Below are 288,358 nucleotides of genomic sequence, written 5' to 3'. Positions count from 1 at the left end.
CTGCTTCAAGAGCACATGTCACAGCTGACCCTCGAACAGCATGAGCTGGGATTGTCTGAGGCCGTTTATGTGGGTTTTCTTCCAATAAATATCAGTTCATTTCAGTCGCTCAGTCGTGTCCGACTCTTTGTGACCCCATGAACCTCAGCATGCCAGGCCTCCCTGTCCATCACCAACTCCCGGAGTCCACCCAAACCCATGTCCATCAAGTCAGTGATGCCATCCAGCCATCTCATCCTCTGTTGTCCCCTTCTGCTCCTGCCCCCAATCCCTCCCAGCATCAGGGTCTTTTCCAGTGAGTCAGTTCTTCACATCAGGTGGCCAAAGTATTGGGGTTTCAGCTTCAGCATTAGTCCTTCCAATGAACACCCAGGACTGATCTCCTTTAGGATGGACTGGTTGGATCTCCTTGCAGTCCAAGGGACTCTCAAGAGTCTTCTCCAACACCACTGTTCAAAAGCAAATTCTTCGGTGCTCAGCTTTCTTTATAGTGCAACTCACAGCCATACACGACCACTGGAAAAACCATGCTTTGACTAGATGGACCTTTGTTGGCAAAGTAATGTCTGCTTTCTAATATGCTGTCAAGGTTGGTCATAGCTTTTCTTTCAAGGAGCAAGCGTCTTTTAATTTCATGGCTGCAGTCACCATCTGCAGTGATTTGGGAGCCCAAGAAAATAAAGTCTCTCACCGTTTCCATTATTTTCCCATCTATTTGCCATGAAATGATGGGACCAGATGCTATGATCTTAGTTTTCTGAATGTTGAGTATTTTTGTTTTTGTTCTTTAATTTTAATCTTTTTTTCTTTTCTTAAAATTTATTTATTTTAATTGGAGGCTAATTACTTTACAATATTGTATTGGTTTTGCCATACATCAGCATGAATCTGCCATGGGTGTACACGTGGTCCCCATCCTGAACCCCCTCCCACCTCCCTCCCCGTACCATCCCTCTGGGTCATCCCAGCGCACCAGCCCCAAGCATCCTGTATCCTGCATCGAACCTGGACTGGCAATTCGTTTCTTATATTTAAGCCAACTTTTTCACTCTCCTCTTTCACTTTCAAGAGGCTCTTTAGTGCTTCACTTTCTGCCACTGCACATCTGAGTTTACTGACATTTCTCCCTGCAATCTTGATTCCAGCTTGTGCTTCATACAGCCCAACATTTTGCATGATGTACTCTGCATATAACTTAAATAAGCATGGTGACAATATACAGATTTGATATACTCCTTTCCCGATTTGGAACCAGTCTGTCGTTCCATGTCCAGTTCTAACTGTTGCTTCTTGACCTGCATACAGATTTCTCAGGAGAATACCAATACTAATAAATACAGTATCTGTGTTTTCATTTTATAGATCTTTAACTATGGAAAAGTTTGTATTTGGTTAACGATCCTGAAATGTGGAATAAACAAAACTAGTATTTGAGCCCTAATTCTATCCAAAATGTTGTTCCTGCCCTCATGGTGAGTCACTTTTCAATTACTTTGTTTTTGAGGCAGAGATAACAGTACGTGGATTTTCAGCTGCACAAGTGGACAGCACCCTGAACCCTCTTCATTGTTCAAGGGTCAACTGTATTTGAGGAAAAATACTTGTCTATATTCAAGTGATCCTCCTTAAAATATTTTTCCATAATACCATGGGTAACATTCCTTTGTAGATAATTAGATATAGGAATTATCTATATCGCATGTCACATATTTGGGGGCATACTGATTCAGTTGTTCATTCATTCAACCAATATTTACTAAGCACTTGTGCTTTCCTGATAGCTCAGTCAGTAAAGAATCCACCTGCAATGCAGGGGACCCCAGTTCAATTCCTGGGTTGGGAAGATCTGCTGGAGAAGGGATAGGCTACCCACTCCAGTATTCTTGCTCTTCCCTTGTGGCTCAGCTGGTAAAGAACCTGCCTGCAATGCAGGAGACCTGGGTTCGATCCCCGGGTTGGGAAGTTCCCCTGGAGAAGGGAAAGGCTACCCACTTCAGTATTCTGGCGTGGAGAATTCCATGGTCCATGGGGTTGCAAAGAGTCGGACACAACTGAGCGACTTTAATCTAATCTAATCTAAGCACTTACTTTGTGCCCCTCACTGTTCTAGGTGCTAGGAACAGAGCTGAATAACAAAGTCCCTACTCCCATCAAGCTTACATTCCAGAGGGAAAATATAAGTTGTAGCCCAAATGTTAGTTTTTCCTTAAAGAAATGTAGTATCAAGTTTTGTTTCACCGTTTTCCCCGAGTTATAAAAAGTAATTCTTGTTTATTGGAAACAAACAACAAAAAAGATGATACAGAAAAGGAAGATTCTTTTGTAATCCGACAGGTTGGCATAATTACCATGAATAGTTTGATATATATACTTAAGTTCTGTTCAGTCACTTAGTCGTGTCCGACTCTTTGCAACCCCATGAATTGTAGCACACCAGGCCTCCCTGTCCATCACCACTTTCCAGAGTTCACTCAAACTCATGTCCATCGAGTCGGTGATGCCATCCAGCCATCTCATCGTCTGTCGTCCCCTTCTCCTCCTGCCCCCAATCCCTCCTAGCATCAGAGTCTTTGTACAGAGTGTAAAAATTTATTTTTAACTTACAAACTGCATTGCTTTTCTAGGAAATGTTTTTTTCACTCACCACCACAGTGTACCATGGGCATGTTTTCATATAGTGCCTTCAGATGTAACTCTTCCTTTTTCCTGCATAATATACCATCCTATCAGTTCAGTTCAGTCACACAGTCTTGTCTGACTCTTTGAGACCCTGTTGACCGCGGCACGCCAGGCTTCCCTGCCCATCACCAACTCCTGGAATTTGCTAAAATTCATATCCCTTGAGTCGGTGATGCCATCTAACCATCTCACCCTCTGTCGTCCCCTTCTCCTCCTGCCTTCAGTCTTTCCCAGCATCAGGGTCTTTTCTAATGAGTCAGTTCTTCACATCACATATAAACTGCAATTTATTTCAACCATTCTTCCATTTATGATCTTGGAGGTGATTTCCAGTTTTTCCAAGATAACTAGTACTTTTAGTGTTTTGTTTAAGAAATCTTTGTCCAGCCCATGGCATTTTAAACTCACACTGTAGGGCTTAAAGACAGAGAGCCCCCGCTGGCAGCTGCCTTACTGGGCTGGGAAGTCAGAAATTGGAGTTAGGAACTTTAACAGCTATTATTTAAGGGCTTAAGATCCCAGAGGAAAGAGGAATATACAGCAGTGAGACTGAGGCTTTGACTGCAGTTTCCTTCAGGGCTTTTCCAAATTCTGAATTGTACATATTCGGGGTAAACGGCTGAGAAACTTAGCAAAGAGCTGTGAGGTTCAAAGAGTTTCAAAATCTAGGATGAAATTCTGACAGTCTCACCTGTTTTTCTTAATTTCCCGTGTGTGTGTATGTGTGGTGGGGAAGAGGGGTGGGAAGTGGGCTGTAAGAAAGGCTTGAATGCCAAGCTAAAGCCCAGGAACTAGGAGAAAGTTGCCAGAGGGTTTTAGGGAATGGAGGACCTGACTGAGACTCAGTTTCATGATGTAGGCATTGGAAGAGCCTCTGGTGAGTGTCCTTCCAACGAGGACACTGGAGCATAGACAGCTGTGTCCACCCACAGTCACAGGTCACTCACAGCAGCTGAGCCAAGGCCACTGCCCCCAGTCTAGGTATTCTTGAACTACTGCAGGTGCCTCAAAGCCACACTGGCAGTGTGTGTGCAAGGGGGGTCAGGGGCAAGGAGAGGTCTGGCCAAACGTGGTGACCTGGAAGTGTGAAGGATGAAAGGATGTTGGAGCCCAGGGTGTGGGGAGACAGCAGGGAGGAAGAGCTCGAGGATAAGAACAGGACCCCAGAGCTTCCCTCAGGGAAGGATATGAAAGAGCAGAGCTAGAATCAGAAAACTAAAAGGCTGGAGGAGTCTATGAAGAAGGGGGTGGGCAGGATGGGAATGATGATTACTTTGGGAACTGTCGAGTTTCACCAACTGGCAAGATATGGAAGCAGAAATGGCCAGCAGGTAATTAGATATATGGGTCTGGAGTTTAAAGAAAGATTGGGGTTTTCTCCTCATTCTAATCCGTTCATCGCTTTATTCTTTTCCATCTTTCACAAATTTGGGAATCAAGTATATCGGTGATATAAAGTTGTAAATATCGATGAGATCTTTAAGTGGATAAGTACATAAAGAAAAGAATTTCTAAGCGTAGTATATTACGATTTTACTCCAATCCCACCCCACAAGCCACAATAGAGATAATCTGATTCATTATGAAAACCGGATGTCATGGTTAGAATCCCAGAAAAGTGTTGTATAGATTCTACTTGAACCTGATAAACGACTTTAAAATTAATGGTAGTTAGAACACAGTTCATTTCATGGCTGGAAATGGCAAATTTTTTGAAAGTCTCATGTATTGAGTTCAAACTTGCTTCCCTATAATCTTTGCTCACTGGTTCTATAACTATTTAAACTTTTATCTTCTTTCCACAGTAAAATTGTATAATTCAAGGACTACACTAATGCTTACAACTGGCCAACTAATCATCAGCATATAATTAGTTTTAAAGAAGAGCAATGGAACATTAAAACAACCTGATCTACTTTTCTCAGCTATTAGATTTGAAAGATTGATGCTATCTTGTGTTGGCAAATGAATATTCTGATCCTTTGTTAATGACATTTCTATTGGTACACCTTTTCTGGAGGATACGTCGTCACTAGGCACCGAAATTTAAAATGTGCATTTTTATTTTATTTTTTGCCATGCCATGCTGCAAATGGAATCTAGTTCCCTGCTGCTGCTGCTGCTAAGTCTCTTCAGTCATGTCTGACTCTGTGCAACCCCAGAGACAGCAGCCCACCAGGCTCCCCCGTCCCTAGGGCTCTCCAGGCAAGAACACTGGAGCGGGTTGCCATTTCCTTCTCCAATGCATGAAAGTGAAAAGCGAAAGTGAAGTTGCTCAGTCGTGCCCGACTCTTCGCGACCCCATGGGCTGCAGCCCACCAGGCTCCTCCGCCCATGGGGTTTTCCAGGCAGGAGTACTGGAGGGGGGTGCCATCGCCTTCCCCACTAGTTCCCTGACCAGGAATCAAACCTGTGCCTTCTGCATTGAGAGCACACAGTCTTAACCACTGGACTACCAGGAAAGTCCCTAAAATGTCCATATTTGATCTAGCAGTTCCACTTCTAGGAATTTATCTAAATGAAATAATTGGAGAGTGTTCAGATATACACATTCATCAAGCATATTCGTTGGCTTTTTTTTTCCCCAGTAAATGTTTTAATTAAGTGTTAATATAGTATGTGTATGTGTGTGTGCTCAGGGGTATCTGACTCTTTTGCGACCCCATGGACTGTAGCCTGCCAGGCTCCTCTGTCCATAGGATTCTCCAGGCAGGCATACTAGAGTGGGTCACCATTTCCTCCTCCGGGAGATCTTCCCAACCCAGGAATCGAACCTGTGGCTCCTGCAAGTACTGCACTGGCAGGTGGCTTCTTTACCACTGCAGCACCTGGGAAGCCCTGCAAATACAGTGACGTAGACTAAACTTAAGTCTATAGGGCAATGAATCTCTACAAAGTGAACACTCCTATGTGTCTGCCACCGAGGTGCAGATCATTACTGGCGTTTCCCCGTCACTGCTGCTGCTGCTGCTGCTGCGTCGCTCAGTCGTGTCCGACTCTGTGCCACCCCGTAGATGGCAGCCCACCAGGCTCCCCCGTCCCTGGATCTCTCCAGGCAAGAACACTGGAGTGGGGTGCCATTGCCTTCTCCCGCCGTCACTGCCTTCCCAAAGGGAATCGTTACTCTCACGTTGAAGATCAAGTTCCCAGGGAAGCAGATACTGACATTACTGTACAGCTGGGACCAGTACTTGTGGGAGGGAAGGTGGTGGGAGGGAAGGTGGTAGAAGGCCAGGGGTCCAGAGGAAAAAGGAAAGAGAGGGAAGAAACATGATTGGGCAGAAGTAAAAGTGGGCTGAATCACAGTCTCAACAAAGTCTTCAGCTAACTCTACAGGGCACTCTGAACCTGGGACAGCTCTTCAGAGTTGTCCCAGGCTGAGTGAGGGCCTTTATAGCCAGCTCCATAATTGGGGATATAATCGGAGGTCAAATAGCTCTCTTCAGCTGAGGCACTTCCTAAGAAGACTTCCTGAAGGGGGATCTTGATATGTACACATTCCATGAGGGCAGCTTGGTTTTGAAGATTATATAGAGTATCATCCAGCATATACTTTTGTGGGTTGCCTCTTTCATCTCACATTATGTATGTGAAATACATGCTGTTTCATCCCATTTCTGTGTACCATACTATATTCATTCTACGATAGTTGAGCATTTGCTTAGTTTCCTGGTTTGGGCTATTATGAGTACTGTTGATATGGACATTCTTATACATGTCTTTTGATGATTATTTGTATGCATTTCTGTTGGGTATGTACCAAGAGAAGGGTCATAGAATAAGTACACTTTCAGCTTTATTAAATATTGCCAAATATTTTTGTACAATTTATAATTCCACCAATGAGTATATGTAAGAGACTTAGTTGTTTCAAATTCTCACTAATATTTGACACTGATTGTTAAGCTTTAATTATGGTGGTGGATGTAATGGCTCTACAGTGTTTAAATGCATTTTCCTGATGATTAGTGATGTTTACGCTTTTTGATATGCTTATCAGCCATTTAAATACTCCCTTTTGTAAAGGGTCTTGTGGCCATTTTTTAATTGGACTTTGTATCTTTTTCTTGCTGATTTATAGGAGTCTTTTATATCTACCAGAGAAGTCAATGGCACCCCACTCCAGTACTCTTGCCTGGAAAATCCCATGGACGGAGGAGCCTGGTGGGCTGCAGTCCATGGGGTCGCTGAGTCGGACACGACTGAGCAACTTCACTTTCACTTTTCACTTTCATGCACTGGAGAAGGAAATGGCAACCCACTCCAGTGTTCTTGCCTGGAGAATCCCAGGGACGGGGGAGCCTGGTGGGCTGCCATTTCTGGGGTCGCACAGAGTCGGACACGACTGAGGTGACTTAGCAGCAGCAGCAGCTTATATCTACAGGATATAGATCTTTTGCTAGGTAAATGTTACAAATATCTCTCCTACTCTGTGGCTTATGTTTTCATTATTTTATGCACAGAAAGAAAACAACTCTAGGAAAGTTGACTAAAACGCCAACAGTAGTTTTGTCTGGATGTTAATTTTTCCTTCTTTCTACTTTTCCATATTTTGTAGTTCTTTAAGAAGCATGTAATGAGGAAATAATTTAAAACACAATGAGAGAAATGAGTTTTTAAAGAAAAACAGCACATTTAAAACATGATGTGTGTATGTGTATGCATGTGTGTGCACACACGTGCTTAGTCATGTCTGACTCAGTCGTGTTTGACCCACCAGGCTCCTCTGTCCATGGAATTTTCCAGGCAAGAATACTGGAGTGGGTTGCCATTTCCTCCTCTGGGGATCTTCTCGACCCGTGGATCGAACCCATGTTTCTTGTGTCTCTTGCATCTGCAGGCAGATTCTTTATCACTGCACCACTTGGGAAGCCTTTACAACATGACGATGTATTTTAAAGGTGACCCGAAGAACTTTGCGGCAATTTTCCTTCACTGTTACATACGTGCCTAGGCTGATCCGCTAGAGACCCCTGGTGGAGAGTGTTGTAAAGTTTACAGCAAATGTTCCAATGTGCTCAAATTGCTTGGGAAATTATAGCAGGGAGGGCCAGCTTACTTACCAGGGGAGAAATGTTTGTAAAACATACTTTGGTTCTCTTATCATCTCAGCTTCCAAATAACTGAAAAGATTCTGCTACTCCCAGGTTTGGGTAGACCTAGCTCTCCAATGGGCTGGGTTTGGACCTGACCAACAAATATGATAAAAATTCAGAGAGAACAAAAGACAGGTTAGGAGTAGAAATGGGGCCAGTTCACAGCTGGCTACAGAGTTGGTAGCGCCCTGGAAAGATGAAATAGTGGGGCTCCCTTACAGAAAGCAGGAGAAAAGGCTGTCATTAAAGATACTAAAGTTAAAAGGTTTTCCTTTCTTCTATTCTCTCTTTCAACCTGTCATGCTATTATTTGCAATTTAATGTCAATAAGAAAATTTTTAAATTTAAATTGTTAGCTTGAATTTTACCATTTGTATTTCTATTGCACAATGCCAGTTTTAAATATAAGAGTGTAACTCATATGTGCAATCGTCAAAATTACATGTTTCACTTTTCATAGCTTATGCATCTGTGCTGAGTCACTTCAGTCGTGTTGACTCTTTGAGACCCCATGGACTGTAGCCTGCCAGGTTCCTCTCTCCCTGGGATTCTCCAGACAAGAATACTGGAGTGGGTTGCCATGCCCTCCTCCACGGGATCTTCCCGACCCAGGGACTGAACCCAGGTCTCTTGCATTGCAGGTGGATTCTTCACTGTTTAAGCCACCAGGGAAGCTCATGGATACATATATTATCCTCACTACAAGACTGGAAAGAATGCAGAAAAGTACCTCAGCTGGGTTCTAGTTTAATTCTTGATATGTACACATCCTGCTAACTCTTTCTACCTTCAGTTTTCTGGCAAGGAAGAACAAGAAGAAAAGGAATTATGGGTGGCCCTATCTTTTTAAAAAATATTTACTTATTTATTTGGCTGCACTGGGTCTTAGCTGAGGCATGCACGATCTAGTTCCCTGATCAGGGAACAAACCTGGGCCCCTGCATTGGGAATGCACAGGCTTAGCCACTGGACTGCCAAGAAGTCCCTAGATGGCCCTAACTTACCTTTCTTTCCATGCCATCATTTTCACCCTATGTGATTTGCTGTAATTATATAGAGAAAAAAATAAGAAAGGGCATAATAGATTTCCCTGGTCTTTTTGTGTTTCTGAGAATGCCAATGCCATCTTTAGGCATTCCAAGCAAATCCTAGTTCTAGGGGGCTGTTATCCCCACCTAATTAGTCATAACAAATGTAATTCGCTCACCTTGTACTTGCTTTAAGTCTCATTGAACCCCCATACATCAGGGGTCTGCAGGAATTCTGTGCTCACACGGCACTGCGAACACTACACGAATGGAATGGTGTTACGGGGAAAGAGGGCAAACACATGTTGCACATCACACCTCTGTTCACACGCATGCTCCACTGTCCTAGAAACTTAATTTACAAGTTCAAAGACAAAATGTTTGAGAATTTCAAGACGGCACTTGCAGAATCAAGCATGGTGCCGTGAGAAGCCTTCTGCACCCGCACAAGTCACAAGCCCATGAAGTCAGCCTAAGGACTGTCTTTATTTTTTTTTTAATGGAAAAAAGGAGAAAGCTCTTAATCCTATATGATAAGGGGTCGCTGAGGGTCAGGGGCATTGAAAATGCAGCCTAGAAAAGAAAAATCATATTTAAAATTACACACATTTTGTTACATAGCAGTGACAATGTTGGCTAGGCTGATTATCAAATAGAAATTATAAGCAAATAAACCTTTTAAGAATGATGTCAGTGCTAAACACAGCTACTTCCCCTGGACCCATTTCAAAGATCCATCTGTGTACAGACCAGCTTTTAACTAAGTTCCCTGCCACTCTGAGGGGACAGTCACAGTCCCTTAGGCTTGCTTTATGGATATGTGTTACAATCCAAGGACCAAGCCAGGAACAATGAAAGGTGTTAACTACGGATGTGAAAGGTCATGACTCTCTGTTTCTACTCTTCCTTTGCTTTTAGCACTTACAGAAAAAATAAAATATAACAGAACTGCGGGACAAGAAGGAAGCTGTCAGAACTTTTGTGTGCGTTTTCCTACTTTTCGTAATGTACGTTTGACCTTTTCTGCCGTGGAGTGGGCAGGGCTGTTTCTGCGCCGAGTGTACGGTGCGTGCTCAGTTGCTCAGTCACGTCCAACTCTTTTGCGACCCAATGGATTGTAGCCTGCCAGGCTCCTTTGTCCATGGGATTTCTCGGGCAAGAATACTGGAGTGAGTTGCTATTTCCTTCTGCAGGGGATCTTCCCAACCCATATCTCTTACGTCTCCTGCGTTGGCAGGCGGGTTCTTTACCGCTGCACCACTGGGGAAGCCTGAATAATTAGTGTGTGTGTGTTTTAGGTTCGCCTCCAGTTGGGTGTTCCCAACTCTTTGTGACCCGCCCCGTGCCACTGTAGGCCCTCCTGGCCAGGGCCTCCTCTGTCCATGGGGTTCTCCAGGCAAGGATACTGGAGTGGGGTGCCATTTCCTTCGCAGGGGATCTTCCTGACCAGGGATCAAGCCCATTTCTCCTGCATCTCCTAGATTAGCAGGTGGGTTCTTTTCCACTTGAGCCACCTGGTAAGCCCCTATTTCTGTGTGCTAGCTGTGTTTAAGGCTGGTTACAGCTACATGTTCTGGGCCATGCAAGCAGGACAAGGAATTATGAGCAGCTGCTATGGACTAGGCTAAGCAGACTCCTTCAGGGGATGACTAAGCAAGGAACTGAAAGCGGAGACGTGACAGTTTGTCTGCCTGCTGAGCACTCAACAGAGGGAAAAGGTGTGAGTCTGAAAAGAGGGGGCAGTAAGCCTCTAGGCAAATTGCCAGGATCAAGAGTCCCAGAGATTTCTCACAAGTCTCAAGACACCAATAACTGTTTTTATGTTTGTCTTATATTCTCATCTGTGCCTATTTAATAGGCAGGAAGTTCCCTTTATCATCTTGGTTGTTGCTGTTATTTAGATGCTAAGTTGTGTCCAACTCTTTGCAACCCCATGGACTATAGTCCACCAGGATCCTCTGCCCATGGAATTTCCCAGGCAAGAATACTGGAGTGGGTTGCCATTTCCTTCTCCAGGGGATCTTCCCACACAGGGATTGAACCCACGTCTCCTGCATTGGCTGGCACATCCTTTAACGCCGAGCCACCAGGGAAGCCTTACCGTCTTGACAAATGTATTTATGCACCCTTCATTCTTTGGGGGATGAAGTGGCTAAGTACGTCAAAAGTAGATGAGTGTAGCTAAGGGTTGAAAACATCTGCTTTTAAATGTCACGAGACCTTAGTGAATAGAACAAAGGATGTGTGATCAGAGGTTAGATGAAGACAGAAGCCTGGATGACTCATTTGGCCCGGGTGATGGAGATTGCTAGATGTCCTCTAATGCCCAGCTCCTAACTCCCAGGGTGATAAAAAGCCTGGTTTTCAGTTGAGCACATGGTTACTCCAAATGGAGACTTTCTATGCCCAGTCATGTGGCTCGGTTCTGGTCAGTGACGTGAAAAATTGCCCTTCCCTTCTTTGTCTTCTCCTCTGTCTTGCTGCCTAAATTGCAGAATCTGTTGTCTTAGACCTGAGAAGGGTCATGGTCTGGGATTGGGAGAGCAGTGAGATGGAAGGAGTGTGACTCCCTGAGGACTTTGGGGTGGAGCCTCCTTTCAGCTCTGGACTGCTCACCAAATACTTTTGATCTTATTTAAGCCATTGTTATTTAGGCATTTTGCCACTCACAGTTAAACCTAATGCTACTGATGCAAAGTATTACTGCAAACTTATCCTGGCTGCTCTTCTTCTAGACAGAAGTGCTATCTTATAGGACTTTATACTCAGACTCAAAGATCTGCTTTTTCATACTCCCATCATTATAACACAGCAAAAAGCCCTTTATACAATATGTATCCCTTGGCATGTCAAAATCTCATGCAGGGAGCCTATAACTAGGGGCTTAGAAGCCAGAGCAAAAAATTAGCAATACACAAAGTGCATTAGAGGAGTTGACTCATTGGAAAAGACTCTGATGCTGGGAGGGATTGGGAGCAGGAGGAAAAGGGGATGACAGAGGATGAGATGGCTGGATGGCATCACTGACTCGATGGACTTGAGTCTGAGAGAACTCCGGAAGTTGGTGATGGACAGGAAGGCCTGGCGTTCTTCAATTCATGGGGTCGCAAAGAGTCGGACATGACTGAGCAACTGAACTGAACTGAACCTTTAGAACCCTACTCAACATGGCTGCCAGTCCTCAGGAGCAGTTGAATTGAGACTGGAGTGATGGTTAAGTGGAAGCATGTGGCTAGTGTAGAGAGTGACAGGTGTATTTGGAAGGTTGAGCCAAGAGGATCTCCTGAGTGACTGGATATGGGCTGTAGGAGCAAGAGAGGAACCAACACTGACCTGGCTTCCCAGGGACTGCTCTTATTGATGTGCAGGGGGCTCTCTTTTTATCATCCTCTATTTAAGCAACCTGGCAGATTCATCTGTCGGCCAGCCTCCTGGAAAACCACGCTGGCTGATGCACAAGACACTCGATCTTGGCGACCAATGGGCTACTCTTTGGATCACCCCTCCATCACAACCCCCAACCCCCACTCCCATCAACTGAGTTGTATGTTTGCTTAGACTGACTGACTTCATTCAAAAATCATATTTCCATGGTATCTTTAATAACAGATTAAGTATAATGTAAAATGAATTTGAAAACAAAGAATTTAAGGCTTTGAAAGTATTGATAGAAACGAGTCTTAAGAATTTACTGAGTATGAGACAATTGTAAACATAGAGGGGAAAAAAATGAAAATCCAGAATGATTATGTTGTCAGACTACATGGCAAATATTTTTTAACTTCTTCCTCTAGAGAAATCAGAGCCTGAGAATTCCCTGGTGGAACAGTGATTAGGAATCAGTACTTCCACTGCCAGGTCAGGTTCGGTCCCTGGTGGGGGAACCAAGATCTGGTAAGCCACACTGCGCAGCCAAAAAGAAAGAAATCAGAGCTACAGATCACCTTCCCACAGGTGTGGTTAATGCTAGACCAGCACACACATGCTCAAGGAAGGGCCTTAGCTTTCCGGCAAAGATTGACAACGGATATGTGCAACAGATGTTTACAGAATATATTGGATTCTCTGTTCTATCCAGTTTTCCCCCCAATAAGCTGGCACATTGATAGATCACATAAATAAATAGATCACATTGAAGATGACTGTTTTCACTGCATCGTTATTGATAATTTACATATTCTGAAAATGTTTATGTGCACAACATGCTTTTTTCTTGAACTATATTCTATTTTTCCATTCTGATGAATATCAGGCAGCACTAGTTTCTGGGGTTTGGTTTCTAATGTGTTTTGTGAAGAATGAACTCACTTTGACTTAAAAATCAACCTTTATAATTAGAATATATAGCTCGAGGACCCATGAGCAATCACAAAGCATGCACAGACTTTAAAAACTATGTAACTTTTTCACTAAATAAGTTGTTTAATCTGCTGTGTGCAACGAGATACCTTTAAATAGCCTCCAATTAAAATAAATAAATTAAAAAAAATAAACTAAAAGTTTGACTTACCATGATTCCTTTGTAATTGCAGAAAACCAGAGGATGCTGCAGAAAATCTTTTGGCCTCAAGAGGGCGTAGGGCAGAAAGGAGATGGCTGAGAGTTTGGTCTCTGCAGATGGTGGAACCATCTCCTCAACCAGGGCTGCTAAAGAGATAGGAAAAAGAGGTCTCACCCACCTCAGAGGACATTCAACATGGGATTCTAGTAGACCAACGACTGTATATATTTAACCCTGGTTTTTGAAGTGTAATAAATACCATGCAAAAACTGCTATCCTCTCCTGTCTTACCGACAGAAGTAAGAGTTATGTTAGGTGAGAGTATTAGAGGGAACTAGAGACATAATTAGTGGCAGAATCAGAGAGTTAGAATGCGAGAATAAGAATATAAATTTGAGAGAGAGTTTCAGAATGTGTGTATGAGTGTGGATGTGTGTGAGTGTGAGAGTACATGAGTAGGATGGAGCCATCGGGGCTCCGGGCTTTAATTCTTGTAAGAAACATAAGCGTCACTGAAAGCACATGAACATGGCCAAATTATGCTTCAAATTCATAGTTCTAAATGTTCTGCCAAAGGCTATATCTGAAGATTTTTGTTCCAGACAGGAAACAAAACTAAGCACAACCCCCTTTGCTCTCCCTAATATTTCAGTGACATTAACTTATCACCTCTAAACTCATGTTCTAAAGAGCTTTATTAATTGAGCAGGAATTTTTCCTGTCTTCAATATTCTACTGAAGCGTTTCAAGCAGCAATAATCGCACAAAATCTCACACATTTAACTGCTGCATGAATATCATTCATTTATTAGCATTATGAACACATAATGGAAAAATGCTCCCCCAAAGAGGAAGGTGAATGTTGACTGTCAGTAGGACAAAGCTGTCTTCAAAAGACAAGAGATGTGGAAACTAGGTTCACAGTTGGGCTGTGGAGCCCATGAGGACGGAGCTCATCTACGTATGTGTAGCCACAGGGGCCAGGTGCTGGAGGAGGCAGCTCAGGAACGTCTCCAGCTGCTTCTCTGATCTGTACGCGATGAGTCCTCCCTTGTTGGCCCACTGATCAACTCCAGCAGCGCCTTCGTTTCCCATGTGATATACCAACTGTGGCAAGCCAAGCCCCGAGTCAGGGTGTCTTTCCAGGCATTCTTTTAGGTCCACCATCCCCCCACCCATGGCCCTGAGGATGGCGTGGGCAGCACATGAGTCCCACTTGAACGTGGTGTCTTCTGAGAAGATGTAAATGTCGACGAGGCCGAGGACCACACAGAGGCTCTTGTAACCAGCCCCAGCTGCCGGGAAGATGCGCTCTCCACACACACGTGACAATGCGCCCTTGATGGTCTCCTTTTCACTGGTACTAATGACAGCTGAGAACGGGTGGGAGCCTTCAGAACTGGGGTTTTGGGTCACGTGGCTCTGCGTTTCACTGTTGTTTCTTGCAGAGATGGGAGGCAGAAGGGAATGGATATTGGTCCCCAAGTAAGAAAGGCCCCAGTAGCACTGTCCTTTCCACCTACGGAAGAGAACGTTCAGTTTGTGGCGGCAAGTTATCACATTTGTTTTTCATTGCTCCTATGGGTTCCCAACTTCATGTGGGAAATACATAACATAGTGAGTCTCAAGGCCCTTAAGCCTAGAGATAGTTATCAGATAGCTAATTCATTTCTAGAAGTCACTCCCTGGGCATGTTGCTGCCTGTGTTGTTGCCAGTTAGGAATGCTTTCAGTTTTTTTTTTTTTTGCATTATCACATTCATCTAGGACAGTGCTAAAATATTTGTGGGATTTCTGGCTTCTGAGAACACAGCAAAGTGTCACTGCCTCTTTTGGCATTTAAAGTGTAATGGGGATAACTATGAACAGATACATAAGATTTTCAATCCGCAAATCTTCTACAACCCTGAATTTTTTTCAACTGGTAACACCTTTTCATCCTCCAATTCACTAGCTTTACTTTGGCTTTAACATCAAGAAAGATGGACTCTTTTTTTTGGTGGGGCGGGGGGGCAATGACAAAAATACCATCTATCATCTCTCAGTGTTTAACTTACTATATATGCTGGATCATTTCTTTCCAGAGAAGGAGACTGAGGCTTAGAGAATGTAAGTGTTGAAGAAAGAATGTGAATCAGTGGTAGAATCTGCCATCAAACCCAGGATCTGTGCCACCAACTACTTTGTCAACCATTTCTAGGTCATGATTATGTCAACGTCCAGTCCCACTTATTTTTAACTTCTTAACGACCCTTTAAAGATAACAAATACTTTCAGTTTGGAAGAAGGCAGGGAAGATGAAAAATATCAACACTGCAGAGGTGTAGTTTATGACTATTAAAGAACAAACAATTCTTAGTTGCTTGAAGCAAGTCAAAATTTAATTAAAAAATACATAGTTTTACATGAGTAGAAAAAACTGTCATCTATTTCAGTAAAAAGCTGAAACCACAGGAGAAAAGCTGCTTCTACTTGAATCCTGCCATGCTCTGGAGTCAACCCTGTCATACTCTGATCCGTAGACCGTAGATCAGGGTAACCAAAGGCTTGGCCACCCTCTATGCTCTGCCAACAGTCCACGGGAGTGTGAGGAAGGAGGAGGCAGAAAAGAAAGTGATACTGATGTTTTTTTTTTTATAGGGAGAGGTTCTAATCCTGGCCATACCTACTTATCGTTTCGTTAGATCATTTTCACATTTTGGTGTGAAACCCAGGATTGAAAATTAAAGGACCATTAATTTAAACATGGAGATTTTTAGTAGGAATGCCAAATGTGTTGAGTCATGGGAATGTCACATGGAGAGATAATCCTGACAATAAGCAAAGCTGAGGTTGTAAATTCTGAAAACCATAATATGCCAAAAACATTCAATTTTTACCTGAGGGTGTGTAGGTCTTGTGACACAAAAGGTGGTTGATGACTCCCATGAGAGGCACCCCTGTCTGTAAGTCATAGACACCAATTAAAATAGTGACGCACTGAAGTCCACTGGGGAAGATTCCTTGGTTGGGGGTAATGTCGGCGGAACCTTTTATATACTGATACGTTGAATCTGAAAAATGAAGCAAATCTGTTAGGATTCACGGAATGATTATTTAGAAGATAATGATGAAGACACCTATAAACCCTGTGCTAGATCGCGTCTCTCTAATTTGGTAACAGCTATAGTCTAAATGTTTGTGTCCCCCCAAATTCTAACCCTCAAAAGTTGATGGTATTAGTAAGGGGGGCCTTTGGGAGGTACTTCAGCCTTGGGGTGGAATCTCATGAATGGAATGAATGCCTTACAAAAGACGTCCCACAGATATTCTTAGTCTCTTCCACTTTGTGAGTACACTGTGTGTGTGTTTTAGTCGCTCAGTCGTGTCTGACTCTCTTGCCACCCATGGACTGTAGCCTGCCAGGCTCCTCTGTCCCTGGGATTCTGCAGGCAAGACTACTGGAGAGGGTTGCCATTCCCTTCTCCAGGGATCTTCCTGACCCAGGGATCAAACCCGGGTCTCCTGCATTGAAGGCAGATTCTTTACTGTCCGAGTACACAGTGAAAAGACGGCCAATTATGAATCAGGAAGAAGACCCTCACCTAATCATGTTGGCACTTTGATACTGGACTTCTCAGCCTCTGAAACTGTGAGAAATAAATTCACCTTGTTTAAAAGCTACCTAGTCCATGGTACCTTGTTATAGCAGCCCAAATGGGCTAAGATAATAACCAATCACGTTCTACCTTTGGGTGCCACTTATACGGAATTATTATTTGACGTTTTGTACTTCACTTTTAAGCTGCTTGTGTTTCATTTTCCCAACCATACATAAATTCTTGGACAAAGGGGACATGTCTGTAATTCCTGTGGCAGTTAGCATGTCTTCCTTCCCTCTTGTGTTGTTAATTGCTCAGTCATGAACAACTCTTTGTGACCCCACCAGGCTCCTCTGTCCATGGAGTTCTCCAGGCAAGAATACTAGAGTGGGGAGCCGTTCCCTTCTCCAAGGCATAACACCTAGCAAATGGTAAGAAGCACTCAAATATTCATCACCACATCAAAATGATTTAAAAGGTAATTGCTCAGGATAACTAGGGGGTTCCTTTGAGCTCTTACTAATCAGAGAACAGGTCCACCAAGGTGGTTGGGAAAGTCTCCTTCCAGGAATCTGAATTCCATTCCATTTGAATTCCATCAGGGATTCCTTTTTACTTGTTTGTTTTGTCCCTCAAATTAGGAGGAAAGAGACAATGGTGTCACAGGAGGAAGAAGCTCAGATAGTAAAGCATCTGCCTGCAATGCGGGAGACTTGTGTTCAATCCCTGGGTCAGGAAGATCCCCTGGAGAAGGAAATGGCAACCCACTCCAGTACTCTTGCCTGGAAAATCCCATGGACTAAGGAGCCTGGTAGGCTACAGCCCATGGGGTCACAAAGAGCCTGGGAAAAAGAAGCTAAGGAGTAAGGTTTCTCCTTAAAAGATGTACCTGCCAGCAGCTGACTGCCAACATCTAGTGAATTAACAGCCAGTTAAGGATGTGCCAGGCACAAGATCCAAAGAGCTAGCTAACAGAATCAATTCAGGATAAAAACAAAACAAGGTTTCAGTTCCTCAAAAACTGTAACTGAGGCTGATTTACCTTTAGGCGATAAAAGATTCTGGAAAACATTCGTAGTCTGCATAACAATCCATTGACTGAATGCTCTACTGCTATGATTAAAGGCATTCCAATCACACATCAACGTGCTTGTAGGGGAGAGGGTGAGGGGAGTTTGTCTCCTCAGCTTAATGACTGGTCCCAGTTGTGTTGGGTAGGCTATGCCAGGAACCTCAGGGAAAAGTGGGACTTAGACCTAGGGCGTTATATTAATGACATCATTGAGACAGGCCTACAGGTTTAAAACAATGAACTATAGATTATGGTTCTACCATGCTGCTGCTGCTGCTAAGTCGCTTCAGTCGTGTCCGACTCTGTGCGACCCCATAGAAGGCAGCCAACCAGGCTCCGTCGTCCCTGGGATTCTCCAGGCAAGAACACTGGAGTGGGTTGCCATTTCCTTCTCCAATGCATGAAAGTGAAAAGTGGAAGTGAAGTTGCTCAGTCATCTCCGACTCTTAGCGACCCCATGGACTGCAGCCCACCAGGCTCCCTCATCCCTGGGATTCTCCAGGCAAGAGTACTGGAGTGGGGTGCCATTGCCTTCTCCAATGACCAAAAAAATAATGGTGAGGTATACACAGGATTCACAAACTGACTGCTAGGAGTCACATTCAGTTGTGTTTTGCTTGACCTGTACAGTGGTTCTGCTTGTTTACTTACTTAACTGAACTAGGAGCCAGGAGTTAAATTGTGAGAGCTCATTTAAAAACCTGGATTTGTGTTTTTATTATTTTTAAATCTGAAGATCTGCACTGTACTTCCAGATGGTAATAATCTGCTGGAGCTGAATGTTCTCAAGATGCATGTGTGTTCAATTAGTTATAGCTGCTATCATTTCATTCTTCTCTCATAGTTAGCAGTCTGGCCCCTGAGGTCTCTCAAAAATGAGTTAATTCAGTTTTATATATGTGCCTCTATGTGTGTGTGTGTGTGTTATAAATATATGAAGTGAAGTGAAGTCACGTCACTCAGTCGTGTCTGACTCTTTGCGACCCCATGGACTGTAGCCTACCAGGCTCCTCTGTCCATGGGATTTTCCAGGCAATAGTCCTGGAGTGGATTACCATTTCCTTCTCCAGGGGATCTTCCCGACCCAGGGATCGAACCTGGGTCTCCTGCATTGTAGACAGACGCTCAACTCTTCATTTATTTATTTACTTAGGCCCCAACGTGTAGCTTGTGGGGTCTCAGTTCCCCAACCAGGGAATGAACCCAGGTTACAGCAGTGAGAGTCGTTTATCATTTTAAAACTTCAAAAATTTAAAAACTTCTAGGAGAGTTAAACCATACCCTCAATTTTCATTTTTCCCACACCTCCCCCACCCCTCACAGAAAAAGGATTACTAAGAAGAGCAAACAGACAAAAGCAAACACTCTCCCCTGCTTACCTATAGGATCCACCCAGATTCCCAAGATGTCCTGCGGAATGTTGATCTCTACTGAATCCAGAGCTGGGTCACTGAAGAAAACGTCCTGGTGCACAACCTTGGCTAAGGCCTCAGATGCCAGTTCGTTACCATTGAGGACTTTGCTGAGAAGAGCTACTGTTTCTTCTTCTGTTGGACCCAGTCTCATGATGATCTTTTCCCCTAGAGTAAAGACAAACTGAAGACCATTACATCTCAGGTTTCAGCGGAGAAAGAAGAGGGGATTGGGAGAAGCAACTCAGATTAGGTGAGGACAACACAGCCAGCCCGCTCCACTATTCATTTTTTCTTTTTCCTTAACACCAAAACATTTTGTATTGGGGTACAGCCCAATTAACAATGCTGTGATAGTTCCAGGTAAACAGTGAGGGGACTCAGCCATACATACACAGGTATCCATCCTCCCCGAACCTCCCTTCCCATCCAGGCTGGCAGAATATTGAACAGAGTTCCCTGTGCTATACAATAGGTTTCTGTTGGTTATCCATTTTAAATATAGCCCACTCCACTATTCCAAACTGGAGAATCCCACGGACAGAGGACCCTGGTGGGCTACAGTCCATGGGGTTGCAAAGAATTAGACATAACTGAGCGATTAACACACACACACACACACACACACACACACACAGGGACACACACACACACACAGACACACACACACAGACACACACACACACCACAGACAGACACACACACAGACACACACAACACACAGACACACACACACACAAAACAAAAAAAAAAAACACAGACACACACACACACAGACACACACACACACACACACACACACACACACACACACACACACACGATATCCAGGCTAGTGTTTCCTAATCTGGCTGACCGCCAGAATCACCCAGTGGGCTTCCTAAAGTCAAAGCTGATTCAGAGGTCACTCAATCACTTCACAGTGAGAAATGAATTCCAGGCACCAAAGGGCCTTCTCTCCAAAAACAGTTTCCACATGGGCACATGTACAGTTTTTGTATCCAGTTTAAGGCAGCTCATGTTAAGAATCCTGAACCCTGAGTCTTTGATAATCTTCTATGTCTTTTACCTTGTGGCTTTTAATATCCTGGAGGTCACCCTAGGGGTTCACGTTTGAATATGTCGATTGAAAAGAAAAGAGTTTTTAATAAGTACACAGAAGGGCTTCTACCTCCCTCTATGATGCTGCTTTTAACTAAAAACTGTCTATGCTCCGTAAGTATAAGATGACGTACATTCATCTTTAAATGTGGTAAAGCTGTAGGACTCTGAATCACATACATAGAATAGCTCTCCTCTGTGAAACCACTGGAAATCAGGATGTAAGCAAAGCTGCTTCTGCAATTGAAACCCCACGTTACCAACTCCATGTGTTTGCCATCACTTTAAAGATACTTCTTAGACCCTTGCTTCATCTGGTTTCCAACCCCCCCAAGCACAAATGAGAAAAGAGGCTCTCCTAGGAGATTTACCAACAAAAAGTGACAGCAATGCAGAATATAAATTTTTAAAAATTAAGAAAACATGGCACTTTGGGGCTCCTGAGGTATCTCGACAAACACTCCTAGCTAACCTAGCCATTCCAAGAACCAGCAGCGTTGCCATCACCGGAGTGCCTGTTAGAAATTCAGAACTTCAGTCCCCATCCCAGACCTGCTGAGGTCTGACAAGGTCCCCTGGTGACTCCTGTGACTGTTCGAGTTTGGAAAGCACACTGTGAATCTATGACAATGATGATTCTGAAACAGGAAGAATCAGTCAATTAAGTTTAATTCAAATTAAATGAGATTGTTAAAGTTGGGGAATAATGTTAATCACCACCACTTGCTGAGCAGCTACTCTAGGCTCAGTAAAAGCCATGGGTTCACTCAAAGGAGCAAACTGTATCACATTACTCCACTGCTTAAAATTTGCCACTGAATTCTCATCATACTTAAGGAAAATCCTTCCTTTGAACTTCCATGATCTCATCTTACCTCATCCACCAGCTCCTCCTTCACCATGGGTCTCTGCCCTCCAATATACTAAGCCCATCCTCTCCTTCAGTTCTCAGGAAAAGGTATGTGGAATGCATTTCTGCCCCTATCATTCTAGATAAATATTTCAATAACTGTTTATGATGTAGCCAAATATAGATTTTTAAGTGTAGGATTTCTTACGGGTAAGTCACAGGTGATTTTTTAACCTTAAGTTTAACTGAGCTTTCTCTTTCTTTTTACTGAGTGTTACAGCACTATCTTAATACACAGCCCATGAAATGACAACTTTTTTCCAGAGTTAATCCAGAAGTTAGTTTTCTTTGTAAATATGCCTCTAGATGTTTAACTATTTGTCACATGATCTGTTTAAAGTTCACTATTTTAATCTTCTACCATTAAACAAACAAAACCCAGGCAAACTAAAAACCGCTTCCCTCTCTGAAAAAGGGTCAGAGATTTTGCATTTTTCTCTCTACTACCAGTTCAGTCCAGTCGCTCAGTCATGTCCGACTCTTTGCGATCCCATGAATTGCAGCACGCCAGGCCTCCCTGTCCATCACCAACTCCCAGAGTTCAGCCAAACTCATGTCCATTGATTCGGTGATGCCATCCAGCCATCTCATCCTCTGTTGTCCCCTTCTCCTGCCCCCAATCAGAGTCTTTCCAATGAGTCAACTCTGCATGAGGTGGCCAAAGTGTTAGAGTTTCAGCTTTAGCATGGGGGTCCATCAAAGAAGAATTTGGCTCACAGGAAACCAATTAGAGTTAAAACTTGGTGCTAAAAGGAAATTTTAGGTTGTCCAGCTCCCTTTACAGAGGTTCTGAGACCAGAGAAGCAGTGAGGTCATTCAGGGACAGGGCCTTCTCTACATTCTCAGCCTAGGTCTGTGGACTACCCAAAGTGTCAGTCACTCAGGCCTACGTGACTCTGTGTGACCCCATGAACTGTGGCCCACCAGGCTTCTCTGTCCATGGGATTCTCCAGAGAAGAATACTGGAGTGGGTTGCCATTCCCTTCTCCAGGGGATCCTCCTGATCCAGGGATTGAACCTGGGTCTCCTGAATTGCAGGTGCCTTCTTTACTGCTGACCCACAGGGGACGCCCATGGGCGCTCCAGGAGGTCCACAAATGGGTCTACTTGACCTGAGATTGTCTGCGCATCTGTGTAGGTCTGCATCCTTTGGGGGGCATCTATAACTTCCATCAGATTCTCAAAGGGCCATGCAACTTTCCCAAAGGTTAAATCATTGTTCAGCGCTACAGAGTTATAGCTAGAACACACGTGAACTTGCTAAATATTTCTAAGATGCCACATCTCTGTCTTACATGGCAGGTTATCCTGAAGTGCTGAATGAAGTTTAACATTCAAATACATTATTTACATGAAAGGCCTCCAAACATTAATTTCATGATGTAAGTTGAAAATAAAAATACCACATGATAATTAAGTTATAAAACTACATTAAGATTCTCGTACTTACCCAAATCATTAGTAAATTCATTGGATTCTTCTCCAAAAATCTTTTTTCCCAAGCCTGGAAACTGAACGAATTCAGAATATGACAAGAATACAAAACAGCAACAAAAAAAATCCCACATTCATGTTCAATTCTGAATAGATTTCCACTTTATATTTCAAACTAAATAGCACAAGTAGGTCAGAAATTTGGAAGTTTACAATTCCGGAAATCAATCCGAGTGTAATAAGTGAAGTCAGATTGGTTCAGCACTTTTCTAATATCAGTAGTTTTCTAATATTTTCCTGCTCCTTTGCTCCTTTAGACAGTCCAAATCATGGTAGAAGTCTGGTTTCCTTATGTTCTGTTGAGTTTGCAGAAGTCCTTCTAGAACCTGATCCTTCTAGTCAAGGGCCATAAGCTAGAATGTTTACAAAGGAGATGTTTTAACTGCTGCTCCTACAAAGTAGCCAAGCAACTTGTACAAGTTAATGTTACCAAGTACCTAAGATGATTACTTGAGACCAGATAGAAAGGAGCAGAGGATAACATTTAATTTTGTTTTCTGCACATGTTAAGGTATCATTAGCCATCAGGCTAGGAAGGTAATGTAGCAAAAAAGGGGAAATATTTTATTTGCCAACAACTTATGCATCAATATTTTGATGGAATGGAAAAACAAACAAAAAGAAACAAGCTAAATAGGAAACTTGTCTCATCTCTGTATGACCAGGAAGCCTTCAGACACATTTTGCTTCTGATTTTCTCTGTATTAAAGGTAATTTCCCTGAAAATATGTACTGAATTATGGTAAGAGTACAATTCTCAGGCAATGAAAGCAAGGAAATGCTTCAGATATTTGAGCTCAGTTATTCACAGATGGTCAATAGATGTAACCGTGCCCACAACTACTTGTTATTTTTAACTCTTTTGAAGAACAATGCAGTCACCACATACTGGCAGTGAACCTATAGGTCAAGTCATCAAAGGCTGATGCTCCAGCCTCCCAGTTTGCCTAGAGACCCTTTCTGAGGCTGTAGTACGTAAGAAAGAGTCGTGACACTTCATACATACCAAAAGTGAATATCATTTATGTGTTCATAAATCCTGGCAGATACTCCATGAATGAACAACTGCCTGAACTTGTTATAATGCTCTGAGGCAAATATTAGCCCACAAAACTCACACTTCTAATCCAGTTGCTCAACCATCCCTTCCACCCAGCTCTCTTGATCAGTAACAAAAATAAATTTCCTTCCACTGGATCCAGATTGCATAGGGCATGAAAAAGAACAGTTTGTAGAAATTTCAAGGAGTCATTTAGTCTCTCTTCCTACCTGTGGTCAAGGACTCACTTAAATGATTCTAAACAATTCCTAACATTTTGAAAATTTCATAGAAACAATTCCAATATTTCGTAGGGCTTTCTGACATAACATTCTATCCTCCCAAATCTAAAAGAAAGGTAATTCAATTATTATATAAAAGGTAATATAGTATCACAAACAGCATAGACTCTGGAGTTGGTCAGCCCATGTTCAAAACCCAGCTCTACTATTCATTTGCTGTGCAACCCTAGGCAAGTCATTAACCTCTGTGTCTCCCTTTTCTCTTCCATTACATTGAAATAGTTCTTAACCTCGTAAGATTGTTATGAGTTAAACTAATACATTTAAAGCCCTTAGATAAGTACTTGGCTCACAGTAAGCATTTACAAGTCCCTGCTAATGTTATTGTTTGCTATAACTGCTTATGAATATAGTTTATTTACCCTAGTCAGCTTAAAAGACCTAGAATTATAATCATTGTTAGTTACAAACAACGTTTTCCTACTAAAATAAAGAGAAACTTTATAAGTCTCCAGAACCCTATGAAGCTATCACTGAGGCAACCATTAGGTAAATGACTATGTCAAAAAGTGGGACTTAATATTATCAAGTTAAAAAAAAAGTTATAAAACAGTATGTTCTCATTTCTTTAGAGTTAAAGTAAACCTGCCATGCACACACAGAAGGAAAACATTCTAATATTTAGCAAAACAGTTGTGCTTTTCTCTAGTGATAGAATTAGGATTATTTTTCAACATCTAAGTTTTTCCTGTAACACACATTTTAGTAATACTGCAGTCAAAATAAGGAGAGTGGAAAACCTAAGAGTTTTGTTAGAAACATGACACAGAAGGTAAAAAGCAGCAGAGATCTATATCTGTGGAGAAGTCAACAGAAAAAAAAAAAAAAATAACAAAAAAAAAAAAAAAAAAAACTAAAAGATTGGTGTTTTTGATCTCGGTGAATGAAGTTTGGAGGATATCTTTTTTTTTTTTTTTTTTTTTTTTTTATTTTTTTTTTTTTTTTTTTTTTTTTTTTTTTTTTTTATTTTTTTTTTTTTCTGAGTTCTTGTTTGTTAGAATCCATGGTGCTGGGGGGCAGGTTGTGGGGAGGAGGAGGTGAGCTATTTTATGGGGGGAACCACAGGGGCAAATAATTTGCAGTTACCTTGGCTGTGCCATTCCTTACCTTGTTCTCCATATTCTCTTTGATAACTTCCTGTACCAGTACATCAGCCAGGGTCTTGAAATCAACTGCAAACTTCTTGTTCTTTTCTCCCTCTTTCTTTTCTTCTATCAGCAGCTGGAAGAGGGCTTCCTGCTGCCTGCACGCCCGGGCAATGTTGGCAGCTTTCTCAGAGACTCGGAGCAGCTCTTGGAGGATATCTGACATTTCTGCACCGGGCTGTTTGGTTGCAGCAGCTGGTGGAACAGGCACCCACCCGCTGAGCTGTCAGCTGGGAAAGTACAAGAATGTGAAACGGAAAGCAGTTCGGAGAGTGTGAGTCAACCTGTCAGCATGTCTGAGTGGCTAGTAGAGATCACAGTCACAACCTCAGGTGGAAGCTTCACCTAAAATTTGAAACTTATCTTTCAAGATCAACATACTTATAGTCTCAAATTCATTAGACAAAAAAACTGATGTCTGGGTGAAAGAAAGTCTCTAAATGAGAGTCTATACTATATTTACCAAACTCTAGACCAATAGGTGAGTGGATACACGAGCACAATGTTAGAAGGAAAAGTCAAGTTCATGCAATGACCTTCGAATGAGCACATGAGCTTGGCAACATTATTAAAGTAGTGCCCTTTCTTTCACCCTTTGGGGGAAGAAGGAAGAAGTGAAAGGGGGTTTATCCTATCAGTCTGGGAGTAACTTTGTAAAGTGCCAAGCGCCACACCAGCAGACATCTCAGTGTCCTGCAAGACTCTTGAGACCACACTTGAGCTAGCAGCCCAGGGGATGTACCAACCTGCTCCCCCCTTTTTTTCCTATTAAAAATGTCCCACTAGCTGTGCTGCTTACAGCAAATTTAAATAATCAAATGAAGTAAAACATGCAACTTGCTGGGATCTGAAAAGTTCTGGCATCTAAGAGGCATGCTACAATGCCTTGACATACCTATTGGGTAAATAGCAGGGAAACATTTCTCTGTTTCAATAGTAGCTGCATTTTATGGAATGCTTTAATAACTCTTATCTCATTATTATGAGAATTACTGTGAGGATTATCAGCCTTATCTACAGTCAAGGAAACTGCAGCTTGGAGAAGTTAAGCAACTCATTTAGGTTACATAAGACTAAACGGCACGGCTCAGACTCCATCGTACACAGAAGCTCACGCTCTTTATTATCCTAACAAATACTTTACTTCTTAAAACAAACAAAAAAAATCCCTTAATGGACTGTAGGAGGCTGACAACTAGTACAACAGTGAAGATGTCAGTGCCGTGGAGTGAGCTGTGAACTGTCATAGCTGTGTTGTCTTAAGCAAGTCTGCTTTAAAAATCATATGCTATTTTCTTAAGATAATGGGCCAACCATCATAAGAAGATATGTCCAACCTCAATAGTAATAAATGGCAAGTGAATAAAACAATGAGACACCCTACATCTCTATTAGATGGGCAAAACTGTTTCTAAAGTTAACATTCATTCTTCCAGGTGTGGTGAAACAGATGCTGACATTCTGCTAATGGGCACGTAAAAATGTGGGTTTGTAGAGGAAAATTTGAGAAAAATGGATCAAAATACCTAGAGATGCTATTACCTTTAGCCACTAATTCCAGTTGGCCTTATTTTGAATTAAGAAAGTTACGTTTATGTAAGAAAGTCATATTTACTATTTTAAATATTTCTGTACCAGAAGGATTAGTATTATTGACTATAGCAAAGAGTTAAAAAAACTTAAATATTGGTGGAATGTAGATAAACTATTATTAGTTATGAAGTAATATTTTTGAAGAAATTTAATAGGAATATGTTAAAATGCTATAATGTTAAGTATATATAGTATCACAGTATGTTCCTAACTTGTGTTTAATACACAATACACTCTGTTTATACATATGGAGAGAGAGTTTGAAAGACTAGATGATGGTCTGCTGCTGCTGAGTCGCTTCAGTCGTGTCCGACTCTGTGCGACCCCATAGACGGCAGCCCACCAGGCTCCCCCATCCCTGGGATTCTCCAGGCAAGAACGCTGGAGTGGGTTGCCATTTCCTTCCCCAATGCATGAAAGTGAAAAGTGAAAGTGAAGTTGCTCAGTCGTGTCCGACTCAGCGACCCCATGGACTGCAGCCCACCAGGCTCCTCCATCCATGGGATTTTCCAGGCAAGAGTACTGGAGTGGGGTGCCACTGCCTTCTCCGAGATGATGTTCTAATGGTAGTTAAATGTTTAATGGTGGTTATCACTGGGTACTAGAATTGTGGAGGATTTTTCCCATTATGCTTTTCTGTAATTATCAAATATTCTACAGTCAATATATACTGTTTTTATAATAATAAATGATGTTAAAATGCTTTAGGACAATTAAGCACAAAGGACAAGAATTCTGCAAGTCCTGAAGATAACTGTCCAAACAAAGTGGTGCTATGGCAACAACACAAATCCAGGTAACAGAGATGATCGAGTTAGAAATTAAACAGAAACACCTGCCTACCTTGACTTTTTCCTCCAAGGAGTAAATACATTACAAAAAATCACTTTGGTCAACAAACCTCAACATTAAGAAAAATAATTATATTAATATAGCTGAGGCATCTTGACTTAGAAATAACTAATGGCATCTATGTGCTATTAATTAGAAGTTTCATATAATATATACATGCATGGATACATCTATAGCAGCAAAATACATAAGTTCCAAGTATATAAATTCAATAATGTTGATTTCTTAGTATACATCATATAATTATTATAAGGGAAAAGAATCAATGGACTATCTAAGCAACTTTTTATCTTAAGAACAGCATGAAGATTTTAAGGAGTCCAATTCGAAAACTTTCTAGATTAACAGTCAGTGTGTGTGCACGTGTGTGCATGCACGTGCTCAGTCATGTCTGACTCTTTGTGACCCCGTGGACTGTAGCCTACCACACTCCTCTGTCCATGGAACTTCCCAGGCAAGAATACTGGAGTGGGTTGCCATTTCCTCCACTATGAGACCTTCCTCACCCAGGATTGAACCCATATCTCTTATGCCTCCTGCATTGGCAGGCAGATTCTTTACCCCTAGATTAATAATACCGGTAGGGAACTCCCTGGAGGTCCAGTGATTTGGACTCTAGGCTCTCACTGCTGAGGGCCCAAGTTCCACAAGCCACACAATGGAGCCAAAAGAAATAAAAGCTTCCATCCTGTGCATAGTATTAAAAAATACCAGTATTGTCTATTTCATTCCACTTTGTTAAAACCGATTAGCTTTTTAAAAAGAAACACCATACCACCACAGCGTTGAATAATCAAAAACCTCCCCCTGTGATGTCCTCAGAACTCACTCAGGTGAGTTACACAGGTTACAAGCTCCAGGCACCACCACCACCCTTCTCTTCACACAGAAAACTCACCAACCTAGTTCTGATAGTTTCTATACAGCAGCTGAGAGATCTGGTATTTCTCCCCTTTGAACCTGAGAACCTGATCTTTATTTCCTCAATAGTGAGTATTCTCACGTCACCTGAGCAGAGCAGCTTGACCAATGGGAGAAAAGATTCAGCTGTAAACTTCAGTCCTATCATTAACTGGGGCACAGATTTTCAGAATTCATCATAACACAGTGAATCAGGTTTTTCAGTTCCAAGGCTAGCCCAGTGCTCCTTAACCACCCTTTCTTCTAAACCTGGAAACACTACGGTATCTGAGCTCCAGGCTGAACACCCAGTTTCAGCTCAGGATGAAGCTTTGTGTAAGCCATCCCCAGAACTTCTTTAGCTCCAGGGTCCAAGCCCCGTTAAAAAAAAAAATCTCTCCCAGCTATCATCATCTACACGCAAGACTTCCTAATTAATTTGCATAGCTAGCTGGCTGCTTTCTGGCTGACTGGACTGTTTTGTCTGAATGAAGGAGGCCCTGTCCTCTGTGCTTCTCTCTTAACTGCTTCCGGATCTCTCTGTCTTCAACTCTGTTCGCTCTGCGGGCCGCAGCACTCAGGGGCGTGCTGGACAATTTGCCCTCACTTTGAAGGACTCAACGTGAGGGAAACTGTCTTAGAAGAAACTGAGTTGTACATCCAATACAGAATTTCTTCGAGCTTCTTAACAGCTCATATTAACACTTGTGGAAATTATCATTTAGATTTTAAAAAGAAAGTTTATATACTCATGACTGACTTGTTAGCTTTATTTAAGCATTTCAAATACTTTAAGTGAAAATTATTACAGACTCATGATAAGCAAGTCGGAGAAGGCAATGGCACCCCACTCCAGTACTCTTGCCTGGAAAATCCCACGGACGGAGGAGCCTGGTGAGCTGCAGTCCATGGGGTCGCAAAGAGTCGGACACGACTGAGCGATGTCACTTTCACTTTTCACTTTCATGCATTGGAGAAGGAAATGGCAACCCACTCCAGTGTTCTTGCCTGGAGAATCCCAGGGATGGGGGAGCCTGGTGGGCTTCTGTCTATGGGGTCACACAGAGTTGGACACGACTGAAGCGACTTAGCAGTAGCAGCAGCAGCAACAGAAGTTATTGCATTTACCATAATTTAATAGCCTTGAATATGGAAGAAATTCCTTGGGATTAGTGATTAATGGGTGTTCTGAGAACCACATGTTAGAGTACCTAAGGTGTCTACTACAAGACAGATTTCTGGGTTCCATCCCAAGTTAGCGAGTCAGAACCTCTGGAGACAGGGCCCAGGAATTTGTATGTTTGTCAGCCTCCTAGATGATGCTCAGCATTGAGATGTAATGGCCACTGTTCTTAAGGTTGTTCATCCTTCAATACTGTGCTGATAATCTCAGCGGGGCTCAGGCATCTCGGTGGGACCATGCGCTCTCAGCTATCCATGCACAAAGAAAGACCCAGGCTAAAATGATAACAGCTAGTATGCAGTAGGTGCTTACTTTATGGCAGGTATCCTTCTAAGCACTCTACATATGTTAACTCTAATTCTCACACAACTCTATGAAGAAAATACTATTATCTCCATTTTAACTGATAAAGAAACTGAGGCACAAGAGGGTTAAGTAATTTGCCCAAAACCACACAGGTGGGAAGTGGCTAGGACAAGATTCAAGCCCAAGTAAACTGGTAGAAACCCACACTGTAAGCCAGTGCTCTAGCCAATAAAATCCTTTCATAAATTGTTAGCTGTTAAATGGAAGAATGAACAATTATGGGATAAATAATCATTAAACTATTATTATACGGTGCATTATATAGCAAAAAAGGAGAAAAGCATACATACCTACCTGATAGCTGTCAGTGGTCTAACTGTTAAAAAAAAAAAATCATGATTTGATACTCATTTCCCCTCTACTCTCAGGAAAATCTTTTCTCTAGCAGATCCTCAATCTCAATGTAAACCATCTTTGCTGGATAGTAAAAGCCCACCTATGTTCTACTGAGGTCTCTCTTAGCTGGCTATCTTGACATGAGGGGTGGGGTGGGGGTGTCAGCTTATGCCGAAATACCTAATTCCTCAAGCACTTGTTGGCTAGGGCTGCCGTAAGTGCGTGCCACCGACCGGGTGGCTTAAACAACAAACTTACTTTCTCACAGTTCTGGAGATTGGAAGTCCAAGACTCTCAGGGTTGGTTTCTTCCAAAGTCTCTCTCCTTGATTTGCAGACGGCCTTTCCTCTGTAGATGAGCATCCCCAAGTGTTTCTCCCTCTTTTTATAAAGACTCCAGTCAGACTGAATTAGGGCTCACCCATGTGACCTCACTTAAACTTTACTGAGCTAAGATAAAGGCCCTATCTCCAAATACAGTCACGGTATGAGGTACGGGGAAGATAGTGCTTCAACATACGAATTTAGCGGAATAAAATTCAGCCCAAAGAGACCTTGATAATTTCAGCAAATACCATCCCAATCTATTCCTTTGTCTTCTGTTTTCTGGCCAGAGAAGTGGGGCAGGGTTCTTTTTCCTGTTTATGTGGTCTATAACTTTAAATCTGTGAGACAGTCTTTCCCACTAGAAGCCACTCACTTTTACAGCCAAATCATTAATGGTCAATGGACACTGAAATACTCACAAGCCTTATTTTGTGACAACCCATTTCAAGTCACATTTGAGCAGAACAGGTTTAAAGAAGTTATATTCTTCACTACCTCAGACCAAATGTATATCTACATGTTTACATAAGATCGTGTCACAATGTCAGATAGAAAGTCTCTTTAGCTTCTATGGAATTTTCACATCTATTAGAGAAACGTTGAATAAACTGAAGTAGGTCAATTAGAAAGGAAAAAAAAATCTTAAGATTCTTCACGGACTCCCAAATCTCTCTACAAAGACATATCTCAGTTTTAATTTCTGAGCAGATGTTTAAAAATCATGTCTGAATAATATACCCATATTTCAGATGGGATAAACAGTATAATGGGAAAGACACAGGCTTTGAATCAGACAAACCTGGGTTGTAAACCAGGGCTCTGCCATCAATTAGCTGTGTGGCATTAGGTAATTTACCTACCCTCTTTCTTCATCTGCCATATGAAGACAATACTTATCTTGTGGGACATGTTCCCAGAGTCATAAGAAACCACACATGCTTAAACAAGACCAAGCACAGGGCCTTACATATAGTAGAGGGGATCTTCCCAGCCTAGGGATCAAAGACATGTCCCTAAGTCTCCTGCCTTGGCAGGCGGGCTCTCAATCACTAGCGCCTGGGAAGCCCGTAACAAATGATAGCAACGACGATTAAATACAGTTTCACAGAACTCAACCACCACAGTCCTTACTTGAAAAATAAGAGACTGGCAGCTTTGTTATGGGTCACTGAAATCTTTTCTCAAAATGCACTACTCTATTAAATCCAAAAGGCTGGAATCTACTTGTAATTATTCGAATGACCCAGAAAAAAGTTCCTTTATGAAGGCCAGATCTGATTGCTTCGGTTTCCGGGCGTCTGGTTTCTCTGGTTCCTGGATGTTGAAGACGACTCTGGCTTCACGGCAGACTATCCACAGATGGCTCCGGAGGGTCATTATTCTGTCAAGGGGTTATTTTGTCAGGAAATCTATAGAGATTCTAAGGCCAACGGTGTCTGTTCTTGTGCAAGGAGCCTGGCTGTACCAGAATCTGGCCATGCCCTTGTGTTGCTCGCGATGACAGAGGTGTGACAGAATAGAGGAGGGCATCAGCAAAACAGAAACGCTCGCTAATGAATAGGCAAGTAGGTCAGAGCATTTCTGTCGACGGTCATTTCTTCCTGCAGATAATCCACTCCTTTTACAGAGCCCACATTCTTGCCCATGAGACAATTCCACCCCATGCCCACCATTCATGACTTGAATTCACTCTTTCACTCATCCCTGGAGGACTGGCAATTTGAAATGACTGCTATTGCTGTTGGGGAAACAGCTCAACTTCCATGAAACACCTGGATGTTTCACTAGAAGTGTTTTTGGTGACCTCTCATGGGGTGCAGCTGTCCAGGACTCACCCTGGGTGGACACATGCTGAGGCTGGCCAAAACTCTATTTAGCTCACATTGCTCTTGTAGGGGGAACAGAGACCTTGTTCCTTATCCCCTTTCAGCTTAGGGCTGCTTCAGGGAGTAGTTTAAAGAATGGAAGCTGCCCAAGCAGATGGTGTACAGAAGTGAGCCCACACAGAGGGGCTCAGCTGGATCAACTGATGATGGCGAATGTGCAATTTGCTAAGAGCAGTCTCCCCTGACATCCCTAGGAGACGCTCATCTGCCCATTCGGTCACCTAGGCCAGAAGGAAGACCGCATCATAAGCACTAACAGGGATTTATAAACTGTACCTTTCAGCTCATTGGAAATTGAGTGGTCCTTCCAGTGTATAAGCATCATTCAGCTTTCAGATACTTGGTCACCGCACGTTTCTCGCAACCACTGAGTGGTGCAGCACGGGACAGCCTGTGCTTCTTTTGTGCCGCTTTACTCTGATCTCTGCGAGCCCACTGTCAGCACTCCACAGGCTCTGACTAAGCCCAGCACTTCAGGGGCTGCTCTCCCACTCTCGGTCCGTTTACTCCCACGCTCTGGGCAGGTCATTCATTTGCACATGCTGTTCCCTCCAGTTGACAAGCCCTTCCTCCTGCCTGTATGCCTGATGTCTACTTGCCTTCTCAGAATCTACTGAAGGACAAGAAACTTGAACAGATGCTTCATCAAACGGGATATTCAGCTGGCCAATAAATATATGAAAAGATAATATTAATAATTAATAGTTAATAATGTTGATAATTAATTAATAATCAGGAAAATGCAACATAAAAATCACTACAGGGTACCACTGCATGTCTGACCAAATAGCTAAAGGCAAAGATTGAAAATGTCAAGGTTTGCTGAGGATGTGGAGCAATGAGCCTCTTCTGTGAATGAAATTGGTACAACCATGTTGGAAAACTAGAATTTGTTGGCTATAAGCATAACCTATGATCCAGCAATTTCTCTTGTAGTCTTGTCCTCAACAGAAATTCCTGCACATGTATATTAAAAGACATATACAATATTTATGAGCAGCATAATTTCAAAATCACTGCAGATGGTGAGTGAAGCCATGAAATGAAGAGACACTTGCTCCTTGGAAGAAAAGTTATGACCAACCTAGATAGCATATTAAAAAGCAGAGACATTACTTTGCCAACAAAGGTCCATCTAGTCAAAGCTATGGTTTTTCCAGGAGTCATGTATGGATGTGAGAGTTGGACTATAAAGAAAGCTGAGCGCCGAAGAATCGATGCTTTTGAACTGCGGTGTTGGAGAAGACTCTTGAGAGTCCCTTGTACTGCAAGAAGATCCAACCAGTCCATCCTAAAGGAAATCAGTCCTGAATATTCTTTGGAAGGACTGATGCTGAAGCTGAAACTCCAATACTTTGGCCACCCAATGTGAAGAACTGACTTGTTGGAAAAGACCCTGATGCTGGGAAAGATTGAAGGTGGGAGGAGAAGGGGTAACAGAGGATGAGATGGCTGGATGGCATCACTGACTCAATGGACACGAGTTTGAGTAAACCTCGGAGTTGGTGATGGACACGGAAGCCTGGTGTGCTGCACTCCATGGGGCTGCAAAGAGTCAGACACGACTGAGCAACTGAACTGAACTGAACAGTAGAAATAACCCAAGTGACCATGAATAACGAAATGAAATGAAATAAATTGAGGCAGACTTACAGAAGAAAATACTATACAGCAGTGAGAATTACTGAATTCCTGCTTTGGGCAATAACATGGACTCATCTCACAAAGGCATACTGCTGAGTGAAAGAAGACACCTAAAAAAAAAATACACTGAGCAATTTAATTTAGTTGATGTTCAAGAGAAGGCAAAACTAATTTATGGTGTTAGAAGTTGCAGTGGGGGTTACCCTTGGAGAAGGAGGAGGGATTACTTAGTGATGGGGGTAAATGATGGGGCCTTTAGGCACTGGGAATGTTCTGGATTTGAGTGATGGTTATGTGGGTGGACTGAATTTGTGTATGTGCATCAAGCTATACACTCGGGCCTTGCATACTTTTCTGCATGTATTTCTAACTGAATCACAGTTTTTAAAAGGGTGTGTGTGTAGAGAGAGAGAGGAGCGTCCGTGTGACAGTTGGCTCCTCCAGGAGCCATGCCTGACCCTCCATTTTTTGTACCAGGGCCACGGGAGAATGCAGGCATGCCAAATCTCTTTCCCAGCCCTCCAACACTGGTTTGCTTCTCTGTGCTCTGTCTGGCAGGAGACTTAAATGTGTGTGGTTTCTTATGACTCAGAGCATACCTCAGAGTGTTCAATAAATGTTGGCTGATGAATTTCCTCTTAGCTTTGTAAACACAAAATTCACCCTTGCCATATTGTTTATTACACAGGGCTTTACACCCCAGTGCCATTCCACAGGTGCCATTAGTCATATGGGCCCATATTTATTTACATCAAAGCCTACGTATAATCAAGGCTTCCCTGGTAGCTTAGTCAGTAAAGAATCTGCCTGCAACACAGGAGACCAGGGTCTGATCCCTGGGTCAGGAACATCCACTGGAGAAGGAAATGGCAACCCACTCCAGTACTCTTGCCTGGAGAATTCCACAGACAGAGAAGGTCCATGGGGTTGCAAGAGGCTGACACAACTTAGCGACTAAACCACCACCACCACTACAGACATCCTACATTCATTTACAAAAACAAACCAAAGCTGTATCTGGATGATCAGCAACTGAACTACATTTCTGAGCACCAAAGAAGAATCTGATATCATGCTCTGTCATCTGGCAGTGACCTATCTTGATTAATTTCATTGATTAAATGGCCCAAAATGATGTTTAATTTGGCTTCGCTAGAGAAGACATTAACTAAGGGATATGTAAATCCATCTATTTAACCTTCACATTTCTCCCTCCCTTCTTCTCATCCTTCACAGTGTTGACATACAGGTCTGTTTCTAGGCTGATCAGTCTACCTCACCCTAGGGTAGGCTGCTCTTGGACCACATCAGCCCACATTTTTGCTCAAAGCAATAGATCACAAAGATAGCCTCTATCTTCAAATGTTATTCCGGTAGCTTTCAAGTGAGAGCTTGTGCTAAAGTAGTGTTTTCCAAATGAGTAAGATCAAGAATTAATTGAAACATTCATTAAAAATATAGGGTTTTAGACTTCCCCTGGAGATACTGATCCAGGAGATCTGGGTTGAGGACAGGGAATGTCACTCAGCTATTTTTATTCGACAATTTAAGGAAACACCAGGTTCAACCATCAGCGACGTCTCTCACTGGGTATTCAGGAGCAGAACAGGGAAAAGCTATTAGCTACTGCAACTGCCTTGGTTGGCTAAGGGTCAACTATATTGACTTTTTTTTTGTAACAAAAATTAAGTGCTGGAAAAAAAAGTTGATCTACATAATAAGTATTTCACATTAGCATAATATTGCTATTGAAATATAGATTTCAATGTCTTCTCAGAATGCATTTGAAAAGTATGAAAAAATATTCCATTTAGAAATACTTTTAAACTTGATAGTGACTCTTTTTTATCCTCTCCTCCAGAGTTAGAAACATTTTCACTAACTGTAAGCTCTTTTCTATCTGCTACCTTCCAACTACACACTTAAACTTCTATATGCTAAAAGATGTTTTTAGCATACCACCAAGGTGTCAGAAATGAAACCTGAAATCATGTAGAATATTAAAAAGAAAAAACGAAAGTAGATTCAGTGTAGCTATCTTAATTGTGGGAAAAAATAAAATATTTTCAAATTTAATGCCTAATTCAAGACAAAAAAGTATGACTTGTAGGAAGAATCTTTTCCAGCAGAATATTAGCTTGGCAGCTGTTAATCCTATTGTTAATCTTGTTGTTTTTCAGTAGCTAAGTTGTGTCTGACTCTTTGCAACCTCATGGACTAGCACACCAGGTTCCTCTGTCCTCAGTTATCTCCCAGAGTTTGCTCAAATTCATTTCCATTGAGTTAGTGATGCTACCTAACCGTCTCATCTGCTATCAGTCCCTTCTCCTTTTGCTTTCAATCATTCCCAGTATCAGGGTCTTTTCCAGTGAGTTGGCTCTTCGCATCAGGTGGCCAAAGCATTGGAGCTTCAGCTTCAGCATCAGTCCTTCCAATGAATATTCAGGGTTGACTTCCTTTAGGATGGACTGGTTTGATCTCCTTGCAGTCCAAGAGACTCTCAAGATTCTTCTCTAGCACTACAGTTTGAAAGCATCAATTCTTTGGCACCCAGCCTTGTTTATGGTCCAACTCTCACTACTGGAAAGATCATAGCTTTGACTATATGGACCTTTATCGGCAAAATGATGTCTTTGTCCTCTAGGTCTGTCATAGCTTTCCTTTCAAGGAGTAAGGTCTTTTAATTTCATAGCTGTAGTCAACATCCACAGTGATTTTGGAGCACAGGAAAATAAAATCTGCCGCTATTTCCACTTTTCCCCCTTCTACTTGCCATGAAGTGATGGGACTGGCTGCCATGATCTTAGTTTTTTGAATGTTGAGCTTTAAAGTCAGCTTTTTCACTCTGCTCTTTCACCTTCATCAAGAGGCTCTTTAGTTCTTCACTTTCTGCCATTAGAGTGGTATCATCTGCATATCTAAGGCTGCTTTCTCCATGAATATCACTAATCTTATTAATCCTCAAATCCATTTTTAATGTTTCCTTTTGAATGTAACACTTTTAGTCATTTTATCTTTTCTTCTGAACTTTGCAACACTTACTTTTGGCACCAACTCACTTAACACTCGCTTTTTATGGTCTATAGGAGCCATGTTTAGGCCACAGGAGAGCTGGTTCTTAGGCTCTGCTTGGCCTTTAACCAACCAGGTGTAAAACCTTAGCCACATGAGTGAGCTCTCAGGGACTTGTTTTCCTCATTTTTGTAAACATAAAAAAGGAAAAGAGAGAAAGGACAGAGAGATTGGAGGAGGTGATTTCTATGATCTGTTCCAGTTCCAAATTTTCTGATTTTTAATTATCCATTTTCAGATAAAAGAGGTTGGGGAATATTATTCAGCCTTAAAAAGGAATGAAGTTTTCTGGCATATACCTCAATATGCATGAACCTTGGAAATATTATCCTAATTAAAGAAGCCAGGCTTAGGAAAACAAGTATTGTATGATTCCACTTATATGAGGGACCCGGAATAGTTAAATTCATAGAGACAGAAAGTAGAATGGTGGTTACCAGGGCTGGGAGAAGCTGGCAATGGGGACTTATTGTTTAATGGGTCCAGAGTTTCAATTTGGGATGATGGTAAAGTTCTGGAGATGGATAGTGATGATGGTTGTATAACAGTGGAAATGTACTTAATGTAAGAGAAATGCACCCTTGAAATTGGTTAAAATGGTAATTTTATGTTATATGTATTTAACTATGATTTTTAAAGAGTAAAACACAAAATTACAAGTTCAAAAAAACATATTTCTAAAGCTTTTGATGTTTATCATCAACCTAATAAGGAAGGGCATAATAAATATTGTTGGTTGAATGAAAAAAAAAAAAGGTTGGGGGGGACAAGTCATGAAAATTAAGTTGAAAAAGAGCACTAGGTTCTTTGCCTTGTATTTGACTTTACACGGCAATCACACTGGTTGTATTATTTTGGCCATGTTGTGTGGCATACAGAATCTTAACTCCCCAACCAGAGATTGAACTCACACCCCCTGCATTCGGAGCAGGGAGTCTTAACCACTGGACTGCCAGTAAAGTGCCCACACTGGTTTTCATACTTAATTGTGTTTCTGGGTTACAGTGGTTTGGGTTAGTGAACCTTATGAAGAAGGCCTAAGCCCCTGACCCCAGTTCTAATTGTTCTCTCTCTAATAGGTTTTAAGTTCCTTGAGAGCAGGACACACAATTTTTTCATCTCCTCATGATACACAGTGAGAATTCTGTAATTTAACTGACTGATATCATTCCATTTGAGATAAACATGTTTAAAAGGATTTTATTGCACTAAGATTAATCTGTAAGGGTTTAATCATTATGTAAGTTTTAGGATTATAACTGTGAGGAAACATGATTCAAAGGAGTTCTTAACACAATATTTTAGAAGATGGTTATTATTATTTATTTCTGCAGTGATAAATTACATGACCTAAAATAAGAAAGCAAAGATCACAGATCACATTATGTGTCATTTTGGCAGACTGGATTTCTGGCAGCCTATATCTTATCATTCTACTTCCATTTTGTAGAGGTGAATGTTTATTTTTAACAGATATTTAAGGAACACAAAGAAATAGCACCTTTTACTTGAAAAGGTCAAAATACTAAAAGGATATAAAAGGTTCATTAAAGCCACTCCAGTACATTAATATACTAAATGCATTTGCATTCTTGTTAATCCTGAAACCACAGGTAATTGTCTAAGCTGGTTAATATTTATCTTCTTGATCTCATTTATCCATTTCTATTTCCCTCTTTTTTTGCTATTCATGGAAGCTTATAGTCAGCCACATTTTAAAAACAGATCTTTCATGATTCCCAGATCAAACTGAGATGATATGGGATTACATGTCATTCTGAGAAACTCCAAGGAGTTAACTAGAGGGGTTTTCTAGAACTTGGGAGATAAGATCCTGTTTTTGAAACTACTGATAATTTAAAAAGTTTAAGTACATTAGGATTACCTTAACCATATTAAATAACATTTTCCTTTAGTCATTTGAATTTAATCCTTTGCTATTTACTATAGCTCTCATTATTATCAAGGGAAACCTACCATCATCACTCTATAAAGAAAAGGACAAATTTAAGTACCTATTGATAAAGTTGGCAAATACATTAATTTAAACTTGGATAATTAAGATTTTAAATACTGAGTTGATTAAAATAAAAACAAGAAAGGAAGGAACCCTTTTCCACCTTTCAAAAAGAAAAAAAAAAGAGGAATAGAGACAGAAAGAAACGAATACTTTCCATGTGGTAATTCACCTGAATGAATTCTTTTATAGATAATTAATATTTTACTTTGTCAATTCATTTTTATATATAATTAACCACATTTTATGCCCAAGTTTTATTTATATATATATATATATATTTTTTTTTTTTAGATGGTGTTAGGTCATTTTAATAAAAGTTATAAATAAGTTACTAAAATTTGCATGCTGGTCTTCCCTGATTAGGAACACAAAAGAAGTAACAAATAAGGCTGTTATATGAAAGAGAATCCCTTTGCGACCCCATGGACTGCAGCTCACCAGACTCCTCTGTCCATGAGATTTTCCAGGCAATGATACTGGAGTGGGTTGCCATTTCCTTCTCCAGGGCATCTTCCCAACCCAGGGATCGAACCCAGGTCTCCTGCACTGCAGGCAGATTCTTTACTGACTGAGCTACAAGGGAAGCCCACATGAAAGAGAAATGATCAGGTACAATGTTTTGCTGTAGATTACTTTCACAGTAACCTGCACTAAATATCCATTAATAAAGTGCTGTTATAACATTAAAGAACTTGAATTAAGATTGCCTACCACAAAGGAGCACCAGACCACCTGACCTGCCGCCTGAGAAATCTGTATGCAGGTCAGGAAGCCACAGTTAGAACTGGACATGGAACAACAGACTGGTTCCAAATTGGGGAAGGAGTACATCAAGGCTGTATATTGTCACCCTGCTTATTTAACTTCTATGCAGAGTACATCATGAGAAATGCTGGACTGGAAGAAACACAAGCTGGAATCAAGATAGCCAGGAGAAATATCAATAACCTCAGATATGCAGATGACACCACCCTTATGGCAGAAAGTGAAGAGGAACTAAAAAGCCTCTTGATGAAAGTGAAAGTGGAGAGTGAAAAAGTTGGCTTAAAGCTCAACATTCAGAAAACTAAGATCATGGCATCCGGTCCCATCACTTCATGGGAAATAGATGGGGAAACAGTGGAAACAGTGGCAGACTTTATTTTGGGGGGCTCCAAAATCACTGCAGATGGTGACTGCAGCCATGAAATTAAAAGACGCTTACTCCTTGGAAGGAAAGTTATGACCAACCTAGATAGCATATTCAAAAGCAGAGACATTACTTTGCCAACAAAGGTCCATCTAGTCAAGGCTATGGTTTTTCCAGTGGTCATGTATGGATGTGAGAGTTGGACTGTGAAGAAAGCTGTATACCAAAGAATTGATGCTTTTGAAGTGTGGTGTTGGAGAAGACTCTTGAGAGTCACTTGGACTGCAAAGAGATCCAACCAGTCTATTCTAAAGGAGATCGGTCCTGGTGTTCTTTGGAAGGGATGATGCTACAGCTGAAACTCCAGTACTTTGGCCACCTCATGCGAAGAGCTGACTCATTGGAAAAGACTCTGATGCTGGGAGAGATTGGGGGCAGGAGGAGAAGGGGACGACAGAGGATGAAATGGTTGGATGGTATCACCAACTTGATGGACGTGAGTCTGAGTGAACTCCGGGAGCTGGTGATGGACAGGGAGGCCTGACATGCTGCGATTCATGGGGTGGCAAAGAGTAGGACACAACTGAGCCACTGAACTGAACTGAACCACAGGAAAGAGACTGAATATGTAAAAAGCTTTGCTAAATTCAATCACCCTGGAAGGCTTGACTAAAAACAATATAAAAGTTTCAGATTTCCTCAATGTGTGACATTATCACATTAGCAAAACCACAGCTTCCATTTATGAACATGTTATCTTCAGGAATGCTAATAGATTATATCAGCAGCAGTTATTGCCCATCTGTGATTTCCAATCTTGCCTTTTGTGTTTGTTTTGGTTTGCCCTTTTAAATTTTTTATCATTTTGACCTATTTTAAGTATCTTCTTTCCCTTAGAAATTCTGACTCAGGAAATCCCAGGTAGCAAAGTGGAAGTCTTTTAAAAACCAGTGCTATCCTCCCTTCCTCTCACGTGCCCTCTCAGTTCAGTTCAGTTCAGTTGCTCAGTCGAGTCCGACTCTTTGTGACCCCATTAATCACAGCACGCCAGGCCTCCCTGTCCATCACCAGCTCCCGGAGTTCACTCAAACTCACGTCCATCGAGTCAGTGATGCCATCCAGCCATCTCGGTAATTTTAAAAATTAGACAAGTTTGGGGACTACTACTCACCAATCATGAGAGATGAGAAACAAAGTACCCTCAGCTCCTCCTTCATCTCTAAGCTCCAAATCAAACAAAAACATCAATCTAGAGAGTTTTATTTGCTTTATTAGTTTAAGCAATTAATTAATGCTTAAGCAATTAATGCTTAAGCAATTTAAGATTCAAAATATTTTAACAAGGACATTTATTGAGGACCCATATCTAGAAAAATTTCATGTATATATCATCCTCACAATATATGAAGACACATGGTTTTATTAATCACTTTATATAACACCATTATCTCAGGCAATTTGTCTACAAAATGACATGGATTAAGATATACTCTAATTGGTATCAGAGAGAAATAAAGGCAGAAATAAACATATAATGAATACTATATAGCTTTTGTTTGCTGCTGCTGCTAAGTCGCTTCAGTCGTGTCCGACTCTGTGCGACCCCATAGATGCCCTAACAGGCCTTATATTTCAAATTAGACGTGATCTTTTTTCTTTTTAATTTTCAGAACTACCACTAGTATAGCTGTAATTTAAATCTATAATAAGACATTTCACATTAAATAGTATGAGTCCAAGCTGCAATTTCCAATCAAGTGGTGATTTAGTCCAAAAGCTTGAAAAGAAATGGTAGCTTATTCTATGAAGAAATAAATTGTAACTTCATGCATTTTACGTAATCTTTTTCATGACTATGACTAAGAACTAACTTCAAGAGTAGTTTAAAAATCCACAAGAGCTTAAAAGTAGATTCTAAGAATGCAAACAAATATCTGCCTCGAAAAAACGAACTCTTCTATCACCTTTCTCCCCCTAATATTCCCTATTTTAAAAGGTAAAAAATTAGGTCACTTAGCTAAGTCATCCCTCAATAGTGGTTCGGTAGATTATTTTCATCATTAGACTATTATCAGGCTGAGTAGGGCTGATCCTTATCAACTTCTTTGATCTTTAAAGCTAGGAGTCACAGAAAAAAAGTAATAAGAAGGTTTTATTCAACATGTGGGATGCACTCAGGAGGTCTATCCACACAGCCTTAACCCACTGTTCTGTGGAAGTGAACGCATTCACACAGCAGGCAAACTTCTGCTTATTCAACGCTTTAAAAGTAGCTTTAAAACGGAAAATCCCCCCAGTACTCTAATCGTTTGTATGTATTCTTCTTGAATGTAATAAATAATCTAGGGAATTTTTTTTTCACGCTCCTTGTGTCTTAACAATATACTTAATTCGGCCAAACCCATGTAAACTATTTTCCCCTTTGGTCACACCAAATAATTATGCACATCATTATGCATCTTTCAAAATGCAGGGGATTAAAAGCAAGAAGGCAAAGACTTCTACATACAGTCCCTTCATGTTTATTTTACACTCATCTTAGGTCACTAGCGTCAGCCAACAGCGATGGACACTTGGAAGCATCTCTCAAAGCAAAACGAAGGGGCGCTTGACAGCTACGCCATCTACCTGTTGAACCCGGGGCACTGCGCTCGGCTATAGTCAGATCAGCTTCTACGACTTAAAAATGCTAATGATCGAATTAAAAAAAAAAAAAAGTTGTCTGCCAGTCTTTCTTCCTTCCGTCTATTTCTTTCGGGTAGTTTCTGCGGAACCGAGGGAGCCAGAGGACTCGCGAGCTCCTCCGCCCGGCTGGTAGCAGCAGCGAGCGGGCCGGGCCGGGCCGGGTGGCGGGCTCGCTGCAGTGGACAGAGGTCATCACAGGCCGGGCGGAGAGGCAAGGCGCCCTCCCCACCCAGATTTACTCACCCACCGTGCGGAGAGGCGATGGGTGCGTGCTGTTCGCCCCGCGGGGGGACCCAGACCCGAGCAGGAAGGGAGGTTGTGGCGCCGGGGCGAGGGGCGCGTAAAGAGGAAAACGTATTACCTAAGCCGGGATGCGGAGCCAGAAGGAGGCTGCAGCCTTTCCCTCCAGAAACGGAAGAGGCGGGGGAGGAGGAGGCGGAAAACGCGGAGGAGGAGGTGGCCCGGCGCGCGAGGCTAGCGAGGGGCGCCGGGCGTAGGGCCGCCGGCGCGACTCCAGGGCGAGGGCCGGGGAGCGCGGCGGGGGTCGTCCGAAAGCGGGGCGCAGCCGGGCGGCGCGCGGCCTCGCTCGGCCCGGGATCGCAGACCGCAGCATCCGTCAAGCCGCCGCCCCCCCGCGTCCCCCGGGACCGCGGCGTGGAAAGCCGCGGTGACGCCTCGAGGCTCCCGGGGCGAAGCGGGCATCCCACGCCTGCCTGGCCGAGTCTGCGACGTCACAAGTGGAGCGTGATGATTCGGAGGGGAGTGCCAGGAAGAGAAGGGCTCCGGGGTCACCTAATCCAGTTATTGTTTTGTTCTTGCAGTCGCCCACAAATTCGGTTTTAGTATCTTCCTCCTCCATTCTTCCGTCCTCTTTTTTTTTTTTTTTTTGAGGATTATGGGTTTGACGAACGGGTTGGCAGCTGTGAAGATGGACTTCCTGCGGGTGACAATGGGGTCCCATTGCTCTACTAGAAATGTCAAGCGTGCGGGTTGCTCGGCAAACCCTCGCAGCCTCTCCTGGGCGCTTGACTTACACGGTGTGGGCCTAAGGCCACCTTGACCGGCAGCACACCGTGGGTAGGAAACTCTTCTCTCTTTAACACTTTAAACTGTGGGATTCAGCAGACCTTAAGGATGGTTTTGAATAGTGGGTGGAGATAGGAATGAGTGGGGACAGGGAGAAGGGTAGACATTTTTAAAGGGCTACAGAGTTTTGAATAGAAGGGGGCTGGCCGGCAGCGCAGCAGGCTGGATGTGGTGAGTGAGCACCCTGGGCCTTCTAAAGCCCTTCACACATCCTGTCACTTCATGGCATACCTAAGAAATGATTAGGTCTGCAGGACCCCAAACGGCAAACAGGAGGCTGCTCATGTAGGAGGGACTGGGCCCTCCTTCCACCTTGGAGGGCAGAGGAGACCACTATTCCCTGGCATGAAATCACAGTGCTCTGTTTTAGTCTTCTAGCTACCAGATTTTCTGATCCCCATTTCCCCAAACCTCCTGAGTTGTCAAGACCTGGTCCTCAGAGCAGTGGGGAACCACCAAGACAGGGGCCTGGAGTAATGCTCCACTTGTCATAGTCCAGGAAATGATGCTTAAAAGGTTAGTCTCCCAGAGAGAACACATCTTTTTGCTCCCAGCCTGCTTCTGTGATGTCTGACTAAGACAACTTCTCCTTAACCCCCCCTTCCTACCCCCACTCCATTACTGGGCTCTCACTCACTAGCAAGTCCAGCTGATTCATTCTTTCTTCTCTCTCCAGATTCATTTTTTAGGTCCATCACCTTAGGGCTCGCTAGGTCCATTTCCTTTGTTATCATTTATTTATCATTATCCCATTTCTATCTATGATGGGAAAAGGTCAAGAAATAGTTTGAACATGATATTTGGAAGTAAAGAAGCAAATACCAGAATAGTGAGAGCAAAGAATTTGCCCTGAGGGAGGAGGAACTGGGGGAGGGAAGGGTGGAGCAGGATGTTTTTGTGACAAAGCTGTGTTCATCTACAACTGAATCGATTCCACTTTCCACTTTGCTACCACAGAGCTCACCCTACATTGCACGTCTCAGTGGGTTGCTTGCTTAAAAGCCTTCACTGGCTCCCACTTCCCTGGTCGCATGGGGAGCAAGCTTCTAGGCAAAGCTTCTCTCCGCCTCCAGTCTGTCAACCCTGCCCCCCTCACACTTGACACCCCGTTTTACCACACCGCATCTAGTTTCCTAGATGCATCTAGTTTCCTAAATGCATCTAGTTTCCTAAATGCATCTAGTTTCCTAAATTTGTTTCATCCCTTTGTGCCTTTATACTTGTTATTTATTTTGCCTGGAGTATTCTCTGCTGCTATGATAATAGCTAATGGCACAAGCTAAGTGCTTTTGTCTTTTATAGCTACTCATTCCTATATCAATCCTATGGTAGGATTACTGTTAATCTCAATTTAATAAACAACAAAACTGTGATTTAGGGAGGTTAACCAATTTACTCAACTATGTAGCATGCATGTGTGGTAAGTCGCCTCAGTCATGTCCAGCTCTTTGGGACCCTATGGACTGTCTGTCCATGGGATTCTCCAGGGAAGAATACCGGAGTGGGTTGCCATGCCCTCTTCCAGGGGATCTTCTCAACCCAGGGACTGAACCCAAGTCTCATGTCTCCTGCCTTGGCATGCAGGTTCTTTACCAATAGCCCTACTTGGGAAGCCCAGAGTGGTGAGACCACATTTGAACTCAGCAGTATGACTCCGGGACTCACATTATTTTACCTGTTCATACTTTTAAAAACTTCTCAGACACTAAATTTGAGCAGGATTTAAAGTTTTTAAAAAACCTTAAAAGTGAAAAGAAAAAATCTTAAAAGTGCAAAGAGAAAATATAAGTGAATCGCTTTTCATCTATCTCAAAGTAAGTGTGGAACAAAGGATAAAATTACAAAGGAAAGTGACAGATCTGACTGTGGAATTTTTAACTTCTTTCATCAAAGAAACCCATACGGTAAAAGTAAAAATTACTCCAAAATATACAATATAGGGACTTCCCGCTTTTGAACTGTGGTGTTAGAGAAGACTCTTGAGAGTCCCTTGGACTGCAAGGAGATCGAACCAGTCCATTCTGAAGGAGATCAACCCTGGAATTTCTTTGGAAGGAATGATGCTAAAGCTGAAACTCCAGTACTTTGGCCACCTCATGCGAAGAGTTGACTCATTGGAAAAGACTCTGATGCTGGGAGGGGTTGGGCAGGAGGAGAAGGGGATGACAGAGGATGAGACGGCTGGATGGCATCACGGACTCGATGGACGCGAGTCTGAGTGAACTCCGGGAGTTGGTGATGGACAGGGAGGCCTGGCGTGCTGCAATTCATGGGGTTGCAAAGAGTCGGACACGACTGAGCAACTGGACTGAACTGGTTGGTGGTCCAGTGGTAGAGACTTCACCTTCCAGTGCAGAGGCTGTGGGTTCCATCCCTGGTTGAGGAGTAAGATCCCACATACCTTCTGGCCAAAACACCAAGCCATAAAACAGAAGCAGCAAGCAACACTTCCCGTAGTCCAGTGGTTAATACTCCACACTGCCACTGCAGCAGGCTTAGGTTCAATTCCTGGTCAGACACTTCACATGCCACATGGTGTGGGCCCCCCCCTGCCCCCGCAAAAAAAAAAAAACCCAGGAGCAATATTGCAACAAATTCAATAAAAACTTTAAAAATGGTCTACATTAAAAAAATCTTTTAAAAATGTGCATTATATATGAAAGATGAAAGAGTAACATCCTCATTTAATAAGATCTTTAAAATATAAGTATCTTGTTTTTTAAGATGGGCAAAATATAAATTAGTTAAATCATGAAAGTCAAATGCAAATGGGCAAAGTATTTTTAAGAGAAGTGAAAATGTAAAATTATAATGCACCTTTAAGGGAGTAAGGGAATAAAGCTAATGATTCGGGCCACCGATCCTTGAGACAGGATGTGTGGCAAACGAACAAGCTCACTGCTGAGAAAAGCATAACTTTCCTCAGTGTTTCTGGAGGGCAGTTTGGCAGAATGCAGTAAAAGCCTCAAAAATGTTCACACCCTTTGACTCAAAAATTACATTTCTGGGAATTCATAATGCAGGGATTGACAAATATTTTCTATAAAAATCCAGACAGTAAATACTTTGGGCTTTGCAGGCCACATACGTCTCTCCTGCTTTTCTTTTTTTGTCTGTGTACTTTTTTTTTTTTCAACTCTGCAAAAATATGAGAACCATTAGCTTGAATGTTGTAGAAAAACTGGTTGTGGCCTGAAATTGGCCCGAGGTCAGTAATGCGTGCAAAGAGTTGACTGCAAGAAAGTTCATCATGGTGAATTTGGTAATAGTCAAAAAGAAAGCAACTAAATGTCTGAGGATATTCATTCCAACCAAGTGTGAAACAAGTGTTTAAAAAGTTTTTAAATATTTAAAAATTTTTCAGAATGATATTTGTGGCATGATATAGTATTCACGGTTTGTTAAATGGAAAAATACAGTTTACCAAAAAATATCTGTTATCCCAAATACAACATAATTATGTGTATGGTGGTGGTGCTTTACTTGATAAATCGTGTCCAACTCTTGCAACCGCATAGACTGTAGCCCACTAGGTTCCTCTGTCCATGGGATTTTCCAGGCAAGAATACAGGAGTTGGTTGCCATTTCCTTCTCCAGAGGATCTTCCTGACCCGCAGATGGAACCTGGGTCTCCTGCACTGCAGGCAGATTCTTTTCTGACTGAGCTACCAGGGAAGCCCAATTATGTGTATGTGTGCATAGAAAAAGAACTGGAAAAATACAAGCTGTCTATATTATAAGATGCTGATAGTGGTCTTGGGGTGGGGGTGAGATCGTAGGTATCTGGGGCTTTTTGTTGTATGTATATGCTTCCAATAGTGAATATGTAATTGTTTTTGAAATAAGTAAAAATAGAAACTTTGAGCAGCAACAAGGCCTTTAGTTGACAGTTTGAGAAAATTTCCCCCAAATTCACTTTCCCTCTCTCTGTGTACTCCCTGAATACACAGTGATCTTTTGAGTACCATTATTTATTTCACTGGAGATTGGTCAGTACCTTTATTTAGCTATGCTGGTTATTTCCTACTTGCTGTCTGCCAGATCCGGTTTCCTTGCTTCTCTGCCGGACTCTGTCCTCAAAAGGCAGAACTTTCAGAGACTATTTTCTTTGGGCTCTCTTGCCAGCTGGCTTCCTCTGAGGATTGGCCAGTGGGTGTGTTGCAGGAAGGAGGACCCCTTCCAGGGCCCCAAACTGGGCTCTTGTCTAACACTCAGAAATGAATTATCCGAGGAGACACATGTGCTGGCAAAGCAAGAGATTTTACTGGGAAAGGGCCCCCGGGTGGAAAGAGGTAGGGTAAGGGAACCCAGGAGAACTGCTCTGCCACGTGGCTCGCAACGTCGGGTTTTATGGTGATGGGATTAGTTTCCGGGTGGTCTTTGGTCAATCATTCTAATTCAGAGTCTTTCCTGGTGGCGCACGCATCGCTCAGCCAAGACGGATGCTAGCGAGAGGGATTCCGGGAAGTGGATGGACACGCGGTGTCTCCTTTAGACCTTTCCCGAACTCTTCCGGTTGGTGGTGGCTTATTAGTTCCGTATTCCTTATCAGGATCTCCTGTCATAAAACAACTCATGCAAATGGTTACTATGGTAGCTGGCCAGGGTGGGCGGTTTCAATCAGTGTGCTTCCCCCAACAGGTGAACCAACAGTAGATTGAAAGTGAAAGTTGCTCAGTCCTGTCCAACTCTTTGAGACCCTATGGACTATATAGTGCATGGAATTCTCCAGGCCAGAATGCTGGAGTGCGTATCCTTTCCCTTCTCCAGGGGATCTTCCCAACCCAGGGGTCAAACCGGGGTCTCCCTCATTGCAGGCGGATTCTTTACCAACTGAGCTATCAGGGAAGTCCAGCAGTAAATTGGAGAGTAGCAAAAGGAAAAAGGAGGAAGGTTGGGGGATTTTTTCCCCTACCTTTTTTTGTTGTTGCTGATGATGTTTTGGGCCTCTAAGGTTCCTGCAAGGCAGCCCCTGCTGCTGCTTCTGCTGCTAAGTCGCTTCAGTTGTGTCCAACTCTGTGCGACCCCATCGACGACAGCCCACCAGGCTCCCCTGGGATTCTCCAGGCAAGAACACTGGAGTGGGTTGCCATTTCCTTCTCCAATGCGTGGAAGTGAAAAGTGAAAAGTGAAAATGAATTTGCTCAGTCGTGTCCGACTCTTAGTGACCGCATGGACTGCAGCCTACCAGGCTCCTCCGTCCCTGGGATTTTCCAGGCAAGAGTAGTGGAGTGGGTTGCCATTGCCTTCTCTGAAACCTAACCCTAAGTTTCTGTAAATAGTCAGCTCAATAAAATCTCTTCTGTTGAAACATCTAAGTGGTAGTTGGCAGACTGATGGATTAAAGAACATTAGTGAACACCGTAAAACACAAATCTTTTATTTTGTATGCATTGTATTTTATATCTGAGCGTTCAGGTATTGGCAAGGTAATTGTAGAATGATTTACAAGTTTCCTGAAGCAGGAATTTGAATGACTGTGAGGCCAGTGTTTGGGAATGTAACCCTCTGACTACTGTTCTCCACTTCTCCATACATTTTTTGACAAGAAACAGTTGCATTTTATTGAAGACATCATTCACTACAGTATGGTGGTATTAAAATTTGATGTTTTCAGTGGAATCTGTAAGGAAATATTCTTAAATATCAGGTATACCATATAAATGAGACGAAAGTCATATATAGATTTGGGAGAAGCTTCTTTCTCATCTTTGAGCCAGACCTTAGGACATCCCTGCAGAATCCCAGGGCTCCTTGGAACACAGTTTAAAGATACAGATTTGGAGAGTGCAAGAGTCTGGAAGATATATCCTTCATAAATATCAGGTGTCTAGTATATTTCTCTAGGTTAGATTCCTAGAATCACATGGTCAATCATATGATTTTGCCCATTGCCCTTCAAAACCCTCCTCACTGTGAATGATCTTGCTTTTCTCATTACTGCATCTATTATGAAATACAACCCCCCCCGCCACATTTCCTAGTTTCTCATCATAGTTTTAATTGCATTTTTATTGTTAGTGAATTTATTTCCCTTGTCTATTTGCCATTTGTAGTTCCTTTTATCCTCTTCCTTCCCACCTGTTTTTAGCTGCATTTTCATGTTTGACCATTTTTTATTTACTCGATACATATTTTTCTTTAGTTATTGTTTATAAGGAGGATAATTGCTTTGCAATGTGCTGGTTTCTATTGTACAACAATGTCAGTGAGTCATAAGTGAAAGTGTTAGTTGCTCTTTTGCGATTCCATGGACTCTAGCTTGCCAGGCATCTACGTCCATGGATTTCTCCAGGCAAGAATGCTGGAGTGGGTTGCCATTCCCTTCTCCAGGGGATCTTCCCGACCCAGGGATCGAACCTGGGTCTCCTGCTTTGCAGGCAGATTCTTTACTATCTGAGCCAGCAGGGAAGCCCACATATATGTATACCCCCTTGTTTTTGAGACCCCCTCTCCCCTCCCATCCACTCCAACACAAGACGACCCTGTGTTATATAGCAGCTTCCACATATAATTCCTTGTATCTAGGTATTATGCTAATGAATATAAATGATAAACAATACAATTATGCCTCTGCCCTAATGGAGCTCACAAACTAGTAATATTGTAGTCTTACTATTTATCCTGTTTAATTCAATTAACAATATAGTGTATATGGCAACTTTTTGTCACATTTGTTGTGAGTAATTTGTTATGAATTTTTATTATTACAAATTAAAATTTTTTTGTCTAGTCAGATCTACAGGTCTTTGTATTTATGCCTAGAAAATCCTTTTTATAACCAAAGATCAGATCAATATTCACTTTTATTTCTCCTATTTTTCACTATTTGATATTTTAGATTTAAGTCTTTAATAATCTGTAAGTTTTTAAAGACTTTATTGAATTTGTTTCAATATTGGTCCTGTTTTGTCTTGTTTTTTTGACCAGGAGGCATGTGGCTCTTAGCTCCCTGACTAGGGATCAAACCTGCACACCCTGCGTTGGAAGGCAAATGCCTTCCACTGGACTGCCAGGGAAGTCCCTAGAGGTTATTTTGGGAAGCTCTAAATTGACTTCCCCTGGCTCAAAAATCTAGCCAATTTTCCTGACATCATTATTGAACAGACAATAATCTCTGATGACAAATAGATCATGTATTAAATTCTTTTATGCACTAGGCTATATTTCTGGATCCTCTATTTGTTTTTGTTCATCTTCATCCACCTCTGAATTGCTGTGCCAAAGTCATAGCTTTTTATTTATTGTATTTATTTATTTGGCTGCATTACGTCTTAGTTGCAGCACTCAGACTAAGTAATTGCAGTATGTGGGTTTAGCTGTTCCTCGTCATGTGGGATCTTAGTTCCCAGACCAGAAACTGAACCCATGACCCTTGCATTGCAAGGCAAATTCTTAACCATTGGACCACCAGCGAAGTCCCTGGCATAGCTTTTAAACAGCAAACTGGGTAACTCTTAATCAAAATTCCTTCCAAATATTCAAAATATGTGTGTTTTCAAATGAAATTTATTACCTATTTTTCTGGTTATAAAAATAATGCATGATGAAGACAAGTTGTGGAAACTTTGAGAAAATGTGGAAAATGTAAAGAATGAAACAAAACTCGCCCCAAATTCTGTGACTGTTAACATTTTGGAGCATAACTTTCCATCTTTTCTGTGTGTGTATATATATATATATTATTTCCACAAATATTACCAAACATACTGTTTTGAAACTGCTCTTTAATCATCATTTATGAGCATTTCACCATATCATTAACTATTCCTTTGAAATATGATTTTTTAATGACATATTAGCCAAGGCCTCTAGCATAAGGGTCAATATAGTAGTGTCAGGGAGTGCTCACAGACTCCCGGACTCAGTCATATCCTTCACTCAGTCTTATCAAGCTAGCATTGAGGTCACCAGCTGTTGTCACATGGAACAGTGTTGGATGCCTGCCACTGCCACACTTCAGAGCTTGAAATCAGCTGTTGCAAACTTGAAATCGGTGTTGACTGTAATCCGCTGGATTGTAATGGGTTTTGGAGCATTTGCCATCTATATCTTATGTTAGGCATCTGTAAAAATGACTCAGCCATAGGATGTTAGGTAGCTAACAAATAGGCAAAAATGTAGGTTATTCAAACAAGAACTAAACTTGAATTGATTTAGTTATGAGATTTCTAGCACCATATTGCACAATCTTATTTTTGTTTTCCTTTAAAAAATCATTAACTGATAGGACTTCCCTGGTGGTGGAGTGGATAAGAATCCACTTGCCAATGCAGAGGGCGGGGGTCAGTCCCTGCTCTGAGAAGATTCCGCTTGTGGTAGAGCAAGGAAGCGGGCGTGCCACACCCACTGAGCCTGCGCTCTGGAGCCCTGGAGCACAGCTCAGTAGCCAGCGTGCTGCAATGAAGACTCAGCGCAAATAAAAAAATCATTAATTAATATAAATCGTTTATACTTGCCTTAGAAAAGCCTGAACAACTCATGAAAATAAAGCATATCCATGGTTTACGGAAGAATTTAGGGGAAGAAGAACGCTTAACGTTTCTGATAGAATATTTAAAACTCCTTGAATTGTTCTTAAATTACAGTGAAATTAACTAACTATATAAACTAGGGGGCTTTGAGTGTGGTATTGAGGGCTACACGTAGCTGAAATCCCACGAAAGCAAAGGGTTAATTTCTAGAACAAGTCATGCAGATATATTTATAGGCACTTCCCAGTGTATGGGAACATAGGCTTATCTCTATCAGAGTCTCACCAGGCCTGAGTGTTTATCTTTACTCTCTCACAGTCTATACACACAAACACCCACCCACACATATATATGCATTAAACTTCATAAAATGGGAATTATCTTTTTTTCACTTACCTTTCCATAGAAGGGCTGCTTACTGCATTCCAAGATGTGAAACATAACAAATGTCAAAGCCTTAAGTATTATATATGGATACTTAGGATCTGAGCTCTCCTCTGTCTCAAGGGAATTAAAAGCTGGAAGCTGAGAGCAAAACGTTCAGGGTAGGGGCACTGGATTGCCTTGCTTCATCTGAAAACTTTTTAAATTAACTGACCAGCCCAGTCCCTGCTGATTAGGTGTAGACTTCTGCTGTTCAAGTACAAAGGTTAACCTCTGGAGCAAGCAGAGCATATTATCAATGAGTCATTTCCTCCAATTGTTAAACATTCCTCAATATTTTCTTGTTTACCTTAGCTATCCATGGAAAGTCCTAAAATCAACTTTTGTTGGAGACCCCTTGACACTCTTTAGCTTATATTTTGAATATTTATATCCTCATTGCTTTTTCCTTTTTTGAATTTTGCTTTGAAATACATTTGCCCAGCATTTTTTTTTTTTTAGAACTGTTAATTTTATAATCTATCTTTTGGATATTACATGGCAAGCATGAGTATGATACTAATTTCATAGGGAAAGGTGCATTAAAATTCTTTAAACTTCTTAGGCATTCAAAAATAGAACTTTAAGAAGCTTGTTTAACATGTCTAATATGCAGAATCCAATTCTTTCCCCAAACCACACCCTCCATACTCATGTTACCTACTTATTCTGGTAAAACCTTAAGCCAAGAGACTGGAAAGGCCAGTGGAAACAAGTAGATCTTTCATATGCAAATTATACTTGTGTTTCTCTTTTGTTAAGTGACTTCCTCCTATGATCCATAAAGTTTTATCATTACTTAGGTAATATTAGGAAACAAGTATATTTGGCTACATGAGATTGTACTATTAATCCTAACACTTTACAACTTAAAAATAATTTTAGCTTTCAAATGTCTTTACAGTTACTGAACTTTTTATCCTAAGTGCTTTTCATGAAAAGAAAAGTGGTTTTTTTCCCTACAGGATATGCTGACACTGAAATGTGTACTGAAATGTTTGCTTATTGTGATCAATTTTAAGTCTCTACAAAGAAAGTGTCATAAATGGAAAGAACACATTGGAAGATTGGAAAGAACATATACTTAACTCCTGTTTTGGCTGTTATTGTTCACACAGCTTAATTTTTTCATATATGTTTGTTTCTGTCTTAGGCTGCACTTGGTCTTAGTTGAGATACTCTGGATCTTGGGTCTTTGTTGCAACATGCAAACTTAGTTGTAGCATGTGGGATCTAGTTCCCTGACCAGGGATCAAACATTTTTCCTCCTTTTTTTTTCTTTTCACAAGTTAAATTTATTACCTGAATATACAGTTAAATTTTATCTTGGAAACAGCAACAAATGTGGTTCAGCAGATGCTTCTGTGAGCACCAATGAGTTAAGGAAAGTTGCAGACTATTGCTTGACACCAAGATGAGGAAAAGGAGGCTAATTCCTAGTCACCATCTATGTCCCCACTGCCATTTCTGGTCTCTTGCTCATCTTCCCTTTCTAAAAAAAAAAATTATTTAATTTTGGCCGTGCTGGGTCTTCATCGCTGTGCAGGCTTTTCTTGAGTTGTTGGTGCCGAGGCTACTCTCTAATCGCACTGCACAGGCTTCTCATTGCAGCGGCTCCTCTTGCTGTGGAGCACAGGCTCTGGGGCACATGGGGTTCAGTAGCTCCTGCGCTCTAGAGCGCAGGTTCAGTAGTTGCGGCACATGAGCTTAGCTGCTCCATTCGCATCTTCCCCCACATAAGGGATTGAACCAGTGGCTCCTGCATTGGCAGGTGAATTCTTTACCACTGAGCAACCAGGGAAGCCCCTGTCTTCGCTTTAGATAGTCTTATCTTCTGGGTGATTACGGAGGTTTTGTCCTCAACATACTCCAAGGTCTAGGCGGAGATGAGAGTATAGCTACAGCTGTTATCTAATTTGTTGTTGTTGACGTCATAACTTAAAACTTGGGAAAAAAAGAGAAATCTTTGATGTTACCATTTATCATAAATTTTTCATCAGCTGCATATTATTTCCTACCTCATCCACTCTGAATTGTTTTTTTTTTTCCATTTCATTTATTTATTTAGACTATGCTGCGTCTTCATTGCATTTCGAGGAAAAGACATTGGTTTAATAGCTGTGGCACACAAGTTTTGTTGCCCTGTGGAATGTGGAATCTTCCCAGACAAAGCATTGAAACTGTGCCCCTACATTGGCAGGCAGATTCTTAACCATTGGATCACCAGTGAAGTCCCCACGCTGAATCTTAAAAACACACCAAACAAATATTGTGATCTTGCCTTCCAGTATCTTTTTGCTTTAAGTGACTATTTTTCTCCTAAATACAGGTGGAAATTTTACAAATTTTGATAGATCTTACCACTAATAACATGGGATGCATTATCTTGGTTTTTTAATTTAAGATTTGGAGGCAAGGGTCTCAAAGGAGGGTTTCTCAGCATTGAGGCTGCACAGAATACTGATGTTCACAAGTTTCTTGTTTGTTACCTCTTTATCTTTGGGAAGGTGAATGTAGCATCAAGAATAGTAGCAGACCTCACCAACCAAACACCAGAACAATAAAAATGTGACTCTGAAGAGGACTCAAAGTCTTCTCATATAAGTGGAAAAGCATATGATTTTGACAGTCATTTGATTTTATTTCTCCTCCCCCAAAGAAATAGCAAATATTAAGAAATCCAAAGTTCATATGAGCGAACTATATGCATACTTTAAGATAAGTTTTAGTCTTCTTACATATTATTATTGCTATGTGTGTGTAGTTGCTTCAATTGTGTCTGACTCTTTGCAACCCTACAGACTGCAGCCCACCAGGCTTCCTGCCTAAGGAATTCTCTAGGCAAGCGTACTGGAGTGGGTTGCCATGTCCTCCTGCAGGGGATCTTCCCAACCCAGGGATGGAACTCCCATCTCCTGTGGCTCCTGCATTGCAGGCAGAGTCCTTATCGCTGAGCCACCAGGGAAGCCCATTGCTATGTTCAGATGCATACAATTCTAGGGAATTGTAGGGAAACCTCGAAGAATTTAAAGGCTATAATTATCACAAAAGATTTTCTTGATTACATAGTTTCCAGTTGACCTTGCTAACATAACAGTATTTGTAACTGTACTTACCAAACTTGGTGAGTGAAAAAAGTGATGTCACTCAGTCGTGTCTGACTATTTGTGACCCCGTGGACTGTAGCCTACCAGGCTTCTCTGTCCATGGGATTCTCCAGGCAAGAATACTGGAGTGGGTTATCATTTCCTTCTCCAGGGGATCTTCCCGACCCAGGGATCGAACCCAGGTCTCCCACTTTGGAGGCAGATGCTTTAACCTCTGAGCCACGAGGGAAGCCCTTAAGAAAGGTCAATTTGCACATTAACTCATTTGGGGATGTTATAGTGGTAATGTAAAATATTTATTGCTAAACTGAAATCCTGAAGACTATATATAGTATGCATATTTCAAAATAATGAAGCTAATTTGACATTATATATTAGAAATATGCCCATTATTAGAAATATGCAAATAGACATTTGTACTATTATCATGTACCAAGGCTTATGTTTTTTGAAAACAAAGTGCTTCATAATGTCAGTGTTATATCTTGGATTGTATATATAAGAGTTATGCCTGTATTTTTATGTTAATTATTAAAGACAAAATTGTGCATGCAATATATCAAAATAAGCAATAAATGAAAGCTCTTACGTAAGGAATCTGATTTGGAGACACTACCTTAAGAAAAAAACGTCTTCCCATCTTTGATGTGATATAATCACCACCTGGTGGCAGCTTACTAGAAACCCAGTCCACGCCACAAATTCATCTGAAAAGTATTTGGGGAATTACCTACAAAGAAAACGTGGTAGGTTTTGTGTAATGTTTTTTATGTCCTTAAAAACAACTTTTTGTTGCAAAACAATTATTTACTCTCAAGAGAAACAATAGAAAATATAAATTGTAATAGCAAAGTAGAGAGTCATCCCTGTTTCTACTACCACCCAAGGATAACTGCTGCTAACATTTTGGGTATATATTCTTCTAGAGTGTTTCTGTGCATATATACACAGATTTTTTTTTCTAACAGAAACCATCTTTGTTTTTGAAATTTCCCATTTTATTCATGCTCCTTACTTTATCAGCTGCTGTTTGAATCAATACACTGAGCATGATACTGGCTAATGATCTGAGAAACAACCCATCATTGCCTACCAAATCCACATAATGCTGGAACTCATGAACATCCCCAGTATCCAAACAGATGGTTAAATCTCATGATCTCTGAATCTAAGGTGACCAATTTATAGCTCAAAAAAGTTAAACCAGGGACTTCCCTGGTGGTCCAGTGGTTAAGAATCTGCCTTTCAATGCAGGGGAGGTGGGTTTGATCCCTGGTTGGGGAACTAAGATCCCACATGCCACGAAGAAATTAAGCCCATGCCACAACTCCTGAGCCTGTGAACCACAATTAGAGAGTCTGTGGGCCACAATAAAAGACCTCATATGATGTAATGAGGATTCCATGTGCTGAGATCCAAAGCAGCCAAATGAATAAAAAACAAAACAACCTGAATTCTTCTGAGTAGCCTTTTCTGATTCCTAGACTATGACAAGTGGCCCTACCCTGTGCTCCCATCGCACCATGTAAACTCCAAGGCTGCAGGGCCCAACACCTAACTCAGGATCTGGATCATTAGAGGCCCTCAGTGACTAGACAAAGCACCAAGAGAGAGGGCGATATACAAGTGTGTGTGAAATTCCATGTGACCAGAAAGAGGAAGTTGAAAAGAAAGGGCACTCAGAAACGTGGCTCAAAGGTAAGCAATATTAGAAAATGTTTTAGTCACTGGTTCAATTGTTAAATTTAAATTTAAAATAATTCATTTCCTCAGGTGCACTAGACACATTTCAAGTGTTCAGTATCATTTGTGTCTGGTGTTGAACAACATGTGTGTGTGTTAAGTCGCTTCAGTCATGCCCAGCTCTGCGGGACCCTATGGACTGCAGCCTGCTAGGCTCCTCTGTCCATGGAATTCTCCGGGCAAGAATACTGGAGTGGGTTGCCATGCCCTGCTCCAGGGGATCTTCCCAACCCAAGGATCGAACCCTCCTCTCTTACATCTGGCAGGCAGGCTCTTTACCACCAGCACCACCTGGGAAGCTTGAACAACATGGTAATAGACGACGGTGAGACTTTTTAGCAACTAAATAATAAGTCAAAAGGGTATCCTAGGAAGACTTGTTAGCGGTAAAATCAGTAAAGGATGTTGAGAGACAAGAGAGAAGTCACATCCGGAATGAGTGTACTAGAACGTACACGAATGTGGGTGCTAGACTGGTAGCAGTGAGGTGTTGAGAGGAGCGGGCGAATCTGAGATAGGTTGCAAAGAAACCACTGGTATGCCTGGGTGGCTGATCGGCAACGGGAGAAGAAAAACTATTCAAGAGCGGTAGCCAGCCTTCAAGCAGCCCTCGATGACCCCTGCCTCCCAGTAATCACGCCCTGGTGGAGTCCCCGCCCACACTGTACCAGGCGTGGTCTGTGTGACCCATAGAATAAGGCAATAGTGATGGTACCTCATTCCCAAGATTAGGTTATAAGAGATATGGTGGCTTCTGTCTTGGTGGCTCTCTTTGGGATCACTCAGTCTGGAAGAAGCTAGCTGCTACTTTGCGAGAAACTGTAAAGAGAAAACCTTGAGGCTAGAATTGAAGGCTGCCAGCAGGCATGTGAGTGAGTTTGGAAGTGGGCTCTTCTGCCCCAGGAGAGCACTCAAATGACCACTGTCCCAGCTAACGAATTGACTGCAGTCTCAGCAAAGATTCTGAGCCAGAACCATCCACCTAAGCCTCTCTCTGATTCCTGAGCCTCAGAATCAGAGACATAATAAATATTTGTTGTTTTAAGTTGCTAAACTTTGGGGTAATTTGTATCAGCAAGTGATAATTATTGCATCAAACACTAATAAAAAGATAACCTAATTTAAAAAGGAGCAAGAGAGTTAAAACTGCTACTTTACAGAAAAAGATAAAAAGTATATGAAAAAGTGCTCAATATCAGTAGCTACAAGGGAAATGTAACTGAAAACCACAATGAGATAATACTAAACACACACCAGTAGACTAAAATTAAAAAGACTGACAGCATAAAATATTGATAAGGAGGTGGAGCAAACACAATTTTTTTTAGGTTGAGATATAATTCATAATACAGATTTACCAATTTAAATTACGTAATTCAATGGTTTTTAGTTTAGTGCAACCATAACAATGGGCTTCCATGGTAAGTCAGTGGTAAAAAATCCACCTGCCAATGCAGGAGGGCAGGAGACTCGGGTTTGATCCCTGGGTTGGGAAGAGCCCCTGGAGAAGGAAATGGCAAGCCACTCCAGTATTCTTGCCTGGGAAATCCCATGGACAGAGGAGGCTGGCAGGTTACAGTCCATGGTTTCACAAAAGAGTCAGACATGACTTAGCAACTAAACAACAACAACAAAAAAAAATCAGGACATATTTTAGAATATTTTTATTATACCAAAAAGAAACTCATATGACTTAGCTGTCACCCTCCAGTTGTCCCACCACTCCTCCCAAGCCCTAGGCAGCCACTAGTCTACTTTCTATCCCTATATATTTGCTTGTTCTAGACACTCATATCAATGGAATCATAAAAAATGTCATCTATTGTGACTGGCTTCTTCACTTTGCAGTGTTTTCAAGGTTCATTTATGTGGCAGCATGTATCAACAGTTCATTTCTCTTCATTGTCAAATAATATTTTATTGTGTACGTATATCACTTAAAAATCCACCAGTTAGGCCAATTTTTTCATGATTATAAATAATGCTTTCATAAAGATTTGTGTGGACTATGTTTTCATTTCCCTTGGGTGTATATCCAGAAGTGGAATTGCTAGGTCTCATGGTAACTCTGTGTTTAACCATTTAAGGGACTGTCAGACTTCTTTTCTGAAATGGCCATGGCATTTTACATTCCCACCAGTATTCAGGATTCCAATTTCTCCACCAACACCTGTTATTATTTGTCTTTTTGATTATAGCCACCCTAATAGGTGTGAAGTCACATCTCATTATGGTTTTGATTTGCATTTCCCTGATGGCCAATCATATTGAGCACCTTGTCATATGATTATTGATCATTTGTACATCCTCTTTGATCTTCTATGGTGGCTTAAACAGTAAAGAATCTACCTGCAGTGCAAGAAACCTGGGTTCAATCCCTCGGTCAGGAAGATCCCCTGGAGAAGGAAATGGCAATCCACTCCAGTATTCTTGCCTGGGAAATCCCGTGAGCAGAGGAGCCTGGTGGGCTACAACCCATTGGGTGGCAAAGAATTGAAAATGACTTAGTGACTAAGCAACAACAACAGCTTCTTTGGAGAACTGTCTTTTCAATCTTCTGTCCATCTAAAAGATTGGGCTATTTGTCATTTTTTACTATTGAGTTGTTACAGTTCTTTACATATTGTAGATACCACCTCCTTACCATATATATCATTTGCAAATTTGTTTCCCATTCTGTGGATTGTCAGCAACTAGAATTCTTAGTCTAAAATAATACAAACACTGAAAAAGATTTTAGGTTACATAATTTGCCCAAGGTCACTAAATTCTTAGTGTGTTAGAGGCAGGTCAGGATTGAATACATAATTTGTGGAGCTTAGTGCAAAATGAAAATGCAGATTCCTTTGTTCAAAAATTATTAAAAGATTAGCAACGAAGCAAAGGCACAGTCCTTCTAAGCATGGGGCCCTGTGAGCCACAGATTACACACACATGAAGCTGGGGCATAGGGAAGATTTGAATTTTGGACTTATCATGGGAAAGCCCATGCTTTTCAAAGTAAACCATGCTGATGATTGTTCATTTTTTTGTATATTGTCACCCTGCTTATTTAACTTATATGCAGAGTACATCATGAGAAATGTCGGGCTGGATGAAGCATACACACACTAACTGACGGTGATGTGAGAGTTCAGTTCAGTTGCTCAGTAGTGTCTGACTCTTTGCAACCCTATGGAGTGCAGCACGAAAGTCTTCCCTGTCCATCATCAACTCCCAGAGTTTACTCAAACTCATGTCCATCGAGACGGTGATGCCATCCAGCCATCTCATCCTCTGTTGTTTCCTTTTCCTTCTGCCTTCAATCTTTCCCAGCATCAGGGTCTTTTCAAATGAGTCAGTTCTTCACATCAGGGGGTCAAAGTATTGGAGTTTTCAGCTTCAGCATCAGTCCTTCCAATGAATATTCAGGAATGATTTCTTTTAGGATGGACTGGTTGGATCTCCTTGCAGTCCAAGGGACTCTCAAGAGTCTTCTCCAACACCACAGTTCAAAAGCATCAATTCTTCCGTGCTCAGCTTTATAGTCCAACTGTCACATCCATACATGACTCCTGGAAAAACCATAGCTTTGACTAGATGGACCTTTGTTGACAAAGTAATGTCTCTGCTTTTTAGTATGCTGTCTAGGTTGGTCATAGCTCTTTTTCCAAGGAGCAAACATCTTTCAATTTCTGCAGCCACCCATCTGCAGTGATTTTGGAGCCCCCCAAAATAAAGTCTGTCACTATTTCCACTGTTTCCCCATCTATTTCCTATGAAGTGATGGGACCAGATGCCATGATCTTAGTTTTCTGAATGTTGAGTTTAAGCCAAATTTTTCACTTTCCATGAAATTAAAAGACGCTTACTCCTTGGAAGAAAAGTTATGACCAACCTAGATAGCATATTCAAAAGCAGAGACATTACTTTGCCAACAAAGGTCCGTCTGATCAAGGCTATGGTTTTTCCAGTGGTCATGTATGGATGTGAGAGCTGGACTGTGAAGAAAGCTGAGTGCTGAAGAACTGATGCTTTTGAAGTGTGCTGTTGGAGAAAACTCTTGAGAGTCCTTGGACTGCAAGGAGATCCAACCAGTCCATTCTGAAGGAGATTAACCCTGGGATTTCTTTGGAGGGAATGATGCTAAAGCTGAAACTCCAGTACTTTGGCCACCTCATGCGAAGAGCTGACTCATTGGAAAAGACTCTGATGCTTGGGGATTGGGGGCAGGAGGAGAAGGGGAAGACAGAGGATGAGATGGCTGGATGGCATCACTGACTCGATGGATGTGAATCTGAGTGAACTCCGGGAGTTGGTGATGGACAGAGAGGCCTGGCGTGCTGCGATTCATGGGGTCGCAAAGAGTTGGACGTGACTGAGGGACTGAACTGAACTGAACTGAACTGAATGACTGAGGCTAGAAAAGATTACATAAATGTCTTCTTATCACATATATTTCATCCATTTGATTCTCAGAATAGAAAGTAAGTTTATACTTTTTAAAATTAAAACAAAAAATTTTTTGACCTCACCGCCAGGCATGCGGGATCTTAGTTCTCAAACCAGGGATAAAATTTATGTCCTCTGAAGTGGCTGCTGCGCAGTTTTTTAACCACTGGACCGCTAACGAAGTCCTAAGCTTACATTTTCAATTTTAAAAAAAGCCCTTAAAGGCTCCAGAAGAGTCTCTCCTATCACTCGATAGTCAAAGTAAGCTAGCTAGACCGCTTGGGCTTTTCCCAACAGAGCCCCTAGCGAGCCATCGCCTCCACACGCTCCCTATCAGCCCGCCTCTGTTCTCTGACCGCGTCTTCAGCCCCACCTGGACCTCCGCCTCCACCCCGGCCGCGACCGGCCCCCGCCCCGCCCCAGGCCCGCCTCCGGCTCGCCCCGGCCCGGCTCGCCCCGCCCCGGCTCGCCCCGCCCCCGGCCCGCCCCCGCCCCCGGCTCGCCCCGGCCGCCCCCGGCCCGCCCCCCCGCCCCCGCCCGCCCCGGCCCGCCCCCGGCCCCGGCCCGCCCCCCCCCGGCCGCCCCGCCCCCCGCCGGCCCCGCCGCGCCCCCCCCGGCCCGCCCCGCCGCCCCCACCCCGGCCCCGCCCCGCCCCCGGCTCGCCCCGGCTCGCCCCGGCCCGCCCCCCCGCCCGCCCCGCCCCGGCCCGCCCCCGCCCCCGGCCGCCCCCGGCTCGCCCCCGGCCCGCCCCCACCGCCCGCCCCCCCCCCGGCTCGCCCCCGGCTCGCCCCGGCCCCGGCCCACCCCCCGCCCCCACCCCGCCCCCGGCCCGCCCGCCCCGGCCCCGCCCCCCCTCCTTTCTCTCTCAGTCCGTTTCCTCAGCAGTTGTTCTCTCCCTACCCCTCAGCGCGGCGCAGTGGAAAAGGCCTGCTCTGGGCCTCTCTAGCCCTCTGGAGGACTTGCCGTCTGTTTCTGGACGCTTCCGGCGGCAGTAGGCGGGCCTGGCGTGAAGAGCCGCGCCGAGGGGGCTGCTCAGTCAGCGCGGATTTAGCTCCGGTGTTTTGGCAATGGGGCTGCAGGAGTTGTGCAGACTCATGTCGAGGTGAGTAAGCGAGCGGCTAAGGACAGCCTCGTCAGTTGCGCTTGCCGGGATGAAAAAGGTTGGGAGTGGGGACTGTCTGGCCTTGAAGTTTCTCGTCGCCTTTGGAGACGGCTGCTCTCAGACCCGACTCGCGCGGATCATCCCTCTACCCACCTCCTCCGAGTGTCGCCTTACTCCTTCTAGCACCATCCTCTCAGCATCGCCTTCGTTTTTCTGCCTCTCTGACTCTTAGGCAGCCTTGACCCCCGTTCCTTTCCTTCTTTAGTTGAGTAAGTTTGGGGACACGCAGAGTTTCAACTTGGAGGAATTCTGTGGCATTTTTGGTGCTGGTAACAAACATTCGTGCTTTGCTAGGTGTCTTTGTGCTCGTGGTGTGACTATTGTCACATGATTCCAGCGTTGGTATAGGTGTCTGAAACTTTGAGCCGTGTGTTGCGCACACACAGCTTGCCTTGTGGAATATGTGTGCAAACGTTTAACTTTTGAAAGTTCTCCTCAATGCCGCTTGAGCTCAGCTGAGAAAATCTGGTAGCTGTCACTGTAGGCAGGCAGTTAGGGTGCAGCAGTCCTGAGACCATTTGCCTGCACCCCCCCGTGCATTAAAAGGTAGCAGATGGGACCGCTTGAAGGGAGAACCATTAATTTGGCCTGACGGCTGAAATTTCTGGGGTTTTAAACCTTGGCTTTTTGCCTTGGGGAAAAGAGATGGGAGTGGTTTTTTGATTTAAGGATAGTTGAAATGGCAACCCACTCCAGTATCCTTGCCTTGAAAATTCCATGGATGAGGGGCCTGGGAGGCTATAGTCCATGGAGTCGCAAAGAGTCGGATACGACTGAGCGGCTTCACTTCACTTTTAGGGCTTCAGAGGGGGCTTCCCAGGCGGCGCTAGTGGTCAGAAACCCACCTGCTTGTGCAGGAGACAGAAGAGACCACGGGTTCGATCCCTGGGTGGGGAAGAACCCCTGGAGGAGGAAATGGCAACCCACTCCAGTGTTCTTGCCTGGAGAATCCCATGGACAGAGAAGACTGGCGGGTTGTAGTCCATAGGGTCGCAAAGAGTCGGACCCGACTAAAGCGACTTCGCATGCACAGCTTTAGAGCGATGTGTCTTGTCTTAACATTGTATCCGTGGGCCTGGGGCTTCCCATGTGCCGCTATTGGTAAAGAACCCGCCTGCCAGTGCAGGAGACATAAGAGAAGTGAGTTTGATCCCTGGGTCTGGAAGATACTCTGGAGGAGGGGATGGCAACCCACTCCAGTATTCTTGCCTGGAGAATCTCATGGGCAGAGGAGCCTGATGGGCTGATAGTCCGCAAGGTAGCAAAAAGTTGGACACGACTGAAGGGACAGCATGAATGCACGCTGAGGACCTGGTGTTCAGTATTTGGGAGGTGGGGGGGCGGATAGAAGAGTTGCTTTTGTTCTCTCTTTGTGGTTATTTTTTAAAAAATTTATTTACTTGTTTATTTTTATACCTTGAAATTAGTTGTTCCTGTGGCTCTAACTAGCTCACAGAGAGACTTGGCAGATATAAAGAAAATAATCACTGCTGCTGCTTTTTTGAAGCTGTGAACAAATACCAGATTGTTTGAGAAACAAATTGGGAAGGCATATTTGTTAACAAAATTAAATGACTTGGGAAAGACTTTGTTATTGCCAGAGTTCAGGTTGGCTTTGTTCCTCCCAGTATTGCAAGGTGCACTAATTAGGCAAATCCTGGATCCGTTTGGGGGTTTTGCTCAGAGATGCATTTTCCAGGGGTAGGTCTGGTGTGGGTATTACCCTAGCAAAGCAGAGAATGGAGGCCAGTATCATCCAGTCTATCACAATGTAGTCTACAAATATACTAAGTAACAGGGTGCCACAGTTTTCTGAGAGGAAGTAGGGTCTCTGTGCTGTGGCTGACATTGTTGTCCAGTCCTTGAAGTCCAGCTACCCTTGGCTTTTCGGCCAGTGTCTTGCTTTCCTAGTACCACTGTCCATTATTTATCTTGCCCTGGTGCCAATACAGCCCTTGGAATTTGTCGTCATTATTCCCCAATAAAGTACCTCTCTCTGAAGATAACTCTCAGGTTTGTATGACTAACCCTAATTTATCCTGAGCTCCAGTACTATTCACAAACACCTGAATGTCTTCTTTGCACCTCAAATGTACATTTGGACGTAACTGCAACCCTTGTTCCACCTCTGCACTTTCAACTTCTTAGTACTGTCCATCCTTTTACATTCCTAACTTCTCCCACATGCTCAATCCTTATCTCTTCCTGCTCATATGAATTTGAACCCTCTTCTCATGTTCATTTTGTGGAAACTTGATTTATCTCTTGTTGTTCAGTCGCCAAGCTGTGTCCGGCTTTTTGTGACCGCATGGACTGCAGCTCTTCAGACTTCACTGTCCTTCACCATCTCCCCGAGTTTACTCAGACTCATATCCATTGAGTTGGTGATGCCATCCAACCATCTAATCCTCTGTTGTCCCCTTTTCCTTCTGCCTTCAGTCTTTCCCAGCATCAGATCTTTTCCAGTGAGTCAGCTCTTGAATCAGGTGGCCAAAGTATTGGAGTCTCAGCTTCAGCATCAGTCCTTCCAGTAAATATTCAGGACTGATTTCCTTGAGGGTGGACTGGTTTGATCTTGCAGTCAAAGGGACTCTCAAGAGTCTTCTCCAGCACTACAGATCAAAAGCATCAATTCTTTGGCACTCAGCCTTCTTTATGATACAACTCACATCCATACGTGACTGCTGATTTATCTCTTATCTCTTTGCAAGTTGAATAGTTTCTGCACATGGCTGTCGTGTTAATCTTGTGAAAGTTTACTTCAGTGCCATCCATTTCTCTGCTCAGAAGCTTTTAGAGGTGTCCTCTTAGCTATGGCGACCTCCTTCAAAAGATCCCGTGCATGCACTGTTACAGTCACTGTCCCCAACCCTGCAGCAGGCCGCTACCACCGACCCACGCCTCCGCTGGAGACTCCTGGACACTCTCGGGTACCGAGGTCCAGCCCCGGTGGATCCAGGGTGATTCGAAGGTGGGGGGACGGAGTCGGCGTCTTTGGAAAAATACATATTTAGTCACAGATATAGAGAGATTAGAAATGGATAGTGTACTAGGAAGATCAGTGGAGAAAAGGAGGCTGAATAACTTGGGTTACGTGAAATAGCATCCATGCTCCAGATGGGAATTCAGCCAGAAAAAACCGGAGCAAGAAAGAAGCGACATGGGGGAATCAGTCTTTCTGGAAACTGATCCGATTTCTTTATTTTTGGGTTTGCTTATATACCTTTTGTTACACATAGGGATGAATACAGAGTCACGTGGGGGTCAGCAGTCCTGACCTTTATCAAAATCAGGTGCTTCACATAAATGTATATATAAAAAGGGTCTTAGGGATATTACATCATCTTCTGGCCAGGAGTGAGACCTGCTGACATTTTATGATCCTTTCTTTCTGATAACCAAAAAACTTATTTCTTCCAAGGGTGTTTTTTCTTAAACCAGGCACCACCCTCCAAATAAAGTTACATTCCTATAGGGTGAGGGTGTAGTGAGTTACAATCAAGAAAGGAATTTATTTAACCCAAGGTTAACATGATTAGTCTTAAAGGTTAATACTTATTTCTCCTATATGCTTAAAGGTTAATACTTATTTCTCCTATATGTTAGTTATATTCATTATAAGGGTAGGGAATATGGAAATTTAGCAGCAAATATCAGCCCCATAAATGAAAATCCTTTCACCAGTGCTCCCCTTAAAATCTATTTAGTCTTAAGATATGATAAAGTTACATTCTTACATAGCAAGGACACAATGTTTTATAACAAAGTACAGTGATCTATTACAAAAGAGAAAATCCATTAACTCAAAAAGTCTAGTATCACTAACATCAAAAACTACTATATTTCCTTTGCTATATTCCAAATACATTGATTAGTATATTCCCAGGTGTCCAAGGATATGGAGGCCTGGCGGCAATCATTGACTCAACAAGAAGAAAAGGTCCTATGCTAATTAAGACTCTCAAAATACTCCAAAACTCTCTGTGCTGTTTACAGTTGAGAGGTAGTAAACAATCATGTGCCTAGAGGCAGCAGTATGGATAATCCTGTCACACAAGCTAGTCTGTCAGCAGAGAGGTTTGACCTGAGACATCCTTGTCCCACCCAGAGCAGGGAATTAGCAGCAATTATTGACACAAACAAATGAAGAACCCTTCACCAATATAATTCCTAACCAACTATACTAACAATTTCTAACTCCCCAAAAGAATTTGCCTTTAGTAAGTCTAAAACATCTCGTGCCTCTCAGGTTGGGAGGCTGTAAACAATCACATGTGGCCGGACAAACCTATACAGGTGGGCTAGATAACCTTCAGAGGAGTCGGCAAGCTGAAACACTCTTGTCACGCCCAAGAATTTTTATTGCCTTGGAGCTGCACGTTTACTCCTTCTCCGAGAGAAACAGTTATGGGGGAGAGCCCCCCGTAAAGTCAGAGGTGTAGGTGAGAGCATAAAACAGACTCTGGCTTTGGGGTTAGATGCTCGGGAACAGGGGGTTTCCTGAGGCTTGATCACGCCTTTGCGTATGCCAAGCCTCCTTCCTCATGACCTTTGCCACGGGCGGAATTCCTCACGCTGGCCCCCGGCACTCGGGCAAGTCTGGGTCAGTCTCATGTGGGGTCACTGCCCCTTTCTTCTGGGTCCTGGTGCACGAAAGGTTCTGTTTGTGCCCTCCAACAGTCTTTTTCCCAGTCCTGCGTAAGTTCTGGCGGCTCTATGGTGGGGTTAATGGCAAGAGTGAACGTTGACATTTTAGAAATCAGTGAACTAAAATGGACTGGAATGGGTGTATTTAACTCAGATGACCATTATATCTACTACTGTGGGCAAGAATCCCTTAGAAGAAATGGAGTAGCCATCATGGTCAACAAAAGAGTCGAAATGCAGTACCTGGGTGCAATCTCAGAAACGACAGAATGATCTCTGTTCGTTTCCAAGGCAAACCATTCAATATCACGGTAATCCAAGTCTATACCCCAACCAGTAATGCTGAAGAAGCTGAAGTTGAACGGTTCTATGAAGACCTACAAGACCTTTTAGAACTAACACTCCCAAAAGATATCCTTTTCATTATAGGGGACTGGAATGCAAAAGTAGGAAGTCAAGAAACACCTGGAGTAACAGGCAAATTTGGCCTTGGAGTACAGAATGAAGCAGGGCAAAGGGTAGTAGAGTTTTGCCAAGAAAATTCACTGGTCATAGCAAACACCCTCTTCCAACAGCACAAGAGAAGACTCTACACATGGACATCTCTAGATGGTCAATACTGAAATCAGATTGATTATATTCTTTGCAGCCAAAGATGGAGGAGCTCTATACAGTCAGCAAAAACAAGACCAGGAGCTGACTGTGGCTCAGATCATGAACTCTTTATTGCAAAATTCAGACTTAAATTGAAGAAAATAGGGAAAACCACTAGACCATTCAAGTATGACCTAAATCAAGTCCCTTACGATTATACAGTGGAAGTGGGAAATAGATTTGAGGGATTAGATCTGGTAGACAGAGTGCCTGATGAAACACGGATGGAGGTTCGTGACATTGTACAGGAGACAGGGATCAAGAACATCCTCAAGAAAAAGAAATGCAAAGAAAGCAAAATGGCTGTCTGAGGAGGCCTTACAAATAGCCGTGAAAAGAAGAGAAGTAAAAAGCGAAAGAGAAAAGGAAAGATACCCATTTGAATGCAGAGTTCCAAAGAATAGCTAGGAGAGATAAGAAAGCCTTTCTCAGATATCAGTACAAAGAAGTAGATGAAAACAATAGAATGGGAAAGACTAACGATCTCTTCATGAAAATTAGGGATATCCAGCGAACATTTCATGCAAAGATAGGCTCAATAAAGGACAGAAATGTTATGGACCTAACAGAAGAAGAAGATATTGAGAAGAGGTGGCAAGAATACACAGAAGAACTAAAGAAAAAAAGATCTTCATGACCCAGATAATCATGATGGTATGATCACTCACTTAGAGCCAGACATCCTGGAATGTGAAGTCAAGTGGGCATTAGGAAGCATCACTATGAACAAAGCTAGTGGAGGTGATGGCATTCCAGTTGAGCTGTTTCAAATCCTGAAAGATGATGCTGTGAAAGTGCTGCACTCAATATGCCAGCAAATTTGGAAGAGTCAACAGTGGCCACGGGACTGGAATAGGTCAGTTTTCATTCCAGTCCCAAAGAAAGGCAATGCCAACGAATGCTCAAACTACTGCACAAGTCCACCCATCTCACACAGTAGTAAAGTAATGCTCAAAATTCTCCAAGCCAGAGTTCAACAGGACGTGAACCGTGAACTCCCAGATGTTCAAGCTGGATTTAGAAAAGGCAGAGGAACCAGAGATCAAATTGCCAACATCTGTTGGATTATCGAAAAAGCAAGAGAGTTCCAGAAAAATATCTACTTCTGCTTTATTGATTATGCCAAAGCCTTTAACTGTGTGGGTCACCACAAACTGGAAAATTCTTTAAGAGATGGAAATACCAGGCCTCCTGACCTGCCTCCTGAGAAATCCGTATGCAGGTCAGGAAGCAACAGTTAGAACTGGACATGGAACAAAAGACTAGTTCCAAATAGGAAAAAGAGTACGTCAAGGCTGTATATTGTCACCCTGCTAATTTAACTTATATGCAGAGTATATCATGCGAAATACCAGGCTGCATGAAGCACAAGCTGGAATCAAGATTGCCGGGAGAATTATCAATAACCTCAGATATGCTAATCACACCACTGTTATGGTAGAAAGTGAAGAACAAAGAGTCCTTTGATGAAAGGGAAAGAGAAGGGTGAAAAAGTTGGCTTAAAACTCAACATTCAGAAAATGAAGATCATGGCATCTGGTCCCATTACTTCATGGCAGATAGATGGGGAAACAGTGGAAACAGTGACACACTTTATTTTTTGGGGGCTCCAAAATCACTGCAGATGGTGACTGCAGGCATGAAATTAAAAGATGCTTGCTCCTTGGAAGAAAAGCTATGGCCGACCTAGACAGTACATAAAAAAGGAAAGACATTACTTTGCCAACAAAGGTCTGTCTAGTCAAAGCTATGGTTTTTCCAGTAGTCATGTATGGATGTGAGAGTTGGGCTATAGAAAAAACCTGAGTACCGAAGAATTGATGCTTTTGAACTGTGGTGTTGGAGAAGACTCTTGAGAGTCCCTTGGACTGCAACCAGTCCAATCTAAAAGAAATCAGTCCTGAATATTCATTGGAAGGACTGATGCTGAAGCTGAAACTTCAATACTTTGACTACCTGATGGGAAGAACTGACTCATTGGAAAAGACCCTGATGCTGGGAAAGATTGAAGGTGGGAGGAGAAGGGATGACAGGAGATGAGATGGTTGGATGGCATCACCGTCTCAATGGACATGAGTTTGAGTAAACTCTGGGAGTTGGTGATGGACATGGAGGCCTGGTGTGCTACAGTCCATGTGGTTGCAAAGAGTCGGACATGACTGAGCAACTGAACTGAGCTTAGCTATGGAATTAAAGAAAAACTTCCCAGCCTCGGTTTCAACAATTTGGCCCCAGTTTACCTCATGAATTCAGTGGTACTTACTGTTCTGTTAACAGCTCCTGGGAGATAGTATTCTAGGCACTTCTCTTATCCTGTGGCCAAACTAGACTACTTGTTCTTATTGTTCTTACTTCAGGTCCTTGAAATCCAGGGGGATCAGATGAAAAACAGATATTTAAACAGAAGTAATATTTATCAGCTCTGATAAGTGTCTTAAAGGAAAAGAAAACCAGGTTTAGAAGGAAGTGGGAGATCAGGGAGCCTCTTGAAAGAGATTGATCTCTTTTAAGTTGTTAGTAACACTCATTCCCTTTGTCTCCTCTGTGGTTTGCTGAACGGTGTTCTTTTGGTTTGCTTCTTGGTCTACTTCTCTTTACTTCTATGTAGTTGTTTTTAAAGACTCAATACTTGATTCAGTTTTGTTTTTCCTGTGCTGAAAGTGAGAGTGTTAGTCACTCAGTCATGTCGGACTCCTGGAGTTTGCTCAAACTCATGTCTATCGAGTTGGTGATGCCATCCAACCATCTCATCCTCTGTCGTCCCCTTCTCCTCCTGCCCTCAATCTTTCCCAGCATCAGGGAGATAACTTTTCCAGTGAGTCAGCTTTTTGAATCAGGTGGCCAAAGTATTGGAGCTTCAACATCAGTCCTTCCAATGAAGGAAGGACTCCATGGATAGCTCCTTTCTGTTCAAAGAATCACAAACTCATATGCAGATGCTCAGATGGGAGCATTGAGTGGTGCTGGCTGGTGGCAGCAGTGGGGATGAGCAGGGAACTGGTGAGCAATCGAGGGGGCTTCCCTGGTGGCTCAGTAGTAAGGAATCTGCCTGCCAGTGCAGGAGACTTGGGTTCGATCCTGGGTTGGGAAGATCCCCTGGGGAAATCTCTTGGACAGAGGAGCCTGGTGGGCTACAGTCCATGGGGCTGCAAAGAGTCAGACGTGACTTAGCGACTGATTAACAAGTGAGCAATAAAGAGCCCTCTGTCTCAAGGAGGCAGCTTTTCCACCTTGGGCATTGTTTCCATTGTGAAACTTAGGCCCAGTGTTTCCATAACTATTAATATTTCTGGAGAGACTGGAAAACCCCATTGTAAGTGAAATCTCTTGATGATTTTTAAAATCTTCATCATTTTAAAATCCTGCTAACCATACAACACATTTGTCGGCACAGGCCACCTTCAGGCCACCGTTGTCAGCTGCAACTTTCTAATTTATTCCCCATAGAGAACTGAGAGGTTTGTATGCCTCAGTGATTGTTTATGCATGTGACTTGTTGACAAGTCTTTAGCTAACTTTTCTTTCAAACTCCAGGCTCTTCTCCACTCACTGTTGAATATTTTTACTTATACCATTACAAATTCAAGAAATTAAAAATGGAATTCATATTTCATTCTACAAACTAGCTGGTTTCCTTTCCAACCTTTTCAGTACCTATTTCTCCTGATTCTCCTGGCTTGAAATCTTGGGGTCATTTTGGCATAATTCTCTTTATTTTCCATTGAGTTTTTACTTGATAATAACTCCATAAATCATGCTTTTGTTTCCACAATTGCTTTTCATCAGTTCATGTCTGAATTACTTGGCCTTGGACTTGATCTTCTATTCTATTCATATTCTACTTTGCCTATTTGTGCTGTAATAATCTTCATTAAGCACTATTTTTGTTATATCATCATCTTAAACAGGTTCACTGAAAGTTAATTTTGTAAGCCCATGTGTGTGTGTGTGTGTGTGTGTGTGTGTGTGTGTGTGTTTTGATAATCAAAAATTCCCTAAATGGTAAGGTTCTCATTCTTCTTAGTTGTTTTTAACCTTAGCATGTATCAGGATTACCTGGAGGGTTTGTTAAACATAGATTTCTGAGCTTTACCGCACAGTGTCTGATTCAGTAGGTGTGGATGGGATCAAGTATTTGCATTTCTACATGTTCCCAGGTAAGCTGATGATGTAGGCCCAGAGACCACTTTTGGAACAACTGCTGCTAGCAGCAGAGTTGACCATGATGTGAAGGAAGTAAGCCTTATAAAGTGAATTAGTAAATTAGCAGTAGCTGGGATGTGCATGCCTCTTCCTTCTTCCAGATGGCACTCTGGGAGCCAATAGGAAGGAATATGAATATCATAAATTCAGAATTACTTGGAGACTCTGAACATGCAGATACATTTTTGAGTTATAAAAGTTAATACCAGTTTAAAAATAATAATTGAGTATAAATTGGAATATATAGAAGTAATAGATTGTATAGAATCTGGCAGGGAACTTAGTTGTACTTAAGTTTGTTTTCTATTTGCTTTATAGTAATTGGTGCAGAGATTTTTTGACCTGTAAGTGTGATACATAGTGGTTTGAACTGATGTTTTATAGTTTTACATTAACTTTCTTCAAATGAAATAAAATTTTTTTGAGCTTCATTGATTTATTCACCTTTTCCCCTTTAGTGTGGACTTGAATTTTCACTTCTGGAATGGTGGAACAAATTTGGGGTAGTTTCTTTAAAAAATTTTTTTAAATTGGAATATAGTTGCTTTACAATGTTGTGTTAGTTTCTGCTATACAGCAAAGTACATCATTTATACATACACATATATCTACTCTTTTTTAGATTTCCTTCCCATGTAGGTCACCACAGATCATTGAGTAGAGTTCCCTGTCTAAATAGTAGGTTCTCATTAATTATCTATTTTATATATAGTAGTGTATATGTCAGTCCCAGTCTCTGAATTTGTTCCCCTATCTCTGCTGTAACCATAATGTTCTTGCATCTGTGACTCTATTTCTGTTTTGTCAATAAGTTCATCACAGCTATTCTGGGGGACTTCCCTGTGGTCTAGTGGCTAAGACTCCTTTGTTCCCAATCAAACCTAGGATCAAACTCCTGGGTTTGATCCCTAATCAGGAAACTAGCTCCCACATACCTCAACTAAGAACCGGCACAGCCAAATAAGTATTAAAAAAATAAAAATAAAAAGGAGTTCAGTGTTATTCCGGATCTAAAGAAATTAGCACTTAACTTTTTTGATACTTAATTTTTCTTTCTGGAAGTTTTTAAGTTGAAATAAATTTTAGAAATGATGCTTTAGGGTAAGTATAATTCAGATTTTAAAAGTCTGTATGAAATTTATTTTAGCAATGCTCCTAAATAAGCTAGAATCTGTCACTTCAGATTAATTTTTATTAAGTATTGATTTTAATGATAACTTGTCTGCACTTTGGAATCATATAGGAGGAGCTTCAAGCAAAATACGTGCCCTATTTTGTTATGTTAGGGCACACAATATGTCTGTATCCTTCCATAGTTTTCAGAATGTCCTATGCTTGGGATCACAATATATAGCCTTTTCAGATTGAGTGCTTTTGCTTCAGTTCAGTACAGTTCAGTTCAGTCGCTCAGTCTTGTCTGACTCTTTGCGACCCTATGAATTGCAGCACGCCAGGCCTCCCTGTCCATCACCAACTCCTGGAGTTCACTCAGATTCACATCCATCAAGTCAAGAGATGCCATCCAGCCATCTTATCCTCTGTCGTCCCCTTCTCCTCCTGCCCTCAATCCCTCCCAGCATCAGAGTCTTTTCCAGTGAGTCAACTCTTCGCATGAGGTGGCCAAAGTACTGGAGTTTCAGCTTTAGCATCATTCCTTCCAAAGAACTCCCAGGGTTGATCTCCTTTAGAATGGACTGGTTGAATCTCCTTGCAGTCCAAGGGACTCTCAAGAGTCTTCTCCAACACCACACTTCAAAAGCATCAATTCTTCGCAGTGTGCTTTTAAGGTTCCTCTCTGTTTTTTTTTTTCCCCCCCCAATGGAGTAGTGTTTCTTTTTATTGCTGAGTAGTATTTCATTGTATATATATGCCATAGTTTGTTTATCCATTCAGCTATTGAGGAACCTCTTGGTTACACCCACATTTTGGCTAATATGAATAAAGCTATCATCAACATTTACGTGTAGGTGGACATAAGTTTTCAGCTTATTTGGATAAATACCAAGGAGTGCAATAGCTGGGTCATATGATAAGAGTATGTTTAGTTTTTAAAGAAACTACCAAAATTTCTTTGAAAATGGCTGTATTGTTTTGTGTTCATACCACAAGGAATGAATTAAACTTAAAAAATATTTTTTTTTTTGTTCTAGTAACTGTTCAAAGAAGCTAAAGCAAACAAAAGGGAATGTAGTATTTATACACTGAAACATGACTATCCACGTTACTGTGTTCATTGTATTCTACATTTGTTTCAGGTTTAATTCATATAAAAGGACTAATATCATACTGCAGCATTTGGTAAGTTTGGATTTTGTTTTTCTGGCATTATTAGACTATGATGGGTAATTTAAAATGTCATTGTTAGGGAAGTAGAGAAATACTGGCAGATTTTGTTGACCATGGTACACTGTGATTTCCAATTTTATAGTATCAAATTTGACACGTATAACTGGTAGGAATTGGCATAAGGTTATAGGTAAGAGGTCAAGTCAGAATGCTTAGGTTTAAATAACAAATCTGCTACTTAATCTTGGGCAGATTACTTGCTGTCTCTCAGCCTCCTTTATTGATATTTTAAAAAGGGGGATATTAGTATTCACCTTAGAGTGCTTATGAATAATAAATAATTCATTTAAAAATCTAATATAGTGCTTGGCATATAATGGTCATTTAATACATGTTACTACTACTATTGTACTAATAGTACCCTTCCAGAGCTTAGATGGTCTTAGTTTATCAAGTTGTTAGGAAGAAATGATTTTTATTCATTTTTGTATATCTCCACTATCGACTGAATCTGTCCCCCCAAATTCATATGTTGGAGTCTAATTGCCAGTGTGTTGATATTTGTTTTTTTTTTTAATTAAATTTTTATTTTTACTTTATTTTACTTTACAATACTGTATTGGTTTTGCCATACATTGACATGAATCCACCACGGGTGTACATGCGATCCCAAACATGAACCCCCCTCCCACCTCCCTCCCCACAACATCCCTCTGGGTCATCCCCGTGCACCAGCCCCAAGCATGCTGTATCCTGCATTGGACATAGACTGGTGATTCGATTCTTACATGATAGTATACATGTTTCAATGCCATTCTCCCAAATCATCCCACCCTCTCCCTCTCCCTCTGAGTCCAAAAGTCCGCTATACACATCTGTGTCTTTTTTGCTGTCTTGCATACAGGGTCATCATTGCCATCTTTCTAAATTCCATATATATGTGTTAGTATACTGTATTGGTGTTTTTTTTTTCTGGCTTACTTCACTCTGTATAATCGGCTCCAGTTTCATCCATCTCATCAGAACTGATTCAAATGTATTCTTTTTAACGGCTGAGTAATACACCATTGTGTATATGTACCACAGCTTTCTTATCCATTCATCTGCTGATGGACATATAGGTTGTTTCCATGTCCTGGCTATTATAAACAGTGCTGCGATGAACATTGGGGTACATGTGTCTCTTTCAATTCTGGTTTCCTCAGTGTGTATGCCCAGCAGTGGGATTGCTGGGTCATATGGCAGTTCTATTTGCAATTTTTTAAGGAATCTCCATACTGTTCTCCATAGTGGCTGTACTAGTTTGCATTCCCACCGACAGTGTAGGAGGGTTCCCTTTTCTCCACACCCTCTCCAGCATTTATTGCTTGCAGATTTTTGGATCGCAGCCATTCTGACTGGTGTGAAGTGGTACCTCATTGTGGTTTTGATTTGCATTTCTCTAATAATGAGTGATGTTGAGCATCTTTTCATGTGTTTGTTAGCCATCCGTATGTCTTCTTTGGAGAAGTGTCTATTTAGATCTTTGGCCCATTTTTTGATAGGGTCGTTTATTTTTCTGGCATTGAGTTGCATAAGTTGCTTGTATATTTTTGAGATTAGTTGTTTGTCAGTTGTTTCATTTGCGATTATTTTCTCCCATTCAGAAGGCTGTCTTTTCACCTTGCTTATAGTTTCCTTTGTTGTGCAGAAGCTTTTAATTTTAATTAGATCCCATTTATTTATTTTTGCTTTTATTTCCAGAATTCTGGGAGGTGGATCAGGAGGATCCTGCTGTGAGTTATGTCTGAGAGTGTTTTGCCTATGTTCTCCTCTAGGAGTTTTATAGTTTCTGGTCTTACATTTAGATCTTTAATCCATTTTGAGTTTATTTCGTGTGCGGTGTTAGAAAGTGATCTAGTTTCATTCTTTTACAAGTGGTTGACCAGTTTTCCCAGCACCACTTGTTAAAGAGATTGTCTTTACTCCATTGTATATTCTTGCCTCCTTTGTCAAAGATAAGGTGTCCATATGTGTGTGGATTTATCTCTGGGCTTTCTATTTTGTTCCATTGATGTATATGTCTGTCTTTGTGCCAGTACCATACTGTCTTGATGACTGTGGCTTTGTAGTAGAGCCTGAAGTCAGGCAGGTTGATTCCTCCAGTTCCATTCTTCTTTCTCAAGATTGCTTTGGCTAGTCGAGGTTTTTTGTATTTCCATACAAATCTTGAAATTATTTGTTCTAGTTCTGTGAAAAATAGTGGCTGGTTTGATAGGGATTGCATTGAATTTGTAAATTGCTTTGGGTAGTATACTCATTTTCACTATATTGATTATTCTGATCCACGAACATGGTATATTTCTCCATCTATTAGTGTCCTCTTTGATTTCTTTCATCAGTGTTTTATAGTTTTCTATATATAGGTCTTTAGTTTCTTTAGGTAGATATATTCCTAAGTATTTTATTCTTTTCATTGCAATGGTGAATGGAATTGTTTCCTTAATTTCTTTTTCTACTTTCTCATTATTCGTGTATAGGAATGCAAGGGATTTCTGTTTGTTGATTTTATATCCTGCAACTTTACTATATTCATTGATTAGCTCTAGTAATTTTCTGGTGGAGTCTTTAGGGTTTTCTATGTAGAGGATCATGTCATCTGCAAACAATGAGAGTTTTACTTCTTCTTTTCCAATTTGGATTCCTTTTTATTTCTTTTTCTGCTCTGATTGCTGTGGCCAAAACTTCCAGAACTGTGTTGAATAGTAGCGGTGAAAGTGGGCACCCTTGTCTTATTCCTGACTTTACGGGGAAATGCTTTCAATTTTTCACCATTGAGGATAATGTTTGCTGTGGGTTTGTCATATATAGCTTTTATTATGTTGATGTATGTTCCTTCTATTCCTGCTTTTTGTAGAGTTTTTATCATAAATGGATGTTGAATTTTGTTAAAGGCCTTCTCTGCATCTATTGAGATAATCATATAGCTTTTATTTTTCAATTTGTTAATGTGGTGAATTACATTGATTGATTTGCGGATATTGAAGAATCCTTGCATCCCTGGGATAAAGCCCACTTGGTCATGGTGTATGATCTTTTTAATGTGTTGTTGGATTCTGATTGCTAGAATTTTATTGAGGATTTTTGCATCTTTTTGTAGTATCTTTGTCAGGTTTTGGTATTAGGGTGATGGTGGCCTCACAGAATGAGTTTGGAAGTTTACCTTCCTCTGCAATTTTCTGGAAGAGTTTGAGTAGAATAGGTGTTAGCTCTTCTCGAAATTTTTGGTAGAATTCAGCTGTGAAGCCGTCTGGACCTGGGCTTTTGTTTGCTGAAGATTTCTGATTACAGTTTCAATTTCCGTGCTTGTGATGGGTCTGTTAAGATTTTCTGTTTCTTCCTGGTTCAGTTTTGGAATATTGTACTTTTCTAAGAATTTGTCCATTTCTTCCACATTGTCCCTTTTATTGGCATATAATTGCTGATAGTAGTCTCTTATGATCCTTTGTATTTCTGTGTTGTCTGTTGTGATCTCTCCATTTTCATTTCTAATTTTATTGATTTGATTTTTCTCTCTTTGCTTCTTGATGAGTCTGGCTAATGGTTTGTCAATTTTATTTATTCTTTCAAAGAACCAGGTTTTGGCTTTGTTGATTTTTGCTATGGTCTCTTTTGTTTCTTTTGCATTTATTTCTTCCCTAATTTTTAAGATTTCTTTCCTTCTACTAACTCTGGGGTTCTCCAGTTCTTCCTTTTCTAGTTGCTTTAGGTGTAGAGTTAGGTTATTTATTTGACTTTTTTCTTGTTTCTTGAGGTATGCCTGTAGTGCTATGAGCTTTCCTCTTAGCACTGCTTTTATAATGTCCCACAGGTTTTGGGTTGTTGTGTTTTCATTTTCATTAGTTTCTGTGCATATTTTGATTTCTTTTTTGATTTCTTCTGTGATTTGTTGGTTATTCAGAAGTGTGTTGTTCAACCTCCATATGTTGGAATTTTTAATAGTTTTTCTTCTGTAATTGAGATCTAATCTTAATGCATTATGGTCAGAAAAGATGGTTGGAATGATTTTGATTTTTTTAAATTTATCAAGGTTAGATTTATGGCCCAGGATGTGATCTATCCTAGAGAAGGTTCCATGAGCACTTGAGAAAAGGGTGAAATTCATTGTTTTGGGGTGAAATGTCCTATAGATATCAATTAGGTCTAACTGGTCCATTGTATCGTTTAAAGTTTGTGTTTCCTTGTTAATTTTCTGGTTAGTTGATCTGTCCATAGGTGTGAGTGGGGTATTAAAGTCTCCCACTATTATTGTGTTATTGTTAATTTCCCCTTTCATACTTGTTAGCATTTGTCTTACATATTGCGGTGCTCCTATATTGGGTGCATATATATTTATAATTGTTATATCTTCTTCTTGGATTGATCCTTTGATCATTATGTAGTGGCCTTCTTTATCTCTTTTCACAGCCTTTGTTTTAAAGTCTATTTTATCGGATATGAGTATTGCCACTCCTGCTTTCTTTTGGTCTCTATTTGCGTGGAATATCTTTTTCCAGCCCTTCACTTTCAGTCTGTATGTGTCCCTTGTTTGAGGTGGGTCTCTTGTAAGCAGCATATAGAGGGGTCTTGTTTTTGTATCCATTCAGCCAATCTTTGTCTTTTGGTTGGGGCATTCAACCCATTTACGTTTAAGGTAATTATTGATAAGTATGATCCCGTTACCATTTACTTTATTGTTTTGGGTTCAGGTTTATACACCATTTTTGTGTTTCCTGTCTAGAAAATATCTTTTAGAATTTGTTGGAGAGCTGGTTTGGTGGTGCTGAATTCTCTCAGCTTTTGCTTGTCTGTAAAGCTTTTGATTTCTCCTTCGTATTTGAATGAGATCCTTGCTGGGTACAGTAATCTGGGCTGTAGGTTATTTTCTTTCATCACTTTAAGTATGTCTTGCCATTCCCTCCTGGCCTGAAGAGTTTCTGTTGAAAGATCAGCTGTTATCCTTATGGGAATCCCCTTGTGTGTTATTTGTTGTTTTTCCCTTGCTGCTTTTAATATTTGTTCTTTGTGTTTGATCTTTGTTAATTTGATTAATATGTGTCTTGGGGTGTTTCGCCTTGGGTTTATCCTATTTGGAACTCTCTGTGTGTCTTGGACTTGGGTGATTATTTCCTTCCCCATTTTAGGGAATTTTTCAACTATTACCTCCTTAAGGATTTTCTCATGGTGTTTCTTTTTGTCTTCTTCTTCTGGGACTCCTATAACAGTGTGTTGATATTTGGAGATGGGGCCTTTAAGAGGTGATTAGGTCAGGAAGGCAGAGTTCTCATGAATGACTCAGTACCTTTATAAAGGAAACACCAGAGAGCTCCCTCCCCTCTTCTGCCTTCCGAGGAAGGATGCAGTGAGAAGACAGCCATCGATGTATGAACTGGGGAGTGAGACTTCACCAGACACTGAATCTGCAGGCATCTTGATCTTGACTTCCCAGCCTCCAGAATTGTGAGAATCAAATGCTCTATAAGCTATGCAGTCTATGGTGTTTTTGTTATAGCAGCCTGAATGGGCTAAGATACCCTCTCACACAACCTGACAAACACCTTGCACATAAAAATGACAAGCCCCTCTGATGCAGCACTTATGGTATGGCAGGTGCTATTCAAAGTACTGATACTTATTATTAATAGTTCAGTTGATTCTCATAGTCTTATGGGATAGATACTACCGATCTTTCATCTGTAGTTCTGAAACCTCAAAATCAAACGTTTGTGGATGTTTGTGGTCAATGCATTTGGTGGCTGTCTTGCTGTTCACGCTGTGATCGCTGAACCCAGGGTATGCAAGGCACACGCTAAGAGACTGGAAGGAGACTCAGGAAGCCACAGGAACTGCAGACACATTTATTCTTTCCCGGCTGGCACGGCAGCCATAACACAGCCTCTCTTCTGGCTGATGCAGCAGTCATAGCAGCAGCCGTAACATAACCAGAACGCAGCTGTGACCTTACATAAAACATAACCGTGATGTCACTCCAGTATAGCCCCAATAAGCAGCAGCAGCTGGGGCTTTCATGGTGAAGCTCATACAGGTGTACCGCACACACTAGCCTGCGACCAGGTGAGTACCTCGTGATGCGCCTGCGCAGTACCATAAGCAATCTCAGCTGTTACATACCATGCAAAGTCATTGTCTACAGAACGTGAGGTGAGAGGGCCTGACTCGTGCCATCTTGTTAATTTCTCCACATTCCACCTCTTCAGGCTATAATCCATGGGGTCACAGGAGTTGGACATGACTTAGAGACTAAACCACATTCACCCCTTCAGGGTCTCTCACATCACAATCTATCCACAGTCCATCTTCCGCGATATTCCCTTGACAAGTAATGCTAATCTTTGAATTTACATCTCCCAAAAGCAGTAGCTATAACAACAGTTATATCCCCCAAACATAGAAAATCCAGTGCCGGGTATCACCTGGAACTCATGTTGCAGTCCTTGCCCTCAATGGGGCTAAGAAGAGCCACCCACTGCGTGTGGAGTGCCGTTTTCTTCCTTGGCCAAGTCCAGTCCACCATCTGTCCTTGTGAGATTTCAGGAAAGCCTTCACAGGAGCAACTCCATGTCTGCTGGTTTTTTTTTTTTTTTTTTTTATTAAGGATCCACAAACCTCTCCCATAGGCTCCAGGCCCACCCCTTCTGGGAGGGGATTTTTTTTTGTGGTATTCATGGACCACCCACATGATTCCAAATGCTTTCACACTGTTCTAAATTTGCAAGAGAATCAGAAGTTAGTAGCACATGACAGGACACAGCCTTTACAGTATGACCTGTATCACAGGACACAGCCTTTACAGTACGACCTGTATCACAGGACACAGCCTTTACAGTACGACCTGTATCACAGGACACAGCCTTTGCAGTGCACTATTCTACTAAATCTACATCACAGGTCACAGCCTTCACAGTACACTGTTCTACTAAACCTATATCACAGGACGCAGCCTTTGCAGTACGATCTGTATCACAGGACATGGCCTTTGCAGTACGATCTACATCACAGGACACAGCCTTTGCAGTACGATCTGTATCAGAGGACACAGCCTTTGCAGTACGATCTGTATCAGAGGACACAGCCTTTGCAGTACGATCTGTATCACAGGACACAGCCTTTGCAGTACGATCTATATCAGAGGACACAGCCTTTGCAGTACGATCTATATCAGAGGACACAGCCTTTGCAGTACGATCTGTATCACAGGACATGGCCTTTGCAGTACACTGTTCTAAATCTATATCACAGGACACAGCCTTTACAGTACGATCTGTATCAGAGGACACAGCCTTTGTAGTACGATCTGTATCACAGGACATGGCCTTTGCGGTACACTGTTCTAAATCTGCATCATTTGACTGCCATAGCCATCAGTGTATGCGTTAGGAATGGGAAACTGCTCTGGCTTGCCATAAACAAGGCTGCATTCAGCACCCGTGTCACCCAGGGCCATTACTCTTTGTATACTAGCTAGTGACCAGTGAATTGCAAGTTCTACATGGGGCCTCTAGTCCCTGTTTGGGCTCAGGAGGGTGCCTTGATCTGAGCCCTATTCAAAGTGAAAAAGGGCGTCATCTAAAGGTACATGTTGGGTGCATGTAATCTTCTAGCCGAACTACCTGTATCTCTTGCTGTGGGTGCTTCCCGAACTTGGTAAACTTCTCCTTCAGTCTCAGTTGCCTCCATAGCTCTCTGGGCTATCAGTTTTATTTCTGTCAGCTCCTGCTACTAGCAGATCAGCCCACATTTGCATTCTCATCACCTGGGTGGGGCTGTTATCAGTTTGGGCCCCCTTCAGGGTCCTCACACTTCTAATCCCCTGTGCCTGTGGCCATCCCTCTATTTCTCCCAAGCTAGCCACCACTGAGGTCACCGCATAGATGGGACATCCCACATAGGGTACAAGAATAGCAGTCAGGGGTCCAAAGTGGTAGATGGGGCATTGTTCAAAATGGCATCTCGAATGCCACCAGTAAAATGCTCATCATCTAGGCCTCAGCATTTGGGTTAGATACCTGCTGCATCATGCCCAGTTCTCTTGCCACGTGGGTCAACTCAGCATAGGGATGCTTCTTAGGGTATCCGGAGCGCTCCCGCGTTCGACCACATGGTACAGATGGCAGCGTTAATCCATTCCGTCAGGGTGTGTGCTTGGTGAGGTGCACCCTGCGTGAGCCACCTAGCCTTCTGTAGCCTTTGTCTCAACGAGGGGTGAGTGGTTATAGATGCCAGCTGTTCTACCTTGTGCCCGGAACACAAGATACCATCTACCCTGGTGTCCCCGAGTTGCAAAAGCCATCCATACTGCCAAGGGTTTCCTGTGCATTTGTTGAAACTGCTTACCCAAGTCAACCAGCTTGACCTGAGTATACGGTGGATACCTCATTAACTCAGTCACATTGGAGCCTGCTTGAGGATGCCCCCAGCCCAGGTCACAGACTGCTCATGCTTCTCTTTCTGCCGTACAACGGGCCTCACTGCCAAGTGGAGACCCGCAGTCTCACAGCGTTCATCACCACTGTCACTTACCGCCTCACTGTCAGAGATGCTGGGTTCCCCGGGGCCACGGGATTCTTGCTGCAATGCCAGTACACTTCTTCCAAGCATCTCTGCATATTGCACACTGGAGTGGCATCATGGAGAGCACTCTCCATATTGGCCTTCAGGGCAGCCAGGAGGATCCACTGTACGGTGCCAGTGGCAGTCCGTGCTGCCTTGTGCAGCAGAGGGGAACTCATCGCCTGTTCACCTTTCCAGTGCTGTCCAGGGAACAGTCCACCACTTCGCGGTCTTCCACTGGAGCCCACACCAAGAGGATCGCAGCCACACAGTACCGCATGCTATGAGATGGCCACGGTCTTCCTACATCCAGTGGAGCCTCAGGCTCTTCTCCCTTCTGGGTACCCTGCCGCCTCTTCTTATGTGGAGCCTCAGGCTCCTCTCCCTGCTGGGTATTTTGTCAACTACACCAATTTATTGCTCTTCATCCTGTTCCTGACACCAGTTGTCTTGCTGTTCACACTGTCTTCGCTGTTTGCTGAACCCAGGGTAGGCAAGGCATGAGTTAAGAGCCTGGAGGGAGACTCGAGGAGCTGTAGGAACTGCAGACATGTTTATTCTCCCCTGGCTGGCACAGCAGCCATAACACAGCCTGTCTCCTGGCTGATGCAGCAGCCGTAGCAGCCACAACATAACCATAGCATAACCGTAACAGACTCACATGACTCACATAACATCATCATGACGTTGCTCCAGTGTAGCCCCAGTGCAGCAGCAGGCAGGGCTTTCACGGTGAAACTCACACAGCTGTACCGCACATGCTGGCCCGCAACCAAGTGAGTACCTGTGACGTGCATGCACAGGGCTATAAGTGATCTCAGCCCTTACACAACCACGTAAAGTCATTGTTTACAGAACACGGGGCGAGAGGGGGTGAGAACAGCGGGTGAGAGAGCCTGACTGGGGCCGTCTTGTTAGTTTCCCCACAGTGGCAAAATATGGAACATACTTTTGAAACTCTTTTTGTCTCTATCCTTTTTTAAAAATATTTATTTATTTATTTTAATTGGAGGCTAATTACTTTACAATATTGTATTAGTTTTGCCATACATTGACATGAATCAGCCATGGGTGTACATGTCTTCCCCATCCTGAATCACCCCTCCCACCTCCCTCCCCATCCCATCCCTCTGGGTCATCCCAGTGCACCAGCCCTGAGTGCCCTGTCTCATGCATTGAACCTGGACTGGCGATCTGTTTCACATATGATAACATACATGTTTCAATGCCATTCTCCCAAATCATCCCACCCTCGCCTTCTCCCACAGAGTCCAAAAGACTGCTCTATGCATCTGTGTCTCTTTTGCTGTCTCGCATACAGGGTTATCGTTACCATCTTTTTAAATCCCATATACATGCATTAGTATACTATATTGGTGTTTTTCTTTCCTCTGTATAATAGGCTCCAGTTTCATCCACCTCATTAGAACTGTCTTTATCCTAACTAGTGTAAATATCCATGGTTTGGTGCAGAAGTAGTAAAGCATTTGGTTACAGTGTACTGACCCAGACTCTATGTGATATGTACTTTTACCTTTCCAAAGTCTAGAAAATTTTCTGAATTTTGAATTGCATCTGGGCCCAAGGAGTTTTGATAAACAGACTATGGCCTTATCTCTGTTTACTGGGTCAGCATCAGAGGGAACAAGAGGCTAAGTAGTGTGCCCCAGTGTCCGTGCCGCAGAAGTAGGAGGTGGGGTTTGAATCCAGGCTATCTGGCTCCATAACTGCCTACTGCACTCTAGCCTGTGGTGGAGTGGGCACTGAGTTTAACCATTGCAGCGTGTTTCTCCATCCAGCCTAAGTGGAGATGGGCATATGAAAACTGGAATGTCTTACCCTTGTTTGTTTTAGTCAGCTGATTACACAGAGGCTGAGGAGTTCCCTGGAAAAAGAACTTTATTTTTCATATTTAGGTTCATATTTAGATATGCACATAAGTGGAATACCCACTTCCAGTGGTATTCCAAGAATATTCTTGCCTGGAGAATTCCATGGACAGAGGAGTCTGGCGGGCTACAGTCCAGGGGGTTGCAAGAGTCAGACACGACTTAGTGACTAAACCACCACCACAAGTGGAATAGAAAGACATGGCAATCCAAATTTCATGGGATTGTGTGACCTGGGGTATAAACCACTTTGAGCAAAGGAGTGTAAATTGGACACTCATCAAGGCCTGAGGGCTGAATGGTTCTAGGTACCAGTGTTGGTTTTTACATGTCCTCAGATCTGGGGGGAGAGGAGCTTCCCAAGTGGCACAGTGGTAAAGAATCTGCATGCCAATGCAGGAGACATGAGTTTGATCTCTGGGTCGGGAAGATCCCCTGGAGAAGGAAATGGCAACCACTCCAGCATTCTTGCCTGGAAAATTCCGTGGACAGAGGAGTCTCATAGGCTGTTGCCCATGGAGTCGCAGAGTTCACATATGCACATGTGACTGAGCACATATGCACACAGAAATAGGGAGGCTGTATCCCAAGAAGTCCTTCTGTGACCCTTTTAAAGAGCTAATGACTCCAGGAGTAAGAGCCCTTTTGACTTCATACTGGAATGATGGAAATATGTCATTGATGGCAGAACATCAGGCAGAGTTATGAGAAATGGATAGAACTGACTTGTGATAATAGTGTGACATTCCTTTTGACCCTTCAGAGATATTAGATGGACCTTACCTGCCTCTTGAGAAACCTCTATAAAGGTCAAGAAGCAACAGTTAGAACTGGACATGGAACAACAGACTGGTTCCAAATAGGAAAAGGAGTACGTCAAGGCTGTATATTGTCACCCTGTATTTAACTTATATGCAGAGTATATCATGAGAAATGCCGGCTGGATGAAGCACAAACTGGAATCAGAATGTGAGGAGAAATATTAATAACCTCAGATATGCAGATGACACCACCTTTATGGCAGAAAGTGAAGAAGAACTAAAGAGCCTCTTGATGAAAGTGAAAGAGGATAGTGAAAAAGCTGGCTTAAAACTCAACACTCAAAAAACAAAGATCATGGCATCCGGTCCTATCACTTCATGGGAAATAGATGGGGAAACAATGGAAACAGTCACAGATTTTATTTTCTTAGGCTCCAGAATCATTGCAGATGGTGACTGCAGCCATGAAATTAAAAGATGCGGGCTCCTTGGAAAAAAAGCTATGACCAACCTAGACAGCAAAGCAGAGACATTACTTTGCCGACAAAGGTTTTCCAGTGGTCATGTATGGATGTAAGAGTTGGACCATAAAGAAAGCTGAGTGCTGAAGAATTGATGCTTTTGAACTGTGGTTTTGGAGGAGACTCTTGAGAGTCCCTTGGACTGCAAGGAGATCAAACCAGTCAATCCTAAAGGAAGTCAGTCCTGAATATACATTGGAAAGACTGATGCTGAAGCTCCAATACTTTGGCCACCCAATGCGAAGAACTGACTCATTTGAAAAGACCCTGATACTGGGGTCATCATTCTAGTGGCTTTTAACAGAAGATTTTGTAATATTCTTTGTTCGAAGTTTGACCCTCTGTAAATGTCCTGCAAAAATACTTCACCTAAGTGCTGGAAAGTCCATGTTTAAAGATATTCCTGCATCACTGTAATAGCAACAGTAAAAAATTCGGCACAGTGTTGATCAGTAGGGGACTGACTAAACCATAATTGAGAATGAACAACTGTTAAAAATAAGTGGGTAGCATGAGTGTGCAATTGGCAAAATGCATACTAGGAAATATAGTCAAGGCTATGGTTTTTCCTGTGGTCATGTATGGATGTGAGAGTTGGACTGTGAAGAAGGCTGAGCGCCGAAGAATTGATGCTTTTGAACTGTGGTGTTGGAGAAGACTCTTGAGAGTCCCTTGGACTGCAAGGAGATCCAACCAGTCCATTCTGAAGGAGATTAGCCCTGGGATTTCTTTGGAAGGAATGATGCTAAAGCTGAAACTCCAGTACTTTGGCCACCTCATGCGAAGAGCTGACTCATTGGAAAAGACTCTGATGCTGGGAGGGATTGGGGGCAGGAGGAGAAGGGGACGACAGAGGGTGAGATGGCTGTATGGCATCACTGACTCGATGGACGTCAGTCTGAGTGAACTCTGGGAGTTGGTGATGGACAGGGAGGCCTGGCGTGCTGCGATTCATGGGGTCGCAAAGAGTCAGACGAGACTGAGCGACTGAACTGAACTGAACTGAAGTGAACTGAAATGCAATGCTCTTCTCCCTCCCCTGCAGCAAACAGTAGAGGAAACAAAGGGATGGAGGCTGAACTTGAGATTTTAAGACTCAAAAGATACACCCACTTTTAAAAAATGAACAGATGACGTTTATGAATGTATATTTTGTGTTTATCGTAGAAACCAAGGCAGTTGTTACTTTTGAAGGGAAGGAGTCTGTGATCAGGCTGGGGCAAGTGAAGCTGGCTAGATAACAGAGTTTGGGATAGGTTTTAGTCTGGTAACTAGTAGTTAGCCTGTTAGTGTTCCATGGATGCTGGGAAAAGATACGAAACTCTTGAGTTAGAGATAGAGAACATCATTATTAGTGACCCAACGAGCAGCGTTGAGCTTCAGGTTAGTTCTGGTTCCCCTTGCTCCCCAAGCTCCACGGGTGGCAGAAGGCCCAAATGAATGAGTTCATATGCAGTGAATTGCATTACAAGACAGTGGTACTGAACTTGGGGGAACCTGCCAGTCTGTAACATGCCGTAAGCAAGCTACTGTCTGTCCCAGAGGGACACTACCTTTTCTTCAGTTTTTCTCACAGCAAATACAGCTCTGAAAAATGACCCAGGAGCAGAGCAGTCAGGCCCTTGGGTACATGACATACAGCAATAAAGTGCAGGGAAACCTCAGGACCCGCAGTGGATGGCTTTTCCCAACAGCCAGTCAGGTCACTGCAGGTGTAATTAGTTAAAACGAGATCGTACCGGAGTAGGAATTACTGGAGTAATTCAGGATCGCTTGTCCTTATGTTGCCCTTGTTGTTGTTCAGTCACTACGTCGTGTCCTACTCTTTGCGTCCCCGTGGACTGCAGCACGCCAGGCTCCTCTGTCCTCCAGTTGTCCTTATATAAAGGGAAAATTTGGAGATATACACAGGAGAATGCCATGTGAATATTGGAGTTATGCTGTGACAAGCCAAGGAATTACCAGAAGCTAGGAGAGAGGCCTAGAACAGGTCCTTCCCTAGCGACTTCAGAGGAGGTTTGGTCCTGCTGACAGCTTGATTTCAGCCTTCTAGCCTCCACACAGTAAATTTCTGTTTAAGCCTAGACTTTGTCTGTGGTGCTTTGTTATAACAGCCCTAGCAAAGGAATATAGTTGCTGTGTTACACTTGTCAAAATTAAGAACATTGCAATATTAGTGTTGGTATTAATTTTGGACTTTGTTTGGATTTCACCAGTTTTTCCGTTAATTTTCTGTTGCAGAATCCAGTCCAGGATATCGCCTGGCTTTTCTTTGTTGTGTCTTCTTAGTCTTCCAATTTGTGCACTTAATCAGTCTTTCCTTATTTTTCATGACCATGGCAGTTAGGAGGAACACTGTCTGGTAGCCTGTAGAATAGTCTCTAATCTTGGCTTGCATCTATTGTTGCTGTTTGTTTTTTAATAGTTAGACTACAGTTAAAAGTTTATGGAAAGAATATTACAAAGGAAAGCCACCTTCTCATCACATATCAGGGACTATCTGAGGGTTTTGACATATGCCTCAGGGAGTACATGGCATCCTCATGACAGCTGGTGATGCTGACCTTTATCAGATAGTTAAGGTGGTATTTGTCAGTAGCTCAGCTGGTAAAGAATCTGCCTGCAATGCCAGAGACCCTGGTTTGATTCCTGGGTCAGGAAGATCCGCTGGCGAAGGGATAGGCTACCCATTCCAGTATTCTTGGCCTTCCTTGGTGGCTCAGCTGCTAAAGAATACGCCTGCAATGTGGAAGACCTGAGTTCAGTCTCTGGGTTGGGAAGATCCTCTGGAGAAGGGAAAGGCTACCCCCTCCAGTATTCTAGTCTGGAGAATTCCATGAACTGTACAGTCCATGGGATCACAAAGACTTGGACATGACTGAGCAACTTTCACTGCTCTCTGAAGTTACTGTTTTTTTCCCTTTTCTACTCTGTATTTGGAAGCATGTCAGTAAGTTCAGCCCACACTCGGAAGGTGAGGGGGACTATGCTTTACCTTCTGGAAGGCAGATTTCCATAAATTATTTAAATTCTTCTGTGGGTGAGATCATCTCATCTCTCCCATTGATTTTTAAAAAAAATATTTATTCCATTTTTATTTGGCTGCATGGGGTCTTAAGTTGTGGTACACAGGATCTTTGATCTTCATTGTGGCATGCCAGATTTTTAGTTGCAGCTTGTGAACTCTTAGTTGCAGCATTTAGTATCTTGTTCCCTAACCAGCTTTGCAAGAAATGTTCCCTTGGTATCTCTAATTTTCTTGAAGAGATCTTTAGTCTTTACCAGGAATGGTATGGACCTAATAGAAGCAGAAGATATTAAAAAGAGGTGGCAAGAATACACAGAAGAACTGTACAAAAAAGATCTTAATGACTCAGACAACCATGATGGTGTGATCACTCAACTAGAGCCAGACATCCTAGAATGCGAAGTCAAGTGGGCTTTAGGAAGCATCACTACAAACAAAGCTCGTGGAGGTGTGGAATTCCAGTTAGCTCTTTCAAATCCTAAAAGACGATGCTGTGAAAGTGCTGCACTCAATATGCCAGCAAATCTGGAAAACCCAGCAGGGGCCACAAGACTGGGAAAGATCAGTTTTCATTTCAGTCCCAAAGAAAGGCAATGCCAAAGAATGCTCAAACTGCTGCACAATTGCACTCATTTCACATGCTAGTAAAGTAATGCTCAAAATTCTCCAAAATAGTCTTCAACAGCATGTGAACCATGAACTTCCAGATGTTCAAGCTGGACTTAGAAAAGGCAGAGGAACCAGCGGTCAAATTGCCAACATCCATTGGATCATCAAAAAAGCAAGATAATTCCAGACAAACATCTCCTTTGCTTTATTGACTATGCCAAAGCCTTTTACTATGTGGATCACAACAAACTGTGGAAAATTCTTCAAGAGAAGGGAGTACCAGACCACCTGACCTGCCTCTTGAGAAATCCGTGTGCAGGTCAGGAAGCAAGTTAGAACTGGACATGGAACAACAGACTGGTTCCAAATTGGGAAAGGAGTACATCAAGGCTGTATATTACCACCCTGCTTATTTAACTTATATACAGAGTAAATCATGCAAAATGCTGGGCTGGATGAAGCACAAGCTGGGATCAAGATTGCCGGGAGAAATATCAGTAACCTCAGATATGCATATAACACCACCCTTATGGCAGAAAACAAAAAAGAACTAAAGAGCCTCTTGATGAAAGTGAAAGAGAGTGAGAAAGCTGGCTTAAAACTCAAGATTCAAAAAACTAAGACCATGGCATCTGGTCCCATCACTTCATGGCAAATAGATGGGAAAGCAATGGAAGCAGTGACAGACTATTTTTTTGCGCTCCCAAATCACTGCAGATAATGACTATATCCATGAAATTAAAAGACACTTGCTCCTTGAAAGAAAAGCTATGACCAACCTAGCAGCATATTAAAAAGCAGAGACATTACTTTGCTGACAAAGGTCTGTCTAGTCAAAGCTATGGTTTTTCCAGAAGTCATGTATGTATGTGAGAGTTGGACTATAAAGAAACCTGAGCGCCAAAGAATTGATTCTTTTGAACTGTGGTGTTGCAGAAGTCTCTTGAGAGTCCCTTGGACTGCAAGGAGATCCAACCAGTCCATCCTAAAGGAGATCAGTCCTGAATATTCATTGGAAGGACTGATGCTGAAGCTGAAACTGCAGTACTTTGTGAGGTATCTTTTTATCAGTATATTCTTTTGTTCATCACGCTTTTAATGTTGTAGCCCATTAATCCTTAATGTTTGGAAGGCACTGTGAGTCATAGACCAAGGGTGTGGTCCTCATAAGTGCTCCTGTCCTTCCTCTGGGAATGGGCTGCCTTTCCCTCCCTCACTTTTCCTTTGACTGCTGTTCCTTTTCTCCAACTCTGGGTGGTAAACATTTAGGTCAGGAGGCTGTGGTTTTGAAATGCTTCTCCCTTTGGATTAAGGTTCTTATTTTGTAAACCTCCAGCCTATTTCCCCACTGTGGAAGGGCTCCCCTAGAACAAGGTTTTGAAGTCCTTTCTCTTTCCCCTGCAGATTTAGCCTTTTGCTCTGTGTGTAAGATGAGAGAAAGGGATTTAGCTGTGCCTGATGTTTCCCACCCCCAGCCACCACCACACGGGGGAGCTTTCTCTAGTCTTCCCTGGGAGAACCTGATTGGTTTCCAGGAGGAAAAGCCAGCAAGAGTAGGAGCTCCCCACATGATTATGACCCCTTCACCCCCCGCCATCAGGAACTTCATACTATTAATTTGCCCACACTTGACCTGTCAGTTCAGTTCAGTTGCTCAGTCGTATCTGACTCTTTGCAACCCCGTGGACTGCAGCATGCCAGGGTGCCCTGTCCGTTACCAACTCCTGCAGCTTGCTCAAACTCATGTCCGTTGAGTCGGTGACTTGACCTCTAGCAAATCATTAGACATTCTAGTTAATCTTCCTTAGGGCTTCTGCCTGAGGTAAGCAAATATACTGGTCCTACACCTCCCTGAAGGCACCTCTCTCTCCAGACTTTATTATGGGACTGTTTGCCCTCTGACCTCCTGTGTCTGATTGAGTTCATCAAAAGCCATTAATTTGTAGTCTCTTCACCCTTTTTTCTTGTTAGAAGGTCAGGAGGTGCATCTTTTCAGTCTCAGCATCTCTGAACTGAAGCCAAATAATAGTCTTAAGATTGTCTCTGATATTAGGTGGTAATTTATGTTGTTGTTCAGTGAAACTTTTTTTTTTTTTTTTGACTGGCAAGTCTGACTTGGTTTAAGTAAAAAAGAAATTGAGTGTGGCGAGAGATGAAAGTTTATTAATACTTGTATGTACCATGTTGTATAATATGAAAACTTTTATCTGTATTACTTTAAAATTTAGAATGGTGTAGGTATCTGAAAACTGCAATTTTTTTGATCTATCATCTGTTTTTTGTCTGAGTAAGGGTTTAATCAAGGAAGTAGAACCACCGAGTATTGAAGGGGAGCAAAATTCGCCACCCCAAGATGTGCCACTTGCCTCACTCAGCGTGATGTGTGAGGCCCTTCTGGTTGTCGTTTAGTCACTTGGTTGGGTCTGACCCTTTATGATCCCATGGACTATATATAGCTCATCAGGCTCCTCTGTCCGTGGGATTTCCCAGGCAAGAATGCTGGAGTGGGTTGGCATTTCCTCCTCCAGGGGATCTTCCCAATCCAGGGATCGAACCCGAGTCTCCTGCCTTGGCAGATGGATTCTTTATCACTGAACTGCCTGGGAAGCCTGGGTGAGGCCCTAAGAACTTCTGTATTAGGCATGTTCTTCACTACTACTGTATATGATCTTGTAATCTCACTTTATAATCTGGCCTTAAAGCACTTTTTCTGCCTACTTTCCTGTCATTTTCTCAATCAGCCTTTATTCCACTCCTGTTAAACATCTTAATATTACCAGATATTCATTGTTCATGTTTCAGCATGTGCTACTCTCCAGGATTTTCACTCCTTTTTTTCCTAGAGTACATCAAGGTCCAGCTCAAATATCATTGTTTTTCCTTTTTTCCAAGTTGTTGGTAGCTACTATAGTCAGAATTATTTGCCCTCTGTATTCATCTTTGATTTCCAAGTACCTAACATATTTCTTGGTATACAATAATACAGATTTACGAGTATTTCACAGTCTAAGAAATTCTAGGACTGGGTTCTAATCGATTCACTAAGTTCACTCAAATAAAAATTAAGAGATTTAAGAGGTATAAATCTTTTTTGGAATTGTTTATCTATACTGTGTAAAGAACTTTAAGACACTTTGTCAGATGTAACAAGTTGTCCGTTTGATTAGCTGCTCTTAACATTGTGTGAAAGATTTACATTTAATGTGTGATGTTGATGTTGACTTTAGAATTTCATCCTAAAGTTATTCTTTGTTTACACAGAAAATGTCTAATCACACAGATGCAGCAGCAGAAGTCCTGTTGGAAAGAAAAGGTTGTGCAGGAGTGATAACACTAAACAGACCAAGGTTTCTGAATACACTGACTCTTGGTATGATCCGGCAGATTTACGCACAGCTAAAGGTTTGTCATTTTCTTGAAGCAGTCATACGGATCCTTTTAAAAGCGTGTCTTTATAGAACTTTCCTAGTGTTTTCTCCCACAGAATCGCTTCAGTGTATGGGTGCAGTGCCCAAGGCCCATTGCTTCTGGAGTCCTCAGTTCTTTCCTCAGTGGTTGTCCTGGAGCATCCCTAGTGACAGGGAGTTCATTGCTGCATAAGACACTCTATTCCGCTTGAACGTGGCTCCAGGTTCTGGTGGCTCAGATGATGAAGAATCTGCTTGCAATGCAGAAGACCTGAGTTCGATCCCTGGGCTGGGAAGATCCCCTGGAGGAGGGCATGGCAACCCACTCCAGTATTCTTTCCTGGAGCATCTCCATGGACAGAGGAGCCTGGAGGGCTACACTCCATGGGGTCACAAAGAGACACGACTGAGTGACGAAGCACACCGCAAGTTTCTTCTTACATTCTGCCGCTCTTCATTTTTCCAACCTTTTGACCAGTGATATTGGTCCTGCCTCTTGGGTCATGAGTATATACATATAGTCTGCTTCTACATGACAGCTTTTTTGGTTGGAAGATGACTGTTTTTGAAGTACTTGTCCAGCCTTTTCTTGGAGAAGGCCTTAAGCTTTCCTATTCTAAGAAAACTGCATGGTGTAGTGGAAAAACATGACTTAGTCACACAACCTGGGTTTGAAATTTTGAATTTCTGTTTATTAACTCTATAGATTGAAAATGTTACTCTCTCTGTGTTCCATTTTCCTCAGCTGTGAAACAGGGATGGTAATTCATAGAATTGTTGTAAAGATGAAGTGAAATAGTGTACCTGATACACTTGGCCACATAGGGGTTAAAGATGAGTTCTCCCCTGCTCACCAGATCCTTAATTCTTCCTTTGATGAGTCTTCCATTCTTTATCTGTTTGGGCCACCTTATAATATGTACTCAAGTGTGATATAGAGGAATAAACCAGGTGTTCCAGGTTAAAGTGGAAGAAAAGTAGAAACTTCCATGTTAGAATACCATATTTCTATTAATGTAATCCAGTATTGCATTAACCTGTTGGACAACCACCTCTTCCCAGGTACATCTCTTCTTTATCTTGTATATTTTTATTCTCTAGTGTAGAATTCATGGAACCCTGGTTAATTCTTCTGACTCTGGGAAACTAATTTTTTATTTGGTCCATTGTTCTAGCCTTTTCAATATCCATTGGCTCTTGATTCTTTCATCCTGCTTATTTATTAGCTGTCCTTACCAACCCCAAAACACTTCCGGATTTGATCAGAAGTGTTTCCGCTCTGTTATTTACAAATTTGTCAGTAGGACAGAGCCTTTATCACCACAGTAGAAAGATCACTGCTGTTTATCTGCAGTCTCTGGGCTGACTTGTTTATCAGATTTATAAGCTTATGTAACATAATATTATTAGGCCCATATTTTTTTCACCTTGTATCAAAGTTGTCATTATCAAATATGGATCACAAAATGTACTCATTTAGCAACTTTGGAATAGCTTCTAATTTATGTCAGAAAAGAAAATGAAGTTAGAATCCATTCTTCTGGATATGGTTTATAAAGCTTATGCTTTGCATATATCCATATATGTCTATATATACACATATGTGTTTATGTGTATATGGATATATATAATTCATTTTTGTAATTTATTTTTTTTATTGACGAATAATTGCTTTACAGAATTTTTGGTTTTCTGTCAAACCTCAATGTGAATCAGCCACAGGTCATGAGTTTGTATTTATAATATGTTTATACCGTCTTCTTTTACATTTGATTAGAAGTGGGAACAAGATCCGGAAACTTTCCTGATCATCATAAAGGGAGCTGGTGAAAAGGCTTTCTGTGCTGGAGGTGATATCAGAGGTAAAAACATTGCTCCCTTTCACCTAAATACTTTATTTCCCCTAATCATCTTGAACAAAATGTCTAATTTATGATATGTGAATTCACTTTTTATTTTTGAATAGCTGTTATTAACAGCTCAGTTTATCACAGGCATACGTGCCTGCGTGCTCAATCGCTCAGTTCTGTCTGACTCTGTGACCCCATGGACTCATCAGGCTCCTCCGTCCATGGGATTCTCCAGCCAAGAATACTGGAGTGGATTGCCATGCCCTCCTCCAGGGGATCTTCCCCACCCAGGGACTGAGCCCACATCTCCTGCATTGGAAGGCAGATTCTTTACCACTGAGCCACCTGGGAAGCTCTTTCTTTAGGCAGTTTACCAGAAATGCTTCCTGGTTATAACTCAGCTTCCTCTCCCTAAACACTCATAGGCCTGACAATCTGGCTATGTTGAGTACTTGTCATTCTCCAGATATAGTGTATTCTTACATATATCTATGACTTCGTCTGTGCTTTCCCACTGTTCATGATCCCAAAGCAAGAATGTACTTAATATAGTATTTATCCTGTTTATATTATCAATGTTTTTATGTTTAAATACACATGTTGAGATAGTCAAAAAGGTTAATTATCCTTATCTTGCTAATTATTTAGGTCAGTCTGTACACATTTAACAGTTAAAGACAAAAGAGAGAAGAAATGTTGAGTTTGTAGGCTCCTGGGATTTTTTTTTTTTTTTTTAGTGTTTTATTTTTTATATTTAATTTTTTTTTGTATTGTGTTAAGATGATGTTCGGAGAAGGCGATGGCACCCCACTCCAGTACTCTTGCCTGGAAAATCCCATGGGCGGAGGAGCCTGGTAGGCTGCAGTCCGTGGGGTCGTGAAGAGTCAGACATGACTGAGTGACGTCACTTTCACTTTTCACTTTCATGCATTGGAGAAGGAAATGGCAACCCATTCCAGTGTTCTTGCCTGGAGAATCCCAGGGACGGGGGAGCCTGGGGGGCTGCTGTCTATGGGGTCGCACAGAGTTGGACACGACTGAAGTGACTTAGCAGCAAGATGATGTTAGGGTTATTCTGTTTACTAAATCTATAATTTTATGTAAACCATTATATTTGGAATAGAAAGAAACGATCTCAATTCAGGACATAATTTCAAATATCTGTTAAAAGAACTGAATCTTGAAATCTCACTTTAAAATTTCCAGCTGCTTAGGCTTTATTTTCGGCTGTGCTGGGCCTTTCTTGCTGTGGGCTTTCTCCAGCTGCGGTGAGCAGGGCCTGCTCTAGTTGTGGTGCTTGGGCTTCTTACTGCTGTGGCCTCTCTCGTTGCAGAGCATGGGTGCTCGGCCATGCGGGCTTCAGTAGTTGCTGCACACGGGCTCAGTAATTGCGGTTCTTGGGCTCTAGAGCGCAGTCTCAATAGCTGTGGCACTGGCTTAGTTGTCCCACTGCATGTGGAATCTTCCCAGACCAGAGATCAAACTGATGTCCTTTGCATAGAGAAAGGTTAGTCGCTCAGTCATGTCTGACTCTTTGTGACCCTATAGACTGTAGCCCACCAGGCTCCTCTGTCTGTAGAATTCTCCAGGCAAGAATACTGCAGTGGGTAGCCCTTCCCTTCTCCAGGGGATCTTCCTGACCCAGGGATAGAATCTAGGTCTCTCCTACACTGTAGGCAGATTCTTTACTGTCTGAGCCATCAGAGAAGCTCTAGCCTGACTTATTAATTGAATTGTTTTTGAATTTATTGTTTTGCCTACAACTGAAATATTTTTAAAACACTGTTTTTCAGCCTAGAATTAACTTTTGCTCTAGAGTTGGGCCTTTGATCCTGTCAGTTTACAAATGAGCAGAGCCTTATGTGTTGATTTTAGCATCTTCTATTTTTGCATATGAGTTTTAACTTTATATTGCTGTTTGGGAATACATTTACAAATTCTAGAATTATTCTAATTTACATGTATTAAGTAATGGATCTCAATTCCAAGAAATTTAGTTTCCTTAAACATAGTCCGAGACAGTGAGTACTCTGAAAAAAAATTTTAAATGATATTACTAAAACGTTATTTAATTTATGTGGAACTATTAATAATTGATTAGAATAAGATTAGAAAGCAATCTCAGAGGATTTCTGAAGTAAAAGAGATTTATTTCACCAGCAATACAATTTGTACTTCTGTTCTTTTAGAATTGGTAAGAAATGAAAAAAGATAATAGATAATAGTTTCAGGGATTTTATCAGTGAAAGCCTCAGAATGAGGCTCAATATCAAACCTTTAAAAAATTTTTTATCTTTTTAATTTCACTTTAATGATTAATTAATTAATTAATTTGGCTGTACTACATGGCCTTTGGATAGTTCTCTGACCAGGGATTGCAGCTGGGCTGTGACAGTGAACTCTGATTCCTAATCACTGGACCACCAGGGAGTTCCCAATCTTTTTTTAAAAAGAAAAACAGGAAAAGAAGTCAATATTTGGTTGGAACATTTTGAAGGAAGCTGTATCAGTTCTGAAGTTTGTCTAAAAATCTAATAGTCACCAATTTTTATGCAGCTCTTTCCCATAAAAGAAGAAACATGTATATATATTTAGTTTATATTTTAGTTGGTAATTTTCATGGAGAAGGAAGTGGCAACCCATGGCAGTATTCTTGCCTAGAGACTCCTGTGGACAGAGGAGCCTGGTGGGCTGCTGTCCATAGGGTCACACAGAGTTGGACATGACTGAAGTGACTTAGCATGCATGCGTGCATTGGAGAAGGAAATGGCAACCCGCTCCAGTGTTCTTGCCTGGAGAATCCCAGGGACAGAGGAGCCTGGTGGGCTGCTGTCTATGGGGGTTGCACAGAGTCGGACACGACTGAAACAACTTAGCAGCAGCAGCAGTAGGTAATTTTCATAGGACTTAAAGACAGGAAAAGCATATGCACTTGGTAGTATATGGAAGAGAGTTTTGATGGCAGTTTTGACAGTGACTATAGTAAGAGTGTAGTGGATGTGAACTCTGGATAACAAAAGAAACCATTTGATTTTAACATCCTTATTTATTAATATCCATGAAAATATAATAAGAATATTACTATCTCATTTACCTCTCGAGCCTCACCTTTTACCATTCTCCTTTAGTCTTTTAGAACTACTTTTTCTTTACTTATTTCTTGATTTTATTCTTCTTGCTGTTTGCCATTGTAGGTACTCCTTTGTCTACTCAGAGCCTCCAACCCCCCGCTGCCATCATTTTCTAGGAAACCCTTACCTATTGTTCACATTTGGTTCAGATGTCTCTCTTCCGGAAAGCCTTCTTTTAATCAGATCTCTTCTGCTTCCATTCCTGTCGCATCCCAACCTTAGAGTGGGCATGGCACAGGGAGTCTATTTTAACAGTCTGTCTCACTAGTCTGAACTCCAAGCAGCTGTCTTATAACAGCACTGAAAGCGCATGGTACCTAGTAGATGCTCAACAAATGTTCCTTGAAATGAATATGACAGACGTATTTAACTAGTCAGAATATATAGAACTCTGCGTGTGCATGCCCACGTGTGTGCATTTATTCTTTGTGTGCATTCGTATAATGTACTTTTTTCTTTTTTTGGCCATGCTGCACAGCTTGTGGGGTCTTAGTTCCACCACCAGGGACTGTGCCCCCTGCAGTGGAAGTGTGAGTCCTAACTGGACTGCCAGGGAATTCCTTGTATAACGTATTTGTGTTAAGATATGTTGCCAAAGAAAACATGTATACAGCAAATGTTTATTCAGGTGCTATAGAAAATAGTCAAAATAATATGTATTTGGTACCAATATATAACTTACAATTTATAACACCTTGTAAGTTGTTCTAAAAAAGAATTTTTGCCTTGAAGTTTTGACATTGGACTATGGATTTGGGGCTGACTGTACTATGTCTGTGGTATGGGCGACTTCAGAACCTTAAGAAACCATTCTAGACTTTCCCCTTGGTACTTTCTATCACAGTATTTTAAATTTATCTGACTGTTTTGACTGGAAAACACTTTTTTATATTTGTAATCCTTTTTTTTTCTTATATTTTAGCACTCTCAGAAGCTAGAAATACAAACCAGAAAATGCTTCAAGATTTATTCCGAGAGGAATATATTCTGAACAACGCCATTGGTATGTGTGCTCTGCTGACAGCTTTGAAAATAGAATGAAGACAAAAGCTGCATCAGTTCAGTTCAGTTCAGTTCAGTTGCTCAGTCGTGTCCGACTCTTTGTGACCGCATGAATCACAGCACGCCAGGCCTCCCTGTCCATCACCAACTCCTGGAGTTCACTCAGACTCATGTCCATAGAGTCAGTGATGCCATCCAGCCATCTCATCCTCTGTCATCCCCTTCTCCTCCTGCCCCCAATCCCTTCCAGCATCAGAGTCTTTTCCAATGGGTCAACTCTTCGCATGAGGTGGCCAAAGTACTGGAGTTTCAGCTTTAGCATCATTCCTTCCAAAGAAATCCCAGGGCTGATCTCCTTCAGAATGGACTGGTTGGATCTCCTTGCAGTCCAAGGGACTCTCAAGAGTCTCCTCCAACACCACAGTTCAAAAGCATCAATTCTTCGGCGCTCAGCTTTCCTCACAGTCCAACTCTCACATCCATACATGACCACTGGAAAAACCATAGTCTTGAGTAGACGGACCTTTGTTGGCAAAGTAATGTCTCTGCTTTTGGATATGCTATCTAGGTTGGTCATAACTTTCCTTCCAAGGAGTAAGTGTCTTTTAATTTCATGGCTGCAGTCACCATCTGCAGTGATTTTGGAGCCCAGAAAAATAAAGTCTGACACTGTTTCTACTGTTTCCCCATCTATTTCCCATGAAGTGATGGGACCAGATGCCATGATCTTAGTTTTCTGAATGTTGAGCTTTAAGCCAACTTTTTTACTCTCCTCTTTCACTTTCATCAAGAGGCTTTTTAGTTCCTCTTCACTTTCTGCCATAAGGGTGGTGTCATCTGCATGTCTGAAGTTATTGATATTTCTCCCGCCAATCTTGATTCCAGCTTGTGCTTCTTCCAGCCCAGCGTTTCTCATGAGTCAACACGCTTTATTTAGTCTTTTATATACTTTGTGACAGAAATGAACTCAATTAGCCTGACTGCTCAGTTCAGTCACTCAGTCGTGTCCGACTCTTTGTGACCGCATAGACTGCGTCACACCAGGCTTCCCTGTCCATCACCAACTCCTGGAACTTGCTCAGACTTATGTCCATTGACTCGATGATGCCGTGTAACCATCTCATCCTCTGTCGTCCCCTTCTCTTCCTGCTTTCAATCTTTCCCAGCATCAGGGTCTTCTCCATGGAGCCAGTTCTTTGCATCAGGTGGTCAACGTATTGCAGGCTCAGCTTCAGCATCAGTCCCTCCAGTGAATATTCAGGGTTGATTTCCTTTACGATTGACTGGTTTGATCTCCTTGCAGTCCAAGGGACTCTCAAGAGTCTTCTCTAACTTTACAGTTCAAAAGCATCAATTCTTCAGCACTCAGCTTTCTTTATGATCCAACTCTCATATCCTTACATGACTACTGGAAAAACCATAGCTTTGACTAGATGGGCCTTTCTTGGCAAAGTAATCATGAACAAAGCTAGTGGAGGTGATGGAATTCCAGATGAGCTATTTCAGATCCTAAAAGAGGATGCTGATAAAGTGCTGCACTCAATATGCCAGCAAATTTGGAAAACTTGGCAGTGGCCACACAACTGGAAAAGGTCAGTTTTCATTCCAGTCTCAAAGACAGGCAGTGCTAAAGAATGCTCAAACTACTGCACAAATGCACTCATCTCACACACTAGCAAAATAATGCTCAAAATTCTCCAAGGTAGGCTTCAATGGTGTGTGAACTGAGAACTTCCAGATGTTGAAGCTGGATTTATAAAAGGCAGAGGAGCCAAAGATCAAATTGCCAGCATCTGTTGGATTATCAAAAAAGCAAGAGAATTCCAGAAAAACATCTGTTTCTGCTTTAATGATTATGCCAAAGCCTTTGACTATGTAGATCACAACAAACTGTGGAAAAATCTGAAAGGGATGGGAATACCAGACCACCTTATCTGCCTCCTGAGAAATCTGTATGCAGGTGAATAAGCAACAGTTAGAACTGGACATGGAACAACAGACTGGTTCTAAATTGGGAAAGGAGTACATCAAGGCTGTATATTGTCACCCTGCTTATTTAACTTATATGCAGAGTACATCATGCAAAATGCTGGGCTGGGTGAAGCACAAGCTGGGATCAAGATTGCTGGGAGAAATACCAATAACCTCAGATATGCAGATGACACCCCCTTATGGCAGAAAGCAAAAAGGAACTAAAGAGCTTCTTTATGAAAGTGAAAGAGGAGAGTGAAAAAGCCGGCTTTAAACTCAACATTCAAAAAACTACGATCATGGCATCCGGTCCCATCACTTCATGGCAAATACGTGGGTAATTGATGGAAACAGTGAGAGACTTTATTTTGGGGGTTTCCAAAATCACTGCAGTTAGTTACTCTAGCCATGAAATGTCTTTAATGCTTTCTCCTTGGAAGCAAGCATTGCTCCTTGGAAGAAAGGCTATGACCAACCTAGACAGCATATTAAAAAGTAGAGACATTACTTGGCTGACAAAGTCTGACTCATTCCAGAACAATTCACACTTTATTATTAAATAGGCTTCCCTGGTGGCTCAGATGGTGAAGAATCTGCGTGCAATGATGGAGACCTAGGTTCTATCCCTAGTTTGGGAAGATCCCCTGGAGAAGGGAATGGCTACCCACTCCAGTATTCTTGCCTGGCAAATTCCATGGACAGAGGAGCCTCGTGGACTGCAGTCAGGTTTAACTACTGTTTGCCCTATAATCAACATGGAATCATGGATTCTGATCATATGGTTGGGTTTCTTGGAAAACAAAAAAATAGGGCCCCAGTTTTCTTTATAAAATGAAGTATCATTTCCTAATTCCTGAGAAACTCTGGGATGAAATTTCTTCATAGTTATCATTCCAGATTTCATTGGAAGTGAAGTAGTAGTTACTTTTATCAAGCATGTGTTTCAAATGTTAAATTCTAGTGGATAATATAGTGAATACTTGTATACCCACTAGCTCAGAATGAATAAACCTCTATATTTTATTTCTGTTCAATGTTTTGAAACTTAATTGAGTTAAATAGGATACTGTGAATTTTTAAAGTCACTGTCCAGTCTACCTTGTTGCTCGCTTCAGTGCCATTTCTTTCTCCAGAAGCAGGCTGATCCCTCCTCAGAAGAAACCATTGTCATTAATTTGTAGCACATCTGATTAGGCTGTACTTTATATTTTTACTATACATTTATGAACAAAAGTAGTATGACTTCGTGCTTTTGAAATTTTCATAAGTACCTTCTTATTGCATATGCCAAAAGTTGTTTTTTTAATAGCATTGAATGTAACTGTTCTATATTATTCAGCTACCCTGTATTACTTATCTGTTTGACATTAATGGATATTTTAGATTATTTCAAATTTTTATTAGTATAGATTGTTACATCCTTACATATAAATCCTTGGTGCCCATGTGCAAAAGTTTCTAGAAATAATAGAAGCCAAATGGATGGATCATAGTTTATACCTCTTCAGTATGTTTCCATTTTCCTCTCCAAAGTACAAGACTTTATTTTCTGCATGTCATTGCTATCATTTGTTTGTTTTTAAACTTTGCATGCTTGATATCTTATTGTGGTTTAATTTGTGCTTCATTGTAAGTGCATGAGGTAGAAGGTGTTTTATGTTAATCATTTAGATTTTCTTTTCAGTTTCATCCTTTGTTTTTCTTTCTTATGGATCGTTTTTTTCTTAATTGATTTTATAGGTCTTTATGTAAACACACTTCTCTCAGTCTGCTACTTTATCTTTTCATATTTTTTTGTTTGAGATGAAATGTATGGATTCTTTTATGATTTGCGTTCTCTTCACTAAAAGAAAAACAAACAATAACATGGGAGTGTTTAAGATGTTCTTTTATATCTTCTTTTAATAATTTGTTTTTTATACTCTAAGTCCTTAATGTACTTGGACTTTTTTTGCATGTGACATAATCTTTTATTTTCTTTTTAGAAAACTAGATGTGTAATGTTTTTGACTGAATAGGCCTTGTCTTCCTCACTGGTTTTAATGATACTTCTATCATATATCGAGTTCTTGTTTGTGACCAGATCTGTTTCCGGACAACTTTATTCACTGGTCTATTTGTACTTTTGATGAAATTATAGTGTTAAAATTATTATGGCTTTAAGATACATCTCTATGTGGTAGGACAAGTTACCCTTGTTTTCTTTTAGGATTGTCTTGGCTACTCTTGGACTTGATTTTCCAAAAGGATCTTAAAATTATTTTGATGTTTAGTAAATTTATGCAGACATCACCATAAACCAGTTTTAGCACATTTTCATGAGATTGACTTTCATGTCCTGTCATGTTTTGTAATTTTCTCTATAAAGATCTTGCTGATAAAAATATTTTTTAAAGTGTTATTCTTAAATAGCTTATGTTTTGTTGCTTGTTACATTTCCTAATTGACTATTTCTAGCATATAGAAATATTTTTTATTTTAGTATTTTGTTTTTATAACCAGCAACCCTGCTGAAATTTGTTGTTAGTTTTAAAGATGTTTCTGTAGATTATCTTGGCTTTTCTATATGGGTAATTCTACCCTCTGCACGTGACTTTTCCCCATCTCTTTCCAGTCCTTATATTTATGACTTTTCTTGTTATATTTGGTTAGAACCTCTGTTATAATACTGAATGATTGTAGTGTTGTCTTATTTCTGATATACATGGGAAAGCTTTTAACATTTCATTCTTTAGTATAATCTTTTTGTAGATGCTTTTTTACCAAGTTACAGACATTATTTCTATTCCAAAGTTGTTCGGGGTACTTTCTTTTGTTTGTTCAGTTGCAATGGTCCAGTACTTGAGCATCCAATTTTTCTGACTTTTTGCGACTTTTTCCTCTTCTCTCCTGGGCAGGGACTTACTGAGTCCCAGTATCAGCAGATAGAGTTTTCCTAGCTATGTTTCACAAACCACATAGCTCTTATTACTATAAGGCTTTATGTAGGAGGCTCATTGCATGTTCTGTGTGGCCTAGAATTTGTTCCTGACTCAGAACAGATACACACACCCTCGCTCATAATCTTTGGCTGTAGCTTCCACACAGCTATTAGCTTTGAGTTTCTTGTATGTTTCTGGCACTTGGGGATTTCCCTTGTTTGGCTTTGATCTTGGATATACATTGAAAAATATTTTTTTTTCTAGAATTTCAGTGTCTTTGAAGTAGCAGTTGGGAAAAGAGGCTGTTTCCCAATTTAAGTGAGCCACTTTTAGTGGAGAGCTCTAATTTCTTTCATAATCTGTAAAATTATACAGATCAGATTCACTTAGAATGTTTTATTTATTCATTCTAAAAATTCTTACCAGCACTGTCCAGCAGTACTTCCTGGAATGATGAAAGTATTCTGCTTCTGTACTGTGTAAGTGGCCACTGCTAGTCACACGTGACTAACGAACACTTGGAATGGGGCTACTTGTGATCAGTAAGCCTAACTTTACCTTTGTTTAATTGTAATTAATCTAACTATATTTGGCTGTTGGCTGGTATACTAGTGCAGTTCTGTACTAAATAAAAGAGGGGAGAAAACCTCTAGTTTGAAAAGAGTTTGGTAAAATATTAATATACAAGAGAAAGCCTTCCAGACATAAAATTTCTGTACATTATAATGACCTATCTTAATCATTAAGGAATTTGACAAATTTTGGCCTTGTGTCCTGCATCAGTTAGCTTTTAATACTTTATAACTAAAATATATGCATCTGTAGCTGAAATGGTGAATTTGTATTTATCTCCACCACAATCAATAGAGACAGTTGCCATTGTTTCTAGGGAATTATAGTTAAAAATTGAGGGCTGTGGACATGCTTGTGTATGTGAAGTTAGAATTGTACTTTGGTGGTTCATTTGGCAGGTTGGGAATATTTACAGAATTGCTAGATGGATCAAACCTGAAGTTTTATATTGGTCTTTGGTAAGGAAGTTATATTGGCAACAAGCTGTAGTAGAAGTACAGTGATGGATATGTTTCTGTTGTGGGTGACTCCCTCTCTCAGAGGAAGGAAAAACAAAAAAGGGAAAGGAGCAGAGTAAAAGTTTGCAGAATTTTTGAGCTGGAAGGAACTTCTGAAGCAAATCTCACTTAATAGATGAGAATTTGTATCTGTGTATCATATACATAATATACACATGTATGATTGGCATATATACATATAGCTTATGTGTGTATATATGTATACAAATGTGTACATATATGGAAATGCCTGTATATAAGTAGAGACATCACCTTGTCAACAAAGGCCCATATAGTCAAAGCTATGGTTTTTCCAGTAGTCATGTATGGATATGAGAGCTGGACCATAAAGAAGGCTGAGAGCTGAAGAATGGATGCTTTCGAACTATGGTGCTGGAAGACTCTTGAGAGTCCCTTGGACAGGAGGAGATCAAACCAGTCTATCCTAAAGGAAGTCAACCCTGAATGTTCATTGGAAGGACTGATGTTGAATCTGAAACTCCAATACTTAGGCCACCTGATGTGAAGAGCCAGCTCATTGGAAAAGACCCTGATTCTGGGAAAGATTGAGAGAAGGAGAAGGGGGTAGCAGAGGATGAGATGGTTCAGTTCAGTGACTCAGTCGTGTCTGACTCTTTGTGACCTCATGTACTGCAACTTGCCAAGCTTCCCTGACCATCACCAACTCCCAGAGCTTGCTCAAACTCATGTCCATTGAATAGGTGATGCCATCCAACCATCCCATCCTCTGTCGTCCCCTTCTCCTACCTTTCAACTTTCCCAGCATCAGGATCTTTCCCAAAGAGTCAGTTCTTTGCATCAAGTGGCCAGAGTATTGGAGCTTCATCATCAGTCCTTCCAGTGAATATTTAGGACTGATTTCCTTTAGGATAGACTGGTTGGATCTCCTTGCAGTCCAAGGGACTCTGAAGAGTCTCCTCGAACACCACAGTTCAAAAGCATCAGTTCTTCAGTGCTCAGCTTTTTTTTGGGTCCAACTCTCACATCTGTACATGACTACTGGAAAAACCATAGCTTTGCCTAGACAGACTGTCGGCAAAGTAATGTCTCTGCTTTTTAGTATGCTGTCTAGGTTGGTCATAGCTTTTCTTCCAAGAACCAAGCATCTTTTAATTTCACTGATGTAGTCACCATGTGCAGTGATTTTGGAGCCCAAGAAAATAAAGTCTCTCATTGTTTCCCTTGTTTCCCATCTATTTGCCATGAAGTGATTGGACCGGATGCTGTCATCTTTGTTTTTTGGATATTGACTTTAAGCCAGCTTTTTCACTCTCCTCTTTCACTTTCATCAAAAGGCTCTTTAGTTCCTTTTTTCTTTCTGCCATAAGGGGGAGTGTCATCTGCATATCTGAGGTTATTGATATTTCTCCTGGCATCTTGATTCCAGCTTGGGGTTCATCCAGCCCAGCATTTCATATGATGTTCTCTGCATATAAGTTAAATAAGCAGGGTGACAATATACAGACTTAACATACTCCTTTACCAATTTGGAACCAGTCTATTTTTCTGTGTCTGGTTCTAACTGTTGCTTATTGACCTGCATATAGATTTCTCAGGAGGCAGATAAGGTGGTCTGGTATTCCTATCTTTTGAAGAATTTTCCAGTTTGTTGTGATCCACACAGTCAAAGGCTCTAGCTTAGTCAATGAGGAAGAAGTAGATGTTTTTCTGGAATTCTCTTGCTTTTTCAATGATCCAGCAGATGTTGGCAATTTGATCTCTGGTTCCACTGCCTTTTCTAAATCCAGCTTGAACATCTGGAAGTTCTTGATTCATGTACTGTTGAAGCCTAGCTTGGAGAATTTTGAGCATTATTATGCTAGCGTATGAGATGAGTACAACTGAGTGCTAGTTTGAACATTCTTTGGCATTGCTTTTCTTTGAGATTGGAATGAAAACTGACCTTTTCCAGTCTTGTGGTGACTGCCGAGTTTTCAAAATTTGCTGACATATTGAGTATAGCACTTTCACAGCATCATCTTTTAGGGCTTGAAATAACTCAGCTGGAATTCCATCGCTTCCACTAGCTTTGTTCATAGTGATGCTTCCTAAGGCTCACTTGACCTCGCGCTCCAGGATGTCTGGCTCTCGGTGAGTGATCATACCTTCGTGATTATCTTGGTCGTGAAGATCTTTTATGTATAATTCTTCTGTGTGTTCTTGCCACCTCTTCTTAATATCTTCTGCTTCTGTTAGGTCCATACCATTTCTGTCCTTTATCGAGCCCGTCTTTGCATGAAATGTTCCCTTGGTATCTGTAATTTTCTTGAAGAGATCTCTAGTCTTTCCCACTCTGTTGTTTTCCTCTTTTTTTATGCATTGATCACTGAGGAAGGCTTACTTATCTCTCCTTGCTATTCTTTGAAACTCTGCATTCAGATGGGTGTATCTTTCTTTTTCTCCTTTGCCTTTTGCTTGTCTCTTTTTCTTAGCTATTTGTAAGGCCTCCTCAGACAACCATTTTGCCTTTTTGCATTTCTTTTTCTTGGGGATGGTTTTGATCACAGCCTCCTGTACAATGTCATGAACCTCTCTCCATAGTTCTTCAGGCACTCTGTCTATCAGATCTAATCTCTTGAATCTATTTGTCACTTCCACTGTATAATCATAAGGGATTTGATTTAGGTTACACCTGAATGGCCTAGTGGTTTTCCCTACTTTCTTCAATTTAAATCTGAATTTTGCAATAAGGAGTTTATGATCTGAGCCACAGTCAGCTCCAGTCTTGTTTTTGCTGACTGTATAGAGTTTCTCCATCTTGTCTGCGAAGAATATAATTAATCTGGTTTTGGTATTGACCATCTGGTGATGTCCATATGTAGAGTTGTCTCTTGTGTGTGGAAGAAGGTGTTTGCTATGACCAGTGGATTCTCCTAGCAAAACTCTGTTAACCTTTGCCCTGCTTCGTTTTGTACTCCAAGGCCAAACTTGCCTGCTGCTCCAGGTATCTCTTGACTGCCTCCTTTTGCATTCCAGTTCCCTATGATGACTAGGACATCTTTTTTTGGTGTTAGTTCTAGAAGGTCTTGTAGGTCTGTATAGAACTGTTCAGCTTCTTCAGTGTTTGTGGTTGGGGCATAGACTTGGATTACTGTGATATTGAATGGTTTGGCTTGGAAACAAACGAGATCATTCTGTCAATTTTGAGTTTTCACCCAAGCACTAAATTTTGTCCCTTTTGTTGACTATGAGGGCTATCCATATCTTTTAAGGGATTCTTCCCCATAGTTCATCTTCCAGTGTCATATATTTTTGCCTTTTCATACTGTTTTTGGGGTTCTCAAGGGAAGAAGACTGAAATGGTTTGCCATTCGCTTCTTCAGTGGACCGCATTTTGTCATGGGAGAGATGGTTAGATAACATCATTAAATCAATGTACATGAGTTTGAACAAACTCTGGGAGACAGTGAAGGACAGGGAATCCTGGCATGCTGCAGTTCATGGGGTTGTTAGAGTTGGACACGACTTAGCGACTGAACAACAACAGCAATAAGTATTTAATACCAACATGTATATTGAATATTGTTGAATTGCCAGTTAATGACAAAGCAGAGACTACAATTTGGGTCTTCTCACTCTCAGTCCATGCTTTTTCCTGTATGCTGCACTTCTCTTTATATCCAGATGCTTCTTTAGATGCATAAAAAACAAATTATGTTCTTTAAAATACAGCTGTGTTAGATAAACATTCATGACTTATAAGGGAAACATTGTTTTTCTCAATAGCTGAATTATATGGCATTTCTTTTGTTTCAAATTGAGGTATTGAGTTATTTAATAACAGTGAATAGCTGATTAGGATTGCATATGAATTGATGTTTTAAAAAACATGTTTGTATTATAAGCTGTATATTTAATCTACTTGATATTTCACAGTTCATGTAACTTGTGATTTTTAGAAAAAGCAAATGTATTTTAAACATTGTAACTAATTACAACTCCATTTCTTTTAGATTCTTGCCAGAAACCATATATTGCACTTATTCATGGAATTACAATGGGTGGGGTAAGTAGCCAGCTCACTCTCATCGTTGTTATGTGAGTGGTATTAAAAAAGGTTGATTATTAAACAGAAGTGAGATGATGAATATAATACAATAGAACTTGTTGAAACAAAATCATGTTTGGAGCCTTGCAGGTTTGGGATGTAATATTTGCTTCTCTCAGAAGACTATGTTATATGCTATTTCTGCTTTTTCAATTAGTAAGTTTTTTTAGCTGACAAATGGGCTTCCCTGATAGCTCATTTGATAAAGAATACCTGCAATGCAGGAGACCTCTGTTTGATTCCTGGGTCAGGAAGATCCACTGGAGAAGGGATAGGCTACCCACTCCAGTATTCTTGGGCTTCCCTTGTGGCTCAGCTGGTAAAGAGTCCACTAGCAATGTGGGAGACCTGGGTTCGATCCCTGGTTTGAGAAGATCCCTTGGAGAAGGGAAAGGCTGCCCACTCCAGAATTCTGGCCTAGAGAATTCCATGGACTATATAGTCCATGGGGTCGCAAAGAATGGGACATTACTGAGTAACTTTCACTTCACTTTAGCTGACAAAAATGATTGCGTCTTTTTTCTTTCGTAGAGCCCTTTTTCTACTTACAAGTGAACTGAGTGCTTTCACCAGTTTCATGAAAGAAACTGGAATGTTGAGGTTTTTTTAGACTCTGTATAGGATGTGGTTACCTAAATTATATCTACTGCACAACGTCTCACCTTAGTGAAACTGTGTGAATGCTTTGTAAAGTTCTCTGAAAGTACATTTCTGTCAATTGACAAACCTTTTAATAACACAGATGCAAAATAAATAAGTCTTAGATGTCACTAGCTTTGAATGACTTTATAAGGAGTTGGAGAACACATGAGATAATTATGGAAGAACTGTTCAAATGTATGACACTGACAAAGACAAGCTTTTAAAGTGAGAAATCACAGTGGGTCTTCATGGTGGGAAAAGATAGGATTTAAGAAGGTGGTAGGAAGCTGAAGGGTGAAATTTCAGTGTTTGAACTTGTTAAGTGTTTCAAAGAGTTTGTCAGTGGGAAAAGTCTCCCTTCTTCTAGGAAGACTGCACACTAGATGAGGTCTCTTGGGCACTTGGAATTGCTTAGATTAAAAAAAAAAATTTTGAAGCATAGTTGAAGTATACTGTGTTAATTTCTGCTGTACAGCAGAGTGATTCATTTACACATATATGTACATTCTTTTTCATATTCTTTTCCATTATGGTTTATCACAGGATATTGAGTATAGTTACTGTACTATACAGTAGAACCTTTTTGTATATCCATTCTGCATGTGATAGATTGCATCTGCTAGTCACAAACTCCCTATCCATTGGAATTGCTTAGATTCTGCACATGATTTTGGAAAAGGGCTTCCATTAGCACATGTAGTTAGGAACAGGATCAAGGGCAATCTACATCTTTGTTAGTGGCAGGTATTAAGCCTGAGTTGATTGTGCTTTTTTTGTCAATGAAGTGTTACCATGGGAAAAATGAGAAGTCCCTGAAAGAATTCTGCAGAACAAAGGGGAAGGAGCATAATTGGAAGCACTGAAGAAGGAGCCCCCTGTGAATGGGAAATGAGCTAGGAAAGAATGAAAACAAACAAAAAACCATTGGGCATACTTGATAACGTGCAAAATGATGTGGCTTCAATAAAACGGGAAAGATAGTCTGTAGAGAGACAACAGACTCAGGTGAAAGGGCAGCAGCTTACACAGGGGAGCAGCTAACAGAAGGAAGGCTGACTAGAAACTGAAGCACAGTAGCAGAACCTGACACTCCACTTTGAAGGCCGTGGGTTAGGACTCTAATTTAACATTACAGATGAGCAGTTGTGTCTGTGGAGGACAAACTTGACAAGCTCTCACCAAGAAAGGACAAGGATAAGAATGGTGAGACCACCGCACACAAAAATAAACTCAAAATGGATTAAAGATCTAAATGTAAGATCAGAAACTATAAAACTCCTAGAGGAGAACATAGGCAAAACACTCTCAGACATAAATCACAGCAGGATCCTCTATGATCCACCTCCCAGAATTCTGGAAATAAAAGCAAAAATAAACAAATGGGATCTAATTAAAATTAAAAGCTTCTGTACAACAAAGGAAAATATAAGCAAGGTGAAAAGACAGCCTTCTGAATGGGAGAAAATAATAGCAAATGAAACAACTGACAAACAACTAATCTCAAAAATATACAAGCAACTTCTGCAGCTCAATTCCAGAAAAATAAACGACCCAATCAAAAAATGGGCCAAAGAACTAAATAGACATTTCTCCAAAGAAGACATACGGATGGCTAACAAACACATGAAAAGATGCTCAACATCACTCATTATTAGAGAAATGCAAATCAAAACCACAATGAGGTACCACTTCACACCAGTCAGAATGGCTGCGATCCAAAAATCTGCAAGCAATAAATGCTGGAGAGGTTGTGGAGAAAAGGGAACCCTCCTACACTGTTGGTGGGAATGTAAACTAGTACAGCCACTTTGGAGAACAGTGTGGAGATTCCTTAAAAAATTGCAAATAGAACTACCTTATGACCCAGCAATCCCACTTCTGGGCATACACACGGAGGAAACCAGAATTGAAAGAGACACATGTACCCCAATGTTCATCGCAGCACTGTTTATAATAGCCAGGACATGGAAACAACCTAGATGTCCATCAGCAGATGAATGGATAAGAAAGCTGTGGTACATATACACAATGGAGTATTACTCAGCCGTTAAAAAGAATTCATTTGAATCAGTTCTGATGAGATGGATGAAACTGGAGCCAATTATACAGAGTGAAGTAAGCCAGAAAAAAAAACACCAATACAGTATACTAACACATATATATGGAATTTAGGAAGATGGCAATGACGACCCTGTATGCAAGACAGGAAAAAAGACACAGATGTGTATAACGGACTTTTGGACTCAGAGGGAGAGGGAGAGGGTGGGATGATTTGGGAGAATGGGAATTCTAACTTGTATACTGTCATGTAAGAATTGAATCGCCAGTCCGTGTCTGACGTAGGGTGCAGCTTGCTTGGGGCAGGTGCATGGGGATGACCCAGAGAGATGTTGTGGGGAGGGAGGTGGGAGGGGGGTTCATGTTTGGGAATGCATGTAAGAATTAAAGATTTTAAAATTTAAAAAAAAAAAAAAAAATTTAAAAAAAAAAAAAAAAAAAAAAAAGAATGGTGAGACCAAATGTTGTGAGGTAATGAATATGAAAGAAAGATACTGGGAAACCAACAAAGAAATGATACCTATTCAGTGGGAAGTAACTCAAACAAATGGTCATCTATAACTAAAGATTACTTTCTTTTACTTAATTAAAAACAGCAACAAACCCCTCTCTAACCTAAGATATGTATAATCAAAGGAAAAACAGCTTTTCAGGTAAAAAAAAAAAACCAAACACAAAACCTGTGAAAGAGATCCACACCTAGATAAAAACTCAGGTAAGGTTTTTAGAATTGTATACTTTAGGAAACAATGCAAGTGTTCAGGCCAAGCACTGCTGCTGATGCCTGGGTGGTTAGTGGCTATAGGTTATGTATTGGGTTGGCCAAGAAGTGTGTTCAGTTTTTCCCATATGATGATATGGAAAAACCCAAATGAAAATTTTGGCCAATCCTATACAAAGGAGTGTAAATCATTCTGGTTTTAGACTTTCTTGCACCAAGTGCCAGAAGTCAGTAGACAGAAAGTTGTGAAATAAAGTGATTGAGACCCAAGAATTTTCTACCCAACCAAATTATCATTTAGTATAAAAGAAAAATTCTCAGAAATGAAAGGAAAATGTATTGCTAACATACCACTGTTGAAAATATATCAATAAATATGTGGTCTAGGTGACTGAGAGACTGCTCAAATTGAATAACACAAGGCTAGTTTCGATAAGAAAGGATTGGTGAACTGCCCTTTTTTTTTTTTGCTATCAATGGATAGACTTCCTTCTTTTCATAGGAACCTGAGAAAAATTGTCTTGGCATACCACAATGTGACATGTATAGATTGCTATAGTGTTTGCATACATTCCTAGGTAACAGCCAAGAATACTCCATTTATTTGCAAAGAAAAGACTGCAGTAAAACAGACCAAAATTTTGTCTTGAATAGAGGGAGTAAGTGGGATGGTACTTCTTCCTATGGGTCTTTGTTTTCTGTATTTACTTTGAGGAGTATAAATGCCTTTCAAAATGAAAATATACTTTATATTGGCTTTTCTTAACCAGAAACCACCATATAATTAAATTTTACTGCCCTGAGGCAAGAATTGTCAAGGCCTTAACCCTGTACCAACAGTATCAGTAGCATAGAATTTCTTAAAATGCAAAAATCTTTTTTTTTTTCCTTCTGTGTAGCATAAGGAAAGCATCTTAACTCCTCATCCAGGGTCGAACCTGTGCCTTGTGCATTGGAAGCATGGAATGTTAACCACTGGATCACAGGGAAGTCCCAAAATACAAATTCTTTTTTTTTTTTTTTTTCCAAAATACAAATTCTTGAGGCCTACCCCCAGAGTCAAACTTCAAGGGTAGAGCCCAGCAGTATGTGTCTTGATAAATCATCTAAGTGATTCTGAGTCATGTTAAGTGGGGACTAGTTCCCAAGCCATCGATTTTATGTAGTGACTTAACTTCCCTCCTTTTGACTTCCCAGGTGGTGCTAGTGGTACAGAATCTGCCTGCCAGTGCAGGAGACACAAGAGATGTGGGTTTGATCCCTGGGTCAGGAAGATGCCCTGCAGTAGGAAATGGCAACCCACTCCAGTTGCCTGGAAAATTCCATGGACAGAGGAGCCTGGCGGGCTATGGTCCACGGGGCCACAAAGAGTCAGTCATGACTGAGCGACTTAGCACACACAACTGCATTTCTATTTCTGCCTTATAATTCTGGAATGGTACCAGTTATATACCATCCTTGGGAAAATTGAGAAAATAGTTAAGTCATTTGTAATTATCTGTGGTTCAGATGAGGAACCCTTCAAAGGGACTGAGGATCCCCAGGGAATCTGACTTTAAAGGACAATGGGATTTGATTACAGAACGTCCACAGGACTAGGGGAAACAGAGGCTCTTTGAAGGCAAAAATAAAATCTTGTGCCCACCAGGACCCAGGGGAAAGGAGCAGTGACTGCTCAAGAGACTGAGCCAGATCTGCCTGTCAGTATTGAGGGCCTCCTTCAGTGGCATGGGTTGGAAGTGGCCTGCCACAGGGACAGGGGCACTGGCAGCAGCAGTCCTGGGAGGCTGTGTTGGCCCAAGTCCTTTTTAGAGGTCACTAGTAGCCCTGCCATAGAGCCTGTAGACTCCTGGACTGTAGACTCCTCAGGCCAAGCAACTAACAGGGAGGGAGCACAGCCCAACTTATCAGCAGGCGATTGGATTCACACATTTACTGAGCATGGCCCCAAGGAAAGGCAATGCCAAAGAATGCTCAAACTACCGCACAATTGCACTCATCTCACACGCTAGGAAAGTAATGCTCAAAATTCTCCAAGCCAGGCTTCAACAGTATGTGAACCGTGAACTTCCTGATGTTCAAGCTGGTTTTAGAAAAGGCAGAGGAACCAGAGATCAAATTGCCAACATCTGCTGGATCATGGAAAAAGCAAGAGAGTTCCAGAAAAACATCTATTTCTGCTTTATTGACTATGCCAAAGCCTTTGACTGTGTGGATCACAATAAACTGGAAAATTCTGAGAGAGATGGGAATACCAGACCACCTGACCTGCCTCTTGAGAAATCTGTATGCAGGTCAGGAGGCAACAGTTAGAACTGGACATGGAACAACAGACTGGTTCCAAATAGGAAAAGGAGGCTGTATATTGTCCCCTGCTTATTTAACTTATATGCATGAGAAATGCTGGACTGGAAGAAACACAAGCTGGAATCAAGATTGCCAGGAGAAATATCAATAACCTCAGATATGCAGATAATACCACTGTGATGGCAGAAATTGAAGAGGAAATAAAGAGCTTCCTGATGAAGGTGAAAAATCGGGCTTAAAACTCAATATTCAAAAAATGAAGATCATGGCAACCAGTCCTATTACTTCATGGCAAATAGATGGAGGCAAAGTGGAAACAGTGACAGCTTTGATTTTCTTGGGCTCCTGAATCACTGCAGACCGTGACTGCAGCCACAAAGTTAAAAAGACGCTTGCTCCTTGGAAAGAAAGGTATGACAAGCCTCGAGAGCATATTAAAAAGCAGAGATATCACTTTGCTAACAAAGGTCTGTATAGTCAAAGCTATGGTTTTTCCAGTAGTCATATGTAGAGGTGAAAGTTGAACCATAAAGAAGGCCAAGTGCCCAAGAACTGATGTCTTCAAACTGTGGTGCTGGAGAAGTTTCTTGAGAATTCCTTGGATAGTAAGGAGATCAAACCAGTCAATCCTAAAGGAAATCAACCCTGAATATTCATTGGAAGGACTGATGCTGAAGCTTTAATGTTTAGGCTACCTGATGCAAAGAGCCAACTCACTGGGAAAGACCCTGATGCTGGGAAAGACTGAAGAGAGGAGGAGAAGGGGACGACAGAGGACGGGATGATTGGATGCCATTACTAAGTCAAAGGACATAGCAAACGCCGGGAGATAGTGAAGGACAAGGAAGCCTGGCGTGCTGCTGTCCATGGGTTCGCAAAATGTTGGACATAACTTAGCAGCTGAACAACAGCAACATATTGTCAGCTCTGCCCCTTTAAAACAAACTAACAAAAACATCTCTTTTCTTCCATCAGGTCTGCCAACTACGGTGCCCCATATGTCCTCTACTTATAATCCATCCTTAAAGACTGAAGTTTTACCCTGTCTTTTTAAAGTCTTAAATACCACTATGGTTTGATGTGATTTCTTTCTTCATTGACTTGGTGCATTCAAACTTTACTGCAAATATGGCATTTGTTCTTGTTGTCAGTTATTATGAAATGTGCCTAAGTATGTTAGATGGTTTATAAAGGCAACAACTACTTTTTAACATTTCCATAGCAACTAGTGAATGCACAGTAAATATTTAACGAATTATTTATTGAAAATTTTGCCTTAGATGATAAACATCTTGTAGCCTTTGAAAGAGTAAAATTTACAGACTCGACACGAAGCAGTTCTTCTTGTAATAGGATTTTGTATGTATCTTGGTTTTGAAAGCTAACTGTTGCATTTTTTTCACATTTCAAATAATGTCAAATTATTTAATCTATGATTTTGGTAGAAAATAATAATACACACAGAGTTAAAATCACGCCAAGGAAATAAACTAGGTATGAAAAGTTGCATTGAAAAGGCATTATGTTATTCTTAACATGGCAGTGTTCTCGAAATAAAATTACATTAGAAGTCCTCCAGCCTGGTCACACTTTGGACTTTGCCTGTAACTGACTGGTGGGGGTCCTTACTCTGGTACTACGTGGCTTACTAACATCAGACATCGTGTTTGTATACCCCAAGAAGTATGAAACTGAAATCCTTGCTCTGTGGTCCACTTTTCCATCAGAGTTAGTGATAAAAAGGTCATTGGCACCCTGCCTGCTGCCTGACCTGACCTGAGAACCAAACGCGCGTGCAGTGTTCTCAATCTGTTGTTCTAGTCTCTACATCTTTCTGAGGATCTTTCTGGCTAGCTAAATTGTGAGATGGAATCTGAAAGCTTGTTGAGGACTCTTGTTTTTCTGTTGTTCCTTCTGGCTATGCTTTTTCTTGAAGGCTAACTTTTCATGTCTCATTTACAAACATTGCTTAACCTGAGACTCAGTGAACTTTAACTTTTGAAAATGTAACTCCCTAGATCTGTGGCTCTCAACTTTGGCTGCCTTTTAGAATCATCTTAGAGATTTTCAGAAACCCCAGTGCCCAGGCTTTACTTACCTCCCAGAACCATTAGTCAGATATTGGAGCAGGTCTGATGCATTTTTAAAGTTCTCTGGTAATTCCAACATGAAGCATAAGGTAATGAACTGCTGATCTACTAGTGATTCCTAACTAGTGGTTCAGTGTTAGCTGTGGACTTTTTTCAAAATTCCCCGAAGGCAGTGGTTCTTACAAGTTGCCGCTGTTGCTGTTTAGTTGCTCAGTTTTGTCCAACTCTTTTGCAACCCTATGGACTGTAGCCCACCAGGCTCCTCTGTCCATAGGAATTTCCAGGCAAGAATACTGGAGTGGGTTGCCATTTCCTTCTCTAGGGGATCTTCTTGACCTAGGGATTGAACCCATGTCTTTTGCATTGGCAGGCAGATTCTTCTTCTTTTTTTTTTTTAAATTTATTTATTTTTGACTGGAGGATAATTGCTTTACAATATTCTTTTGGTTTCTGCCATATATCAACATGATTCAGTCATGGATATATATATGTCTCCTCCTTCTTGAACCTCTCTCGCATGTCCTGCCCCATCCCCACGTTGTCACAGAGCACCAGATTTGAGCTCCCTGCGTCACATAGCAAATTTACACTGGCTATCTAATTTTACGTATGGCAGTGTTTATGTTTCAGTGCTGCTCTGCAGTTCATCCCACCCTCTCCTTCCCTTCTGTGTCTGTTCTCTATGTCTGTGTCTCTATTGCTGCCCTGCAGATAGGTTCATCAGTACCATCTTTCTAGATTTGCATTCCCACCAACAATACAATAGTGTTCCTTTTCCTCCTCACCCTCTCCAGTGTTTATTGTTGATTTTTTGATGATAGCTATTCTGACTGTGAGGTGATACCTTATTGTAGGTTGATTTGCATTTCTCTAATAATGAGTGATGTTGAGCATCTTTTCATGTGTTTATTAGCCATCAGTTTGTCTTCTTCAGAGAAATGTCTGTTTAGGTCTTCTGGCAGGTGGATTCTTTACCACTTGAATCAAAATCCAAGGATTTGTTAAAAGGTAGATTTCCCATTCCAAATTCCAGTTTAGTCAGTCAAGGACGGCCTAAGAATTTGCATTTCTAGACGACCCAGACGCTGCTGCTGCTGCTGGTGACAGTGAGCATGCCTCACTTTTGGAGCTGCTGCCTTGAAGTGTTGAGAGCGCATAGTTTTAATGCAAAGGGCCTTTTTAGTTTCAGAATTTTTAGTAGAATTTTAGTATTATATGTAGTTGTTTTATGGATATGTTTTAAATCCTAATATAAAAGTATGAGAATAAGATAGGGAAAATGTAGCTTAAAAAAAAAGGTAGCCAAATAGCTTTGCCTCTGTCTTTATCTTGAGTCTGATCAATAAATTGTTTCCTGTAAGAACGAATTACAAGAAAACTTGAGGGGAGGGAGGTGGGAGGGGGGTTCATGTTTGGGAACGCATGTACACCCGTGGTGGATTCATGTCAATGTATGGCAAAACCAATACAGTATTGTAAAGTAAAATAAAGTTAAAAAAAAAAAAAAAGAAAATTTGAACAGTCCAAAAGATGGCTCCATAGAACTTGATTTTTATTTTCTTTTTACTATAGAAAAAAAATTTTTTTTTCAGTAAGGAGAATGACAGTTTTACAGTCTCTTAATGTTTACCATGAAGAGTAGAGGGGATGCACGATGTAGAGGGGATGACTAAATTCTATTATGTTTCAGCTTTTGGAAATTCAAATGTTTATTTGATATTTTGATATGCAGTAAAATAAAATGTTTCTGAGTGGTTTTCTACTTGGTTAATCAAAACTATGTAAGATTATATCTTTACAATGTTTCTGAAATATACCAAATTATTCTGAATAGCAATTTGAAAGAATGATTTATTCTGTTTCCAGGCAGAAAGAATTTTAAGTTCTTTTACCTTTTATTTTAAATATCTAAAGTCATATTTTCTTAATATATAACAGGAAGGCAAACTTGCTTTAAAATTAAAATTAATTTTAAATATATATAGAAGAGAAAAAAATCATTTTTATTTTGTATATGTAAATGTGCCTGCATTTCCTTCCCAACTGAATTGAATTTAAAGAACTTTTGATTCTTTCCTTTCTTTGTCCCTTTCTCTCTCCCTTCCTCCCTTCTCTCTTCCCACCAATGCGTTTACCATAGAAACACACTTAGTTCCCCCAACTCAAAATATGCATACAGTATGGTATTGTTTTCGTGTTTCTTAAAGTGTCCTGCAGATGCTGCCAGCAGAAGGATTTGTGATCAGTATAAATGGAAAATTAAGGTTTCAAGGCATATTTTAGAAGGAGCATATTCTGATGAATAGACAAAAAGTGGGAACTGGATTGGAAGCACTGAGCATATACAGTCTCCGAAAGGCTTTCTGGGCCACAAACCAGACCCATGGAAAACTGACTAGTGCTCAGTTAAGTGGGACCTGCTGAGTCAGATTAAGTTGAGCCACTGATTAGTGTCACTGAGACATGTTCTTGTGAAAAGAATCAATAGTCTCACAGATTGAATTAGCTTGATGTACTGCAAAGGTCTGTAAGACATCTTTGTTCCGTTTTATTTATTTTTTTCTTGCATTGCTTTTTTAAAAAAAAAAAACTTGTTCATTTTAATTGGAGGTTAATTACATTGGAGGTTTCGCCATACGTTGACATGAATCAGCCATGGGTGTACATGTGTTCCCATCCTGAACCCCTCTCCCACCTCCCTCCTCATCTCATCCTTCAGGGTCATCCCAGTACACCAGCCCTGAGCACCCTGTCTCATGCATCGAACCTGGACTGGCGATTCGTTTCACATATGATAATATACATGTTTCAATGCCATTCTCCCAAATCATCCCACCCTCATCCTCTCCCACAGAGTCCAAAAATCTGTTCTTTATATTTGTGTCTCTTTTGCTGTCTCATGTATAGGGTCATTGTTATCATCTTTCTAAATTCCATATATATGCATTAATATACTGTATTGGCGTTTTTCTTTCTGACTTACTTCACTCTGTATAATAGGCTCCAGTCTCATCCGCCTCATTAGAACTGATTCAAATATATTCTTTTTAATGGCTGAGTAATATTCCATTGTGTATATGTACCACAGCTTTCTTATCCATTCATCTGCTGATGGACATCTAGGTTGCTTCCATGTCCTGGCTGTTATAAACAGTGCTGTGATGAACATTGGGGTACACGTGTCTCTTTCAATTCTGGTTTCCTCAGTGTGTATGCCCAGCAGTGGGATTGCTGGGTCATATGGCAGTTCTATTTCCAGTTGTTTAAGGAATCTTCACACTGTTCTCCATAGTGGCTGTACTAGTTTGCATTCCCACCAACAGTGTAAGAGGGTTCCTTTTTCTACGCACCCTCTCCATTTATTGTTTGAGAACTTTTTGATAGCAGCCATTCTAACTGGCGTGAGATGGTACCTCATTGTGGTTTTGATTTGCATTTCTGTGATAATGAATGATGTTGAGCATTTTTTCATGTGTATGTTAGCCATCTGTATGTCTTCTTTATTAACTATGTTAAAGAAGATTTTTAAAGAACCTTTTAACTTTGGTACGCCTCTTCCCCCATGCCATTTAAATATCTTGATTAAAAAACATTATTATAATACTCTTTAATGTGTGTACATTGTAGTATGAGGAGAACAGTGAGACTTTCATGGGTCATGGCATTTTTAAGTGAGAAACCAGCCAAGAAGCTTTCAAAAGATCAGATATTATTAAGTCCTTAACACAGCCTGGAAAACATTCTAAATTTACATTTGAGCCATTTCAGTTGCTCATGCTTGAGATTTTCATTGTGAAGGCTGTATTCCACCAACCAAAGAATGTTCTTTTTCATGCAATAAAGATAGAAAGGGCTATGCATAGAAAGTCGATCATGTATTTGCTCCTGCACACCATTTATGAGTGATGTTTTGTTTGAAGACTAATTGAGAGGCCTAGCCATGTTACAAAATAAGAGTTTAGAATGACCAACCTTCCTCCAGTGAAATAAAAATCATAATAATTCTTACAACTAGAATGAGGTGTAATTGATAGGTAAATTGCAACTGAAGTATGTAACTTGATGATACAAATACATTGTGAAGGGAATATATTATGAAAGGATCCTCTGATCTTATTCATCTGATAACTTTTGTCTTTTTTGTCTCTTTTGTTTGTGTCTGTTAAACAATGTCTTCATATTTTCCCCACCGCCGAGTCCTGGCAACCTCAGTTCAAGGCTCTGAGTATATGAATCATACTTTTTGTTGTAGTTGTTCCACAAAATAAGTGATATTACCCAGTATTTGTCTTTCTCCTCTGGCTTATTTCAATTAGCATAACACCCTCCAGGTTCATCTGTATTATTACAAATGGCAGAATTTCCTTTTTTAAGATTGAATGATTTCCATATTTTATATATATATGTAATTTATACTATGTGTATATTACATAATCACTATATATAATATGCTATATATTCATATTATATATGTGTGTGAGTACACACACACACACCACATTTTCTTTATCCATTGATCTATGGACAGGCACATAAGTTGTTTCACGTCTTGACTATTGTGAATAATGCTGCAGCAAACATGGGAGTACAGATAACTCTTCAAGGCAATGACTTCATTTTCTTTAGCTATATACCCAGAAGTGGAATTTCTAGATAACATGGTTCAGTTCAGTTCAGTCGCTCAGTTGTGTCTGACTCTTTGTGACCCCATGAACCACAGCACACCAGGCCTTGCTGTCTATCACCAACTCCCAGAGTCCACCCTGCTTTTAATTTCTTGAAGAATCTCCATACTATATTACATAGGGGCTGTACCATTTTTCATTCCCACCAACAGTACAAGTGTTCCCTTTTCTCCACATCCCTGCTAGTGTTTATCATTTGTCTCTTTAATGATGGACATCCTAACAGATGTGAGGTGATACCTCATTGTGGTATTGACAGATGTTGAATACCTTTTCATGTACCTGTTGGCTATTTTATATACCTTCTTTGGAGTAATGCTCAGGTCTTGTGCCCACTTTTCAATTGGATTGTTTTTTTGCTATTGAGTTGTGTAAATTTTTTGCATACAGTTGCCCCTTTGTATCCACAGGGGATTGCTTCCAAGACAATGCCCCCTCCCCTCTGCCATGGATACTAAAGTCTGTGGATGCTCACTGATGCATAGGTGGTTCAGTGGTAGAATTCTCACTTGCCGCACGGGAGGCCTGGGTTTGATTCCCAGCCCATGCAGCTTCAGTGTCCCCTTTGGGTCCTCTGATGGCTCGGATGGTAATGAATCTGCCTTCAGTGTAGGAGACCCAGTTTCCATCCCTGGGTTGGGAAAATCCCCTAGAGAAGGGAATGGAAACCCACTTCAATATTCTTGTCTGGAGAATTCCATGGACAGAGGAGCCTGCTGGGCTACAGTCTGTGGGATCACAGAGAGTCACAACTGAGCGGCTAGTCCCTCACATAAATGGCATAGTATTTGCATATAACCTATGCATATCTTCTCATAAACTTTGAATTATCTCTAGGTTACTTATACCTAATATAATGTAAATGCTGTATAAATACAATGTTAATAGTTGCTGTTGCACAGCAAAATTCAAAGTTTGCTTTTTGGAACTTTTAGAAATTTTTTCTTCCAAATATTTTCAATTCAGTTGGTTGAATCTGCAGGTATGGAGAGCTAAGTGTATTCTGGATATTAACTCCTTATCAGTTATATGATATTTCTCCCATTTCAGATGGTAGATGATTTCAAGTCTCCATTCTAGTCTTTAATCCATTTTGAGCTGATTTTTGTATGGTGTGAGGGATTTAGTTTTACTTTTTCCCATTCCAGTTTTCACAACACCGTGTATTAAAGAGATTGTCCTTTCCCCATTGTAGATTCTTGACTTTTTTGTTGAAAATTAATCAGCCATATTGTGTGGCTTTATTAATATTTATAGGCTCCCTTTACTTTTTTTTTCTTTTTGAATGGGGTTCCATTGATATGTGCATCTGTTTTTATGCCAGTACCGTAGTGTTCGGATGACTATAGCTTTGTAATATGATTTGAAGTCAGGAGGTGTCACCCTTCTAGCTTTTGTTTTTCTTTCTCAAGACTGCTTTGGCTGTTTGGGGTTCCATACAATTTTTAAGATTTTTCTACTTCTGTGAAAAATGCCAATGGAATTTTAAGAGATTATGTTGACTCAGCTGCTTTGGGTATATGGACATCTAAACAATGTTAATTCTTTCAATTCATGAGCACAGAATATCTTTCCATGATATGTGTCTTCTTCCGTTTCCTTCATCAGTGTCTTATAGTTGTGTAAATGCAGCTCTTTCACCTCCTTGGTTAAATTTATTCTTTAGGTAGTTTTTGTTGATTCAGTTGTAAATGGGATTGTTTTTTAGTTTCTTTTTCTGAAAGTTATTTGTGTACAGAAACACAACTGACTTTTGTGTATTGATTTTGTATTCTGCAACTTTATTGAATTTACTAGTTTGAACAGTTTTTTGGTGGCATCTTTAGGATTTCCTATATATAAGATCACGTCATCTTCACAGATAGTTTTACTTCCTTTCTTCTTTAGATCTTTTTATTTCTTTTTCTTGACTTATTGCTTGGACTAGACTTTCTATGGTGAATAAAAGTGATGAGAGTGGGCGTCCTTATCTTATTCCTGATCATAAGAGGAAAGGCTTTCAGCTTTTCACTGTTGAGTATGATATTAGCTGTGGGCTTGTCATATATGGACTTTATTATGTTGAGGTACGTTTCATCTATATTTCACTTGTTGAGGGTTTTTATCATAAAAGAATGTTGAATTTTGTCAAATGCTTTTTCTGCATCTATTGAGATGATCATGTGATTTTTATCCTTCATTTTGTTAATGTTGTATACCACGTTGATTGCATATGTTGAACCATTCTTGCATCTCAGGAATAAATCCTACTTGATCATGATATATGGTTCTTTTATTGTTGAATCTGGTTTCCTGATATTTTGTTTTTCACATGTGCGTTCATCAGGAATATTGTCCTGTAATTTTCTTTTCTTACAGTGTTTTTGTCTAATAAGAATGATAGACATTTTTATTGCTCAGCCTGTTGGTGTAGATCAAGGTAACCTGATTTCAGACACATGAATCTGAGACAAGTATGCATTGAACTATGATTCTCCTTTGTGGGCTTAGGGTGGAAGCAGTCAGTTGCAAGTATGATGGAACGAGACTTGAACGTGCAAGGATAAAGGATGATCAGTCGGAGGCTAAAGGAAGGCATTGCAGTGCATTTGCCCTGGGAAGTTAAAAGAACTGTATTGACAGGCAAAGTTGTCTTATGGAGAAAACAGTAAAGTATATTAAGAGAGGGAGAATAATCAGACAAAAAAGGATATGGGGAATTCCCTCGTGGTCCAGTGGTTAAGACTAGGTGCATTCACTGCCAGACACCGAGTTTGATCCCTGCTCAGGGAACTAAAATCCCACAAGCTGTGTGGCATGGCCAAAAAAAAGAGAAAAAGAGCCTTTTTAAAGAATGAAGATTGGTAACATGGCAGGATCTATGAAAGGAAGAATAGAGAGGAAATTTTCCTTGGATTTCTAAGTGTTTAGAATAAATTGTACATTCATTTTCATTTGTGTTCACTAATGAAATTTCTTCAAAGAGATGAAGATCTTTTTCTTGATAGAGAGGGTTAAGTTCCTATCCTCCCCCCATAGGATTCTCTCTACTTATATTTTGTTCTGCTATTTTAGGAGAGAGTAAAGATTGCTTTTATTTGCAGAGTTTCTCATAATAGATTTTTAAGGTTATCTCATTTCTCAGCAAGCCTTTTTCATAGGTAAGCATGGGGTTCTGTTTTTCAAGATATGATGGATTACCCTCTAACAAATGTTTCTCCATTGTTTAACCCCGTGTCACCCATTGTCTGTCTTATTAGATAGGGCCTTTCAGTCTGTCCTTTACTCTTTTCACCCTGACTTTTAGCCCAGACATATCTGGTACAGAATTGGGGAGTGCTTCCATTTACTAACCAGGAACTTCACTTTACTGCTTGGGGCTTGCCCTCTGCTCAATCCCTATCCTCATTTTAAGGTATTGATTTCTGGGAAGTAGGAGTTTTAACTTTCCATGAACGTGGGTATTCTTGGCAACTTTTGTAGACTTGCAGATTCTCAGATCTACAGAGAATTCTTTTCCTTTTTCCTTGGCCATTCCCTGTGGTCCGAATGGTCAGGATTTTCATTCATTTCCTTTTTAGCTGTAAAAGTGTTAGTCACTCAGTCGTGTCCGACTCTTTGTGACACCATGGACTGTAGCCTGCCAGGATCCTCTGTCCATGGGATTCTCCAGGCAAGAATACTGGATTGAATTGTCATTCCCTTCTCCAGGGGATCTTCCTGACCCAGGGATCGAACCCTGTTCTCCCACATTGTGGGTAGACTCTTTACTGTGTGAGCCACCAGGGAAGCATACTAGGTTCTTGGTCAAGTGGCATACTAGGTCTTGGTCTGTGCCATTCTCATCTTGCCTCTATTTTACCCCCACTGTGCTGAGTTGGATGATTTGTGGTCTAGAGGGCTTTGTGCCTTATTGATGCTTCAGATTATTTCACAGAGAAGAAAGGGATAGAGGAGCTCCAGTTGCCAATAAAATGAGCTCATTCTCCTAAGATATATGGACACAGGAGGTTTAAGACTAACTAGAGGTTCATTTTGATTTTAGCCATAATATGAGGTTGCTCTCAGCTGTTTGAACAATTAGCAAAAGTTACTGGATGTACTGGTTAGGCTCTGGGGATAAGATGCTGAGCAGGATAAAGCTGTTTGCTTTCCTTATGGAGCTTACTCCCTTGTAGGTGGTATAAGGTGGTCTGGAAATATATGAGTACCAGCCTTAACTGTGTATGTATGTGCAAGCACTTTAGTAATGGGGATGGTGTAGGGAAAGGATACTGGAGGAAGTTTTGTTTAAGCTGAGACTTAAAGAAAAATCAACCAGGAACAAATAAGTTGGGATAGTGGAGAACTGTGATATAGTTGACGCAGCTCTGTTAAAAGGTTGATGGAGTATAGAAGATAGTGTGTGAGAAGACAATATTAATAGTATATGTGAAGCCGAGAAAATTTATGTTTGGGAAAAGTTAAGTGTGCCTAGATTTGAGATTGTGAAGGAGAAAGTGGTTCAGTTTTTTGGTTAGAGAGGAAGGCAAGAAGCCAGATCAGTCCTCTTATATAAGATATATTAAGTTTATCCTGATATCAAGAGGGAGAGCCATTTTTAGTGCTTTTAGCCAGGGAAATGGCTCGAATGGTGAATTTTAGACAGAACTTTCTCATGGGAAGAACAGGTGTAAGGGGCATGGATAGGATTGGATGTAAAGAGATTATTCAGGAAGCTATTGCAGGGATCCAGGTGAGTGATTGTGGCGATGTTGAGCTAAGGTAGAGATAATGAAGGGGGAGAAAATTAGGTTTAAGGGAGATACTTAGGAGGAGACTTGTGGGATCCAGTGATGTATTGGGTGTGAGACATAATGGGAAGAAAAAGGCAAGATCAATTCCAGATTTTTAGACTGGACAGTGGGATGAACAATGAACTATTTAAGATTTGGGAGGAAGTATGGCTGGGGAGTGGGTTGGAGAGAGAGTGAAGGGAGATGAATTTAATTTGGGCCTTGTTAGGTGTGAAATGCCTGTGGGCTTATCTATGTGGGAGGGTGTTGTCTGAACAACAGTGTTTCATCAGTTCTGCAGGTCTGGAGCTCAGGGTGCTGCCTAGGTAGGAAGTGTAACTTGAGGACTCAGGCACCGTATGCTTCATGATGTATGCTTCTGCAACATGAATTAAGTCATAAGTGATTGGTAATGGGAAAATGATATTAGGATAATGCAAAAATTAGATTGGTTCAAGTGCAGTTTTCTTTTTTTTTCCCTAGGCAAGGACAGATAGGATAGGCAGTAGATGTATAATCATCTAGTGGAGCTTCCCTGGTGGTTTAGACGGTAAAGAACCTGTCTGCAATGCGGGAGACCCGAGTTCAATCCCTGGGTCAGGGAAGATCCCCTGGAGAAGGAAGTGGCAACCCACTGCAGTATTCTTGCCTGGAGAATTCCACAGACAGAGGAGCCTGGTGGGCTACAGTCCATAGGGTCTCAAAGAGATGGACACGACTTAGCAACCAACACTTCAGACAGGAAAAGACCACTTAAGTAGCTCAGTCATTGTACTGTGAACAGGAATTTTCTTGTCTGTATTTTAAGAAAAAAAAAAAAAAACCCACAGAAACAAATGCCTGTAGCTCGGGGTGGGGGACCTCCTCCATTAGGCAAACCCCCAATTTCTGGCACTTGGTGTGGCACTTGGTGTTTAATGGCAGTTCCACTGGCTCATAGCTACACTTCAACCACTTTGTCTCAGTATCTGCCAGTCCTGCTCTGATTAAAATATTGTCATTCTTTCCACTTTATTTTTGTGCATTTTAAATATTGCTGTGGCATTCTTTATTCATATTGAGCTGGCGGTCCTAATCAAGTCCTTGGGACCATTTATACTTTCTATTAGCACTCAGATTACAAAGCTGTGTAGGTTTTGAGCAGACTGCTGAAACTATTTTTCTTATAAGATCTGCCCAGTTTTGTAGAACCTGAGGATTTTTTCAGTAACTCATGTTATAGCAGAGATACTTGTATTGAAAATTTGTCAGTAGAAAAGATTGTGCAAGGAAATGTGACAAAATAGAGTGAGAGCCAAAATAAGTCCAGAATGGAATACAAACGTTTATTGGCCAGAGGCAGAACAAGGAGCCTAAAAAAGACATTGAAAAAAGGGGAGCCCAGAAGATTGGGGCAAACCAGAAGGATGGACTTGTCCTGGAAACCTTCATGTTGGTTTCTGTACCCCCAGAAACCTTTGATAGTATGCTTTGTGGTAAAGAACCATATTCCAGGTTCATCTGGTAAATTTCATTCACCAGACTTAGAAGTCAGCTGTTTTTCCAAGGATGGTTAGCGATAATATTCTTCGTCGTTGGTGTTCAGTCACCAGGTTGTGTCCAGCTCTTTTGCAACCCTGTGGACTGTAGCCCACCAGGCTCCTGTGTCCCGGGATTTTCCAGGCACAAATACTGGAATGGGTTGCCATTTCCTTCTCCAGGAAGATACCCTGCATTGCAGCCAGATTCTTTACCACTGAGCCACCAGGCTGGCCCCACTTATTACTGGGCACTCGTTAAGTTTGTAATTGTTTTCTAGGCTTTTTTGAAGAGAACTTAGAATGTGTTTTGTTTTTAAGAGAAAAACAGATCCTAAATTAAATACTTCCTATTCAAATTTAGATTCTTACTCCTTTGATATTTGTATCTTTCTTCCCGTATATATTGAATATCCTGTGTTTTTAAAAAATAACATTTATATTGCTGAGTCTCTCTGCTGTGCACCTGAAACTGTCACAACGTGGTTAATCAGCTATACTCCCAATATAAAATAAAAAGTTAAAAATAATATTGTGACAAATTTGCTTTGTCCTAATATGTGTAGTAGTTTCAGAATAACAATATCAACATTATTATGAAGAATAGTCACTTGAGATAATTGCTATCTTTGCCTTGTACCAATTTATTTTAGTAACTTAGCTTTTTCATATTTTCCCAGAGTATTTGATTCTCATGAAACAATTATTTATTTATGACTGTTGTTTGGTAAACTCTGAACTCAAAAGATCAGAGAGGTGAAAGTTGCTCAGTTGTGTCCAATTCTTTGCGACCCCATGGATTATACAGTCCATGGAATTCTCCAGGCCAGAATACTAGAGTTACTTTTCCCTTCTTCTCCAAGGGATCTTCCCAACACAGGGTTCAAACGCAGGTCTCCCGCATTGTGGGTGGATTCTTTACCAGCTAAGCCACAAGGGAAGCCCAAGAACACTGGAGTGAGTAGCCTATCCCTTCTGTAGGGGATCTTCCCAACCCAGGAATTGAACCGGGGTGTCCTGCATTGCAGGCAGATTGTTTACCAACTTATCAGGGAAGCCCTGTATCAGGCATATCAGAGAGTAGCGTTCAGGATGCTAATTAATATGGATATTAGTTAATGTTTTGTGGAGCTAGTAGAAATCTTTGGTAAATCTGAGGTCTATTAAGAGTTCCTCTATTATAATAGCCCTTCTTGTTTGAATATATCATATAAGGCAGTGGTTTCTTAGAGCCTCTCTTTTTGGCAAAGTCGCTCAGTCGTGTCCGACTCTTTGTGACCCCATGGACTGTAGCCTACCAGGCTCCTCTGTCCATGGGATTTTCCAGGCAGTAGTACTGGAGTGAATTGCCATTTCCTTCTCCAGGGGATCTTCCCGACCCAGGGATCGAACCCGGGTCTCCCGCGTTGTAGGCAGACGCTTTACCGTCTGAGCCACCAGGGAAGTAAGCATCTGTTAAATATATAGGGGCTTCTCTTGTGGCTCAGACAATAAAGACTCTCCCTGGAATGCAGGAGACCTGAGTTTGACCCCTGGGTGGAAAAGATCCTCTGGAGGAGGAAATGGCCACCCACTCCAGTATTCTTGTCTGGAGAATCCCATGGACAGAGGAGCCTTGCAGGCTACAGTCCATGCAGTCACAAATACAGACGTTTAAATATAATATGTGATAGTTATATTGGGAGAATGTGGTTATTGAGGTAAAACCTCGAGTATGAATTTAGGAGGCATGTGTAAGAGTTATTTCTAATTTATGTTTTAAAGCATGATGTACCCAAATTCATATTTCTACTCCCTGGCTTTTTTATTGTGACATAATTGATGTATAATTCGTTTTAGATGTACAGCATAGTAGTTTGATGTATGTATATGTTGTAAAACAATGTTAATACTCATCACTACACATACTTGAAAAAAATGTTTTTTTCTTTTGATGAAGACTTTTAAGATTTATTCTCTTGGCAACTTTCACATCTCTCTTTTTCTTTTAAAGCAGAACTGTACCTCCAAGGATGTTAGACTGTTAATTCATAAATAAGTTAAATATTTCTACCTCAATTATTTGTTTCTGTTGAATATGTTTTGTCTAAACATAGCATGAACTATGTGCATCCAAAGCAGAATAAAAAAATGTGTTTGGTGCTAATCTCTGTAGTCTATCAGTATACATTAATGTTACATAATCAATATGTTAATATCACTAATATGCAGTATTAGCCTGTTAATATTAATGTGAGAAGTGTAATAAAAAGTCATTGTTTTTACTGTGTAGGCTGCTAATTTAAAGCATGTGGACCTGAAGATACATTATGAAACTTATGATATTAACTTTCATACCATAGTGAGATAATGTGTGATGAAAAATCTATTTGAATTTCTAACAAAAATATCTAATTTCAAGACACCATTTATAATTGTGAATGATATGAGAAGACTCCCTCGCATACTCTCTGATACTGTGACGCGCTGTTCATTCTGGACAGGCACTTACTCATTCTCTGTGATCATAATTTAAATTCATGACTCTGTGTGTGAGCATGAGTCACATCACCCCATTGTATGCCTTTCTGACTTTGTTGTTTTCTTTACTGTGGGTGTTGGTGCTGGTTACTCTGGAACATTTCTTTTATTTTCATTTTGGTTAAAAGGACTGTTTTATTGTGAAACAACTGTCAAACTTACAGAAAAGTTGCAAAAGTAGTACAGAGAACTCTGATGTATCCTTCATCCACATTCCCTGTTATTTCCACAGTGGCTTTATTTTCTCTTCTCTCTGAAATGTGTCTAGTTTCTGGACCATTTGGGAGAATTGAAGACATGATAATCCTCTGTTTCTAAAGTATTCACTATGTATTGCCTTGGAATAAGGATACGAAAATCAGGAAATTTAATACTGAAATATCTGGAACATTTCTTTTTCAGCTACCAAACTAAATTGTTCTACATGTAGTTTGTTTGTTTTGTGTTGAGGGATTAATCTTGTCTTTAGTAGAAATTATGGAACAATTGACTGTATTAAATTAACTTTAAATACCTGTATAATTTTCAGTTTTTAAAAGTTAATATTGCTTTTTTGTCTAGAATAGCAATATTGAAATACAGAAGTGATGCTTATTTCTAAAGCATCAGATAAACCGATTTGCATTTTGAAGGCTTTAATTCGGGGCTTCCGTGGTGGCTCAGTGGTAAAGAATCCACCTGCCAATGTGAGAGATGCAGGTTTGATTCCTGGATTGAGAAGATACCCTGGAGAAGGAAATGGCAATCCATACTCCTGCATAGGAAATCAAAGGACACAGGAGCCTGGCGGGCTGTAGTCCATGGGGTTGCAAAAGAGTTGGACACAACTTAGTGATTAAACAACAATGAAATTTTGCTTTTTAAAGTAATTCTAATGAGATCTTCTTTAAAAGCCTTAAAGCTATACCAGCCTTTCCCGTCTATTAAACAGTCTGGAAACGCACCTACCTACGTCTCTTAATTTAAAAAAAGTGTTAGATTGCCTAAGTTTTGCCTTTAAGAATGTGAAACTTAAAGAAGGTTACAAGGTTGCCTACATTCATATATTCAGTTATTCATGCTTACCCACATTAGTATTCTCTATATGAGATTATAAATGTGGGTCAGACTCATTTTACTTTATCTGCACAATGTTCATACAGTATTGCAATTAAATTATTTAATAATAATCCAACTAAAAAGCAATGTCAGAATGCTTGCAATATCATAATTGTAAGACCCAGAAAGATTAAATGTAAAATAATAGAAAAAGATACTATACCAATGCAAAATAAAGCTAACAGTTATTTTCATATCAAATAAGGGGTGTGCTTGCATGTGTGCTAAGTCGCTTCTGTTGTTTCTGACTCTTTGCCACCCCGTGGACTGCCACCCCACCGCCAGGCTCCCCAGTTCATGGGATCCTCCAGGCAAGAACACTGGAGTGGGTTGCCATGCCCTCCTCCAGGGGATCTTCCTGACCCAGGGATTGAGCCCACATCTCTTTTGTGTCCTATATTGGCAAATGGGTTCTTTACCACTAGTGCCACCTGGGAAGCCCCAAATAAGGTACATTTTATGGCAAAAACTTGTACTTAAGGACATTTCACAGTTATAAAAATAGGTATAACAAATCTAAATTTGTATGTCCTGTGAATCTTTCTATTGTGTATTTTTCCTATTAGGCTTTAGTCATGTGGTCTTATGTTGGATTATTTCTAATCAAGTGCTGGTTGTTTATGATTGAGTTATTTTTACTTCAGTATTATTTGAGCCCTAAGATATAATCTCCTGACCTTTGTATCTAGTAGTATTTCGGCTAAGGGCTGTAGCATCCCAGATCATCTTAATTCGGTCAGGAATGAGAGGCTTTGAAGCTGATCTTCACTTCACGTGAAGGATTCTTTGAATCCAGGCCACGGTAACTCATAATGTGTAACATTTGGGGGCTCAATTCAGCAAGGCCTAAATTTCAGTTCTTGTTCTCTCAGCAGGTAAGACTTAGTTCAGTTCATTGAAAATTGTTCAGCCTTTCTCCTTAAGATCAGTGAGATCACATTCTGAAAGTAATCTTACTGATTATAATCAACTATGGAAAGATATTTTATAAATATTGTATAAAACTGTTTCTAGCAATGAAGCAGAACAGAATTACTTAATGAGTTTTGTAACATATGACACTGAGAAACAGTGGAACAAGCCTCTGCCTCTTTGAGATAACTCTACTGCTGTGATATTTTCAAACATTTAAAAATGTGTGGTCTTTCAAAAAACTGGAAAGTCCTTAAAGGAGAAATAGACAAAATCACAATCCTAGGAGAAGTTTTAAACATACTAATTTTAATAACAGATGAAATAGACATAAACAGTATATATATGTATGTATGCGATCATTTTACATGCACACACATGATTTGAACATTGTTCAGTAAACCTGATCCAGTTAATATGTAATCAATAACTTTAATGTTCATTTCATATGTGCATGGAGCATTTACCAAAATTGGCCATAGAATTAGTCTCAGCATATTTCAAAGGATTAATCTGACAGGCTATTCTCTGGTCCCAAAGGAATTAAGCTAGTTTTCAATAACAAGTGAAAGTCTTAGTCTCTCAGTTATGTAAGACTCTCTGCAACCCCTTGAACTATAGCTCACCAGGCTCCTCTGTCCATAGAATTCTGCAGGCAAGAACAAGCCCTAAGTGGGCCTTAGGAAGCATTGCTACGAACAAAGCTAGTGGAGGTGGTGGAATTCCAGCTGAGCTGTTTCAAATCCTAAAAAAATGATGTTATGAAAGTGCACTCAATATGCCAGCAAATTTGGAAAACTCAGCAGTGGCCACAGGACTGGAAAAGGTCAGTATTCATTCCAATCCCAAAGAAAGGCAATGCCAAAGAATGCTCAAACTACTGCACAGTTGGACTCATCTCACACACTTGTAAAGTAATGCTCAAAATTCTCCAAGCTAGGTTTCAACAGTACATGAACAGAGAATTTCCAGATGTTCAAGCTGTATTTAGAAAAGGCAGAGGAACCAGAGATCAAATTGTCAACATCTGTTGGATCATCGGAAGAGCAAGAGAATTCCAGAAAAACATCTCCTTTGTTTTATTGACTATGCCAAAGCCTTTGACTGTGTGGATCACAACAAACTGTGGAAAATTATTAAAGAGATGGGAATACTGGAGCACCTTACCTGCCTCCTGAGGAATCTGTATGCAGGTCAAGAAGCAACAGTTAGAACCGGACATGAAACAACGAACTGGTTCAAAATTGGGGAAGGAAAATGTCAAGGCTGTATATTGTCACCCTGCTTATTTAACTTATATGCAGAGTACATCATATGAAATGCTGGGCTGGATGACTCACAAGCTGGAGTCAGGATTGTGGGGAGAAATATGAATAACCTCAGATATGCAGATGATATCACCCTCATGGCAGAAAGTTAAGAGGAACTAAAGAGCCCCTTTATGAGGGTGAAAGTGGAGAGTGAAAAACCTGGCTTAAAACTCAATGTTCAGACAACTAAGATCATGGCGTTTAGTCCCATCACTTCATGGCAAATAGATGGGGAAAGAATGGAAATAGTGACAGACTTTATTTTCTTGGGTTCCAGAATCACTGCAGATGGTGACTACAGCCATGAAATTAAAAGACCCTTGCTCCTTGGAAGAAGAGCTATGACAAACCTACACAGCATATTGAAAAGCAGAGACTTCACTTTGTCGACAAAGGACCGTATAGTCAAAGCTGTTTTTTCCAGTAGTCATGTATGGATGTGAGAGTTGGACCATAAAGAAAGCTGAGCACCAAAGAATTGATGCTTTCGAACTGTGGTGCTGGGGAAGACTCTTGAAAATCCCTCGGACAGCAAGGAGATCAAACCAGTAAATCCTAAAGGAAATCAGTCCTGAATATTCATTGGGAGGACTGATGCTGAAGCTGAAGCTCCAACACTTTGGTCACCTGATGCGAAGAGCTGACTCATTCGAAAAGACCTGATGCTGGGAAAGATTGAGGGCAGAGGAGAAGGGGATGACAGAAGATGAGATGGTTGGATGGCATCATCAACTTAATGAACATGAGTTTGAACAAACCCTGGGAGATAGTGAAGGACAGGGAAGCCTGACGTGCTGCAGTCGATGGGGTTGCAAAGAGCTGGACAAGACTGAGCAACTGAATGACAACAAAAACATTGTGATAAACAAAAGTGCAGAGTAGAATGTGAGGCAAAGGTTCTTACTGCTGCTGCTAAGTCGCTTCAGTCGTGTCCGACTCTGTGCGGCCCCATAGACGGCAGCCTACCAGGCTCCCCTGTCCCTGGGATTCTCCAGGCAAGAACACTGGAGTGGGTTGCCATTTCCTTCTCCAATGCATGAAAGTGAAAAGTGAAAGTGAAGTCGCTCAGTCGTGTCCGACTCTTAGCGACCCCAGGGACTGCACCCCACCAGACTCCTCCGTCTTTGGGATTTTCCAGGCAAGAGTACTGGAGTGGGGTGCCATGCTTACAATAATACAAAAAATTATTAATAAAACTAGTGCATATGTGCGTGCCAGTTCATTTCACTCATGTCCAACTCTTTGTGACCCCATGAACTGTAGCCTGCCAGGCTCCACTCTCCATGGAGTTCTCCAGGCCAGAATACTGGAGTGGGTAGCTGTTCCCTTCCTTCAGGGCATTTCCCAAGCCAGGGATCGAACCCAGGTCTCCCGCACTGCAGGCAGATACTTTACCATCTGAGCCACCAGCAAAGCCAGAGATAGAATTCACTGGTTCAAAAGGATTAAGAATGAGTAGATGTTTTGAATACTGTGAAAAGAACATAACATAGGAAATGTATGTCACAATGTGAGCATTGATACAAACTTGGATTCTTTGTAATCACATGTATACCTCTTATTTTATTCAAATATGTCTGTTTATTCCAGAGATGTCTCTTAAGTTTGTCCTTTTCAGTGTATTTATCAAATCAGAAAAGAATTTCAGCCAAATCTTTTTATTTTGTAAAACTTTTGCTTACTAACCAATTTTAAGAGTTAAACGGTTCCTAAGTGGTATGTCTGAGAAAAGTGTTGCTAATTGTATTTGATAGAATAATGTGAATAAATAAAATGTGTGAGTATTCTATTTAAGGCCACTGAAATTTGCTAGAATAGCTTGGTTATGCTTTTTTGATGATCTGTCCTACTGAGAACAGCCAGTGGTTCTGGGAATAGTCAGTACTCTGTAATGCTGAGTCTAGTTTGAAATGAGAAGGAACTGGGGGAGAGGATATGAAGCAGAAGATAGGATGCTGATGAAAGGTGGCCTGCTGCTAAAACAAATCTGTTCCATATATCAGGGATACCCATGTATCTTTTTGCTTAGTAAGTTCTGAAATTGTGCGGTTTAGGTTTTCCTTTTCATCTGTCTCCTGAAATTTCCTTTAAAGATATGCTTTATGAGGAGTTATATCTAATACCTATTACGTATATCTTTATATATAATATATAGGGATAATTTACTTGGCTTTTAATGTTTATAAATGTGAGAGTTTAAATTTTTTTTTACCCCCACATTATTTTTAAGTAATTTTTTGCCTTTTTCCTAGGGAGTCGGTGTCTCAGTTCATGGGCAATTCCGAGTGGCTACCGAAAAGTCTGTTTTTGCGATGCCAGAAACAGCAATAGGTAAACTAAAACAAAAACCACCACAATAATTACTTTTAGAATGATCATATTTTGATACTTTTCAAATTATGTTATTATTGAAGGAATTGATGGAATTTTGTGTGAGCTACAGCAAAGAAAGAACTTTTAAAGCAAAATTATTATAGGAAGATACCTGAGAGTTTATATTGCTCATAGGTTTATGTGAAAACACAAAAGCAAGCATATTTAACTGGAAACACTAGCACATTGTAGTTGATTTTATTTATTTATTCTTATTGAAGTGTAGTTGATTTACAGTGCTGTGCTAAGTTCTGCTGTACATCTATTTAATCTTAGATAAAAAATTATTAGAGGAAATATTCTGACATTCAGATCTAGTCTCAATTTGGAATAAACTTTTTATGTGGTGTGAGGTATGGGTCAAAGGCACAGATCAAAGTTTAGGTCAAAGGTCTAGATCAAAGCTCATCATTTGCTTATGGAGATTAAAGCAGTCCCACACTGTTCTTTGGGAAAGCTGCTGTCTCCCCGCTGACTGCCTTTATGCCTTCGTGAGTGCTGATCGCGGGGCCAGTGCTCTGCTGTTTTGATTGCTGTTGATTTACAGTAAGTCCTGATCAAGTAATGGTGATCCTCTCATTTTGCTCTGTTTTTTCCCCTCGCAAGTTGTTTTGGCTATACAGATCATTTGTATTTCTATATGAATTTTAGAGTTGTCAGGCGAGTGTATTCTCCTCGGTTCTGTCTCATCACAACAAAGATTTGGAGTGACGGACATTAAAGCCCTCGGCGCGTCACAGCTCTTGGGTCTTGAGCAGACCGTGTTATTGCTCTTAGACAGATCAGTGTTACAGCTCCATGTTTCAGCTCTTTTTATTTAGAAAATAGCAGGAAAATCCATCCTGGAGGCGTGAGGGCATGCCGACCGGAAGACGCAAAGAGAAGAGAGTGGGGGAATGAGTCAGTGTGCGGGAGAGAGAGAGACCTAGCCCTTTGGCTCCTCTTTTTATATGTTTTTTTCTCCCCCTGGGTCTGTGCTATGTAAATTGGGCTAGCCAGGAGTGCTGTTTGTTCTACCTGAGGCCCTCACTCTGGTCCTCGGACCTTCCTTTGACCTTCCTTTGTTCTATTTTTGTGGGCTTCTCCCTTCCTTGTCTTTAGGCCACCACCATTTTGGACTCCTGTTTCCTATTCTAACTACCTAACAGAGTGATTTTGTAAGTTTCAACAAGAATACCTATTAGAATTTTTATTTGGCTTGTCTATAATCTATCAATTTAGGGAGAATTGACATCTTAACAATATTGAGTCTTTAAACTTGTGAGCAAGGTATATCTTTCCATTTATTTAGATCTTTAATTTCTTGAAGCCAAATTTTATAGTTTTTAATTTCTTATACGTTGTCAGATTTTTCCTTAAGAATTTAATATTGTTCAATGATATTATAAATGATATTTTAAAAAGTCTAGTTCTAACTGTTAGTTATCGATATATAGAAATTGACTTTTGTACTTTGTATCCTGGGAGAGGGAAAAGGCAGCCCACTCCAATATTCTTGTCTAGAGAATCTCCATGGACAGAGGCGCCTGGAAGGCTCCAGTCCGTGAGGCCGCAAGAGTCAGACACGACTTCGCGACTACATCACCACCACCACCACCACCTCATATCCTGCAATGATACATTCACTTATTATTCTAGTAGATGTTTTGTAGATTGAATTGGAGTTTCTAAACATAGTTATGTTCTTTACAAGTAAAGTATGTTTTACTTTTTTTCTTTCCCATCTGAATACTTTATTTTTTCTTGTCTAATTCTGCTAGGTAGAACCTCCAATACAGTGTTGAACAGATATGTTGAGAGTGGACCTTCAAACATTCAGTCTACACCAATTAAGTATAATGTTAGGGGTAGGTTTTGATAGATGCCCTTAATGGAGGATTAGGGACTTTCCTTCTATTGCTTGATTTCTGGGGGATTTTATTAGGAACGGGTTTTAGATTTTGTCTTTTTTTCCCTGCATCTGTTCATATGACCACTGGTTTTGTTTTTGTTTTTTTAGTTTTTAGTTTTTGGTTTTTCTTTTTTAGTTTATTGTTAATGGTGAATTACTTGATTGTTTTTTCAACATTAAACTAACTCTGCATGCTGGAATAAATCTCACTCTAGTATGTTGTATTCTACTTTTTATATGTTGTTGGGTTTGGTTCACTGAAATTTTACTTGGAATTTCTGCATCTGTGTTCATGAGGTATATTGGTCTATAGTTTTCTAGCAATATCCTTGCTTCATTTTGATGCAGGATAATGCTGGCTTCATTTCTTGAAAAGTTTTTGTAGAATTGGTTCTGTTTATTTTTTTCCCCCACTGGTTTGGTAGAATTCACCAGTGAAGCCATCTAGGCTTGGCGTTTCCTTCTCTAGGCCTGGTAAGGTTTTTAGCTCAAATTAAAATCTTTAATAGATATAGAATTTTCAAGTTGTCTATTTCTTCTTGCACAAGATTTGGTCATTTGAGTCTTTTAAAAAGTTTGTCCATTTACTAGCCTAAAGTTAATTTCCTTATTATCTTTTCAATATCTGTAGAACCAATATCTGGGTCTCTCATTCTTGATATTAGTAATTGTGTCTTCTATTTTTTTCTGATCAATCTAATTAGCATTTTGTTAACTTTATTGATCTCAATCTTTTTTTTTTTGGTTTTATTTATTTTCTATTTTATTGATTTCTGCTCTGATATTTATTACTTCTTTCTACTTTCAGTTTTACCTCTTTCTCTAGTCCCCTAAGGTTAAACCTGAGGTCAGGTATAGAATTCTGTTCTGAGGTTTAAGTGTGATCTTACCCTTATCTTGGTTCCTCTGTGGGTTTTTTTTTTCTTTCTATGGCTGCTCTTAAAATTTTCTATTGGTCATTTGATGATGCTGTACCTTTGTGTAGCTTTCTTTATGTTTCTTATGTTTGTGTGTGTATGTTTTTTAATGCTTGTGTTTGTCTAGTTATGTTTATAGTTTTTATCAGATTTGGAAATTTTGACATTATTTCTTCAAATATTTTTGTGTTCCACCGTTTCCTTTTCAGGAACTCCATTTAAACTTTTATTAGGCTCACACATGCATTGTTCATTTTTAAAAATTTTCTTTTTTTCACCTTGTTGTTTGCTAAGTCGTGATACTTGCTATTCCTATATCTTCAAGTTCACTAAACCTTTCTTTTACAAAGTTAAAATTGCTCTTAATCCCATTTAGATATTTTTTTTAGCTTATACATTCATCTTAGTTTTCATCTGTAGTACTATCATGTGGGTATTTTTTAAAAATATCTTTTTTGTGTTTAGCTTTTTGAACATAAGGTATATGTATATTATAACTGTGTTGATCTCCTTGTTTGCTAATTCTCATGTATGTCAGTTCTGAGTCAATTTTGATTGTTATATCATGTCATTATGGGTAACATCTTCCTAGTTTTAGATACCTGTTATTTTTTTTATTGGATTCTAGACATTGTAAGCTTTATTTTGTTGGGTGCTGGCTACTTTTGTATAGATGATTCCTAACTTATGATGGTCTAACTTATGACTTTACAATGGTGCAAAAGCAATATACATGTAGTAGAAACTGTTCTTTGAATTTTGACCTTTTCCTTGGCTGGCCATATCTGGTTCCATACTTTTGTGATGCTGGGCAGTAGCAGTGAACCATACCTCTTAGGCAGTCATCTAATCACTAAGATAAATATCTGGTACTTAGAACCATTTTGTTTTTCACTTTCAGTGTAATATTCAATAAAATTATATGAGATATTCAATCAGTTCAGTTCAGTTGCTCAGTCATGTCCAACTCTTTGTGACCCATGAATCACAGCACACCAGGCCTCCCTGTCCATCACCAAATCCCGGAGTTCACCCAAACTCACGTGCCATCCAGTCGGTGATGCCATCCAGCCATCTTATCCTCTGAGATATTCAATATTTTATTATAAAATGAGCCTTGTGTTAGATGATTTTGCTCAACTGTAGGCTAATGTAAGTGTTCTGAGCACATTTAAGGTAGGCTAGGCTAAGCTATGATTTTTTGATAGATTAGGTGTATTAAGTGGATTTTTGGCTTATGGTATTTTCAATTTATGATGGATTTATCAGAATGTAACCCTTACACACAACCCCAATGTAAGTTGAGGAAGATCTGCATTCTTGTAAATGTTCTTTACTTTGCTTCCGGAATGAGGTTAAGTTACTTGGAGATAGTTTGTTCAAGTCTTTTAGGTTTTTTGTTTTTGTTTGTTTTTAATGTAGGATTGGAGCAGTGCTCAGACTAGGGCTAATTATTTCCTACTACTAAGAAGCAAAACCCTTCTTTGGATTCTACTCAGTGCCTCCATGAATCCTGAGCTGTCATGGTCTGGTTGGTGGGAACAGGAACTATTCTGTTGGTGGGAACTGTGTAGGTTCCCAGTACCATTCTCTGTAATTCTTGCCTGTGGTTCTTTCCTTAACCTCACAGTTTCTTCATTGAACACATGTATTTGTCAGTACCAAGCTGGGGACTTACGGGAGACACTCTGCAGATCTCCAGTGTTTTCTCTCTGTGCATCTCTCTCCTCTCTGGTACTCTGTTCTGGGAATTCTTTCTGCCTCTGTCTCCCTGAACTTTTAGCTTAATTCCCCTCAAATCTAGGACTGTTTTGGGCCTGGACAGTCTCTCCAGGCATTAAGATCGAGCTTTTATAGGGCTTGTTGTTTAGTCTCTTCATTGCGTCTGACTCTTTGAGACCCCATGGACTATAGCCTGCCAGGCTCCTCTGTCCATGGGATTTCCCAGGCAGGAATACTGGAGTGGGTTACCATTTCCTTCTCTACGGGATCTTCCAGACCCAGGGATCAAACCCGTGTCTCCTGCATTAACAGGTGGGTTCTTTACTACTGAGCCACCAAGGAAGCTTTTAAGTAGGGTTTACCTCATTTGTTTTCAGATATTCAGACATCACTTTCCTTTACTGCTTGGTGGTCCAGTATGGTGAAAACTTATTTCATATACTGCAGTTGTTTTTCTATGCTTATTTCAGGCGAAGAGTAATTCTGTCACTCTTACTCCATCTTACTCAAAGTATAATTCTTCTGAATGGCTATTTTAGCTTCAGTTCAGTTCAGTCACTGAATTCTGTCTGACCCTTTGTAGCATGCCATAGACTGCAGCACGCCAGGCTTCCCTGTCCATCACCAACTCCCAGAGCTTACTCAAACTCATGTCCATAGAGTTGGTGATGCCATCCAACCATCTCATCTTCTGTCTTCCCCTGCTCCTCCTGCCCTCAATCTTTTCCAGCATTAGGGTCTTTTCAAATGAGTCAGTTCATCACATCAGATGGCCAAAGTATTGGAGTTTCAGCTTCAACATTAATCCTTCCAATGAATATTCAGGACTGATTTCCTTTAGGATGGACTGGTTGGATGTCCTTGCAATCCAAGTTATTCTCGAGTCTTCTCCAACACCACAGTTCAAAAGCATCAGTTTTTCAGCACTCAGCATTCTTTATAGCCCAGCTCTCACATCCATACATGACTACCATAGCTATGGAAAAACCATAGCATTGACTAGATGGACCTTTGTTGGCAAAGTAATGTCTCTGCTTTTTAATGTGCTGTCTAGGTTGGTCATAACATATCTTCCAAGGAGCAAGTGTCTTTTAATTTCATGGCTGCGGTCACCATCTGCAGTGATTTTAAGAGCCCAAGAAAATAAAGTCTCTCACTGCTTCCATTATTCCCCATCTATTTGCCACAAAGTGATGGGACTGTATGCCATGATCTTCGTTTTCTGAATGTTGAGTTTTAAGCCAAGTTTTTACCTCTTCTCTTTCACTTTCATCAAGAGGCTCTTTAGTTCTTTTTCACTTTCTGCCATAAGGGTGGTGTTATCTGCATATCTGAGGTTATTGATATTTCTCTTGGCACTCTTGATTCCAGCTTGTGCTTCCTACAGCCCAGCATTTCTCATGATGTGCTCTGCATATAAGTTAAATAAGCAGGGTGAGAATATACAACCTTGACGTACTCCTTTTCCTATTTGGAACCAGTCCATTTTTCCATGTGCAGTTCTAACTGTTGCTTCCTGACCTGCATACAGGTTTCTCAAGAAGCAGGTCAGGTGGTCTGGTATTCCCATCTCTTTCAGAATTTTCCACAGTTTATTGTGATCCACACAGTCAAAGGCTTTGGCATAGTCAATAAAGCAGAAGTAGGTGTTTTTCTGGAACTCTCTTGCTTTTTTGATGATCCAACGAATGTTGGCATCTCTGGTTCCCCTGCTTTTTCTAAATCCAGCTTGAACATCTGGAAGTTTATAGCTCATGTACTGTTGAAACCTGGCTTGGAGAATTTTGAGCATTACTTTGCTAGTGTGTGAGATGAGTGCAATTGTGTGGTAATTTGAGCATTTTTTGGAATTGTCTTTCTTTGGGATTGGAATGAAAACAGACCTTTTCTAGTCCTGTGGCCACTGCTGAGTTTTCCAAATTTGCTGGCATATTGAGTGCAGCACTTTCACAGCATCATCTTTTAGGATTTGAAATAGCTCATTTAGAATTCCATCACCTCCACTAGCTTTGTTCGTAGTGATGCTTCATAAGGCCCATTTGACTTTACATTCCAGGATGTCTGGCTCTAGGTGAATGATCCTGGTTATCTCGGTCGTGAAGATCTTTTTTGTATAGTTCTTCTGTGTATTCTTGCTACCTCTTCTATTCTGCTTCTGTTAGGTCCATAATCATGTCTGTCCTTTATTGTGCCCATCTTTGCATGAAATGTTCCCTTGGTATCTGTAATTTTCCTGAAGCGATCTCTAGTCTTTCCCATTGTATTGTTTTCCTCTATTTCTTTGCATTGATCGCTGAGGAAGGCTTTCTTATCTTTCCTTGCTATTCTTTGAAACTTTGCCTTCAGAATATATCATTATATATCGGGATATATCTTTCCTCTTCTTCTTTGCCTTTTGCATCTTTTCTTTTCTCAGCTTTTTGTAAGGCCTCCTCAGACAACCATTTTACCTTTTTACATTTCTTTTTCTTGGGGATGATCTTGATCACTGCTTCCTGTACAAGGTCACAAACCTCCATCCATAGTTCTTCAGACACTGTGTCTATCAGATCTAATCCCTTGAATCTATTTGTTACTTCCACTGTATAATCGTAAAGGATTTGTTTTAGGTCATAAGCAAATGGTCTATTTTAGCTTAGATGATTAAAGAAATTGTCCACAGAGATGTCTTTAAGCTGAGATTTGAATGACAGGAAGCAGTTATATTAATATCTTTTATAACAGAACACTGTGCATTAAGAAAAGTTAGTCTAAAGCAAGAATGAAGCCTTACTTTATTTGTTCAAGAAACCAAATAGCGTCTGCTGTCTGAATCGGGGGCAGAGTGATACACTGTGCTCTTCCAGAGCTACACAGGCAACTCAGGTGAAGAGTTTGGATTTAAACGTAAATGTTATGGGAAACTGTGGGAGAGTTTAAAGCAGAGAGTGATGTGGTCTGGTATACATTCTGATGCCATTCTGACTGCTTTAAGGAAAATGGATTGTATGTGTGCAAGAGTAATGGCAGAGAGGCTTGTTAGGAGGTTATTACATTAATCTAGAGCTCTGTCATCTAATTCTGTAGCCACTAATCACATATGACTTTAATTTAAATAAATTCAGTTCCTCAGTTGCACCAGCCACGTTTCAAGCGTTTAATAGCCATATCTAGTGGCAGTATAGATTACAGAACATTTTTATCATCAGAGAAAATTCTGTTGAGCAGCACAAGTCTAGAGAGAGATAATTTTAGGCTTGGAGTGATAAGAAGCTGTAAAGTTGGAATAGAGAGGATATATTTGGAAAATGTTTTGGAGTTAACTTGTGATGTAGTGAATCAGGAATAACTCCAAGGTGTTTAGCTAGTGCTGCTAGATAGCTATAAGGCCACTAGAGAAGGAGCAGTGTGGTTGGAGGAATGTGACTCAAGGCTTGTGTTTGCCGTGTTACATCTGGGATGTTTATTATCTGTATGGCTAAATGAAGATATGAGAGTTCATATCCAGGAGAAAAACCCATAACTAGATAGATAGACTTGGCTCTGTATTGGGCAGCCATAGCAAAATACCAAGACTGGGTAGCTTAAACAACATTTATTTCTCCCACTTATTCTTCCTGCTGGAAGCAGGAAGTCCTGTATCAAAGTATTGGCAGATTTGGTTTCACCCAAGGCCTCTCTCCTAGACTTGTAGAGAGCTGCCTCTCTCTGTGTCCTCTCATGGCCCTTTGTCTTGGAATCTTTCCTCTTCTTATGAAGACACTAGTCCTATTAGATAAAGCCCCACCCTTAAAACCTCATTTAATCTTCAATTCAGTTCAGTTCAGTCGCTCAGCCATGTCTGACTCTTTGCAACCCCATGAATTGCAGCATGCCAGGCCTCCCTGTCCATCACCATCTCCCAAAGTTCACTCAAACTCACATCCATCGAGTCGGTGATGGCATCCAGCCGTCTCATCCTCTGTCGTCTCCTTCTCCTCCTGCCCCCAATCCCTCCCAGCATCAGAGTCTTTTCTAATGAGTCAGCTCTTCACATGAGGTGGCCAGAGTACTGGAGTTTCAGCTTTAGCATCATTCCTTCCAAAGAACACCCAGGACTGATCTCCTTTAGGATGGACTGGTTGGATCTCCTTCCAGTCCAAGGGACTCTCAAGAGTCTTCTCCAACACCACACTTCAAAAGCATCAATTCTTCGGCGGTCAGCTTTCTTTACAGTCCAACTCTCACATCCATACATGACCACTGGAAAAACCATAGGCTTGACTAGACGGACCTTTGTCAGCAAAGTAATGTCTCTGCTTTTGAATATGCTATCTAGGTTGGTCATAACTTTCCTTCCAAGGAGTAAGCGTCTTTTAATCTCATGGCTGCAGTCACCATCTGCAGTGATTTCAGAGCCCCCCAAAATAAAGTCTGACACTGTTTCTACTGTTTCCCCATCTATTTCCCTTGAAGTGATGGGACCAGATGCCATGATCTTCATTTTCTGAATGTTGAGCTTTAAGCCAACTTTTTCACTCTCGTCTTTTACTTTCATCAAGAAGCTTTTTAGTTCCTCTTTACTTTCTGCCATAAGGGTGGTGTCATCTGCATATCTGAGGTTATTGATATTTCTCCCGCCAATCTTGATTCCAGCTTGTGCTTCTTCCAGCCCAGCGTTTCTCATGATATACTCTGCATATAAGTTAAATAAGCAGGGTGACAATATACAGCCTTGATGTACACCTTTTCCTATTTGGAACCAATCTGTGGTTCCATGTCCAGTTCTAACTGTTGTTTCCTGACCTGCATACAGAGTTCTCAAGAGGCAGGTCAGGTGGTCTGGTATTCCCATCTCTTTCAGAATTTTCCACAGTTTATTGTGATCCACACAGTGAAAGGCTTTGGCATAGCCAATAAAGCAGAAATAGATGTTTTTCTGGAATTCTGTTGCTTTTTCAATGACCCAGCGGATGTTGGCAATTTGATCTCTGGTTCCTCTGCCTTTTCTAAAACCAGCTTGAACATCTGGAAGTTCACGGTTCATCTGAAGCCTGGCTTGGAGAATTTTGAGCATTACTTTACTAGCATGTGAGATGAGTGCAATTGTGCAGTAGTTTGAGCATTCTTTAATCTTAGTTACCTCTTTAGAGTCCGCTTCTCTAAATTGTTGCATTGTGGGGCTAGGACTTCAGCTTAAGATTTTGGGACACAATTTGGGATACAGTTCAGTCCGTCACATCGGTGTTATCTAAAGCTGTCAGAGCTAAGGAAACATGTGTAGTGGGGAGCGAATAGTCTAAGATGAGGCTAAGGTACAGCAGCATGTGCAGGTCCAAGGGAAGTGAAGCCAGCAGAGGCACTGGAAGGAAGCAGCCACTGAGGCAAGGGGTGAAGGGAGAATGTGGGGCTCTGGAACAGATGAAAGTGCTTCAGGATAGAGGTGTTTTTGCTTGGACAGAGTGCTCCTGAAGTTCAGGGGCAAGTAGGAATGGACATTGAGGAACAGAAAGATGGCCAAAGTGCCTGGGGTATAGTGAATGAGTGGTAAGTGATGTAATTGAGGAAGTGATAAGGGGTCTTGAAGATGGATAAAGGTGTTAGTTTTAACCTAAAAGAAATGGGCAGTCATGGAAGACTTTTAAGCAATAGAATGCAAGACTCATCAAAATTTGCATTATGAAGATAATTTTAAAAATTCAATCAGACAAGAGCATTAAAAAAAGGTTTGTGTTATTAAAAAGATCACTGGCTATTGTGTAGAGAACTGCCTAGAGGAGGAAGCAACATCATAGTTATTGATGGAGGGTTAAGGGGGTGGTACAGGAGGAGGTTTGAGTCTGGATAGTTGTGCCCTTTATTGGGGTGGGTGATCCTGGATGACAGTGTTGGCGGGGGTGGGCAGGGGTTATGAATTCAACTTTAGACCTATGTTGTTTGAGATGTTAAGAGATATTTCTATTTACAGTAACATGCCACTGATGCTAGGAACTTTTTGGCAAGTGGACCTGGAAAGAATTTGAATGCTTGTATATTTATCTCAGCTTAATTAATTGAAGCGATTTTGAAATAGATAGCTTCTAAACCTAGAGAGTCAAACTTGTTTAGGAAGCTCTTAAACACCAAAAAGTAGTATATTGACAGGTATTTTCATATCTGCTGTTTTTAGTTGTTGCCAGTAGAGAGAATAAGGGAATTTTTAAAATACTCATGATTAAGAAAAGAATAGGTACAAGTTATGTTGATTAGGTATAAACTTGTTCATTTACTCGAACTAATGGTTATCACATCACTTTAAGTACCTTGAATATTAGATATTTGACTGTTTAGAAATTGATTAAATGGTAATAATAATTTATCACATAATAGCCACAGATTACATTTTTTTCTGTGCTAATCGTTCAGACAGGAAATATTTGTTTTCAGTCTTTACCTACATTGGAGATTCTTAAAAAGTAGTAGTTGAGATAAGAAATTTAGGTAATATTTATCAAGTACTTACATGTAAAACACTGTGTCATCAAATCCTTTATTGTCTTCTATAGAAATGAAACATGAAAAGTTTGAAGTATGGTACTGGCACAAAGACAGAAATATAGATCAATGGAACAAAATAGAAAGCCCAGAGATAAATCTACACACATATGGACACCTTATCTTTGACAAAGGAGGCAAGAATATACAATGGAGTAAAGACAATCTCTTTAACAAGTGGTCTGGGAAAACTGGTCAACCACTTGTAAAAGAATGAAACTAGATCACTTTCTAACACCGCACACGAAATAAACTCAAAATGGATTAAAGATCTAAATGTAAGACCAGAAACTATAAAACTCCTAGAGGAGAATATAGGCAAAACACTCTCCGACATAAATCACAGCAGGATCCTCTATGACCCACCTCCCAGAATACTGGAAATAAAAGCAAAAATAAACAAATGGGATCTAATTAAAATTAAAAGCTTCTGCACAACAAAGGAAACTATAAGCAAGGTGAAAAGACAGCCTTCTGAATGGGAGAAAATAATCGCAAATGAAGCAACTGACAAACAACTAATCTCAAAAATATATAAGCAACTCCTGCAGCTCAATTCCAGAAAAATAAACGACCCAATCAAAAAATGGGCCAAAGAACTAAATAGACATTTCTCCAAAGAAATACGGATGGCTAACAAACACATGAAAAGATGCTCAACATCACTCATTATTAGAGAAATGCAAATCAAAACCACAATGAGGTACCACTTCACACCAGTCAGAATGGTCTGCGATCCAAAAATCTGCAAGCAATAAATGCTGGAGAGGGTGTGGAGAAAAAGGGAACCCTCCTACACTGTTGGTGGGAATGCAAACTAGTACAGCCACTTTGGAGAACAGTGTGGAGATTCCTTAAAAAATTGCAAATAGAACTCCCTTATGACCCAGCAATCCCACTGCTGGGCATACACACCGAGGAAACCAGAATGGAAAGAGACACATGTACCCCAATGTTCATCGCAGCACTGTTTATAATAGCCAGGACATGGAAACAACCTAGATGTCCATCAGCAGATGAATGGATAAGAAAGCTGTGGTACATATACACAATGGAGTATTACTCAGCCGTTAAAAAGAATACATTTGCATCAGTTCTGATGAGATGGATGAAACTGGAGCCGATTATACAGAGTGAAGTAAGCCAGAAAGAAAAACACCAATACAGTATACTAACACATATATATGGAATTTAGAAAGATGGCAATGATGACCTTGTATGCAAGACAGCAAAAAAGACACAGATGTGTATAACAGACTTTTGGACTCAGAGGGAGAGGGAGAGGGTGGGATGATTTGGGAGAATGGCATTGTAACATGTATACTATCATGTAAGAATCGAATCGCCAGTCTATGTCCGACGCAGGATACAGCATGCTTGGGGCTGGTGCATGGTGATGACCCAGAGAGATGTTATGGGGAGGGAGGTGGGAGGGAGGTTCATGTTGGGGAACGCATGTACACCCGTGGTGGATTCATGTCAATGTATGGCAAAACCAATACAGTATTGTAAAGTAAAATAAAGTAAAAATAAAAATTAAAAAAAAAAAAAAGCAGAGACATTACTTTGCCGACTAGGGTCCGTCTAGTCAAGGCTATGGTTTTTCCAGTGGTCATGTATGGATATGAGAGTTGGACTGTAAAGAAAGCTGAGTGCTGAAGAATTGATGAGTTTGAACTGTGGTGTTGGGAAAAAAAAAAAAAAAACACCTTGAAACTATATCCCCTGGTGTTGTATTTAGATTGACTCTGAAAGAAAATGGGGAATACTAATGGTGATCATATGTGCTTTAAAAACATGTAATATCTCGGGCTTTCTTGGGTTTCATGGAAAGTGGGTTGAATCTCTTAAATGAGAAAATTTCCACTTGGATTCATGATTCCATTGTATTATGATCTGAAAATAATCAAACTGAAGAAAAGCATTTCCAAATTTAGCAGCAATTGTAATAAACGTAAAATTTGTAAAGGGCAAAAAAAAAAGATATCCCAATTAAGTTAGCACAATTTATAGCAAGTCTTTTGTGATATTGGTTGTGTTGTATGTGTTGCGTTATAGTACCATGGTATAGTAATAATATTTTTAATATAGATTAAGACTCCAGAGAAGAATGGCTCTTTGATATAAAGTAAGAGAGCTGCAGTTATCTCTTTCATTTGAATCATTATCTTTTTTCGTTTTTACAGGGCTATTCCCTGATGTGGGTGGAGGTTATTTCTTGCCACGACTTCAAGGAAAACTTGGGTACTTCCTTGCATTAACAGGATTCAGACTGAAAGGAAGAGATGTGTACACAGCAGGAATTGCTACACACTTTGTAGATTTTGAAAAGGTAATTACTTGGATGGCTGCACTTTGTGTTGTTGGAATAACTCATATTGCGTGAGGAGGTCGTATAAGTGTTTGGGATAACAGGCTTTTGGCAAACATGGGTCTGAATCCTGCATCTGCCCTTAAAGCTGTGTGACCTTGGAGAAGGTGCTTAAGCTCTTCAATTCCCAGTTTTCTCATATGCAAAGTGGAGATAATTATATCTAGATCCAGGCTGTTTTGCCTACCTCTAGTGAGTATCTTTTAATGAATAATTATAGTCTGTGTAAAAAAAAAAAAAGTAATATTTTAAGAAAGTCTAATATATAAAAACCTGAATTTATAAAAGAAAAAGGCTGAATGCTGAAGAATTGATGCTTTTGAACTGTGGTACTGGAGAAGACTTTTGAGAGTCCCTTAGATAGCAAGGAGAGCAAACAAGTCAGTCCTAAAGGAAATCAACCCTGAATATTCATTGGAAGGACTGATGCTAAAGATGAAGCTCCAATACTTTGGCCACCTGATATGAAGAGCCAGCTCATTGGAAAAGATCCTGATGGTAGGAAAGATTGAAGGCAGGAGGAAAAGGGGGTGACAGAGGAAGAGATGGTTGGATGGCATCACCATTCAATGGACATGAGTTTGAACCAATTCTGAGAGATAGTGAAGAACAGTGAAGTCTGGTGAGCTGCAGTCCATGGGGTCTCAAAGAGTTGGACACGACTTAGCGACGGAACGATAACAGTGGCTTTTGTAAAAATATTTTTGAAAGGTTCTGTTGTTAGTTTCCCCAGTGCATTTAAAAGTTTGTAAAATATGATCTTAAAAACTCTTCTAAAAGGGTATTTGTTGTAAGGAACCCATATTCCTTATCTTGGTCTTACAATTTTTTTTAAGCCACATGGTCAGTTTTCTTAGCACAGGATAGCATAGTGGCAAAGGATGTGCAGATGGACAGTCTGGTTTTAAATCCTAGCTTGAATTTAGCCTCTTTAGCTCCAGTTTTCCCATCTCCAAAGTGAGGACAGCAGTTTAACCATAGCAGTTGAAACTCATTGTGTTACATGTAACAGAAACCACAGTTCAAGTTGGTTTTGGCTCAGAATTCTCAGCAAGAGATTTGAGATTTATTCAACTAGTTAGCTCAGTCTGATCCAACTGGCTTGCATAATGCCTGAACCACGTGGGTGGGTAGAATGTATTGTCTAATGTGCCCCAACTCCAGGAACTGTGAGAAGTCAGTTTCCCAGACATTTCTGATCTTGAGGGCAGGATGTTAGGCGATAGGGGAGGGAATGTTATTAAAATGTATGAAAGTATACAAAGCTGAAGGTTGCCCCTGTAATGCTGGCATGAGGGCCTTTCATCACATTTGCCTGAATTTTCAGATCTTTATTGGCATCTTCGGTCACTTTGAGTAGGTGGCTTCTTCCCCGAGCTATGGGAGCAAACAGGGGCACTCTGTTATTTATTCTGGAGGGACACTCTTGATTATAGTGGAATTTGGTTAAGGCTGGTGGGGAGAACTGATCCACAACCCTTCCTTTTTTTGTCAGTCTGCCCAGTAATATCTGCAGTGCGTAGGCTACCATTTACAGGGCCTGAAGCAGATAATAGAAATGAGTAATATACATTGAGAATGGAGCTAGAGGCAAAAGAGATAAAAAAAACCACCTGTATCGTCTGACAGAATAAAGTATAAGTCTACAAACAGAATACAAAGAAAGGATTCAATGGACTGAGAGGAGGAAGAGGTTACTTATAAAAAAGGACTGAAAATTTGCTCTTAGAGGTTGCAGTTCAACTTGAATCTTAAGAGGTCAACTGGGCCTTAAGTCAGGAGAAGGTTTTCTGGATAGAGGAAGCTTTAATGAGCAAGCCCATAGGGTAGGAAAGCATTAGCTTTGTTTTAGAAACAGTAACAAGTCCATTTGGCTGAGCTTAGGAATAGGTATGTGAGGGATATAGGTGGAGAGCTGTTGGAAGATAGAGGGAACAAAAAGTACCCACCAAACTGGGACAGTATCTTGAGACCAAAAAAATGAGGCAGGTGTCTCCATATAATCACTGGATCAGTTTATTATAGGGTAACATCCTCTCAGGGTGGGATCAGGCGGACCGTGATCTGGCAGCATTCACAGCTGAGGAGCCACTGGGGCGGTTTTATAGTTGATCTTTGGGTATGGAGGTGTGTGCTTGGAAACAGGACATGCATTCCTAGATCAGGATTTATGAATGGTTAATTCATTTCTGGGCTTCCCTGGTGGCTCAGATGGTAAAGAATCTGCTTGCCATGCAGGAGACACAGGTCCTATCCTTGGTTGGAAAGATCCCTTGGAGAAGGAAATGGCTACCCACTCTAGTATTCTTGCCTGGGGAATTCCATGGTGGGCTTCCCAGGTGGTGCTACTGGTAAAGAACCTGCCTGCCATTGAAGGGGATGTGCAATGTGGGTTCGATCCCTGGGTTGGGAAGATCCCTTGGAGGGCATGGCAACCCACTCCAGTATTCTTGCCTGGAGAATTCCATGGACAGAGGAGCCTGGCGGGCTACAGTCCGTGGGGTCGCAAAGAGTCAGACATGACTGGAGCAACTTGGCACACACACATGAATTCCATGGCATCTCTTGGGCACTGGGAATATGTTAGCGAGAGTCTTCATCATCGTCTGGGGACTTAACAGAGCATGGAGACCACCTGGCCTCAATGATTATTAAGGGAGGTCTGTTAACTACAGAGTGCTTGATAGAGAAGGGGTTACTGTACAGCACAGTCCTGGCAGGGTCAGTGGAAGAGCAGAAGAACCTGTGTGGGCGTAAGATGGCATCAGTTATGTTAACAGCTGTTCAAGAGTTAAATGTGGCTATATTATAGAGCTGCACATTGACTACAGTAACTGTGAGTCACAAGTGGCAGTTTTTAATTAAAATTGATTGAAGTAAAATTTATAGTTCAGATCTTTGGTTTGCAGTAGCAGTGCTCAATAACCAGAAGGAAACAAAGATGAATGTCTCTATTTCTCCTCTTCATTTTTTTTTTTTTCATATTTATCCATTCCTTGCAAGGCAGCATTTGCTTTGTGGGAACGTGTGTGCCTGCAACTTCAGTGAAAATTGCCTTCATTGACTCAGCTGAAAAGCGAGTGTCATAATTTTAAGACAAGGATTTTTATTAAAGAATAAGATTTCTTTAAAAAAAAATTGTGTTTCTATGGGTTTTTAAATGTTTTCCTTTTTTCCCACCTGTAGTTGGGCATGTTAGAAGAAGATTTGTTAGCCCTGAAATCTCCTTCAAAAGAAAATGTTGCAGATGTCTTAGAAGCTTACCATGCAAAGGTAATCTTATCAGTATTCTAACCTCAGATTTTAATTCATGGGAAAGGGGAAGTGACTGAAAAATTAGAAGTTGATGAATATTATAGTTTGTGAATATAAATAAACCCACTGGTATTTATTTACTTTAAAACCTGATGGGAGTGTCAGTGTTTCACAATTGTTAGGATGGGCATCTGAGAAGATGACTTCTTTACCTGCAACTACATGGCTTGTTTTCTCGTTGCTGGTGAATTTCAGGGCATAGCCTTGTGACTGGCCCTTGCAAGGGCCTGTTACAACACACTGTGACTTTTCTATAATGTAAGTTCAATGTAGATGCTACTTGTGGAGCTGCTAAAGTGAAAGTTTGGTATCTGTCTGGATATAATAATGAAGTACATTGCAGTGTTTTCTTTTAATTTCTTATGTAGTCTACCTTAAGTTTTCTTTTGAGCGCTGAGAATCTATAAACATGCGACATGACTAATAGTTAAAAATGATATCAATAGATTGAATATATGCTCTCTCCTGAACCCCACTAAAATTATCATAAAGGAATAGAAAAGGCAGGAATCCACAAAGAGAAGTAGAACAGAAGAGGAGACAGTGGCAGGTATGAGATGTCACTATTTTGGAAGCTTGAAAGTGGAAGGATGAGGCAGCTACTTATCCTTCAATGAGGGAGGCCAGTAAGCAAGCCAATTCTTGCTGTAGACTCTTTGTAGGTACCAGGGCCTCTGACAGGGCCTCACTGGCTAAGGGCAGGGTAGATGAGGTGTTCTACTGAAAAGATGCAGAACATATTAAATGGGAAGAATGCTGGCCTCTCTTCCTGGTTGGCTCCTAGAATTCTTACATACCATCTATCTTAGTTTGGGCAGCCATAACAAAATTGCTATAGACCTGTGGCTTAAACAACAGAAGTTTCTCCCGGTTTTGGAGGTTGGCAAGTCCACAGTCAAGGTGCCAGCTGATTAGGTTCCTGGTGAGGGCCCTTTTCCTGTTCTGTATCCTCACACAGCAGAGAGAGAAAGTGATCTCTGTTAGGGCTCTGTGTATGAAGGCACTAATCCCATCCTGAGGGCTCCATCCTCTTGACTTAGATACCTCCCATAGGCCTCACCCCCCACATACCATCACACTGGGGTTAGGGTTTCAATGTGAGTTCTGTGGGGACACAAGCATTTAGTCCATAGCACCATCCCACTCCCAAGCAATTCATTAGAAGGAAAAGAAAACGTGTAGCTATTGACATTTGAGGACCCCTCTAATGAAAGAAACATTCGGGCCTTTGTGTGATCATCTCATAATGTATAGATAATTGACACTTCTATCATTGCAATTAACATTACAAAGCTTCTAAATTTTAGTACCTCACGCAGAAAAACAAGGATTGTCAGGCATTAAAAAACAGAGATTGGCCAGAAAAGGTACTCAAAGGGAGTAGACAGTGCAAGGAGAAGGAAATGAAGCAATTATAGATTTGGCTGTGTTTTTTTTTTTTTTTAATCTTCAGATAAGAGAAAAATATTTTATCTGTGAAATAAGAACAGTTGTTACTAAGAGAAATAGTTAAAGAATAAAAGAGATATTTAAAATATGACAGTGAAAGGGAGAAGAAAAACCTACAATCGATTAGACTAAACTTGGTGGATGAGGAAAACTCTAAGGGGATAATATGATGAAAAATGAAGAGAAAAGAGGATTATTCAAGGAGGCCCAACATCGTAACTGTCAGGAATGTGTAATAGAGGACAGGAAATATTTAGAGAAATCGTTCCCCCTCACCCCAAAATCACCCAGAACTGAAAACCATGAGTAGAGAGTCATGGGCCGTGAACACTTAGTGCTGTGACTATGCATGCGAGCATGTGAGCATTTCATCGGAGTTTGTCAAAGCATTTGACAGTCCCTTATGTTGTCAAGTTGGATAAATGTGGGATGGATTATAGTATGTGGAGGCTGAAGGGCCTTACCATAGAGTTCTGATAAGTCTGTAGCTGTTGGTCTGTAAGTAAAGTCATCTTGGCCTTATTCAGTGGTTTTTTTCCCAGTTATTTGGATAAGAATGTTGTTGGCATTTTGATCAGATTGATTTGAAACTAAGAAAAAAAAAGTGCTTCCAGTTCAGAGTAATATGTTTAATAGTAAAACTATGAAATTTGATCGGTATGTGGGGAAGCATTCCGTGTGTTTCCTTTATTCTCTCATTACTGCCGTGTTCACAAGACGCCTGACGCCACATGTGTTTGCTTTCCACGTATTAGGTGGTTCTGTACACCAGCGGGGTGTCTTATGACTCATTGCAGTGCTAACACCACCTACCTGAGATTACCATTAGATCACACCACTCACGGGCCCGGTCCCACAAGATGGGCCGCCCTTCAGACTCCAGTTACAAGTCTCAGGTTGTCACCTGTACTTCTCACTGACTGGCAGTAAACTGGGGTTCTTTCCTCGGCTTTGATAATCTGCTAGAATGACTCATAGAACTCAGGGACACACATAACATTTATTGGTTTATTATAAAGCACATAATGAAGGATATGAGTGCACAGCTCAATGGACAAATACACTGGGTGAGCTCCGGAAGGGCCCTAGGCCCAGAAGCCCTGTCTCCATGAAGCTGGGGTGAGCCACTCTCCCTGCGTGTTTATCACCTGGGAAGCCTTCCAAACTCCGTCCTTTGGAGTTTTTTCGGATGCTTCACTACGTAGGGACAGTTGATTAAATCATTGCCCACTGGTGATCAAACTCAATTTCCAGCCTCTTTCCCTTCGTTAGAGGTGGACAAGGGGGAGGTGTGGGAGAGTGTGGACAGTGAGGGATGAGACTCAAAGTTCCCTTGGTTGGTTCCCCTGGCACCTGGGGGCTTTCCTCAGGAGCATAAACAAAGGTATGATTGAAAAGGGCTTGTGAATGACAGAAGACACCCATTTCACCTTCATTTCAGGAACTGAGGACAAAAGACCACTTCTTATAACAGAAGATGCTCCACTTAGGGATTTCCATGGGTTTTCGGAACTGTGAGCCTGGAATAAATGGCCAGATATATGGGTGAAGACCAGATACATGTTTTTTATTTTAAATCACAGTGTCACAATAGAGTTAATTGAATTTCAGTCCAGGGTACTAAATTCATAAGTACAGGATGGGAGAAATGTAGCCTACAGTGGCACCAGTTTAAAGAAAGTCTTAACTGTTCAGTGGAAACCAGTAGCATAAGAAGACTGCCCCGAAGCTAAGCCAGAGTTGCTGCAGGAAGGGGGACCCCTTCCAGGGCCTGAGAGGGGGCTCTTGTCTAACACTCAGAAATGAATTTCTGAGGAGACACACGTGCTGACAAAGTAAGAGATTTTACTGGCAAGGGGTGCCCGGACAGAGAGCGGTAGGGTAAAGGAGCCCAGAGTGGCCCTGCCTCACGGCTCACAGTCTTGGGTTTATGGTATGGGGCTAGTTTCTGGGCTGTCTTTGGCCAGTCTCTCTGATTCAAGTCCTTGCTGGTGGGGTACACATTGCTCAGCCAAGGTGGATGCCAGTGAGAAGGATTCTGGGAGACGGTAGCACACGTGGCACCTCCTTTTGATCTTTTCTGAACTCTTCTGGTTGGTAGTAACTTACTAGTTCTGTGTTCCTTACTAGGACCTCCTGTCCTAAAACATCTCACACACTTGGTTACGGTGGTGCCTAGCCAGGGTGGGTGGTTCCTGTCAGTGTGCTTCCCCTAACAGTAAGTCCTGTTATATAAAGCATTGTTTCCAAAACAAGCAGGGGCTGTGCAGAGCTTTGTTGTACTGTGCTGTGATTCAGCCACACCTGCAGCTAAGGTACTGTGCCACCCTTGGAGAATAAACTGGGACTTGTACACAGGCAGCTCTGGATTGTAAGGGGACTCAAAACTGCACTGTGCAAGAACTAGCACTATAAACAGGAGAGGGTGGATTTTTGGTCCAGATTTTTTTTTAATCCTAATTATAGTTTTTCATGCACTCATGAGTTCCTTTCTGAGGTAGTGTTTTTCCCCCTGGAGGTCAATGCTGTGGGGACATCAGAGATGTGGTAGGAATTTCTGTATCAGAAATTGGGGCAGGATGACTTCTCAGGTCCCTTGCAACCCTTAAATTCACTGACACACTTTGATGATGATATCATCATGTATACTGCCTACAAATAAAAATACAAGAACTTTTTTTTAGCTGTTGATACTTTTATCAAGTGTTAGTCTGGAATAATACATAGTCTGACTTTTGAACATACAGTGGTAGTTATTTATGAGACTGGATGTAATTTTGACTGAAAGTTATAATTTCCCTCAAAATATATCATTAAAATGGTGAAAATTTTAAAGATTTTACAAAGATTTGTATTACTTCAAATTAATTCAAGGTTTTCTTTTCAAACAGTCAAAGATTGATCAAGACAAGCCTTTTATACTTGAGGAACACATGGACAAAATAAACAGGTACCTAAAGAGAGATCTCAATCGTGTCTGTTCCTTTGGAAAGACTATATTAAACTGAATTTACTGACAATGTAATTGTGCTGTTTGACAGTGCACCGAATTCTGAGATCAGGTAACATAGTGTTTTTATTTTCACTTACCTTTGAAAGTGGCTTCGTGCCCACTCTTTCAGGGGTAAATAAACTCATTAAATTTAAGTAATCCATCATGTTGTTTCATTTGATCACAAAACATCTTTCTTTTTCTTTAATGGGAAGAGAGGCTAGAAAATAACAATGAACTTATCTGTTATCTTCGTGAAGTCATCTTTTCTGAAGGGCTTATCAAGCTGATCAGCAAAAAGTTTTGTGCAGTGTTTGCGAGACCGACAGACTGACTGAAACGTAAGAGGAGGGAAAAGCCACTGGAATATAAGGCAACTATCTTTATACTTTAGAAGCATCAGTTTTTTCATAGTTCAGACATCATTTATGTATATATAATAGACTAGAAAGCAGAAGAGAAAATTTAGGCTATATTCATATTAGTGAAGGTAGGTTGCAAACACATACCCAGAGAAGCAGTATTTTATTTCATCATCCTGTAGTATAGGTTGGAAATTTTTTCATTTTTGAAATAAGGTTTAAGGGAAATCTATGTTTAGATTCGTTGCTATCATGGAAATAAGAAATCGCTTGCATGTTGTTGAAGTCATATGTTTCCTTTTTTTTAATAGTTGGTTCTCAGCTAATACTGTGGAACAGATTGTTGACAATTTACAGCAAGACGGTTCATCTTTTGCCCTGGATCAGCTGAAGGTAACACACAGACTGTCTCTGCCTGGAGTGTGGTGAACTCGTGACAGAGCAGTCTCTGGGGGTGTCAGAGCTCTGTGCTGGGGATGTGGCCCACTGCACAGCTTTTTTTCTGAGCTCCATTGAGCATCAGAGAGTAGTTCCACAGAGCCTTTACCTAAACTCAGATGCCCTGTTGCCGGGGTCCAGCCCTGGTGGATCCAGGGTAATTCGAAGGTGGGGACAGAGTCGGCATCCTGGAAAAAACTTATTTAATTACAGATATAGAGGGAGATTAGAAACAGATAGTGTAGTAGAAAAAGAGGCTGAATTCAGCTAGGAAAACGGGGAGCGAGAAAGAAACGACACGGGGGAATCAGTCTTTCCAGAAACTGAGCCGATTTCTTTATTTTTCAGGTTTGTTTATATACCTTTTTGTTGTACATAGGGATGAATACAGAGTCACGCAGGGGTCAGCAGACCTGACCCTTGTCACAATCAGGTGCTTCATATAAAATTATACAAAGGTCTTATGAGTTTCATCATTTTTTAGCCATGAGGTCTGCTGACATTTTATGGCCCTTTCTGATACCAGTCAGTTAACCAGAAAACTAATTTTTCCAGGGGTGATTTTTTTCTTAAATCAGGTGCCACCCTCCAAATAAAGTTGCATTCCTATAGGGTGAGGGTGTAATGAGTTACAATCAAGAAAGGAATTTATTTAACCTAAGGTTTAACATGATTAATCTTAAAGGTTAATACTTATTTCTCCTATATGTTAGTTATATTCATTATAAGGGCAGGAATATGGAGATTTAGCAGCAAATATTGGCTCAACAAATGTAAACCCTTCACCAATGTTTCCCTTAAGATCTATTTTGTCTTAAGATAGTGATAAAGTTACATTTTTGCATAGCAAGGACACAGTGATTTATAACAAAGTACAGTGATCTATAACAAAAGAGAAGATTCATTAACTCAAAAGTCTAGTATTGCTAACATCAAAAAACTACTCTATTTCCTTTTCTATATTCCAAATACATTGATTAATGTATTCCCAGGTGCCTAAGGATATGGAGGCCTGATGGCAATCATTGACTCATCAATGAAAAAAGCCCTATGCTAATATTCCAAACTCTCTGTGCTGTTTATGGCTGAGAGGCTGTCACACAAGCTAGTCTGTCAGCAGAGAGGTTTGACCTGAGACATCCTTGTCACACCCAGGGCAGGGAATCAGCAGTAATTATTGGCACGACAAATGAAAAAACCCTTCACCAATATAATTCCTAATCAACCTACTAATACTATACTAATGATCTTCTAACTTCTCAAAAGAGTCTGTATTTAGAAAGTTTTAAAACATCCTGTGCCTCTCACAGTTGGGAGGCTGTAAACAATCACATGTGGCCGGACGAGCCTGATCAGGCAGGCCAGAGAACCTTCAGAGTTCGTAAGTTGAAACACTCTTGTCACGCCCAGGAATTTTTATTAACTGAAGCTGCAAGTTACCTCCTTCTCTGAGAGAAATGGTTATGGGGGAGCGCTCCCCGTAAAATACTCTGATTTGGGGGTAGATGCTCGGGAACAGGGGGTTTCCTGAGGCTTGATCATGCCTTTGCCTATGCCAAGCTTCCTTCCTCATGACCTTTGTCATGGGTGGAGTTCCTCACGCTGGCTCCCAACACCCTGTCTACCCACTGGTTAGTGACAGCAAAGCTAAGCTGTTTTTAGGTTCTTTGAATGGAATAGAGAAGGACTTCATAAGCATGCTTCATCTCCAGTAGTCCTTTTTGTCTTGAGGGAGAAATGTTCAGGGACATTTTTATAAGGGCTGGATTGATGGACAACAGTCACCTTATAATTTATTGCAGTTGTGACATTAAAATGTAAGTTCTGTTAAACTTGCAACACGTCAGAATATGGTCTTTTTAGCAGGAAGTTTAATAAGAAAGTGACCCCTTTAAAACCAGCAAGAGGCTCCATCTTCAGCCATAGGTGAGTGCTAAGTGGTGTGTTAGTACACACCAGTGTTAGTACACTTCCGTCTTTCTTCAACATGACTCTCCTTGTGACAGCAGGAGAAAAGCTGTTTTTGTGTAAATGAGTGCACATTGGATACTGACATTTGTGGAACCATCATGTGACTGTTAAACTTGGTTTATTTTAGACTTCTAGACAAAGGAAAGAAAAAGATGTTTCCTTATCCTGAAAAGAAAAGGTGGTTTCTCATTATCTGATAGTATTTTTCAATTTATAGGTATAGCATTTCAGTTGTCAGATAACTTACTGACAAAAATTTAAGTTAAATCTTACCTGTAAAGATGAAAACATTTCCTCATTCTTGAGGGAATGTTAATTTGTCACTTAGGATCTTATTTAGTATGGGGATTTTATTAACTTTCAAAGTGAAAGTGAAGTTGCTCAGTGGTGTGAGACTCTTTGTGACCCCATGGACTATAGCCCAGCAGGCTCCTCCATCCATGGGATTTTCCAGGCAAGAATACTGGAGTAGGTAGCCTTTCCCTTCTCCAGGGGATCTTCCCAACCCAGGGGTTGAACCCAGGTCTCCCGCATTACAGGTGAATTCTTTACCAGCTGAACCACAAGGGAAGCCCAAAACAGCCATATGTTTCTCTAATTCACAAAAGTAATGTTACCGTTAATAACTCTCAGAAATGTTTGCTTAAATGTAGGTAATCATTTTATATTTCAAGGATTCTGACTTGGAAGTTGATTTTCTTGGTTTCAGAGCAACACAGAAGCCAGCATTCCTGTCCCCCCTTCGCCTGCCCCGCTGCAAGAGTGTTAAGTATGCACTTGGCAGTTTCATTTGAAAGCAGTCATGGGGCAGCATATTATCTCATTGGCTATATAGCACCACTTTAAGGCAGTACAGAAAAGCAACTAGCCATATTATTTTAAAACCACTGGCCTAAGATTGATTTAGCTTTCTTCTTGGAGGAATTTCCAGGATATTGATCTGTAAACGTTACAGGTAAAACTCCACAAGACCAGGGAAAGAGTCACAGGAAAACAATAGTTTGAATAGTTAGCAAGGCTCACACAGGTCTGCCATGAGCCAGAAGGTTTATACTTGAGCAGTGGGGATGAATTAATACTAGATTGAAACTTGCTCTGAACTCCCAGGATAATTCAGTGGGGAGAAGAAAGCATTTTCAACAGATGGCTCTGAAACAAATGGATATCCATATGCAAGGAAAAAAAAAGGTTATTGGCTCTTAATTTGCTCTTGTAGGGAGGAAAAAATCCTCTATCAGGTTCTCTGGCTGGTCTGAGAGTCACACTGACATAAGACAGATCAATCGGAAAAGAATATACAGATTTTATTAAATTTTTACAGATACATGGATGTCTGTACAAGAGAATGAAGATGTGAAGGATGACCAGAGCAGGAAGCTTTCATCCCTTTTAGATAAGAAAAGACAATAAATTTGTAAAGAATTGACAAGACAAAGAACTTTTGGTTAGGAGTAGTACATGGTGAAGAAGTAAACAAGGCTTAATTGTACAGATTTATTGGCCCCAGTGGAGAAGGAAATGGCAACCCACTCCAGTATTCATGCCTGGAGAATCCCATGGACAGAAGTGCCAAACGGGCTACACTCCATGGGGTCGCAGAGAGTCAGATATGACTGAAGCGACTTAGCACACATGCATTGGCCCCAAACTCCCTGTTTCTGGTGATCAGGATTTCTTCCTTCCTCCTGGCACAGGGAAGGTACCTTTCATGTGGGGGTTGCATCTCCTGCTTTCAGGAAGAAAAGGAGGGTCAGAGTGCCCTTCTTATACCTATTGTTTCCCAAATGTCTTTTACTCAAAATAATCAGTATGCCAAGGTGGCATATCTTGGGGTAACATGCTTTGAGCTCCTTCACACCAGATGCAGTTCAAAATAGATTACAAATGTAAGTGCTAAAACTGTACCACTCTAAAGGAAAGCATAGGAGAAAATCTTGGTAACTTTGGGTTAGGTAAGATTTTCTTTCTTTTTTTTTTTTTAATTTATTTATTTATTATTTATTTATTTTTTTAAAAAAATCAAAGATATTCTTTAATTTTTAGATTAAGTCCTGGGGTTGGCACCAATATTAAGATAGGAGAATGGCTGTACACTTTTTTTTTTTTTTAAATTTTAAAATCTTTAATTCTTACATGCGTTCCCAAACATGAACCCCCCTCCCACCTCCCTCCCCACAACATCTCTCTGGGTCATCCCCATGCACCAGCCCCAAGCAAGCTGCACCCTACGTCAGACATGGACTGGCAATTCAATTCGGTAAGATTTTCTTTAAATGTGCAAAGCTGGAATTGCAAAAGAAAAAAAGTTGATAAATCTTTATTACAGTCAAACAGTTTTCCTCTTTGAAAGACACTATCAGGAAAATGAAGCAACACTTTGGGAGGAAATATTTGTAAGACATGTATCTTATAACTAGACTTAAATCCACCATATATGAAGAACTCGTATGATGTAAGAATGTAAACACAACTAAAAATGGGAAATGTGGACATTTCACCAAAGAAGATATGTGAACGGATAGGAAGCACATGAGAAAATGCTCAGCATCTTTATTATTATTAAAAAAATATATCTATCTGTGCTGGATTTTAGTTTTGGCCTGATGGATTCTTAGTTCCCTGACCAGGGATTGAACCCAGGGCCCCTGCATTGGAAGCATGGAACCTTAGCCACTGAACCACGAGGGTAGTCCCTCAAGATCTTTAATCTTTAGGAATATGCAGATTAAAACCATGATGAGATGCTGCTGAGCATCTATTAGAATGGCTAAGATTTAAAAGGTTGATAGTACCAACACTTAGTGTGGGTAAAGATGTGGAGCACCTACATCTCACATATTTCCGGCAGGAAAGCAGTTTGGCAGTTTCTTATGGAGTTAAATGTACACTTACTGGAAAAATCCAACAATCCTGCTTCTAAGGATTTACCAAAGAAAAATATAAACATATGTCTACACAGGTGCTTGTACTTACATGTACATAGTAACTTTATAGTTGCCCCAAACTGGAAACAGTCCAATCCCTGGTGCTGTTGAATGAGTAAACAGATTGTGATAAATTCATACAGTGGAATATTATATTCAACTATAAGAAGGGATGAGTTGGTACATTAAAAGCTTGAATGAATTTCAGAAGCAATATGCCAAGTGAAAGAAGGCAGACACAGAGGATTACTTAATGTATGATTGTATTTTTATGAAATTCCAGAAAAGCCAGAACTGTAGGCACAGAAAACTGTTGCTCAGTGATAGAATTGAGGGAAGGAGAACTCTTTGGGGTGATGGAAATGTTCTATATCTTTTTTGTGGAAGTAGTTGTACAACTGTATACATCAGAATTTATAGACCTAAATTCACTTAAAATGAGTGAATTTTATATGTAAATTATACTTCAGTAAAGCTAATTATTTAAAAAATAAAATGATATGCCAAATTATGTTTTAAAGTTTGCGCTGTAGAAGTGGGCATTAAATTTGCTGCAGTTTTGCTTTTGCTAAGACATTTGAGGTTATTTGTAGTTTTTTACTGTTAGAAATAATGCTGCTATGAACAATTTGGTCTGTGTCTTCTGGTAACAAAGATACGCATTTCTGTATACACCTAGGAGTAGTTCTGCAAAATCACATGTGTTGTTAAAAGATACACTGAGGCATATTAAAATTTTTAAGAGTTTATTTGAGCAAAAATTGATGCAAATGGGGCAAAGTCTTTTATGGGAAGGAGGTGGAAGCAAAGCTTATTTGTTTGGCTGTAGCTTAAGCAGTAGCTTTATTTGGGAAAGCCTAAATTGGCTGTTTATGATTGGTTGTCCTTAAGTTTTTATTTTTAAACTTGAGGCATTACAGGCTCAGATTTTGGTTTGCTTATAGGCTACTAAAACATTAAGGGGACTTCATTCAGTTGGTTGGCCTCTATTTAATTTAACAGTATGTACATTTATGTTGGTTACTGTCAAGAAGTTTTCCAATATGATTGTACCAATTTACATTGCATAGTAAGTTGCTCTACATTCTCACCAATGCTTGAGATTACTTGTCTTTTTCAATTTAGTCACTTTGGTATATGTAAAATAGCATTGCATAGTGGTTTTAATTTGCATTTCCCATGATGGCTAATGAGGTTGAGTATTAATTGATACCTTTATTGACTGTGTGGTATCTTTTCTTGTGAAAAAAAAAAAACAAAAACAAAAACAAAACTAAGTTGCGTCAGTCGTGTCCGACTCTGTGCGACCCCATAGATGGAAACCCACCAGGCTCTGTCCCCGGGATTCTCCAGGCAAGAACACTGGAGTAGGTTGCCATTTCCTTCTCCAATGCATGAAAGTGAAAAGTGAAAGTGAAGTCGCTCAGTCGTGTCCGACTCTTAGCGACCCCATGGACTGTAGCCTATGAGGCTCCTCCATCCATGGGATTTCCCAGGCAAGAGTACTGGAGTGGGGTGCCATTGCTGTTAAATCTTTTATTATTACTGTTAATATGTAGGAGTTATTTCTAGTATGTGGATATTTCTATCCATATTAAGTCCTTTATCCAGTACATAAGCTACATAGATCTTCCTCCTATCTGTTACTTGCCTTTTTTCTCTTTTAATGGTGGCATTTATTTCTGTTCAAAATATGTGAAGAAGGTATCCTGAAGATTTGAGGCAGACCCATAAATGGGAGATTTCATTAAAGACTCTTTACATTAATCAACTATAATGTAGGATAGGAGTTTGTTATTTTGCAGTTTTGATATCTGTTGTTTTAACTATGTTATTATTCTTATTAACTTCTTAAAAAGTGATTGGATATACCATTTTAGATTTTTCTTAAAAAAATTAAAAATCCAACTGTATACAGTGTCTCTAATTAGTACTCCTTTTTTATTTTCTAAGTGTCGTTTCCCCTTGTAGAAAACATTACTTCTAACCAAAATGGTTTCTATACTTTTTCAAATAATTTGTTTTGACCTGTTTAGCACTGATTTATTTCTCTTGTGCCTTGCAAGTATTTTAAAGTATCTGCTATTCAAATTAAATAATTAAACAATTTCTATTGTATGAACAGACGATTTATTCTTCTTCTCTGACCTCTATAATTTGAAAACTACATTTAATACTTCTTAAGTGAATACTGCCTGTAACTTACTGAAACTTTTCTCCATGGCATTTTTAACAGTTCAAAGAAAGTTTTTATTTTTAAATTAATTTATTTTAAGCTAATTTTTTTTCTTTTGTATAGTTCAGTTCAGTTCAGTTCAGTCGCTCAGTCGTGTCCGACTCTTTGCGACCCCATGAATCGCAGCACGCCAGGCCACCCTGTCCATCACCATCTCCCGGAGTTCACTCAGACTCGCGTCCATCGAATCCGTGATGCCATCCAGCCATCTCATCCTCTGTCGTCCCCTTCTCCTCCTGCTCCCAATCCCTCCCAGCATCAGAGTCTTTGCCAATGAATCAACTCTTCGCTTTGTATAGTTAGTTATTTATTATTTTTGGCTGTGCTAGGTCTTCTTTGCCATAGGGGCTTTTCTCTGGTTGTGGCAAACAGGGACTGCTCTTCGTTGTGGTGCATGGGCGTCTCATAGTGGTGCCTGTTCTTGTTGCAGAGCGCGGGCTCTAGGGTGTGCAGGCTTCCCTAGTTGCTGCACGTGAGCTCAGGAGTTGTGGCTTCCGGCCTCTGGAGCACAGGCTCAGCATTTGTGGCACACGGACTTAGCTGCTCCGCGGCACCTGGGATCTTCCTGGATCAGGGATCAACCCTGTGTCTCCTGCGCTGGCAGGCAGATTCTTTAGCACTGAGCCACTAGGGAGGCCCCAAAGACAGTCTGTTAAAGTAGTGATTTGGGTTTTTTAATGGAAGGATTAGAAATTTCATCTCATAGTATGCTAATAGATTGGGAATATTCTGTAGTCTTTCATCAGAAGAGAGCAGAATTATATGCATTTATATTTTTTCCTATACCTTTATAAGAGTTAGATGAAGAATAAGCCAATTTGTTGCCTTTAATTAGCTTCTTAAGCTCTCAGTTCCTGTTCATTGTCTTTACCCTCTGTTTAATTTCAGTATCAGCTCCATTTTTAAATGCATTTTTAAAGAGTAAAATGATCTAAATTTACTTGAATTTCTATTAGTGTTCCTACTTTTGAGATTAAATCTGACAGAATTTAAACTTTAGAGAACGTTATACATTTTTTTTTAATAAAGAAAAAATGATCTTTGTGGTACTGGACTAAAAACTTTTGTTTGGTGCTTTGCCACGATTAGGCTAAGGCATAATCTTACTTTTGTGAGATTTTGTTGTATGAAGGTATTGTTAAGGAGCAAATTTTAATGTGATTTGTATCAAAACTCAGCTAGTTTCTTATTTAACAGTAAAGGAAGTATTGGGTTAAAGCTAGTAAAAAAATTTTTTTGTCTTTAATAGGTAATTAATAAAATGTCTCCAACTTCACTAAAGATCACACTAAGGCAACTCCTGGAGGGGTCTTCAAAGACCTTGCCAGAAGTATTAACTATGGAATATCGGCTGAGTCAAGCTTGTATGGTAAGAATTTTTCTTTAAAGTAATTTCATTTTCTAGTTGTGAAAGTCATATATGTTCATTATAGAACATGATAAATATAGAAAATTTATAAACAAGAAAATTGAAACTGTCTGTAAATTTACTCTGTGAAAATACAATGGGCCAGTTAGCTTAAGGTGTGTGGAAATACTAGATTGTTAAGCCTTTATGAAATAGCAGTTACATTTGCATGTAATTGTAAGAAGGACTCTGACCTCTTGAAATTCAAGTAGAAATTATAACCATTTTTCAGAAATTATATGCCATTTTCAGGCATAGGCAAGAAGCATAAATTCTCTAAATCTAAATATATATAAAATGCACAAAGGGAAGTTATTAGTCAGTTACGTGCTTCAGTTAATAGACTAGCATTAAAATACCATTATGGATACACTTAAAATAGGCAATAATCACATAGAATATTATTGATTTCATGAAATATTTTAGTCATAGTGATTTCTTCTTCCAGATAAATTCTTTTAAAGCAAAATTACCTCTTTTGCATTATGTGTAGAGAACCTTTGCATTAATAAACTCATCGCCTAAAGAAAATATTATGTTTAATATCTAGAAAGCAGATATACCTAATAGACTTCCATGTCCTAGAATATTATTGTGAAGATACTCAAAGTAGTTCATATAACCATAAATTAAGCTCTATTAGTCATATCTTGAGGTTACTCCATAGTATGTAAATTGCAATGAGGTCAAGTCAGTACTGTGCTTGGTACTTTATATGCATTCTCTCCATTAAATATTATACTATCTCTAGAAAGCAGGTATTATTATTGTTTCCACTTTGCAGATGAGGAAACAGTGGCATAGAAGAGTAACCTACCTCAGGTGATGCAGCTATTAAGTGGCACAGACATGGCAGGTGAAGCCCAGTGGCCAGAGTCTTGACCACCACCCGATATGCCTCACACAGTGCCTCTTTCCCACTGTACATTTAGCGCACTGACTGGATGGGTTGGTTCCTTCCTCCCGTCATTCTCCCAGCAAATACACTAGCCATATGCCAGGCACTGTGCTGTGTTACATTGCTGTATGTCCTTGTTCTCATGTAATTTATGGTTTCCTGAGACTATGAAGGACAAATAAGTAAAATAATCACCAGTTGTGGTAAGTGCTCCAAAGGAAACATACAAGGTTGGTGATAGCATTATGTGGGGAAAAGAGGGAATGGGGGAACCTTTAGATAAGTAGGTCCAGGAAAACATCTTGAGATGTTAGCTCACCTGTCACCTGAAGGGTGAGACATGAGCATGTTGAAAAGCCTTATGGGTTTCAGCAGGGGGTGATTTGGTTTGATTTGTTTCAAGAAGGTAATTTATTCCTGCTGAGTGATGATGGGGTTGGAGGGGTTTCAGAGTGGGGGTGAAGATCAGATATGAATTTACTGCAGTAATCCAGGGGCAAAATAGTAGTGGCTTAGCTGTGAGTGGTGGCAGTGGTGGGGAATAAATGGATTTGAGATAGATGTAGCAGATAGATAGGCCTTGATGGATATGAAGGACAGAACACATTTAGGAGTTGGAGTTTACAGGTGTGGGTTAGAAATTTAAGTCTGAAAGACAACACTAGTTTAAAAACAAACAAAACTTTGGAGATTTACTTATTTACTTAACAAATAAGAGTGCTTATTATCATGGGCTCAGCATGGTAATAAGGTGAACAAAACAGACATATCCCTCCTCTCATGGAACTTACTTTATAGTGGGGCAGATAAACTATAAATAGATAAATTTGTTAATATGTAGTATATTATTATAAATACTAAGGAGAAAAAGTAAATTGGGAAGAAGGGTAAGGAATAAGGAGGACAGAAGTTGAACTTGTAGATAGGATGACCAGGGAAGAGCCCACTGAGATGGTGATCTTTGAGTGAAAACCTGAAAGAAGTATGGTAGTGAGTCACGCACATACCTGGAGGGCACCCGAGTACAAAGCTCTGAGGGGAGTGAGGGGTGGCCTCGTGGATAGAGTGGGGCAGGGGTGGTCAGTGGGTGAGAAAGAGCAGAGCTGACAGGGTAGGGAATGGCTGTGCAGAGCATAGGGGCCTTGGAGGTCTTTATAAGACTTCATAACATTGCTGCAGGGGTGCCATAATTCTCATGGCCTGCAACCAGAAAGGCAGGAACGTGGAGTAGGATTGCTATCATGGCATTTTATGGGATCATGTCCATACAGTACCCAGGGCAGAAGAATGAGTTTCTGTGAAACTGAAGTTAAATTCATAAAAGACTTCATCGATTTTCTCTCCTTTTCACTTCACTTCAACGTGTGGCTGTAGGTAGGGTAGTAATCTTCCCTGAACATTTCTTGTACAGTAGTCATCTGTTTTAGCTATGTCAGCTGCTTGCTTTCGTTATGAGTAAAATGGGAAGGCTCTGGATGTTCTTTGAGCAGTGGAGGGCCAGAATCTTATATGTTAACAGAATTGATTGCTTAGGCACTGCTGTGTTGAGTTTAGAGTGGATAAGATCATATCCTGATGCTGGGAAAGACTGAAGGTCAAAGGAGAAGGGGGCAGCAGAGGATGAGATGGTTAGATAGCATCACTGATTCAATGGACATGAATTTGAGCCAACTCCAGGAGAGAGTGTAGGACAGAGGAGCCTGCTGTGCTGCAGTCCCTGAGGTCACAAAGAGTCGGACATGACTTAGCGACTAAATGACAGGAAGAAGATCGTATAGAAGGAAAATGAGCAGTGGAAGAGGAGGAGGACAGAGGTGGGAGGACCAGGAGAGCATGGTGTCATAAAAGCAGGAGAGGAGTGCCCCAGGGAGGAGGAGTGCTGCCGAAGCCTCTGGTAGACAAGAATAAAGGCATACTATGCGACGGCAACACTGAAGGTACAGGTGACTTTGGCAAGCCATTTCAGGGGTGTGTTGAGGCAAAAGTTACAGTGTGATAAGTTGGGGAGGGGAGGGGAAGTGAGTAAATGGGATGTGAAGAAGCGAAGACTATGTTCACAGCCTTTTCTTCTTAAAAGAGAAACAGGGTAGAAGCTGAGGCTGTGAAATCAAGTGAGATTCCTTTTTTACTTTGTAAGGTGGAAGTTACTAGAACATGTTTGTAAATGATTGGAAATGATCCAACAGGGGAAAAGGATTATGTTGATGCTACTAATAATAGTTAACATTTACTGAGCACTTACTTTCTGTCAGATGTTGTATTGAGATGTTGATATAAAATAATCGCAGAGAAGGCAATGGCTTCCACTCCAGTACTCTTGCCCCACTCCAGTACTCTTGCCTGGAGAATCCCATGGGCGGAGGAGCCTGCTAGGCTGCAGTCCATGGGGTTGCTGGGAGTCAGACACGACTGAGCGACTTCACTTTCACTTTTCACTCTCACGCTTTGGAGAAGGAAATGGCAACCCACTCCAGTGTTCTTGCCTGGAGAATCCCAGGGACGGGAGAGCCTGGTGGGCTGCTGGCTATGGGGTCACACAGAGTCGGACACGACTGAAGCGACTTAGCAGCTTAGCAGGAAGATGGAGGCATTATCATGTCATATAAGGAAACTGGGAAGTAGAGAAATTACTGGCCCAGGGTCACGTAGTTACCAGGAGATGAGCCCAGATAGTTGAAGTGTAGGCACTTAACCACTGAGTTATACTGTGTACATTGACCATGCCAGGAAGAGAGAGAGAGAGACCTTCTCAGGTATAGCCCTTAAGAAGAGGGCAGATGAATGGGAAGGCAGGGGAGGAATGGCCTTTGGCAGGGGAGGGTCCCTTCTGCCTTAGTTGGGACTCGGAAGGCATGGTGCAGATAGCTGTAGTTGGACTGCAGGTTTTTCGATAGTGAGAAGAGGAGAATGTTCATGTCTTAGGGCTTCTCTTTCTTTTTTTAAAATAAAGGTTAAGTCATTAGCTGAGAATATAGTGTAGGCGGTTAAATCATTAGTCGAGAATCTAGTGTAGAGGGTAGAACTTGCCTAGGGGTAGACGTTGCGAGGACAAAGACAGTGGAAGTCATATCCAGCAGTGGGAGAGAGAGCATGGATTGTGAGGCCGTTCTCTGTGCCTTTGAGGTTTGTGATCATGACTTTTACGGAGCCAGTCATAGCTGTATGGTTCATCTGCAGTGAGATTTAGCTGTGTGAACGCAGGCAGAGATAAATGGTAGGGTCTAGCTGGTGCTGAGATTTTGGCAGGATAGAATAAATGGGAGAAAAAGGCTTGAGGGAGATGAGGGCATTTTCAAGAAAAAAATGACTGCATTAAATAACAGGGGAAACTGGGCTGGATGAAGAGCAAAGTGAAGCCAGAACAAATGGTGAGAAAGTCATAGGTCACTGGAGCTCAGTAAGATTGGGGATTTGAAGCAGTGGAGGTACTTAGCAAATAAGAAAAGGAGGAGGTGATCAGAGGTGGTCCAGTCTCTGAATATCTTGGCTCAGGGTTGGCCACGAGAGTGGGGACTAAAGAGGGTGGAAGAGCAGGGCTCGTCAGGAAGGAGGATGCCCAGAAATTCCTCTTTGAATCTTGATTTTCTTTCAGAAAGGCCATGACTTTCATGAAGGCGTTAGGGCAGGTAAGTGACACTTGTTTCCTTCTTGGCTATTATGGAAACGGGAACGGGATTTTTGAGCATATATTGTTTAAAAGGACAGTTGTTTTATTAGTGAAAATCAAACTTTTGTAAAGACTGAAAACAAATTTTAATATTACCAACTGACATATGAGGGAAGATCAATCTTTGAAACCAGAATTGTTTTAAAAATTCCAGTAGCCTTGTCACTGCTCCCTAATTTATATGTAAGAAGTAATCCTGCTCCTAGCAGTCACACGGACTACCTCTGCTGAGTGCAGTGTGGGTTTGTCAACTCATTTTGCAGCTGAAGCTTTTGAAAGATGCCTTTGTTCTCTTGCAAAAAGCCCTGAAGTCCCTGCTTTTCTTTTGTACTGCCTTGGTGAAACCCCAGCCATGTTGAGCCCTGCCATCTACCACTTTGCCTGTACCTAGCAGCTCAACATTGCCTTGAGAAAAAACTGCATGACATAATTAGCAGCATCTGCAAATGGTATCAATTCCTATTCTTGCTTGTCATCTTCAATCAGAATATTAAGAAAAAGCAAGCAACTGATTTTTGTTCTAGCAAATTTGCAATCATTTTTTAATGTATGAGCTCATATCCCTATAAACAATAGCTGTCATTTATGTTATATAAAATGAGTTCTTTCCCTCTGCATGTATTTTACATATCTACCTTTCTTGTGTTTTTATTTATCACTTTAATATAGTACAGACTCTAGATATACTTTATCTGAATAAAAGGTTATATTCTCTGAGCAGTAAGCTTCAGTAAACACTAGTCACTATGGTAGAATTCTCTTCACTTCTGGCATGATATAGTATAAGAAATAAAAAAAATCCTTTTAGAGAACACATGGAGCTGAATCAGAGGAGATGGTTATACAGAGGAGTATGTTTTATAGAAAACATACATTCATCCCACTGATTCCCTGCAAATTCTTGCTGCATGTGGATCAAAGCTTAGACCTCTGATTTGAGGGGGACCTGTGTGCTACTTCGGAGAAGGCAATGTCACCCCACTCCAGTACTCTTGCCTGGAAAATCCCAAGGGCGGAGGAGTCTGGTAGGTTGCAGTCCGTGGGGTCGCTGGGAGTTGGACACGACTGAGCGACTTCCCTTTCACTTTTCACTTTCATGCATTGGAGAAGGAAATGGCAACCCACTCCAGTGTTCTTGCCTGGAGAATCCCAGGGACGTGGGAGCCTGGTGGGCTGCCTGTGTATGGGGTCGCACAGGGTCGGACACGACTGAAGCGACTTAGCAGCAGCAGCAGCAGCAGTGTGCTACTTGGATTATGCTGCTAAAGTATTCAATGTATGTTAATAGAAGCCCTTCTTAACTTAGAAAGGTATTATTTTTAGGTATACTGTTAGATATTTTAAGGAAAAAGGACTGAAACCAAGTGACATCAAAGTTTTAATTCACAGGGCAGGGGCTTATCAAGCTACTTTTTAATGAAGAGTAAGTATGCACCCTCATCTTTCAGCATAACCTCTTTATTCAGAAAGCAGTATCTATTCTGAGTAAAACTGTTAAAATGTTCTTGCATAACCAAATGTTACAATTTGCTAATTATAAAGTATGTTAGCAGATTAATTAAACTACCAAATTAGAGGAATGGTTGTCAGAAATGCTCTTAATGTCTAGAATAAACTTCTTCCTTTAGAACTTACAGAAAAGAATTTTAGAAGGATTAACTCAGATTTGCTGGAGAGTTACCAACTGGAGTTTTGAGTGGGTACCTCATGAAACCTTCTGAAAAACCTGAGTTTCCCAAATGGCAAGAATGTTTTATCTGTGCTGGATTAAAAGTGTTGTTAGTTTGAAATTAAGTAACATTGAAGATTTGAGTGATACTCTCTTTGCTTTTGTCCTTTAGTAGACTGTTAAGAAGGTATATAGCATTGCCTTGAGAGCTTAAAAGAGATTCTTGTAGAAAGAATATTCCAGGATTGTTTTTATTTACTCCGTCCAGGGAATGTAAAACTTTCAAATTGGCTGGGATCATAGCATCAATGTTCAATATCACCATTGATCAGATACTGGAATCCTGTAGTCAGGCGGCTAAACCTTGGAATCCTACAGCATCCACATTTAATTATGCATAAATCCTCTTTCCTTCTATCTCCTGAGGCAGCCTGCTGCCTTTGGTTCCCAGATTGCTTCTTTAATTATTTAGCGTTTTAGTGATAAACTTTTTTTTAATGTCGGCCGGTTGGCCTTGTATGTTTAAATATTTTCATTCCTCACAAGAATTGTGCACATTCTAAGCATGGTTGAAGTTCCCTACCACAGCTCATTCTCTTTCTTGTTTTTAATTTTTTTGAGATAATTGTAGATTTACATGTAGTTGTGAGAAATAATATGGAGAGGTCCTCCATACCCTCTACCCAGTTTCCCAAATGGTAACATTTGTATAACTGTAGTATGTGATCACAACCAGGAAGCTGACATTTTCCTCCCTTTTAGAAGGAGGTTATGGATTGCTTCATACTTAAAATCCTGGGGGGATACTGTGTGGCTATGCTAAGTGATGACTATACTTGAAATAAGAGAAGTAGAGCTTCTCCTGATAACCTGAGGTGGTCTGATGTTTTAATTCAGTGTGAGCTAGATGATTCAGCAAAACAGCAGTATGCATATTAATTATGCATTAAGTCCCTTTCCCCGTACCTTAAGTAATTTTCCTCTCAGTTCAGTGTAGAGGTTAGAAGACAGATCTGGGCTCTCCACCGTCCCCTGCCGTTTTTAGCTCTTTTACAGCAGAGATTTCATTTATAATTTTATTAGAAAAAGTTTGAAGGCTTAAATCACTGGATGAGTTCAGTAGACTGTATTCAAGTTAGAAGCATCAGGCTTAGCATGTTAGGTCATCATCCAAATTCTGTGGGGGCTTAATTTAAGGGGAGTAGGGGAAGGAACATATACAAAAATGTCAACTTTGCAGAAAAAGATGTGCTATAGAAAAATATGCTTAGTCCAAGGTAGTTTGTGTCAATTCAGTAATTAAAATCTGGTAATATCAGAAAAAAAAAATTAACATTTCTTATGTCTCTACTTGACAGTTTTAATAGATAAAGACCAGAGTCCAAGGTGGAAACCAGCTGACCTAAAAGAAGTTACTGATGAAGATTTGAATGATTACTTCAAATCTCTGGGAAGTAATGATTTGAAATTTTGAAATGATTGGATTTTTAAAATATTATTTTGGAGCAGAGGTTGCCAAACTATGGCACATGGGCCAAAGCCAACCTGCTGCCTGTTTTTTTATATATTGCTCAGCTAAGAATGGTTTTTGCATTTTTAAATTTGGGAGAAAAGAAATCAAAGACCAATATTGCCATGGCGTATAAAAATTACATGAAATTCAAATGATTGTCTATAAATGAAACTTTATTGGAACATGGTTTTACTCATCTGTTTACATATCTATGGCTGCTTTGAGTAGTTGCAGTAGAGATTGTAAGGCCTGCAAAGCCTAAAATATTTACTTATCTCATCCTTTTCACTGGAGGTTGGGGCTGGTGCACTGGGACGAACCAGAGGGATGGTACGGGGAGGGAGGAGGGAGGGGGGTTCAGGATGGGGAATACGTGTATACCTGTGGTGGATTCATGTTGATGTATGGCAAAACCAATACAATATTGTAAAGTAATTAACCTCCAATTAAAATAAATAACTTTATATTAAAGAAAAAGAAGTTTGCCAACCTCTATTTTAAAAGATGGAAAAATTTGAAGGTCTTTAGAGATTCCTGAGTTAGCATATCTAACTGAAATGGGAATTTTATGTTTTGGCTCTGGATATTGGTTTTTAATGTTCAGTTCAGTCATTCAGTTGTGTCCGACTCTTTGCAACCCCATGGACTGGACACACCAGGCCTCCCTGTCCATCACCAACTTCCGGAGTTTACCCAAACTCATGTCCATTGAGTCAGTGATGCCATCCAACCATCTCATCCTCTGTCATCCCCTTCTCCTCCTGCCCTCAGTCTTTCCCAGCATCAAGGGCTTTTCCAGTGAGTCAGGTCTTCGCATCAAGTGGCCAAAGTATTGGAGTTTTCAGCTTTAGCATCAGTCCTTCCAATGAATATTGAGGACTGATTTCCTTTAGGGTGGACTGGTTGGATCTCCTTGCAGTCCAAGGGACTCTCAAGAGTCTTCTCCAACGCCACAGTTCAAAAGCATCAATTCTTCGGCGCTCAGGTTTCTTTATAGTCCAACTCTCACATCCATACATGACTACTGGAAAAACCACAGCCTTGACTAGACGGACCTTTGTTGGCAAAGTAATGTCTCTGCTTTTTAATATGCTGTCTAGGTTGGCCATAACTTTCCTTCCAAGGAGTAAGCTTTTAATGTTAAGTAGACTTATATGTAGATAGGTTATAAAATGTTTTTTGGATACTTTGTTAACACTTCATAGAATTTCATAGTATAAAAATCCATTTTAAAGAATTCCGTGTTACTGTAGCCGAAGTATTCCTTTTATAACATTAGAAATCTCAAGCAGAGAGAAAAGGGTTATTATGATATTGTCTCTTCATTATTAACTCAGCCTTGGCCTTCCCTGAAGTTAATCAGAATCCCTTCCTATGGTGAAAGTAAAAGCATTATTTCTTGTTGCTTGCAGTATTTGCTAATCTGGCAGAATGAGGTACTAGAAAATTCTTATCTCTTAAGATAGACAGTCTGCAATTCACATCAGACTTTGGTGTGATAATAGTAATTTGTCCTTACAGTAGTTCAAATCAGGAGAAAAAACTTGAAAACCCTCTGGTTCTCTGGTTTCAAGAAAATACTTGAAACCCTACGAAATACCTTCAGTAATTGCTACTGTTGACAAAATAAGTGTAAGGTACACAACTGTCAAGGCTAAGGTTTTTCCAGTAGTCGTGTATGGATGTGAGAGTTGGACCATAAAGAAGGCTGAGCGCTGAAGAACTGATGCTTTTGAACTGTGGTGCTGGAAAAGACTCTTGAGAGTCCCTTGGACAGTAAGGAGATCAAACCAGTCAATCTAAAGGAAATCAACCCTGAATATTCATTGGAAGGACTGATGCTAAAGCTAAAGCTCCAATACTTTGGCCACCTGTTGTGAAAAGCCAACTTATATGAAAAGACCCCGATGCTTGGAAAGACTGAGGACAGGAGGAGAAGGGGGCGATGGAGGATGCGATGGTCAGGTAACATCGTTGACTCAATGGTCATGAGTTTGAGAAAACTCCAGGAGATGGTGAAGGACAGGGAAACCTGGTGTGCTGCAGTCCATGGGGTCACAAAGAATTGGACACAACTGAGTGAACAACACAACTGTGGATATCCCAGACTTGGAACGTTAATGTCTAGGTAAGAATCATCTTTAAAGATCAGCTTATAATTTATTTTAATTGGTTCAATTTTTCCTTCATTCCAAACCCCTCAGAAACTAAGAGAACTTTAGTTTTGAAAACTGAAAAGCAGGCAGAACTGAAAAAGACCAAGATTATATCCAGCACTCTTTTCATAGATGAGAAAATTGCAGTCCAGAAGGATTTGCTTTACAGTTTCTGTTCAGTATCTTTAACATGAATCATCCCTCCCCTCCCCCAGAATTAGGACCATATTTGGAAAAAAGATGCCATAGTAATGAATGAACATGTTTACATTTATGTTCTTTTTTTTGTTTGTTTTGGCTGCCCACCACTGCATGAGGGCTCTTCCCCGACCAGGGATCAAACCCATGCCCTTTGCAGTTGATGCATGGATTCTTAGCCACTGGACCACAAGGGAAGTCCTATTTTTAAAGCTCCTAAATGTGGATGCAAATGATCTAGGAAAATATTTTGTATAAATGGATTTTTCTTTTCTTTGCATTTGCTAGAAATGCAGAAAATGTTAAGTCCTTTATGTTAAAAAATTTTGAAATCACACAATGGGAAAAGGCAGTTGCTTGCATCAATTAAACAAGAACTCATAACTAGTTAATTGCAACTGGACTTTTATTGTACAGTTAGGAAAAGTATTTTCACAAAAATATTTGGAAAAAATATACCATTTCATAGGTAAGTCTTACAGAGAAGAGAGTTTGCTAACAAATGTCATTTCAAGATGTAGGGAGTACGTCTGAGCTCATGCCCACTGCTCCAGGGAAGACATGTCCAGTTTGGTCACAAAGATACAGGATGAGGGTATTATGATTAAGCAAGCAAATTTATTTGTTAGAACTTTGTTTTAAATTACTGCTCCTTGATATTATAATTTGTCTCTTAACTTCTGATTTCTAAAACTATATAATTACAAAAGTATAGTTCCCCTATCTCATAAAATGCCAATGATACCAAGTGGGCTATATGCACATCATGCTACTTGATTCATTCAGCATGTCTCTCTTTAATACTAATAAGGCAGTCTGACACAAACGATTCCTTTGGGACTAAGGTCACGTTTATCCCCTTCAAAATTGTGCTTTAAGTGCTAATAACCATAGGTAGTTTGCAAAGAACTGATAAGGCAACGAAGTGGAGCGGTCTCGGATCAAAGGCCCGTGCATGAAAGGTGGTGACTAGCACTGGAGAGAGGCTGCACGGGGAAGGGGGCGGTGACGGCGCATCTGGGGGTGTGTGGGCTTTTAAGGGAGGAACTGGCGCCGCTTCTCTGCTCATCTGCTGCTTCCACAGCTGCCCCTGCAGGTACTCCGTCATCTGCTGGCACTCATCTCCCCCCTCCACTGGGTGTTCTTGAGGTAAAAGGTTGAATGGTTTCGCGCATGGCATGTGGTAACCAATGGAGTGGTGGTGGTGGGGGAGGGGGGTCTTGCCCTCAAATAGCAATACTGGAAGCTTGTTTTTAGAGCCTCATGAGAGTGTTGTTTCTTGGTCCCTCTTTCCCCCGCTTTCCTTTTCCTTATAGTTTGGTCACTATTCTTATTTCTTTGTGTTTGTGATCTAAGTTGGAACAAATGTTTTCAGTTCCAGTAGCTAATAATTCTTTCAGTCTTGTTTTATTATTGTCTGTCTCCTTCCTTCTCAAACAGCCTTTCTACTTTGTTCATGAAAGACCTTCAAATGGAGGAAATCTGATAAATATTAAGGCAGGTTAGAAGTTGAATTATCCTGTCAAAGATGTTCTTGTTTATCTTGCCATCACACCAAACTATATCTTGATAACAGTCATATGCAGTACATTTGATCCAGCTGTTTCCTGCCTGCCCCCAGCATGGTTTATCCACTAACTCACTGATTAAACAAGCTTTAAGTCTCTGTGTCACAAGCTACTATAACTCTGTTACAATGGGTTGGGAGCGAGGGGGTGGTGCTCAGTGACAAAGCCATAGAATCAGAGAGGGTGGCAACAGAGATTAGGCTTCTAGCTAGATTACGATCTGGCGGACATCCTTGTACTACTCCCCTGGAAAGTAAAGGCCCAGGGCAAAGGAGGAACCTGAGGTTAAAATATTTAGGTGTAATCAAAGCCTCCTAGTCTATATCCCTATGTGTGCTGAAAAACCGTGTAACACACTTTCATATGGCTTTGTGTTTTCACCATAATATATATTATCTTATATACTTAATTATATCTTTTAAACAGCAATGACCTTGTAGTGAAAGTATATGATGTGAGATATAAAATGAATGAAAAATGACAACATCTAGGCTTTTGTCTGAGTCATTAGTATAAACACTCATAAAACTAAATTTTTCTTCATGAGCTGGAAATATGTTTTGCATGTTTTGGAAACTTTCTATTCTTAGACTTGTGACTTCAGATCTTTGTATGAATGGGGTGGTGGTTTTTCTGTTTTGTAAAGTTGCTAGATTATAAGTACAACAGTACAGTACAAACCCTGGGAGTAGGTGATGGTTAAATGACCAGTTTTACAAATGCAACTGAAAGATGACACGCCTGTCACTTTGAAGAATTTTCTTTGCCCATTTACCTTGGAGAATTTAGTCTGTTTGACTGTGGGCTTCAGGGTATAATGCTAAACTTAGAGGTTGCAATTCTGTCTGCTCATAAGGTCATATACATTTATGTCATTAGAGGTCACAAGCTTTTTTTCTGCCTTTCTTTACTTTTGATTATAAGGGTCTACTGTATCTTAGTAAAAGGATCTTATAATGTTTCAGTTTTCTTGCAAGTTATGTCTTCTCAGTATCTTCTTTCTGCTTTCCTGAATTTTCCATCACTATCTTAAACTAATTTTTTTTTTAGAAAACTTCCCCCAAAAGCCAAATTTATGAAAATAGTATAGTATATGGCTGTAAATGCCCCCATGGGCTTTTTTACCAGTGAAAATATATATGTGAGTATTCCCTTTAAAGGAGTATTTGATCTTTTGTAATAACTATAAATCTCATGCATAATCCGAATAGTAATCTGAATGGTGCCTGTCCATGTGCCAGTAGTCCCTTATATCTGCGAGACAGTAAAACTTAACACACGTGCAGCACTGAGACCGGGTTCTTCTTCTTACTTTGCCAGCGAGGGTTTCTGTTACTTTATAGTTTTCGGGATTGCTGTTTATAAAAGCTATGCATCCTTGTTTTCTTAAATAGTAGTATCACTGGGCTACCTAATTCAATGCAGTAAACATTGTCATGACTTCTATAAATTGTATCTTGTTAAGACACTTATATGCAAAGTCTGAATCATCCAATAACAGCTGTGATTAGTTAGGGCCCTGACTAACTATCCAGGTAATAGTTATGCTTTTCATCTACAAACGTAAATATTTAATTAAGGACAGGGTTCATGGTAGACCTCTTCCACATGGGTTGCTTTCTTATGTTTGACCATTTGTGTTAAGGAGGGATCCAAACCTTGACCCAAAAGGTTTTGACAAACAAAACCCATCGTTAACCACTCTGGCTTGAGTGCCATTCCCTTACCCAGGCATTTCAAGAAAAATCCTTTTGTACCTTGTGGTTTTTGTTTAAATTGACAGTTATTTTAAAGAAATGTCTTTAAAATAACCATTTGTAAACCCAAGGTGCTTTTAAAATTCTTATTTCTTTGGTGATGGCATTACTGCCTCTGGAAGGAAGTGGTGTGACACACAGCTGACTGATTCCTGTGGCTCCAGAGGACTTACATTTAAACCTTTAATGACTAAAATCCAAGACCAGGCAGAGAGAAACTGCTTAATGTAGAACTGCTTAAAACACTTCATTTTAGGTATTAGATTCTTGAAGCTATTGTAATATTTTTCTTTACACCCAGATGGAGTTATTTGAATTTATTCACACCAGTTTCTGCTATTGTTTCATGTATTTAAACTAGCACCAACTTTATCCACAGTTCAAGAAAGTGTTGTCATCCTACACATAGAATCAAGGCCCTTCACTCTCAATATATGGGATGTCATAGTACTTGAGGTTGTTGCCTGCCCACTGCTGCAAGGCATCACTCAAGATTTCCTGGGACAGGTGCTGTGCAAATTCGAAGACCACAATTTGAGGCCCTGGGGGTTCCTTCACTTCCTCTTTGACATTAACTAGAGAAGGTATCCTGGGTAGAAATTTCTCTTCAGGCATAAAGTTTTCTTCACTCACATGCCTCTTCTCACTCTCAAGTGTGGTGGGAAATGGGAAAGTTTGCTTTGATTTCATGCAGCCCATGTTATGAAGAGCTCTGACTGAGTGAAGGAAAGCGGTAGCAAAGACTACTTCAATAGCATCTTTGGAAAACACCAAGCATTGTCCACTTGATACTGACCAGTGTTTTTCCTCTCCAGGACACTTCAGAAATCAATATTCCCTTTCACCAGTCTTCACATGTAGTGTTTTATCTGTCAAGAGAAGATAAATTTCATTTTGAAGTCATATAATGCAAATACTGCCCAATTAGGTAGCAAGTAGAAACAAATCTTTATCACTTTACTAAGGTATCAACAGTTTTATCTTATCAATAGAAAAGATAATCATTCAAAACTGGCAATTAAGAAATAGGAAAACATTTTTTCAAGATCATGAAACTTTTATAAAACTGAAAACAGTCAAACTGTTGTTACCTTAGATTTTTTTTTATGTACACTAGGGTTCAGCAAACAATATATAGTCTTTGGTTGTAGTTCACTGGAGGGACAAGAACTCAGGTGGCCATAGTCCTGGGGAAAACTCACTGGTATGAGCTCCTTTGGCCAGGTGAGATGCTGAGAAAGACTGAAGGCAGGAGGACAAGGAGATAACAGACGATGAGATGTTTGGCAACATGAGTTTTAGCAAACTCCAGAAGATAGTGAAGGACAGGGAAGCCTGGAATGCTGCAGTCCATGGGGTCACAAAAATTTGGACACAGCTGAGTGACTGAAGAACAACAATGAGCTTTTCTGGAGGTGGCCATCAGAGAGAAGTGAAGAAGAGAAGTGAATGTGTTCAGTCGTGTCCGACCCTTTGTGACCCAATGAACTGTAGCCTGCAAGACTCCTCTGTCCATGGGCTTCTCCAGGCAAGAATACTGGAGTGGGTTGCCATTTCCTTCTTCAGGGGATCGTCCCAACCCAGGGATCGAACCCAGGTCTCCTGCATTGCAGACAGACTCCTTACTGGTTGAGCCATGAGGGAAGTTCAGAGGTGGTCATTTTCTCCCCCAAACCTGGCCCCACCCTAGACCCTTTAGGCTCCAGTACTGGGAACCCTCAAGGCAAACAACCAATAGGGTAGGAACACAGACCACCCATCAGCAGACAGGCTGCCTAAAGTCTTCATGAGCCCATAACTGCCAGCTAAACACACTCCTGGAAATAGCCCTGCCCACCAATGGACAGGAACTAGTTCTTCCCACCAGGAAGCCTGCACAAGCTCTTAGACTGGCCTCGTGCACCAGGAGACAGACAGCAGGAGCAAGAGGAACTACAGCCCTGCAGCTTGTGAAATGGAAAGGGCAGTCACAGAAAGTCAGACACAGTGGAGATGGCACAGGAATATGTCCCAGACAATGAGCAAGATAAAAGCCCTAAACAACAACCAAGGGGAGTGAGGCTAGGTAGTCTACCCCCAAATAAAGAATTCAGAGTAATGACAGTACAGATGATCCAAAGTCTCAGGAAAAGAATGGAGGCACAGTACAAGAAGATACATACATGTTTAATAAAGAGCTAGAAGATCCAAAGAGATGAACAATGACAATAACTGAAAATACATGAGAATAAATCATCAGAATAAATGGGCAGAAGAATGGATTAGTGTGAGTTGGAAGACAGAATGGTGGGAATCAAAGAAAATACTAAAGCAAGGGAAAAGCAACAAATAATATACAAGGCAATTCCCATAAAGTTTTTCAGCAGAAACTCTGTAGGCCAGAAGGGCATGACATGATAGATTTACAGTGATGAAAGGGAAGAACCTTCAACCAAGAATATTCTACCCAGAAAGTCTCTCCATTCAGATTTGACAGAGAAATCAGAAGTTTTACAGACAAAAGCAAAAAGAATTTGACACTATCAAACCAGCTTTGTAACACACTAAAGGAACTTCTTTAAGCAGGAAAGAAAAAAAAAAAGTCACAACTAGAAATCAGAAAACTATGAATCGAAAAGCTCCCTTGTAAAGGCAAACATACAGTAAAGGTAGGAAATCATCCAACACAAATACAATATCACAGCAATTGTGAGGAGAGTACAAATGCAGGATACTGGAAATGTATTTGAAATTAAAAGGCCAGTAACTTAGGACAACCTTGTTAATATATAGAATGCTATATCAAAACCTCATGACAACTGCAAACCAAATATCTACAATAAATTCACTCACACACACACAAAAGAATCCATATAACAGTATGAAAAGTCACAAGAGAAAAGAACAAGAGGAAGGGGAGAGAAAAAACCTAAAAAAAAAAAAAACCCCACCACAATTAACAAAATGGCCATAAGAACCATATATATTGATAATTACCCAAAATGTAAGTGGATTAAATATTCCAACCAAAAGAAATATATTGGCTGAATGGATTAAAAAAAAAAAAAAACCAGGACCTTTATATATGCTGTCTATAGGAAACTCACTTCAGATTTAGGGACACATACAGTCTGTAAGTGAGGGGATGGAAAAAGATATTCCATGCAAATAGAAATCAAAAGAAAGCTGGAGGAGCAATACTTGTCAGATAAAATAGACTAGAAAGACCGTTACAAGAGACCAAGGACACTACATAATGATAAAGGGATCAATCCGAAGAGATATAACAAGTATAAACATATATGCACCCAAAATAGTATTTGCCTTATATATTCAGGTGCTCCTAACAGCTATAAAAGTAGAAATTGCCAGTAACAATAATACTGGGATATTTTAATAGCCCACTTTCATCAACACACCAGACAGAAAATCAATAGGGAAACACAGGCCTTAAGTGACATATCTGACTAGATGGAGATAATTGATATTTAAAGAGCATTCTATTCAAAAGCAGAATACACACTCTTTAAGTGCACATGGAGCGTTCTCCAGGATTGATCACATGCTGGGCCACAAAGCAAACTTGCTTAAATTTAGGAAAACGGAAATCATATTAAGCAGCTTTTCTGACCACAACACTATGAGATTAGAAATCAACTACAAGAAGAAACTTGTAAAAAACACAAACACATGGAGGCTAAACAGTATGCTACTAAAAAATCAATAGATCACTTTAGAAGTCAGAGAAAATACCTGGAGACAAATGAAAACAAAACCCACAATGACCCAAAACATATGGGATGCAGGAAAAGCAGTTCTAAGAGGAATTTTATAGCCATACAATTTTACATCAGGAAACAAACCTAACCTTACACCTAGAGCAACTAGAGAAAGAACAAACAAAACCCAGTTAGTAGAAATCATAAAAACCAGAGCAGAGATAAATGAAAGAGACAAAGAAACAATAGAAAAGATCAATGGGAAAAAAAGCTGGCTTTCTGAAAATATAAAATTGTTAAACCTTCAGCCAGATTCACCAAGAAAACAAGGGATCATCTTGAGATTCTGCCTGGGGCATCTTTCAGCATTAACACTAGAAGGCTGAGTCCAAGCAGAGTAGCAACTCTGCTGTGTTACAGCAGCAGAGACTGAATTACTGAAGCAGATGAAATTACAAGAGAATTCAAGAGAAAAAGGAATTGGGAAGGAGGAAGAAATTTGCATGAAGTCTCACTAAAACCAAACAGGACCTTGCAGGGCCTTCCTCGGGAGAGACCTGTGGTTCCTCTGCCTTTTCCAAGGCCTTCTCTGAGTTCCAAAGAACAAATGCAGAAACAAAGGAAAACAGTCAAGCAAGACAAAATAATAATAGCCATGAAAAAAAAGTCAAGGATCTTTAGTTCCTCTTCAAGTGCTATAGATAATACCTTGAGCCATATTCTTGCTTTGCAGATACTAAAACCACCAGGTGAAGGAAGTTAACTGTCTGCTGACCACCAGCATGCAGACCCCAGACTCGCTGGAACCAGAAGGTTGATGATATTAACTCCAGAGTGCCACCTAGTTACCTCACCACTAACCAATCAGAAGGATGTCCATGAGGTGATCACACATCCTGAGACCTTCTCCCTTACCCTGCCTTAAAAAAAAACAAAACTTGAAAACTATATACCTGTATATGTATAACTGAATCACTTTAACTATAACTTCACTATAATCTGAAATGAATTTTTTTTTTTTTTACTTTATTTTACTTTACAATACTGTATTGGTTTTGCCGTACATCCACAAATCCGCCACGGGTGTACACGATTCCCAATCCTGAACCTCCCTCCTACCTCCCTCCCCATACCATCTCTCTGGGTCATCCCAGTGCACCAGCCCCAAGCATCCTGTATCCTGCATTGAACCTAGACTGGCGATTCGCTTCTTATATGATATTATACATGTTTCAATGCCATTCTCCCAAATCATCCCACCCTCTCCTCTCCCACAGAGTCTAAAAGACTGTTCTATACATCTGTGTCTCTTTTGCTGTCTCACATACAGGGTTATCGTTACCATCTTTCTAAATTCCATATATATGTGTTAGTATACTGTATTGGTGTTTTTCTTTCTGGCTTACTTCAGTCTATATTGGCTCCAGTTTCATCCACCTCATTAGAACTGATTCAAATGTATTCTTTTTAATGGCTGAGTAATACTCCATTGTGTATATGTACCACAGCTTTCTTATCCATTCATCTGCTGATGGACATCTAGGTTGCTTCCATGTCCTGGCTATTATAAACAGTGCTGCAATGAACATTGGGGTACACGTGTCTCTTTCAATTCTGGTTTCCTTGGTGTGTATGCCCAGCAGTGGGATTGCTGGGTCATAAGGCAGTTCTACTTCCAGTTTTTTAAGGAATCTCCACACTGTTCTCCATACTGGCTGTACTAGTTTGCATTCCCACCAACAGTGTAGGAGGGTTCCCTTTTCTCCACACCCTCTCCAGCATTTATTGCTTGTAGACTTTTGGATCACAACCATTCTGACTGGTGCGAAATGGTACCTCATTGTGGTTTTGATTTGCATTTCTCTGATAATGAGTGATGTTGAGCATCTTTTCATGTGTTTGTTAGCCATCTGTATGTCTTTGGAGAAATGTATATTAAGTTCTTTGGCCCATTTTTTGATTGGGTCGTTTATTTTTCTGGAATTGAGCTGCAGGAGTTGCTTGTATATTTTTGAGATTAGTTGTTTGTCAGTTGCTTCATTTGCTATTTTCTCCCATTTTGAAGGCTGACTTTTCACCTTGCTTATAGTTTCCTTTGTTGTGCAGAAGCTTTTAATTTTAATTAGATCCCATTTGTTTATTTTTGCTTTTATTTCCAGTATTCTGGGAGGTGGATCGTAGAGGATCCTGCTGTGATTTATGTCGGAGAGTGTTTTGCCTATGTTCTCCTCTAGGAGTTTTATAGTTTCTGGTCTTACGTTTAGATCTTTAATCCATTTATTTTTGTGTATGGTGTTAGAACGTGTTCTAGTTTCATTCTTTTACAAGTGGTTGACCAGTTTTCCCAGCACCACTTGTTAAAGAGATTGTCTTTAATCCATTGTATATTCTTGCCTCCTTTGTCGAAGATAAGGTATCCATAGGTGTGTGGATTTATCTCTGGGCTTTCTATTTTGTTCCATTGATGTATATTTCTGTCTTTGTGCCATTACCATACTGTCTTGATGACCGTGGCTTTGTAGTAGAGCCTGAAGTCAGGCAGGTTGATTCCTTCAGTTCCATTTTTCTTTCTCAAGATTGCTTTGGCTATTCGAGGTTTTTTGTATTTCCATACAAATTGTGAAATTATTTGCTTTAGTTCCCTGAAAAATACTGTTAGTAGCTTGATAGGGATTGCATTGAATCTGTAGATTGCTTTGGGTAGTATACTCATTTTCACTATATTGATTCTTCTGATCCATGAACATGGTATATTTCTCCATCTATTAGTGTCCTCTTTGTTTCTTTCACCAGTGTTTTATAGTTTTCAATATATAGGTCTTTTCTTTCTTTAGGCAGACATATTCCTAAGTATTTTATTCTTTTTGTTGCAATGGTGAATGGAATTGTTTCCTTAATTTCTCTACTTTCTCATTATTAGTGTATAGGAATGCAAGGGATTTCTGTGTGTTGATTTTATATCCTGCAACTTTACTATATTCATTGATTGGCCGTAGTAATTTTCTGGTGTAGTCTTTAGGGTTTTCTATGTAGAGGATCATGTCATCTGCAAACAATGAGAGTTTTACTTCTTCTTTTCCAATTTGGATTCCTTTTATTTCTTTTTCTCTCTGATTGCTGTGGCCAAAACTTCCAGAACTGTGTTGAATAGTAGTGGTGAAAGTGGGCACCCTGTCTTGTTCCTGACTTTACGGGAAATGCTTTCAATTTTCCCCATTGAGGATAATGTTTGCTGTGGGTTTGTCATATATAGCTTTTATTATGTTGAAGTATGTTCCTTCTATTCCTGCTTTCTGGAGAGTATTATCATAAATGGATGTTGAATTTTGTCAAAGGCTTTCTCTGCATCTATTGAGATAATCATATAGCTTTTATTTTTCAATTTGTTAATGTGGTGAATTACATTGATTGATTTGCGGATATTGAAGAATTCTTGCATCCCTGGGATAAAACCCACTTGGTCATGGTGTATGATCTTATCAATGTGTTGTTGGATTCTGATTGCTGGAAGTTTGTTAAGGATTTTTGCATCTATGTTCATCAGTGATATTAGTGTATAGTTTTCTTTTTTTGTGGCATCTTTGTCAGGTTTTGGTATTAGGGTGATGGTGGCCTCACAGAATGAGTTTGGAAGTTTACCTTCCTCTGCAATTTTCTGGAAGAGTTTGAGTAGGATAGGTGTTAGCTCTTCTCTAAATTTTTGGTAGAATTCAGCTGTGAAGCCATCTGGACCTGGGCTTTTGTTTGCTGGAAGATTTCTGATTACAGTGTCAATTTCCGTGCTTGATGGGGCTGTTAAGATTTTCTATTTCTTCCTGGCTCAGTTTTGGAAAGCTGTACTTTTCTAAGAATTTGTCCATTTCTTCCACGTTGTCCCTTTTTTTGGCATATAATTGCTGATAGTAGTCTCTTATGATCCTTTGTATTTCTGTGTTGTCTGTTGTGATCTCTCCATTTTCATTTCTAATTTTATTGATTTGATTTTTCTCTCTTTGCTTCTTGATGAGTCCTGCTATGGTTTGTCAATTTTATTTATCCTTTCAAAGAACCAGGTTTTGGCTTTGTTGATTTTTGCTATGGTCTCTTTTGTTTCTTTTGCATTTATTTCCGCCCTAATTTTTAAGATTTCTTTCCTTCTACTAACCCTGGGGTTCTTCATTTCTTCCTTTTCTAGTTGCTTTAGGTGTAGAGTTAGGTTATTTATTTGACTTTTTTCTTGTTTCTTGAGGTATGCCTCTATTGCTATGAACTTTACCCTTATCACTGCTTTTATAGTGTCCCACAGGTTTTGGGTTGTTGTGTTTTCATTTTTATTCATTTCTATGCATATTTTGATTTCTTCTTTGATTTCTTCTGTGATTTGTTGGTTATTCAGAAGCGTGTTCAGCCTCCATATGTTGGAATTTTTAATAGTTTTTCTCCTGTAATTGAGATCTAATCTTAATGCATTATGGTCAGAAAAGATACTTGGAATGATTTCAATTTTTTGAATTTACCAAGGCTAGATTTATGGCCCAGGATGTGATCTATCCTGGAGAAGGTTCTGTGAGCACTTGAGAAACAGGTGAAATTCATTGTTTTGGGGTGAAATGTCCTATAGATATCAATTCGGTCTAACTGGTCTATTGTATCATTTAAAGTTTGTGTTTCCTTGTTAATTTTCTGTTTAGTAGGTCTGTCCATAGGTGTGAGTGGGGTATTAAAGTCTCCCACTATTATTGTGTTATTGTTGATTTCCCCTTTCATACTTGTTAGCATTTGTCTTACATATTGTGGTGCTCCTATGTTGGGAGCATATATATTTATAATTGTTATATCTTCTTCTTGGATTGATCCTTTGATCATTATGTAGTGTCCTTCTTTCTCTCTTTTCACAGCCTTTGTTTTAAAGTCTATTTTATCTGATATGAGTATTGCTACCCCTGCTTTCTTTTGGTCTCCATTTGCGTGGAATATCTTTTTCCAGCCCTTCACTTTTAGTCTGTATGTGTCCCTTGTTTTGAGGTGGGTCTCTTGTAGACAACATATATAGGGGTCTTGTTTTTTTATCCATTCAGTCAGTCTTTGTCTTTTGGTTGAGGTATTCAACCCATTTACGTTTAAGGTAATTATTGATAAGTATGATCCCGTTGCCATTTACTTTGTTGTTTTGGGTTCGAGTTTATACACCCTTTTTGTGTTTCCTGTCTAGAGAATATCCTTTAGCATTTGTTGGAGAGCTGGTTTGGTGGTGCTGAATTCTCTCAGTTTTTGCTTGTCTGTTAAGCTTTTAATTTCTCCTTCGTATTTGAATGAGATCCTTGCTGGGTACAGTAATATGGGCTGTAGGTTATTTTCTTTCATCACTTTAAGTATGTCTTGCCATTCCCTCCTGGCCTAAAGAGTTTCTATTGAAAGATCAGTGTTATCCTTATGGGAATCCCCTTGTGTGTTATTTGTTGTTTTTCCCTTGCTGCTTTTAATATTTGTTCTTTATGTTTGATCTTTGTTAATTTGATTAATATGTGTCTTGGGGTGTTTCGCCTTGGGTTTATCCTGTTTGGAACTCTCTGAGTTTCTTGGACTTGGCTGATTATTTCCTTCCCCAGTTTAGGGAAGTTTTCAACTATTATCCCCTCAAGTATTTCCTCATGGTCTTTCTTTTTGTCTTCTTCTTCTGGGACTCCTATAATTCAAATGTTGGAGCGTTTCATGTTGTCCTGGAGGTCTCTGAGATTGTCCTCATTTCTTTTAACTTGTTTTTCTTTTTTCCTCTCTGATTCATTTATTTCTACCATTCTATCTTCTACTTCACTAATCGTATCTTCTGCCTCTGTTATTCTGCTATTTGTTGCCTCCAGAATGTTTTTGATCTCATTTATTGCATTATTCATTATATATTGACTCTTTTTTATTTCTTCTAGATCCTTGTTGAACCTTTCTTGCATCTTCTCAATCCTTGTCTCCAGGCTATTTATCTGTGATTCCATTTTTATTTCAAGATTTTGGATCATTTTCACTATCATTATTTGGAATTCTTTATCAGGTAGATTCCCTATCTCTTCCACTTTTGTTTGATTTGGTGGGCATTTATCCTGTTCCTTTACCTGCTGGCTATTCCTGTGTCTCTTCATCTTGTTTATATTGCTGAGTTTGGAGTGGTCTTTCTGTATTCTGGCAGTTTGTGGAGTTATCTTTATTGTGGAGTTTCCTTGCTGTGGGTGTGGTTGTATGGGTGGCTTGTCAAGGTTTCTTGGTTAGGGAGGCTTATGTCAGTGTTCTGGGTGGAGCTGTATTTCTTCTCTCTGGAGTGAAATGAAGTGTCCAGTAATGAGTTATGAAATGTCAGTGGTTTTGGAATAACTTTGGGCAGCCTGTATATTGAAGCTCAGGGCTGTGTTCTTGTGTTGCTGGAGAATTTGCGTGGTATGTCTTGCTCTGGAACTTGTTGGCTCTTGGGTGGTGCTTGGGTTCAGTGTAGGTATAGAGGCGTTTGATGAGCTCCTATCGATTAATGTTCCCTGGAGTCAGGAGTTCTCTTATGTTATCAGGATTTGGACTTAAGCCTCCTGCTTCTGGTTTTCAGTCTTATTTTTACAGTAGTCTCAAGACTTCTCCTTCTATACCACATCATTGATAAAACATCTGTGTCAAAGATGAAAAGTTTCTCCACACTGAGGGACACCCAGAGAGGTTCACAGAGTTATATGGAGAAGAGAAGAGGGAGGAGGGAGTTAGAGGTGACCCGAATGAGATGAGGTGGACTCAAAAGACGAGAGAGAAGCTAGCCAGTAATCACTTTCTTATGTGCACTCCACAGACTGGACTGCTCAGAGATGTTCACGGAGTTATACAGAGAAGAGAAGAGGGAGGAAGGAGACAGAGGTGGCCAGGAGGATAAAAGGCGGGAATGAAAAGGAGAGAGACAGATCCAGCCAGTAATCGGTTCCCTAAGTGTTCTCCACCATCTGGAATACACAGAGATTCACAGAGTTGGGTAGAGAAGAGAAGGGGGAGGGAGGAGACAAAGGTACCCTGGTGGAGAAAAAGGAGAGTCCAAAGGAGGAGAGAGCAGTCAAGCCAGTAATCTCACTCTCAAGTAAAAATGGGTACTGAAGATTGGGTTTTTGAAGGTACAAAATTGATAACAAATACCAAAAAGCAAAGATTAAAAATCTAGAGTAGAGGTTGGATTTTCAAAAATACAATATTAAAGAAAAGAAGATGAAGAAGAAAGAATGAAGTCACAAGAATTATTAAAAAACATATATATATGAAGTTTGCTTTAAAAATTGGGTCTTGTTTTTGAAAAGTAATAGTAGGTTATAAAAATGAAAATTAAAGGAGTAATAGAGGACTTAAAAATTTTTTAAAAGTTAGAAAAAAGGTAGAAGAAAAAGAAAAAAAAGAAAAAAAAGGAATGATCGTAAAAATAGTAAAGATATATCCAGGACTTTCTCTGGTGTTGTTGTGGGTATTTTGGGGTCAGTTCATTTTTGGATAGTTCCTTGGCCCGGCTTATATTTCTCAAGATCTATAGGCCCCTTCCTATGTAGTCGGTACTAACTACAGGGTTTTAATCTATTGCACCTGTCACTTCCAAGGCGGTTCCCTTTGTTTTAGCTTCTTCTGTTTGCTGGTCTCTTCAGTGTCTGATTTCAGCCCTGACACCAGAGGGGCAGTGGTGGACACTTTTTTTAGGCTCACTTGTTCAGTAGCACTGTGGGGAGGGAGGGATGCCGCAAACAAATAACACTGGCGTGTGCTTGCAGTGTCTCAGCCACACTGGGCCTGCCCCCGCTCACAGCGCACACAGCTCAGGCTCTAGGTTGCTCTGCCGGGAACCGTCTGAGGCCGGCCCTGGGCTGCATGCGCCTCCCAGGTCTAAGCTGCTCAGGCTCAGGCACTCAGGTAGTCCTCAGAGGTGCGGACTTGGTTGGGCCTGCGTTTTGTGCCCTTCCCAGGTCCGAGTAGCTCAGGTGTTTGGCGAGCGCGGTCGCTGCGACTTATCGCCTCTCTCTGCTGCTCAGTTTTCTGGGTGTACAGCTGGCGCCCCTTCTCAGGCGGATGATGACCGTCCAGAACCCCAAGAAGTCTTAGTTAGCAAAGAAGCCTGTTTGCAGTTTGGTAGTTAATGTCTCTCTGGGGCTGCTATTGCCCCCTTCCGGCCCTCTGGCTCTGGCTGCCTGTCACTGGAGGGGGATGGTCTGCAGCCGGGCTAATTCTATTCCGTCCTTTGTTCTGTGCACGGTCCTGGTGGTGTCTTATGTTAGAGCTTTTTGCGTGGCACCTACCCCACAGTCTGGTTTGCTAGCCCAGGTTAATTCGCTCTGGTTACCCTCAGGGCATTCGGGCATGATCCTTAAAAAGCAATGCAGCCTCCCTGCCCACTTGCTAGTGGCGGATCTAGGCGTCTGTGCTGCTTCTCCACTGAGGGAGTTACCGTTGGGCTCGTAATCTGTGGGTTTTATTTATTTTTCCTCCCTGTTATGTTGCCTTCTGTGCTTCCAAGGCTCGCCACAGACTCGACAGTGAGAGTTTCCTGGTGTTTGGAAACTTCTTTTTAAGACTCCCTTCCCAGGACGGAGCTCCCTCCCTACCTCTTTTGTCTATTTTTTTGTCTTTTATATTTTTTCCTACCTCTTTTCGAAGACAATGAGCTGCTTTTCTGGGTGCCTGATGTCCTCTGCCAGCATTCAGAAGTTGTTTTGTGGAATTTACTCAGAGTTGAAATGTTCTTTTGATGAATTTGTGGGGGAGAAAGTGGTCTCCCCGTCTTCTTCCTCTGCCATCTTAGGACCGCCCCCCCTAACATATTGTTAGTTAACTTTACTCCAATGTAAAAAAAGACAAAATGTCCAATGATAAAAAATAAATTTGACACTTTGCTATTTAATGACTATGTTTTAAACAGTGTTTCTGTATGTTTGTCACTACAGCATCCTTAATTAATCTGAACATGGGTAATAAAGCTTCTTAAAAACAAAAACCCCTTCACCAAAAGCCATCAGGGAGTTCAGGGGTTTTGACCATGATCTGTTTATTCTCCTTGCTTGGTCCCACACTAGGCATCTTGCAATAAACACTGCTCTCCTTCACCACAACCTGGTGTCAGCTGCTTAGCTTTGCTCTGCATCAGAAAAGCAGACATAAATCTGGTTTGGTTGAGGGCTGGGGTGTGTATATACAGAAAACATTTGCAAGAGTTAGTAAATGAATACCTGCTCTGGGACTTAGAATTGAACAGTGATGCTATAAGTTCAATAGTGCTAGTGAATTCCTGAAGTTCCACACCAGCCAATGTGAAGAAACCTCACTGAACACTTGAGGCATTTCGCTACCACTTTATGTGACACTTTAGGAGTGAGCCCTAGAGCAGAGTTTAATGAAACTTTTCACTAAAGGTCTAGATAATATAGTAAGTCCCCTACATACCAATAGATTCCATTCTGAGAGCATGTTTGCTCCTAAGCCCAACAAAATTAGCCTAGGTACCCAATTAACACAATCAGCTATGTAGTACTGTATGTAATAGGTTTATAATACTTTTCACACAAATAATGTATAAAAAATAAAACATTTTTGAAAATGGCAGAGTAGAAGGAGATGTACTCATCTCTAGTGAGAGCACCCAAATTGCAAATAGCTGTTGAACAACCATTGATAAGAGGATGCTGAAACCCACCACAAAAAGAAACCCCACGTCCAAAGACAAGAAGCTGTAGCAAGTTGGTAGGAGGAATGCAATCACAATAAAATTAAATCTCATACCTGCCAGGTGGGTGACCCACAGACTGGAGAACAGTAATACCAAAGAAGTTCTTGCACTATTGTGAAGATTCTGAACCCCAAGTCAGGCTTCCCAGCCTGGGCATCCAACAAAGGGACTGGGATTCCTCAGGGAATCTGGCCTTCAGGGCCAGCAGGATTTGATTATAGGCCTTCCAGAAGACTGAGGGAAACAGAAACACTCCAGTCTTAGAGAGCACAAACAGAATTTTGCATGCACTAAGACCCACAGGAGAGGAGCAGTGACTTCACAGGAGCCTGAACCACCACTACCTGCTAGTGTTGGAGGGCCTCCTGTGGAGCATGGGTTGGCAGGGGCTCACCACAGAGATGGGGCACTGGAAGGTCCCCCTTGGTGTAAACCCTCTTGGAGTTCACCATTAACCCTACCATAGAGCCTGTAGACCCCTCAGGCCAAATAACTACCAGGGTGAAAGTGCAACCCCACCCATCAGCAGACAATTAGATTAAAGCTTTACTGAGCAAGGTTCTGCCCACCAGAGCAAGACCTAGTTTTTCCCATGCCAGTCCTTTCAATCAGAAGCTTACACAAGCCTCTTAGCCTCATCCATCAGAGGACAGAGAGAAGCAAGAAGCACAGTCTCACAGCTGCTGAAACAAAAACCATATTACAGAAAGTTAATCATGATGAAAAGCAGAAAGTTATGTCCTAGATGAATGGACAAGATAAAATCCCAGAAAAACAACTAAATAAAGTAGAGACAGGCAACCTTACAGAAAAAGAGTTCAGAATAATGATGGTAAAGATGATCCAGGATCTCAGGAAAAGAATGGAGGCAAAGTTTGAGAAGATGCAAGAAATATTTACCAAAGACCTAGAAGAACTAAAAAACATGCAAACAGAGGAATAATACACTAGAAGGAATCAACAGCAGAATAACTGAGGCAGAAGAACAGATAAATGACCGGGAGGACAGAATGGTGAGAATCACTGCCACAGGACAGAATATAGAAAAAAGAATGAAAAGAAATGAATACAGCCTAAGAGACCTCTGGGACAACATTAAACACATCAACGTTCACATTATAAGGGTCCCGAAAGGAGAAGAAAGAAAGGACCTGAGAAAATATTTGAAGAGATAATGGCTGAAGACTTCCCTAACATGGGAAAGGAAGTAGTCAGCCAAGTCCAGGTAGCACAGAGAGTCCCAGGAAGGATAAACCCAAGGAAGAACACACTGAGACACATAGTAATCAAACTGACAAAGACTAAAGACAGAGATAAAATATTAAAAGCAACAAGGAAATTCCCATCAAGCTATCAGCTGATTCTCAACAGAAATGATACAAGCCAGAAGGGAATGGCATGGCATATTAAGGTGATGAAAGGGAAGAACCTAGAACCAAGAATACTCTACCCAGCAAGACTCCTTCAGATTTGATGGAAAAATCAAAAGCTTTCCAGACAAGCAAAAGTTAACAGAATTCAGCACCACCAAACCAGCTTTACAGTCAAAGCTAAAGGAACTTATCTAGGCAAAAAACCCAAGATAAGGAAAAGACCTATGAAAATAAACCCAAAACAATTAAGAAAATGGTAATAGGATCATGCTGCTACTGCTGCTAAGTCGCTTCAGTTGTGTCCGACTCTGTGTGACCCCATAGACAGAAGCCCACCAGGCTCCCCCGTCCCTGGGATTCTCCAGGCAAGAACACTGGAGTGGGTTGCCATTTCCTTCTCCAATGCATGAAAGTGAAAAGTGAAAGTGAAGTCGCTCAGTCGTGTCCAACTCTTAGCGACCCCGTGGACTACAGCCTACCAGGCTCCGCCATCCATGGGATTTTCCAGGTAAGAGTATTGGAGTGGGGTGCCATTGCCTTCTCCGAATAGGATCATACATATTGGTAATTACCTTAAAATAAATGGATTAAATACACCAACCAAAAGACTTAGGCCGACTAGTCGATGAAAACATGTGCATGTATGCAGTTCAACTTACCATATCATTCTGCTTGACCACCCCCCAATTGTATGTAATTATTTTATATTGTTAACTTAATCATGTTCCCATTATGACTTAGTTATAATTATCTTCTATTTATTTGTCTGGCTATTGATTGTTGTGAAAACTGATAAACATCTTTTACTGTTGTGATTATGTAACTATTACTCACTTAATACCACTGTATCATGATTGGTCAACAGAAAAATAATAGAGCTTTATATCACCAAAACTGGGATCTAATAGAAAAATCAGTAATCAGTTTTTAAAATCCAGATGCATATCATAATTATCTTGAAATTTTTTGAAAAATACAAATGCTCAGGTATTGCTTTTTTTCTCCAGAGCTCCAGATATTATGTTTCTAAAGAGCAGTCATGTTTAAAAACAACTGGACTATATGATCATCTTTTATTTTTATCTAGTTTGTTTTACTTTTTCTATTTCATATTCAGTATTCCCATTTCATTTAGTTTATGTTCTCCAATTTCTCCTTCTCTTTTTATTTGATGTTCTTTCTCAAGCCTTTAACAAGTGTAGTAGAAAAGCTTTTGTATATATATTAGAAAACTTTTGAATTTTTGCCTAATTATGACATTTTGATTCTGTTTGATTTAGTGTGAATATAATTTTGATTTCTAATTAAAAATAGATATAAAACAAGCAACAAAGTTTTACTGTAGAGCATAGGGAACTATATCAATATCTTGTAAGAACTTATGATGGAAAATCATTTCAGAATAATATGTGTGTATCTGTGTAACTGAATCACCCTGCTGTGAACCTGAAACATTGTGAGTCAACTATACCTCAATAAAATATATATATATATTTTTTTCAATAAAACATTTTTACTTGAAAAGTACAATAGTACAGTAACAATAGCTGGTGCTTCTTAACTGTACCAGCTACATCACTGCTGCTTTTATGCTTGCTTTTGGACATCCTAAACTTGAAATAAGGATACTGTACTAAAACTGTATACAGTGCTGTGCAGTAAAATATGCAAAAGCAGAACCACTTGCAGAGGATTACGCATGTAGGCTAGACATGGGAACTAACAAGTGACAAGACACGTTTGTATCTTTGAAAGTTCGCAACGTGAACTTTTGCATATAGGGGACTTACTGTGTATAATTTAGTTTTGTGAGCCATATGGCCTATGTTACACTACTCAGGCCTGGTATTGTAGTGCAGAGGCAGCCATAGATAATTTGTAAACAGACGGGCAAGGAGTAAGTTCCAATAAAACTTAATTTTTAAAAAACAGGCAGCCAGTCCAATGGGCCGTACTGGACTAAGTTCGCACAAACAGTTCCATTTGAACAAAGGGTAAAGTTCAATACTATTTAAAGGGAGATAGCATAATCCAAATTCCTACAAATTATCCACAATGTCTACCACATAATAAAATATTACTAATAATGCAAAGAAGCAGGAAAATGTGCCTATTCAAGAAATAAAAGTTACTAGAAACAGATCCACAGATGACCAAAGCACTTGGTAATTAACAGAACTTAATAGAACTTTAAACAGCAATGTAAATAATTTCAAGGCTCAGATGGTAAAGAACCTGCCTGCAATGCAGAAGGCCCAGGTTCAGTGCCTGGGGTGGGAAGATACCCTGGAGAAAGGAATGACAACTCACTCCAGTATCACTGCCTGGAGAATTCCATGGGCAGAGGAGTCTGGTGGGTTACAGGCCGTGGGATCACAAATAGTCAGACACGACTGAGCGACTAACATACACACACAAGGACATAAAGGAAAAATGATCATTGAGTGAGCAAATAGAGTATCTCAGCAGAGAAATAGGAACTGTAACAGAACACCCAAGGAGTAAATTCAGGAACAAATGAAAAACTCATTGTATGGGCTATTGGGCATTGGAGAAGAAAGATTAGTAAGCTTGAATATAAATCCATAGATACAGCCAATCTGAAAAAGGCAGAGGGGAAGATTTTAAAACACTGAACAGAGAACCCACTAAAAAGATAATGTAAATATGGCTTAAAAACAATGAGACATTAGATATATTTAATCTAGAAGAAGGCAGGAAAGGATGAACATAGGAGGAAAAAAAATAATGGGACAATTAGAAAACAAACAGCAAAGTCGCTGACCCCTAGATATCAGAAATTAATGAACTAAAAATTTGAATTAAAAGGCAGACTAGGTAAATAAGATCCACATGTAGTCAACTAATCTTTGTCAAAGGCGCAAAGATAATAGAGCAAAGACAGTCTTTTCAATAAGTACTGAAACAACTGGACATTCATTGTGGAAAGAAAAAAAAAGTTTAGACCTAACACCTTTCACAAAAGTTAACTAAAGTGAGCCACGGGTCTAAATATAAAGCAAACTGTAAAACTTAAAATCCAGGAGTTAAATCTAGAGAAATCTAAATGACCTTGGGTTTGGCAATGACCTTTCAGATACAACATCAGAGGCATGATTCATGAAAGAAAGGATTGATAAATTGGACTTTGTCAAAAGTAAAGATTTCTGTGTAACACACTGCCCAGAAAATGAGAAGACAAGCCACAGACTGGGGGAAAGTATTTGCAAAAACCTATTTGATGAAGGATTGTTTATCCAAAATATACAAGAACTCTTTAAAACTTAATAAGAAAACAGGTTGATTAAAAAATGGACACTAGATCTGAACAAACATACCTCCCCAGAGAAGACAAATGGCCAATAAGCATGTGAAGGGATATTTAACATCATATATCATTAGGGAGTTGCATTTTTAAAACTATATTGTGATATCAGTACAATCTATATGAATGGCAAAAATCCAGAACACTGACAGCACAAAACGCTATTAAAGATGTGGAGAAACAGAACTCTTATTTATTGCTAGGGGAAACAAACGCAAAGTTGCACAGCCTCTGCGGAAAATAGTTTGGCAGTTTCTTACAAAATTAAATGTACTCTTTCCATATGATCCATCAGTTACACTCTTTGGAATTTACCCAAATGAGTTGAAAAACTATGGTGACACAAACATTCATACATGGATGTTTTTGGCAGTTTTATTTATAATTGTAAAGATTGGAAGCAACCAAGATGCCCCTCAGTAGGTGAATGGGTGAACAGTGGTATATCCAGACAATGGAATATTATTCAGTGTTAAAAAGAAATATGTTATCAAGTCATGAAAAGAAGCTGAAAAACCTTAAATGCGTATTACTAACCTCTAAAGAAGACAGTCTTTCCAACTGTATGACAGTCTGAAGAAGTGAAAATTATGGAGACAGTAAAAAGCCCAGGGGTTACCAGCAAGTAGAGAGGAGGGAAGATTGACTAGGTGGAGCACAGAGAATTTTTAGGGTAGTTCTCTGTGTGCTACTATAATGATGGATAATGTGCCAGTTGTCAAACCCACAGAATGTATAGCACCAAGGATGAATCCTAACATCCAGTAAAGACTTGGAGAGGTCATATGTCAGTGTAGAGTCATTGACTGTAACACTCAGATTGGAATGTTGACAGTGGGAGAGGCTGTGTGTGTTGCAGGGTGTGAGGGGAGTGGGAAGAAGGTAACTGTATTTCCTGCTCAACTTTGCTGTGAACCTAAAACTGCTCTAAAAAAGGAAGTCTATTTAAAAAATCCAACTATATGCTAATTATAAGAGATATACCTTACACACAAATATACCAGTTGCAACGAGGTGAGAAAGGAGATACAATGCAGACAAGTCTAAAAAAGCTGCTGTGGCTATATGAATATCAGACAAATCAGGCCTCAAAGAACCAGTAGTGTTACAAAAATTAAGAGGCACATTTTACGTGTCAATGAGGAGAAGACATTATGATCATAAGTGTACAGGTAACTAATAACAAAGCTTCAAAACACATTGAGAAAAACTGATAATTAAAGGCAGAAACAGTATTCTCTCAGTAACTGATAAGACTACCCAAAGGAAAAGCGTAAGGAATTCAATTTTTTAACAACACTATAATTCTGCTGGACTTAACTAACATTTATAGAAGATTATACCCAACAACTGTAGGATACACTCTTATAAAATGAATATAGAACAGTCACCAAGACAGACTACATGATAGTCTCTACAGATTTCAAAAGCTTGGAATCTTAGAGTATATTTTCCAACCATCACAGAATTAATAATAAATTATCCAGGAAAGTCCCAGATACTTGAAAACTAAACAAAAACCCATGGGGCAAAGAAGAAATCATAAGGAAATTAACATATTTCAACCAAGTAATAGCCACAACGTATCAAAAATTTTTAAATGCACTCTTGAAAGTTTAAAGGGAAACTGATAGGCTTAAATCCTTGTAACAGAAAAGAAGAAAGCATTAAGTCAGTGATCTAAGTGTTCACCTTAAAAAGCTAGAAAAAGAAAAGTAAACCCAAAGTAAACAGAAGGGAGGAAATAGTATAGATGAGAGCAGAAAAAAAAGCAAAGGAAAAAGGCAAATAATGGAGAAACATCAGTGGAACCAATAGGGGTTCTTAAAAGAACATCTCATAAAATAGCTAAGTCCGTATCTAGTCTGATCAAGAAAATGAGAGGACACACATAACCAAGAAGTGATGGGGGAAAGGACACTACTGTATATTCCTTACGCATTAGAGGACTAAGAAGGGAATATTATAAGCAACTTTATACACACCAAATTACTAAATCTGGCACAGGAGAAAACAGAAAGTCTGACATCCCTATATAAATGAAAGAAATTGTATTTATAACTTAAACCTTCCCAGGTAGAAATCTCTGGGCTCAAATGGCAACTCTGAAGTTCTAAATTCTTTCAAATGTTTCAGAAAGAAATAATACCAATCTTGCCCAAACTCCAGAAAATAGAGGGAGAGGATTCCATATTCATTCTATAAGAAGTCAGGATCCCCCTGCTACCACAAGCAAAGACAGTTCAAGAAAAGAACACTCTGCAAGTCAATATCCCTCATGAATACAGACTCACATAACATTTTTTTTTTAATGGCAAATTGAATCCAGCATATATATATAGTATGGTTGCTACATCATGACCCAAGTGGGATTTATACCAGAACACAATGTAAATTTTGATTGTAACATTCAAAAGTCAATGAACATAATTCACTGTTAATATAAAAAACAGCCAGATGATTATCTCAATAGATGCAGTAAAAGCATTTGATAAAACAACCATTCATGATAAAAATTCTTGGCAAACTAGAAATAGAGACTTCCTCAAACAAATATCTAACAGTGAAAGACTGAATAACTTTAGCCATGATGGGAACAAGGCAACAGTGTTTATTCTCATAATTTCTATTTATTTTGCAATTTTTACTTAATATTGTACTAGAGGGAAGAAATACAAAGCATAAAGTTTGTCAGAAAAAAAACCTGCCTTTAATTGCAGATATATGTATGTAAAAAATCCAAAGGATTATATATGAAAAAATTACTAGAATAAATGATTTTAGCAAAGTCTCATGATACAAAGTTAATATACAAAAATTAACTGTACTTCAGTATACTTAGTAACTTAAGGATGAAATTAGTGCCATTTGCAGTATATAAAAACTGAACAGCTAGGGATACATTTAACAAAATATACGAAAAACTACATTGTATATGCCATATGTAAATAATATAAATTGTAAACTAAGTAAAGTGTTCATCATCTCAAAGATAATATTGTTAAGATGTCAGTTCTCCCCCAATTTATATACATATAAATTTACATATAAGCACTATTCCAGGAGGCTTTTTTTGTAGAAACTGACAAACTGATTCTAAAATTCCATTCAAAATCCCATGAGGATTTGTTATAAACACGCCAAGTCTAAGCTCACTATGGAAACGCAAAGAAAGAAATTAGAATAACCAAAACAATTTTGAGAAAGATCAAATTTGGAATACTCACATTACCCACTTTTAAGAATGATTAAAAGGCTACAATAATCAAGACAGTGCTATATTGATGAAAGGCCAGACACACAAATTTTTGGAACAGAAGAGTCCAGAAATAGACCCACAGAAATATGGTCAATTGAGTTTTGACAACTGTGCAAAAATAATTCAGTTCAAAAAGGCCAATTTTTTCAATGACTGGAACTAGAAACAACTGGGCAGTCATATCCACCCCCTCAGAGATCTATACCTTACCCTTTATATAGAAAATCAACTCGAAGTCATAAATCTAAATGTAAAGACTTTCACAAGACATTACAGAAAACATTCATGATCTTGGGTTTGACAAAGAGCTTCTAGATATGACACCAAAAGCATTAACCGTAAAAAAAAACCTGATAAACTTGACTAAAGAAAAATTGAAAACTTTTGTTCTGAGTAGAACACAGTTAAGGAAATAAAAAGATGAGCCCCAGATGGAGAAAAAAATATTTGCACATCATTTGTCCAACAAATGACTTCAATCTAGAATGGTCAAATACCAAAAGTCAACAGTAAGAAAACAATCCAATTTTTAAAGGATGTGTAACAGAATTTTCACGCAAGACATCATCTATGGATGGCAAGTAAGTACATGAAATGAAAGTGAAATTGCTCAGGCATGTCCGACTCCTTGTGACCCTGTGGACTGCAGCCTACCAGTACATGCTCAACCATACTGGCCATTTGAAGAATGAAAACCATGGTATGATACATCTGTACATCTATTAAAATGGGTAAAATTAAAAATATGCAATACCAAGTGCTGGTAAATATGCAGAGCAATTAAAACTTTCATAATTGCTAGTGGGAATGGAAAATGGCACAGCTACTCTGGGAAACCGCTTAGCATTTCTTATAAAGTTGGAATATCCACTTATCACATAACCCAACACACCTAGGTATTTAGAGGAATGAAATTTGTGTTCACATAAAAAGCTTTATGTAGTAGATATTTATCCCAGTTTTGACCATGACTGACAAAAATCGAAAGTAGCGAAGATACTGATACCAATATGGATGACTCTAAAAGGCATTATGCTGATTGAAAGATCCCAGTCTTAAAAGGTTTCATGTTGCATGATTTTATTTATTACATAGTGCATGATTCTGGAAAAGGCAAAACTATAGGAACAGACAACAGATGTGGTCTTTAGGAGTCAGGGTAAGAGGAGAATGTGACTACAAAGAGGCAGCAAAAGGGAACTTTTTGGGGGGTGTTAGAACTGTTATGCTTACTTAACTTATACACAGAGTACATCATGAGAAATGCTGGGATAGATGAAGCACAAGCTGGAATCAAGATGCTGGAAGAAATATCAATAACCTCAGATATGCAGATGACACCACCTTATGGCAGAAAGCAAAGATGAAAGTGAAAGAGGAGAGTGGAAAAGCTGGCTTAAAATTCAACATTCAAACAATGAAGATCATGGCATCTGGTCCCATCACTTCATGGTAAATAGATAGGGAAGCAATGGAAACAGGGACAGACTTTATTTTCTTGGGCTCCAAAATCACTGCAGGTGGTGACTGCAGGCATGAAATTAAAACACTTGCTCCTTGGAAGAAAAGCTGTGGCAAACCTAAATAGTGTATTAAAAAGCAGAGACATTACTTTGCCAACAAAGGTCCATCTAGTCAAGGCTATGGTTTTTCCAGTAGTCATGTATGGATGTGAGAGTTGGACCATATAGAAAGCTGAGCGCTGAAGAATTGATGCTTTTGAAGTGTGGTGTTGGAGAAGACTCTTGAGAGTCCCTTGGACAGCAAGGAGATCCAACCAGTCCATCTTAAAGGAAATCAGTCCTGGAAATTCATTAGAAGGACTGATACTGAAGCTGAAACTCCAATACTTTGGCCACCTGATGCAAAGAACTGACTCATTGGAAAAGATTCTGATGCTGGGAAAGACTGGAGATGGGAGGAGAAGGGGACGACAGAGGATGAGATGGTTGGATGGCATCATGAACTCGATGGACATGAGTCTGGGCAGGCTCCGGGAGTTGGTGATGGACAGGGAAGCCTAGCATGCTGCGATGCATGCAGTCGCAAAGAGTCAGACATGACGGAGCAACTGAACTGAGAACTGCTATGTATCCTGATTGTCACAGCGGTATATGAATCTATACATACATCAAAACTCATAGAACTATTCACCAAAATAAAGTCAGCTTTGCTGTATGTAAACTAAAAATTAAAAGGGTGTTTTCAAAACAATATCACCATTATATACTCATTAGGACTACTAAAATTAAAAAGCCTAGCAATGCCTAGTGTTGGTGAGGATGTGGAATGCATATATTGTGTTGTGAGTGGAAAACAGTACAACCACTTTAAAGAACTGAACTCGCCATTTTATTTCTAGGTATTTATTTATGACAAATGCAAACATGTCTGCAAAAAAACTTTAGTCCAATGTTCATAGCAGCTTTATTCATAATACTGAAAGCTGAAAACAAATGTCTATCAATAGGTGAATGGATGAGTAAACTGGGATATCCATAAAATAGAATACCACTTGTCAATACAATCCATGCTGCAACATGGATGAATCTCAGAAATATGCTGGGCCAGATACAAAAGATTGGTCATATTTATATGAATGAACAGTACTAATCCTATGAATGGAAATCATAAGAGCAGTTCTTTTGAGTGGGAGTTGGTAAGGACTGCTTGGAAGGAGGCATGAAAGAAATGTATAGGTTATGGAAATGTTCTATATCTTGATGGAAATGTCAAGTGCTTTGATTTGAAATAATGTCAGTAGAAGAGAAATCAGTTTACAAGTTGGATATGATGGTCCTTTGTCCTTAACAGTATTGTTCCTGAACTTGTAGCTAATGGGAGTGGAGTGGGGAGAGGGACAGACAGCCTTTCTAAAGAAATGGATTAGTGATACCCCATTCCCTACAGTACAGTCTTTAGTTTGAGTACATTATCTTGATTATCTACAGGACCACAAAATATCTAACTGATAAAATATTTATGCCACCAACTAGATTTAGTGATACTGCTTTTAACATGGATAGAATATTCTACAGTTATCACTTAAGTTCATTAATTTATATCATGTTTACCATCTGCTTCTTTCCAACTAATAGAACCAATAAGCAGACAGGCCTGGATATTTCCACTTGCAGAGGAAACTGACCCAGAGAAGTCACACTTCCTAGTGTAAGCTCCCATTCTTAATTACAGGTTCTTCTGAGAATAACAGTTGCTCCAATAATACTTTATCTTATAATTTTTAAGTGTTTAACACTTATAGGTTTTAAGTGTTAAACATCCTCCCCCTCTTGAATTTACAGAGGCTCCTTCCCCACCTCTAGTTTTGAAGTTAATTCTGACAAAGACCAATACAGCTTCTTCCGAGGCTCTCCTGTTACTCTCTGCTCACTGGCCTAGTTTGTGATCTGGTCTTCATCAGCAGGGACATTATAGCTCAGAGCTTCCCAGGCTCCCAGAGACCACTATCTAGGACTAGCTGTCAACTCTGGTCTTCAGGGCCTATCTTTGATAAAATGACACTGATACATTCATGTCATTGGGTAATCAACCGGTTCAGTAAGTGTCTAATGGAATTTCTTATCATCACATGCTTAGAAAAGATGTACTTGCCCTGACAGAACAGGATTGGTAATCCCATATCTTTGTTAATCAGATTGTAATTCTGTGGTTTTTTTTGGAAGAGTGATCCTGAAAGGAAAATCAGAGCCAAAAACAAAAAGTTTATGCTACTTCTGTTCATGGTAACAGCTATTCAAACACTTGACAGACATGGTAAAAAGCAAAAATAGAGAGTTTCCTGGTGGTCTTGTTGTTTGGTTGCTAAGTTGTGTCCGACTCTTTGTGACTGTGTGGACTGTAGCCCTCCCGGCTCCCCATCCATGAGATTTCCCAGGCAAGAATGCTGCAGTAGGCTGCCATTTCCTTCTCCAGGGGATCTTCCCAACCCAGGGATCGAACCCATGTCTCCTGCATTGTAGGTGGATTCTTTACCACTGAGCCACCAGGGAAGCCCTCCGTGTTGGTGTCTAGTAGTGTTAAGATTTGGTGCTTTCACCACTGTGGCCTGGATTCAGTCCCTGGTTGGGGAACTGAGATCCCCCAAGCTATGTGTCATGGTCAAAAATAAATAAAATTACAGATGTGAATAAAGAAATGTGAATAAAATTACCTTAAAGGCAATGAAATCCCAACCTGTATGTCACTGAAGAATAAGCTTTATATAATTTCAGTCTCCTCTAATAAGACAGTCGATTCATAATGAAGCAATAGTTTCAACAGTGTTCACTATTAATGCATGCTAATAGTTGGGCAGATATAATTGGCCTTCTAAGGATTGGCCTTTAGGATGAGCTCTCCTTAAGTTAATTCTTAGACTGCATTATTCATCTGGCAGGTTAGAAAGTTACCACAGCTATCAGTTAAAGGTGTGATGTATTTAAGGCGGGATGTTAGCAAAGAAAAGTGATTTGGCTCTCTTGTCATTGTAACTGGCTGATACAAAGTGTAAGTATAAAATGTTTTTTAAAATACACTTTTCAAAAATACTGAATATCAGTTTCTTTTATACTATAGTTTAACATCTTAAGATGCATAAAGAGTTGTCAGTGAGAACATTCTTCAACCATCTAGCCAGTATTTAGTGAGTTTCTGTGTGTTCAGGACCAATATCCATCAATATAAGTGCTTTCAAAATGTACTTAACAAAATAAAATCAAAGGGAAATAGAGTGAGAATGAGATGACAGCTCACTCAGGCTATAATTAGTGCAAATGCCCAGAAAGGATCCTTAGCATTATCTTTGTCCCAGTATGTGAAGTGGCCATTTGTTCAGGCCACTGCCAGCAAAAATAAAATACAAAGATGCCTTTTCCCCTCACCATTCCTTCCCCAAATCCCAACACTTATACGTATTCACACACACATACATCAGAGTCACACAAAAAGAAAAGAAAGCCCCTTTTACTTGGTTCCCTCCATGCTAATGTAATGTAATGTTAGTCGCTCAGTCATGTCCTACTGTTTGCAACCCTATGGACTGTAGCCCACCAGGCTCCTCTGTCCATGGGATTCTCCAGGCAAGAACACTGGAATGGGTGCCCACGCCCTTCTCTAGAGGATCTTCAAATAGAAGATGCAGTTTACAGCAGCTCATTCTGTATATTTCATCTTGAAGCTGTGGCCCTCCATCTTGGATTCAATGTCATCAGATTGAGCCTGGTAAGTAAGCTCCTTGGGAATACATCAGGGAAGGTTCACCAAAAAGCTATAACTTAAATATGAAAGTGAAGGGAAAGTAAAGTCACTCAGTCATGTCCAACTCTTTGTGACCCCACAGACTGTAGCCTGCCAGGCTCCTCCATTCATGGAATTTTCCCAGCAAGAATACTGGAGTGGGTTGCCATTTCCTTCTCCAGGGGATCTTCCTGACCCAGGGGTTTAACCCGGGTCTCCCACATTGCAGGCAGACTCTTTACTGTCTGAGCCACCAGGGAATCCCCAACTTGAATACGAGTGGAGCCAATACACACAGCTCTATCAAAGAAAAAACACAAAAACTTCCAAAATCTGCTCTGAGAATGAACAGGCTCCTAAATCCTTGAGAGTCTTTCTTAAATACTAGATTAATAGAAATGGTTATTACTGTTGTCCTACTTTATTTCATATTCTAAGCCTTTAAACAGGTTTTAAGGGTTTGTATCTCAAGCTATAGCTTTAAATGGGCCCTAGCCCTGAATTAATGCAAAAATCTATATAATAAAAACCACATCGTAGTCTTTAAAAGCTGAGTGAATATACTGTCTTTCAAAGTTTAATGCAGTTAATTGAAATGCCAATTCTTTTTTTTTTGCAATATTGTTTTATTTTTTTTATAATAATTTTAAAATCTTTAATTCTTACATGCGTTCCCAAACACGAACCCCCCTCCCACCTCCCTCCCCATAACATCTCTCTGGGTCATCCCCATGCACCAGCCCCAAGCATGCTGTATCCTGCGTCAGACATAGACTGTGAAATGCCAATTCTTTAAAAATATAAAGTTCATTAAAAAAATAACCAAGTTCCTAACAGCATGTTTGTCATTGTTTGTTCTGTAATAATGGATGCTAAGAGTATATTTTCCTTCTTGTAGAGGTCCGTGAAAATCAGACAGTTAACAGAGGACTCTGTATTGGTAATACTGACTATAAATTCTTAACCAGATCAAATGACACCCGCTAGACTGGCAAGCAGAAACGGACTCAGATGTAATACTCATGAAAAAGTAAAGGCTAGAAAAGCTAGCAGATGTGATTATGGTCCGTCTGAAGGTCACCTAAAGGGCACTACTGTACAGTCTTGGAAACTGAGTAGCTGGTTTCGTCCTCAGACACACAGAACACACGCTGTGTGCAGCTGGTCTTGAGCAGGCTGTCATTCGTGAAGTCACACGTGGGGACAACTCTTCCCAGTGGAGAGGCAGAGGAAACAACATTGAGAAGGGAAAGGATGGTATCTGAGAGTCTAATAAACCTGAGTAGAGCTGTGCGGTGTCTTTTTCTGTAAACTGGGAATCTACCTCAGATGTCCATGATAAAAATTATGTGTGCTTCTACACTTAAAGCATCTAGAACTGCCTTGGAACAGGGAAGGTGTTCAGTAAGATTTCTTTTCCTTCCCTCTCTAGATTGTCTCCTAAATCTACTAAAATCAAATTATTAACTATTTTAATGGCTATAGACGAATGGATAAGAAAGACAATATCTGTGTCTCTTTTCATGTCTCACATATAGGGTCATGTTTCAGAATTATAATTAGGAAAGAGAATTACAACCCAAGAATGCTGACAGTCATTTGGGATATTAGAGTTGTCAGGTGGCCGGTCTATGTCAGGTGTCAATTACCAGGTTCTCCAGGTGGCGACAGGAAACGGGCTTTGTTCTGGGTGCAAGTCTGCTCCACCTGACCAAGCCTATTTATGACTATAAATATTGAACTTCAGTCTCCAGCCCTGTAATCTACACCTCTGTAGAAAATGACAGGTAGCTCCTGATCAACTAGTTGAAGAAACCTGATCTAGATCACCAAGATGGTAAACATTTAAACTTTATATTCTGTACTCATTTCTCGGTCATGTCATGTTCTAACTCAACGACGCAACTGTACTAATGACACATGAATTAAGTTCTGTAAAATTCTTAAGCCAGTTCCTTAAGCAACTGTTGCTAAATGGAGGTGGGGAGTGGTGGGGACTGGGTAACAATGTCAGAATATTGTTGTTAGTTTGTTACGACTGGATTATTATTTAGACCTTGTAATTGAAGTTAAGAATCTGAGCCCAAATCAGAACATGAAATTAATAAAACACAAAACACAAAAATGAATGTTCAGTCCTAAATTCACTGCAATCTGAAAATCATGATCCACTCATTCTTATATACTAAGCCAATTACTGAATCCATAGACGCCTATATCACATTTGTAAACTGTTTTCTGTTCTAAAAGGGCTTTCTTATTTTTTTTTCCCTTCTAATTCACACGGATCTTTTCTCTTTACAGAGTGACTGATTTTTTAAAAATTAATATTTATTTTAATTGGAGGCTAATTACTTTACAATATTTAGTGGGTTTTGCCATACATTGACATGAATCAGCCATGGGTGTACATGTGTCCCCCATCCTGAACTCCCTCCCACCTCCCTCCCCATCCCATCCCTCTGGGTTTTCCCAGTGCACCGACTTTGAGTGCCTTGTTTCATACACTGAACTTGGACTGGTGGTCTGTTTCACAATACATATGTTTCAATGCTATTCTCTCAAATCATCCCACCCTCGCCTTCTCCCACAGTCCAAAAATCCATTCTTTATATCTGTGTCTCTTTTGCTATGTCACATACAGGGTCATCATTACCACCTTTCTAAATTCCATATATTTTCGTTAATATACTGTATTGGTGTTTTTCTTTCTGACTTACTTCACTCTGTATAATAGGTTCCAGCTTCATCCACCTCATTAGAACTGATTCAAATGCATTCTTTTAAATAGCTGAGTAATATTCCATTATGTATATGTACCACAACTTTCCTTTTTTAAAAAATTTATTTATTTTAATTGGAGGCTAATTACTTTACAATATTGTGGTGGTTTTTGCCATACATTCACATCAGCCATGGGTGTACATGTGTTCCCCATCCTGAACCCCCCTCCCACCTCCCTCCTCATCCCATCCCTCTGGATCATCCCAGTGCACCAGCCCTGAGCACCCTGTCTCATGTATCAAACCTGGACTGGTGATCTATTTCATACATGATAATATACATGTTTCAACACTATTCTCTCAAATCATCCCACTCTTGCCTTCTCCCACAGAGTCCAAAAGTCTGTTCTTTACATCTGTGACTCTTTTGCTGTCTTGCATATAGGGTCATTATTACCATTTTTCTAAATTCCATGGATATGCATTAATATCCTGTATTGGTGTTTTTCTTCCTGACTTACTTCACTCTCTATAATAGGCTCCAGTTTCATCCACCTCATTAGAACTAATTCAAATGCATTCTTTTTAATGGCAGAGTAATATTCCATTGCACCACAGCTTTCTTATCCACTCATCTGCTTATGGACATCTAGGTTGCTTCCATGTCCTGGCTATTATAAACAGTGCTGCAATGAACATTGGGGTACATGTGTCTCTTTCGATTCTGGTTTCCTTGGTGTGTATGCCCAGCAGTGGGATTGCTGGGTCGTATGGCAGTTCTATTTGCAGTTTTTAAAGGAATCTCCTCACTGTTCTCCATAGTGGCTGTACTAGTTTGCATTCCCACCAACAGTGTTAAGAGGGTTCCCTTTTCTCTGCACCCTCTCCAGCATTTATTGTTTGTAGACTTTTGGATAGCAGCCGTTCTGACCGGTGTAAGATGGTACCTCATTGTGGTTTTGATTTGCCTTTCTCTGATAATGAGTGATGTTGAGCATCTTTTCATATGTTTGTTAGCCATCTGTAAGTCTTCTTTGGAGAAATGTCTGTTTAGTTCTTTGGCCCATTTTTTTATTGGGTCATTTATTTTTCTGGAATTGAGCTGCATGAGCTGCTTGTATATTTTTGAGATTAAATCTTTGTCAGTTGCTTCATTTGCTATTATTTTCTCCCATTCTGAAGGCTGTCTTTTCACCTTGCTTATAGTTTAATTCATTGTGCAAAGCTTTTAAATTTAATTAGGTCCCATTTGTTTATTTTTGCTTTTACTTCCATTACTCTGGGAGGTGGGTCATAGAGGATCCTGCTGTGATTTATGTCAGAGAGTATTTTGCCTATGTTCTCCTCTAGGAGTTTTATAGTTTCTGGTCTTACATGTAGATCTTTAATCCATTTTGAGTTTATTTTTGTGTATGGTGTTAGAAAGTGTTCTAGTTTCATTCTTTTACAGGTGGCTGACCAATGTTCCCAGCACCACTTGTTAAAGAGACTGTCTTTTCTCCATTGTATATTCTTGCCTCCTTTGTCAAAGATAAGGTGTCCATAGGTGCATGGATTTGTCTCTGGGCTTTCTATTTTGTTCCATTGACCTATATTTCTGTCTTTGTGCCAGTACCATACTGTCTTGATGACTGTGGCTTTGTAGTAGAGCCTGAAGTCAGGCAGGTTGATTCCTTCAGTTCCATTCTTCTTTCTCAAGATTGCTTTGGCTACTTGAGGTTTTTTGTATTTCCATACAAATTGTGAAATTATTTGTTCTAGTTCTGTGAAAAATACCACTGGTAGCTTGATAGGGATTGCACTGACTCTACAGATTGCTTTGGGGAGTATACTCATTTTCACTATATTGATTCTTCTGATCCATGAACGTGGTATATTTCTCCATCTATTTGTGTCACCTTTGATTTCTTTCATCAGTGTTCTATAGTTATCTATATATAGGTCTTTTGTGGCTTGTGGGATCTTAGTTCCTCAACCACAGACTGAACCTGCACCCTTGGCAGTGACAGCACAGAGTCCTAACTACTGGACTGCCAGGGAAATCCCCCAGATAGACCCATTCTTAAGTGTCCATCCCAAGTACACTTCCAGTGTAAAGGCCTTCTCACTACCTGATAGTACTCTTATCAGGTAGTTTCCATAACTTAGTTATCTTTGTCACTGTACTTTTCTCATTCTGCTTGTTTATAAGTGTGCTAGACTCTTGAAGGCAGACAAACAGCCTTCTTAAATTCTCTATGAAAGAAGATGGGTAATAACTAATTGTTCATCTCTGTATCTCACTCTTATATGCCTAGCACAGTGAGGGGCGTCCATAACTGATGTAAATAATTTAAGTTTAGATATTTTAAATAAAAGTCCAATACTCTTAGCAACAGAGTATGTATAGTCCTGAGTTACAAATGATAACCAAGTGTCTGGAGCTTTTCAGAGTAAATTACCCATCTATCTCTATTTCTGTTGAGCATATTTCATTTGCATTTTCTCTTTTCTTCTTTTCCTGGTATCTTATAAGTGAATTTATACAACAGAGAGGGATTATTTTTCCTCATTTTACAAAACACATTGATGTATAACTCTGTAAGTAAGCAGCTTAACTATCCTACCTTGGGAAGCATGTGCCCTGATGATACTGTATGACAAATCAAATGCACTGCCTGGTCTAACATCCATATCTTTTGATTCTAATTTCAGGGATTTTGCTATATCATAGTGGTTTCCTTTCACATCTCATGACTTGTGCTAATTCAAATAATTGCCTAATTACGGAACAATTTATTTTATGAACCCATTCTTCTAAAGAACTCTCCCCCAGGTAAGATAAGACTATAGCCCCAACTGATAACTTGATTTTGAGAGACTTTGAAGCAGAGGTACTCATCTAAGCTGTATTCGGATTCCTGATCCACAGGAACTGTGAAATAAATATATGTTTGTCATTTTAAGCAATCAAGTTATAGGATAATTCATTATATGAAAATAACTTTAAAAATATTTAGTAGCATGAGAAAATGTTCATATGTTCATTTTTTAAAATTACCAGTCAAATGGTTATTTATCCATAGCAAAAACTATGGATAAATGAAAAATGAAAAAACTCAGGCTATAAATAACAAAAATATTGCTTAAAAACAGACTGTGCACTCACATATTTGTTATTTGAACCAATAATTTCCTATAATATTTCTATTTATTGAAAATATTTTCAAGACTGTTATAAGCCTGCCTTGTAATATCATATAATCTTACTTCTAATTAGCATTTAACTAAAGAAATGACATCAAACATTGAAGATATTACCTCTGCTGCCTAAAATAAAGAAAAATTTGCAAAGATTAGAAGATTCTTCCAAGTCTCTAGAACTTATAGTTAATTTTTAAAAGCAGAAGACTATAATATACATGTATGATTCTAATTTTTTAAAATATATATAGTTTTAAAAGAATAGAAAACAGGGCTTCCCTGGTGGCTCAGTGGTAAAGACTCCATCTGCCAATGCAGGAGATGTGGGTTGGATCCCTGGTCCAGGAAGCTCCCACATGCTGTGGGGCAGCTAAGCCTATGCGCCACAACTGCTGCTGAGCCTGTGCCCTAGAGCCCGCGTTCCGCAGCAAAAAAGCCACAGCAGTGAGAAGCCTGAGCACTGCAGCTGAAAAGCAGGGCCCACTCGCCACAACTAGAGCAAAGCCCACGTAGCAACAAAGGCCAGCACAGCCAATAAATAAATAAAATTTTAAAAGATGGGCTCAACTCCATGAAGGATTTTTTAAAAAATAGAGAACAACAAGTGTTTCTCTTTGGATGGTGGAATTACAGGTAACTTAAATTTCTTCTTTGCACTTTTTTCTGCTCCTCAGTTTTTCAAATGCATATATTATTTTTATCATCAAATATATCTTTTTTAAGAAAGTCAAACTGATAATTTGATGTAACACATTTTAGCTGCTTCAAACTAAGATTTAATGTGAATAAAAGACTCAATCATTTTGTGAAGAGAGAGAATAATAATAGCACTGAACCCATATCAAGATGTGACTTCCCTGGTGGCTCAGACGGTAAAGTGTCTGCCTACAATGCAGGAGACCTGGGTTGGGAAGATCCCCTGGAGAAGGCAGTGGCACCCCACTCCAGTACTCTTGCCTGGAAAATCCCATGGACAGAGGAGTGTGGTAGGCTACAGCCCATGGTGTCACAAAGAGTCGGACATGACTGAGCGGCTTCATTACACTACATATCAAGGTTTAGGGGATAGCACTCAATTAGCAAGTAAAAAGTCAATAATATGTCTAAATTCCTTTTTTAAAAAAAGATGAATAAGCAGCTTTGATGCTGAGAGTCAGATGAGAGTTAAGCAAACGCAGTCTTCAGACGCGGGAATGAGTCTGTGCGGGGATATGACAGATGTGCTCTGTGGTACTGGTCCAGAAGTTCAGGGTTTACTAATAAATAAGAACATCAAAGAGCTGAGCAACTCCTCTACTCCTCCCATAAACTCAATATTTATCACCTATGATTTACCTGGAGAAGGCAATGGCAACCCACTGCAGTATTCTTGCATGGAGAATCCCAGGGACAGAGGAGCCTGGTGGGCTGCCGTCTATGGGGTCTCACAGAGTCGGACATGACTGAAGCGACTTAGCAGCAGCAGCAGCAGCATGATTTACCCAAATATGCTTGAATCTTACATTCTAGCCCACATCAACTTCGAGGATTTTTTCTATGTACAGTATAAAGTGTGTTTTCTATTAAAGCTTTACGTACAGGGAGAAGGGGAAAATTGTTTCAGATTTTAGGACTTGGTAAAATTAATTTTTTTGAGCCATTTCTCACTTCTCTGAGTGCAGACAGGTCATTCATCCAAGACGCAGACGAAGTTCCTTTGAAAAATGACACCTTGATATTATATAATATTAAACCTAAAAGGCTCCACTAAACAAAATGACTTTATCCTCAAAATCAATGCATAAAATCTTTTTCTCACAGAGTTTTCTTTGAACCTCATGAGCTTAAGGAGAGAAATTTATCATGCACAGCAAACTTGTGTCATTCTGTACTCAGAAAAGTCAGAAAAACCAATAGATTCTAACTAGAGACCTCTTCACATGACTTCTGTCTAAAAAAAGGTAGAGGAATTTAATTAGCAGTGCAACCACAGGAATTTTTCTTTTCTTCTTTGAGACTCTGCTTCCTCATCTTTATACTAAATGTAATAATGCCTGCCCCAAATTCATCGGGAATAGTGATAAGGAAAAACAGAAAGCACCATAGAAATGCAGCAGTTATTTTGCTATTATTATTACTAAACTGATAAGGAGGTAAAAAGAAGGAAGAAAACACTGTGAAAAGGAAAAGATGACTGTTGAGTAGATTATGTTGGGTAACTCACATTCCCTGGTTCTGAACAGTTCTTCCAATCTCCTCCACAAAAATGTACCCATAAGAAACACATCAGATACCTCAGTCTCAAAACTTCCCTTAAAGGTGGAAGCCATATACTCCAAAACAATTCTAAAATATTGATCCTTGCGGAATTACATTTCACTGGGACTGCATATCCCATTCTAGTGGCGTGGACGGTAGGTCTGTCAGTCTCTTTCACAACCTATGAATTCACAGAGGGTAGACGCTTTGCCTTAGTCAAGTCTGAACCTTAATATGTAGTGTCTAATCAAGGTTGGTCCAAAATACCTAAATCTTAATCATTTTAATTGATCAAATAATCTTAACTGACATTTTTTTCGGAGCCATTACATTTTATTTATCTCAATTGTCATTAAGGAATTTGAGAGAGATTAGAGTTTGTCACCCCAAAATTTGCCACACTGCCCAAGCCTTGTTTTGAGCCAAAGGCAATTAGGCCTCTGCCCTCCAACTTTTTGTCCAAAAGCAGGGGAAAAGCACCTTTGTAAAGGTGTCTCACTCTCCTATACCAAGAAGAGTGCCACTCTGGAGACAATTCTCTGCAGAACAAACAACCCTATTTATCATATATTTCCTAGCCACCTTCACAGAACTCACTGTCATGCCCTTTTCTTTAGTTTAGCCTCTTTCCACACTTTAATATCCTTTGTTAAGATGGTATGTAAGTCTGCAATTTTAACCATCCCCTTGAAACATGATTTTTGTGAACTCCCATGCGTACAGAGGCAATTAATTCCTTTCTCCTGTTAACTATTCTGATTTGCAGGCCCAGCCAGTGACCCTAAGAGAGTATATGATCTTTTTTTTCTTCCCTACATAATCAAAATAAGTTAGTCCTTATGTAGTGAAGCCACCTCAAATATTTTAGAACAAGTAGGAGGCATAAATAATGAGTGTTAAGTGCTATGCACTGAATTAAATTCCAGGCAGCAGTACACATAATTTTGAATAACTAAAAGAACCGTTATTCATATGTAGAGACATGAGAAAACATGGTATCCAAATCCACTTGGACTCTAGGTCAAATGACCAAGAATTCTGAAAGCTTTGCTATTTAAATTTTTGTACTGTTCTCATGATACATATACAACACTACTAAGAAGTGATTATAGAGTGATTATACCCTAGTCTCTGTAGCTGATGATACAGTATTTTAGGATGGGCAGTGGAGGTAAGGTACGGCAGAGGTACATTTAAACATTTCTAAAAAATCTTATTTTTACCTATTGGATTTAATTTCTCACTAATCCAAGGACACTTCCTCCCCCATCAAGATATTATCCTTACCACAAACACACACACATCCTCATTGTCTCCTTCCGACTTTCTCTTGGTTGAAAAACACCACCTGCCCTGTATCTCCAGCATGCTTTCCCTCTTCCCTGCATAAACCAAATCTGTGCCATCTTTAAGGCCAGAGGAAATGCCATCTCCTTCGTGCAGACCTCCTGGAATTCCTTAAACCGTTACCCAGAATTCTTCTTGAACTTGTGTCCAGCCTATTAATTTATAAGTGCTGCTTCCTCAAATGAGATCAAACATTCCTCAAGGGCAGGAGCAATTTCTCCTTTTGTTATTTGGCAGAGAACAGTTCTATACCTACAGGCACTTAATGAATGCTAATTAAGGTTTGGCTAGACCACCTAACCTGCCTCTTGAGAAATTTGTATGCAGGTCAGGAAGCAACAGTTAGAACTGGACATGGAACAACAGACTGGTTCCAAATACGAAAAGGAGTATGTCAAGGCTGTATATTGTCACCCTGCTTATTTAACTTATATGCAGAGTACATCATGAGAAACACTGGACTGGAAGAAACACAAGCTGGAATCAAGATTGCCGGGAGACATGTCAATAACCTCAGATATGCAGATGACACCACCCTTATGGCAGAAAGTGAAGAGGACCTAAAAAGCCTCTTGATGAAAGTGAAAGAGGAGAGTGAAAAAGTTGGCTTAAAGCTCAACATTCAGAAAATGAAGATCATGGCATCTGGTCCCATCACATCATGGCAAATAGATGGGGAAACAGTAGAAACAGTGTCAGACTTTATTTTGGGGGGCTCTAAAATCACTGCAGATCATGACTGCAGCCATGAAATTAAAAGACGCTTACTCCTTGGAAGAAAAGTTATGACCAACCTAGATAGCATATTTAAAAGCAGAGACATTACTTTGCCTACTAAGGTCCATCTAGTCAAGGCTATGGTTTTTCCTGTGGTTATGTAGGGATGTGAGAGTTGGACTATGAAGAAGGCTGAGTGCTAAAGAATTGATGCTTTTGAAGTGTGGTGTTGGAGAAGACTCTTGAGAGTCCCTTGGACTGCAAGGAGATCCAACCAGTCCATTCTGAAGGAGATCAGTCCTGGGGTTTCTTTGGAAGGAATGATGCTAAAGCTGAAACTCCAGTACTTTGGCCACCTCATAGGAAGAGTTGACTCATTGGAAAAGACTCTGATGCTGGGAGGGATTGGGGACAGGAGGAGAAGGGGACCAACAAGGATGAGATGGCTGGATGGCATCACGGACTCGATGGACATGAGTCTGAGTGAACTCCAGGAGATGGTGATGGACAGGGAGGCCTGGTGTGCTGCGATTCATGGGGTTGCAAAGAGTCGGACACGACTGAGCGACTGAACTGAACTGAACTGATTTATCAAATATTCATGTGCTTCAAGGTGTGTTAGATACTGGGGATAAAACAGTGAGACTCCATGTAGTTCTGCCTCTTTCAGGACACTTGCAGCGAGCTGAAGCCACACCCTCACAGCAGTGTTAGGGCCAGTGTATCCTTCGCCCAGTGTAATGCTCCAACTGCTCTGAATTAGAACAGCTCTAAGCTGGGCATTCACGCTCCAGTTTGCAGGACTCTTGTCACGCTCATGTCTGGAACCCCTCCAGCTTCACTAGTCTATGTTACCCTCAAAGCCCCTTGTGAAACATCCTTTATTTCACAACTCTTAATTTATAAGGAGTAAATTCTTAAAGTGCAGGCTCTTCCTATTTCATATATTGACTAGTAATTTATTACTCCCTAAACTTTCAACATGATAATGTAGCATTTTTCCACCACCATTCTGTTCGTATCAGTCTTACTATGGAAAACAGGCTCCAGTTTAATTAAAAAAAAAGAAATCCCCAATCCAAGGCAGATGGTATATTAATTAATTAGGGAAAGGAAACAGAACTGCTCAGCAATTGTTTAGCTTTCTTAAAAGCAAATGATCTCTAAGCTGCAAAGTACAGAAGAAACCTCAATGCACAAGCAGAAGAAGTCACTTTAAAAGAATTCATGTCTTCAAAATCTGGTGAATCACATTCCAGAGAGAATTGGCAGATGTAAGCACAAAAATATTCTGACAACCTCAGAAAAACATGGAGAAGGAAGGCAGTCTCAAGAGACTAGAGACTGAAACACACTTTTTCTCCCCTAATTAAAAAAGAATTCAAAATTGAAGGAAAGAATTAGAATTCCTAGGCAAACCAGTTAATTTAATACTGGTTTAAATCTCCAGCAAAGTTCAAGATTTAATCAGAAAACAGGGCGAAAAATACTGAGGGTTTCAAAGAACTAGGACTTTACTGAGAATCAATCATTTTTAAGCCAATATCATTTACTTTTGTGATGGATCCGAGAATATGCAGCATTTTTAATTTTAGCAAAGCATTTGATTAACATTATTCTCATAATGTCTGTATGAAGAAGACTGATCTGTGGGCTAGAAGAGTTTAATCTGAAGGACAGTGCTAAATTCAATGGATTAATTAGTCTCAGCAATACCTACTGAGAGCCAAATACATCTTCCCAACCAGTACTGTAGTTGGCACTTTCAATACATTACTTTGAATTCTAATAATTACCTGAAAGGCAGAAATTCCTAACCTCAACTTATTGATATGGAAAAGAAGTTTCTCATGGTCACAAAGCTAGTAGCCAGGCTCCAAAACCAGGATCCAAAAGTCCACATCTTTCTATGTGCCACAGGCTTCTATAGATGCCACATGCCGAAAGGACCTGTCCCACCTATTATCAATGACACAAATGTCTAGTGAACAAACTCACCACATGTGCAGGTAACCCAAAGCCAGAGGCAGGGTGAACATGATGAAAGCCACAATCAAGACTAAAACACATCACTGGAAAAGACCCTGATGCTGGGAAAAATTGGGGGCAAGAGGAGGAGGCGACAGAGGATGAGATGGTTGGATGGCATCACCGACTCAATGGAGCAAGCTCTGGGAGATGGTGAAGGACAGAGAAGCCTGGCGTGCTGCAGTCTATACAGTTCCAAGAAGTCACACAGGGCTTAATAACTGAACAACGATAACAAGCTGGAAATGGGAGAGAGACTTAAAGTAATAGACGACAAGAGAAAAAATGTTCATATTCAAGAAATTAATTGCATAATTTAAAAATGAATAAAGCCTACCTAGACAGCAAAGTGTGTGTGTTGGGGGTGGGGGTGGGGGTGGACAGTGGTGGTGGTGAGTTTTTTAGTCAACTTTGTTGTATTTACTACAAAACCCGATTAAAAATCAGTTGTTTGAAGATAGGAACTCATTGCAGTCTGTACTGTTCAGACTAGACTGCATTTTTAAATTCAATTTGGGACTAAGGATCTTTAGCACAGAGAAAGGTCTTAAGTAAGGGGAAACAAAATGAATATTATTTAGTGACGATAACAAACGTTTACTAACTTCTAGGCAACTATGATAAGTACTTTATGAATATTATCTAATTCTCACAAAACCCCTATTATTCCTGTTTTACAGATGGGGAAGCCAAAGCTGTCAAGTAAAGGAGACAAAAGTCTTACTCTAAACCATTTTAGACTTTCCATTTCTTAACAATTTTTTGGCCACAAACTTTTTCAGATGGATGAAAGTCTTAGATCTCTGCTGAAAAATTCTACGTATAATTTCACAGGCTAGAGAGCTATTGGCAAAAGCAGGACTAATGAGAAGCTGGTCCAAGGAAGCAGTTGTCAGCTCAGTGTCAACAAGGCCTTGCTGACAATAGCAGAAAGGAGGGACACTCACAACGCAGTGAGCCTCCTGTCACTGAAGCGCCCCCCGCAAAGTGTGGCCAGTCTGTCAGGACAGCAATAGAAGGAATGTTTAAATGGACCGGAGGCTGGTCAATGATTTTAAAGTATCCTTTTGTTGTAAGACCGTGGGCCTAATAAGTAATTTTTGTTTGATGGCAACACAAAGAAGTTAAAAACTGAAGCTATGGCTTTAACAGACTATTCTGCTGAATACCTAAACACTCGTTATTTCCCACTTATATATGGTATCTATATCAAGTACTTGAAAACTACCTCATCCAAATATTAAAGGTATATTCAACTGTTGATCCTGATGTGATTTATACACTGTCATATAAAAATAGACCCTTTATTCCTCTGAATTCTTAACTAAAATATTCCCTAAGATAAACAGCATAAATCTCCGATCCGAAAACGATGGGGTCTTTGATGAAAATATTTACTATTTCCATAAGAGATGGGGAGCGGGCAGACGGGACACAGGAGAGAAATAAACTCTTAATTGTTCCGCTCTGCTTCCCAGACCCCTTCGCTCACAGCCAAAGGATCTTACCGTCAGCTCTGCTTCATTTCCCATTTGCGATATAATGCACCTCCAGATTCAGCCTCCCACAGCTTCAACGGGAGCTCACATTTTGCTCCTGACATGCCATTCGGAGCACAAGCCTGACAGCTTGGCATACAAATTAAACGTTCACAGGCAAATCTTTTACCTGAAAATCTTCTTCACTCTTCAGGTAAGGAGGAGGGAAGAAGGTGAAACTGCAATTTATTAATGCAAAGCTTTGAATCTGGGGGCTGAGAACAAGGGGGATGGGGGCGGGGGCTAAGTTCTTAATTAGGAGCCGGAGACACGAGGCTCTAGCAGGCAGCTGGCCAAGAAAGGTCCGGTTTAATCAAAGCCTCCTGCAACTCAGATTTCTGTCACTCAAAATCAAAAAGGCAAAACGGAGGAGCAGAGGCCGACGGACAGGTCGCCCACCTCTCAGGAGTTCACTTACACGACAGGACCGGGGCAGGCGCGCGCCTCTCTGGCGTCTGGCTGGCGGCGGGGAGGGAGCAGGCGTCCGAGGCGGGTGGGCGTCAGGGCGGGCGGGAGCTGAGGCCGGGCCCGGAGCGAAGTGCGGTCCAGCTGTGCGGGCAGTGGCGCCGCCTTCTCGCCAGCGGCCGGCTCAGTCAAGTGGCAGCGTTTGGAGGACGGGGTGCCCTTCGGCCACGCTCTGGGCTCCTCCTCTCGCCGCCGCCGCCGCGCCCGCCGCGCGCTCCAGAAGGGTTTGCGCCCAGCGCCCGGCTGGCCGGCCCCGCAGGTGGCGGCGGAGGGGCGCGCTCGGCGCCAGGGCACGCCCTCTGCGGGCGGCACTCCAGCGCCCGGCGGGGCGGCCTGGGCAGCGGGGATCGCGTCCTCAGGCGCTGGTCGAGGGCGAGGGCGGAGTTGGGCCGTGAGGCTAGCGGTTCCGGCCACCACCCTCGCGCCCACCCTCTATACACCATCCAGACTGCGGCTGTCCCCGACCCCAGCAGGAATGAGAGCCCCAGATTTCAAAGACAACATAAACGAGCAAGTCACTTCACTCCCCTGGCCCCTGATTTGAGCCACCAGGGCTGCCAACACTGGGCTCTGCCCAGGTGAAAAGAGGGTTTGGTCCCTTGCGGGGCTGTGGGGAAAACAGGAGCCCACGTGCACAAACAAATGCAGCAGCCTCACCGAGGTCTTCCCAGCTAAGGGTTCCAGCGCCCCGGTCCAGGCTGAGCAGCCAAACCCACTTTGACCTCAGAACCTCACACCCTGCAAGCCTAGGTCGGGACTCTGCCCTTCCTAACTAGCCCGCACACTGAGTATGCGGAGCAAAAGTGCTTGATGTCATAAAAAGGACACATCCATCTGGTACTTCTCTATCCAGAAACACTCAACATTTTCCAAGCATGTTTCTCCTTAAAACACCACTAACAAAACATCCTTTACTAGCTCTTTTTGGTGCCTAAGTCTCTATCTCAAAACATGGCCATAATTCAGTGGTCTTTCCATGCACATTCCCGGTGATGCCTTTATCTTTCCAGCATGATTCCTGGCAACGATAAAAGCCCCAAAAGAACTACAGAAGAACCATTATTTTAGTTATGCTCTACAACGGATTAGTCATGCACAACTCACACTTGAAGAGACTTTGGTGATAACTTCACCTGACTTCTTTACATAACAGGTGAGGACAGAGGCCCAGAGGCCAGTGGCAAAACTAAATATGAAAAAGAAAGGCTGGAACCTACACAGCTCACAGTCTGTAGATTAACATGAAGGTTAGCTCTCTAGAGGTATAGTAAAGAATATGCCTAGATTGCAGAGTGGTGGAGAAGCATAAATTATACAAAATCTAAATGGTTCAGACTTTTTTAGACTTTAAATGAATCAAACATTCCTACTTACTACAATGCTTAAATTAACTAAAGTAACTTTTATACACAAAGACAGTAGCTCAGGAATACAATTTTCCTTCAGTATAATATTGATGGAATTGGAGTAGTCACATTCTGACACTTTTAGAATATGAAATACTTATGTTAATTGATTTGTCTGATCAGCATTAATTTCTAATGTATACCAGTTGACTACACTAAGATAAAACAAGTATTTAGTTCCATATATTTCAGGCATATCATGCTAAATAGTTAGGATCAAATGCAAGGTTCCACCATTAGACCTAACTCTTCCCTGAAGGTGTCACTGTTTGCCCTCCCTCTTCACACTTTAATCCTTTACCACCTTTAGGCTGCAGTGATCCGTGAGAGACGTCTGGGTTCCACACTGAGAGATCAGTGTTAGTTCATGGTGTGCTCAAGGTGCACACAATACCTCCATACGGCCAGCCACAGAGATATGACAGTCACGAAGTAACTAAGGAAGCTCAGTTCAGTTCAGTTCAGTCGCTCAGTCGTGTCCGACTCTTTGCGACCCCATGAACCGCAGCATGCCAGGCCTCCCTGTCCATCACCAACTCCTGGAGTTCACCCAAACCCACATCCACTGAGTTGGTGATGCCACCCGACCATCTCATCCTCTGTCGTCCCCTTCTCCTCCTGCCCTCAATCTTTCCCATCATTAGGGTCTTTTCAAATGAGTCAGCTCTTTGCACCAGATAGCCAAAGTATTGGAGTTTCAGCTTCAACATCAGTCCTTCCAATGAACACCCAGGACTGATCTCCTTTAGGATGGACTGGCTGGATCTCCTTACAGTCCAAGGGACTCTCAAGAGTCTTCTCCAACTAAAGAAGAGCTATAAGCAAACCAGCCAGTAAATATATACCAGTGGATAGAGGACAGCATATACTGTAAAATGTAAATCATAAGAGGTCAGTGAAAAGTGAGTAAGTTTTGATTAGGGTCATGAGACAAGCATAGAATTTTAATTGTTGCAAGAAGACGTGAGTTGATGCTATATCCACAGGGGTGGCAAAGAGCCTGGAACACATATGAATGGGAAGAAAATGAATCCATGAGAAACAGCAAGGCCTGGGGCCCACTGATGTCAAACTAGGGTGATTTGTTTAGAGAAATAAATCAGCCACTGAAAGTTCTTAAATTGTAAATTGATGTAATAAAAATTGTCCTCGACTAGAATAGATTTAGGATTAATTTGGCAACTCCAAGTAATTAGGTAGAGATTCGTGACACAAGCCAATCATTCTGCAGAAATCCAGATGGAAAAATACCATGACCTGGCCTACTATAATGCCTGAGAATGAAAAAATACTCATAGAAGATGCTTTGTTATGTTCCCTTCATAAACTTTATCTGTGGTTATTCTTGACAAGATCTGAACTACCAAGATCTGAAACACTTAAAGCTTACTGGAGTTTAAGTATTACTTAAGTATACACTGAGTTTTAAGTATTTCAAGTAATAAGAAATTTGCTCAGGCAATAAAAAGTATCTACCATGTACATATTTCTAGAGTGGAGTTGAAGCAATCACTCAGTTTGCTCAGTAAAAATAAGAGTGTTATTCCCTGGTGGTGCAGAGGTTAAAGCGTCTGCCTGCAATGTGGGAGACCTGGGTTCAATCCCTGGGTCAGGAAGATCCCCTGGAGAAGGAAATGGCAACCCACTCCAGTATTCTTGCCTGGAGAATCCCATGGATGGAGGAGCTTGTGGGCTACAGTCCACGGGTCGCAAAGAGTCGGACACGACTGAGCGACTTGACTTTCACTTTCACTTTAGCTGAGTCTGAAATTACTGGAATTTGAGAAAGGCTTTTGTTTTGAGAACTTAACCTTTTTGTAGTGAACACTGATTACATTTGGAGTTAGAAAAAAACCCAGTAAGACAGTTTACATTTTGAAAAGAAAAGTTGAATAGTTTTAGGCCACCTCTAAGAAACCATGAGGTCTCTTAGACCATGGGGTCCTTGTTTAAAAATTAGCTACTAGTTTCAATAAAGTTTTAGCTAGTACAGTTTTAGCTTCTTTATCAGGTCTTGCTTGACCTTCAGTAAAACATTTTGGACAGTATTTTCACTATTTACCTTAAAACTTTTTTATTTACATGTTATAATAGAGAATTAGAATTATTGGTACAAGAGGCAATTTATGGATAACCTATGACCTAAGCCAAAGGAGTTAGATGCTTTAAATCATTTCATTGGCTTCTCAGAGTTCCTCCTATGACCTCCACCTAATGTGCTACTTGCAACTGAGCTAAATTGATCATCTCGAATTAACGATTAGCTTCCAATTAAAAGTGGTTCCTGGGGGCCCATCTATTTCCCAGGAGAATGCCTAGCTCAGTTCCAGAAAGAGTTCAATTTCTGGGACATTACTACTTATTCAGATCTAGAATTACTCAGTCTTTATGGACAAGGAAGTTCAACACACATAATCTACAGTCAACATTACAGATTCCTAACCTGATTCCAGCCTGATCTAACAGCTGAGATCGACTCGACAAGTCTAAAGAGACCAAAGAGTGAATTTACCCAGGGTAAAGCACAACAGAACATCTATACAACAACCACCTTACCTGTTTTATGCATGGATCTCAGCCCCCGTTTCCTCCAGTGCATAAGACCAAGACCATCCCTTCTATTACTGTGAGTCAATCACAGCCTGAGCTACTAAGCTTTAGGGTCTCTTTCTGGCTGAGATGACCCCACCCGTCTTGATGTCAGCTGCTATGCATACAGCTCTAGCTTTCAGTTGCTTCTTTGGAGGGATGTACCGTGGAACTTCTGTTCCTTTCTTGTGAGGCCACTTTACATTTCAATTTGTTATTTGAATTTAGCATGGCTATGTGTTTAGAGAGTGATGAGTCACGCACCAGTTCAGTCCCCCTTTTGCTAGAATTGGAGGCCCCATTTGCTCTTCAGCATACTCCAGCCTGGCTTCTATTCCAGCCACTCTTAAGATGCCTGTTCCTGCCAGTCACCAATGTTTCCTGCATCATTAAATTCAAGGGACATTTCTTAGGCCTTAATTTTTAGGGCATTCATAAGAACTGAAACACTGAAATATGATGCTGGTTTCCTTCCTGTGTCTCTAACTGCTCCTAGTCTTCTGATTAATCTAAATACTGTTGTCACCCAGGGTTCGGTGTAGGTTTCCTCTTTCTCTGCAATATTTCTTCTGAGGAGCTTATCCATTTGCACTGCTTTCATATCATCCTCCTGCCAGTCCCCAAATTTACATGTTCTGGCTTGGAGGCCTAACAGGCACCTCAACTTTAACATGTCAAAAACAGAACACTTGACACCGTTTCTCCAAATAAGTTCCTCCTCTGGTCTTCTCCAACTCAATAAATGGTAACTAGTGGCTATGAATAAAATCAAACTTAGGAGTCATTTTCAGTTCTACTACTTCTATATCCCTCGTCCCATTATATACAGTTTGCTAGCTGTTACCTAGATTACCTCCTCTTCAATTTTACCTTATACAGGCGGTTCCTTTTCTCACTTCAACGCCTCTCAGTTCAATTCAGTTCAGTTCAGTCGCTCAGTCGTGTCTGAGTCTTTGCGACCCCATGAATCGCAGCACACCAGGCCTCCGTGTCCATCACCAGCTCCCGGAGTTCACTCAAACTCATGTTCCATTCGAGTCAGTGATGCATCCAAGCCATCTCATCCTCTGTCATCCCCTTCTCCTTCCTGCCCCCAATCCCTCCCAGCATCAGAGTCTTTTCCAATGACTCAACTCTTCGCATGAGGTGGCCAAAGTACTGGAGATTCAGCTTTAGCATCATTCCTTCCAAAGAAATCCCAGGACTGATCTCCTTTAGAATGGACTGGATGGATGTCCTTGCAGTCCAAGGGACTCTCAAGAGTCTTCTCCAACACCACAGTTCAAAAGCATCAATTCTTCAGCGCTCAGCTTTCTTCACAGTCCAACTCTCACATCCATACATGACCACTGGAAAAACCATAGCATTGACTAGACGGACCTTTGTTGGCAAAGTAATGTCTCTGCTTTTTAATATGCTATCTAGGTTGGTCATAACTTTCCTTCTAAGGAGTAAGCGTCTTTTGATCTCATGGCTGCAATCACCATCTGCAGTGATTTTGGAGGCCCAAAAATAAAGTCTGACACTGTTTCTACTGTTTCCCCATCTATTTCCCACGAAGTGACGGGACCAGATGCCATGATCTTCATTTTTTGAATGTTGAGCTTTAAGCCAACTTTTTCACTCTCCACTTTCACTTTCATCAAGAGGCTTTTTAGCTCCTCTTCACTTTCTGCCATAAGGGTGGTGTCATCTACATATCTGAGGTTATTGATATTTCTCCCAGCAATCTTGATTCCAGCTTGTGCTTCTTCCACCCCAGTGTTTCTCATGATGTACTCTGCATATAAGTTAAATAAGCAGGGTGACAATATACAGCCTTGACGTACTCCTTTTCCTATTTGGAACCAGTCTGTTGTTCCATGTCCAGTTCTAACTGTTTCTTCCTGACCTGCATACAGATTTCTCAAGAGGCAGGTCATGTGGTCTGGTATTCCCATCTCTTTCAGAATTTTCCACAGTTTGTTGTGATCCACATAGTCAAAGGCTTTGGCATAGCCAATAAAGCAGAAATAGATGTTTTTCTGGAACTCTCTTGCTTTTTCCATGATCCAGTGGATGTTGGCAATTTGATCTCTGGTTCCTCTGCCTTTTCTAAATCCAGCTTGAACAATCAGGAAGTTCATGGTTCACATATTGCTGAAGCCTGGCTTGGAATATTTTGAGCATTATTTTTTTTCTTATTTTAAAAATTTATTATTATTATTTTTTTTACTTTACGATATTGTATTGGTTTTGCCACACATAAACATGAATCTACCATCGGTGTACACGTGTTCCCAATCCCATTACTTTACTATTGTGTGAGATGAGTGTGATTGTGCGGTAGTTTGAGCATTCTTTGGCATTACCTTTCTTTGGGATTGGAATGAAAACTGACCTTTACAGGCCTGTGGCCACTGCTGAGTTTTCCAAATTTGCTGACATACTGAGTGCAACACTTTCACAGCATTATCTTTCAGGACTTGAAACAGCTCAACTGGAATTCCATCACCTCCACTAGTTTTGTTCGTAGTGATGCTTTCTAAGGCCCACTTGGCTTCACATTCCAGGATGTCTGGCTCTAGATGAGTGATCACACCATCATGATTATCTGGGTGGTGAAGCTCTTTTTTGTACAGTTCTTCTGTGTATTATTGCCACCTCTTCTTAATATCTTCTGCTTCTGTTAGGTCCACACAATTCCTGTCCTTTATCGAGCCCATCTTTGCACGAAATGTTCCCTTGGTGTCTCTAATTTTCTTGAGGAGATCTCTAGTCTTTCCCATTCTGTTCTTTTCCTCTATTTCTTTGCACTGATCACTGAGGAAAGCTTTCTTATCTCTTCTTGCTATTTTTTTGGAACTCTGCATTCAGATGCTTATATCTTTCCTTTTCTCCTTTGCTTTTCGCCTCTCTTCTTTCAAAGCTATTTGTAAGCCCCCCAACCCCCCCCCCACCTGATAGCCATTTTGCTTTTTTGCATTTCTTGTCCATGGGGATGGTCTTGATCCCTGTCTCCTGTAAAATGTCACAAGCCTCCGTCCATAGTTAATCAGGCAGTCTATCTATCAGATTTAGTCCCTTAAATCTATTTCTCACTTCCACTGTATAATCATAAGGGATTTGAGTTAGGTCATACCTGAATGGTCTAGTGGTTTTCCCTACTTTCTTCAATTTGAGTCTGAATTTGGCAATAAGGAGTTCATGATCTGAGCCACAGTCAGCTCCTGGTCTTGTTTTTGTTGACTGTATAGAGCTTCTCCATCTTTGGCTGCAAAGAATATAATCAGTCTGATTTCAGTAGTTGACCATCTGGTGTATGTCCATGTGTAAAGTCTTCTCTTGTGTTGTTGGAAGAGGGTGTTTGCTGTGACCAGTGTGTTCTCTTGGCAAAACTCTATTAGCCTTTGCCCTGCTTCATTCTGCATCCCAAGGCCCAATTTGCCTGTTACTCCAGGTGTTTCTTGACTTCCTACTTTTGCATTCCATTCCCCTATAATGAACAGGACATCTTTTGGGAGTGTTAGTTCTAAAAGGTCTTGTAGGTCTTCATAGAACCATTCAACTTCAGCTTCTCCAGCATTACTGGTTGGGGCATAGACTTGGATTACTGTGATATTGAATGGTTTGCCTTGGAGATGAACAGAGATCATTTTGTCGTTTTTGAGATTGCATCCAAGTACTGCATTTCGGACTCTTTTGTTGACTATGATGGGTACTCCATTTCTTCTGAGGGATTCTTGCCTGCAGTAGTAGATATAATGGTCATCCAAGTTAAATTCACCCATTCCAGTCCATTTTAGTTCACTGATTCCTAGAATGTCGACGTTCACTCTTGCCATCTCCTGTTTGACCACTTCCAATTTGCCTTGATTCATGGACCTAACATTCCAGGTTTTTATGCAATATTGCTCTTTACAGCATCGGAGCTTACTTCTATCACCAGACACATCCACAACTGGGTGTTGTTTTTGCTTTGGCTCCATCCCTTCATTCTTTCTGGAGTTATTTCTCCACTGATCTCCACTAGCATATTGGGCACCTACTGACCTGGGGAGTTCCTCTTTCAGTATCCTATCATTTTGCCTTTCATACTGTTCATGGGGTTCTCAAGGCAAGAATACTGAAGTGGCTTGCCATTCCCTTCTCCAGTGGACCACATTCTGTCAGACCTCTCCACCATGACCTGCCAGTCTTGGGTGGCCCCACAGGGCATGGCTTAGTTTCACTGAGTTAGACAAGGCTGTGGTCCTAGAGTGATTAGGCTGACTAATTTTCTGTGAGTATGGTTTCAGTGTGTCTGCCCTCTGATGCCGTCTTGCAGCACCTACCATCTTACTTGGGTTTCTCTTACCTTGGGCGTGGGGTATCTCTTCATGGCTGCTCCAGCAAAGTGCAGCTGCTGCTCCTTACCTTGGACGAGGGCCCTCAGACCTCCCATTTCCTCTGTTTTTCCTACTTTTTCACTTGGCTGCCTCCTTCACATCTTGCGTGTCTCAGTTCAAGTGTCCCTTCTTTGGAGATGACTTTCATGACTATCTCTGAAAGCAGCCTTCTCTCTATAACCAGTTACTCTTTTATACATCACACTGTTTATTTCCTTCGTAGCCTTTATCGCTACTTGAAATTACCTTATTACCAAATTCAGACATAAATTGAAAAAGTAGGGAAAACCACTAGACCATTCAGGTATGACCTAAATCAAATCCCTTATGATTATACAGTGGAAGTGAGAAATAGATTTAAGGGCCTAGATCTGATAGATAGAGTGCCTGATGAACTATGAACGAAGGTTTGTGACACTGTACAGGAGACAGGGATCAAGACCATCCCCATGGACAAGAAATGCAAAAAAGCAAAATGGCTGTCTGGGGAGGCCTTACAAAGAGCTGTGAAAAGAAGAGAGGTGAAAAGCAAAGGAGAAAAGGAAAGATATAAGCATCTGAATGCAGAGTTCCAGAGAATAGCAAGAAGAGATAAGAAAGCCTTCTTCAGCAATCAATACAAAGAAATAGAGGAAAAGAACAGAATGGGAAAGACTAGAGATCTCCTCAAGAAAATTAAAGATACCAAGGGAACATTTCATGCAAAGATGGGCTCGATAAAGGACAGAAATTGTGTGGACCTAACAGAAGCAGAAGATATTAAGAAGAGGTGGCAATAATACACAGAAGAACTGTACAAAAAAGAGCTTCACCACCCAGATAATCATGATGGTGTGATCACTCATCTAGAGCCAGACATCCTGGAATGTGAAGTCAAGTGGGCCTTAGAAAGCATCACTACGAACAAAACTAGTGGAGGTGATGGAATTCCAGTTGAGCTGTTTCAAGTCCTGAAAGATGATGCTGTGAAAGTGTTGCACTCAGTATGTCAGCAAATTTGGAAAACTCAGCAGTGGCCACAGGCTTGTAAAGGTCAGTTTTCATTCCAACCTCAAAGAAAGGCAATGCCAAAGAATACTCAAACTACTGCACAATTGCACTCATCTCACATGCTAGTAAAGTAACGCTCAAAATTCTCCAAGCTAGGCTTCAGCAATACGTGAACCGTGAACTTCCTAATGTTCAAGCTGGATTTAGAAATGGCAGAGGAACCAGAGATCAAATAGCCAACATCCACTGGATCATGGAAAAAGCAAGAGAGTTCCAGAAAAACATCTATTTCTGCTTTATTGGCTATGCCAAAGCCTTTGACTGTGTGGATCACAATAAACTGTGGAAAATTCTGAAAGAGATGGGAATACCAGACCACCTGACCTGCCTCTTGAGAAATCTGTATGCAGGTCAGGAAGCAACAGTTAGAACTGGACATGGAACAACAGACTGGTTCCAAATACGAAAAGGAGTATGTTAAGGCTGTATATTGTCACCCTCCTTATTTAACTTAAATGCAGAGTATATCATGAGAAATGCTGGACTGGAAGAAGCACAAGCTGGAATGAGGATTGCTGGGAGAAATATCAATAACCTCAGATATGTAGATGACACCACCCTAATGGCAGAAAGTGAAGAGGAACTAAAAAGCCTGTTGATGAAAGTGAAAGAGGAGAGTGAAAAAGTTGGCTTAAAGCTCAACATTCAGAAAAGGAAGATCATGGCATCCAGTCCCGTCACTTCGTGGGAAATAGATGGGGAAACAGTGGAAACAGTGTCAGACTTTATTTTTGGGGGCTCCAAAATCACTGCAGATGGTGACTGCAGCCATGAAATTAAAAGACGCTTACTCCTTGGAAGACAAGTTACGACCAACCTAGATAGCATATTCAAAAACAGAGACATTACTTTGCTGACTAAGGTCCGTCTAGTCAAGGCTATGGTTTTTCCAGTGGTCATGTATGGATGTGAGAGTTGGACTGTGAAGAAGGCTGAGCACCGAAAGAATTGATGCTTTTGAAGTGTGGTGTTGGAGAAGACTCTTGAGAGTCCCTTGGACTGCAAGGAGATCCAACCAGTCCATTCTGAAGGAGATCCGCCCTGGGATTTCTTTGGAAGGAATGATGCTGAAGCTGAAACTCCAGTACTTTGGCCACCTCATGCGAAGAGCTGACTCATTGGAAAAGACTCTGATGCTGGGAGGGATTGGGGGCAGGAGGAGAAGGGGACGACAGAGGATGAGATGGCTGGATGGAATCGCTGACTCGATGGACATGAGTCTGAATGCAAGCTCCTGGGAGTTGGTGATGGACAAGGAGGCCTGGCGTGCTGCAATTCATGGGGTCGCAAAGAGTCGGACACGACTGAGCGACTGAACTGAACTGAAATTACCTTATTTGTTTTTATTTTATCTGTCTTCTCTAGAATTTGGGTTTCATGAAAAGAGCTACTTTTAGTAGCATTTAAACATTATTGGACTTCTCTGATGGTACAGTGGAAAATAATCTGCCTGCCAACTCAGAGGACACATATTTGATCCCTGGTCCGGGAAAATCCATATGACACAAAGCAACTAAGCCCACATGCCACAACTACTGAGCCTGCGTCCCTAGAGCCTGTGCTCGCAAACAAGAGAAGCCACCACAATGAGAAGCCCGCACACTGCCCTAGTGGCCATGACTAGAGAAAGCCCTGCACAGCGAGAAAGACCCAGAGCAGCCAAAATAAAGAAAGAAAGAAAGAAAGAAAGAAAGAAAACCCCATTATTTGCCAGTGCCTAGGATAATAGTACCTGGGATACAGTAGGCACTAAAAATATTAATAGTTCTTGAGCAAATAACAACAAGCTATTTCCACTTCCAATTATAGCAGACTAATTTATATTACGTCAACTTTCCCCATGAAAATAAGTATAAAATTTGGATAAAATCTTAAAAAATTGACTAAAATTATCCAAAAACTATCAAGGCAGTCAAGACTCAAAGAACTAAGATCCTTATTTGAATATAAATGCTAAAAGGTGAACCTGAGGTTTTGTGCAGCATGTCCACTTTAGGCCTTTGCCAATGTGTAAGCCAAGAGGCTGAGAAGCTTTCATTCATTTTACGGAGTTTGGGAGTTGGAACTGCTGAAGTGGTACATTGCAGGAATAACCAGAATAAATCATAAATAAAGTGAAAGTAAATCAGCTCTCACAAAAACTAAGCCTAGTTTTGATTAGCTCAAAACATTATGTAGTCTTCCCTAGTCTAGCAGACTGCAAAAGCACCACCCAGAATCGCAATTACTCCTGAAATTTTCAAATCAGAAAGTCTGAGATTCAATTAGTTACTGCCACACACATTCTGAAGACAAAGACCAAAGACTAAGAGAAAAATGGGAAAAATAAGTAGATCTACAAGAGTTCCAGACACAGATTTAAAGTAACTATGATTAATAAGGTAAAATATAGAAATCCACACAGAATCTTTGTTTTAAATCATATAGAAAGTTTAGAACTGAAAAAGGCAATAACCAAAATTAGGAACTCAGATAGACTGAGTGCAGATTAGATACAAATAGTAAGAGGATTGGCTTCCCTGGGGGCTCAGTGGTAGAGTCTGCCTGACAGTGCGGGAGATGCGGGTTTGATCCCCGGCCCAGGAAGAGCCCCTGGAGAAGGGAATGGCAAACCGCTCCAGTAATTCTTGCCGGGAAATCCCATGGACAGAAGGGCCTAGTGGGGTCTAGTCCATGGGGTTGCAAAAGAGATACAATTTAGCACCTAAGCCACAACAACAGTAAGAGGAATAGTGAAGAGAAAGATTGGACCACAAAAAATATCCAGACTAAGTCTTCAAATCTTAAAAAGATGAAAAATGTAGCAGACTTTAAGAGGAAAATATGCATTACAGGTGAAATTGAGAGTTTCAGGAGAAGATATAGAGAATAGGGCATAAGTGATATTCGAATAGATAATAGAGGATTTTGCAAAACTGATGAAAAACATCAAGACACATATTCGAGATCCTCCATGAATACCAAGCTAGAGAAAGTCCAATAAAATCACATCTAAGCACATATTAGTAAAACTGCTGAAAAACAAACAGAAGATCTCAGAACAGCGGAGGAAAAGAGATATTATAAATCAATAGTATTTACAAAAAGATCAATAGTATTTACAACTGCCTTTGAATAGAGTTGATGAAAGCTAAAAGGCAATAGAAACGACATCAAGGTATTTAATAAAACCTGCCAATATTCATGTTTTTTCATAACCCTGCATAAGCAAATATTTCTTAAATAGAACACAAAAAGAATATCCATAAATAAGACTGAGTAATAGAATCAAATTAAAAGAAAAACCTTCTTTTCATGAAATGATACTAAGAATGAACATGTGAAACACATCATGCTGCTGCTAAGTCGCTTCAGTCGTGTCCAACTCTGTGCGACCCCATAGACGGCAGCACATTAGGCTCCCCCGTCCCTGGGATTCTCCAGGCAAGAACACTGGAGCGGGTTGCCATTGCCTTCTCCAGTGCCGGAAAGTGAAAAGTGAAAGTGAAGTCGCTCTGTCCTGTCTGACTCTATGCGACCCCATGGACTGCGGCCCACCAGGCTCCTCCGTCCATGGGATTTTCCAGGCAAGAGTACTGGAGTGGGTTGCCATTGCTTTCTCTGGAAACATATCATAGGAAAAGACAATTGCAAAAAGATATCTTAAATAGGACTCACATAGAAAATAAAAGTAACTTCTGCAAGAAAATGATAACCCAATTTTTAAAATGCTAAAAATTTTGATGGGAAATTTACAAAAGAGGACATCTAAGTGGGCATTTTACAACAGAGGATTAATAAATATATGCAAATATGCTCATCATTACTAGTCACTATGAAGTGCAAATTAAGATCAAAATAAGATACCGCTAGACACCCATAAGACTTGGGAGAACACCAAATGTTGGTTAGGATAATGCACAACTGGAACTCTCATATGCTACAAATGGGAGGAAAATTGATACAATCATTTTCAAAGATGTTTGGCGCTATTACTTAGAGCTAAATATTTTCCTGTCATAAGATATGGAAATCACATTCATAACAAAAATTTCTGTGCATGTGTCCCAAGAGACAAGAATATTTACAGCATCATAATTTATGATAGCTCCAAAACTAGAAATGCTCATTACTATTAGAACCACATCTGATAATTAGTGTGCACTCAATGAATATAAGTTTTATTATCTTTTTAGCCTATGAAAATCTTTCCATTATATTGTACATTCTAAAAAATCTGCCTACCTGAGAACCAAAACCATCTGCTTAGAAACATCTAATTAAATATAGTAATTGGAAGTACCTAAATAAAATCATTACTACCTCAAGAATTGTTAAAATTTATAATAAATTTAATCATTAAGTTTTTTCTTTCAAGTACCAGAATTCCAATATTAGGCATAAATTAGATTCGATTTAAGAGGCATGCTCTTATGACACTGGAACAAAGATTCGTCTCCCTGTTGAAATGCAGAACTAAGTTTTTAAAGCAAATATCTTGCAAAGAGAAAAAAAAAGTGTTACTTCACTATATATCATCAGTTAACATCTTGGCTACTAACTGTGGCCAAGTGAATCAGATAATTTCAGGGTTCTTTATTCAGGAAAAAATAACCTGAAGTTATCAGGTTCACTAAACTATTACCAGTCTCCTTCAGTAGTTGTGAGCCCAACTGAACGGTTCCTCGTAGATATTAGAGTCTTGTTTTTTCAAGACCTCTCATGCTACCTATTCTAAATGACGGTTGAAAAAGATTCACAAGATGCAATACTAATCCTAAGAATCATTGGTTTAAAAAATATATACACACACGGAATATATACACACACATACTGGAACTTGGTATAAGACGATTTGTTAAAATTCCTACATATTCTTTCTGAAAATGCGAAACCAAGGATCCACAGTTAGTGGCCAAGGAACTAGTCATAACCTACAGGACTGATTTAGGGGCATTTTCCCCTGTCCTCCCATTACGTTTTATATATGTGTCCCTAATAAGATGTACTTAGTTGTAAAGAATGGTTTGCATTTCTGTATTCTCACTCAAATGACAGAAATGATGTTTTAGTTAGCAAGTTTGAGATGGACATGTACACACTGCTATATATAAAATAGATAACCAACAAGGATGTGCTGTATAGCACAGGTAATTCTGCTCAATGTAACAACGTAATTGGGAAAAGAATTTGAAAAATAGAAACATTTATATGTATAACTGACTTAATTTGCTGTACATCTGAAATTAACACCATATGGTTAATTTACTGTACTCCAATAGAAAAGTTCAAAAAAATGATGTCTTTTCATTAGCATGCCCAATTCCTAGCTGAGTGGCTAGTGCCTAATGGGAACTTAAGATGTGCCAAGTAGATGAAAACCAAAGGAAGTTATAAACACACTAGAGAGAATTGTGAATTTCAAGTCAAGGTCTCAGATTTGTAAATCACAGGGTAAGACAAAACTTCGTAGAACTCGATATCCCCTGGGTGACCTAACAGAAACCAAATCCTAAAGTCAAAAAACCAGCAGTTGGATGATGTCTATCTCAACATGATACAGTAATCTGTTTCAACACTGGGACAGTCTGGCTCATATTTATCGTAATGTACTCTTCTGCTTACCTTCTAATGGTATTTGCTGGTATAAGAACTTTTATTCTTTCATTTCTAGTGAAATAAAAAAATTTACTCTCAAATACCTGAATAGGTAACTACTTAAAATGATAAATCTATCATCACTGTATTCCAGATAAGAAATTTTCATTAAAATGTTTCCTTAGAGATTGCTCCCATGTGCCCAAAATCTTAAGCAAGAAAAATCCATAGGATTCCTCAGATATGTCTATCAGAGTTTAAGTTTGGATTGTGTTTCTTACCAATAAACCTTAAAACAAGACTTAAATGATTATTTCCCTGGTATTTTGTTAAGTGATCATGGGGACATGATCATTCCAATTTTACTGATGGAGGAATCAAAAGGCATAAAGCCCTCTTGCCTTACCTCTGCAGTTCTGAAATTGGGAGAGAGATTACTGACCAACATGTTTCTCTCAGATGTTGCCTTTGTGGCTCTACTAGCAATTCTGTTTTCTTTTCCAGGGCTTCTTTATGATTCATAAAGTTTAAATTATAATTTCTTTTCTGTATATATTCCACATTTATGGCTTCTTTTCCTTCAAAAGACTTTCATTCCATTTTTTCCCAACTACTTCATTGCCTAGGGTGGTTGAGAAGAATATTCTGTTTAAACAGAGAGCTATCATGGGACCAACATCAGTTCAGTTCAGTTCAGTTGCTCAGTCATGTCTGACTCTTTGTGACCCCATGGACTACAGCACACCAGGCCTCCCTGTCCATCACCAACTCCCAGAGTTCACCCAAATTTGTGTCCGTTGAGTCAGTGATGCCATCCAACCATCTCATCCTCTGTCATCCTTTTCTCTTCCTGCCCCCAATCCCTCCCAGCATCAGTCTTTTCCAATGAGTCAACACTTCGCACGAGGTGGCCAAAGTATTGGAGTTTCAGCTTCAGCATCAGTCCTTCCAATGAATATTCAGGACTAATTTCCTTTAGGATGGACTGATTGGGTCTCCTTTCAGCCCAAGGGACTCTCAAGAGTCTTCTCCAACACCACAGTTCAAAAGCATCAATTCTTCAGCGCTCAGCTTTCTTTATAGTCCAACTTTTATACATGACTACTGGAAAAACCATAGCTTTGATTAGATGGACCTTTGTTGGCAAAGTAATATCTTTGCTTTTTAATATGCTGTGTAGGTTGGTCATAGCTCTTCTTCCAAGGAGCAAGTGTCTTTTAATTTCATGGCTGCAGTCACCATCTGCAGTGATTTTAGAGCCCCCAAAATAAAGTCTGTCACTTTTTCCACCATTTCTCCATCTATTTGACATGAAGTGATGGGACTGGATGCCATGATCTTCATTTTCTGAATGTTGAGCTTTAAGCCAGCTTTTTCACTCTCCTCTTTCATTTTCATCAAGAGGCTGTTTAGTTCCTCTTCACTTTCTGCCATAAGGGTGGTGTCATCTGCATATCTGAGGTTATTGATATTTCTCCCAGCAATCTTGATTCCAGTTGTGCTTCATCCAGCCCGGCATTTCTCATGCTGTATTCTGCATGTAAGTTAAATAAGAAGGGTGACAATATACAGCTTTGATGTACTCCTTTCCCAATTTGGAACCAGTCTATTGTTCCATGTCCAGTTCTAGCTGTTGCTTCTTGACCTGCATACCTATTTCTCAGGAGGCAGGTCAGGTGGTCTGGTATTCCCATCTCTTTCAGAATTTTCTACCATTTGTTGTGATCCACACAAAGGCTTTAAAAAATAGTCAATAAAGCAGAAGTAGATGTTCTGGAACTCTCTTGCTTTTTTGATAATCCAACGGATGTTGGCAATTTGATCTCTGGTTCCTCTGCCTTTTCTAAATCCAACTTGAACATGTAGAAGTTCACAGTTCACGTACTGTTGAAGCCTGACTTGGAGAATTTTGAGCATTACTTTGCTAGGAACAATATATGCATAACGAAATTGCTTAAAAGTTATTGTATTAGAATAAAAATTAACTCATATTACTACTCAGATTTTCAAATAACTTCTTTATTTCCTACAACCTGTCCCAATTAATCTCCACCCCACCAGGGAGCATCCTGGAGGTGAAGGTGGGACTTTGGGAAGTAACCATGTGTGCTCAGTTGGCCATCCTGATCTGAGGAGTCTCTGGGTGTAAACCTCACATCCTCTGTACCAGAAGGGAGCATCCTAGGCAGCAATGCATTTGAGGAAAGTTGATTACAGGGCTGTCAACTACCAACTAGGTTAATGACTTTAGTTTTGGAATCATTGATCTGAAGTCATTTTCTGTTTTTCTGGAGGAGATCAGAGAGTAGAACCAAGAGCCTTCTAAGGTCACTCCTGGGTCCTGATAACAAACTCAGTTTATCATCTGAATAGAGGCCTTTTCTTTTTTGAAGCTGAGAAAAAAAATGTAACCCATATATCCTGAAGTAAGTCTGGAACACATTCCTATTTCCTATGCACTCCTAAATTTTTTCTTAGGCCACAGAGACTATTTCCACTGCTCAGCCCCTGTTTCTGCACAAGCATCTGTAACAGGTGCTGCATTTTATCTCATAACTGATTCCCACCCCAGGAGTCAAAGGCTGATCAACAAAAATAAAAACTAATAATCTGCTTCATAGTGAGTCTAACAGATCTCTCCACAAGACAACATAACAATAATAAAAGAATGGAGTGGTTATGCCTGGAGTCCGCTGCTACTTTCTTGGACTGTAGGGCTGGGAAGTCCATGGAAAACAAATCTACTATAATTTAAAATGGAATGCCTATTAAGGGAATAGTTTACCATTTGGTTAAAGAAATGCCTTATAAAGGCTGGTATAAACTACATTCTGTTTCAACCATATTAGACCATTCCTGTGGGGCTGATTAACGGCAAACAAATGACTAATTAATAAATATGTCACCATGGAAAGTGTCATTGATCATTTCTGGAGGTAAGGTCTTCCTTCAAGCACCAGCACCTTCACTGAAATTAGTGGAAACCTCTCTTCAAGAGCAGCTGAAATTCAATTACTCCCTCACAGTGGCCCCCTTTGGATATCAGCCTGTTCCCTCAAAAACTTCAGCAAGAAGGAGAAAAGCGAGGTATGAGTCCTATTTTAGAATTATTCTTTAGAATAAGCTGCAGCATCAGAAAATGACCCTCACTATAAACTGAAGATGGTTTGAGAAATCAGAAATAATTGACAATTGATGAATTGTTTTCTTCTCTCATATTTGCTCACACTTTTCCTTTTTTTTTTTTGCAGTCAAACCGTATTATAGATACCATACAACTTTATGCATAAACCCAAGGAAGTTACTTCCTCCACACACATAATACTATACCATAAACTATAACAAATAGGGCCTTAAAAAATAACCAAAATATCACCATTATATTAATAACTAACAAAATTTACAATTATTCCCTAACGGCACATGGAAACATCCAAGTCCAGTGTACCTGTCTGACCTAAATCTCTGGCTTTGATTTTTTATTAGGATCCAAATAAGTATCTTACAGAATACTAACTGAAATATAATTTAATACTTTTAAAATCTATAATAGCCACTCTCCTTTTCTTTGCTTTTCCTTGTGATGAAAAGACTGAATTATTTATCCTGTAGAATTACTCAGATTCTGTATGTCTCTGTATGCACCCTGCCTGAACACACCATGTATATTTTTAAAAAGAAAGCTTAATTTAATTATAAATGTATTAATCAAGAGAACTGAATTAAAGCCCCAGTTTTGTCCCTGGGTAACTGAAAAGCTTTAAAAATATTCGTCTCTTAGAGACTGTTTGTTCTATAGGTTTTTCTAATGAATCATCTAAAAGCAACTAAAAGTTAAATTTTAATATTCTTCATAGGTGAGTATTTTATTAACTTTACTTTCACTTAAGAGTGTAAGTGATAAAGCAGAAATTAAACTAATTCTACTACTAGTTATTTTAAGATTAAGCAGAAAAAAAAATCAGCATGTTTTTCAAAGATAAAATCTTTCAATATTTTGATATATTTCCTTTCAATCTTTTATATATTTTATAGTAAATACCTAAAATTACATTTTATATAGTGCTTCTTATTTAAGTATAGTTCCATAATATGACTTTTATTTCAAATAACATTAAATAGTATTGACTTTTCTGTAATTATTGACTATATTTATAGTATTTAACTGAATGAAACCATATTTTCACTTAGGGAAACAATCTGGAATATATTTCTTTCTGATTTAAAGCAAGTGTGACTAGACTTTTATATAACTGAAAATGAACATGTAGGATCATTAAGAAATGTTACTGTTATATTAAGAAATAAAAGTTAGTCATCCATGGGATAATATACGTATCTGTCTTGGAATCTCTCAAGCATTAATCATCCCTCATGCTGAAGTCTTTTGTGGTTATTATTTAATATCTGTCTTTAATTTTCAAAGCCTATTCCTCTTAAAATATCCTAAATGAATAAAAAGAGCTAATTATATAAAACACTTTGTCTTAATGTCACTTTAACTAGATAGTGTAGGTCAAGCACAATAGTCATATCTGCATGAAAGGAGAAAGAAGTATATCCTAAAATTCCAATTTGTCTCCCATTCTGTGAGTCAACACACAAGTTTAATCATATTTTGTAGATATCATGGGAGAAAACATGTTTCAAAGTGTATGCTTTTAGCCTTGAATATGGGAAGCTATTCAACTCTCACACAAACTATAAATAAAAGGTTAAGAAGCTAGTATTTAAGGGTTCATATTTTGAGGTGGGAGATCCCCAAAGAGGAACATGGACTGATAAGTCTAGGACTATGGCTTAAAAAAGCCTTTTTCTAGGACTAGTCCCATCAAGGCAGGAGGGAAAAACTGGAGGAGAGTGTGGAGATAACAGACCAATGTCCAAGGGCAGTTCATAAGTGACGACATCATCAGCCCACTCCTATGCTCTAAATATGTAGTTTTTTCAAAGCAGTTTAATTTAGGAAACAGAAACCAAAAAGATCAAAGTAACTTGAGGTTGAAAGTCACATCAAAACTAGGTCCATGAAAATATCAACTGGCTCCTGACTGTCCTTAAAAAGTTCCTAACGTTGAAAATGAACCTCCACTGTCAGAGTAACTGCCTGGATCTAAAGAAATACCTGAACTCTAAGCTGAAACATTAACAGAAAGAGTTCAATAAAGTTTTTTTTTAATTCATATTATAACATATTAGTTTCAGGTGGTGGCTCAGATGGTACAGAATCCACCTGCAATGCAGAAGACCCAGGTTCAATCTCTGTGTTGTGAAGATCCCCTGGAGAAAGGAAGGGCTACCCACTCCAGTATTCTTGCCTAGGAAATCCCAGGGGCAGAGGAGCATGGTGGACTACACAGTCCAGGGGGTTGCAAAGAGTCAGACATGCCTGAGTGAGCAACACTTTCACTTTTTACATAAAAAATAATAATTTGACATTTATATAATTGCAAAATGATTACTACAGTAAGTGTAGTTAACATCTGTGCAATAAAATTTTATTTGCAATGAAATTCTAAACTCATACATTACTTTTTGTTTGGCATTAACAGATTTCAGTTCCTAATACCTCAATGTTTTCAGATAAAGATAGCAGTTTTGAGAAGTTAAAGAATAGACACAAATGGGGCCAACCTTGCCTCTTAAGAATAAATGACTGCAACTTGAACTTTTTCACATTTCTTCATTGAATTCCTTGGATGCTTTCCCTCCTCCTCTATATGGCAAAAGTCTGGTTTTGTGAGTCACTGGAGTCAGCCTTTTTTCTTAAAGTGATCTCTCAGTCTGAGATATTGAATGCTACTGGCAAGCTCTGTTACTTTACATCAGGCTGGCTAGAAGAATGTGGTTACAAAGTAGTCCTCAGCCAAGGACCTTGGGGACAAGAGAACTTGGAAAACCAAGCCTCACAATACAAAGGGGGCTCAAAGAAAAGGAGTCCCGCTCACCACCAAATATGACAGCCGCAACACATCAGCAGCTCTACTTCACAAACTGAAATATGCCATGTCCTGAATTAGGTGAGAAAAACCCAAACATCTCCAGAAATTGAGTCCAGTCTAGCTCCTAACCAAAGAGTAAATACTAGCTATCAACAATGGCATTTTTGTACTCAAAAACATACCACTGTTAACAGTGACTTGGATAGAAAGTGAGAACACAGCAACTCAGCACAATAATATGCATCACCTAGAACTCCCCTGAGCCTCCTTGGAGGCCCTGCCCTTCAGCTCCACCACTGTCTCCAGGCCCATACAAACAAGTTCCCAAGACAAGTAGGCGGTTACAGCATCACCAATAGAGTCTGTATCAAATTGGGTGGAGGCCAATCACTGCTAACCATAAGTCTCATGTAGAGGGAGCGAGGCAAGAACCCAAGGCCAGCTAAGACCACCTGTCTCCTCTAGCTCTTTTATGCCCTTCCTTTGCTCCCTAGCCTGGCAAATCCCCCTGTCATTCTTCATCTCAGCCCCTTTCACTGCAGCCTTTGGAATCCTAATCCCGGTCCAGTCAACCTCCTACAGCCTCATCTCGTCCTAGCAGTCTCTTTGCCTCCAGGCCTGAAGGGGAACCTGGGGCTCCTCTGAGGATAACTCTTCTCCTGCAGCCCCTCCTCCAAAATGGATAGAAGATTCTCTACCCACACACATCTCCAAACAGGAGCATTTCCCTGTTTCTTGAAGCTTTTGCTGTGGGATCATATTCTCTGCTATGCTTCATTGCCTTTCTATTTAATTTTTTTTAAAAAACGAGTTTATTTTTTGGCCATGCCTCACAGCCTGTGGGATCTCAATTCCCCAAGCAGGGACTGAACCCAGGCCAGAGCAGTGAAAGCCCAGAATTCTAACCATTAGGCAACCAGGGAACTTCCTTCCCCACCCTTTTAGATCCACCCCTTACACATGTTCCCTTATTCAGTGGGAACTTTGAGGCTTGGGTCCACCCTTCTCACCATAGTGTCCACATGATGCTGGAGATGATGTTATCCATGCAGAACAGAATAAAAAATAAATTTCTTCAGTGATAATGTAAGACTGTGCTGCTCCTCCTCAGGAACTCAGACTAACACCCGTGGTGGATTCATGTCAATGTATGGCAAAACCAATACAGTATTGTAAAGTAAAATAAAGTAAAAATAAAAATAAAAAAAAGTAATATGATTATAGCTTATGTATAACAAAATTCATTTAAGATATGTAAATATTTATATAGGCGTGTCAAAATAATTGTTACTGGTTCCTATTCAGTAAGTGAAACACACTTTAATTTGCTTCCAATTAATTAATGTAAGAAACAGTATGTCACATTAAAATGAAACTACTTTTTTGAGGGATCTGCATACATATTAAAATATATATTAAGTTTAACTTCTGCTGAAAAAAAACCCTTTGCTTTTATGACTTGATGTTTAGAGTCTTACATATTAAATCTTACATATCATCACCATACCCTTTCATTAGCATTAAGTTTTTAAGTTTTAGAGATGTGGGGGAAATAATTTTGAGGTGGATTTACAGAATTATCATTATTATGTCCCCATTAACTTAGGTTTTCCCCCACTTTCGGTATCACTTTCCGTGCCCTCAATCATGCATGCTCATTAAATAATAATACAATTAAGTATTAAAAACCAAGGTAAAAATAAAAATGACAAACAATCCACTCTTTCATACTCAGATAATCATTCTTTCATAAATAGCTATATGGGATTAGAGGCTTCAAACTTTTCTTTTACCATAAATAGTAAATTTCCTTCTTCCTTAAGAAATAATGTTACCTCATGTGTAACACATCAGACTTTTCTGGTATACAAACATATCCTAGATATATAGCATGGTATGGGGTTTGTGTGTATCTGTATACAAAGTGTAGGGGCCATTTACTTTTATAATAATGTTATATTTTGTGGGGCTCCCAAATCACTGCAGATGGTGACTACAGCCATGAAATTTAAAGACACTTGCTCCTTGGAAGAAAAGCTATGACCAACCTAGACAGCATATTAAAAAGCAGAGACATCACTTTGCTGACAAAGGTCTGTCTAGTCAAAGCTATGGTTTTTCTAGTAGTCTGGTATGGATGTGAGAGCTGGACTAATAAGAAAGCTGAGCACCAAAGAATTGATGCTTTTGAACTGTGGTGTTGGAGAAGACTCTTGAGAGTCCCTTGGACTGCAAGGAGATCCAACCAGTTCATCCAGAGGAAATCAGTCCTGAATATTCATTAGAAGGACTGATGCTGAAGCTGAAACTCCAATACTTTGGCCACCTGATGCAAAGAACTGACTCATTGGAAAGGACCCTGATGCTGGGAAAGATTGGAGGGGGGAGGAGAAGGGGATGACAGAGGATGAGATGGTTGGATGGTATCACCGATTTGATGGACATGAGTTTGAGCAGGCTCCAGGAATTAGTGACGGACAGGGAAGCCTGGCACGCTGCAGTCCATGGGGTTGCAAAGAGTCGGACACAACTGAGCGACTGAACTGAAGGTTTTCATTCTGAACAATATTATGAAAATCTCTCCAAGTTAACTGGCATAAGGAGAAAATACAGTGTATTCAACAGTGTTCACTGAGGCCTTGGATAACTTTGTAACAATGTAACCTGTAACATCATTACTACCTACTTCATCAGGTTGTTGTGAGGATCACCTGAGAGCCTACCAGGGGAAATGCTTCATAAGAACACAATTTATAAGATCAAGTGGTGGCTCAGACAGAAAGCATCTGTCTACAATATGGGAGACCTGGGTTCGATCCCTGGGTCGGGAAGTTCCCTGGAGAAGGAAACGGCAATCCACTCCAGTACTCTTGCCTAGAAAATCCCATGGATGGAGGAATTTGGTGTCCATGGGGTCGCAAATAGTTGGACATGACTGAGCGAAAGAACACAATTTATTTCTTTCAACGGGTGCATAATACCTGATATGGTTATGCCATAAATACTTAAATCATTTACCTCCTGAGGGCCATTCACTGTTTTCAGTCTGACTAGTACAGTGTACAATAAACATAATCTCATATATACCTAATCTAGTGATTTTATTCCCATGGAGTAGATTCCTAAGAGTGGTTTAAGTAAATGTGTTATCAACTTCAATGGCTAATAACATATTTCTTTTCAAAATGGCTGAAACAATGGCCATTTCCACATACATTAGAGTACCCTTCTCCCCAGCTTTCTTCACAACAGGTATTTTCACTCTCAGCTTTTGGTCATCTAATGGCTTTGAGAGGCTATGTCGTTTACTTCCCTAACTCCTAGCAAGGTTGAGCAAGAGCTCACATTCACTGGCCACTTGGATTTGTTTTCTCCAAATCTCATTTGCCCATTTTCCTTTGTGGTTATTTATGTTTTTCTTCACTGGTGAGCGCTTTTGTATAGTTTCAGTACAGTTCAGTCGCTCAGTTGTGTTTGACTCTTTGCGACCCCATGGACTGCAGCACACCAGGCTTCCCTGTCCTTCACCAACTCCCAGAGGTTGCTCAAACTCATGTCTATCAAGTCATGAAGCCATCCAATGATCTCATCCTCTGTCGTCCCCTTCTCTTCCTGCCTTCAATCTTTCCCAGCATCAGGGTCTTTTCTGAGGAGTTAGTTATTCTCATCAGGTGGCCAAAGTATTGGAGGTTAAGCTACAAAAACAGTCCTTCCAATGATATTCAGGACTGATTTCCTTTAGAATGGACTGATTTGATCTCCTTGCAGTCCAAGGGACTCTCAAGAGTCTTCTCCCACAACACGGTTCAAAAACATCAATTCTTCAGTACTCAGCTTTCTTTATAGTCCAACTCTCACATCCATAACATGACCACTGGAAAAACATAGCTTTGACTAGATGGACATTTGTTGGCAAAGTAATGTCTCTGCTTTTTAATATGCTGTCTAGGTTGGTCATAGCTTTTCTTCCAAGGAGCAAGTGTCTTAAAATTTCATGGCTGCAGTCACCATCTGCAGTGATTTTGGAGCCCCAGAAAATAGTCTGTCACTGTTTCCATCATTTTCCCATCTATTTTCCATGAAGTGATGCGACCAGATGCCATGATCTTAGTTTTTTGAATGTTGCGTTTTCAGCCAGCGTTTTCACTCTCCTCTTTCACTTTCATCAAGAGGCTCTTTACTTCCTCTTCACTTTCTGCCATAAGGGTGGTGTCACCTGCATATCTGAGGTTATTGATATTTCTCCCTGCAATCTTGTATAGTTTAGAGCTTCTCTACTACGTATATCAAGTAATTTCCCCAAGTTATTATTCTCTTCTTTAAAGTTTATTGAAGCACAACATTCATTTCTTCCTAATTTACATTTAATCTTTTGTAAATACATTAAATTTTAAGATGAGTGTCTTTTCCTTTACAGCTTCCTAGTTAATCTACAACCTAAGCGATACCTGTATGTATATAAAATCTATTATTTTCTTCTTTCTTCTCTTTATTCAATCTGGAAGTTATCTGATATACTTTTTTCCAGATGACCAGGTTGTTGAGTTAGCATCATTGTAAAAATAACCCATCTATTCCCATGCTACTGAAATACCATTTTTGTTTTATGTCAAATATCTGCGTGTACTAAGATCTATTTCTGACCTTTTAATCTGTTTTCTGACTGGTCTCTTTCTAAGCTCAAACCAGAGCTTTTAGGTCACAATATGCTTCAATCATATGAAACAAGTAATTTTTTCCTAGTCTTATTTACAAGATTTCAGTAACCCTTAAGGTCACTTTATCCACCCATCTTGTTCACCTTTAAATCAGAATTGTATTACATTTGTTTAATTTCAGGAGAATTCATGTTTTTATGATATTAAGTCTTTCTGTCTAAAAACAGATACTGTTTAATGTCTTTGTATAAAGTTTTTTCAGCTGACCCTTGTAATTTTTTTCTCTTTTATAACTTGCTGCTAGTACAGAAAAAAGTAATTTATTTTTATCTATCTTGAGTCAAATTCAACTTTAGTGTTTCAGTGAACATTCTAAACCTTGCTGTTCAAGCTGTCCTCATTCTCACCAGACACACTCGCTCCTACTTCATTTTAAAAAACTGAGGTTATCAGCTTTCCAGACTCCTCCATGCACAATCACCTATGTCCAAACCCATTTTAACACCTTTCCTCTATTTCTGAAGGACTTCAAATCCAGGCTTTATTGACTCCAACCTTTTCAACCTCCTTGAGTACCGTGCTCCATTAGCTATGCCCCCTTCACTCTTGTGTCTTCCACCTCTGCTTCTTATTTCTTTTTTTCAGTCTTTGTTCTCTGTTAAATTTCCCGTTCTGTTGCGGAGAGGCTTCTTTAATTCCCTTGGCCAGATTGTACAGTCATGCAGCCATTTCTAGCCACCAGAAAGACATCATTCTGATGGCCAGCTCTTCTCCTATGTTGTCTTAACTTAGGCCAAAAGCTGTGCTCCATTGCTTAGAGTGAGAAGAAAGGGCAAGGAACAGGTGATAGTTATTTTCAGGAGAAAATTTTATGAATCCCAATTTCTTGTATCTTTTCATGCTTAGAAAAGCACTAAAATCATTAACTAAGATATCTGTGCCTTGTGATTTGCAGTAACCTTCTACCAAGATGTGTGCTTGACTACACGGACTCCTTTCACCGAAATCATATTCTGACTCTCCCCAGCTTCCTACCTTTTTAGAGCAGTTCCTCAGAACTATTTGAGAGGCTGTCTCCCAGGCTCTAGTCCTCACTAAACCCCAAATAAAGCTGAACTCACAACTCTCACATTAGACTTTTTTTTTTTTTAACCCAGTCCACACATGGATTCTTAAGTGTTAGTCACTCAGTAGTACTCGACTCTTTGCGACCCCATTGACTGCAGCCCACCAGGCTCCTCTGTCCATGAGATTTTCCAGGCAAGGATACTGAATTGGGTTGCCATTTCCTTCTCCAAGGGATCTTCCCAACCTAGAGATAGAACCCATGTCTCCTGCACTGCAGGCAGGTTCTTTACTCACTGAGCTACAAGGAAAGCCCATATGGATTCTTAGGTAAGGTTCAGAAAACATCTCTCTCCAGCATAGTTTCTTCAGAAGGAGATCGGCCTACAGGCGTGCATTTCTCTCCACTCCCCAGTTAATTCCTACACAGGCAGTCCACCTCATTGCCTGGAGTATATCCCATTCTTGGACAAAACAGTAACAATATTTTGCAACTTCTTTCTAAGAATGGAGTTAATTTCCCCACCCTTTGAATCTGGACTCAGCCATGAAATTTGGTTTGGCCAGTGGAACATAAGAGAATGTGACTTTTGGGGTATGTATGCAAGCTATAAGGCATACTGCTATTGTAAAGCAAAACTGAGCACTATGTTGTAAACAAAAGGCACTCCAGAAGTAATGCAATTCAGTTCAGTTCAGTCACTCAGTTGTGTTGGACTCTTTGCCACCCCATGAACCACAGCTCGCCAGGCCTCCCTGTCCATTACCAACTCCCTGACCATCGTCAACTCCCTGAGTCCATCCAAACCCATGTCCATTGAGTTGGTAATGACATCCTAGCATCTCATCCTCTGTTGTCCCCTTCTCCTCCTGCCATCAGTCTTTCCCAGCATCAGGACCTTCTCAAATGAGTTAGCTCTTCGCATCAGGTGGCCAAAGTACTGGAGTTTCATCTTCAACATCAGTCCTACCAATGAACAGCCAGGACTGATCTCCTTTAGGATGGACTGGTTGGATCTCTTTGCAGTTCAAGGAACTCTCAGGAGCCTGCTCCAACACCACAGTTCAAAAGCATCAATTCTTCTGTGCTCAGCTTACTTTATAGTCCTACTCTCACATCCATACATGATCACTGGAAATACCATAGCCTTGACTAGATGGACCTTTGTTGGCAAAGTAATGTCTCTGCTTTTTAATATGCTGTCTAGGTTGGTCATAGCTTTTCTTCCAAGGAATAAGCATCTTTTAATTTCGTGGCTGCAATCACCATCTGCAGCAATTTTGGAGCCCCCAAAAATAAAGTCAACCACTGTTTCCACTGTTTCCCCATCTATTTGCCATGAAGTGATGGGACCAGATGACATGCTCTTCCTTTTCTGAATGTTGAGCTTTAAGCCAACTTTTTCACTCTCCTCTTTCACTTTCATCAAGAGCCTCTTTAGTTCTTCACTTTCTGCCATAAGGGTGGTGTCATCTGCGTATCTGAGGTTATTGATATTTCTCCTGGCAATTTTGATTCCAGCTTGTGCTTCCTACAGTCCAGTGTTTCTAATGATGTACTCTGCATATAAGTTAAATAAGCAGGGTGACAATATACAGCCTTGACATATTCCTTTTCCTATTTGTAACCAAGTCTGTTGTTCCAAGTCCAGTTCTAACTGTTGGTTCCTGACCTGCATACAGGTTTCTCAAGAGGCAGGTCGGGTGGTCTGGTATTCCCATCTCTTTCAGAATTTTCCACAGTTTATTGTGATCCACCAGTCAAAGGCTTTGGCATAGTCAATAAAGCAAAAATAGATGTTTTTCTGGAATTCTCTTGCTTTTTCAATGATCCAGCAGATGTTGGCAATTTGATCTCTGGTTCCTCTGCCTTTTCTAAATCCAGCTTGAACATCTGGAAGTTCATGGTTCACGTATTGCTGAAGCCTGGCTTGGAGAATTTTGAGCATTACTTTACTAGTGTGTGAGATGAATGCAATTGTGCAGTAGTTTGAGCATTCTTTGGCATTGCCTTTCTTTGGGATTGGAATGAAAACTGACCTTTTCCAGTCCTGTGGCCACTGCTGAGTTTTCCAAATTTGCTGGCATATTGAGTGCAGCAGTTTCACAGCATCATCTTTCAGGATTTGAAATAGCTCAACTGGAATTCCATCACTTCCACTAGCTTTGTTCATAGTGATGCTTCTTAAGGCCCACTTGACTTCACATTCCAGGATGTCTGGCTCTAGACGAGTGATCACACCATCATGATTATCTGGGTGGTGAAGCTCTTTTTTGTACAGTTCTTCTGTGTGTTCTTGCCACCTCTTCTTAATATCTTCTGCTTCTGTTAGGTCCATACAATTTCTGTCCTTTATCGAGCCCATCTTTGCATGAAATGTCCCCTTGGTATCTCTAATTTTCCTGAAGAGATCTATAGCCTTTCCCATTCTGTTGTTTTCCTCTATTTCTTTGCATTGATCGCTGAGGAAGGCTTTCTTATCTCTCCTTGCTATTCTTTGGAACTCTGCATTGAAATGGGTGTATCTTTCCTTTCCTATTTTGCTTTTCTCTTCTCTTCACGGCTATTTGTAAGGCCTCCTCAGACAGCCATTTTGCTGTTTTGCATTTCTTTTCCATGGGGATGGTCTTGATCCCTGTCTCCTGTACAATGTCACCAACCTCCATCCATAGTTCATCAGGCACTCTGTCTATCAGATCTAGTCCCTTAAATCTATTTCTCACTACCGCTGTATAGTCATAAGGGATTTGATTTAGGTCATACCTGAATGGTCTAATGGTTTTCTCCACCTTCTTCAATTTCAGTCTGAATTTGGCAGTAAGGAGTTCATGATCTGAGCCACAGTCTGCTCCCAGTCTTGTTTTTGCTGACTGTATAGAGCTTCTCCATCTTTGGCTGCAAAGAATATAATCAGTCTGATTTCAGTATTGACCATCTGGTTATGTCCATGTGTAGTCTTCTCTTGTGTTGTTGGAAGAGGGTGTTTGCTATAACCAGTGTGTTTTTTTGGCAGAACTCCATTAGCCTCTTCCCTGCTTCATTCTGTACTCCGAGGCCAAATTTGCCTGTTTCTCTAGAATTTTCTTGACTTCCTAACTTTTGCATTTCAGCCCCCTATAATGAAAAGGACATCTTTTTTGGGTGTTCTAGAAGGTCTTGTAGGTCTTCATAGACCTGTTCAACTTCAGCTTCTTCAGGGTTACTGGTAGGGGCATAGACTTGGATTACAGTGATATTGAATGGTTTGCTTTGGAAACGAACAGAGATCATTCTGTCATTTTTGAGATTGCATCCAAGTACTGCATTTCAGACTCTTTTGTTGACTATAATGGCTCCTCCATTTCTTCTAAGTGATTCCTGCCCACAGTAGTAGATATAATGGTCATCTGAGTTAAATTCACCCATTCTAGTCCATCTTAGTTTGCTGATTCCTAGAATGTCTATGTTCACTCTTGCCATCTCCTGTTTGACCACTTCCAATTTGCCTTGATTCATGGACCTGACATTCCAGGTTCCTGTGCAATATTGCTCTTTACAGCATCAGACCTTGCTTCTATCACCAGTCACATCCACAGCTGGGTGTTGTGGATGCAATTCAGTAAAAAGAAAAATAAAAGGATGAACAAATACTAACAAAAAGAAAGCATGGCAGTGATTTTGGTATCAGTGAATACAGAGCTGAAATAAAAAAGCAATTTTAAAAGACTTTTTTTTTTAAAATGCTAAGGGTAAGAATTCAAAAGGAATATAAGAAATGAAGACCTAGGTACCACATAAGTGACTTAGCAATAGCTAACTTTCATGAAGTAAGAAATCATAGACTATACAAGGAGAAGAAGAAATACACTACAAACAGGATACTTTAATTTACTTTCCAATCCAAAAATATCAAACAGTCAAAAAACAAGATACAAAATAAATGGAAATAATCACAAAACCAAAAGGGATTATAGAACTATTTTGTACAACTCTATGAAAAATAAATAAAGAAATAGATAAATTCCCAGGAAAAAGTATTCTACCAAAACTTACCCCAGCAGGTTTAGGAATTTTATTGAGCTCAATTTCTATTGAAACTTATAAATTAGGCTGTAGTAGCTAAAGTACAGTTAGGAGTATCGAGGGTAAACACTGTTGGATACTAAAGTTATATACTGGAATTGAGGGAAATCTGACAAAAGTGGTTGCAAACTAGCTTAATTGCTGGTTATATGTATTGCAAATATCTACTCCACCCCTCCAAAAGTACTATTTTCTAGTTTCACGGAGAAATCTTTAGAGAATAGGTAATTCTAACATTATTTAAACTATCTCAGCTCTCAGAAAATGTCTCAGTTCTCAGAATAATGAAAACTTGAAAATTATCTCATAAATCATTGAGACTAAAACTGATAGAATGCAAAAAGATGAATTATATTTATGACTATCGCTTCAAGAAGACAATAGAATATTAATCAACAGTACAGTAAGATAATTGTCATAACCAAATTAGGTTCCTCCCTACCTCCTTCCTGTACAAGAATGTCTGAACAGTTCAATAGTACGACATTTAGTCCTGTATTTGAGCATATTAATAAATCCATGGAAAAATTACATTTATATATAATCAGAGAAGGGAAGATCCTCTGGAGTAGAGCATGGCAGCCCACTCCAGTATTCTCGCCTGGAGAAGTCCAGGGACAGAGGAGCCTTGCAGGCACCAGTCCATGGGGTGACAAAGACTGGGACCTGACTGAAGCGTTTAGCATGCATGCACATAGACACAGAAAATCAATTTGCTAAAAGTAAATCTACCCTTGATTTACAAAAAAAAAGCACTCAGAATAAGAATTGATGAAAACTTCACTTATATGATTGGACATATTGTATCTCAGCCCTAAGGCAAACGTATTTCCTAATGGAGAAATATCTCCTAAAGTCAGAAACTAGACAAACTGTCATTATCAAACTATCAAACTTCTACAATAATCACTACAATAATCCACTGCATTGGATACAAGTGAACACTGTCTAATTAATTACCTAATACCTCCAAAACCATAGAAAGTTAAAGGTACAAAAATTGGAAAAAAAATTATCTCCATTTTGCAGATGGTAAGATCATATACCTGAAAAAGTCCAAGAGACAGCAAATGAAACTGACAACTAAAGAGAATTCAAAGTAGTCTGATATAAAATGATTATTATACAGAAATTATTAAAACAACAATGACAGAAATCATGTGCTAAGTAGACTCTCTTTCAATAACAACAAAAGATGAAGTATTCAGGGCTTAAGAAATACCCAGAACCCAAAGGAGAATCTTTCTAATGCAAAGAATATGAAACTTAACTTGAGAGGATGTGGAGAAAAAGAACCCTTGTGCGTTGTTGGTGCGAATGTAAACTGGTGCAGCTGCTATGGAAAACAGTATGGAGGTTCATGAAAAACTTAAAAATAGAACTACCATATGGTTCAGTGATTCCACTCCTAGGCCTATACCTGGAGAAAACCATAATTCAAGAAGATACGTAAACCCCAAAGTTCTCTGCAGCTATTTACAATAGCCAGGACATGAAAACAATCTAAATGTCCAATGACAGGAGAATGGATAAGACGATGTGGAACACAGACACAATGGAATATTACTCAGCCATAAAAAAGAATGGAACAGTGCATTTGAAGCAACATGGATGGGCCTAGAGGTGATCATACTAAGGGAAATATGTCAGAGAGAAAGGCAAGCATCATACGATATGATATCACTTATATGTAGATGCTAAAAATGATACAAATGAACTTATTTACAAAACAGAAACAGACTCACAGATCTTAGAAAAAAATGTATAGGTATCAAAGGGGAAAGGTGAGGGTGGAGGCGGGATAAATTAGGAGTTTGGGATTTACATGTACAAACTACTATATATTAAATAATCAACAAGGACCTCTGGATAACACAGAGAACTCTATTCAATATTCTGTAATAACCTAAAGGGTAAAAAAAATCTGAAAAAGAATAGAAAGAACAGACATATGAACATGTATAATGGGAACGCTTTGCTGCACACCTGAAACACAACACTGTAAATCAACTGTACTCCAATATGAAATAAACAAAAAAATTAAGCTTAAAAATAGAACTATCATATGATTTAGCAATTCCACTTCTGGGTACTTTTCTGAAGGAAACAAAAACATTAACTTGAAAAGATATGCTCATATTTGCTGCAGTATTATTCATAAAAGCCAAGACATGGATATGGAAGCAACTGAGGTGTCTACTATTGATGGATGAATGGACAAATGAATGGATGAATGGATGAATAAATATTGATGATAATTTAGCCGTAAAAAAGGAAATCCTGTCATTTGGACCTGGAGAGTACTATACTGAGTGAAATAATTATGAGAGAAAGACAAATATTGTATGATCTTACCTATATGTTCAGTTCAGTTTTTTTAGCTTTATATGGAACCCAAACACGGAAGCAATTAACATAACCAAGCTGGTACTAATGATTATCAAGGCTTGGATATTTTGAGTATGTTGGCTATCTCCTACATGGTATAATGGTGATTGTTCTCAATTAATGTCTCAATTTGATTGCTATCAACTTCAATTGTTCTACCTGACTGTGGAGCATCATCCAGTGAAACATTTCCAGCATGAAACTTCACAAACCACTTTTGACATGTTTGGTCACTCGGAGAACCTTCTCCATACACTGCAAAAATCATTTTTTGTGTTTTAGTTGTGTTTTTACCTTTCTTGAAATAACAAAGCATAATATGCTAAAAATTTTGCTTTTCTTCCATTTTCAATAATAAAACAGCTACAAAAATTTTGCCAATATTTTTAAAATGCATGTCAGTATGACAGCTGTCATAATACAATCTAACAAAATGTTCTGAATGAATCTGAAGACTGCTGCTGCTGCTGTAAGGCGCTTCAGTCGTGTCCGACTCTGTGTGACCCCATAGACGGCAGCCCACCAGGCTCCCCCGTCCCTGGGATTCTCCAGGCAAGAACACTGGAGTGGGTTGCCATTTCCTTCTCCAATGCACGAAAGTGAAAAGTGAAAGTGAGATCGCTCAGTCATGTCCGACTCTTTGGCCCCATGGACTGTAGCCTACCAGGCTCCTCCATCCATGGAATTTTCCAGGCAAGAGTACTGGAGTAGGGTGCCATTGCCTTCTCCGAATCTGAAGACTCAGTGCTACTAAAGCCATCTTATGGGAAAATCCTGAATGAACTTTTTGGCCAAGCAACTATATCAAATTATTATGTTGTACACCTGAAACTATTAACTAAATTTTATGTGTCAGTTATATTGCAGTGAAAGCAAGTTAACTCAGATTAATGTAAAGATGTATTGTGTTCTTTAATGGGAAGACAATATCATAAAGCAATGTGTGATATTTTTGAATTATCAAAGAACAAACAGTAAAAATATGGATTATTTTCTGGAACTAGATAAACCAATTTTAAAGTGCACAGGAAAAAATAAATGATCAAAGAAGAATAATTTGGAAAATTCTAATAATGAGTAATAAAAGTACTACTCCTACCAATGTAAAAATGCTATAATGCATCAGTCATTAAATTATAGGATTGGCTCGTGAAAAGACAGACTAATCAAATAGGATAGAAAGTGCCGAGATAGACTTGAATACCTATGGGAGTTTAGTGTACAATGAACACCGCACATCAAATCAAACAGTAAAGACAGACTTTTTAATAAACAGTGTTGGGAAAACTGGGTAGCAAGTTGGGAAAAATAAGGCAGATTCCATACTGATGCTATGTATCAAGTTAAACAAATAGATCCAAATGGATCAAAGATTTAAATGTAAGAAAATGAAATTGAGGAGTATTAGAAAACAGCAAAGGTGGTTTTTATTATAACCTTTCATAACTATTTAACTGTGACTCAAATTTTGGAAAGGCTAACAGTTAAAAGTAAATACAAATGAAATCAACACTTCTGCATGTCAGAAATATGTCGTTAGCAGAGTTAAAACAAGCATAACAAAATAGGCAAGATATCTCCAACTCATAGCACAGACCAAATGCTTACATTCTCAATACACATTAAAACTTTTAGGAATAGAGAAGAAAAAGACTAACTTTATAGAAAAGTAGCCAAAAGATATGAATGGACAAGTCACAGAAAAAAACCCAATAGCATAGCCACTAAATCAATAGCATCTGAAATGGTGCTACCTTCACTAGTAAAAATGCAAATTAATACTACTCTGAGATAAAACTGCTTAACCATCAGATTGGCAAAATGCAAAAATGTTATAAGATGCTGTTGGAGAGGAGGCTATGGAGAAATAGACACTTTCAAACATTGTTGGTAGGTGCAGAAATAACCATTAGGAAAGAATTTCTGGAATTATCAACCAAAATCTCAGATGCATTTACTCCTGATGCGCCTGTCTAAGTTTTAAGAATCTCGTACATATGCGCAGGGGATTTACTTGGCTGCTGCATGCTCTCTGCCACGTCTGACTCTCTGCAACCCCATGGACTATTGCTTGCCAGGCTCCTCTCTCCATAGGATTCTCCAGGGAAGGATGCTGAAGTGGGTAGCCATTTCCTTCTTGAGGGGATCTTCCCAACCCAGGGATCAAACTCACGTCTCCTGAGTCTCCAGCATTGGCAGGCAGATTCTTTACCACTGTACCACCTGGGAAGCCTGTGTGTGTGTGTGTGTGTGTGTGTGTGTGTGTGTGTGTAACATAAGAAGATACAGATATTGTATGTAACATGCATACACATACAAATATATACACATGTGTGCCTAACTATATATCTGTGCTAATTTGAAATGACTTTTATTTTTTTGCAGAATTGTTTGTAAAAGCAAAAGACTAGAATGCAGCGTCCAGCAGTATGGGACTACCTGAATAAATCATGGTATATAAAAAATTCTGCATCCACAAGAATGACTAAGGAATATCTGTATCAACTACTGACTTGGAAATATCTCTAGGATAAATTTTCGTGTTAAAAAAAGCGAGGAATAAAAGTGTGTATATATTTTAGGCTATGTAGCGCAGGAAACACAGGAGAGGCAGGTTCAATCCCTGGGTCAGGAAGATCCCCTGGAGGAGGAAATGGCAACCCACCCTAGTATTCTTGTATGGAAAATTTCATGGACAGAGGAACCTGGTGGGCTAGACTCCACGGGGTCACAAAGAATAAGTTACCAATGAGTGAAAGAGCACAAGGCAATCTTTTATATAAAAATACATTCATATTCGCTTGTTTTTGCATAAAGAAATACTGAAAGGACAACAAATGAACTAATAAAAAGGTAATGCAGTGTAGCTAGAGGGAAAAGGTGAGGTGGCACAGGTAGGAATGAGACTTCAATAAACATATTCTAAATCCAGACTTAAACTGAAGAAAGTAGGGAGAACCACTGGACCATTCAGGTATGATCTAAATCAATACACCCTTGTGATTATACGGTGGAAGTGACAGATAAATTCAAGGGATTATATCTGATAGACAGACTGCCTGAAGAACTATGGACAGACCTTTGTAACATTGTACAGGAGGGAGTGATCAAAATCATCCCCAAGAAGAAGAAATGCAAAGAGGCAAAATGGCTGTCTGAGGAGGCCTTACAAATAGCTGAGAAAGTAAGAGAAGCAAAACACAAAGGAGGAAAGGAAAGATATATCCATCTGAATGCAGAGTTCCAAAGAATAGCAAGCAGAGATAAGAAAGCGTTTCTCAGTGATCAATGCAAAGAAATATAGGAAAATAATAGAATGGGAAAGACTAGAGATCTCTTTAATAAAATTAGAGATACCAAGGGAAATTTTCATGCAAAGATGAGCACAATAAAAAACAGAAATGGTATGGACCTAACAGAAGCAGAAGATATTAAGAAGAGGTGGCAAGAATACACAAAAGAACCATACAAAAAGGATCTTAATGACCCAGATAACCACAATGGTGTGATCACTCACCTAGAGCCAGACATCCTGGAGTCCAAAGTCAAGTAGGCCTTAGGAAGCATCACTACGAACAAAGCTAGTGGAGGTGATGGAATTCCAGCTGAGCAACTTCAAATCCTAAAAGATGATGCTGTGAAAGTGCTGCACTTGATAAGCCGATAAATTTGGAAAACTCAGCAGTGGCCACGGGACTAGAAAAGGTCAGTTTTCAGTCCAATCCCAAAGAAGGGCAATGCCAAAGAATGTTCAAACACACAATTGTACTCATCTCACACACTAGCAAAATAATGCTCAAGATTCTCCAAGCTAGGCTTCAACAGTACATGAATCGAGAACTTCCAGATGTTCAAGCTGAATTTAGAAAAGGCAGAGGAACCAGAGATCACATTGCCAACATCTGATGGATCATCAAAAAAGCAAGAGACTTCCAGAAAATAATCTACTTCTGCTACACTGACTACACTGTGGAAAATTCTTAAAGAGATGGGAATACCAGATCACCTTTTCTGCCTCCTGAAAAATCTGTATAGAGGTCAAGAAGCAACAGCTAGAACCAGACATGGAACAGATTGATTCCAGCTTGGGAAAGGAGTACGTTAAGGCTGTATATTGTCACCCTGCTTATTTAACTTACATGCAGAATACATCATGTGAAATGCCAGGCTGGATGAAGGACAAGGTGGAATCAAGATTGCTGGGAGAAATATCAATAACCTCAGACATGCAGATGACACCACCCTATGGCAGAAAGCAAAGAGGAACTAAAGAGCCTCTTGATGAAGATGTAAGAGAAGAGTAAAAAAGCTGGCATAAAACTCAACATTCAAAAAACTAAGATCATGGTATCTGGTCCCATCTCTTCATGGCAAATAGAAAGGGAAATAGTGGAAACAGTGACAGACTTTATTTTCTGGGCCTCCAAAATTTCTGAAGATGGTGACTGCAGCCATGAACTTAAAAGATGCTTGCTTCTTGGAAGAAAAGCTATGACAGACCTAGACAGCATATTAAAAAGCAGAGACATTACTTTGCTGACAAAGGTCCATCTAGTTAAACGTATGGTTTTTCCTGTAGTAATGTATGGATGTGAAAGTTGAGAAAACTTTCATATAAAGAAAACTGAGCACTGAAGAGTTGATGCTTTTGAACTGTGGAATTGAAGACTCTTGAGAGTCCCTTGAACTGCAAGGAGATCCAACCAGTCCATCCTAAAAGAGATCAGTCCTGAATATCCCCTGAAAGACTGATGCTGAAGCTGAAGCTCCAATTCCTTGGCCACCTGATGCAAAGAGCTGACTCATTGGAAAAGACTCTCAGGTTGGGAAAGATTGAGGGGAGGAGGAGAAGAGGGAGACAGAGGATGAGATGGTTGCATGGTATCATCGACTCAATGGACATGAGTCTGAGCAAGCTCTGGGAGACGGTTATGAGGGACAGCAGCCTGGTGAGCTGCAGTCCACTGGGCAAGGAGTCAGACCCAGCTGAGTCCTGAACAACAAATTAAATGAATTATATATAAAATTGACTGTGTTTATATAACTCCTTTTCAATAGAAAAGTGTTATTTTCTGGAGAAGAAAATGGCACCCCACTCCAATATTCTCGCCTGGGAAATCCCATGGACAGAGAAGCCTGGTGGGCTGCAGTCCATGGGGTTGCAAAGGGTCGGATACGACTGAGCAACTGAACTGACTGAATCAAATTAAAAGAAATAAAAATATAAATTTTTCTTAAAACCTCATGCCAATTTTTAGAGCAAAGATATCTGGATAAACTTTAGCAAAGTAACACAGTTTTAGAGAATTATATGAAGAAATTACCAATCTTTACTTTCAATGTGCCAATCTTTTATTAGGGTATTCTCCTTTTCAGTGGAAACTGAAAACTCACAAAACTTGACAAAATCAAATTTTAATGAAATCATTTATGTCAGGTACTGAGGATGGAATAAGAATACAAATTCTTGCTCTCAAGGAGTTTGTGGTCTTATAGGGAAGACCACAAAAAAAGCATTGATTATGCACTATAAGAGCACCAACAACTGTATGCAATATGCAACATGATTAACTACCTTCTTTGCCAAGGCAGTCTTCCTAGAAGAGACAAAAGCCAAAAGTGAAATGAAAGTGTTGGTAGCTCAGTCATGTTCAGACTGTGGGCTACAGCCTGCACCAGGCTCCTCTGTCATGTTATTTCCCAGGCAAGAATACTGGAATGGGTAGCCATTCCCTTCTCCAGAGGATCTTCCCTCCCCAGGAATCGAATCTAGTTCTCCTTTGCAGGCAGACTCTTTACTATCTGAGCCATAAGCCAGACTCTAAAGCATGGCTGGGAGCTTGAAGAAGACCCTGGAAGGGGGGCGTTACAGGCACAGGCAGCAGCTAGTCCCAGCATCAGTGTGCATTGTTATGCTTGTAGGATAAATCTCAAGTTCCTTCGCCTCAAAGCACCCCTTCACAAGCTGGCTCTGGCTTATCTTTCTTTCCTTATCTCCTACCATCCTGGAGGCCTGGACATGGTTAAGTGTGGCAGGAATTAGAAAGTCGGAAATTGTGGTCGGGAGTTTACTGGCATATAAGATGTCTCCTATAGGGTGGCCCCTGGAGTTGAGGATGTCAGGCACTCTGAAATAGGAGAAGAAGCTGAGCTTATCAACAGAAGGCAGCAGGAGTCTGGGTTAGAGAGAAAAACTGTGACCCAGGGAGACTACACTCAATAAATACTACACAGCAAAGCCCACGTGAATGTAACTGCAATTACTGAATGAGTACTGTTCTAAATGCTGCCCTCAGAGACAGTTTTTTACCTGCGTAAGTCGTGTTACACCCTTACATAAAATCATTGCTTCTCATTACATTTAAAATGATATTTAAACTCCTTCCTCTGGCCTTCACATTCAGGTCCCACAAAGGCCTTTAAGGTCCCCTCTGTCTACAAAGCTCTCTCCTTCCTTTGCTCCGCTGCCTATATCCTACCTGTCTTGCTCCTCTCACTTTATTTATTTATTTTTATAAATTTTTATTTTTACTTCATTTTACTTTACAATACTGTATTGGTTTTGCCATGCATTGACATGAATCCACCATGGGTGTACATGAGTTCCCAATCCTGAACCCCCTCCCACCTCCCACCTCATATCATCTCTCTGGATCATCCCCGTGCACCAGCCCCAAGCATCCTCTCACTGTAAATGCACCTCCTCAGGCCTTGCCACCTGACCACCTCTCCACCACCTAAGTTATATCTCTAAATAAACCTTTGTTACCACACCCTATATATTCTCCCATATTAGATTTTGTAATTATCTGTGTATAGTCAACTTTCTTGCCTCATGAAACTATAAGCTTCATGAAGGAAGGATTTGTTTTGTTGAGTACTTAGAAAAAAATGCCCAGCACAGGGTAAGTAGCAACGATTTGTGAAAAGGATGAGTACATTTAATCTCCATAGGCTTGCAAAAACAACTCCCCTTTTTCAAATGTGGAAATTGAGACTCAGAAATGTAGTGTGATCTATTCAACATCTCAAAATATGGATTCAAATCCAAATCCCATGATCCTAAATGCTATATACATTGTCTCCCAAATGAAGAAGGGCTTCTCATGAAAGTAAGAAAAGTCTAGAAGTGGCCTAGGTGGCTAAAGTGGATGATAACCTGCCCCCTGGCTCTGGTTTATGAGGTTAAGGTTATGCACGAAGAGCAGGCTCTGTTTGAGGGGGCTGAAACATGAATAGGGTCTGAAATAAAGATGCACTGGAATATACTCGAGACGGGTGAGTGAAGTGCATTTGCAAAGGAACAGGGCTTTCAGAGGACCCTGTGGAACTGGATGTAGAGACTACACACCAGTAAGAAATTGGGCAGGAAAGAGGGCGAGACTGCCAAGCACCCACAGGGATCAAAGCACAGACAGATGTTTGACTGAATGCCATGAATACTTAGGCAAGCACGTGGGGACTCTGGGAACAAGCAGCTTGGACATGGTCAGAGGGACTGAACGACCAGGAGTATCAGGAAGTATTCAGCCAGTGTGAGGCTGCAGTATTCACTACCGTCCTTCCCCCTGGTCAGACTTCTCCACTAAGATGGCCTGTCTGTCCCTCATCAAGCTCTGGCGTAACCCTTGGTTCCTCTGGAAACTCCTGCTTCACTCCTATTAGCTGAGCTGTATCCTGCTGCAAGGGCCAGAAGCAAGAAAATAAATCCCAGTCAGTAGCAGGAGTAGAAATGCAGAAATACAAGGCAGGAAAACAAGGTGGCCGGGGATGGGTTTTTCAGGAGGAGTTGAAAGTTCCTGGGGGATGTTTAATACCATATCTTATGCTCTTGGAAATGGATGTAAATCTGGGTTATCATCCCAGTCCACTCACTGAGGAATGTGTCAAGCCTAAAAGGAACAGATAGGAACGTTTTTAAAAAATCACTAAAGCTTATGACCTCAGACCTATTATAGGGTAGTTCAGAAGGTCTATATATTTATGTTATATTCAGAGGTGGATTAAAAGTAATAATTGTATGTTTATTGTATCAGTCACTAAAAAGCAAAATATTTAATATTAAGAGTGGCTAAGAAAAATTCTACCTTAAAACTGGAATTCAGATCATCCAAAACAGATATCCCAGGAGGTGTGTAGAAGCAGGCAGATGGCTCCTGAAAGGCGGCAGCAGCAGCTGATTCCCAGCCACCTTTCGCCTAGAGACAGTTGCTAGGCAGTACTAGATTTGCTCATAAATGCACTTTTTACCCAAGGATCTGTATTATGATAACACACATACCCCCTCCCACTCAATTTCTCTGCTCCTGTTTCATTAAAGGCAAGAGACTGATAAACATTATTGGTGATGGTTAATAGTCTCATGGATACTGAATTGTGCTGGGCTGTTTCCTGGACAAAAACATTATTTTTGCCTCCTAGGAGGATGTAGAAAAGCCTGAAAGCTACCTGCTTCATTTGGTCTTAAATTTCTTTGAGTCTGAGTACAAATGCTGTCCAGGGAGAAGAATGACGGGATAATGGACCTGAGACTCATTTTTCTTTCAAATTCTTTTGTTGATTCATAAACAAGCTAATAATTAATTAATTATTAATACAAATTAATAATTAATCTAAATGCAACTCATTTAGACTAATGGGAAAGACAGACAAGAATTTGAACTATGTAAAGAAAACAAAGATGTTTTCGTTTTAGAGTTTTAAGGTTTTCCCATTGTAAGATGCTAGTGAAGTGCTCAGTAACACAATGAAAGGAAAAACCATCATCGGCTTTGTTTTCGTCAGATTGGTTTATGTCTTTTCATCAGTTCTTGTCTCACTGCAACAATAAATTGGAGTGACAGACTGAAAGGTGCAGACCAACAGACAAGTTAAAGCTCAGTTCAGCTCAAGCAGACAAATCTTTTATTAATCAGACACTCCCAAAGGAGTCTTCCTACCCATCACCCTTCGGTAGGTCATCCTTCCTATCGATCCCTCTTGGCTTCCCCCTTTTATACTTCCAGTCTCCTCCTTTTTGGTTATGCCTGGTGCAAAGTAGGGCTTGTGGCCACAATCAGTCAGTGAAAGGGAATGGAAATGAGCATACGTTTAAGGCCGATTGACAACTGTAAGTTATATAACAGCAGGCTCTGTTGTCCGTCTTCCCATAATTCAGTCTAACTCCTGCCTGCCAACGCGGGAGGTATAAGAGACACTGGTTCGATCCCTGGGTCTGGAAGATTCCCTGGAGGAAGGCACTGCAATCCACTCTGATAGTCTTGCCTGGAGAATCCCATGGACAGAGGAGTCTAGAGGGCTATGGTTCATAGGGTTGCACAGAGTGGGACAGGACTGATCCCGTGAAGGAATGGAAGATCCCCTGGAGAAGGGAATGGCTACCCACTCCAGTATTCTTGCCTGGGAATCATCTATTTAAAACCATAAAGTAAAAATAAAGGAGCATGCCCATTCATTTCATGCCATTTATATATGCCTATTATTTAAATAAAAACTACCTACTCCACCCCCTTTTTCTTACCACTTTTACTCTCCCCAAATCTATGATTTTGTGGGTCAAAATTTGTTTATTTTGTCTTTCTTTGCCTAAAGTCCTATTTCTGTAACTTATTTGAATATGCATGTAAACAACTTCATATCCAGGAGCTTTTCCTATGGATCTAAAGTAACATTAACCCCCAAGTGAAAATTTTTGTTGTTGTTACAGAAGGAAATCAAATAGAACAATACTCCTTACATTTATTTATATATATTTAGAATGCCACATAAAATAGCTCCTTGTAGATTTCTCTTATATGTGAACTAGGGCACTATTCATAGATAAGCATTTTTTTAAAGGATACTATTAAGGTGCTTTCAGATCACTGTAGTTTATACATATTTAACACAACATGCTTTTTTGTTAATGAAAATTTATATAATGCTGCTTTCCAGTATATAATGTATCTTTGATTTTAATACATTACATCTGGAACAATTAATAAATCTCAATAATTAAAGACATTGTTTTCAAAATGATTTTGAGGGTAAAAATATCTCATGTCATATATTTTACATAGCTTTGTATAAGTAAGAAAGCCTTCCTTAGTGATCAGTGCAAAAATAGAGGAAAACAATAGAATGGGAAAAACTAGAGATCTCTTCAGGAAGATTAGAGATGCCAAGGAAACATTTCATGTGAAGATGGGCTCAATAAAGGGCAGAAATGGTATGTACCTAACAGAAGCAGAAGATATTAAGAAAAGATGGCAAGAACACACAGAAGAATTGTACAAAAAAATTTTCATGACCCAGATAATCACAATGTTGTGATCACTCACACTCACCTAGAGCCAGACATCCTGGAATGTGAAGTCAAGTGGGCCTTAGGAAACATCACATTGAACAAAGCTAGTGGAGGTGATGGAATTCCAGTTGAGCTATTTCAAATCCTGAAAGATGATGCTGTCAAAGTGTTGCACGCAATATGCCAGCAAATTTGGAAAACTCAGTGGTGGCCACAGGACTGGAAAGGGTCAGTTTTCATTTCAATCCCAAAGAAAGGCAATGCCAACCTACTGCACAATTGCACTCATCTCAGACGCTAGTAAAGTAATGCTTAAAATTCTCCAAGCTAGACTTCAGTAATACATGAACTGTGAACATCCAGATGTTCAAGCTGGTGTTAGAAAAGGCAGAGGAACCAGAGGTCAAATTGCCAACATCTGCTGAATCATCAAAAAAGCAAGAGAGTTCCAGAAAAGCACCTCTCTGTTTTATTGACTATGCCAAAGTCTTTTGACTGTGTGGATCACAATAAAATGTGGAAAATTCTGAAAGAGATGGGAATACCAGACCACCTGACCTGCCTCTTGAGAAATCTGTATGCAGGTCAGGAAGCAACAGTTAGAACTGGACATGGAACAACAGACTGGTTCCAAATAGGAAAAGTATGACAAGTCTGTATATTGTAACCCTGCTTATTTAACTTATATGCAGAGTACATCATGAGAAATGCTGGGCTGGATGAAGTATAAGCTGGAATCAAGATTTCTGGGGAAAATATCAATAATCTCAGATATGCAGATGACACCACCCTTACAGCAGAAAGTAAAGAAGGACTAAAAAGCCTCTTGATGAAAGTGAAAGAGGACAGTGAAAAAGTTGGCTTAAAGCTCAACATTCAGATCACAGCATCTGGTCCCATCACTTAGTGCGAAATAGATGGGGAAACAGTGGAAACAGTGTCAGACTTTATTTTTCTGGGCTTCAAAATCACTGCAGATGGTGATTGTAGCCATGAAATTAAAAGACGCTTACTCCTTGGAAGGAAAGTTATGCCCAACCTAGACAGCATATCAAAAAGCAGAGATATTATTTTGCCGACAAAGGTCCATCTAGTCAAAGCTATGGTTTTTCCTGTGGTCATGTATGGATGTGAGAGTTAGACTGTGAAGAAAGCTGAGTGCAGAAGAATTGATGCTTTTGAACTGTGTTGTTGGAGAAGACTCTTGAGAGTCCCTTGGACAGCAAAGAGATCCAACCAGTCCATCCTAAAGGAGATCAGTCCTGAGTGTTCATTGGAAGGACTGATGTTGAAGCTGAAACTCCAATACTTTGGCCACCTGATGTGAAGAGCTGACTCATTGAAAAAGACCCTGATGCTGGGAATGATTGAGGGCAGGAGGAGAAGGGGACGACAGAAGGGGATGATGAGATGGTTGGATGGCATCACTGACTCGATGGACATGGGTTTGGGTGGACTCCAGGAGTTGCTGATGGACAGGGAGGCCTGGCGTGCTGCCATTCGTGGGGTCGCAAAGAGTCAGAGACGATTAAGTGACTGAACTGAACTGAACTGAACTGAATCTTAGCCTTTCAACTGTCCAACAAGCCTTTGCTCTAGTCACCCTATGCCCTCCTCAAAGTTCCTGGCACCTAGCACACATGATCCCTGATTTTCTCTGTCCCTCTCCAAACCTTCAGTACTGCCTCTAAGTCTGTCTTACCTGGAAACTCTTAAGGTTTTTGTCTCTAATCATTACCTAATTTAGTTATCCCATAAAAATGAATTCCCATTCCTCCATAAAGCTTCCTTCATTCTTCACGCTCACGCTAATAGAACACCCTCAATTAGTAACTTTTTTTAAAGTATAGTTGATTTACAATGTTGTGTTAATTTCTGCTGTACAGCAGTGATTCAGTTATATTAATACATGTATGTATCTTCTTCCACTATGGAAGATATAATACATATATGCTATATATGTTTTACATATATAGGATATTATACACATATAATACATCTACCCTCTTCCATTATGGTTTATCACAGATATTAAATATAGTTCCCTGTGCTATACATAGAATCTTGTTGTTTATCCACGCTATATGCACCAGTCTGCATCCGCTAGTCTCAGAGTCCCACTCCAGCACTGCCCCTTCCCCGTCTCTCTTGGCAACCACATGTCTGTTCCCTATGTCTGTGAGTCTGTTTTGTAGGTTAGTTGATTTGTGTCATGTTTTAGATTCCACATATACTCACTAGTAACTTTCAAGTCAGTTGGCACCTCCATATGTTCTAGAATGTTATCAGTCAAGAATCTTAACTCATAATGAGAGCTGATACTTACATAGTTCTTATTCTGTATCAAGCGCCAATCAACTTTATCTCTAATAAACACATTCACATCAACCTTATGAAGTAGAAACTATTAAAATTCCTATTTTTAAGTGAGGAAATTGGGGCACAAAGAGGCTGTATAATCTGCCCACTTAGTAAGTGGCAGAATTGGGAATCAAATCCAGACACAATGGTTCCATAGTCCATATGCCCTAAACCATTAACCCTTACTACAGGTTCCCTTCAGTTCAAAAATTCCTAGACAATATCTAGATCACCCTCATCACCTGATCAAAGAGAAACAAAGGAGGAGAGATATTCAGTTACAAAAAGTTACATAAAGCAATGTTTTTCAAAACTGAACATGCTGTGAATCACCTACAGGTCTTTTAAAATGCAGATTCTAATTTAGTTGATATAAGATGAAGACTGAGATTCTGCATTTCTAACAAGTCCCCCCATGATGCTGACTTCACTGGTCCATGTATTTCACACCAAGTGACAAGAACAAAGAGAAACCTAAGCTGAGACGAACTCAGTTTTGACTTATTCCCTTCACTCTTATCCCAAACATTATGCTAATACTTAAGGAGGAAGAAAAATGTGACTAAGAGAATTTACTGGGAAAAATTTTACTTCATTTTCAATCATCTTCTTGCTGATCATGAAGGCAAGAACAGTTTATGATGCTTTTTTCCACATACATTTTAATTTTGTAGTAGTATAAAAAATACATTTAGGAACTTTGCTTGTGGTCCAGTGGTTAAGAATCCACCTTGCAATGCAAGGGACATGAGTTCAATCCCTGGTCAGGGAACTAAGACCCCACACGCCATGGTGCAACTAAGCCTGTGTACCACAATGAAAGATCATGCCACAACTAAGACCCAACATAATCAAATAAATATTTTTTTTTTTACAAAGTACATTTACACAGTGCAAAGCTTTACTGGTTCTCTCAGATCTGCCTGAGCACTGAGCTTGTCCAAGATTTATCATCTATAAATTTGCTATTCATTTCTTTGTATCCCATTGATTTGCTGCTCTGGGTAGTGCCTTGGGGATACAGGATTGAAGGAGGAAAGAATATGTGGTAGGAAAACAAGCTCTCCAAGATAGCAGAAAGCTGGAGTCTGGACACCACTTGTGAATATTTGGGCATTCAGTCTAGGTTTTCCTCTGAATGAGTTCATCACTGAGTTAGACTAGAAAACCAGAGTCCCAGATGTCTTTTTTTTTTTTTTTTTTAACAATGGGGTATATATTTCCTAAAGAAAAGCGAAAGTTGCTCAGTCATGTCTGACTCTTTGTGACCCCATGGACTATATAGTCCATGGAATTTTCCAGGCCAGAATACTGGAGTGGGTAACCCTTCCCTTCTCCAGGTGATCTTCCCAACCCAGGGATCGAACCCAGATCTCCTGCATTGTGGGCAGATTCTTTACCAGCTGAGCACAAAGGGAGCCTAAGAATACTGGAATGGGCAGCCTATCCCTTCTCCAATGGATCTTCCTCACCCAGGAATTGAACTGGGGTCTCCTGCATTGCAGGAAAATTCTTTACCAACTGAGCCATCAGGGAAACCCATATATTTCCTAGTTCAGTTCAGTTCAGTCCCGCAGTCATGTCTGACTCTTTGTGACCGCATGAATTGCAGCACGCCAGGCCTCCCTGTCCATCACCAACTCCCGGAGTTCACTCAGACTCACGTCCATCGAGTCAGTGATGCCATCCAGCCATCTCATCCTCGGTCGTCCCCTTCTCCTCCTGCCCCCAATCCCTCCCAGCATCAGAGTCTTTTCCAACGAGTCGACTCTTCGCATGAGGTGGCCAAAATACTGGAGTTTCAGCTTCAGCATCATTCCTTCCAAAGAAATCCCAGGGCTGATCTCCTTCAGAATGGACTGGTTGGATCTCCTTGCAGCCCAAGGGACTCTCAAGAGTCTTCTCCAACACCACACTTCAAAAGCATCAGTTCTTCAGCACTCAGCTTTCTTCACAGTCCAACTCTCACATCCATACATGATTACTGGAAAAACCATAGCCTTGACTAGATGGACCTTTGTTGGCAAAGTAATGTCTCTGCTTTTGAATATGCTATCTAGGTTGGTCATAACTTTTCTTCCAAGGAGTAAGCGTCTTTTAATTTCATGGCTGCAGTCACCATCTGCAGTGATTTTGGAGCCCAGAAAAATAAAATCTGACACTGTTTCCACTGTTTCCCCATCTATTTCCCATGAAGTGATGGGACCAGATGCTATAATCTTTATTTTCTGAATGTTGAGCGTTAAGCCAACTTTTTCACTCTCCTCTTTCACTTTTATCAAGAGGCTTTTTAGTTCCTCTTCACTTTCTGCCATAAGGGTGGTGTCATCTGCATATCTGAGGTTGTTGATATTTCTCCCAGCAATCTTGATTCCAGCTTGTGCTTCTTCCAGCCCAGCATTTCTCATGAGGTACTCTGCATAGAAGTTAAATAAGCAGGGTGACAATATACAGCCTTGATGTACTCCTTTTCCTATTTGGAACCAGTCTGTTGTTCCATGTCCAGTTCTAACTGTTGCTTTCTGATCTGCATACAGATTTCTCAAGAGGCAGGTCAGGTGGTCTGGTATTCCCATCTCTTTCAGAATTTTCCACATTTTATTGTGATCCACACAGTCAAAGGTTTTGGCATAGTCAATAAAGCAGAAATAGATGTTTTTCTGGAACTCTCTTGCTTTTTTGATGATCCAGCAGATGTTGGCAATTTGATCTCTAAGGGCTTCCTAAATAGTGATATATGTCCTTGGTATACAAAACACAAGACAAAATTAAGTTTTCCAGATCTGGGAAGACTTGCCTTGTGCAGCTAGTGTTAGCAGTTGTAAATCCCTCTTTTCAGGGGTTCTGGTGGCCAAGGGAAGCTGCACTGAGATATGCCAGGAAATGTGGCCAGCTGGTTTCCATTAAGTCTGTGTGACCTTAGCCAAATACACAAATATGTCAGAACTTGAGGAGAGTGTGTGTGTTCTCTTTCTAGCCATCTATTATATTTAGGGGCTTCCCTGGCGGCTCTAATTTATTTAACTAACATGCAGAGCACATTATGGGAAACGCTGGGCTGGATGAGTTACAAACTGGAATCAAGACAGGCAGGAGAAACATCAATAACCTTTGGTATGTGGATGATACCAACCTAATGGCAGAAAGTGAAGAGGAACTAACAAGCCTCTTGATGAGGGTGACGGAGGAGAGTGAAAGAGCCAGCTTAAAACTAAATATTAAAAACTAAGATCATGGCATCCTGTCCCATCAATGGCAAATAGAAGGGGAAAAGGTAGAAATCGCGACAGATTTCCTCTTCTTAGAGTCTAAAATCACTGCAGATGGTGACTGCAGCCATGAAATCAGAAGATGATTGCTTCTTGGCAGGAAAGCTATGACAAACCTAGATAGTGTGTTAAAAAGGAAAGACATAATTTGCAACAAAAGTCCGTATAAGCAAGGTTATGGTCTTTCCAGTAGTCGTGTACAGCTGTGAGAGCTAGACAGTCAATAAAGAAGGCAAAGCACTGAAAAACTGATGCTTTTGAACTGTGGTGTTGGAGAAGACCCTTGAGAATCCCCTGGATAGCAAGGAGATCAATCCTGAATACTCACTTGAAGGACTGATCCTGAAGTGATACTTTGGTTACTTGACGTGAACAGCCGACTCATTGGAAAAGATCCTGATGCTGGGCAAGATTGAAGGCAGAAGGAGAAGTGGGCGACAGAGGATGAGATGGCTGGATGGCATCACTGATATAATGGACATGAACTTGGGCAAACTCTGGGAGATGGCAAAGGACAGGGAGGCCTGGCATGCTGCAGTCCTTGGGGTCGTGAAGAGTTGGGCACGACTCGACAACTGAACAACTGTTGGCTCAGATGGTAAAGAATCTGCCTGGAATGCAGGTTTGATCCCTGAGTCGGGAAGATCCCCTGGGGAAGGGAATAGGTACTCACTCCAGTATTCTTGCCTGGAAATCATCTATTTAAACCCATGGAGTGAAAAAAAGGAGCGTGCCAATTCTTTTCATGCCATTTATATATGTCTATTATTTAAATAAAAACTACCTACTCCACCCCTTTTTCTTACCACTTTTACCCTCCCCAAATTTATGATTTTGTGGGTCAAAATTTGTTTGCTTTGTCTTTCTTTATCTAAACTCCTAATTCTGTAACTTCTAACATGCATGTAAACAATTCCATATCCAGGGGCTTTTCCTATGGATCTAAAGTAACATTAACCACCAAGTGAAGATTTTGTTGTTGTTAGAGAAGGAAGTAAAATAGTACAATACTCCTTATATTTATTTTTGATACATTTAGAATGCCACATAAAATAGTTCTTTGAGAGCTGAAAAATAAACCTTGTAGATTTCACTTATATATAAGAACTAGGGCATTATTCAAAGATAAACTTTTTTTTTTTAAAGGATACCGTTAAGGTGCTTTCAGATCACTGTAGCTTACACATATTTAACACAAAATGATTTTTTGTTAATAAAAATTTATATAATGACACTTTCCAGTATATAATGTCTCCTCATTTTTAATACATTACTTCAAGAACAATTAATAAACATGAATTATTAAAGACATTGCTTTATAAAAGATTTTGAGGGTGAAATCGTCTCATGTCATACATTTTACATAGCTTTCTGTAAGTATTCACTGCAAATCAATAGCTTTGAGACCTGCCGTGCTGTTTTATTAACTTGCCTCCTCCTTCCACAGTATAATTAGTGTGTTGGGGAGGGGAGACTTATTTTGTTGCCCTCAACATTTCATTAATTAGTTTACAGAAAGGTGTTTTGCCCATAAACTTTTAAAAGTTGAGATACAATTGATCTGTGATATTATATTAGTGTCAGGTGCACAGTATGACATTCAACTTCCCTGGTGGCTCAGGCGGTTAAGCGTCTGTCTACAATGCAGGAGACCTGGGTTCGATCCCTGGGTCGGGAAGATTCCCTGGAGAAGGAAATGGCAATTTCCAGGACTATTTCCAGGACACTCCAGGACTATTGCCTGGAAAATCCCATGGACAGAGGAGCCTGGTAGGCTACAGTCCATGGGGTCGCAAAGAGTCGGACACGACTGAGCAACTTCACTTCCCTTCCCTTCATACTCCATTTATAGCTATTATAAAATATTGGCTATAATCTCTGTGCTGTACAATAAATCCTTGTGTCTTATTTAGTTCATGCCTTTTAATCTCCTACCCCTATCTTGCTCTCCTCCCCTACTCTCTCCACTGGGAACCACTAGTTTGTCATCTATATCTTTGAGTCTGTCTCTTTTTGTTATATTCTCTAGTTTATTTTTTAGATTCTACACTAAGTGATAGCATACAGTATTTATCTCTCTGTCTGACTTATTTCACTAAGCATAACATCCTCCAGTTCCATTCATGTTGCTTCAAGTCCCATGAACTTTCATTAATAGCAGATTGCCTTTAGAGTGCCATGTCAGGCGCTGTGTTCTTTGTGTAACAGACTTCTCAACATATATCCCAAAAAAGGAGCAGGAAAAGAGAGAGCTCTCTCAGATAACTCACTATTCCAGCACTGATACCTGCATCAAGTACAGAGGCTGATTTCTTGGTTCACCATGCCCCGCCCCCCGTTTAAGTCAAGTCCTTGTCTTTTGTAGACAAAAGCTGTGTTAAAGAGCACAAGAGAATCTAACACCATTTCATTAAGGTGGCTTTGGAGACCAAAAAAGAATCCTTTGAATTATGTAGAGGACATCATTTCACTGACAGATGGGCTTCGTGTACTCAACGTACTTCAGTAAGGCTGTAATTGTGAGCTATCTGCTTTTGGCAATGCTACAGAGTCATATATTCCAAACTTAGGAGAATATAAATTTGAAAGAATTAAGACATTTTCTAAAAATACACTTGAATTAAATGTGGAAGACTTGAGGTGAGGAAAGAATTTTAAAGCTAATGATATTATCTCTTGATAACCTTTACAAAAGCACAAGACTGATTTATCACATGAGGAATAAGCAGACTTCACACCCAAATACCAAGTTTTTCAGAAAAAGATTTTGGAGGAGCAAGCAAAGAAAAAAGAATCACAGCTACAGTTTTGCAGGTAAAATAAAGCTATATAAAAGGAATGTTAAGGGACTTCCGGGGTGTTCTAGTGATTAAGACTCCAAGCTTCCACTACAGGTGAGCTGGGTTTCATCCCTGGTCAGGGAACTAAGATCCTGAAAGCCACGTGACACAGCCAAATCAACAACAGCAAAAACCCCAGGGCTGCAAGAAGCGGACCATTATAATGAGAATGACATCTAGTATCATGTTACATGAAAAATTTATTTGGATTACAGAATAGTGTAATCTCTTCAGTCACAAAGATAAAAGCAACTAAAAGTCTGCTCTAAAGTAGAACTGATTAAACAAGCAAATAAGAGAAATTAGTCCACTGGTCCCGTCAAGATCTTACTGCCTCTTTTCTAAAATTATTTTTTCCAGCTGAAAACATTTTTTTTAATTTAAACTTTTCTTTAGATTTATTCTTTTTCTTCTTTTTTTACTGGAGTATATGTGATTTACAATGCTGTGTTACTGCATCTTTAAAGAGAGAAACTGAGAGACGTAATCAGAAGCTTCCGAGCCTGTAGAAAATGCTACATCAAGCGAACAGCTTCAAGAATCCGATTAGAGTCATCCTTCCTCCATTTCTAGCCCACTTGCAACATAATCTGAAGGTCAGTCTACACAAGAAAGGAACCAGGACACTTGTCTGTGTGTGTGTTCCCACTCTGCTTTCAAAGGCAGCCTTCATCAGTGGCCCAGCCACTTTTTTCAATAACAAACTCACCACTAGGTTGCAGTCTTAGCTCAACCCCTCCTTTGAGAACAAATTACTATGCATAAAATAAATAAACTACAAGGATATATCGTACAACACAGGGAATACAATCAATATTTTATAGTAACTCTAAATGGAATATAAGCTTTAAACGTTGTGAATCACTATGTTGCACACCTGAAACATACAATTCTGCATGTCAATTACAGCTCAAAAAACAAAAAATCCATTCATAAGCAGTTAACCATTTAGTGGTTTAATACATATTACCTTTCTCTCCTGACAAAAGCTGACACAAGCCACATTCAGTTTAACAATCAGTTCACTGGTCCATCCAAATGCCGTGCAGCCACACTGTTTTCCAAGAGCATCAAAACTCACATATTGCCTGTCAAAATGTTCCCACTCATCAGCAGGCGCCCTCCTTAAGAACTTCCTTCCATTACAAGCGCATAATCATGTAGCCCCCCATATCATTCCTTGGGTATTTTAAGTCTCTAGTTTCAATGTAGAACAAATGGTTAAATAAGTACATAATTGTCCTCCTCTTTGTTTCATTGCTTATACTGGGTCCTGAGATCTCCATGTAAGGCCATGGAGGTTGACTCCTTTGAAATGTCCACCTGTCAGTAATTATTGTCAGCACTTGCACTAGTAGTTTCCAGAAAAAAAAAAAAAAATCAGGTAATATTCATTCTTTAATCCCTAAAGGATTTACATACATTTTTAATGGGTTGTTACAATAAAGCAATAAAGGCATATTTTTAAAGGAATGTGACACTTCTCATTTTAAAAGAGAAAATCCAGAAATAAAACAGAGAAGCAAAACAATAATTTCTTATTGGTAATGCATTTGAATTTTTTTGAATATTTTCTAATGGAAGTGCCTGTAAATATATTCCACAAATGACTCAGTTCTCTGGGTGTTTTAGGGTGGAGGAGATAGCTATCACAAACTTTTCTGGAGCAAATACTGAGAAAAAGCCTTTAGGTGAACCTGTTTCTATTTTCCTGGCTTTGGCCTGGAGATGGAAGAGTGTCCAGTAAGCAAGAAAATACCAAAGGCAAGGCAGGGGAAACAGCTCTTGCCTCCCCCCATTTTCTGGAAGCAAGCTCTCTCTGCATGACCCGCCCCCTGCCCCCATTCTCAGAAGCTGGCTTTCTCAGGCAGGATTAAATGGCAGCCACAAGTTCAGAGGGGAGCTTGCTCACTCAAAGTGTGCCCCCATATTGGGCAGTGTCAGCATCACCACTGGCTTAGAGCTTGTTAGAAATTTAAATTCTTAGGCCCTACACTGGTTTTGGTGGTTTAGTTGCTAAGTCGTGTCCAACTCTTGTGACCCCATGGGCTGTAGCCTGACAGGCTCCTCTGTCTTATGGGATTCTCTAGGCAAGAATACTGGAGTGGGTTGTCATTCCCTTCTCCAGGGGATCTTCCCAACCCAGGGATTGAACCCAGGTCTCCTGCACTGCAGGCAGATTCTTTACCAACTGAGCTACAAGGGAAGCCCTAGGCCCTACCCTAAATCTACTTAATTAGAATAGCTGGGGTTGAAACTTATAGCTTACTATGAACGATGTCGGATTTGTGATCTCCGAAGAAGAAGATTTAGCTTTGGGACCAGGGACCAGGCTTGATCTCTCAAGAGCTTTTGTGTAGCAGAGTACTATTAAAGTGAAAAAGGGACTGAGAAAGCTTCTGACATAGACATCAGAAGGGGGATGGAGAGTGCCCCCTCGCTAGTCTAAGCAAGGGATTTACATACATTTTTAATGGGTTGTTACAATAAATCAAAAGAATGTCTCAAGGTTGTAAACATCTTACTAGACCTACTCCCATAATTTACATTTTAAGATAATAGGATTAGCCAGAAGGTTTTCAGGAAGGAGAAACTGTCCTCAAGCAGGATACATTGTTGTTATATAATCCTTAGTACAGTACAGAGTTTAAACTCAGTTGATTGTTCTGTAATCATCAGCTCCGAGTTTAAAGAAAAACACGTTTTATGTGACTAAGGCTAAGGAATGTAGAGCGAGAGAGAAAAGAGATGTTTGTTTTTCTCTCCTCCTTGAGAATTCCAGACCCCTATCTCCATTTTGAGAGCCCCAGACCCCTTTCTCCTCCTCGGGAATCCCGGACTTCTTATCAACCTCCTTAGGAATTGATTCTCTCAAAATAAAGGAATTTGCATTTTAATAAGCTCTAGAGATGACTGATTCATGTTAAAGCTTGAGAAGCACTGGTCCATAGCCATTGGAAGCCTAAAAGTGAGGCTGAGTCTGTCAGTGAGGCCCACAGGAGGCTTTGCCCAAGTTGAGACAGATCAGCAGTCTCCTTCAGCCACCAGGCAACAGGGGCCACTACTCCTCATGGAGAGGAGGCAGCCAAGAGAAAGTCCTGGGGTCCCAGGAGCCTGTCTTGCCCCTGTGTCTTAAGATCATGTAAGCCACATACCTCTCTCCCCAGGTATCTGGCCTTCCTGGAGGAGGGAAGAAGATAAATAAGAGACTTGGTATCTCATGCAAGAAAACCCAAGCACTACCCAGAAGAATTATTTAAAATATTGGATAGAACTTTTAACTAGATTGGACATTTTTTTGTTTTATTGTTTGTTTTTCTAAGCAGAGAATGGTGAGCATGGGAAGAAGACGAGATCAGCTACAAAGTGAAGAAGCTACAAGCTATCTGTACATTTGAATTATGTTAACATGCATTGTAAATTTCCAAGAGTGAAAGGCTGTATAGCATTTCCACACTTATTTCAACACAGATCCCTATTTTCCCCTCCAAAAGGAATAAAAGCTAACACTGACTGTGCACTTATTATTTGCCAGGGACTATATTAAGTAAGAACACTTGGATAGAACAGAGGCTAGAATAACCAGGAAAGTAGATTCCATGTCATCACCATTGTAGCGGTGGATATGAGTGAAGCGAAGACTTAAGACTTGGGCTCCTCCATGGAAACAACTAAAAATGCCCATCATTCAGCGAAGGAATGAATAAAAATGATGTGGCACACACATAATTGAATATCACTCAGCCATAAAAAGGACTGATATTGTGCTGTTTGCAGAGACATGGATGGACTTAGGGACTGTCATACGGAATGAAGGAAGTCAGAAAAACAAATACCGTATATTAACGCATATATGTGGGATCTAGAAAAATCATATAGGTGAACTCATTTGCAAAGCAGAAAGAAACACATTGTAGAGAACAAACATGTGAAAATCAAGGGGAGAAAGGGAGGTGGGATGAATTGGGAGATTGGGACTGACATACATATGTTCTGTGTGTGTGTTAGTCACTCAGTGGTATCCAACTCTTTGTGATCCCATGGGCTGTAGCCCACAGACTATTCATTCTGTCCATAGAATTCTCGAGGCAACAATACTGGAGTGGGCTGTGATTCTGTTCTCCAGGGGATCTTCCTGACTCAGGGATCAAACCTGGGTCTTCTCCCTTGCAGACAGATTCTTCACCATCTGAGCCATCAGGGAAGCCCATATATATACTGCTGCTGCTGCTGCTGCTAAGTTGCTTCAGTCGTGTCCGACTCTGTGCGACCCCAGAGATGGCAGCCCACCAGGCTCCCCCGTCCCTGGGATTCTCCAGGCAAGAACACTGGATTGGGTTGCCATTGCCTTCTCCAATGCATGAAAGTGAAAAGTGAAAGCGAAGTTGCTCAGTCGTGTCCGACCCTCAGCGACCTCATGGACTGCAGCCTTCCAGGCTCCTCCATCCATGGGATTTTCCAGGCAAGAGTACTGGAGTGGGATGCCATTGCCTTCTCTGCATATATATACTACAATGCATACAATAGATCACAAGTGAGAACCTGCTGCATAGCACGGGGAACCTGACTCAGCGCTCTATGGTGACCTCAATGGGAAGGAAATCTACAATAGAGGGGATATATGTGTACATACAGTGGATTCACTTTTCCGTACAGCAGAAAATAACATAACATTGTACAGCTACTATGCTCAAATAAAAATTAATTTAAAAAAAATTAGGGGTTCTCACTTGCATAGCCCCTTCCAAGGCCCTGTGTCTAATTTCATATTGTTTTCTTCAAAAAGGCTGCTGTATTTTAGCTCCACTATCCTTGGCCACCTGGCTGCCACCTACATTAAATGCAAGGTCAGTGGTAGAGCTTACCTGGTAAAGAAAAATAATGGGGAAAAAGATGTGCCTTAACCAGCTATACTTTGGAGATTAGAAAACTGAGATACAGTGGGCTGAAGGAACTTATTCAGTTAAAAAGCATCAGTTTACCTCAAGAACTGAGGTTTGAGCCTTGGTCACCTGACTCCATGCTCCACACTCTTAATCACTACACTGTCCTGCCCTTCTCCAGCTTAAGGTGTTATTCCCATAGTAAACTACTTTTGGAATTTCTTTATAGTAGACTAGGTCAGGCATCTTGGGGAAAAAGTTAATCCACTTACATACACTCATGCAAAGTTAAAGAACCACATGAAAGTTGAAGAATAAGGGAAGCCCAGTTCTGCCAGATGGGGGAACTGAGTCCAGGCTGATAGTTTTCACCTTACACTCAACTCTGGGCAGGCCACAAGAGGAAGAAATTTATGAACCCAGAGTCAGGCTCAGCAATGGAAACAAGCCCTATTAGTGGTCCTTCGGAATCAGAAAGTCACAATGGAGAAAGCAAATGGTGATGAGGATGGAGGGAAGGGCCATAGGGCTACAACTGGGGTATGCATAGATGTGGAGCATGCTCATACTAAATTCTTTTCCTCTCATTCTCCTGTTCAGTTCAGTTTAGTCGCGTTCAACTCTTTGTGATCCCATAGACTGCAGCACACCAGGCCTCCCTGTCCATCACCAACCCCCAGAGTTTACTCAAACTCATATCCATTGAGTCGATGATGCCATCCAACCATCTCATCCTCTGTCGTCCCCTTCTCATCCCGTCTTCAATGTTTCCCAGCATAAGTGTCTTTTCAGATGAGTCAGTTCTTTGCATCAGGTGGCCAAACTATTGGAGTTTCAGCTTCAGTATCAGTCCTTCCAATGAATATTCAGGATTGATTCAGGATGGACTGGTTGAATTTCCTTGCTGTCCAAGGGACTCTCAGGAGTCTTCTCCTGTAGGAACCTAAAAGTGGAGTTGCAATCACAGTCAGCTAAACTGGGACCAGAACGATAATACACATCCTCTGATTAACGTTCCAAGTTTGCCCAACATTAAAGGCTTTCCGATTTGCGTAGAATTCTGCAAAACAGGGCACTGGGTGTGCATTCACACACACACACACACGCACAAATGTATTGCATGGGCACAGATTTCCAAGACTCAGAACGGTGCCCATCATGTTGATCTCACAGAGATGGAAAACAACAGGATCAACTGGGAGCAGCCATGTGGATATAGGGCAGAGCCTGGACCTTGCTGAGTGGAAAGCCAGAGGAAGTAGTACCCTCTGGCCCCTGAGTATTTCCTCTGTCCCTCACTCCTTGATCAGGAAAGGAAGCAAAAAACAAAGCCATTTGCTTTGAGACAAACAGTGCCTCTAGTGGAGGGGTTGAGAATACCCCAAGGGAGAAGTGGACTGTTGAAAGGGAAAGTAGGAAATAATAGAACTCATTAAATGAAGTCGCTCAGTGGGGTCCAACTGTTTGTGACTCCATGGACTGTAGATCACCAGGCTCCTCCATCCATGGGATTTTCTAGGCAAGAATACTGGAGTGGGTTGCCATTTCCTTCTCCAGGGGATCTTCCTGACCCAGGAATCAAACCTGGGTCTTCCACATTGCAGACTCTTTACCATCTGAGCCACAAGGGAAGCTCAGATTAATGAGCACAAGCATCTCTCCTCTCCTCTGTTCTCTCCACTCTCCTTCCCTTCTCCCACCCCTTTCTCATGCAAAAGTGTGTGTGCACACACACATACACACATTCCCTTTGAGAAACAGAAGCCAAAGCTTTGGCTTTTGTTCAAAGTAAAAAAACCAAGACAATACATTGTGCCAAAAATTAAAGATGAGCTAAAAAGAAAAATAATTAATCTCTAAGGAACGCAAGCATTTTGAAACAAAGATAACAAACCTAAACAAATTACAACAAAATTTAACAATATCAAAGACAGCGAGGGACTTCCCTCACTGTGGTCTAGTGCCTAAGACTCCACACTCCCATTGCAGGGGGCTAGGGTTCAATTCCTGGTCAGGGAACTAGGTCCCATATGTGGCAACCAGAGTTTGCATGCTGTTAGGGAAAGCACACTGATTGAAACCATCCTCCCTGGCCAGGCACCATAGCAACCATTTGCATGAGTTGTTTTACGACAGGAGGCCCTGGTAAGGAACACAGAACTAATAATCCTCCATGAACCAGAAGAGTTTGGGAAAAGTCAAAAGGAGACACCACATGTCCCACTACCTCCTAGAATCTTCTCTGGCATTCATCTTGGTTGAACAAGGCATCACCACCAGAAAGGTCTCTGAGTCAGAATGATTGGCTAAAGAGAACTCAGAAATGAATCCCATCACCATAAAACCCGAGACTGCAAGCCATGTGACAGAGCTGTTCTCCTGGGTTCCCTTACCTACTACTCTCCACCCGGGTGCCCTTTCCCAATAAAATCTCTTGCTTTGTCAGCACATGTGTCTCCTTGGACAACTCATTTCTGAGTGTTAGACAAGAGCCCAGTTTCAGGCCCTGGAAGGGTCCCCCTTCCTGCTACAAATGGCGACTCTGGCAGGGACTCTTCTTCCCTGAGACTGACATCCTGACCACTCAGGGTGCTCAGGGGCCAGCTTGCCTGCCAATGATTATGCTTTAGGAATATCTGTCTAAAATAGTCTCTCCAGATTGGGGTAACTTGAATTTCTAAGGTTGTGCTAAACTAAGTGTTGGAAGTCTATTGTATAGTTAGGTCATTTCCAAATAAAATAAGATTTTGAAACATTTACTACTAAACAGTGATTTCCTTTTACAGAAAAACTGAAGAGATTTGGGACTATAAATGAACAGTGTTTGGTGCCATCCTAAAGTGTTTTAAGAAAGCAAGGGTTTTAGAAACTATCACTGGTATTTATACTCATCAATCTATAAATTGCTAATATAAAAGTTCTTGGTTGCTAAAGGAAAGTAGGAAGTGTGTTTTCAGTAAAAAAAAAAAAGGTATGAAAAAATACTAAAAAGAGTTATGCATGATCAGGATTTTTTAAAAATTGGATTACAATTGGTTAGATAAATGGATTTTGTTAGGAATAACACAGCCATAGGAAAACTAGTTAGAGCCAAAATTGGTTAGGTCCAAGATGGCTGAGTCAACTTTCACTAGAACTTAAGCCTTGGTATATAACCCCATCGTGACATATCAGCAAGCTAAATGATACACCCATCAACATTGACTAAATCTGACCAAATGTTCTAAACCCTTTTAATTGATTTTTTTGACAAAACTTCCTAAATTGAATTCTTTTGAAGTTCCTTTGACCTCTAGCTAACTTTGAGGTGCTTCAGAGGGCCCCTGAAACATCCCAAAGAGATATTAAACTGTGTTTATTTGGTTGGTTAAATTACATGAAAAATATTATCAAATGAGTAATAAATTCTCTCATGTCATAATGTATGGTAAATATTACTAATATAGATATCCTAGAAATTATATGGAGTTCTTAACATTCTGATATGCCCTGGTATTCTAATGAAAAATCTGATGACCTCACAAAAGTTAACAAAAGGACTGAATGAACCAGTGAATATGCTTATAACTTTTATGGTTTCTATCTGAAAAATTATGGGTTTGAATCTTGTGTTTTCTGGGAGTAGGGAAAATCTTCCTCTCAAACTAATTATGATAATAATTTGGTAAAATTATATGTTATAAACAAAACAATTATATTTTCTCTCTATCTGACTCCTCCAGAAATTGGAAACTCTTAGGTTTCCAGTAAGTCTATCAAATGAGTTAGGAAGGTTATCTCATTAACAGGGATAAAAATCTCAAGGAATTTTTGAGATCTTAAAAAGGGAAGAATTCACCCAGATTTGTTAAGCTAAATCCACAGATAAGCCTTTGGTGTGAGTTTTTCAGCCTTATTTTATTTTAAAAGTTCAGTCTGAGACTCTATAAACATTTCAGCAAAATAAAAAGTCTATGATCAATTATGGTTATATAAATCATCAGGTCAAAATTAGTGAGAGTAGATGTATTTTGCAAACAAACTAGCCTTAATTTGGTTATATTTGATAAAAATGAGGGTAATCTTAGGGAGAAAAAGATGTTTCAATAAATGTTAAATCCCAGTTTGTTAACGGAGGTCTGCATCTAGTAAGACTCATCTCTTAGATAGTTCTTTGCTGTTATGTGATATTAATGTAAAATTTAATTGAATTCTTAAAGAATACCCTAAGTTTGTTTCTGAAGCTTATCTCATATATCTTTGGATGAAGATCAGATGCCTCATGACCTGCAACCAGGACTGGAAAAAGACATAATTTAAGGGACTATCTCCAACCTGGATGGAAGGGCTTTTTTATCAGGTACTCTTAACTAGCTCATGCACAATGAAACTGAAGGAAAATTAACTCTTAGATTAATTCCCACTTCCAAAGGCCCCATACACTGGACTGGTCTATAGAGAAGACAGCTGACCTGATCTCACCTTAAAATGATGCTCAAGCAGGAGAAACTACACTACACCAGGATGAGAAGACAACGACATTAGAGGTAGACAACTTGCCCAAGATGCTGGGCCTGATTCATATGATCATTTATGTTTTCTTGGCTTCTTAGACCTATGCATATAAATCAAATGCTTTTCTAACACTGGGCTGATCCTATAGAAATCAATCCAATTGTTGGGTTTGTGGCCAATTACCTGTGTCTAGTTCTGGGTTGCCTTGGTAAATTTCTCTACTACAAGGCTATAACTTGTTGGCCCTGAGAAAATTTATTAAAAAAAATTGAAGTCATATTCAGGTCACTATTGATATTACTAGATGGGATCCCCTCATTGGGCCAATTAATGATGCCTCCTCTGACTCTGACCATAAATTTGAGCTTTCTTCTATTACTCAAGCTCAATCAGAGCAACAAGCAAAGTTTCAGCAAAGGAGGAAAAATCCCCCATAATTATGGGATGAATTTATATAGATAACAGCAGGCTATGAGAATCCCAGGGATGAGGGAGTCTGGTGGGCTGCCATCTATGGGGTAGCACAGAGTAGGACATGACTGAAGTGATTTAGCAGCAGCAGCAGCATGGTAATTTAGGTTTAAAGTATCCTCTATGTTGGAAACAATTAAATCATACTAAGAATAATCAGTCTAGTAACACTAGAAACTGGGCCATGTGCCTTATAGACAGTGTCAATATATAATTTCCCTGGAAGATAAAGATTAGTACAGTGTACACTAAGTCAGATGACCTAGGATGTACTGGGCTACATCTAATGGAAGCTCTTAACTTAAGTCTTCCAGAGAAGGCAATGGCACCCCACTTCAGTACTCTTGCCTGGAAAATCTCATGGACAGAGGAGCCTGGTAGGCTGTAGTCCATGGGGTCGCTAAGAGTCGGACATGACTGAGTGACTTCACTTTCACTTTTCACTTTCATGCATTGGAGAAGGAAATGGCAACCCACTCCAGTGTTCTTGCCTGGAGAATCCCAGGGATTGGGGAGCCTGGTGGGCTGCTGTCTATGGGGTTGCACAGAGTCGGACATGACTGAAGAGATTTAGCAGTAGCAGCAGCAGCAACTTAAGTCTTACTTGTGACTTCACTAATACTGCTAGCTGAGGGGCAGTCCTAGGATGGTGGAGGAATAGGACAGGGAGACCACTTTCTCCCCCACAAATTCATCAAAAGAACATTTGAACACTGAGGAAATGCCACAACACAACTTCTGAACACTGGCAGAGGACATCAGGCACCCAGAAAGGCAGCCCATTTCTTCAAAAGGAGATAAGACAAAATATAAAAGATAAAAAGAGAGACAAAAGAATTAAGAATGGAGACACCTCCCAGGAAGGAAGTCTAAAAAGAGGAGAAGTTTCCAAACACCAGGAAACCCTCTCACTAGCAGGTCTGTGGGGAGTTTTAGAATCTCAGAGGGCAACATAACTGGGAGGAAAAATAAATAAATAAAACCCACAGATTATGTGCCTAACAGCAACTCCCAGCAGAGAAGCAGCCCGGATGCTCACATCCACCAGTAGCAAGCAGGGGCTGAACAGGGAGGCACCAGCTGCATTGCTTAAGTTAAGGACCAGGCCTGAATGCCCTGAGGGCAATCTGAGGGAGCTAACGTGAGATAGCAATCCAAACTATAGGATAGCCATAGAGAGAAAAAGAGAGAGAGAGAGAGAGAGAGAGAGAGAAAACTATCCCACAAAAAGCCCTGACCTAAGGCACTGCCAGGCTGGCTTACAGAACAAAGGACTGAGCGAATACCAGAGGAGAGCTAGCCGGCTGCGGATCGGCCCATCCCCCACAGGAGGCAGAGAGCAGGTGGGTGGCAGCCAGAGCCAGAAAGGGGCAAATGGCCCCAGAGATGGCATCCTCTACCGAACTGCAAGCAGGCTCCCAGTTGCTAGCCAAGACTTCCTGGGATTCTGGATGGTTGACATCTCCCGGGAGGGTTGCAGCCAGAGATCAGCTCCCCAGAAGAGACACACGGCACAGCTGAGATGGTGCGCCCAGAAAACAGAGCAGCTGGGACGGGGGAGGCGATAAGACGCACCCCACCTGGGGAGAGCGCGCTCACCAAGCGTCTGGTCCCCTGAGCTGCTCAGACCTGGGAAGGGCACAAAACTCAGGCCCAACCAAGTCTGCACCTTTGTGCATGCCCAAGAGCCTGAACCTGAGCTGCTTAGACCTGGAAAAGGCACGTAACCCAGGGCCCACTTTAGACAGTTCCCCTGCAGAACAACCTGGAGCCTGAGCAGTGTAGACCGGGAAAGCACACATGCTGAGCCGGGGCAAACCCAGTGTGGCCCAGACACTGTGAGCACTCCCCACACACACCAGTGATACTTGTTTGCAGTGTTCCTCCCTCCCCACAGCACGACTGAACAAGCGAGCCTAAATAAGTGACCACCTTTGCCCCCTTGTGCCAGGGTGGAAATTAGACACTGAAGAGACTTGCAAACAGAGGAAGCCAAAATAAACAGAGGGAACTGCTTTGGAAGTGACAGGTGCAACAGATTAAAATCCTGTAGTTAGCACTGACTACATTGGAAGGGGCCTATAGATCTTGAGAAGTATAAGCTGAAATAAGGAACCATCTGAAACTAAACTGATCCCACACTGCCCACAACAGCTCCAGAGAAATTCCTAGATATATTTTTACTATTATCTTTTTTTAAAGTAAAAAAACATTAAAAAAATTTTTAAGTCTTCTATTACTCCTTTAATTTTCGTTTTTATAACCTACTATTACATTGCAAAAAAAAAAAAAAAAAGACTCTATATTTAAAGCAAACTTCATATATATTTGCTGGGGTCCAGCCCCGGTGGATCCAAGGAATTCGAAGGGTGGACGGAGTCGGTGAGGAAAAACTTACTTGTTTAGAAATATAAAGAGAGATTTGGAAAGAATAGTATAGTAGGAAAATTAGTGGAGAAAAGAGGCTGAATAACTTGGTTTACATGGAAAGCTAATAAAACCTCGAGACAAGAGGTTTGCACCGTCTATGTTAGGCCACAGGCGCCCGCTTGAATAGCACAGAGTGCCTCGCCTTGGGCTCCCTCTCGCGTGGGTCTTAGAAGCCAGGACAAGTAAGTAGTCTCAGAGAGCCTCTGCACTCCAAGGGATCAGCCTGAAAAGGAGAGGGAGGGAGACAGAGAAAGAGAGAGAGAGAGAGTTGACACGGGGGAAGCCAGATTTCCAAGAAACCAGTTTGAGAAGCTGGTCTGAGAAACTGGTCCATCCTTTATTGTTCAGGAAAGCTTTTTATACTTTTGGTTGTACATAGAGATCAATGGATAATACAAAATTATGGTGTCAGCAGCCCTGACTCTTATCGAGACCAGGCTTTCTCTCTGCATACCTAGCTGTATACACAAGTCTTAGATGATTTACATCATCTTCTGGCCAGAAGGCCTATTAGCATTTTATGGCCCTTTTCTGATAAGGGTCTGTCAACCAGAAAACTTATTTGCCTTAATAGTGTTGTTCTTCCCAAAGTCCGGTGCCACTCTAAGAAAGCACTAAATAAAGTTACATTCTTACATAGCAAGGACACTGCAATTTATAACAAAGAAAGAGGAGTACAGTGATTTATAACAAAGAGAAAATTCATTAACTCAAAAGTCTAGTATTGCTAACATCAAAACTACTATATTCTTATTTCTGCATCCCATTTACATTGATTAATATCCTCCCAGGTGCCTAAAAGATAAAGGATATGGAGGCCTGGCGGCAAACATTAACTCAACAATGAAACCCTTCACCAAAATAATTCTTAGCTCTAAAAGGCTCTATATCTTTAAGATGTTTTAAGCTTCGTGCCTCTTGCGGTTGGGGGGCTGTAAACAATTACAAGTTGCAAAAGTCTCCAACTGTCAGGCAAGTTAGAGAGCCATCAGAGGGATTTGAGCTGAGACACTCCTTTCATATGCAGGAGACCAGTTGGAGCTCTAAGTTAACTTTTTCCAGAGAAAGGTGGTCGAGGATAGCCCCCTGTAATGTCAGAAGAGTATAGTATAGCAGACAGTAAACAGACAGATTTTAGTTTCGGGGTAGATGCTCAGGCAGAGGACCCCTTGAGACCTGACTCACCTTGCCCTGTCAGGTCTCTCCGTATGACCTTGTCATGGGTGGGATCTCCTGTGCTGGCTCCTGGCACATATTTTTATAATTTTTGTGATTTTATTTTGTTTTTTTTTTTTAATATTGAATTTTTTGAGAGTCTAACCTCTACTCTAGATTTTTAATCTTTCTTTTTGGTATTTGTTATCAATTTTGTACCTTTAAGGATCCAGTCTTCAGTACCCATTTTTACTTAGGAGTGTGATTACTGGCTTGATTACTCTCTCCTCCTTTTGACTCTCCTTTTTCTCCCCCAGGTCACCTCTATCTCCTCCCTCCCACTTCTCTTCTCCATCCAACTATATGAATCTCTTTGTGTGTTTCAGGCTGTGGAGAACACTTAGGTAACTGATTACTGGCTAGATCTGTCTCTCTCCTTTGATTCCCCCCTTTCTCCTCCTAGTCACCTCTATCTCCTCCCTCCCTCTTCTCTTCTCTATGTAACTCTGTGAACCTCTCTAAAGGTTCCAGACTGTGGAGAGGCCATAGGGAATTGATTACTAGCTTTTCCTTTGATTCCCCCTCTTCTCCTGGTCACCTCTATCTCCCTCCTCCCTCTTCACCTCTCCATGTAACTCTGTGAACCTCACTGGGTGTCCCTCACTGTGGAGAATCTTTTCACCATTAACCTAGATGTTTTATCATCAGTGCTGTATGGATGGAGATGTCTTGAGGCCACTGTAAGAATAAGACTGAAAACCAGAGGCAGGAGGGTTAAGTCCAAAACCTGAGAACATCAGAGAACTCCTGACTCCAGGGAACATTAATCAATAAGAGCTCATTCAAAAGCCTCCATACCTACACTGAAACCAAGCACCCCTCAAGAGTCAACAAGTTCTGGAGCAAGACATACCATGCAAATTCTCCAGCAATGCAGGATCATAGCCCTG

General features: G+C 40.3%; 3 protein-coding genes and 1 long non-coding RNA gene across 4 annotated transcripts in view; 2 read left to right on the top strand and 2 right to left on the bottom strand.

Annotated features, from left to right (window-relative positions):
- Positions 1-123, top strand: part of LOC102176648 — a 12,163-nt gene extending 12,040 nt beyond the window's left edge. Inside the window, exon 3 of the long non-coding RNA XR_309775.3 lies at positions 1-123. This exon is cut by the window's left edge and continues 112 nt beyond it. This is a non-coding gene — a long non-coding RNA (uncharacterized LOC102176648).
- Positions 14,083-43,983, bottom strand: INPP1 (inositol polyphosphate-1-phosphatase). Its single transcript, XM_018065617.1, is given in 7 exon segments — positions 14,083-14,823; positions 16,183-16,216; positions 16,219-16,356; positions 19,336-19,536; positions 22,830-22,890; positions 25,322-25,589; positions 43,595-43,983. Coding segments are annotated over 6 exon segments (1,200 nt in total). The 5' UTR covers positions 25,526-25,589; positions 43,595-43,983; the 3' UTR covers positions 14,083-14,261.
- On the top strand, positions 63,478-175,793 carry HIBCH (3-hydroxyisobutyryl-CoA hydrolase). The gene is made up of 14 exons (XM_005675847.3): positions 63,478-63,717; positions 75,537-75,579; positions 94,226-94,366; positions 96,149-96,233; positions 100,275-100,355; positions 110,291-110,343; positions 137,252-137,330; positions 150,581-150,726; positions 153,952-154,038; positions 158,421-158,479; positions 159,195-159,276; positions 167,702-167,821; positions 172,351-172,384; positions 175,453-175,793. The coding sequence occupies exons 1-14, from the start codon at positions 63,683-63,685 to the stop codon at positions 175,566-175,568; spliced, it is 1,161 nt and encodes a 386-aa protein (XP_005675904.1). The 5' UTR covers positions 63,478-63,682; the 3' UTR covers positions 175,569-175,793.
- C2H2orf88 (chromosome 2 C2orf88 homolog) lies at positions 178,350-222,286 on the bottom strand. The gene is made up of 2 exons (XM_018065609.1): positions 222,069-222,286; positions 178,350-182,155 (listed from the first exon to the last, which is right to left on the bottom strand). The coding sequence occupies exon 2, from the start codon at positions 181,983-181,985 to the stop codon at positions 181,698-181,700; it is 288 nt and encodes a 95-aa protein (XP_017921098.1). The 5' UTR covers positions 181,986-182,155; positions 222,069-222,286; the 3' UTR covers positions 178,350-181,697.

This window comes from Capra hircus, chromosome 2, assembly GCF_001704415.2.
Source record: "Capra hircus breed San Clemente chromosome 2, ASM170441v1, whole genome shotgun sequence".
Classification (NCBI taxonomy): domain Eukaryota; kingdom Metazoa; phylum Chordata; class Mammalia; order Artiodactyla; family Bovidae; genus Capra; species Capra hircus.
This window is presented reverse-complemented; position numbering and strand designations above follow the sequence as displayed.

Excerpts from the sequence above, each read along its gene's own strand:
- HIBCH (XM_005675847.3), top strand. The coding sequence starts at position 63,683 with ATGGGGCTGCAGGAGTTGTGCAGACTCATGTCGAG. Across the intron at positions 96,234-100,274 it reads TGCTGGAGGTGATATCAGAG|CACTCTCAGAAGCTAGAAAT; the intron begins GTAAAAACATTG and ends CTTATATTTTAG. Across the intron at positions 137,331-150,580 it reads GATGCCAGAAACAGCAATAG|GGCTATTCCCTGATGTGGGT; the intron begins GTAAACTAAAAC and ends TCGTTTTTACAG.
- C2H2orf88 (XM_018065609.1), bottom strand. The coding sequence starts at position 181,985 with ATGGGCTGCATGAAATCAAAGCAAACTTTCCCATTTCCCACCACACTT.